The sequence below is a fragment of the Amphibalanus amphitrite genome, unplaced genomic scaffold (assembly GCF_019059575.1).
Source record: "Amphibalanus amphitrite isolate SeventyFive unplaced genomic scaffold, NRLGWU_Aamphi_draft 000179F_arrow, whole genome shotgun sequence".
In the NCBI taxonomy this organism is placed as follows: domain Eukaryota; kingdom Metazoa; phylum Arthropoda; class Thecostraca; order Balanomorpha; family Balanidae; genus Amphibalanus; species Amphibalanus amphitrite.
The window spans coordinates 149,584-412,500 of NW_024881674.1; the positions used below are offsets into that span (position 1 = coordinate 149,584).

A 262,917-nucleotide genomic window follows, 5' to 3' on the forward strand; every position below is an offset into this window, starting at 1 on the left:
CCGCCACCAGGTCAAGCAGATTATCCAACGTTTCACATTTACACTGTGCCTCTTCTCCATTATCTCGAGTGTGACGATTTCAGTCCCACATTCAAATTGTGCCTGCAAAGATGATTCACACAGAACCACAATACGCCATCAGTTTCCGATGGCTTTGCACACATTGGAAATCTATGACGAATTCAAGCCGCCCCTCATAGTGCGGCTACTTGCATGTTTACATGCGAACGACGTCACAGTTGGTGCTTATCAAAATGGTTTGGTATCATGACCAAACATCAATGTGTGATCGCGCAAACACTTACTTTACTTGGCCACGGGTGTGTCATACCATGAGAGAACCGGTCAATCATACCCACACAGTGGGTAGCTGGATATGCGCCTTCGCGCAAAATTTCAAGGGCACACTAACAAAACAGTCTTTTTTAGACAAACCTACTACGCTGTCGGTGAGGCAATAATGAATGAGTCCGGATAGTAACACCGATGCGTATATTGTCCAAGATTGTTGTTTGAAGCCGGGTAAAAATACGCACCGCGTTGTGGTTTGAGACTGGCGGCTATAGCCACTCCCGTGGCCATGCCTGAATGACTTTCCTCACAAACAGGCGTGAGTTCTCCTTATACTTTTTTCTGTATATTCTTGTTTGACAACTGAATTACCTGTTGCTCATTTAAATGTACCCGCCAAGTGACACAGAAGCAAGGGTAAAACCTTCAAGAAGCCGATTCAAGCTGGCATTTTTTTTTTCATGTCCTGCTACCCAGAACACTTCTTTAAAGTTTTACGTTCGATAAGTGCATGCAAACTAATATTACACGATATTATAACACGTGCATTGCTGTCGCCCAACAGGCTACTTCGATTTCACACCTGCATTGAAATTAGCAATCCACTAACAAAATATAACTGCAACATTTGTGGAATACAACGCATGTAACGATTCCGTAGACATTGGAAATATGGTACCGGGAACGCCACTAACCTTCCTATAGTTTGTGTCAAATTAAGTTTTTTTTCAACTGCTCGCCCACCATTTCTCTCGAAAAACTGTATGCATTGATCTGTGTACCTACTCTACTATTCGATTCAGTAATGCTGCTATGGCAAAGTGCATCATTTGAAAGTCTAGTCACTCGATCTAGTGGGTTTTGGGTAGTGTATGTCTCCAGATTTCTACCATCGCGCTAGCCTTTGTAGTTAGATGTTGCTTCCTGCGCATGTGTTCGTAGAGTTCATGTATTTTTCTTGTTCACAATGATTATGCAATTTAGATTAATGCAAGAATATCGGTTTCCGGCACACATTTCCTTAATTGTTAATTGTTGTTTGGGAAAGCGACATAAAAGTTTATTAGATGTTGCATAAAAATAATCAATTTACAATGTTACCTGTTGTGCATATGTAAATCCAGCCAATCAACAGCTTCTTTCGCTTGGCTTTCCTGTGGTTCCAGTTTCCAGGGATGACTCAAAACGTAATATCAGCATCTCTCATCAAAGGGAAGGAAGTTACAAGGATGATTAGTGAACCTTTACACTGCTGTTTGGCAACAGCTCGGTTTGAGGAGCCGAGGAGCCTCTTGATGTATGTATCAAGTCTTTGCTTCAAATCTGAGTATGCATGCTCACTTGAAAATAACTCACGCTCAGCCATATCGAACGATATCCATCGTCCCTACCCGGATAGTGCCTCATTATGACCAAGCGTATAATTACACGTTGTTGCTACCTATTGTTGCGCAATCGCACACTTGTGATAGGTTGTTTGCATTTCAAAACATATTTATCCTCACTTATATGTCAAAGTGAGGTGTGCACAATGCACCTCCGGTTTGTGAACATATTCATAAACGCGTAATTTTATGTGATTTGTCCCATAGCTCTCAGCAGGAACATCCTGCCTTCTCGGAGCCGGCTTTGAATGAAGACAAAAATGGTCGAACCGGTTATGCCTAGAACGAGGATATTGAGAGTCATGTGTCACATTACGACACGGATGAATGCTACGTGACTTAAAAATTGATACACACACGCATTAAAAGTTATAAAACGCAGGCATCAATCAGTAATAGGATTGTTCAAACACGTTTAACGACATTTGTGGAGTCATCACAAGAGGGTTGTGACATGGTGAAATCATTGGTCAAGTACTTAAAATCATCGACCGTCAAACAATGAGTAATCAATGATATGATAGGATATTAATTGTGCTACCTATGGCTTTTGTTGGGTATTAGTGATATGTGATAACGATAGTAATGATTCGTCATAAATCGCGGTCAATTTATGCCTTCTTGTCTATTGTTATGGCCGTATTAGTGACAATAATTGGGTGCTCGTATTCCAGTACCTAGTGCATTCGAATGGCACGACAGTAGCCGTGGCATGAATATGGGTGCACTTTTTGTGTTTTCACCTTCCTGTCTACTGACGTATCAAACAGGAAAGAATGGATACCTTTTTTGGCTGTATTCACGTACAGGTGAACATACAAGCCCTTGGAATGGTGGCTTTGCTGCCTCTCATATGTATGCGCTTTATGTACCAGCTGCTCTTGTAAATAACATGCCTAACTTACCTATATTCAAAAGGTATACCACATTACTAATGGATGCTTGCTTCAAACTGTTACGCCTAAGTGCAAACGTTTGCTGAAGAGACATACCATTTCGTTACCTCATAGGAAACTTTATTTGATGTCTCACATAAGCTTGATTTATCGTATTTCATTTATCTCCTTGTGACTGGCTTGCAAGATACTGATAAGTATCGAGATACATCCATTCATCAAGAACACGGCACAATACCTATACAAGCATGCAATATGTATGTAATATACAATATGTAGTACACGGCACAATATACCTACAATATGTAAGCATTTGCTGGGAAAGCTCTATGCGCCAGTAATGTTGACGATACAACGAACGAAGTATACATGATCAATAGTTTTTGTTCACCAATCATAGATATATGGCTCTATTGTAATTCTATAATATTGCGATAGTTCAGTAGGCGGAGTAGCGTCTACCTAGCATTTCCAATGCGCCTAGACATCGATTTTTGCCCTCGGGAACGCATCGAACTACAATGATCCGCAACATCAGCGGTTGAACAGCGAAGACTGACCTGTCGAAGACTGCCGTAGGTAAGTACCTGTTCCTTTTCAGGTGACTTTAACCGCACCCAGCACAGTATCTACCCAAAGTACCTATCTTCAACGAACACCACTTGCTGTCTCACCCAACATATTGGTGCTGACAGCTGCACAGTTCTGTGTCCGCTCCTGAACAACAAACGTCTCGCTTTCGAAGCTCGATCGCACTCACACTGTTTTTGTTTCTGTTTTGTTGATTTGGGGCATTTCGCGACGCCCATATCTGATCATTCCATGCCTAGCACTGGCTGATGACGCGATTTAGGCACACAGAAGCTAGAACTGTCACCTATTCAGCCCACGCCATCCGTGACCCGTGTAAAATATTCACCCCTGCACCTCATCTCACTTACCGTCCGTCGAGGTCCGACTTCATCCTCGCTGTTCCTCCAGTTCGCCCTCCGCATCGCCCGCGGCGACGGGGGGGGGGGGGCATTCCAGGTCCACCCCACACTAACCTCGTCCCACTATGACATCTGAACACGCCGCGTGACCCAGCGGAAGTCGCCGTAGGGCACAGGATGCGTCGCCGCCGCCGCCGCCTCTGGTCGAGAGCAGGAAAACCCACCGGTCCGCCGCCGCGGCCGCACCGCCCCAGGGAGGCTAGCGTTCATAAAACCGGCCGGCGCCAACCGGCGTCACTCAGTGCTCGCTCGGACCGGTGCCTGCAGTGGGTGTAGCTCGTGAGACGCTCCGATCGACGGATACGTGAACAGCCGCAGACATGAACGCGAACGCCACTGGATTGGTGAGTGTGTATGAGGTGTTCACAGTGCATGTGCTTTACTCGTTGCTTTTGCTGTTTTATATTTTTAATGTTTTTATAAGATCTACATTTTAGTTCATGTCAAAACTTAATTGCATTTACAAGTGCACTTATAATTTATTAAGGGTTCAAATGGTTTTGTGGCTTAAAATGGAACCTTATTTCTGGTGTATGCTATTAGTAACTGTCATTATTTAGAATTTGCTGAGTTCTTAGAAAGTTGGGTATAGACTACTTTACCAACGCCAACGTTTAGAAAACCATTGCCCCTTTAGCCCTTCGCTTGTGTAGCGAGTAACATAAGTAAGCGAGGTGTATTTGCCCCCTCCTAGTTTGATGCAGCGGACTAAATTACGCCCATCAAAGTTGAAAGAAACTTTTTGTGCGGCCCAGCCTCGCACTTCCATTCGACAGACTCGATCATAGATTCTTGGGCTGGGCGCGTCTTGCTCCGTCAGCGTGAGTCCGCCTTTGCAGCCGTATACGACAGTAATGCAGCGTGCAACAATCAGACTAACAAATGAGGCAGACGTCCCCGACCTATTTTGAAATCTCGTTGCACGTGCAATGTGCATCCATTTCCAAGGCGCTAAATGCGCAGCACTCGGTGTGCAGCCCTGTCTCACGAAAGTGAAGATTGCCAAACGCCGTTGCGTTTTGCTTGTTGTTGCTTGCCTGTGGCGAAAATGCATCGATATATTTTGCTTCAACCTGCACAAAGCCGTTATCACACATTAGAGATGCGCATTCCTGTATCCTAATGTATTCAAGCGCCTCTTAGGAATGCCGTATGGAAAGTCGTGACATACGAGTACAGCACAGTGCCGACTGCCGACATTGAATGAAAACGATCGCATATTCCGATACCAGATTGCGTACCGATGCATCTGATGTTAGCGGCATTCCCGCATAAGTTTGCCGTTATTTTATTTTAAGCCGTAAAATAGGTATCTACCATGTAATGTGCAAGAACATATTACATAATTGTCAAAAATGAATTAATTTGGAAGTGATGAATGACGTATCGCCTCAGTAAAGCTGGCCTGAATTTTGACGTCTCGCTCTATCTCACACATATGCAACACCGATGCGGTCTCGTTAAGTTGACCCGTGTGCGGCGACCCGTACCGTTGGGAAATTCGCCACTTGTTCCGCCCTGTGGCATTGCGCGAAAGGTGTCAGTGTTCCGCTTTCTGATGCGTTGAGGGATGCCCGAGTGCTATAGGTTTGTTTCTGTAGTCTGCGGCACGGCATCATGACGTAAGCGTCTGCGGTTGATGACGAAAAGGCGTGCAGTCAGGGGAACTTTGCATTCAGCGCGAGTTTATTTATCTCGGAACAGGATAGAAGGAAGCGTATGAACACGGCACGCTATGTGATTTGCCGATCCCTTCAGTTGCAGGAGACTTGTAGCGACTGTCTGGGAATTACAGCTCTGTCGCGGTTTAGTGGACGACTGGTAATCCCTTCAAACGGAACGGTTTGTTACCAGCCAAGACGATGTAAAATTGGGACGCGGGCGCATGGAACCATGTGGCGGAATTCCTCAACGACGTTCTTTGTGACAAGTGCATTCGTGCAAGAATGATGTTCCTCTTGCACGAAACAGAAATAACCTGTCACGGAAGGCAATGTTATCATGTCTCTAGGCTTGCTTTCCTCCAAATTGTCTTGAACATGGTTACACGTCATTTTTGAAGCTGTCAACTTACTGGCCCGGTTACGCATAGTTCAACAGCTTCTGGGTTATAAAGAACACACGAAAAATAACGGTTATAAGAATAACGGTTCGACTAGCTCCCCTATACGGCCAGCCTATCACGTTCCTGCACAGTGCATCGCCACCGGCGCATACAAATCCGGGTCTGTTATCAGCGGCTTGCTTTGCACTGCAGGTGCCAAGCAATAGCAACAAACCACAACGCTGCCCTGACCTTGGCGGCTTCAAGGGCTCCGTGACTGGAGTCTGACCCGGCGGGCTCTCTGTGACCTCAGTGACCCCTGGGTGACCCTCCGGTGACCTGGGCGTCGGCCCGGGAACATGCTCGTCGCAGGGGGCTGCTCCGTGGTCATGACTCAATCTAGTTCGTGAGGAGACACCCATCTCTACCGGCGCCCCGCTGAGCCTGGTTTGATGGGTGACACGGAACTGCGGCACCGCAGATGATGCATTCGTGATGCGGCTCAGCCTTGCCACTGATCGAGATTATATGGCGGATGTTACTTTAAACGAGTTCAGAATTATTTTCCGCTTACGCCCGTTCCGTGAAAGGAGTGGGATATTTCTTTGTTGCGATGAGATACAGCTCAACTCGCTATAAGATCTGGTCCGGTTGTGGGCGTGTTCTTTTTTTTCTTCTTCTATTCTTTTTGTTTTTGACCGATTGCGCCATTTTTACTATTGGTCATCCACGTTACCAAATCGAGAGTCACATCTACGCCAATCCAAATGTAAAAGCATCTGATGGACACGTGTTAATCAAAGACTCTTAGCGGCAACACCGCTCTAACGCCGTCCATTTTTTTGCTGTAAAACGTGAGCCCATCGCCATGCGATCTAAGGCGCGATAACTTTCCATGAGAGCTTGCCTAATGTGCTAGGCCATCTGCTGCCTTTGAGGCCGCCACTATTGTTCTAAAAACCTTCGCGTTATTGTACTCCCGGCTTGTCATTAGCGACTTCCCAGCTCAGCTTGATGGAAGAGCTGCCGAAGCTCCGTGGCGGGAGGTGGGAGGAGTTGACCTACCCTCTCCTCAAGGGTGTGGTGCTGCGCAGTAGCAGCCGACCGAACGACCGCTCGTGCACGCTCCGAGGTGCAGTTGACCCTGTAATGGCAGCAGTTAGAACCGGGCTATCTGGGGTCTAATCTCGCCATGGAACTGTCGCACGGTGACGAGAACGTGCTTGTGCCGCTCGTGATCCGCCCGGGAGGTCTCCCTTCGCGGAGAGTTGCATGGTACGGTCGCGTCAGAGCTTCTAAAGAGATCCAGCTCAGGCACGCAACGCGGATCGTGAAGGACCCCGCGGCTCCGTGACTGCACACAAGGAACGCTGACAAATGACTTGGCGCTGACTCAACCGTTACTTATAGAAATAAGCGGTTACTTGCTGTTCCAGGGTCAGCCAGTCCAAGGTTGTTTCACTGCAATATTTCGAAGTCACCGATTCCATCTCTTCATGTTCATGTATTGTCATGGGCTATAGACTGACTCTCGCTCTGTTGTTTCCAGGCCGTGTTGCTACTGCTGGCAGTAGCATGTAACGCCTCAGCACAGCGACGAGGCATCATCACCTGCTCCTGTCCGATGGGCAACGGACGCTCACAGCAGGGCAAGCTGCTGGGCAGCGTCTGCTACGTCGTCGGCGTCGGCTCGTGCCGGTCCTTCACCTACGAGGGCACCTCGCAGCCGCAGCGGCATCAGAAGCAGCACCAGCAGCAGTACGAGCAGCAGCAGCAGTACCAGCAGCAGTACGAACAGCACTACAAGCAGCAGTACCAGCAGCAGCAACAGCAGCAGCAGCAGCAGCCGCAGCAGCAGCAGCAGTTCTCGGGCCAGCGCCATTCGAACCAGCAGCGCTTCCCGTTCCGCTCGGGCTTCCAGAGCCGCTTCGACACCAACCGACCGGCCCGCTTCGGCTCCAGCCAGACCAACACCCGCCTCAACCAGTTCAACCGCCGTCACCAGTTCAGCTCCTCGGCCCCCGCCGACACCAGCCGTGCCGTGAGCAGGTTCTCGCCGCACCGACCTGGACGGTTCGACCTGGCGGCCGCCGCGGCCACCGCCTCCCCCGAGCAGCAGCGCTCTGCCGCCGAGGAGACGCGCCGACAGCTCGAGTCGCGCCGCACCTTCGAGAGGGAGCTGGCCGAGTCTGGTGTCACCGTGAGGCCCGGCTCACCCGAGGCGGCGCAGGCCAGCGAAAGGAGGCCCGATGACAAGTCAGCCGACCTCGGCAACAAGGCGCTGGCACAGATTCTCTACCTGCAGAGCCTGCTCGGACGCAGCGGACGGCGATAGACACAGGTGAGAACTCACCGACAGGCTGACGTGGCGTCTTTCGTCAAATCCTTTCCCGAATAGAACCTGGGTATGCTCTTAAGCTCTTTGATTGTCTGTCCCTGGCGTAGGTGGTAATCAGATTAGTTAGACCTTCAAAGGGCTTGAACGATCGTGCCCTTGTGAAATACTGCCGCCTCTTTGATGGTTCCGAGTGATCGACGCATGACGTTAGAAGATTAGAAACGGCTTAGCGCACCGGGCATTCTCGCATTCACCCTTCTCAGCTCCATGCGATTAACTTGACCCAAACGAGGGAGCCGATCGCAGGCAATCCCGCCAAGAAGTTAAGAACTTTTAATTACCGAGCTAGTCGGATCAACGGGGAACCCATGGAATGGAATGAATGGTGGAAGGCTTATTGCGCTCTTCGGCTGCCATCAGTCGATAAAGCCCAGCTAAGAATGATTGATAGCAGGCGTTTCACCAAAGTATTTTCGAGCTTATCGTTTGATAAGCGTAACGATTTGGGTGTTGGGCAGATAAAACGCATAAGCGTATAGCTATTCGGCTATGAAGGGATTATTTAAATCCTAACTAATTACCCATGCCTGCCGGCGGCTTTCAATCCAACCAATAAAGGCACAGTTATGCAGACATTCATGACAAGCGGATTTTGTCGAGGAAAACCCGATTCATAAAGTCGAGCTTCTTTTTTTGGCTTTAAAAATTGTATGAATAGTTTTCTTGCTATATCGTCCTTATGAAAAGCCAGGATCAAACGATTAGCAATTTTTTCTAGAGCATTTATTTCCCTTTTGATCCAAATTGACTCAATAACTTTCTACAATAAACTTCAATTTTTGTCTCACGAATCTGCATGAGTCCCGACATATCAGCTGCCCTCCAGTGGGGCATGTCCCACCGGATGTCTTTGTGGCGGTCCGCGAACAATTATAGGCGGAGGCGTCATCCCGGAAACAAATTAAGCCGGTCTCGATTTTGACGCGCCCATGACACCGTGATTCATTCCTCGGCCACTTTCCGCCGGTCTCAAAGTCCGTGAGATCGCCGACAGTTTGCCGGATAGGAGATTTCCTGAGCGGCTCCTCTTCAAACAAGCTGGTTGCGCAAAGCGTTTCGATGCCATGGCTGCAGCGTTCAGGGGTTATGGCGCTGGACAGATTACCTCTGACTTGATCCATCGTTAATGATCTGTTTAGTATTTACATTTTGCCGCGGAAAATGGCGATATCGGAAATTAACGCTGAGCTCTGCTCAAGGAAGATAGATTATAACTGAGTTGCGACAGCGCAGATAACGGGCGAATCAGGATACGACTAAGTTAGCATTAGCTTCAGGCAATTTCACTAACACTTAACATTTCTGTGGTCTGACTGAAGCCGCTGACACCCTGTTGAGTGTGGGGTCTGCTCATACAAAGCGGGCTCGGGGGCAGCATTAGCTGGGAGAATCTCAGGCGCGGTTCGTGACCGGCAGTTCCTGCTCACGAATTCATGTGGCGATAACTACCGGTCTGCGCTCTCTGTTGTGAAGCGAGCAATTTTGCAGCGTCATCCCATTTGGGTGACAAAATACAGTAGCCTTGCATTGCAGTGCGCCGTTCTAGACAAGCGGAGCATCAGGTGGCTGGCAGAAGAGATTTAAATGACGAATAGGTTTTTAGGACAGGGCGTCCTTTATGTCGCCCTCAAAAGGAAAAATAGGATGCAGCTAGGTCAGGAGACCGGTTTAGATGCAGCTTATCGTAGAGCATGAGGCTCTGGCCTTGGGAGCACGTGAACGGGCTGAGCAGCAGCAACTGTGACCAGGAGATTCGGTGGTCGGCAAAGTTGATCGGTGGAGATATGGCTACTTAAACATTGGGCCGCTTAATACTGTAGCACACGCTAGTTGACAGACGGAACTGCTACTGACAGTGTATGTTGTATTACTTGGATTGGAATGCTAAAGATAATCACAATTTATAAAGTAAGCAAGGCTGACTTCCTAGCATGTTGTTAACAGTCTCGGTGTATGTTTCACTTTTACGGCAATTTGTTCATATTTTACAACGGTTCTTTCTTTTCTTTCCAGACGCCGATCCTCTCCATTTTCTCCGCCGAAGTCATCAGCGGGGCCTGTGCCCCGTGCCGTCTCAAAGGAATACGAAGAGGACTCGAGGACTGCGAGGCGCTTCTACGGATCGCTTCAGTTCCATCCGAGTATTCAGGACGGCTCATCAGGAGAGCGCTGCTGGACGGCGTCAACAGGTTCTACGGCATGTGCATGAGGCTGCCGCGGCCTGAGTAGGCCGCCGGAGCCCTGCAGCGCGCCACGAGCCCGGCCGGCCGGTACTGCTGGCCAGACCGGTCGCCGCTGTATGAGATCGTACCTCGAGTACGATAGAGCGCCAGTCTGGGGACGAATGCGGCTGTCTGGATGGAGCCGTGTCGTGGACGTTTCCTGGCTATGTAGTGCTGGCTGTAGCCGCGCGGCCGCGGCCTGAAACAGGCTGTGGAGTCTCTGAGCGGCTCAGGTCGTCGTATGCCGGCCCGGTGCACGCGGCGGGTGCACCGCTGTGCACGCCAGTGTGATAGTATTGAGTGGATCGTCACTCGGTTCTGACCGCTGTGGAGTCCCGCCACTGTGTTGACGGAGCGTTCAGCATGTGACATCCAGTTCTTTGTAGTGCAATGCGATCGTGTGTAGCGCCTTTCATTTACCAACTGTTCCTCGAGCTTCTGAAATTATGGCGAGGAATATGAAAGCGATTCGACTATACCAAAAAGTGAGGCTCCTTGGTACTGTATGGCTCTATAGCCAGTTTCAGGAGCGGCATTCTTTCATCCAGGGTAATTTGCATGTATTGTGCTGATGATGGCATGCACCAGTGAACTATGTTTTATTTATTGCCTTTATTGCCAGTTTCATTTCTTTGCCTGTTTGTGTGCAAACTTGTAGTTTTTCCTGTCTTGCTATCTTGTAAATATAATGATGTGTAATCTTTGTACGCTTTTCACACCAAATGCATGGATGGAAACCTCCTCAGCGCATGCCATAACAAGGACCCGGTGATAAAAGGATAGAAAGCAACAGAAATGCAGCGAGCATAAAGTCGGTATTGAGGCTGGTTTCGTCTTATATTTATCTTTAAACGAGAATACGCGGTCAGATCACATTTTTTTATTTGGTCCATAGATTCAAGGCAATGAATCAGTACTTTTAGTTTTCACGAAGATTAAAAGAACAAGTCTGCTCGCCTCAATAGAATCGTGCACCGGATGTTCATAAGCATAATCCGTCAATCATGAATCGCCTCTAACCTGCTAATTTGCATTGTGCCCTCTTTCCCTATCCTTCAAAGCCGTTTTACCGGAAACCCTAACCTTTCTGTCGAGACATCTGGGTGGTCCACTCTTCCTCTGACTTCACTCGGGCCGCCTAATTGGTTTGTTTCCCCTCCCACGTGACATATTTCCTGTCAACATCGCGCCTCATTGTTGTCTGTGCCCGCCGGCCGTTGCCATGCATTGGCGCTTTGCAACCAATAGCCTGTGTCGTAAGCGGTGTTATAAATTTGGGAAGTTTGAGCAACCGAGGCGTCACTGCATCTCGTCCCGTCCCACTTTGAACTATACAAGATAAAGCTCACTGGACGATGACCGAAATACCGGTGTTATTGATTCAGTGAGAAGAGTCCACACGACACTATTTAATCAACGTCACCGCTACCGCTGGCGTTATCGCGCTTCCGTTACAGCCCGTACTTCCGCCTGGACCTCTGCCATCGCCTCCCTCCCCTCTTTCTCCTTTCCCCTCTCTCTCGTTCTCTTTCTTTCAGCCCTTCTCTCCCGCCCTCTTTCTATCTCAGTCTCTCTTTCTCTCTTACCCTTCCCCGCTTTCCCTCCCTCTCGGCTCTCACACTCATCCTCCCTGTCCCTCCCTCTCTCCATCCATTTCCCCTCTCTCCTCTCTCTCTCTCTCTACTCCTCTCCTCTCTCTCCTCTCTCTCATTTCTCTCTCTCTCCCTCTCTCTCTCTCTCTCTCTCTCTCTCTCTCTCTCTCTCTCTCTCTCTCTCTCTCTCTCTCTCTCTCTCTCTCTCTCTCTGCCTCTCTCTGCCTCTGCATTCACCCCCGGTCTCGCAGCGCCTACCACCGCTGGCATACCTCCCAACTTCCACTGCCACTGCCCTCACAGAGGTGACATGTGACGCCGCTCTACGTCCGGTGAAAGGCTAGCCCAAGCACTCACTGGGGCCACGGACGGGTCAAGGTGGTGGTTCGGCTGAAAGAGGTGCGAAAACATGCCGTAGTAGAGCCGGTGACCACAAAAAAGTGTCGCTAGACGCCGTGGCTGTCGTGACAGACTGGATCAGCCCAATTTTTGAAGTCAGTTCTGTCATGTAAATTGGTATCATCACGCACTAATCACTCGGTAACGTCCATAACTCATGGTTTGTACTGCAGTCAATGATAAACTGCCGAATTGTCGTTAAATTTTTTGTCAATGGATTCAGGTAAAGAGGCTCTCTGCAATGCATTACATTCATTTATGCGGAAGCTGAGGACGCTGTGAAAGTATAGGTGCGCAATAATCATGCACGATGCACAAGTCGCCTGGGAAGTGTTACCCGCTCACTGTGAGCAAGGCCAGCCCGTACTGACACTATGGTAGTACAGCCAGCTCTCCCTCCCAGTGATCAGATTGGCCGAGCTCCGGCCGCCAACTTTAGCCATTGCCTGCATCTAATCAGGCGTGCCATGACTAGGCCAGTAGGGTGACAGGAGAGGCTTCTACGCTCTTTGTTCAACTGAGGACAGTTTTCGCCTCGGTCAATGCTCGTGTTTGTGTTTATAGGGCTTCACAGCCAAACTGAAAGCCGGTTACAAGGCATGTTAGAATTGCTGCTCCTGCTGCTCCTGAAGACATTAGCTTCTGGCAGCCGTACCTACTTTTGCAAGGTGGTGTCTATGAATTCGTTTATATTTTGGAGAGAGAGAGAGAGAGAGAGAGAGAGAGAGAGAGAGAGAGAGAGAGAGAGAGAGAGAGAGAGAGAGAGAGAGAGAGAGAGAGAGAGAGAGAGAGAGAGGGCGGGAGAGGGCGGGAGAGGATGGGAGAGAGAAATAAAGAAAGAGACTGCGAGATAGATGCAGAGAGAGGAAGATGAAAACCGGAAAAGAAAGAGAGGGAGAAATGGAATGGAAAGGAAGTAATCAACCATGCTGTTAATGACTCCTTGCATTTGCATGGCGTGAAAACATTTTGGGTCTCATTACGCCTATGACCCAATCTGTCATGGGCCTCATATGAATCGTCTATCCCTACATAATGAGGGAAAACATGCATGTTCTCAGTTTACTAAGAGCTTATCTTCGTAGGGACAATATAGAACATCCGTCCCGGCGGAAAGGCATAAAGCAATATTCTTTTTGGCTGAATTCATTGATGAAGCTTAGTGTTGACGCGTTTTGCCGCTTTACCAGCAGGATAACTTCAATACGTTCTCATTGACTGACGTCCTCATCGGTTTAATTGCACACGCCGCCAAGGAAAACTGCACTCAGGTCTGTCGTCAACACCGGGCCTCATCAGGGGAGCTCGCCGCCCAGTCACCTGTCGTACAGTCTGACGCGTCTGTTCCCCTTTCCGTTGCCTCGGGGCTGACGGTGTCTCAACTCGCTGTTAGCGGCTTTGGGCGGCTCGCTCAGGGGCGTTGGGTGACTCGCGCCTCGCTCAGCGGCTATAGCTCTTTTAGCGGATTTAGGCTTGTGTTTGGTTTTAGGCAGTTCCTTTGGCGTAAGCGGCTGCTAGTGACACTGGACTGGCGAATTCGGACTCCCAATAAATTTCAGTAGCGCTAACATGGGATAGAATATTGTTTTATGGGGGTGAAAACCAAACGAGCGTGATTGTAGTACAATGTATGGATAAATTGGTACTAATGAGGTTGTTCGGTAATTGGAAGACAAAATGCGGCAATGTTTTTTTTTTTTACCGTGCCTTGCTGGTGGTCTGAGTTTTCCGTGTCTTGCTGGGGGTAGGGGGTTCACGCCCCCCCCCCCATCCCGGCTCCTTGGCCACATAGCGACATGCGATAAGCGGCATTCGAAAGAGGGTAAAAATATGATGGAAATGCTTCGTTATTTTTTAGGTCAGGTCAGAGGTCAGGTCACTAGAGGTCAACAAAGGTCAAATTTTTCCTATTTCAACAATTTTCGAAACACCCAGCGCATAACTTGGGAACCAATAGAGCTACAGCGACGCGGAAAAGCGCATTCGATAGCTCTTTCACAGATATTTCCGTGGATTGCTCTCAGATTTGACCTGAGGTCAATGGTTTAGCCTCCAGCCAGAGGACAAATCAAGAGAGCCACGACATTACTTTTACCAGCATCGTGCTCCTCTCGTCGAGACGTGTCGAATGACCTATAAGTTGAAAATTTGACCTCAGGTCCAGGTCATGACCTGACCTTAAAGGATGCATATAAGTCGATCCATATCGTCGAACGGAACACATCTGACGTGTCTTCACCGCTCTAGCATAGACCTCAAGAGACGTGCACGTAAAGTTATAGCAAAAAAAAAATTCTAATGACCTTTCATGACCTGAGATGACCTGGAGGGGTCACGCGTACAGCTTTCCGATTCAGTGTGTCATGTTTATGTACTCATGGACCGATGTTTGAGAGGGTTTAGAACGACATTCATCAAAATGAGGCGCATTTCAATTTTCTCCCATTGACTTATAAAGGAGAAGTCGCAAAATTGACCTGACCCTAGGTCACAGATATCAAAATTCCAAGATGTGCTTTTATACATACTTACATACAAACATACTTATACATCATACATCCTTATACATACTCATATGAATCGCTGAAAGTTTCAAAGTGATCGTTCGGTCGGAGTATACCTACAGCGAGCCTTTGAACTTTTCAGCTGAGGTAGGTAAGGTCACTTAACTTGACGTTATCTCATGGTGACCTGACCTTGAACGAACGGGGTCTGAAATTTTCACATATGCGGAAAATATGTATGAACAGGTGTAAGAAACGACAGCCGGCCCCGCCGTTTTTGGACATTCGCGAAAAACCTTAGGGGGGGGGGGGGCGTAAAACGCTGGGTGGGGGGGGGGGGGGGGGCGGGGGGAGGCCCACCCACCCAGCACGGCGCGGGTTCAATATCATCATACCGTTTGCATTTTTACTTTCCCGCATATCTGATAGCGGAGAAGAGGGGGTGGCTCAGGTGGCTGAGGGCTGAGTGGACCCCAATCGCATTTACATAAATAGTTAGCGTAAAAATCGGTGGATAACAACAATACTTATGCCATTGTTCTTCTTGGCCTATGCTGAACTGTTCAGACTGTGACCCAAAGGACTTTTGGTGGTTTTTTATTATAAATTCTTCAACACTGCATTTTTGTTGCATAAAATGGAACGTAAAGTCAGTATCAATCAATCCCAAAACTGGCGAGATTCATGGCCCCATGTTGTGCATATGGTGATTTACCGATGAAGGAAACTGGTAGCGATATGGCAGCTGTAGCATGAGAGATATACCGGCGCAGCAATACACATTACGGCGCAGTCAAAGTCACTCGTGAATCGTGTTCAAGCATGAGTTTTGAGTGCGTTGTTACGTTGTTGTGGTTAGAATAAGTTGCAAAACAGTTGCAAAAGGTGATATTCACGTTTTTTATTATTTCATAGTGTGCGCTGTTTAAATAAGTTAAGGCTGTATATAGGGAATAAGTCACGTTTGCGGTTACTATCATGCTCTGTCTCAGAGCGAGAGCATATCAATATAGGCTACAGCTCAAGCTCGCGTTCAAACATCAACAGATGCTCGTTATTCGTAGATGTCATTTGAAAAGTCAAAACGGGACGGTTTATTTGATCGATATTTTTTGTCTTTCAAAGAAATAATTTATTTCAGAAACATCAGGGTATTGGGTTGGTCGAATCCGAATGCTTGAGCCTGATGGCTACAGGCTACGTGTCAAAGCTATAGAATGCTATGCCGCACCCAAATTAAAAAGATGAAGATGGGTATATTGGCAAGATTCTTCAAGATATTGGGCATTGGGTTGATTTGAGTCTTTGTCCCTGTGTCCCTAGATTCCATACCTTTGACTCTAGCGTAACCAGACAAATTTTGTATACGGCAACTGCAATCCAAGCTGTTATCCACTATCTCTTTCAGTATCACTGAAGCTGAGGTCCACACTAACTTAGCTGCTTTCCATGTTATTCAATGTCCTGAATATGAAAATAATTCTAAGGCTAGGACAGGGGAAATAATTTTTTTTTTGGGGTCTGTAGCGTCTACACTCTACAGTCTTTACTCACCCCTATAATATTGTTCCATTGGATATTTGTGGAATTCTGTGCTACTTAGCAAAGAGTTCAAGTATGAAGCAACCTCTATGTGGTTTGAATAAACCAATGGTCTAACTATTCAATATTTTTCTAAGAACATGCCTGTCAAAGTATGTTATCATCTTTGAGTTTTGACTAAATTTAGAATTGTGAGGCTAAGTGTTAGATGATTTTTAGGTATTTATTGATTATTTATTTTTAGATACCTTCAACAAAATCCTCATACCTAATCTACATATTGGGCTCTCAATTACTAGGTCGTTCAATAAGTAAGGTAAAATGTACCATAGTTCATTTATTTGAGGAATTCAAGCAAAATCAAATATGTCATCTGAATCTTTGAAAAATTGTCTACACAACCTTCGACACTGTTTTTAGGAGTTTGGTTCATTGTCCGAACACGGTACGCGTGAAACCATTGATGCAGCAGAGTTCCGTTCTAAAAATCCCCGGTTTGTCAGACGAGCCAAAATTCACCTCAGAATGGGTGATTTGACCCTGATAGTGATGACGCTATTGCCATTAGCAATGCTTGCTGGTGAACAATTGTTACGACGATTTCGACAAGAACACAGCAGTGTAAGAGGCAAAGTTCTAGGTAGACTCGTACCCGCATGCCTCTCTGGATTTGGCACAACCTGTAAAGTCGGGGAGCTGATTATGGAGATCCAAAGCATCCGTGACTGTTTTCATGAACAGAGTGAAGTGTTATGTCGAAACAGTTCTAGGCATCATCTGATATGCTTCATATTAGTACATACAAGGTCTACACGAGGTAACTACAGAAAGAGCTCACTGAACAGCAGGACGCCCCACAAGGCATCTGCAGTGTGGGGTCGGCTTTCCTTTAGCAGTACAGGGAAGCTGAAATACAGCCGTGATCTGGCGCCGTCCCACTTCAACCTGTTTGTTTGGACCACCGGAAAACCTGCTAGGTACTTTGGAATCTTAACTGATCAGGCAATCACAAAAAATAATCAGGACATGGCTTTGGAATAGCAATAAGGAGTTTTCCAAGCAGGATTTCAACGCCGGGAGGAGTGCTGGGATAAGCGCGTGCGCCTAAACGGTGATTGGATGTAGGGTCGAGTTCCATAGGCTGGGGAGGCTGGGCGAAGAGACCTGCTAATAACTGCTTATAGCCAATTTGTAGACGAGATTTCAATGAACATATGTTGCTAGTTTTGTGTTGTTGCACCAAAGGTAGACTGAAATACGTGTGATTTTACCTTACTTATTGAACGACCTAGTATGATGACTTTTAGGAGGAGAGCACTTTACTGTGGTCTGCAGTTAGACTATGCTTGAGGTTACATGTAAATGGCTAGGCTACATGTAAGTAGCCTTTGATTTTGAGTTTTAATGCCACATGAATCATGATGCATCTGTGTTTTTTTTTTCAGTGCAAACTGCAGAAAGATTATTGTCATATGCAAATAAAAACAATTATATTTATATAGCTGCCAATGTCATTGTTATTGTGATTCCTCTTCAGGTCTGGGGGGAGGGGGGGGTGTTGCTGCAACATTCTAGATACATTATGCTATGCATAATACTAAAAATGTAAAGGACAATGCACATATTTTTGACCACTTTAATGTGTCTCCAGGGGTGATTATTCAAGATGATTGTTGAAAAGCCAGATGCATTGAAGCAATGGATGGCTGATATCTTGGAACATATGTAAGTGCATGCAGCTTCTTATTTTTAATTATTGTGTTGTAATGCAAGCTAAATATTAGTTTGATTTGTGTACTGCTTTCTATGATTGGTAATCACTGAGGTCTATTATAGGCGATCAGTCTCAGCCTCTCACTTCCCAGAATATGTTTTCTTTCTCAACCTATTTTTCAACTGAACACTGTCCCATCCCTATGTACTTCTTCTGATCTGCCTGTTTCATTTACCGCTGACATCACCTCCATGTGACATTACAGGTCTGACGCACAACCAACCAAGCTAGCGCGCTATGTGTTAGCGCTAGTACGCAAGGCGAGCTCGCCGGAGCGACTGCGCACCACCATGCTCGAGCAGCTGGATGTGTTTCTACACGAGGAGACTTCTCTGTTCGCCGATCGACTGCTGGCAGCTCTGGCGTCGGGCGCGTATGCGGTTCGACCCGCTGAAAGCCGCGTGGTTACGTTACCCGCGGCCCCGCCGCCCCGCCGGCTGGTCCAGCTGCCCCCGGAGGAGACAAACAGGTGAGGGAGTGGGGTGCTGAGTGAGGGACTGGGAGAAAAGGGTGTGGGAGTAGGGAGTGGGTCGAGAGTGATGATTGGACGATTATCTTGCCAAGTGCGTCATTTTCTTGGACGTTTTGCGTTTCAAATGAGCTCTACATATGACTCTTTGTGGTATCGATTTATTGTTTTATCGATTGAATGGGAGACGTATACGAAGTAACTGTTATGGAGCCAATTTCGATGTTGTATGTTAGAGTATAGTATTATTTGTGTCAACTTCTTATGGTAATATTTCAAATTATTCATAAACTTCAAGTTCATCATCAAATGCTCTGTTGTTTTTCGCCCAGTTCCCCCGGCGCGCCAGCCGTGTCGGACCGCCTCGGTGACAAAACTAACGGCACTGCCGCCGGTGCCGATTCTTCCGCCCGTCCGAACAGTAACAGCATGAACGCCTCGAGTCGCGACAGTGGAAGCCCAGCCGAGAACTCGACAACAAACGGTGAGTTCCGGCATATTTCGATTTGTTGGCTGGAAGATCGGTGTTGGATAATTCCATGTTCACGAGGTTTTTGAAACTGTTGTTTTCGCACATCCTAGTTTCCATTTTATGTTTTATAGTGCTTCTCATCATCATATTTTAAATTACTGCGTTATTTTGATCCCTCTGTTTAAGCCCCTCTTTTCCTTCCTCTCCCACTAACCACCGTTTCTCTCCCCGCAGGCACCTCAGCGCCGGCGTCCGCTGACGCCCGTCCCGACGCCCGGCCCGACGCCCGGCCCGACGTTCGGCCCGACGCCCGACCCAGCCCCTTCACCGACCTCCGTCACCGTCTGGGCGGTTCGCTCGGCAGGAGGCGTGGTCGGGACGCGAACGGTGAGTGACCTGCGCTCCGTGGAACCGGCCGACACCACGGCGCAGATCGCGTGTGCCGTGCCGGCGGAGATTTGATCTAGATGGGGCACGGCCACCTGCGCAATACGTGATTTGAAAGGCGTGGTGATCATGATGATGCCGATATGATGATGATGGTATTGGGACTGGATTCTGAGCTGTTCAATGCGGTGGGGTCGGGTGTAGTGTAGGGCTAATTTGGTTAGTACGTTGGGTTTACGGGCGCGTCTACTGCGGTCATTTGCGCTCGTAACTGAGTTTAGAGGGTTCAGCGTAGCTGCAATCGGTGTCGGAATTCCCGGTCAGAGTTGACAGTCGTGCGGTGTACTGGCTGGGTACATTGTGTATTTGGGTCCGCCCAATGTCACCGTGATGCGTCGGAGTAGGGGCTATTGCGCTGCTTTTTCAAATCATGGGCGTGGCTAGCTGGATTTGCTGCACAAGCATGAGTCTCTCTCTCTCTCTCTCTCTCTCTCTCTCTCTCTCTCTCTCTCTCTCTCTCTCTCTCTCTCTCTCTCTCTCTCTCTCTCTCTCTCTCTCTCTCTCTCTCTCTCTCTCTCTCTCTCTCTCTCTTCTCTCTCTCTGTCTCTCTCTGTCTCTCTCTGTCTCTCTCTGTCTCTCTCTGTCTCTCTCTCTCTCTCTCTCTCTCTCTCTCTCTCTCTCTCTCTCTCTCTCTCTCTCTCTCTCTCTCTCTCTCTCTCTCTCTCTCTCTCTCCGTTTCTTCCTCTCCTTGCATGTGCATGTTCCTCTCACTTATCGTCGCATTTATCTCCCCTAAGATCAATGTTCAAGGCTGTTGCTAATATCGTATACTTGAGTTGGGATCTTCGGTGTTTAACGGTCAACTAACATGACTGGAGCTGTGGTATGGCATCCGGGTGGAAAATTGACGGCTTCAGAGTCCGAATGGACATTCAGACGACCGACTTGTATTTCCCAACTTCAGATCGTACTGAGGCGTGTAAGGGAAGCAGATTGGACATTTGAAGCTATCGCAGACGATTTAGCTCAAATATGGCCTTGTGTTTACCGCAAGGATTTCCATGTCGCTGTCAGAAAATAGCACTAAAGAATATCCGTTATCGCTTCCAAAACAGATGGCTATGCTTAAATGGAATTATCCTCGCTATGCTATGCTACAAACTCGTGTATTTCGCTCGGTCTTTGCGCACCAGTCCATCCGGCCGTTTTTACTAGAAATCCACCGTCCGATTTATGCACCTTATCTGAAGGTGCGGGTTCTCTGAGAATCATTCATTTACAAGGAGCACGCCATCGTCAATATTACCCCGATACAAAGCTCAGTGGCTGTTTTGGAGGATGAAGCAATATTCATTGTGTGCTTTTGTCTAAACTCGGTGCTATGCTTGATTGTTTTTAGGGAGCTTTTTGTCGAGAAAGCAATCTCACATTATGTAAGCCTGGGAGATGCCTTAGCTTAGGTTGTAGTTAACTTGCTTAGAACATGGCGGCTGTCTCATAACTCACCATTTTAGGCATGTGATCTACCTCGTAGACAGACCTATTGACATGTCGCCTGTTGCCATGTGACCTGTGGTGACAAGCTGTGAGATGTGACCTGACCTTTGATATGACGTGTGACGTGCTACACTCTGATCCGTTATAACCTAACCAGTGGCCTCCCCTGTGACCTGACCCGCACCCTCTCCCCCGCCAGAGCGCAGTATAGACGACAGCCCTTCGGAGTACAGTCCGGCGAAGGTGACCACTCCCGGCGGGCCTGCACCACTGGCTCCGTTCAGCCAGCCTCAGCCCCCACCGGCCGCCGCGGCAGCCGCCGGTGAGTAGCTAATAAACACAGCAGCGGATTTAGCACATATCGACTCGTTGATAGCTTTCAGTCAGTACTGACAACACACAGGGGTAGCCTCTGCGATATCCCTCGAATAACCCTAAGTGTACGGGGAGTGATCTCTATATGGTTACATGTCGTGTTGTCGGGTCATTATCTGTCACTGTGCTATGGCTAAGACTTGTGGCTTCGTGCCAGCTATTGTCTGTTCAGAAGCCTTTCGTAATCCGTGACGCCTGACAGTCCCGTATCGAGCCAGGTGTGAAAGGGAAAGGGGGGGGGGGCTATGTATTAAGTGTCATTTGGTATAGAAACATTCGTTAGCATCAGAATTTCTCTGGCGAATTCTAGTTCCGCGTTGTAATCCGATTGGACCGCCATTTTCATGAGACGCCTCTCTTTCTCCAGTCATGCCTGACTATCCTTTGTTGAAAATGGCTCGTCACCGGCGTAATATTCCATTTGGGGCATTGCTTCCTTGTATGATACTGGCCGGGACCGTACGTCAATCTTTTTGAGCGCGCTGTGGCTCCGTCAGTACCGCTTCCGATTCCAATCCGTTTGCGTGTCCCTGGCAGCAGTCTGTGCAGTGTGTAACTTTCATTTGTCTCCGTGAGTAGTCCCGGTAGTCGCATGGGGCTGTTATAGTACCTTCTGCGACCGGTCTTGCTCGTGTCATGTAGTTTCCGCAGTCCGTTGTCTCTGGCAGCTCATAGTACCATTTTAGATAGTCTCTTCGTCTTCCCTCGCTTCCTGAGGCTATCCGTGTAACATCCCGTGTCTCACATGTCTCCCGTTGTCTCTCCGCTGTCTCAGAGCCGTCTCATCCGGAGCCGATTGGTCAGACAGTGTGCCTTTCTTCCCTCCCGGCCGCATCTGCACGACAGCAGGTCTCTGCGCTGCCCTCTCAGACTGCCAGCGTCGATCAGGTCAGTTGGACGGGCCATGGTGGCGAGGGATCGAACTCCGCTCTTCAACTGACTTACGGCTTAATATTGATGGGTGTGCCTAGATATGTCACAGTGCGCATGCTGTTGAGGCGTCTCTGTTGTTCTGCGTATTGCTGCGTAGTGTATGTGCGGTACGGGAAACTACGGTCACGCGTTTCGCAGTAAACTCATCAATCCTGTCGCTTTTGTGGGATTTCCCACTAGCTAAACCGATTTATTTACCAGGCCGTTGGCGTCTTTGGCTTGCGTTTGAACAAGGATTGATTTGTCGTCCATTCCGCTCGCGACGCATTTTCTCGTGTCGTCTTGTAGCGGCGTATGGTCGCTCGCGACGGAACAATGACGAAACATATTTATAGTCACCGTGCAAACGTGTACGTGCTGACCAACGGTTCTCTAACCGGTGTAGCTATTTTATCGGGTAACTTTTTGAACGTTTTTTAGCTTGACGATTTGCTGCATATCGTATGGAGTGAGAACGATCGTAGGATGCTAAGCATGAACACTAGGATGCATTTGAAATCCATTCCACAACTTGGTATGACCGGGAATTATGTCGAGTGGAAATGGCGTAACGCTGGAATTACGTGACGTGTGTTCTGCGGACTCAACGCCTATCCACGTTTCCAAAAGGTGGCTGATATTTTCCGATGTTTTGAAATTCCCGGTCAGTATCTGATATGGCAGTCACTAACGTAAGTGCGGTGGGAAATCCACTTATAAATAAGTGGCGTTGGGAATAACAGCTTTCCGTTTTTGGACTTAGTGGGGAAGTTTATCCACAGCTGTTTGTCTGGAGACAAAAAAAAAAAACAGCTTTCTACATTCAGAAGTCATTTCTGATCGGAAATCGATGTTTTTATTTAAGTTAAAACAGTATCCAATTTTACCGATGATTTTTAGTGGAACACCTAATTAAATTGCTATGCACGTTATTCAAAATGCAATATATAACTCATTGGATCTCATTAGATTTTCGTGAAACAGCAGTCTCACAATTTATGCGCTTATCCAGCTGCGTAATCTATTTACTCCCAGATTTACTCTCAGCACCGTGATGCCTGAAAGGCCCTTCAAGTGATCACCCCAGCTACGTTTCACCAGACGGGGGAGGGGCTGAGAGGGCAGGGAGAGGGGAAGGGGGCGTATGGAGCGACACGGCTCGTGCCGCCTGCCCCGCCACGAACTCCCGAGATAGCAGTTTCAAGGTCACACCTGCCTGAGGCGTCCGTGCGTGGGGCGCCCGCCGCCGACTGTGGTATATTTAGCCGCGACGAGGGCGTCACACGCAACCGTGTTGGTGCGGTTGCGTCGTGCCTGCTCGTGCGTAGGCCGGCATGCGAAGTTTGTATTATTACGTGTAGTTGTCTTATGTGAACACAGGTCAAGCGGTTTAGCGTATGTTTGACCTCGCGTTAATGGGAGATGCGTTTTACGCTGGACAGGACACTATAATCGACCACCGCAGTCGACGCGCCCGTAAACCCTAATGAACGAACTATAATCACCTTATCGTGCCCCATATCCCCCTTTTTGTCAATCGTTCAGCCATCCTACACGCCCTATTTACAGCTAGTTGACGAGATACATGACCTTGTGATCGGTGTTTTTAACATGCCTACACGCCATTGTGGTCATTCTCGTCCACACTTTTATCGGAATTCGCACTATCTCGATCTGGTTTAACCCCTTTATCGTCATGCCTCCAGGATATTGTTCCGAGAAGTGGTCTGTCTTGCTGTACTTTTTTCTGACAGACATTTGTTTATTTCCATGTTGATTCGGCATGGCGGTCACGATTTTATCATCATTGGTGCCATAACTTGGATGAAACGGATGCTAAGGCTTTGAGATGACCACTTTTACCGGCGGTTTGCTGCGATTTATTTGTAGCTGTCATCCGCAGTGGCAGCGCTTAGCGTGAAACGGTTCTGCGTCGTTCAGGCTCTGAAGCTGAACGACCCTATTTCACCGGCCTGGTTCACGGCTCCGGTTGAGGCGTGTGCTCTCCGACGGCGGCGTGTACTCACGTGACCCTTGTTGACTACGACGTGCCTTGCTGTTTACCCGTTATTTATATTCGAGCATGAGTATTGCGAATACGTAGTTCTAAAACTTCCACTGGGTATCTTGCATCTAGTTAAAATCACATATCGGAATTTTACGCTTTCGGCCCAGTCTATGGATCGATGTCAATACAGCTTCTTTATCAAAGTAACACTGGTTATTTTAATAAAGCTGTTACTTGTTTCGTCCCTCGAACATCCATCAAATTGTGCCAGAACTGAGTTTAATCTGTAGTCATACTGCTATTCATGTCATGGATAGACTGGACATTTTACTCGATGGAGCAATACCACGACAGTCTGGCTTCATATTGTCGCCACTCCCATTTCCGTAGTCCGAAGACGTTCATCCTAATTATGAACGAGTCCGTGGCTGTGGTTTGAAATGTCATCACTGTGAATTCGTTTCGTCTCACCACAACAGACAGAGAAGATTTTATGTGCGAGCGCTCATGTCCTGCGAGCGCTCATGTCCAAAAACAGCGTCTGCTTTGGTGTAATTTCTTGAAAGATTGTCTGTGGAAATGACAAAAACATGTTGGTAGAAATGGTACATGGCTAGATATGACGTCGTCAACCAATCCCCGTTATGGAACCCTTGTCTGCGAGTTTACTGTTGATTCGTGTATAGCCGAGCTGACTAGCCATGTAACAGCTTCCTAAAAACACAGCTAAACCGATTACTCGACTAGTAAACACGGTGGACTTCCCCCAACGCGTCGTATGACTAAAATTTTGCACATGTTTCGAGTAAGCTGGGTATGCTTAATGCTTATGACTGTAGAATTCCGATGAGTACAGCAGTTAAGTTCAGGCACGTAGCTAGGATTTGGCCAAGGGAGGGGCGGAGGAATCCCGGGGGCCTCCTTTCTACAGGGGGCCTCCTCCCTAAAGGGGCCTCCTTTCTACAGAGGGTCTCATGCCTACACAATTACATATACAACATAATGCATTTACTTTTGTTCAGCTTTCATATGGCAAGCGCACTGGTATGTTTCTTTATTCTTACCGCTGCAGGCTGCAGCGGTAAGAAACATACGCATATCACAAGTCTCCGAGTGGCATGATAACGGGCAAAAAAAAAACTCGGGCGCCGGCGGCGGCCGGACCGCAGCAGGAGGGGGAGGATCTGCGAGGAATGGGAGGATACTGGATGACGGTCAGAGTAACACTTGGTGTATTATCATATATCGTTCAAGCGCTTAACCGTATTCCGGGCGGGCTCTGAAAGACTCTGAATCGGGCGGGGGCCTTTTCTGGCCCCCGTCAGAACTCGAAAAGCACGAATCGTAGCGACAAACGGCAAGGGCGTTTGATAGTTCGTTGAACGACTTACAACTTTTGTAAACAACTTTTTTTTGGGTCAGGTCAATATTGAGGTCGCCAGAGGTCATAACAAATAACATGGTTTATAACGACCTACATAGATAGGTCAACTTCAAAATCTAACCTAGGAAAGTCACGCTGGGTACCAATCGACGCGTCATGACCAGGCGAACGGTTTGGTACACTAACAACTATTTAGCCCCATCATGTCGTGATTTATTGGCTAAAAACTGTTGATGACCTCACCTCACCTCAGATGATCCTTCCCGGTGCTCCTGTCAGTAAATGCCACCTGGGTGCTTACAGATCAGATAATCTGACGTAATTCAGAAAGAATTGGGTGGTTTTGACTCGTTTTCTCGAAGCAGGACACAGTTCATTACCTATATTTTCCAATAGGCTTGTCACGATTCTGACCTTACTGACGTCTGCAAGATTGAAACTATACGGTTATCAATTCTTTCTGTGTGAATTATGCCACGTTTACTTGCTGTAAGTAACACATGGTTTCGTTAGTAAATTTTCCTAGGTCCAGGTGGTTTGCTTCATTTACGCCGTAGATGAAACAAACAATCGATGGATAGGTATAGGTATATTAAGTTCCCGGTCAAATAAATTATTATGAGTTGTGCGAAGCATGGCTATGGGAATATCACCACGGTCTATTAAATGGTTTGGGTAATTGCATCCATCGTAAAAATACCTACACAGCCACAGGTATATATTACAGAAATGGGCTGCTGTGTTCATGCATTAACCCGCGCCCTGCCGGGGGGTGTTAAACACCCCCCTGCAGTTTTCCGTGAATATCTAAAAAACGGCGACGCGGCACACTTTATTCTACATCATTTCTACACATGTTGTGAAAATTTCAGACCCTGGTCACTTAAGGTCAGGTCACCAGGTCAGGTCAAATGACCTCACTACATAAAAAGTTTTAATGTCTGCCAAAGGTACACGGAGTGACCAAACGCTTTGAAACTTTCAGAGATGCAAATGCACAAGAGCGACAAAATGCAAAAAATGTATGTCTTGGAATTTTGATATCGATGACATAAGGTCAGGTCAATTTTGCGACCTTAAATTGAAAGTCGCCTTTTTAGACGGAAGTCATTATAAACACTCTAAAACACTGAATTACTAGTATCTTTGACACATTGAACATGAAAATGGCACCCGTGACCCTTTCTATAACCCTGAGGTCATCTCAGGTCACGAATGGTATCTGACTGTTTTTCGCGAATAACTTTTGATAGAGGTATGCTAGAGCGATGAATACACCTTAGTTGTGTTTGGCTCGACGATACGGATGGACTGATATGGATCTTAGCCCTTATCGGTCAGGTCATGACCTTGACCTGAGGCCAAATTTTCAAGTTGACCTTTCAAGGTCAATTCATAGTTCATTCCACACGTCTGGACGAGAGGAACACGATGCTGGTAAAGGGAAGTTCGTGCAAATTTTGAGACGAAAGTTATCGCCGAAAACTGGTTTCCGAAAATATCGGCCATTTTGGCAGTTTTTGCGGCCACTGCAGGTAAAACCGTTGACGGGAAAACCGCTGACGGCACGCGGCATGATTTCTCTGAGCGCATTTATACAAATAATTTGTCTACATAGAATAGGGCCTTCTGTTTACAGAGGACCTCCTCCCCTGTCCCTTCCTACAGTGGGCGGCGACGCGGTTGGGAGTCTATTCTGTACAGTTTCCTGAGTTCTCAGTTTTCACTATAGTGAGAACTGATAACTCTCTATAGAGAGTAGCAGGGACCAGAAGCCAGAAGGTAATTTGCTCACAGTGGGCCTCCACTCTATGTACTTAATATACGACGCTGTCTTTGACTACCGGGGGCCTCCTGCCCACAGAGGGCCTCTTATCTACAGAGGGCCTCCTCTCTGCTGAGGGTGTCTCTCTCTCTCTCTCTCTCTCTCTCTCTCTCTCTCTCTCTCTCTCTCTCTCTCTCTCTCTCTCTCTCTCTCTCTCTCCAGAGGGCCTCCTTTACAGAGGGTATCCTCTCTACAGAGGGCCTCCTCTCTAGTCTCTACAGGGACCTCCTCTCTACAGAGGGCTTCCTATCTATGTAGGGCCTCCTCTCTTCAGAGTCTCGTCTCTACACAGGACCTCCTCTATACAGAGGACCTCATCTCTGCAAAGGGCCTCCTCTCTTCAGAGGGCCTTCACTCTACAGAGGGCCTCCTTCCCACAGAGGACCTCCTTTCTACTGAGGGAATCCTCCTCTACAGAGGGCCTCCTCTCTTCAGACGATCTCCTCTCTACAGAGGGCCTCCTCTCTTCAAAGGGCCTTCTGATTTCAGACGGTTTCTTCTTTACAGAGGGCCTGCTCTCTACAGAGGGCCTCCTTTTTTACAGAGGGCCTCCTTTTTACAGAGGGCCTCTTTTTTACAGAGGGCCTCCTTTTTGCAGAGGGCCTCCTCTCTACAGGGGGTCTCCTCTCTAAGGGGGCCTCCTCTCTACAGAGGGCCTCCTACCCACAGAGGGCCTCCTGTCTACTGAGGAGTCAGAGGGGCCCTAGCGGTCAGACACAGACACTAGTGGTTATTCACAGGAGATGAGAAGGGCCCTAGCTGTCACTTGTCAGGCTGGTCAGAGGGCCCTGATTGTTCTGACGTCATTTTTTAGATTCCCGCGTGAATTTCGTTCGCCTCCGACGTGATTTTGGCCAACGTGGGCCTTCGGCCCACGTTGGATTCAGGCCGAAAGGATTCAGGCCAACGTGGGCCTTCGGCCCACGTTGGCCTGAATCCTTTCGGGGGGCCTCCTGAAAACCCCAAGGGAGGGGCGGGCGCCCCCTCCGCCCCCCCCCTTGGCTACGTCCCTGGTTAAGTTCTACGGGCTATTCTGAAAATGTATATGTGACTTTGACTTCATGTGCAAGTGACTTTTGAAGTTTATTGTTTAAATTTAAATACTTGGTATTTTATCGTTGCTCGAAGGGCAAACCTCACTGCTCTTCAGAAAAACACAGACAACATCGTCACAAAACAAGTTTTTTTTCGTAACCGCAAGTTTGTGTTTTAAAGTTGAAAACACCATTCTTTACAATTGTGTTTTTGCTGATAAGCAAGCGTAGGTTCCCAGACAATTTCGCATAACGTGAAAAATAGATAGACTATAATTTTGAGGTCGTGCCTTTGTCATACGACCAGCATTTCTCGCATATCAAATATTTTATTTCTCATTCAATGCGCCCCGGTGGGGTCTGTTTATACTGCGACCTGGTGGGGGGCTATTTTTGCCCCCCTCGCATCTCCGGAACTACGGGACGGATACGCAAAATTCAAACGGCGTTCGAAAGCCCTGTCAAATTTGTCGTGGGAAGTCCAATTTCATTGACCTCGGGGTCACCTATGACGTCACAGGTCAGGTCAAAGATAAAATGTTTTGCCGGTCACGGGTCTTCTAGGGAATGCGCTATTACATCGAGTGAAACGCATTTTATCGAAAATCAGCGATAGCGCGTCAGTTGCGTAGTACCTACATATGTTGCTATTAGAGGTCACTGATAATACCTACCAGGTCAGGTCACCAAGGGTCAGCAGTCAGCATACTAACCCAATTTCACTAGGGCTGTGTGATGTATGTTTCATGGCCAATTTTTCATTTCAAACTCAATGGTGTTGGTTATAAAAACATCAGGAACAGTTTAGGCCACTTCCTGGTGGAGGTCAGGTCAAAAAAGGTCAAATTTTCAAGTTGATATTTTTGCTTAAAATGGGTATCGAATCGATGCAGCTCGTCACGGCGAGTCTAATGCTGGTCTTTGTTTTGTGCTTCGTGGTCTAGAATTGCTAAAAATTGAGTGAAAATTTGACGTCATCAATTTTGAACAGTTATTTTCGCTATAACTTGGTCAAAAAGAGTTATCGATCTAAAATTTGGTATGTGAATAGAAGTCGGTAGGGGCTATCACATATACGAGTATACCGTTTTTTTTCGAAAATCGAAAAACTTTTTGGATTTGTCGGCAGTTATATTCTAAAAAATATTTTTGGGGGTCAAAATTCGAAAAATGCAAAATTTCGAGATCGTAGTTTTGTAGCCCTAATAATTCTACACCTTTTGTGTCTTGAACGTTTTTCTGTATCTTCAAAGCTATAGGCCTGACAGCTCTTCCCGCGAAACCTTTTTTTTTGGGCCGTAAACGGCAGAACATGACGTCACTCTGACGTCATTTGCGGACAACCTATCATAGCCTTTGGAAATTTTTTTGGTCGCAATGTGTAAAATTGATGCCCGGGAGGGTGCTGAAAGTTTAGTGACGATCGGCGCAGTGGTTCTGGAGATATATCGAAAAGTCCGGAGGGGGGGGGGGGGCAAAAAATAACCCCCCCCCCCACCAGGGCGCGGGTTAAAAAGTGCATGTCGTCTTCCACCTGGCCTCTACACCTGTGTGCGATTCAACACTCCGATGACCTCTGAGGAAATTGTCTGGTTATACGCGCATTTTGTTTGTCTTTGATCGTTAATTAGCACACGGCGTGACGTCAGAGCGGTTCTATCCGCTCGGCAGGCTGGTCAATGGATTAATACGGTACTGTCTGACTGGTATGGTTGGCCTGTGACCATCCAGGGCAGGGACACAGCTGGGGCAGTCAACAGGGGTCAGGGGAGGTTTTTGTTCGATGACCTCACGTTCGATTTATTAATCCTTAGGTTCTTTTACATTTGATGGTTGGCAGTTGCAATGGAACTGTTGAATATGATATGTGCCTTCGATTCTCTGAAGAAGTGTTATTTCAATCAGACCTGTCGCTACGCCAGATGAATTGTCATGTTCTTTGACAGCTGTAACTGTGAAACTGGATTCGAATAATTTATAACTGAATTGATTTGTCAGATCATCGTTCCATGTGATCCGATCTGTCGTACATACAAGGCTCACAATCCAGCCGACGTGTTTTGTGCTGTCGAATTACGTGACCTGATCTTATCTGACGTAGTGACCTGACGTGACCTGGTCTGACCTTATCTGACTTGACCTCACTTACAGAGCTGCGCGCGGCCCCTCGACACCTGCAGTCTCCACCTGAAGGAGATTCCGCCTCACCTCAACCAGATTATGCCGCTCAACGACTACATGTCGGAGTTTGGCCGCGTCGTCAACATACAGGTTCGAACAGGCGCCGCGCCCTCTATGCACCGGGGTGGGGAGTTGTCTGTCCACGTCAGTAGTACAGGTCACGGGCTTCAGTCTCTTCACGTTCTGTCCTGTCTGCACGACGTCACGAGTGATTTCGTCAGGGACGTGTATTTAAATGTAAATTATCAGATAGTTACACGGTAAATTGATTTTTTTTCTTGATAACATTCCTCGCGAAATGATTTGCGTCGCTAATCAGACATCTGGTGGATTTCGTTTCTGATACGGTGGGCGGATCTGAACTATGGCCGGCTGTCGTGTGGCGTTATACGGGTCAGACTGGGCAGGTTGGTTCACGTTCTGTGATGCATTCGCCGGCTCTCGGGGGTCAGTACGGGCGGCTGACAGTGCTAGTCCGTCTGTACTGGCGGTGGTGTCTGGGCGAGGGCCGGGTACCGGGTAACTTTGTATACGTCGGAGGCCGTTCGACCTCAGAGCGGCATTTGACGTGCCAGGATGGTAAGTTATTCGGTGAGTGCGGTGTGGGTTGTGCCCGGTTTTCGATAAATGCTGATTCCCCAGGCTCAAGTTTCCCTATTGCGTCACGGTTGCACTGCGTCTCGTGCCTTACACAGCTGTGACACGTGCAACAATGCCTTGCACTTCAAACATGTCAAAAATGGACGTGCTTGGTATAGTTTCCCGTTTGGGGCTGTACCGTAAGGCGTGGCCTCCATTGTTTCCCCGAGTCCGCCGCTCGTGATTCCAGGACGCGGCCCTCTCTTGTGGTTCCCTTCCTGGTTTTTGTGATTCCCGTGCCGCTTCGGTGTCGTTCCTGCCCTCGGCACACGCCAACTTGTCACAAAACTTATCGTAAATCATGACCATGACATGCTAGGCAGAATGCTTTGAAAGTTAGTAACATACAGGGAAGTGACACATGTCTCGTGCTGTGTGAAGGACTCTGTGGTTTGTAGATCAGATGTGTATTGTTTGTCTTTTTGTTATGCTGATCCGGTTTGCAAGGCTCATGAACTTTGCGTGCCATCTGCGGCGACGTACTTTATTCGTAGCCTTTTCATTGTCGGTATGCTCGTGTCAATATCATTCAACGGCGCTTAACTCTTACTTTCATTTCAGTCACGATTTACTGTAGCTGTGTCCTTTACAAACTGCATGCCCAGTATCTATTACTGCTCTCATGGGGTGTCTGAACAGACAGGACCTTTTTCCTGCTGAAAAAAATGATGTAATCAGGCTCACGATCGGATAGCTCTCACATCTTCTTTTCCCTTGTTATACGTATATGGGCTCCTTGCATTTATTTCAACGAACTTCAGTCTCAATCAGGATAGAAGAAACGAAGAATGCCGATTCAAAAGAACGGCTCTTTTGGTTGCAAGTTACATCTCATAATGCGTGTGATAGCTAAATCTTAGCACAGATACATGTTGATAGATGTGTGTGATCTTCATGTTTAAGTTGTATGTCGGCTTTATCAAAGACCGTGTGGCGAACCTGGGCATAGCTGTTTTATTGTGTCTTTTCGTGGCAGAATGCGGTGATAATATGCAGATAATATCGTACTACGAGTTCCTTGCGGTATTCGACCTGTAATATTGCTTCATTTGTACAACTGCTCAGGCCCATTGTGAAATTTCGCGCGCTGAAAATGAAAACATGCGTAAATTCCCTAAAGTTACACCCTATACTCGCCTTGTACGTTATTTATCAGACAGGTGATATGGTAATGGTCCGAGCCGTGCCGCGGCCTTATCTTTCCTGGCCTGATTCGTCGTCTTGCCGACACCTGACTTCTTCGGGTCATTACCCTTCATTCGGATATAATCCGTCAGTGGTGCTCGTAATGTTTAACAGCTCCTGACCTGACCCTCCAGGTGTCGTTCGGATACAACTCGTCAGCGGCGCTGGTTATAGTTATCTGACAGCCCCCGACCTGACCTGACCTGACCTAGCCTGGCCTTTTCCCCAGGTGTCTTTCGGCTGCGATCCGTCGGCAGCGCTGGTAACCTTTGACAGCTCTGAGGAGGCTGAGGCGGCCCTCTCGTCTCCGAAGCCAATCCTCGGCTGTGCTCAGATCTCAGTTCGTCCCCATGGAGACAGAGCGGCCTTTGGCGGGCGACAGGTGAGATGTATGGTAGTCTGAGAACCGCAGATCTACAAAGCCGTGTGTTGTTGCTCAGACGAAGTGTTGGATTCGTGAAAATGTTTATAAAGATGCGTGTAACGGCGGTGGTACTTTGTTGTTTTCTAAGAATTGCGATGTCATATTCTTGTTTACTCTGCCGACTGTGACTTTGCGTGAGAAGTGGTTTGTTTAGTGGTTACGGACCCGCTTTCTTGTAATAACGCCTCGAGATTCTTCTAATTCGTGGCGTAAGGTGTGCGCGTATCTCTCATACACCGTTTTCTCACCGCAGATGGCGTTATCTGGTTTAAAACGAACTGTGGCAAACCCCGACGCAGCACGACGGAAAAGTGAGCTCGACTCCGTATCACAAGCATCACATCTACCACAAAATAACGGTGATACAGCTCCAGCATATCCAGATGACTCGCCAGCGGCGTCCCAGGAACAGGACTCGGCCGACGATCAGCCATCAGCACCTGAGGTGTGGCAGGCACTTCCACAGTCACAGCAGCAGGATCAGACGTCGGCAGGACTCTCCACGGAGGAGACAGCGGAGGCGCGCCGTCAGAACCAGGAGATCGCAGAGGCTCGACGCCAGGAGATACGCCGATCGCAGGACCTGCTGGCTGCCAATGTTGCGCTGGAGGCCAAACGCAAGGAGAAACGAGAGGTGAGAAATAGTGTGGAGGAAATTATGGGTGCGCACGCTTTGCTTTCATGTTACAGTGGATAGATGCCACGTGATTTAAAAAAATGTGAGTAAATTTGCCCTTTTATTGTTTCTCATGTCTTTTCATTGCAAACTGAATGCAAGAAAATTCGTTAGCGCATGATGGGCGAATAACCGCTTAGAATAGCATACTCATACTCAATATCAGCCTCCTTACCAGTTCAGCCGGTCTTGAATTTACTGCCGTGTGCCCCCTCAGGCGGCGCGCCGGCTGGCGGCCGAGCTGCCCACGTGTCCCTGTCCCTGCCCCTGTCCCTGCCCTGCCCCCCTGCTCACGTGTCCCTACCCCTGCCCTTTTGTCCGTCAGGCGGCGCGTCGTCTGGCGGCCGAGCTGCACCGCCGGGAGGCGGACCTGTTACAGCGGCAGCTGGAGCAGCAGCGGCACCTGCTGGCGCGTCTGGACAGCCCCGGTCTGCGGCCGGCCGAGCGGCAGGCGCTGCTGGGTGCTCTGCGCGCCCTACAGGCCGCCTCTCAGAGCACGCGCGCCGGGCTGACGGCGGCCCTAGAGCGCGGAGCGGCGCCCCGACCGGCGCCCGCGCCCGCCCACAGGGCGCCGCTGAGGAGGGCGCACCCGGCGGATGGAAGGGAGGCGGGGACCACGGACCAGCCGGCGACTAAACTGGCGGCCGGTCTGCCGCAGGAGGTACGGAGTGGTAGGGGCTATCATGACAGATAGACGTCTTTAGCTGAGAGGGCGCCAGCTGTTGTGGTGTCTTACATGTGGCGGTGTCGACTACGTAGTACTTTTTTTACAGCAAAAATAGGAAAGCGACATTAACGTTCAGACACTTTCAATTTCCTACATAATTATGTTCAGCTGTTCTTGGACTGCGAGTTACGCCCATCAAAGGAGACCGCCGGGTATCTATCAAAGGAATTACTACCATTCTTCCTAGACTGAACGGGAAGCATTGGACCCTATGCCAGAAGTAGTTGCCTGACCTGCTGTGTCCCTTCCCCAGACTGAGCGTGAGGTGCTCGATCTCGAGCTAGCCTTATACCAGAGGCAGCTGGCAGGAGCGGAGACGGAGGAGTTACAGCAGCGGCTGTCCCGACTCCGACAGGCCGCCGTGCCGACCAGAGGCCGCGGCAGGGGTGCCAGGTAGGACGGGGATGCTCAGACAGGGCCGTGACAGTTGTTACTTCGTGTTCACGCTTAGGTCGTGACTCAGAGTCTGGTTGTGCCAAGTTCTAGCGCCTTATGCGTTCTATTCTCCGGTTACTTTAGGTGGACAACTTTGGTAATCTAGCTTTTGATAAACGAAAGCCTTGCACGCTTCTTGATGGTTTTGTCTATAAACTGCCTAGCTTATTTTGAAGATACATTGGCCTTGTTCAATGTCCATTAGCATTTTCCAAGCGTTCCATTCATCTCTGACCACCCTCCTTCCGCAGAGCGCGTGGTCGCGGGCGAGGCGGTGCCGGCCGCGGCGCCGTTCCCGGTCGGTTCTCATCCATTGATCGGCGACCGACCACCCTCATCGTCTCCGACTTCGCAGCGGTCGGCCGGGCCGCCACCGTCGCCCATTTAACGGTGAGGAGAGGCAATGCGACCCCAGGCCTGCTGCCTGGTTTATCACTGTTGGGGTTTGAGTTTGGTCGAGGGAATTGGTTATCTGTTTCTGTGTTCTGTTTCTCTAATACCCTATGCGCTTATGCTAAGAACTTTCCTGGATTTTGTCTGCGTTTCAGCTAGCAATAACATTGTGTCAGGTTGTTGGTTATTATGGGTTCCTACCTATATTGTGTTCCTATTCATTTCTGCAGATCAAGTCTTCTTCTGGTGCTCGTTGCACAGCACTCCTGTAGAAATTATCGCTTCTGCAGATATTATTTGACCTCTAATATCCTCTCCTTTCATCAGAGGTTCGGCGAGGTGACAGACTGTCGGCCGGCCGGCGACACTGGCGCCGCCCTGGCGGTGACCTTCGGTACCAGGCGGCAGGCGGAGGCCGCGCTGGCAGGGGGCGCCACTGTTGGCGTGCACCGGCTCACCCTCGGCTGGCCGCTCTCGGCGGCAGCAGCAGCGGCGAAGGCGGCTACTGATGTGCAGGTATGTTGCGCGGTGTGCACGGGAGCTGATGACAGCTATTCATTGGCATTGGAGATGTTAATCAGATACCAACTTCTTGGTATACCAATACCAAACCGATACCAACTTGTTATTGGGTTTTTCAAGGCTAATGCTTTTGGTATTTTGCCGGCATTGTCAATCGTCGCTTATGTAAAAGAGGCTGTGAATTTGGTAAAAAGTTGGCATTTCCCTCATTTTCCCAAGTCGGCTCGGTTTTGGTATTTTGCCATGGTTATTGCTGGTATTTGGTTTGGTATCGGTATCACAATTTTCCGTTATTGACATTTATAATTGACATGACGTGTAGTTATTGTAGTGAGTGAGGATCGATTGTTCATTGATATGATTTGGTACGATACGATATCATAACTTTTGCTCGTGCCCATACTTAGTCTCGAGTTCCATTGCTATTATTGTTCTTATCAATTTCATTTCAGCTTCAGCATTAATTGCACAGATCCAAGACGAGCAAATATTTCAACCATGTCTGTTACTAGGACTACAGCCCTGCTTATCAACACCATCCCACACCATCCACTGTTTGACAGACTGTCGAAATGGACACCGGCGCCGACCAGGCAGTGGACGCTGACGCCGCTGAGTCTCCGACCAACCTCTCCGACTTCGAGGACGACGAAGGAGACGATGCTGACGACGAGGATGACCGCTCGTGGCGGCCGTAAGAACGGTTCTGCCGCAAACGGTGCGCGCAGAACGGCCCTACTGCAGACTGTGCACGCAGAACGGCCCTACCGCAGACAGAGCGCGCGGAAAGAGCCTGGACGCTATGGCCGGGGTTGAATCTCATGTTACTGAATGACTGGACTGACTGGAACCAAGGCATTGTTACATAATGGTCACAGGGTAGGAGTTGACTCGATACCAGTCAATTATGGTCTCGTTTGGCTCTTGGTGCGTTCCGGTGACTGGTTGACCTGCCAACTACCTCAGTTGGGAGGTGAATCAAGCAAATAACGTGGTGGACAATACTTATCGAAGTTGGAGTTCTATAAAACTCGCCGGTATTTTGCCTGTGACGCAGCCAGGCTGACTGCAGTTCTGGTGTTCGGATTTTATGACGGGGAAAAGTGATGTTGCTACTTACTCACCGTTTCAATGGTTGGAACTCGGTGTCTTCCAAATACCAGGGAGGACAAGTCTTTCAGACATGCTCGTGTTGGATTGCCGTTTCCGCGCGTGTGAAGTATAAACCGTTGACAATAAGGATTATTTTTGCTGAGATAACTCGTTGGGACTGGTTATTGTGAACATTGTCACCCTGCATAATCTGCACAAGTCGCATTTCGTGGACTTCTGTTTTTATCGTTACCACTCAAGATTTCCTTCGTTGTTATAACGATTGGCTCACGTCGCTACTTTGTTGTCCATGATGGTCTCACGTAGTAAACGTTCGTTTCACCTAAAACGCTGTCTGAACGGAATTGTGTCGTGTACCGTGTATGAAGTTGATACACTTTTGAAATGCATTTGTCTCGGGAGTGTCGCGATAGCAGCTCTGGAGATGGAAATGCAAATGTCGGCCTCTCCCTGCGAAGCCTGACAGACTAGACAGTTATTTTGTCGAACCTAATCTAGTCACCCCCATCTTTGCTAGGGCGCTGCTGTTGCCATGGATAATTTTAGAGCCCACCTCATAATAATTTGATGTGCCGTGTTGTGTGTCGTTACGGTTTCCTAGGCAACAGCCCGCCCTGAGTGATTGCTGTGCCTTAACTCGTGTGGTAACCGGTTTTCACGTTAATGTTCCCCGACTAATTATTGTTTGAAGTATTTAAGAAAATAAACGATATATATGTTTCCTAGGCTCGACTTTTATAGTGTCCCCATTATTTGCATGACGCTTGGTACGACCCAGGGCTGGAAAAAGTGTTTCGGTGGTTGTCGTCCAAAGAAAAACGGGCTTATTTGGTTGTCAACTCAAGATGTCTAACCCGCGCCCCGCTGAGGGTCCTTGATTTCCACGCCCTGCTCAGGAGGGGGGGGGGGGTCAAACACCCCGCCCTTTTAACTCGGATCCTGGGTCACGTAGTGACAAGCAGGAAACGGCATTCGAAAGAACGTCCGAAGATAAGGGAAGGGCGAAAATATGACATTCGTTTTGTAGGCTAAGTCAAAGGTCAGGTCACCAGAGGTCATTAAATGAAAGATATTGCCTTTCAATATTTTTTCAAAACCCGCGCACAACTCGGGAACCAATTATATAGAGCTGTACAGCGCCGCGGAAGATACTGCCCTTTTGACCCTTTCGGTGACCCTTCGACGGTGCCACTGGTCGACTTCCACTCACCTTTGAACAAAACGTGCTCAAGTTGGTACACTTCAGTCGTGCAGACGCCGTGTTCCTCGACCTTGGAAGTCCCGAGACACCATATCCCCGTGGGCATGTCATGGCGTGCCCTCCCCTCGGCCTCATCAAAACATTACCGGCACTGACACGGTCCCACTCAAGATGTCCCGCCGCGGACCTACCCCCAGGCGCCACCGGGGTGGGTTTTGACGTCACAAAAGGAGCCCCGGCGGATTGGAGGGGACGCTAACTGGCCGCCGGCCGGGGGCGGCGCTGAAGGGTGCGGGCAGGGGCCGGCCGTATTCCAGGACCTGGAATGTACTAGATTTGCCAGACACGTGTTGCCAGCGGACAACCACGGCGACCACTTGGTATGCCATTGGTCGTCTTTATGAGGGTCACCGATCGGCCGTCCGAACGGCATATTTACGTCTGGACAACGAGTTGCGGGGAAAAGTGCTGATTTTGCCGCAGTTTTAGGAGCCGGTTATTAGGCTGGATTTTCGGGTTACTTTTTCGTTCTGATTCCTGTATTTCATGGTGTTTCGCTTTTGAATATTTAAGTTCTTTCAGAGAAATATTAATTGCCTTACAGATTTTGTGAAAATGTTTCAGTTTTTTATGAGCCGACCGCTAGAGTCCTAAAACAATACATCAGCACTACAATTATTGTAAACAAACAAATGGAGCACCACACAGTTGGCTCCGTTCTGCTCCGTTCCAAGGCCTTATCTGATGGTTTTCGAACTCTTGTATGTCAATGTCGTTTTGTTGTAAGTTTTGAATCTCTTGTGACTGAATTATATCATATTAAAAGAAGCATTTTGACTGAAAACAATCCCAAGTTGATGTATACAGGAGGCTAAGAGTCCTCAGTTGTGAGTCATGAGTAACATCAGGTTGAAGTTAGGAAATGTTGGTTGATAAATGCAAGTTCAAGTTGATCTGGCTCACTTATCAGCAAGAAAAAGTAAAATTAAAAGAGCCTATTGGCCGAAAACAAGCTATAATATTGCAGGAGATCAGTACTGAAGAAGACGCGCAGTATCAAGCCAGAAAATGTTGGCTGATGAACGCGTATTGATGTATTGGTATGAATATTGAAATATTACTTACAGGCTACAGCAGCAAGATCAATGAGTGCTAACTGCCAAGTGAAAAAATCTAGAATGAACAAACCCGGGCAGCTTTACTTTGCTATGCAGATGGTAATGTGCATTACTCAGTGTCTGGCAAATGAAACATGCGATCATTCTATTGCTACTGGAAGAGAAAGCTTGGATCACTAAATCAGCTTTATAGTGTTTAATTTGATGTTCATCATTACTTTGCATTTCTTGAAAAAGGATTTAAGTAAAATTGTCAAGGTGACAATCCATGCAACGATGTGATCATATCATGTGTTCCGTGATGGTGATCAGTGTTGATTGGTCTAATATACAAAAGCAAAGCTGTCAGCATTTCTTTCTGTGGATGACCAGAAGGGATTCAGAACTTGAGAAGTATTAGTTTTCTTCACAGGGCTGGGATAAAAAGTACTGCCAGGGTAATCTTCCAGAAAGGAACTTTATTTTGACTTGGTATGAGATGTAGGCACAAGTAGGTAGGTGCGCTCAGTACCTATAGTTTAGCAGTTATGTAGGTTTAGTTGGGTTAGCTAATATTAGGTCATGTTAGTTTTTTTAATTTGCCAAGTGTCCATAAAAATGTGACCTGATCAATTCATACCTGACTAACCTGACCTAACCTCAATCATCACACTTATTTGCAACTTACCCAAGACCTGCATAGCATTAGCACCCAGTTATAGGTACTAGGTACTCACCCTAACTCAATCTTACCTGCTAACCTTCAACTTGATAACAGGTAGCTCACCTTGCCAAACCACATCCAGGGAAACAGCCAAATGTGGAACTGGCTCATTGGGTGGCTGTTGTGAGTCTGTGCATTTTAAGTGTTTCTTCTCTGAAGCTGCTCTGCACTGCTGCATGCCATGTTAGATGCTCAGAAAAATGTGGGAAATGATAACTAAGCTAGTTTAGTGCTTTGTTCATGCTTGAGACATCAACAAGTACAAATCCTGCTGGGGTACAGCTATGAGCTAGGTGAGTATGTTATTTGAATATGCTGTTTGACTGTAGTAAATATGCAAACAATCACAGGGTCACAGTTAGGTATATTCAATCTCCGCATAAACATACAACAAAACGCCCATAGCCTCACTCCGAGCACACAACAAATAACTTAAGCATTTGCAAGCACAAAAATGCTTTGATTTACAGGATAGGTATACAATATATCCTCTGTCCTTGGGGATCTTGCTGCAAAGTTTGAGTTGAAGTAAGATGACTAAACTTCAGGTATGATTAACTTTTTCTTCTTAGCCACTGCTTATGTACGAGAAAGACTAAATGCTTGGTTGATCAACGCCTTGAAAATTTAATGATCCATCTTCAATTCGACATGAAGGCACAAAGAAAATAGTTCCCACTTCTCTCTCCTCTTGGAATACACAAAGCAAAATATCTAATAACTTCTTCTTCTTAGTGGAGGGGCATGGACAAGAGCAATTATCATAGCTCAAGCTTCCCTTCAAGTTAACCTCTGGCAGTTGGCACTGATCACACGGACACCTTTGATCCAAGATAAAATTGAAATGTGTAAATCTGTCTAGTCAATCATGGAAGGAACGGATGAACTTGAGGTCAATATGATATTTTGCGATATACATCATCTTCACCTTGGAACTTGTTTGCTTTTTTTTTTTTTTTAGTGGCCCTAACTTACGTTACCGGCCTCGCGAGGAGGGCGGCGACCTAACTACGCCGCGCAAAACAAACCGGCCGTCCTAACTAAGACCGGTGGCCACTTTTACTGCAAGACAACATGGGAAAACCCATATCCATGTACTATGCCATGAATATGGGGAAAAACCCATGAATTTACGTTAAGATACATAAATGACAGTGAGACTTACCGTTAAATTGATGTTTGTGAGGGGAGGGAAGGAGGAAGTTTGTGAATGGTAGGGTTACGATGTTACGATGAAAGTTGGATGATAGGAATGGTTTGAAGAGTGGAGGATATGTCGCTGCCGCTGTTGAGGGCCGATTGTTGTACCCGGGCCTGTGGTCGCCCAAACCCGGCCGCTGCCGCTGTTCAGCGGCCGGGTCCGTGACTGAAGAATCCTTGGCCGCTGCTCGTCGTTGTGCAGTGGGTGAAGGGACAGTCCCAAGAGTATGTGGACAGTCCCTTGCGATGATAGCGAGAAGGATGAAAAACGCTTTTCGCATTCGTTCGGCGACTATATATTCCTTGTAATGCGGTATGCTTAAGGCCAAGTAAAGGTGCTTACTTTACAGTTTGTCGGAATAAGGTGAGTTTAAGACAAAATCAAGTACTAGATCAGTAAGTGCTGGATCATCTCCGAGAAGAGTCGGAAGATCGTTTCTGAGGCGATATTTTGTAAGGTAGTTGTTGATATGTTTTCGTTCGTTTCGGAGGGCTGTGCATCCGATTAGAATGTGCTCAACCGTAATGCGTGTGTTGCATGTTTGGCATATTGGTGGGTCCGTCCTTTCGAAAAGATGACAGTGGGTAAAACGAGTATGTCCGCATCGTAGCCTTGCCAGTGTAACCTCGCGAATCCTATTTGGCTGGTTGCAAGTTGTCCAGGATGTAAGATTTTGCTTGATCGCATATAAATGAGGAGAGTGGGTTTGGTTCCATTTGTTTTGTAGGTAAGTATTAAATTTTGTTCGGAGTTTGTGGCAGACGTCCCCGATCGAGAGAGGCACCCCACTAGGGTCTGCTCTCATTGCTCCTTCCTTAGCGAGGGTGTCTGCCAGCTCATTCCCTGCGATGCCACAATGACTTGGCACCCAAAGAAAAGTTATATGCTGACTTTCGTCTAGTTCTAGTAGCATTTTGTGGATATTTTGGATGCAGTAGTGGGTGACGTTATCAGTTCTTTCTAGAGCCTGAAGGGCAGATTTGGAATCGGTGCAGATTATTGCCTGTTCAATGTGAAGTGTTTGTATATGACGGACTACCGTTTGAATAGCGTGAACTTCTGCTGAAAAAATAGTGGTATGGTCCTGCAGGCGTATTTTGTATCTAATATTCGGGCCCACGGCTGCCGCGCCCGTTTGGTTTGAAAGACATGAGCCGTCAGTGTAGAAGAATGTGGAGTCTAGGTTTCTCTGTACATACTCATGGAACAGCAATTGGGCATCCATTGGCGAAATGTTAGATTTTGAATCGTTAAAGAGATATTCAATAGAAATGTCTCGCAGGAGCCAGAAGGGAAGCATAGGCGGTTTAGAGGCAACGTTTATTTGGCCAATGTTGAGTATCTCATGAGCCTGATTTATAATTTCTGGAAGGAAGCACGACCTGCGGAGAGGTTGCCGGGAAAATGGTTTCCTGGCTTCCATCGCTGGAATTGCAGAATGGTTCGGAATACTTTTGGCGCGATAGTAGTATCGTAGGAAAAGGAAGTAACGGCGGTCTTCTAGAGCTGGCAGGTTTGCCTCCGTTCGCAGGGAGAGTGTCGGTGTTGTGCGGAAAGCCCCGGTTATCATCCGTAGACAATTTGATTGTATGGCTTCGAGCCGTTTACAAAGAGTGGGCGAGAGTGTACTAAAAAGGTAACAGTTGTATTCGAGAGTAGATCGGATGAGTCCTATATAAAGCATTGACAACGTTTTTCTGTCCGCACCCCAGGTAAAACCTGAGATGCATCTTAGGGCGTTTATTCTTTTAAGACAACGTGTCCTGATGTGCTCTACGTGGAGTCGAAAAGTCAGATTTGAGTCCAGGATTATCCCCAAAAATTTGTGGGATGTGTAAAACGGGATTCTATTTCCATCAATCTGTGGCGATTCGTCCAAGGACGGTAGAGGTCCCCTTTTAAAGACCATCAGAGCTGACTTAGGAGCTGACAGAAAGAAGCCCCATTTCTTACACCATTGAACGCAGTGATCGATTACCTTTTGTATAATTGAAAAGGCTTGTTTATAGCTTTTGTGGGAGACCCATATTGCAATATCGTCGGCAAAAAGTGAGTAACGGACAGAGAGGGTAAGAAACCGTGGAAGTGATAAAAAGAGATCATTAATAGCGATTAGAAATAGGGTAGGTGACAATACACTTCCTTGGGGTACACCGTGCTCCATTCGGAAAGCGTCAGAGAGCGTGGTTTGACAACGAACTCTGAAGGTGCGAGGTTTGAGGAAATTACGAAGAAAGATGGCCAAATGGCCTCTAATGCCGATTGAATGAAGTTTGTTCAGAACCGTCGAGCTGTGTACTTTATTAAAGGCAGAAACTAGGTCCAGGAAAACAGCAACTGTTGGTTGGCGACGTTCCCAGTTAACTTGAATGTCAGAGATTAGACGAACGACATTATCTGCCGTGCTGTGGTGTTGACGAAATCCACTTTGGCAAGAGTCTATGCATTTTTTATCTTCCAGGTAGTAACGCAAGCGGGTGATCACCATGCGCTCAAAGATTTTGCAAATACAGTTTGTGAGAGAGATTGGGCGGTAGGAATTTGGGAGTTGAGCGTCTTTGCCTGGTTTTAGAATCGGAACGATAATACTCCTGAGCCACTCATCCGGGAAGGAATCATTTAACCAAAGATTATTTAGAGCGATGAGTAGAGTGGATAGGTTTAGTTCGTCTAGGTTGATGTAAAATGCGTAAGGAAGACCATCAGGGCCTACTGACGTCTTGGGGCTGGCCTTTGCCAAAGATAATTTAAGTTCGCGAAGGGTAAAAGGAACGTTATAGGACTCAGTATTAGCTGAGGAAAAATCAAGATTATTGGTTTGTCTGATAAGGATTCGATGAGTATTTGGATCGTAAATCTCTGTCGAGGAAGCGGCTGCAAACTGTCTGGCGAGAGCATTTACGACTTCAGGCGGGGCCGTTATGAACGTGTTGTTTATACGCAGTTGGGGGAAGGGGCGTGGAGCGGTTCTTCTGGAAGCAAATGACCGAACTTGGGACCATATCTCGCTAAGGGGGGTGAATCGGTTACACTTAGCAGCGTAATTTTCCCATGCTTCCTTTTTTTTCCTTATATATAATTTCAGCACATTCTTTTCGTGCTGCTGAATAGAGGTGGGCGTGTCTATCACAGATACACCTTTGAAATTGCTTGTATGCCCTTTTCCGCAAAGCCTTGGCTCGCTGACATTTCCAATTCCACCAGGGTGGATTTTTAGGTAAATTTGGGCCACCGACTTTGGTTTTTTCTTTTATCGTTTCACTGGCTGAAGCCCTTACTGCGTTTATGAAGTTCGATATCGTACGGGTCATGCTGTAAGGGGAATGACGGTTGACACTGGCGTTAAATGCTTTCCAATCAGCCTTACCCGTATTCCATATTTTGCGTTCAGTTATAGGGGACAGTGGTGTGGCGTTGGCAAGCTCAATGGTTATAGGAAAGTGGTCTGAGAAAAGGGGGTCTGGTGAAACATTCCATTTGAAAAGCGGGGCTATTCTGGGGGAAGAGATTGATAGGTCAATGGAGGATGTTGAATGATAGCTGTGGCTGATGAAAGTCGGAGTTCCATCATTCATAGTTATAAGAGATTGGCGGTTGAGTTCAGTCTCTATGATCCGCCCTCTTGGAGTTAGCTGTTGGCTGCCCCATAATGGACTGTGGCCGTTGAAGTCGCCTAGCATCAAACAGTGTTCAGGCATTTGTCCAAACAGAGCATTTATGGTATCACGGTTAACAATGTTTGAGTTGGGTGGCAAGTACACCGATGCGACCAAAACCTCTCGATTAAACAAGGAAATTGTTACCGCTACCACATTAAGTGTGGAAGCCAAGATTGTTTGACGCTGAGGAAGAGAGTTCGCTACATATAGTGCAACCCCTCCCTGTCGATTTGGCATATTTATGTCATGTCTATACAATGTGTATCCAGGGACATCATAATTGTAGTGATCAGAGTTCCGAAAATGCGTTTCTTGAATTGCTGCTAGAAGAGGAATTTCTTTTTGTAGATACTGCTTAAATTCTGATAGATGTGAGAGAAGACCTCCTACATTCCATTGAAGAAAATGCATGAACACTGCTTACAGCAAGGGGCTGTGATGACCTATTCAGGAATGAAAGACCGTTTGGTCACAGGCTGCGATCGTACGCCCATGTTCTTCTTTTTGACTGTGCGTGATCGGAGACGAGTGCTCGGTGTCTTCTGGGTGAATTGCGTCAGAGACGAGTCAGAGTCACTATCGCTATACATGGCTGGCGATCGCTGCAGGGAGAAAAGAGAGCGACTGTTTGGCGTCTCCTCCTCGTCGGTGAGATTCTCTGTTTGCTCACGACCTGTCGAGTCATCAGAGTCAAGGGCCCTGGACCGCAGTATCGGAGTTACTGGGGAGGGGTCAGTGAGCAAGGGGGTTCTGTCCTGCTCGATCTCTCCGTTCAGTTCTGATGTTTGGGCCGGGGGGCGACCCTCGGTGCTTTCACGCACGAGCTGGGGGCCGGGCCCCTTTGTCGGTTTGGTTGCAGGAGCCTGTGAGAGAGAGCTGTAGGACGCAGGTCGGGGCTTGGGAGCAGCTCGCCGGGACCTGTCACCAGAAGGGCCAGCTGTTGGGGTAGCTAGCTCTGGCCAATCGCGCTCCTGGTTGAAGGGACTGGCCTGAGGGATCACCCTTGCTTGGGTCCGGGTTTGGTTGGACAGCTGTGGGGCTACTCCTCTAAGCTCGTTGGCCTTTTCCTTCCAGACAGGGCACTCCCTGCTGGTGACTGGGTGGGGGCCTCCACATGCCGCACAGCATGGTGGGGCATCACAGCCAAGGGTTGGATGGTCTCCAGCACACCTTGCGCATCTTTCCGTACGAGCCCTGCACGTGCCCCTGCCATGTCCATATCTCTGACACCTGATGCAGCGTCGAAGGAGTTGGTATGAGGGCCTCACCTCGTACCGCACATATACAGCATAGAAGTGAGCTGGAAGTTGCGTTGCAGAGAACCTGACTTTCAGAAGCGGGTTGGGTTTGTTGTTTTTGGAAGGAAGTCGAGTGATGCTCACTACTCCTTGGTCGCGGCTTTCATGGAGGATAGTTTGAGGCGATTCTGTCATGAGCACTGGGGCATACACAATGCCCTCAACCTGATTAAGTCGATCAGCAAGAATCACAGATATTTCATCCTCTCCGAACGAGGTCCATGCCAGAAGCGCATCAGTCTGTTTTGCATCCTGTGTTTGAACTAGAAGAGTTCCACTTCGCAGGGCAGAGACTTTGGCTGCTGGGTAATACAGAACCTTCAGAAGTTCATCCCGGATTTTGTATGGGCTAAAGTTTCGAAAGCTTTTGTCTTTGTTTTTGAATCTAGCGAGAACGTAGGCTGGGCCGCCGCCTGGGACAAACTTTCCTTCCAGCGTGGCAGTGACCGCCTTGGAGAAGGCAGGCGGCATGGTCAGATAGAGAACAAAGAACCTTGATTATGAAAAGTCTCTAGAATAGTAAAGAAGAAAGCGAAAAGAATGGACAATACGACCTGATGAAGTAGACAAGATGGCGACGTGCAGACGCCAACTTCAACCAACGCGCACGGAAAAACTTCAAAACAGAAAACTAAGTACCAAACAGAGGCTCCAAGAAATTTGTGATTTGTGAGATTAGAGAAATGAGCCGAGAAAATAGCTATATCGCAAAACCTATCGCCAGAATATCGAATAAATCTTCGACACGAGCTAACCACGTGGCTCGTACACAAGAGCAATGAACTTGTTTGCAGGTTTGCTTCATATTTTGTAACAAACGCGCAAAAACTGCAATAAAACAGCACTATATGCTTCTGGACAAAATACAATGAAAGTAAAAACTTAGCTCTGATGGTATTCACTCTCGGCCAAAATCTAATGACAAAATATTTTATAGTAAGAACTAAATTTCGGCTAAAAACAACGCACGTTTTAAAAAAGAATCATTCCAATGAGGGTCCATTATTGCAGTCCTGAAATCGCCACTATTTCCGGCCTCTCCAACGCAACTCGTTGTCCAGACGTAAATATGCGTCCGAACGATGGTCGAACGACGCAGTATATACTAAATAGCTACGGGGAGCTGGAATATGTCTGTAGCTACCAGGAAATTTTCCACTGGGATGCCGCCGCGTACGGGAGGTAACGGACTCGAGAACTGCGAGTCGATGTCATGGGCGTAACCACCGCGCTGGAACGCTGGAAATTCCAGCCCATTTTTTTTGGATGCTGAAATGCCGCCCCCGGTAAAAATGCGGTTGGAAGGCGCCCTCCGGCGCCCTCTAACCGCTGTGTAGGCTGTAGCGCTCTTATCGTAGTGGTAGTCGCCAAGCTAAGCCTGTTGACCGCAGCCGTCCTACCCACTGGCGCCCTCATTCTGATCAGAATACTCCTACCTATTGGCGCCCTCCTATAAATCGGCGCCCTTACCCAAAGGCGCCCTCCTGTAGGTCGCCGCCCCGCTATCCGTTGGCGCCTTTCGACTGGTCGGCGCCCTCCTACCAACTGCGCCCTCCTGTAGAATTTTGATTGCCGCCGTCCTCCGTTCTGGCATCCTCTTGTTGATCGCCGCCCTCTCCTACCCATTTGCGCCCTGCGTGGCTTCCTCTTGTTGAATGTTGATCGGAACCCTCCTACCTTTTGGCACCCTCGTGTTCCCTCCCACCCACTGGCGCCCTTCTGTTGATCGCCGCCGGCGCCATCCTACCCACTGGTACCTTCCTGTTGATCGCAGCCCTACTCATGCAGGCGCCCTCCTGTTCAATGTCACCCTCTTGGGCAAAGGCGCCCTCCTCACCATTGCCGCCCTCCTTTTGATCGTCAACCTTGCGCCCATCGGCGACTTCCTGTTGATGATCGCCTTCCTACCTATTGACGACCTGCTGTTGATTGCATGGTCATTCTGCCTATTGGCGACCTCTTGTTGATTGCCACATTCCTATCTATTGGCGCCCTCCTGTTCCTCGCCGCCCTCTTACCTGGTGGCACCCACCTGTTGATTGTCGATCGGGCCCCTCCGTCCTATTGGAGCCCTCCTGTTGATCGCCGCCCTTCTACTTATTGGTGAACTCCTGTTAATCGCCGCCCTCCTACCTTTTGGCGCCCTCCTGTTGATCGCCGCCCTTCTACCTATTGGCGACCTTTTGTTGATTGCCATCCTCCTACTCATTGGCGCCCTCTTGCTGATCACCGCCCTCCAGATAATTAACATTCTTCTGTTTTTCGGTGCTCCCCCCACCTACTGGCGCCTTCCAGGTGAATGTTGGCCGGGGCCCTCCTTCCTATTGGCACCCTCCTGTTAATTGCCGCCCTTCTACCCATTGGCGCCCTGCTGCTGCTTGCCACTAGCCTACCTATTGGTGCTCTCCTGTCGAATGTCGATCGGGGCTCTCCTATCTTTTGGCGCCCTCCTGTTTCATGCTGATCGGGGGTCCTCCTATTTGGCGCTCTCCTGATGATCGCCGCCCTCTCAGCCATTGGCGCCTTCCTGTCGATCGCAGCCCTTCTACTCATTGGCGACTGCTGTTGATCGCTGCCCTTCATTTACCTACGTTTCCCAGCGTAGCGGCTCTCTTTCACATATTTGATGCCTTGCCTGTCGAAACTGCCACAGATGAGCGTGCATTCAGCACAATGAATGAAGTAAACCAAAACTCCACGCTCTATGCATGAAACCCGTCTTGGTCTTAACAGATTGATCTTACAATAATGACATTTAGGTACAGTGATCACGATAAAGAAGTCAATGGGCACAGCCGCAACAACAAACGTTTGAAATTTCGGCGATTGAAATTGGTTATGTGTTATGTGCTTAACACTGGATGGATCTGTGAGAAGGCTATAGGGGCTGGTCTGAGGCAATTTAGGTGAGAAGCCCGAAGAGGCTAACCCGCTCTCATGAGGAGCAGTCCCGTTTCGGTTTATGTTTCTGATGCTGTTGCTGCGCTGCTGCTTCTTGTTGTGAGATTGTATTTACGCATCTCGTGCTCCGGTATCAATCCGATACGGTGATCTGGTGTGGATGCCGCCACCAATTAACTTTTTCTACACCGTCACCCATGGGCGGAGCTTCCTGTAGGTACAGTTGGTGTGGCAGTGGCCCCACCAATCTTTATTTTTGCCCCAGCAACTTTGCTAAAAGAGTGAGAAAAGCTTTGAACAGAGAACAAATCAGGTGTGCTTAAAAAGCGGAGAAAGGGTTTGTTTTCGAAAATATCGCGTCCCTTCGGCGCAGCATTTCAAGAACACTTTGTCAATAGGAACTCAGTACTTATGCCAATCACTTGCAACCTTTTTGCCACTGTGAGATTAACCCAATACCTACCAAGTTTTGCAGCATTGCGCGTCGCGGCTTTCCTTACACACGCGAAGAAAAACTGGTGGCGTGGTAAAAAAAAACGCCTCCCCTCCCCCTCCTGAGCGATCGTTACGGATTTTTATCTCGTGACCGTATGGCGCCCTCCTTGGGTGAGGTGGCGCTCTCCTAACCCTTGCCCCCCCCCCCTTCGCAATTTTCTAAATACGCCGCTGTCTATTATGTAAACTTTTAACTAGGATAGCTAACTACCTGCATGGCTGCCCTAGAATTGTCAGCTGGGTTTGACGCCAACCAGTCAGAACTCAGATCCCATTGCAATTAAACTACCCTGAATGAAGTGAACTATTTAAGAGTGTACCTATCATTTATCAATCCGGTGCGTAGTAGCAAAGTCAAACTGCTAGCAACGGGCTGACCGCCCATCTTACGCATGCATATCTACCTCATAAAGTATCAATATCTCAAACACCAGAGCCGTGGCGGAGTGGCGGGTTATCAACGTCTGCGCCTCATAACGTGTAGTCAGTTGACTGCTGATTATTGCTCTTATTTCCCAAAGCGAAAGTTCTTAACCCTTTCCCGTATTGGTGTTTTTATTTCAGCCGCGAACGTATAGGGGGGGGGGGGGGCTTGCCGTTTCGCCCCTGATCGAGCTAGAGCTTCGCGGAAAAAACGACCATGTTGCCCGTGACGAGAACAAGCCGATGCTACCAAATTTTAAGGTCTTAGGTCATCGGTAGACCTTGTCACCTTCCAGGCCAGGTCAATGACCCAAATGTCGGGAAAATCGGGACCTGTTAGAACGTCGTAAAGGGTGGCTGCTATGGAGTTTTCGGGGTACTGATCACGCATATCATGTTAATTATAATCATAGATGATGTCTTCATGCATTTAGGCCAGGTCCGGTCAGGTCAGGTCAGGTCAAACAGTAAGGGTTTTGTCGGGTATTCGTAGTAGGTGGCAACCGCCTCTGACAGCTTCGTAACATGTTACGAAGGCACCAAAACTACTTAGAAGTACATAATTTTGATAGGCTACTTGGCCTTTACGTCCGTTCCAGTCGAGCTGCTTAGTGTGGGTTTTACTGGTCTGTGTAAGGTATCGCGTGTACGAGGTCTGCCCAGTGGGTGTCTAGGTGGGTCTTGAACTGGTTGAGTGTACTGGCGTCGACAACTTCTGGCGGCAGAACTACTTCGTAAATGTTCAAATGGTTGCTAAATTCGAATTTAGCTCCAAAAACTAACCTAGAAACATGTATATATATTGAGACGGGTTACACAGCACATTGGGTGGACGCGTTTCGTCTAAATGACTTTTTCGACACCCTCTCGGAAATTAAAATAATACAAACACAATGTGTTTGTATTGTATTAATTTCCGAGAGAGTGTCGAAAAAGTCATTTAGACGAAACGCGTCCACCCAATGTGCTGTGTAACCCGTCTCAATATATATATTTGTCTATTACTACTCAACTAGAAACATGTAAAACTCGAAAAAGTGAACCGAGGTCATCAAAGGTCATTGACCTGACCTGACCTTCCGGTGACCTTGGCACCCACCCTAATGCATGGGAGCAACATCATATCCCATGTTTGAACGCATGAAACCACGGAAAGACTGCAAACGCGCGGCTAATGCGAGCCGACATACGCCGAATCGCGATTCCGGCCAAACATGCTCGAAAAGTAGGTCAAAGGTCATTAGGGTCAGGGTCATGAAATTTTCAGGGCAGGTGTAAACTTGATTAACGCGAGGGTACTGAAAGTTTCGTCGTGATCGGCCGCTTTTTACGCGAGTTATTCGCGAAAAACCGAGGGGTGGTCTGTTCGACCCCCCCCCCCATACGGGCGAGGGTTAATACACAAACACGACGGCCCTCAAACACTCACCTCTGGCGCCCAAAATATAAGTGCCGCCCTTCCCTTCGCATTTGATGCCGCCCCCAGGGAGTTATTTCCAGCCCATTTTTTAAGGAGTGATTACGCCCCTGGTCGATGTGATGGGGAGGGACAGAGAATGGTTTGCGTGGGCAGAGGTGATTGGGTTGCGTGGGCAGAGGCGGATAGATTGTGCGCTTCTAACCGCACTAAGCGGAAGGAGTTAATCAGTTCAGGCGCTGCGCGTGGTCGCCATAAGATCGTCTCCTCGGTTGTCGTCGACAACGACAAAACGATACAATTTTTCACCCCTGGTACGACCTACGACTGTAACAGGATTTTCTTTGATTGACCGAGGGACATTTTTCAATGCTCAAGCATCAAGGGTTGTTTATAGATAAGTCTCTATCTGTCCCATTCTATTGTGATTGAACCATCGTCCCATATGTCGAAGGTTTGCCATAAAAAGTTATCTGAAGTTCTCGTGATTTTTAGAGCCCTTTATAGTTTCGATGAGGTGCAATGCAAGTGATCTTTTTATTGTATTTGTATTTATCATTCAAAAATTGAAATGCCCTTTAGTAGAGCGATGGGTCTTGTCTTGCATTGTCAAGCTTTAGACAATGTCAGAATGTCGAGTGTCGCCCTTTCACAACTCCTTCAGATATATCTAAAAGGCCAGCCCCGTGGCTGTATTAGATTGAATGCAAGGGTGCGGAAGGGACTAGGGAGGCAAGCAAGAGTACAGTAGGCAGTAGGCACCAGTAGTGGTACCACCAGTCACCACCCAAGATTCGTCACCACCCATCCCCGGCGTTCGGAATGTGTCCAGTGTCGCTTTCATCCTAGGCAAATGAACTCAAGAAAGCATCAAAGGAAAGCCAATAGACTAGAAAACTAATAAGTTTTAGTGGACTCCGACTAAAAGTAGTTTTGCTGGCTTTGACTACTGCAGGGAGGGCCAGATAGAATAAGAAAGCGAAATCTGACACGTTTTCGGAAATTGACTGAGAAATTGACGGAAATTGACGGAAACTTCAAACTGAGAGTCTGAGACCCTCAGTTTGGAGTTTGGGAGGCTGATGCCCCCAGCCCACCCCCCCGGGGGGGGGGGGCAGCTATCTGTAGGGATCGTGCCCCCGCCCCCCAGCCAACCCCCAGCAGCCCGGGATTTCAAATCTTCCGAATTACCTTTGATTCCGGAGGCTTCCCTTTATTTTGTTGATGGATATGGTAGCAGGTGAATGTGGAAGCTTCTCGTCGATAACGTTCATTTCCGGGCTCTCTCTATCGCCTGGATAAAAATAGGCCCCGCCCATCCCAATCAGCTGCTGTATGACGAGTTGATGACGACAACCACTACTTACCAGCAACCAATCTAGGGATAGCGTACGTGACAGTAATGGTGCAGCGGTTGCAAAATATCACATTGTTATTCAAACGGTTTTTGCTTTTAGGGCCTTGTTGTTTACCCCATCTGTGTTTGATTGTATTGAGATGTGATTTTAGTAGATGAGGTGTTGATAAAGGCAGGTATTTTTAAAAATATTTTTTTTGACAACTTTTTGCCCTTGTTCTACGGGCAAAAACCCGGGGAACCCGGGGCCACCTGAAGTCTAAACCTTATTTATATAACATGTCGATGCTGATGCTGTCTTGAAATGTGAAATTTAGACAATGGTAATAGGAATAATGAAAAGCAATTTCACCAACAACTTGTTAATCTCTAGTAAGTGCAATTAAAATAAAAATCACTGTCTGCCACACTGCTTCGATCCTGGTCATGCAACCAACGTTCATGGGTGGTGTTTCATGGCAGAGCACTGCGGTGCGCTGCGTGTGTCAGAGCATTGGGTTTCCATGGCAGTGTCGACAAACTTCACTGTGACGCTAAGCTATGACAGCATCCCAGAACGTTAGCATGCTGCGGTACCAGCACCAGCAGCATGCTAGCAGTATTTGAACTCAAACCTTTGTTTTTGGTACGGTTTTTCAGCAACTCTCACTCTGTTCCAAACGCGATTCATCATAAACTAAGAGATCACATGCAACGTCATTGGAGTGATGCTATGGTATGCCGTAGCTACCAGTGCACACAGTGTCTGGATGGTGAAACAGGGCCATTGTTAATCACATTTGTTTGTTTTGTTTCAGCAGAAACCTGTCTGCACATGGGAGGAGCGCAACAAAAGCCCATCAAGTTCATGCATGGCAGTGGATCTCAACAGGAGAAAACCAGAAAGAACATGGATGCTTGTAGATTGCAGTTGTACACTGCTGTTATCACCTGATGTGCGTGGCTGGCATTGCTCCTGGCAAGAACCACCTGCAAGTGATGAGATGGTGCCTCAGTCGTTGAGTGTGCTGCAGTGTGAGAGGCGCCCTGATCTCTACTTTGTGATGGGTTTCCATTGGAGGTTCAACTGAGAAGTGAGAACTGACTGTGACCATGCTTGAGCATGCCAGTGGAGCTTTACATGCTTATGGCAGCTTTTGAACAGATGCTGACCATGGCATGTCCCATCCAGTTATCACGTGCACAGAATGGTGGGGGGAGGGCAACTCTGGGCTCTTGAGTCACCCCTACTGCACAGGGGGTACAGATGGCCGCTTACTTTGGTGTGTCCTGCACTGCATTATCAAGCCCAGTCTGCTGCCACAGGCAATGGGTCGGGCTGCACTATATTAAAGGCAGACTATCTTGCAAAGGAGGCTGGCATCCTCTCCCATAATGACACACCAATTGGCAATCATCGCTGCGATGATCACGAGGGTGTCCGCTTATCTAACATGGTGAGGTGGAGAGCCAGCTCAAGCTGGCCTGAGGGATGGTTTTACTTCAGCTGAGGCCCCCTTTCCCCGCCTGCCAGGTCCGGTCAAACGACCGCTTCACAGTGAACGACTTGCAGCTGTGGATGCCGTCCCACAGCGCAACGAGCGCGCCGACCAGAGGCGGCGGCCAAGAGGCGGCCGCGCTCTCCCAGTCGACGGTCCCGGTGGACGTCGGCAACGCCCACCGCGCGACCATCAGATCGGCTCGCGACCGCGCCGTCGCCGACTGACCGCATGACTGGTATCTGTTCTTGATGTGGGACCGACTGCCACCGCCGGTCGCGGAAGGGCATCGCTCATCGGCCATCGACGTCCACCAGCTTCGCGTGGGTCACTGTTCGGGCTGCCACCAATATACCGAATCGGATGGAACCCTGTCGGCGAATGCCGGCGGTGCCCCGACATCGACTGCGCGGCGGCCAGTGCATCGCGTGCCGGGAGGAGGCTGGCACCCCCGATCGGTCATTGGTCACAAACCGTGTCCCAGCTCATGACTGCATCCAGCGCAGCTCTGTGAGATGTTCTGCTGCAGTCTGCCGCGTGTGTTGAAAGAAGAATGAACATGAGAAAACCTCAAAACTTTATGCCTATTAGTATTTGACCAGTATTAGAATAAGTTTGGATTTTGAGAATTTGTGTCCCTGTGCTTGTGCCTGTGTGGAAAGGCATGCTTTACGGTGTACCATCTCAATTTGTGCGGCTGCTGACAGGCCACCTGGGTGCCAACGTATGTGCGAATCCGCGAATACGTTGTATTTCGTCAGTCGGTATCGTTCTGAAAATATTGACTGCAATAGGCTATATAGCGTATGACGGTTCAGCCCAGCAGTAATAACTGACCATTGATTGGGCGAATTTTGTGTGGTGGTTCGCTAATACATAACCTAAAGAGTGTTTTGCCGGAATCGTTTAGTAGCAGAACTGACCGGAATATAAGTAGAATGCAACGGTTTGAATCGTTAATTTGTTGAAACGATTGTTCTCTGAGACCACTGTGTAACTTTTGACCTGAGAATCACCAGTTATAACAACGGTGGAAGCAGTAGGCACTATAGAGTGTAGGCAACACTATATAGTTGGCACACTTACGCAAGCACACAACTTACGCAGTGGACATCTGCGTCATGCATTTTAAGGTTTACTGGGAAGAGTGAGAAATTAGTCAGAATATAACTGACTAAGGAAAATAGGCGATATTTCCAATTGAGCTGGGGCGGAGAGGGGGAGGGGACGTATGGTCAGCTATGCCAATAATTCATTCTCGTTATGCAGCTGTGTAAAAGGGCGTCCGTTTTTTTGGGGTGAGACCTTCCCCATTGGCCATTTCCAAGCTAAATCGTGGTGGAGAGTCTGGAGACCTCAGCCTCGGTAGTCGGTACCCTGCGCGCTGCGCCACCTTGCGAAACATAAAGCAGCAGTCCTGACATCTGCAGGCGCTACTTTTCATGAAAACGCGGATGTGTTCGCGCTTATGCGAAGAAAATTCTTCCGAGTATGGTTGATAATGAGATTAATTGTTGTCATTTATTTATTAATTCATTAGCAAAAGTACCCTAATAAATCGGTAAAGTAGCTTAAACTGTATCGTATTTCCTTGAGAAAAAAGGACGAACTCATCCTAAGACATCCAGATTATTGGATGCGTTCGTCAGTTGTAAGTAGTTCAAGTTTTTGGAAAAATTTGCTTGTGGAAAATCATAATATTTCAAAGATATACCTATTTTCGAATGATTTATGCATTTATCTGCATTGAAAACTGATTGTAAAGCAAAAGTGCAAAAGATTATTGTCAATTTATTTTCTCAAATCACGATTTACGAACGCACAAAACTCCAGCTTTTAATTTAGTGCGTGTGCGAATTGCGGTCAAGAAAAAAGAATTTAACTGTCTATATTCCTCTTAAAACAATGAAGGATGAATGAGGAAAACGCTGTTTTGAACAATCGTATATTAATTTTTTCTCAATTAAGCAAAAGTACAAAATTTTCAACTATTATTACATTTGCTCTCACAAAACCCATCACTTTTAAGCATGACGTCATGTCAGCCAAATTTACTAGCGCCATCTCTGGAGAGCATCTTTCGAAACCTCCAGACGATAGAGAGAGCCCATTTCCGGCGTTTCATTTTTTGACTTTCTGAAGGGAGCGAGGATACTGTGATACCGAGAGTTATTTCACTCATTGTTCCTTTTCAAGCCCGATAATATTTTGCTTTCAGACGTTTCCTCCATCTTGGGGGAAACATTTGATCAACGTTTGTCGTTCTGTAAGTTTGATCATTATATCTGTGCGCCGTGTTTGGCTACAATTTTTTAAATATGTATTTTGATTTTATGGAGTTCAAGTAATAGTTATTAATCAAAAGATATATTATATATATACATTTTTAAAATGTCCAGTACTTCTTGGTCTGAGACATGAATGTCTTCTTTTTGGATTGGCCTTGCACCTATATCCTGAGTGCTGTTCACGGACACCTGCGGTAACTGCGGTAGCTGCGGTAGATCGCAGGCTGTAAGTCCCGCCCACTTGTGCGCACGTCATCACGCGTTCGTCTGAGGCGGCCGTGTCAATTTTCCGCCCAAGTTACACGAATGCGCAACTGCCGCGCCACTTTGCATGACAAATGGCTCCTGCGGCCGCTGCGGTCGGATCGTTTCGACCGCAGGAGACGCAGGCGACCGCAGCCGGCCGCAGCCGTATGACGTCACACCACCCGCCCCATCCCCACTTTCTGTGACGTCATTACCCGGCTGACCGCCGAGCCGCAGCTACCGCAGCTACCGCAGGTGCCCGTGAACAGCACTCTGTTTGTTACGATAGTTCAGTGGTTACGATGGTGGAATCTGTGAACAGCGCCAGAGGGTATTTTTAGTTGCATGATTATTGGGATATTCTCCCACTCTCTATGCCTTTAACAGGCTAGTTGTCATGTGATTCTGTCATACAAATTTCAAGATCCTTGTTCCAATCTCCCCAGGTCAGTTGGGAAACTACGAGGAGCCAAACAAAAATTGGATTAGCCAGTCAACGGCTGGAGTGGGTGGGGGGATGACCATATATGGTATAAAATCAGACAACTTCATCTTTTTAATGCACCCTAGCATTCAAATGAAAAATAAGGCATAAGAATGTTTTTTAACAACAGAAAGCATACACTCACTCGGTGCACAATTAACTGGCAGCTTTAAATCCCAGAGTTACAACACAAGGTCAAACAGTGATTGGCAAATATGGGGGATTGAAACAGACGCGTCAAAAATGTAAGCGATACCGTGGTTTAAATTAAAAATGTCGTTATTTCTATTATTTTGTTTATGGTTTTTCTAATTTTGTTTAAGTTATTATTTTAAAATTAAATATCTCTGTTTATTGTAATTAAATTAAATCATTAAACAATTTTCTTTCAAAACACTAATCCATTTATTGAATGGCCAGCTGATTGTGACGCCCAGAACCTGCAGAAAAACCGTTTTCCTATCGCCATTTTCGAGTCAATTTGCTGAATTTAATCAAATCACGCTAACTCCTAGTGGAAAATGGAAGTCTTTTTTCTCCGATAAGTGGACGCGATACCGCAAGTACCGGTTTGTTATACCGTTTTTCACCCTTAGTAGAGGGGGCTGCATTTATGCCCATATATGGTCATAAAAAGTCCATTTATTGACCAATCAATTTTTTATGTTCGCCTCGTAGTTTCCCCAACTGAGGTGCCTTGTCTTCAGATTCCACCATTAAAACTAATGTTGAAACATTACTCATTAGGCAGCATTCCGCTGGGTGATAACCACTTGGCTAGTTTCTATTGTAGCTCTTATTGCATGTGAAAACATCACTGCAGGTCGTTTCCCCCTTTGCATTCTTTTAATTCTGGAGAAATTCACAAAATAAAATCATGAAAAGAAAGAACACATCCTTCTAAGGTAGAAAAGTGAGATCACACATAGATACATATGAGACTTTTTACACAAAACATTTATAAGTTACACCCAACCACTCTTTGAGTCAGGCAAGGTTATTTGGTATACCCGAAGGTTGTTTCTTCATTAGACAAACACTATTCTTTTGAATTGTTTTTCTATTGAAAAACAAACTGAGGGTGTTTCCATTTCGGGATATATAAGCAGATTTAGGTTGTAGGTTAGGTTGTAGTAGGCAAGGCTCTGGTTGTAGGGTAGGTTGTAGATTGGTAGTTTGGTAGGTGTATGTTGGTAGGTTGTAGGTGTAGGCTGTAGGTTAGTAGGCAAGGTTAGATCAGGTTTTTTTTATTTATGTTTGTATTGTACCTGATTTTTTAGCATTAGATGATTGTATGAACAATTGTCTAGGTTGATACATGGATTGTGACAATATGGTGTGGTTTTTATTCAGTTTTGACTGAGCCCAGGGTGCAAAAGAGGGATTTGACCTCACTGCATGATATAATTTCATATGATTTCACTGCATACTATAATCACTCAACCTTAATTCCAAGCATAGTATATTACTGGCCTTTGGCTATTTTTCTAAACCATTTGATAGTCAAAGCAAATTCAACCTTTTTATTAAAAACATAGCAAATCATGATTACTCAATTTAACACCTACTGAAACCTTAAAATAAACAACATTTACCTTTCACTGGTAGTGGTATAAGGGGTCAGGCATCTTCGATGAGTTCGAGAAGGTCCAAACTGCTGTAATCAGGAGCATGATATGTGGGATATAAGTAGCACTAGCAAGCAGCATTGCCCATTGGTCGGTGGAAATTCAATATTGAACTGCCTATTAACTAACACTATCTGACATCAACTGCCCAATCTTGTGCAGCCCAATTAAAGCAGCAGCACTCAGTCTTGCACCAAGATCCTTGGGTAGTCATAAAGCAGGCATTACACTTGTTTTTGCAACCAAGGATGCATATTTGCCATTTTTAATATAGGTATAAAGCTGGGGCAATTATTCTGTAAACTGCAAGCTATTATTGTATAGAAGACTGAGCTGAATGACATCTTTTCAGGAACAGTAGTCATGTCCCACTCCAGGGGACCATCGGACTGCAAGGTGTATGTGGGGGATCTAGGTGAGTGACAGGGGCTGGTCCACCATTATTTGCCAGAGCACCTGAGCAACCAACATGGTTATTGGTCACCCTTGATAGACTGATGAATCATGCAATAGTAATGATTAATTTTGCTTGCATTTAAAGGTAGTGTGCCAGCTTTCCTGGACCGTATGGAGTTAATGGCCCAGATCAGGAGAACCGGATTTTTAGAACTTATCCATACCTTCAAAACTCATGGAAACGTCTTAAATTCTTCAAATTTTGAGTACCCCAGTGCGAAATTAGCCCCGACGGGTTGTCGGTCGTACCCCACCCCACATTTCACACCACTATGAACAATAAATGCACACACTGAAATCGCTATTACCGATATGCTCATCCAATCAAGTTTCGATAAACCCGTTCATCATCATCTCCTGCGGTTTCGAACACGCCTGTTAGGTGGTGCGGTAGACCGCGCCCAAAGCCAGGGCCCCGGTAACGTGAGGTAGCCGAGTCGGGGCAGCGTGCGCTGACCCAAGCCGGGGCCGCGCGTCCTCCCGGTGTCATGTGATAGCCCGGGGCTGCCCAGGGATGCGGTAGACCGCGCCCAAAGCCGCGGCCCCGGCTTGGGTCAGCGCACGCTGCCCCGACTCGGTTACCTCACGTTACCGGGGCGGTGTTTCACGGGACGCTGCTACCACGCTGCTATCAAATTGCGCGAGCTGACGTCACACTTGTGGTAGTGTTGGAGCAATGGGCCTGTTGATGTTTCCATGGAAACCCAATTTGACACGTGTAAAAGCAGCGTGCTGCTATCACCGGTGAAACAGGGCCCGGGGCCCTGGCTTTGGGCGCGGCTTCTGTTCATACTTTGTGGTGCGGTGGTGGTGCGTCGGGCCGCGCGCTCTGACTTCGGCCAAGAAAAATGCGTCAGCTGATCATTGTCATTTCTGCCACTTTTATGTGGTGAGATGGGGTCATAACTTTAGAGACGGCTGTTTCATATCAATTATTTTACATAAAATAATATTTCAAACCGTAGATTAATGTTCGACAGCCAAATTAAAGAAACAATACCAATACAGGCTTACAGTTTAAATTCGACATTGTGTTGTCTACGATTAGACAGCTGATAACTCATTCCCGTACGTCGTAACCCTATAATGACCTTTGCTTATTGTCACATGTGCGCCGCATTCGCGATTGTTGCCGACGCCTGTTTGCAGGTCAGCCCACTACAGTTGTTATACATATCGAAAAACCGATAAACTTTAGCCGAAAAAGCACTATTTTAGGCCCATTTTTGATTTTTTTTTGCGATATTAGGTAAAAACAGAAGCTTCTTATCCTAGGAAAAATAAAATGGGAAATCATTGGAAGGTGGCACACTACCTTTAAGTGAAGCTTAAGTATTTTCACTGTTTTTGTTGTTGATGTTGTTGTTTTTTACTGGCGATCTAATTCACATTTTCGTACATGAGCACAGAAGGTTATGCCAGTTTGAAGGTTCTATGTGTGAAGGATATACTTAATATTCAAGCAAAAGCTTGTGAAAAGACATAAGATTTTATTTTCAAGTAGATTGGCTGTTTCCATGGATCCCCTTAGGGCTTCGATTCAACTAAAATCCATGCACATCATCATAAAGATCTTTTAAATTCTCTCTCCCAATAATAACTTTTTGTTTTTGTTTATTCTTTTTCAGTGACTTGGTACCCTCTGGCAAAACTAATTATTTTCCCATGTCTCACCCCACTCCTTGATTTGTTCATAGGAAGCAATGCATCTCAGACTGAGTTGGAGGACGCATTCTCTTATTATGGGCCGCTGAAGAACGTATGGGTGGCGCGAAACCCGCCGGGCTTCGCCTTTGTGGAGTTTGAAGATCCCAGAGATGCCAGGGACTCTGTCCGGGGTCTAGATGGAAGGTGAGGTCATTTTATAAATGTAAATGGGATGTATTTAATACAAACCATATTTATGTGAATAGTGAATACCAAACATTTTATCACTTTATTGTCGCAGCTGACCACTTAACTTGTGCTAACTGCTCACAGGATGGTCCGTTACTGGGGAAATATCGAAATCCTCGAGGTGTTGTGTCGGCCACCTTTGTTGACCGTGGCCGCTGTGCGCAGGACGGTCTGTAACCGGCGCATTACCGTGGAGATGTCGACCGGACGCACGCGGAACCGCGGCGGCAGCTGGCGGCCCACGGCGGGCACAGGCCGCTACGGGCGCGGCTGGGACCCGGCCGACCGCTGCTATGACTGTGGCGAGAGCGGACACTACTCCTACGACTGCCGCAACAAGCGGCCCATTCGCAGGTCAGTCCTCGGTTCCTTGGTGTGTGACTGCTGCGGGACGCTGCCCCGGGCGCCGCACGCGCCGCAGCTGACCTGACGCTCTGCTCTGGCGCTCCGTAGGGGATGATTGCGTGTCTGTGGCCCAGCTGCGACGGCACATCGTCCCCGCCTGTGCCTTAGCACACCACCCCCGCCCGCGCGCGCGCGCCGCTCCTTCCACCCGACCGGCCGGTAGCCGGTCTGCGCAGACACTGGACAGCCATCAGACCGTCCGTCCGCCCGTCCGTCCGTCTGACTTAGAGCGTCATCGGGCCGCCACAGCACGGCGGTGAGACGGCGGACAGGGGCCCTCCCGTAGTGCGATAAAGGGCTCCGAACGGGAGGGGTTTTTGGTCTCGATGAAGAGTATTTAATGGCAGCGGTACGAGGCCGTAGGCAAAGTTTGCGCATGCACAATGTGAGGTGGTTGGTCTGTCTGCTTTTCAATTTGTTTCAGGCTCATTTAGGATTTTTGTTCGTCGCAAAATTCCTTTAAGGTTTCACTATTGTTTATTTATTTTAATTTATCACAAATTTCCATCGTTAATTGATATTTTCCATTATTTCGGGTGCTTAATCGTTTAGTTTTAGTGTTTTCTTTTTCGATTCTGAACTGCAAGGTACTGGTTGTGCTTACCCATATCTCCAAGAAGACCTTTTCTCCTTCCTTATTCCTTGAAGGTAAGCCGCTGGATGATATTTTTCTTTTATATATTTTAAAGATTATTCCAAACACCCATTCAATGACTATACGCCTCCTGCTAGCGACGGTAGTCCAACTTCCAACTCTATTCGACTTCGAAATGCTTGGCTGTCGTTAATTACTTTTGATTGCCAAAACATCCTTTGCTTCATTTGTGTTTTATTTCAATTGAATTCATCAACAAAACGTGCTACATGCCACAAGGCAATGCTATCCTCACGTTATCATCTTAATCATCATTCTTTTCGAATCTGCTTCTTCAAAGCTTGGCTTTAGCTGTGCGCAGGTGAAAATGGCCCGCGCTTGTCGTTCGTTAGGTGATAAGTTGGTTTCCATGGCGTGAATGTCGATATGCTATCCAGTTTTTTGACACTGTTCGATATCCTTATCTACCAGTGCGTTATGTAGGTCCCTATTCATTTGTACCTTTATTTGTTACGGGAGTCGTTCTTAGCGTAGGCAATATTGTCGTCCTTGCACTCCTATCACATGCCCACTTTATCTAAAATGCACTGAAATGTTTCTGTCTGAACCGTTTTATTTACGCACCCAATTTAGGCATCTAAAGACGCTGGCATGTGCCCAGGAGTGTTTGTCGTGGCCATTGGGATTTCTTACCTTTACAGGACATTCACGGTCTTCTAGTTTGTCCTTGAACTTATTCGATCACTTCAAACGCGACATGTAACACCCACCACGCGCTGCGGCATCGACGGCGGTCGGCCGGCCGCCAATTTGCGAGTCTTCCTCACGTGTGTAGTGCACCTGCGACTACTTCGACCGGTCCCTGTGCGGGCGGCCGCCGCCCTGCGGAGCGTCGACCAGCGGCCGCCCGACAACCCGCCGCCAGCTGCACTCTGCCCGCCCGCCCGGCCGGCCGGCCTGCGTGGACGACTCCCTCGTGAGAGCCCTCCGCCGGGCAGGTATGCCGTGCGCGCGAGTCCCCACACCACACTATGACGCCCTTCGTCCTAAATGTGTCACAAGTGAGCAGTGGTCAACCCGTCATTGGCAAACAATGAAAAAATGAATAAGCTTAGGCTTTTCGGTCCTCAGTATAATTCAAAGCTAACGTGCTTCCAAGAGACGAAATGTAAATGAGGTCGACGTAGGCAAATGGAAGTGAAGATCGTTGCTTAAAATACTGGAAACATATTCTGGTGAGATCATTGCTGAGGACTTGGCCAATGACGGGTTCACTGTGTCTCCTATGAACCTGTACTTACCTTTTGCCTGACACATACCCTGCTTCCTTTGTAATGCTTCAACCATTTAGCATTATCGGCCAAGTGAATCGATGCTTTTGCACCGCAAGTGTTTGGCCGGACGCTTTGTTCAAGCTCACAACATACTGTCATTTGTTCACGAGATACCATCAACACATCGCCGTCATGAACGTACTGTATGGTGCGTATGCAGATTATGGCTTCCTCTACCCGTCGCAATTGTGGCGTGTCAGCTGGCATGAGTGCCAACTAGGCTGACGGTAACATCGACCCTGTGTACTCGGGAACGTATTCGCCCACGCGATGTGTACGTTTTGACTATCTCGTGTGTATCATTCACGTATTTCGTGAGTAGTCGTCTCTTGTATGCAATGAATACGCCGTACCTGCCCCTTTACCGACTTACATAGTATTTACCCTGATGTTACCTGTTGAAGAATCCGTTTGTGCCCCATCCCCTTACTGCGCACAGCACTATAAATACCGTTGCTCTTTGTCTAGAGACGGGCATTCATTTCTCCCAATGTTAGGTCTTTTTCCAGATCCCGCAGCCGTGACCGTCGCTCTCGCTCGCGCACGCCCACCAAGAGGAGCAGGAGGTCTCCGAGCCGCTCCTACTCGCGCAGCCGCTCCCGCGACCGCTCCAGGTGAGGACCTGGCCTCTCTGCGACTGTCAATGGGCGATAAAATGGCCATCGCCATCGCGCGCCCTAATACATTCATCAACTAACTCGTTGTGTGTTTTGCAACTCGGAAAGAATAATTCTTCCTTTGTTCACCAATGTCGGCTTCCATTGATCAGCAACGGCTTTTGCTATGGCTGAATGTTTCGGTGATCCACCGACATTGCGTTCGTAGTCATCATCAGAACTTCGACATTTACTACGCAGTTTCCCCCACGCCTTCCCTACCGGTGATGCTCAACTGATAATCCTTCACGCTATCAATTTGCCGCTTGTCCCGAAAAACCTTCCTGAAAACGTACGTTTTCGTAGCTGACTGGAGCCTTTTTTAACGTCGCATTTCTTTTTTTTCGGTTTGCACGTGTATCCGCGTTTTGGCTCTTCGTTGGGCTAGTTGACTGATATCGCTTGTCGTGTTTTAGGTCTCGCACCCCGAAGCGCGCTGCCTCTCGCTCGCCGAGGAGGAGCTCGCGCTCTCCGCGCCGGAACGGCAGCTCGCGCTCTCCAACTTCGCGGCGTCGCGACTGAGGTAACGCCATCAGGAAGACCGTTTTGAGTGAAGCGACGCCCCGCTTGCCGCATTCCCCGAGATAAACTGGCCCGGCGCTACATCCGATCAGAGGGACATGGCCCAGTCATCCAAGAGCCGGTCATTGGTGTGTGTTCGTAGTTGATGTTCGCCCATGGTTTCGGCGAGTTCTGTGCTTCGTTTCTGTATCCGCCGCGCCGAGCGAGGCTACGGCCGACCGACTACAGCCGACTATCGTGTATCATGTTATTGGGTTCATCTTGAAGGCCATTGTACCTGCACGTTTGTGGCTCTAAATACACGGCTTAGACACTGCGTGTCTGAAAAAAATGGTTGTTTTGGAGGGAATCTTCAGCAAAGTCTGGCAAAGTATTGAAGGTGCGATTTAGTAATGAAGCAGTTCAGAAATGTGTGCGCTGTGCATCGAGGTGTACGAGTATCTGTCCCCAGAAGATCTCGCTTGAACGTCAGTGAAAGATGGATGGTTTGCGAATATTAATCTTTGGCGGAATGTTCTGCTCCCGAAACAAGAATTAAAATCGATAGGAAAACCCCTTAATAGCCCCATGGAGACGACTTCCTGTCTGGGAGGGGGAGGGGCGGGTATGAAATAAACCTGTTCGAGCCACCGAGGTAACCCATTTTGGTGGAGGTACCCTGTGACCTTGGCACTTGTCGAATTTTATCTGTTTTCCTGCATCTTTTCTTAACTGGATGTCAGGCCAACCCCAAACCCAGCGAGTCCCAGCGCACTGCGAACATCCCAGATTCTCAAGACCACCACCAACATCAAGAAAGAATAAGCTTAGGCTTGACAATGCATTTCCATGACACGAAGAGTGCATTACAAGTAGTTAATCGAATTAGAAGGGGACCACGAGAAGGATTGAAATGGGGCCGGACTTAGCAAACACGAGAGTGCGCGGCGCAGAGGGCGAGATTCGCACGATTAAAAGTTCCAACGGACGATTGACTCGCAGGACACGTTCATAACCGAGCGACACAAACACGGGCAAAGACCAGTTACGCGTCGACCCCCGGGCGGGGTTCCCGGCGCACCTTGCGGGCAGCAACTCTCCGCATCCGACCCCGGCCCAGAAGGCGGCCAGGAGCGCCCCCTACCCCGGGCCATGAGCAGCTGCCTCTGCCTTAGTCACAAGCGCGACAAATCACCGAGGAGCGCTACATAGCGCGTACCAAATTGGACATAAACCTATAGTAAACAAACAGGGCCGCAGGGCTACCGAGGCCAGCGCCGCCGCGCCTCCGACTGTAGGCGATCATCAGCCGCACGGCCGGGCGCCACCGCTGCCTCACATCACAGCAGGACAGACGGGGCTAGGAGGTGGGTAGCTGCTAGGTGGCTGGTGCTTCTTCGCTACCTCCGGCACCACCGTCATCCTCCTCGGAGAAGTTCAGCCACGACTGCTCGACGATGGCAGCGACGCGTTTCTCGTACTCGCGTCGGTTCTCCTGGTAAAGCTGCGCGGCCAGCGAGTTGGCCGGAGAGTTGGGGTTCGGCTCGTCCAACAGCGACTGCCGACAGACAGGGAGTCGGTCAATATATCGCTACGACGTAAGGGTTGCGTTACGTATGTGGGATACTAGGAGGCATTTTGAATGCAGTTGTTTGAGGGCGAGATCCCAACTGATTGACCTGTGCACTGGGGAGTGGTGGATGAAGGATTCGGTCGCTACGATTAGGAGCAATAATAAAACCGACGACGCCTGAGGACTGGGAAAGAAAAGGTTCTTTCTTCCTCGATTCATGAACTCGGCAGAACAGTATCACCAAGCTGAACATTGTTGGAAACTTAACTTGCATTTGTGAGGGTTAGTACCCGACCCTAAAATCCTATGGTAAATCTTCAGACCTCCCTACAAATATGCGCCTTTGAATATCAAATTTTGATAGAACTTCCGTCATCAAAGAAGCAGTGTCAATTGCGGGGCGCGAGGCAGGTGAAATTTACTTGGATATAAAAACCGCAAACGTTTTATGAGCTGAGAAAATTTGCTATCTCACGGGCATTCTTCAAACGCATCAAACAAAGGTAGATGTGCTAACAGCTCACCTGGATTGATGTCAAGATAGCCGATACGTCGTAAGTTGGACTCCATCTGTTCTGGAGTATGTCCAAGCAGATGCCGCCATCCGCGTACACGTTCGGATGAAACATCTTGGAGAGGAAGCGCACCAGAGGAGGCTTGTTGGGATATTCCTCGGTGAACTCCATGGTCAGCTTGAACGTTCCGTCTTCGAACGGAGTATCGTGAGGTCTGCAACGATGATCATGTTAGGGCAGACTTAGCACTCCGTGCATGATGGGTGGTGATACCTAACCTTTTTATAACTCATTATATTTACCCATACCTGAAGGTAAAATATTTTGTGGTTGCTGTGAATACAAATTGAGCAGTTCAAAGGGAAATGCGAATGCTTTGAAAAAGCGACAGTAGAATAAAATTGGACCTAAAATTCAATTTCAATGCAAAATTCCCCATGTCTACTAGAACTGGATGCAAAAAGTTAAAAGCATATGGCTGTTCAAATAGGTTCCCAGCTATGGAAGTCAGTGTTGAAACCAGTGTACATTTGTTTCTCTCAAGGTTGCAAGCTTTTACGTAGCAACCATCATGCATATTTAAATGGCACTAGTCCTACATTCAGCTGTTTAGGAGGCGGTTTCCCCAGTCTCTTATAGCCATTCTCGAGCTCCCAATGAACTTTATCCAATCACCACTCCTACCCTAACGTCCCTGGCGGCCGCAGAGGAGCACTAAACCATAATCCCATTTTTCAGGCCCGATTTTGCCAATGTCCGGCTATGATGGAAACGTTTAACTTGGGAATTTGAATACTTCCCATTAATCTTAACTTGAACATGACTAATGTTTCCTTTAATACACAGGGAAGTTAAAAGAAAATCAATACATGGGCACAAAATGACCTCGCAGTCAGCAGGCCCCTTAGCCCCCAACAAACAAACAACAAAACAGTTTCATTATAACCACTGGACTGCACTTAGAATCTAATATATTGGTTCCATAAGGGATCTGAAATACAATAGACTTAACCCGCGCCCTGGTGGAGGGGGGGCTATTTTTTTGCCCCCCCCCTCCACTTTTCGATATATCTCCAGAACCGCTGCGCCGATCGTCACCAAACTTTCAGTACCCTCTCGGACATCAATTTTACACATTGTGACCAAAAATTTTTCAGAAGGCTATGATAGATTGGCCGGAAATTACGTCAGAGTGACGTCATGTTCTGCCGTTTTCGACCCAAAAAAGGGTTTCGCGGGAAGAGCTGTCAGGCCTATAGCTTTGCAAATACAGAAAAACGATAAAAAACATAAAAGCTGTAGAATTGACAGGGCTACAAAACTGCTATCTCGGATTTTTGAAATTTTTGGATTTTGACCCCCCCCCCCAAAAAAAATTGAATATAAAAGCCGAAAAATCCCAAAAGTTTTTGGAATTTCGCAAAAACCGGAACATATGTGATAATCCTTACCGCCTTCTATCCACATACCAACTTTGAGATTGATACCTCTTTTTTTGGCGAAGTTATAGCGAAAAAAACTGTTCAAAATTGATGACGTTAAGTTTTCAAACTCAATCTTTAGCAATTTTAGACCCCGTAGCGCAAAACAAAGACCACCATTAGACTCTCCGTGACGAGCTGCATCGAATCAATACCCATTTTATGCAAAACTATCAACTTTAAAATTTGACCTTTCTTGACCTGACCTTGACCTGACCTTCACCAGAAAGTGACCTAACCCGTACCTGATAGTCTTATAACCAACACCATTGAGTTGGAAATGAAAAATTGGCCATAAAACATGCATCACACAACCTTAGTACCTTAAGTTAGGTTCATGTGACCTGACCTGTGACCTGACCTGGTATTGTCAGTGACCTCTTATAGCAACATATGTACTAGGCAACTGACGCCCTATCGCTGATTCTCGACAAAATGCGTTTTCTTCGGTGTTATAGCGCATTCCCTAGATGACCCGTGACCGGTGAAACATGTCATCTTTGACCTGACCTGTGACGTGATCGGTGACCCTGAGGTCAATGAAATTTTGTTTCCTTCGACAAATTTGACAGGCCTTTCGAACGCCGTTTGAATTTTGTGGATCCGTCAAGTAGTTTCGGAGATACGAGGGGGGCAAAAAATAGCCCCCCCCCCCCACCATGTCGCGTTATAAACAGACCCCACCAGGGCGCGGGTTAAAAAATGGACTGCATAATACAACCAATTTGTGTGCTTACCCAAAAATAACAGCATTCCAGATCATAATGTTGTTGTCTGAAGGTGCAGCACTAACCCCTTGAGGAGGGTCCTCCTGTAACCTGAGAAACATAGGGCAGGTGAGGAAAATATAGCATGTGTGATGTGATGTAAATGAAGCAGAAAATACAACACCTGAAACACAAACAGTACACATCTTCCTCATGACAGGCATTTGAAAGAAACTTATCCTGAGCATATAGTTACTTCAACATAAAACAAGGTGCATTGCAATGTTAACACTTAACAGCAAAAAGTCTTGTATAAAGGAAATGTGTCATTAACATTCACCACTTTGATTTTTATTCAAACAAAGAACTCTAAACTCACTTAAGACCAATTTTGTACCAATTTTGATTGATACTCAGCATCAACAAAAATTGGTACAAAGGAGTATGCATTCTTGGAGAGATACATGACCAGTCTATCTCACCTTTTAAAGTCCCTCATCAGCCGCCTTCTGGAGGGTGTGGTCATTGCTGATGATTATGGTTTGTTAAATTAAGTGTAAACCTGTGAACTATGCAAAAATCAGTCAAAACAGGTTGATATTCCAAGTTCAGTTATTATTCTGGGGTGTATGCCTTTCAAGACCTGACAAATCACTAACTAAACACAAGTTCAGAAACTTGATTGGTACCATTCAAGGATCAAAACCAATGGTGTCTGGACAAGAAGTTTCAATGACACAAGTATTGTCAACTTTCAACCCATGATAATTTGAAGGCCAAAGCATATTAAACACATTAATATTAGACACCATCTGTTCCACTCTGCTGCCTTCAACTGGTCACAACTTCTTGCACAGACTGGGCTATTCCTGTCACACATAGCCAAACAAATATTAATTGCAGGCAAGCCTTTATCTTTGATACTTTTTTTAAAACATCTGCAGAGGGTGAAACACAGGCTATGCCAAGTTAAGTGTGGTTGTGTTTATTTCATTAACCCTGGTTGAAGTCTGCCTTCACACAAATTTGTCCTAAATTTCCTGTTAACTGTCTCATCTATACCTAGTCAGGTATTTTAAGCCTGTCTGCTCTGATCGCTTTTAGAACCTACCCTGTACCCAAATAAGTAAGGCACGAGTCAACCTATTGCAAGGAATAGAGTTAAACGTAAATGCAAGATTAAGGTAAAAAGTTCAGCTTGACAGTATTAAAGGTATATGGCCTTAACATCCGCTTTCCGTTAGAGCATTTTAACTGATTGAGACAGGCTTAAACAATCAGACTATAGTCAGAAAAACACAGTCCAAAGCTCTCTAAGGTGGCCAACAATGACTCAACATTCTTTCCAACTCAGCTTAGGAACAAAAATTGACAAAAACATAAACAACCCTGAATCCAATCAGTTTATTATTTCATTTGCATCAGTGCAGCCAAGGGTTGATGGGATTGGAGAATGTTAATGTTACAGTTACTTAAATAACGTGGCAACCCCAATCCTATAATTATTGATGAAAATTGATAAGTGGTGGCAGTTCCCTGCTTTTGCCATTCCAGTCATGACTTTCAGATTTTGCACTTAACCTGACAATCCAAAAGAAACAAAGTGCGGGCAACTGCTGAACAAAGACCAATATAAGTAGGTTTTCTATTTAAGATATTAAACAACTACAAGTATTTTCTACTTATGATAATCATTAAAGGGATGAAAACACGATATTTTACATGAAAAATAGACATATATAATAAAACATAAGCATTATAATAAGCGTGAGCCAGAAATGGCGCAAAAAAGACGTACCACTGCTCAATACAATTACCTAATGATCCCAATACGTAGCTTACACCTTAAATTATTATGACACAAGGAAAACGACATGATACAGCATTAGTCAGCCATCTTTTAACCGTATTGATTACTAACCTTCCTATTAGCCGTCGGACAACAAATGAGCCCGTCGCCTAAGCAGCAAGATGTTTTTGCTGAAGGCTGCCAAACCCACTATGAAGGAAGGTTCTTCGTTTCCTCTAAGATAAAGGGAAAACTTGTTGATGGTGCCCAATTTTTAATATGTGTATTTGTATCGCTGTTACAGTGCTTACCCCTAAGCTGCCTAGTGCCTATGATGTATTTATCAGTTGCGGTAGGTACTACCTTACCAGTCCAGTCTAATTAGTGCAATTGGGAACACAGATCCAGTGGCGGCTGATTCGATTTTGGCGGGGGGGGGGGCATGATCTGAAACCAAGATGATGTCATAAACGGATGTCCGCTTTGGACGTTTCAGTGACCAGAGATGACCTCAGTGACATAGGGATGGGTCAGAGGTGCAATTTTCCAATTCAGTGTCATTTACCCGTAGCCCGATTGTCGAGTGTCTAGAACGGCGTTCTTCCAAAACAGACGCATTTAAAGTTTCTCCCATTGTCCTATAATCGGGAGGTCGCAAAATTGGCGCATTCTAACCTTTTCTGAGGTGAGGTCACGTGCCCTCCACGTGCCCTGGTGACCTGACTTTGAGAGACATGTGTCTGAAATTTTCCGGATATGTGCGGAAAAGATGTATGAACAGGCGAGTGCCAAAAGCGGCGGCGCTCCACAAGGAAGGACGGGTGCTGGAACACCTCCCCCCTACGGTTTTTCGCGAATATCTCAAAAACGGCGGCGCCCTTATCATACATCTATTCTACTTATGTTGTGAAAATTTCAGACCCAGGTCACTTAAGGTCAGGTCACCAGGTCAGGTCATTAACAAGTTTCAATGTCTGCCAAAGCTACACCGAGTGACCGATCGCTTTGAAACTTTCAGAGATTGATAAGAGCAACATTACGTACAAAATGTGTAGGTATCTTGGAATTTTGATATCGATGACCTAAGGTCAGGTCAATTTTGCGATCTCCCCATTACCTATAAGTCGATGGGATAAAATTGAAAGTCGCCTTTTTAGACGGAAGTTATTATAAACACTCTAAAACACTGAATTATTAGTTTCTTTGGCACACTGAATATGAAAATGGCACCCGTGACCCCTTTTTATACCCCTGAGGTCATCTCAGGTCACCAATGGTATCTGACTGTTTTCGCGAATAACTTGATAGAGGCATGCCAGAGCGATGAAAACACCTCAGTTGTGTTTGGCTCGACGATACGGATCGACAGATATGCAACTTGACCCTTACCGGTCAGGTCATGACCTTGACCTGAGGTCAAATTTTCAAGTTGACCTTTCAACGTCAAGTGGTAATTCATTCGCCGCGTCTTGACGAGAGGAACACGATGCTGGTAAAAGAAATGTCGTGGCTTTTTTTAGTCAAAAGTTATTGTCGAATTTGGGTCAGAACTCAGAAGTAATTGCAGAAAAACCGTTTCCGAAAAAAATCGGCTATTTTGGCAGTTTTTGCCCCCTGCAGGCAAAACCGTTAACGGTAGGTCAAATCCGAGAGAATTACTCAGAAAGAGCGTTAGTAGGGCTATCAAATGAGCTTTCCTGCGGCGAGTTTTATCAGTTTCCGAGCTGGGATCGATTTGTTGAAAATTGTCGACATCTGACCTACAAATCGGCGAATTGCAATGCTCGCGTGTATTATCGAATACTAAAACAAGAGCATGGCATTACAAAAACTGACACAGCTCATGCAGTTTGCTAGCCTCGATGTGGTCATAATACAGTCTCGGAGGTCCTTTGTTGACAATTCATTTCACATAGACCGACTGATATTGGATCAGTGCTTTTACTCAGTATGGAGGAGAGGCACCGTAAAGGTAAAAACTTTGTCAACGACAAAGTTTTTTACGCTGACTGACATACGCTGCATTTCATGAATACACGCTGCATTTCAACACATGACATTGTCACGACAAGCATTGCATTGCATACACCTTAGCATGCTGGGTATGTAGGTATAATAAATGCAGATAGGAAATGTGATGCAAACATAGGATGCATCATATACCTACAAACTATTCGTTGTAATTTGCAGGTAGTTATTCCACAACACTTTATCGAAACTAAAATAGTTCACTAGACACTTCATGACTGGACAATGGACATTGACAAAAATTATCTACGGGATAACCGAAATTAATCACCATGTCCCTCCTCCTTGGCAGCAAGTTAAAAACGTCACTTCATGTCGTAGGACTGACGTTTGCAACGCGATGCAAACCTTGAATACCTATTACACCTGTGAGCAAAATGTTCATAAACATAGCATGGCTGTACGGTAAAATTTCCTCAGAATACATGACTGATAACATTATGAAGGGACTGATGTCGCGCTTTGGGGAGTGCGAGGTACCAACTACCTGAGCTCTACAAGTACAAAATTCTAGGAATGATTTCGCGCATTTTCGTTTGTATGCCATCTGGTAAGAAAACCCACGGTAGAGTTATTGCCTCAAAGGCTCCCATCATGTGATCCGTTGCAGTGGAAGCACATTACCTGTGCAATGTGCAAGTCATGAAAGCTACTTCAACTTTTGCCAGCAGACTACAAATGCATGCAAACCACCACTCAATGACGAATACCGTTAGAAACGCAAACAATCGCGTTTATACCATGCTAGGAATGCCTGCGAAGAGAATCATCCTGCTTTCTCGCATGATTGAGTTCTAAACGCGAGCATCAGCTTCCTACATCTTCAGTCCGCCGAAGCAGATGTACTTGGTTTCCATGAAGCATTCGAGGCCTTCCTGAGCGCCTTCCTTGCCGATGCCGGAGTGCTTGAAGCCGCCGAAGGGCGCCTCGCAGGTGGAAGTCAGTGACTCGTTGACACCGACCAGGCCGTACTCTAGGGCCATGGAGACCCTCCAGGACTGCTGGTAGTCGTTCGTGTAGAGGTAACCTGCATAGCAGAGGATGACAAAAACGTATGGTAACAGTAGGCTAACGTCCATTTAGATTATGTTCCTTTTAGTCAGCATGAGCGGACTGGGCTAAGCAATTTCACGGCACATTGCTATAAACTTCGTGCTTATATCAGACGGTCCGTACTCCGAACTAGTACCCATTTGAAGCTAGACTATGGTGCGTCAAGTCGAACCAATAACCACTTCGATGAAACTGAACAATGTTGGGAGATTCACTTTCCTGTGTGTCTAGCTCAGTATATCCTATGGAACGATTATCGCATAAAATCTCTCGTGTATCGTGACTCAGACCATTTGGCAACCTTGGCACTCTCCCTGCCCCGTCCAGCGTACCTGCCAGTCCCTTGTTGGTGTCGTTGGCTATTTGCACCGCCTCTTCCTCCGTGGTGAACTTGTAGATGGCCACCACCGGTCCGAAGATCTCCTCCGTGTACAGCTTCATCTGCTTGGTGGCGCCCGTCAACAGGGTGGGCTCGTAGAAGAGTCCCCCTTCTGGTGGCTGCTTGCCGCCCATCACCACATGAGCTCCGTGAGAGACCGCGTCTTCCACCAAGGATTTGACCTGGGGAGCAGCAGAGTCAGTATAATGTTACCTGACAGATCAGCAGGATCAGTACAGCGTGACCTACGGAATGTCAGGGAATGACGTATAACGGCCCATCCGTGATCCGGCAGGCTCTATACTTATCTGAATTCCCATCATCTTTACATGTAATTTGCAGCCTAGGAGAGGATGGCAGGTATAGCACAACATAAACAACGGAATAGCGCCAAAATGAGACGTCTTCCCCAGATGCCAGCACCACCATTAGCTCACAATTGAAAATGGATTGCGTTTTTGGGTATTGGTAGTACATACCTTCTCCAGCTGTTTCCGGTTGATCAGGGGTCCCTGATTGTTGCCGGCTATCGAACCATCCCCAAACTTTAGAGTGGTCTTCATTGCCTCAGCAAGCGCCTCCACAAACCTGATAACATTTAGTGATTTGAAATGCGATATAAGAGACTCGTCAAGTCGATGTCAACAGCAAATCGTCGGACAAATATATGGATGACCAAGATACAATAGATTTTTTAAAAATAGCCTTTCCAGAGTCATTAGTGATTTCACTCAAGTCGCAAGTCCTCAACATTCCTTATCCTCGCAATCCTCCATAGATATCTTTTTCCCTCGGTGTTCACCTGTCGTAAATGCCGGCCTGAACGAGCAGCCGGTTGGTGGACACACACGTCTGTCCAGTGTTCCTGAACTTGGCCGCCATGGCACCGGTCACTGCCGTCTGCAGTTCGGCCGAGTCGAACACCACGAACGGCGCGTTACCGCCCAGCTCCAGATGGATCCGCTTCACGGTGTCGGCGCAGTCGCGGTACAGCAGCCGGCCCACCTCCGTGGAGCCGGTGAAGCTGAGCAGACGCACCAGAGGCTCGGTACACAGCAGCCGGCCCAGCTGGGCCACGCGGGACCGCGAGCACGGCACCACGTTCACCAGACCGTGCGGCACGCCGACCCGCTCGCAGACGGCGGCGAAGGCGAGTGCTGTGAGCGGTGTGTCCTCAGCCGGCTTGATGACCACCGTACAGCCAGCAGCGAGCGCGGCCGCTGCCTTGCGGGCCAACATGCCGATCGGGAAGTTCCACTGCCAGGAGAAAAGGGTTACATGTAATGACACTGCGTTAGCTGACATGAAAAAGAGTTGGAGACGTTTAGAGGAAACTTAACGTGCTAGTTCCACCGGTTTTCTAATCTAATAACTCTATGTCCATTTCGTACGTTAACTTGATAGACTTGTTAACCATGTTCTGGAAAAGAATGCATCAAAGAACTTCTTGAAATTTCCCCTTAAACCTTTCTTCCATGACAGTAACCCCGTCCCGAAGACCTCCACGGCCATGCGTACCATGCGTAAGTGTTTTCTGAGTGAAGTCAGTAGACTCACCGGGGTGATGATGGCGGCCACGCCGCAGGGCTGTTTGACGCACACCAGCTGCCGGTCGCCGTTCACGGTCGGAATCACCTGGCCGTACGCCCTCCGACCCTCCTGGCCAAACCAGTCGAAGAAGCTGGCCGCAAAACCCACCTCGCCCTCTGCCTCGCCGATGGGTTTACCCTGTGCGCCCAAGCAAAGGTGATCGTTGGTCGGATGATTTAGGAAATGCGCGCCCATTTCAGACATGACATTTAAATGACATTGAGTCGATTGGAAACTTCTGTGAATGCTAGAAATGCGTGGGTAGGTGAAGTTGATCTCCATTTTGTGCTTTAGCAACAGTTCTGCAATGCCGCGCTTGCAATGTTTGGTTCTAAAGTAACGCAATTTCTGATCAAATGGACGGAAGTAGTTATAGATGACGAGCGGGTTTCTTCAATCATACATACATTTTCCTGACAGAGGATTTGACCAATTTCCTTTTTGTTTTCGAGAAGTCCATCGCGGATCTTGTTCAAGATGACCATCCGTTCCTGTGCAGGAGAGACGAATAGAGTCAGAACAGTGCATCGAGTGCCATGACAGGAATTGCATGATTTGGGTTATGAAGCCATGACCAGCAATGGCAACAAATGGAGAATGACAGCATGACGATGAAACATGTGCACTATGAATGCGATACATTTGCAGATGCATCATGAATGGCACAGTGGAGCACACACCGTTGCGGCGCTGGGACCCCTGTGACCACATACAGTCCAGCTCAGTGACCTGGCGGCCATTTCGCGAGCGACTGGCCGTGCCGAAGCGGCAGTGGCACCTTAGCCGTCGTCTTCTTGAACGAGGCGAAGGCGTTGGCGGCCGCCTCGCAGGCGTCGCGGACGTCCTCGGCCGTCGCGTCGCTGCAGGCCTGCAGCACCTGGCCGGTAGCCGGGTTCAGCACGTCGAACGTGGCCTGGTCCGACGACTGCCGCCAGTGGCCGTCGATGTACAGTTGGGTCCGCAGCAGAGCCATCTGACGGCAGAAAAAGGAAATGTGTATCATAAAAGGAAAAGGCGATGTGAATTGAATGATGTCAAATGATTGTTATAATCATCATCGACTTTATGAGGCGAGGTCCCGTGCCGATAGACCTGCATCAACCAAGTCACCAAGGAGCCCGCGGGAAAAGCTATGACACGGGGAATTTGGCGGGCTCCTCACCGTGGTGCTATTTAGAATTTTGATTAACATTTCAATATTTCAACTGGCACAACAACACATAGTTACACATCGGTAATGATCATCCCACGTGTTCTGGGATAGTCATGGTCAACGATATTAGACACAGGAGTGGCGAAACTCCATTATGGATGAAGTCCCTTGGTGTAACTGTTATTGCGGGCTGGTAGCCTCCTGTTTCTTGGAACGGACTCGCCAACAGTGCACCAACTGGTGACCGCCTCATTCAATGTCCTGCCCTCATATCACCTTACAATAGTAGCCGAGCCGAACACCGACCCAAAGATTGGCCCCACATACCAATATAATGAGATGAGCATTGAGCCCAAAATCCGGGAGGACCGAGCTGTTTATATCTAATTCAGTACGTTAAATTTTGGTTCGTAGTATTACCGGTAAGTCTGTCGCAAGAAAAGCATCGCCGGGGGGGGGGGGATGAAGAGGAGCCCGTGGCCAAACAAAAACGATTCGCTGTTAACGACTGTGAGAGCCCGCAGAGCCACGCACTCAGCTATTCGGGCAAAGTTTATGAAAACATGTTCATCCACCCAGTTTTTCTCCATCATATATACCAGAGGACATGAATATACAAAGCGATGCTATGAACTATTTGACATTTACAAACACCAATGGCCTTGCAGCTACCAAGCTCTCTAAGCCGAAATATGCACCGCAGCCACTCCTCAGCCCGAGGGTGTGGCGACTGGCGGGTGTTTATTATGCTACGCTATGTAAGTAAATAAATGGCCATTCGGCGCGCGGGCCGCGCAGCAACACCTGCCTGCTTTATACCGCCTTATTGAAGAATATTGCCTAGTCTTCTCCTAACAACGGTTCTTATAAAATCGATCCGGCGTAAATATTAATGAAGTTGAGATCATGACTGTGACTTTTACGAGTAAAAGAAACCCCAGAATGTCGCTTAAAGATTAGAAAATGTCGACCACCAAGTGGTAAAGCGAGTGTTTTAACTAATGCGCCAAACTCTTAGCAGTTCAACGTTTTGACAGCATACCTAACAGAATAAGATTAGGATGGTCGTTAACAATAAAATTAGGATGATCTCAGGATGACGTATGTTCCTCTGATGGGTCAGTGCGAAAGGCTTCTCCGAGCGGCAACTTTGGGACTTGGGAGGTAGTGGGGTCATAGGAAGGCAACATGTATCTCTCTCTAAGAGGCCATCTCAGGTGAGCGTGGCTCTGTGATGATAATGTAGGGCCCTAAAAGGCTGGTGGGTTGCACCTCAGAAACTGGTGGGAGCCCTCAAAGTCCGGCTTGGGGCCCTCGGAGGTCGACTTATGTCCCAAGAGCGTGAGACTTCAGGACCACCTCATAGCGTCGTGTTCGCATAAGTCAGCAGTTACCCTCAGAGACCCTTTATATCGGCATGGACATATCAGAGGCTGCCGAAGCTCTTCAAATGCCGATAAGGATTCTGTTTTTAGAAATTTATGGACCTATGAGGTCATCGTGAGGGTCCTCAGAGGTCCTTATGAGGGCCCTCAGAAGCTGACGTGGGGGCCATGGGGCTCTAAGGGACAAGTTTGGGTCCCAGGAGCCTGTGTGACCCTCGGAGTCCGTTGTGAGATCCCTCCCCCCATAGCAAGCATGAGCACCAAACTCGTGCGGGCCCTAAAAACTAGTGTAGGGGCCTCAGAGACCGGCGTGGGGCGCACCTGGCCGTATTGGGTTTTCGCTAGTCCCACGTCAGTCTTTGCTTCCTGGTCACTAGTTTTCCAGTAAATTGTATCGAAGAGTTCGACGGGCTTCTTGAAGGACAGCTTACGGATTTTAGGGGTGCAGAATATACGTGTACTCGTATGTCTACGAGTACACGCCCATGTTGTTGGATGGGCAGCTGCTCGCCTTGCGCCCATCTTCCACCGCTCCCTAAAGAATAACCGTCATAAGTGGCTGGATGGGCTGTCCCATTGTGCTGGGATATTCCCGTCACAACAGGGCAGGGTTATGACATTGGGGCAGGCCCAGTGATCGCGTAGGCACATGATGTCTCCTCTGTCCGTCCGTCCCCAATACCTATATCCAGACCGGAAGGACCTTACGAGCCATGATCAGCAAATCAACCGACAATAGAGGCCAGCGAAATAATGACAAGCCTGCAACAGCAGCACACGAATTGACATTCAACGAAGGGCGAAAGCATCTAAAATATAAAAACGAAATCAGCCACCGTTTCACCCACGGTGTTTCACCAACGTACCATTTGAATCGTCGAGCTAATACGACCAAAAATATTTACCAGTATAGCGCCTTTTGGGGCGAATAACGGAGCGAGCGAGAGGGTGGGCCTTGCACGTGTGAAATTGCGAAGGGGTACCTCCAACTGACTTGTGCACGGCACCCTTCTAACCGGTCTCTAGCGATGTGCCAAATTTGAGCACAATCGGCTCAGCCGTTCTCGAGATCTGGAAGCGGCACCCTGCACGTGCGCACGTGCAAAATGGGTCCCAACTGACTTGTGCACGGCACCCTACTAACTGCTCCGTAACCGTGTACCAAATTTGAGCGCAATCGGTCGAGCCGTTCTCGAGATCTGGAATCGACCCCTGCACGTGCGCACGTGCAGCAGCACCCCAACTCTGGCACATGGATATGCATTGCCTAGTGGGTGCCTACCTACATGCCAACTTTCAGCGCAATCGGCCCAGTAGTTACCGAGATATTGCAACAATTACAAAAGTGACACCTCTTCGTTTTGCACGTGGCACGTGCATAAGGGGTCACCCACATGCATCGGGAATAGTCCAATACTTGGTAGAAGGAATTAAGCTACCCTACAAAAATTACCGCATGTAAATCGGTCAAGTGGTTGCTGAGATATAAGCGTCGCAGCATTGTGACCACGCCGGCCGCTCATACTCAGAAATTTCCGTTATTCTACGTAAGACTCCGCTCGCTTCGCTCGCTCCGTAACAATGGACACACCAGCCGCACCATGTAGTCCATAGCTATATACCGGATACTTGGTCCTGACATTCCACTGAAACCAACCTTTAGTTTGTCGTAAGTCTCGTTTACCGTCAACGAAAGTCCACCAGATGTCAGAGACCGGTCGCTGCGTCCGCCACTGCACGCTGAAAAGGGCGGAGTGAGTTTCGGGTGCCGGGCCCGGCCGGCTGGTCCGTGGAGCCGGTTCTGCGCAGCTGCACGGACCACGCTGACGCTGACCTTGAGGCTGGGGACGGGCTGGCGGTGGGGCAGGGGCGCAGCGACGACACTGGCCTCGGCGGCTGAACCGTGACCAGCAAAAACGACGCTACAGACAGGGTCACTGGCCGATGGGTCGGCTAGGGGGCGTGCTATTTTAGAGTTTTAAAACAATGTAATAAAAAGCATATGGTTTTGGGCCATGATTAGGTATGTTCGCAATTGCAATGTACCTATTATGTAATTGTATATTGATATGGTTGCAATGAAATTGTACTCGCGAATTGATTCGGCCCATTTTAAAGTGTTTTGACTGTCAAAACCAAAAACAAACTATCTCCACTGCATCTGAAATGAATCACTATTTTTATAATCATGATATCGTTCGCAACGTGACGAGTAAAGAGCTCGCCTGTCGGCTGAATTCGCTTCCAGTCGAGTGATATGCAGGTGCTGTGTGTGACTGTTCAATGTTTATCTGCCTTTTAGCGTTCTTGTATATTTTAGCATATGCCGAAGTATGCCTTTAGCATTAGCGCGAGCGTGCGGTAAAAGGTTTTTGGATTAAACCGCATAATGTTGAAGGCAATTGGACAAAGGTTTCGGCCCATGGGCAAAACATTTTATCAGCGAACTTTTGAAGCATTTCCTGAGACGGAGGAAGGCGCTGGAAAAGAGCTTAACTGATAGAAATCTAACGTGAACTTACGTGTTGCATTTGGTCGCTTTGAACTATTGAACAGATTGTAAATGTTGGTTTTCAATAAGATAATATTTTAAATCCTAATGTAGGTACAGACATATTAATTAATCACCTACATTTATGGCGTCAATTTCATGCCTTTTACAACTGCAATGAATTGACAAAAAACGCATTTTACATTGATCAGTAAAAACTTTATTCATACTGGCATGGGTAAAAAACCAAGCGCTCACTTCACAGGATGGTATACCTTCCACTCTTCTCTAATATTGAAAACGAACGTTACTCTGGCTTCTCATATGACATAGATTGAAGCAAGGCCCTAAATACAAGGTTGCACGGACTTATTTCTACTAAACCTACCAGAATATAGTTTCACGGTTGATTATTTAAATAATTATTCAATCAAAATTTCTTAATTATTATCTCGTAATCATTTATAAGCAATTTTATAAATCAACTTTCAATTTGCTTGCCTTTTACTAGCAAAATAACTTTTCTAGTATTGGGTCAACATAGTGGTGTAGCAGTAGGAACCACATCTGGCAAAACCCCAATGCCTACATACAGCAGAAAAGCAGCCACCAGGTGTCGCCACAGTCGCCACTTGGTCGCCACACAGATGTCGCGCGCGTCGCCAATCGCCACACTACCGATTTCCATAAGGACGCATATGTACGGATATGTATAGGAAAGTCGCCCTTAAGGATTACGCTTACATCCTTTGCTTATGAGGTCGGTGGTTGGAAATTGGGAGGGGCTCAGCTATTTTCGACCACGGATATGCCTTTATCACATGATGAGGAACATGCTGATAAGCGTTTTATGCGTCATAACAGCACACAAGTATTTTTAATCATTTTTCAAAAATAGCGGTTCTGCCGTATCTTTCAGTGCAAGGTGCCGTCGGTCATCCCCGACGTGACGTCACGCAGGGAATTTGCCAGATTTTCCTACTAGACTTCGACACCCCCTGGATTGAAGTAGATGACACATTGACACAAGGATGGAACACAGTGATCTTGAGTCGGCTTGGTTTATTTTCTTGGTCAGGGAATATGTACATTTTTAGTTCTTGATATTCGGTCTTGGTTTTTCCACTTCCTTCAAGCATGTAAAGTTGTTAAAGAAGCTTAAATATGGAAATTAAACGGCATATGCTAAAATAAATATCACACTTGGGCCGGAATGTTTCATTCAGGACCTCGGGCTTTGTTGAATTTTCCGCCCTCGACCTTCGGTCTCGTGCGGAAAACTCAACAAATCCCTCGGTCCTGAATGAAACATTTTACCGGCCCCGTGTGATATTATATATAACTAGGCCGCAGGCCCCTGATGGCCCTAACGGTTCTATTACCAATTAACTGCATTGGTGAAATATATTATGGATGTTGGCTGAATGTCGTGTTTTGTGCAAGAAATGCACTTCATTTATAACTTGTCAGTTCGAGCATGTCAGCAAGCTACTCGCATAGACATCAAGTTGCAGTGTTCAATATTCATGCCGGCGGCGCGCGTCTCACGTCTGCCGCTCTCGAGTCTCGTGTGAGTTTAGTTCGGCCATCAATGCCGCGGCGGTGCGATAGTTGCGACCTGCAGGCGCGATAAGCACGACGGTCAAATAGGCTGTCTGTTGCCATGGAGCCAGTAGCCACCGAGACGAAGGTCAGGCCGACGCCCTGCCCCTCCCGAGTCCAGACACTGCAGTGAGCGGGTCAACAGGCCGCAGGCGACCATCGCGGCTTGCGGTCGTCTTAGATGATTAATAACTGAACACGGTTCTACTGTAAGTATATCAAGCCAAGTTATATTCCTTTATGATAAACTTATCCGCATATTATCTTGCCCTACTTACATATAGGGTTATGGTATCTAGTATATGGTGATGACTAGACATCACCATACGCCAGATACCAGTCGGCGTTAGACCATGATGGATTGGTGTCTTCGCAGTTTTTGGCGACATTGAGCTCAGGCCTGCCATCTAGCGGGAGAATTATCGTAAGTTAGGAGCAAGCCGAGTGAACGCCGCTGATTAGCATTGTGACACATGGGACTGTGATGTAGTAGCGGGCTTGTTGTGCAATTTTTCAAAAGGTTATGTCTTTATATGTCAGTAAAAGCAAAGAAATTGATATATTTATGTGCAGGGTCAGTAATAAGATAAGCAGTTCCATGTTATTTCCTCATTAAATCGTGAAACAGGGAGTTATTGGAGACTTCGCCAGCACGTGTCGTTTTCGCTATTTTTCACATGAGTCTTTACCTACTTGGCCTAAATCAAACAAATCGTCCGATCAAAGAACAAAACGAACGTTTAGTATTATCTATAAGTCTAATGAAAAAGTTGAACGGAATTGCTAACGTCATTGCCGCTCAATATGTCATTCAAGACGCTCTATGAAAAAGATCCAACCAGTGCTGCGTACCTACCTATAGTCGATGAAATTTCAGTGACTTTGGCTCCAACTCCGATTCCGGTATCCAAATAGGTATCGACTCCGACTCCTCCGGGCAGAACTGTCGATTCACACAGACTCCGACTCTGACTCCGACTCTGCAGCCCTCATGGTAAGTCTGTGGAGTCGATGACTTTTCGGTGACGTTCGACTCATACTCCGACTACAGCTTTAAAAATCAACCGACTCCGAGTCGGAACTGAACCGCTGGCTCTGACTACAACTCCGCAGCCGTGCCCCAAAATAGCCGCCTAAAACAATTTTGATGCGTGATCTTCTTCGTACATTGTTAATGTTATTTTAAACAAGGGGTGGAAAAGGGAGACGAAGCCTTCACAAACAAGGATCTCCTGTTGCGGATCAATCAGCTGCTGGAACAGAAAGGCATGAACACCACGCGTCTCATTTCATCGGTTTCCTAACGACTCTGCACCAATGTAAGCACTGATCAATGCAGTGCGAGCATCGATGTGACATTTGTGTACCAAGTTTGAGTGTTATCCGCCCAGCCGTTCTTGAGACATGAAAGCGGCACCCCGCACGTGCGCACGTACAGTAGCACCCTCATAGTGACACATGGCAATGCATTGGCCACTGGGTGCCTAACTATATATTGACGAAGTTTAACTGTAATGGGCCCAGCCATTGCGGAGTTACTTTATGTGGAACAATTTCGACACCCCTAAGTTGGCACGTGGCACGTGCCGTAACATTAACTAAGATGAAGAAAATCGGGCGAAATTCGGAGAAGAAGGAATAAGCCTACCGAATATGTATGACATATTGTCAAACTGCTGTACCCTTGTGAGTAAATGACCACATAAAAGGTCGTACAATCCGATCGGACTGGGCGTTTCAATACACACCGTCTTACGCATTTTATTTTCGTTATTACCTAAAGGCTGCTTGACGTTTTTGGCTTTTAAGCATTTAAGACATTTTTTATCGTCTCAAGTCCAGTAAGATTATCTCCAACTCGTGGGAATATGCCCTTCAAGCCAACAAACACACCACACCCACGTGTGTCATAATGCTGAGAGATGGCGTTCACTCGGCTTGCTCCTAACTTACGATAATTCTCTCGCTAGATGGCAGGCCTGATCCCAATGTCGCGGATCCCAATGTTAATTTCCACGAGACACCAATCCAGTGTTATATCATCCATTAGCATATGCCGAAGTATGCCTTTAGCATTAGCGCGAGCGTGCGGTAAAAGCTTTTTGGATTAAACCGCATAATGTTGAAGGCAATTGGTCAAAGATTTCGGCCCATGGGCAAAACATTTTATCAGCGAACTTTTGAAGCATTTCCTGAGACGGAGGAAGGCGCTGGAAAAGAGCTTAACTGATAGAAATCTAACGTGAACTTACGTGTTTACGTGCATTTGGAACTTACGTGCATTTGGTCGCTTTGAACTATTGAACAGATTGTAAATGTTGGTTTTCAATAACATTATATTTTAAATCCTAATGTACAGACATATTAGTTAATCATCTACATTTATGGCGTCAATTTCATGCCTTTTACAACTGCAATGAATTGACAAAAAAACGCATTTCACATTGATCAATAAAAACTTTATTCATACTGACATCGGTAAAAAACCAAGCGCTCACTTCACAGGATGGTATAACTTCCACTCTTCTCTAACATTGAAAACGAACGTTACTCTAGCTTCTCATATGACATATGAAATAGATGTTCTTGGTTTGATATGAATCCAACTCAGAGCCAGACACAATGATGGAACATAGTGATCTTGAGTTGAGTCGGCTTGGTTTATTATCTTAAGGTCAGGGAATATGTACATTTTTTAGTTCTTGATATTCGTTCTTGGTTTTTTCACTTCTTTCAAGCATGTACAATTGTTAAAGAAGCTTAACCCTCGCATGTGTGCGGCGTTTGCCAGCTTCTAATGTGTAGGGGGGGGGGGGTCGGTTGGACCCCCCCCTTGCCGTTTGGCCCCTGATCGAGCTAGAGCTTCGCGGAAAAAACGAGCGTGTTGCCCGTGACGAGAGGAAGCCGATGGTACCCAATTTTAAGGTCCTAGGTCATTGATTGACCTTCCAGGTCAGGTCAATGACCCAAAGTCGGGAAAATCGGGACCTGTTAGAAAGTCGTAAAGTGTGGCTGCTAAGGGGTTTTTCGGGGTGCTGATCACGAATATCGTGTTAGTTTTGATCACAGATGATGTCTTGAAGCATTTAGACCAGGTCGGGTCAGGTCAGGTCAGGTCAACCAGTAGGCGTCGTGACGGGTATTCGTAGTACGTGTCAACCGCCTCTGACAGCTTCGTAACATGTTACGAAGTCACCAAAACTACTTCGTAAATGTTCAAATGGTTGCTAAATTCGAATTCAGCTCCAAAAACTAGCCTAGAAACATGTACAACTCGAAAAAGTGACCAGAGGTCACCCGAGGTCACCAAAGGTCAATGACCTGACCTGACCTTCAGGTGACCTTGACACACACGGCAGTAACATCAAATCACATGTTGGAACGTTTGAAACCACGAAAAGCTTGCAAACACGCGGCTAGTGCGAGCCGACATACGCGAAATCGCGATTCCGGCCAAACATGGTCTCGGAAAAGAGGTCACAGGTCAAAGGTCATTTGGGTCAGGGTCATGAAATTTTAAGGGTAGGTGTAAAATTGATCAATGCGAGGGTACTGAAAGTTTCGTCGCGATCGGCCGCTTTTTACGCGAGTTATTCGCGAAAAACCATGGGGGGGGGGTCCATCCGACCCCCCCCCCTACACATGCGAGGGTTAAATATGGAAATTAAACGGCATATGCTAAAATAAATATCACACTTGGGCCGGAATGTTTCATTCAGGACCTCGGGCTTTGTTGAATTTTCCGCCCTCGACCTTCGGTCTCGTGCGGAAAACTCAACAAATCCCTCGGTCCTGAATGAAACATTTTACCGGCCCCGTGTGATATTATATATGCCATGACCTTGCAATGCCATTATGCTAATTCAACTTGAGGGTATTCTATCTTTCACCTGCACGCATCTGCTATTTGTATAAACTGAACTTCTTAAACTTCAATAATTGTTGAGAGTCCTAATTCAGGGGCGGCGGATTCGGGGGGGCAGGGGGGCAGCTGCCCCCCTGGCAAACTCGTGGGGGGGCAAACATATCTTTTTGCCCCCCCATAATTTGCGACAAAGCTTAGACAAGAAACCATATACCTGATTATTCCGTTCGATCATCTGAAGATATAACCAGATGCCCATATACTTTATCATACGTTGCCTTTCTTAAATGGCAAGCGTTTACGTTCAATTGAAGTTTTCCTCTCTTCAACCTAGTTTTGGAGGCATTATAAGCGTCAACGTGACGCAGCGGCAACCCAGGCCTTCAGTGACCGTTTACAGGGGCGACGGATACGGGGTGGCAGAGGAGGCATCGTTCCCTAAGAAACTTTTGGAGGAGGGGCAAACGTATATTCTTGCCCCTCCATAATTTGTGCCCTAAACATGAGGAAAATTTCCATAATCTGATATTGCAGCTAATAGCTATGCGCTCCTACAGTTTGTCCAACGGTGCCTTTTGAATATGTGTAAATGCTAACTATTTCCGCTTTATATATTTTTTTTTGTCTTTTCAGATTCTATTTATATGTAGATGTGTGCAAGAGACGCAACTCATACCTTCAGTGGTCATTTGCCTCTATTTTGTACCTACATAAATGCCAAATCGCAAGCGAGCGGAGACAGAAGGGCTAGCCATTCGCTTGCGGGTAGTTAGGACTGATGAGCGCTCATAATAAGCCACTCCCCTGATTTTTTCGAGCGCAACAGTTTCCAGCGCATAAAATGGTAAAGGCCGAGGTCGTACACATTGACGACATTGACCAATGCACGGTATGGTATGACACCCAAAGGCCAGTCATCAGAGATCTGCTTTGGGCATTCGGAGGCTTGTGTGGGGCCAGTGTAAAAACTGGATGCTCACAGTTCAGTATCCGCTTTATTTCAGTTTTCACTATTAACCCTAGAACGCCTAGGGGGGGGGGGGGGTTGTATCAACCCCCCCCCCCTGAGGTTTTTTCGAAGTGCACGCTAAACGGCTTGTCGTAGCGGGCTGAAATTTTCAATACCCTCTGGGGCAACCTTTGCGCATCTTTTGCCGAAAAAAAAATTGGTCGGGTCATGTCAGGTCACGGAGTTATGACGTCATAAGAGGTACAGCCTCCGGCCGGATTTTCACAAACTGAGTGCCAACGCCCGAGGTTTCCTGCCGGTGGTACGGACATCGGTTGATGGATCGTGATGAAACTTCCCATGCATGTTGGGGCAAGTATTGGCTATCATATGGTATAAGAAACTTGACCGGGTCAGGTCAGGTCACGGAGCTATGACGTCACAAGAGGAACAGCGTCCGGTACTATTTTTGAAAAGCGCCCGAACCACTATTTTGCTAATTCTTGTCACCTCAATGGGAATATGCAGCAATATTAGCTTCTATAGGGAGCAAATAAACCTCCCAAATCCAAAAATATAATCAGATTTCAAAAATTTAAATTTTGATTTTTCGAATTTCTGCCGCCGACTGTGACCTTGCCGACTTCCGACGCTCCCAACGCGCCATTTTTAGAGCTAGGGAAACGAAATACATACCAAACGATAGAGAATTGATCAAGGAACACGATAGTGAAGGTTTCAAGTCGATATCTCCCACCGTTTTGCCGCAATCGCCGCCGAAATTTGAAAAAAAGTCTATTTTTCCGAAAATTTGACCTTTGACCGGTCAAAAGTAGGTCAAATGTTGACCTAGGACCAAAAAATATACCACCAATCGCGAGATCTCGTTGAGAGCAATCCGTTGGTTTTTTCCGCTAAGCTCTACGACCTTCCGTTTCGAAACGCCAGGGGGGGGGTCGTAACAACCCCCCCCCTGGTCGTTCGTGTTATGAGAAATGGCCTGGTCGTGCGAGGGTTAAAAAAGTAAAAATTTATGTTGGAAACTTTTGAGGGTAAGGCACTGATCATTAGTGCCAGTGCCCCCCCCCCCCCTTCTGTCTAAAGGCTGACTATAGAATAAAGAGCATCAAACACGAACAGTAGCGGCGGAACACCTTCAATTAAGGGGAGGGGGGGGGGGGCACTGCCGACTTTTGGTCCCATTCTTTCCATGCAACGTCCATAGGGCCAACGTAAAAATGCCAAAATCAAAGGGGGGCACGGTGCCCCGGTGCCCTCCCCGTTCCGCCGCCTATGAACAAGAAAGCAAAATCTGAGGCATTTTGGAAAAATGAGTATGCCCCACAGCGTCCGATAACTACCACCTTCCAGTGGGTCAAGCCAACGGGGACCAAGTCTATAATGGCACTTAACGATAGCACTAACCTTGTCTCACTTTTTGTTGAAGTCTGTTCCGAATGGTTTCGGCCACATGGACTGGCTGCACTGAGGTCGTTTGGTATGTGCAACTGTAATTAAAGCCACCTGAGGCACCCTGACACCAGGCTGAAGCTGGGTTGGAAATGCTTCGTCTTTGCAGATATCACTGGCCGCTGATTCTCGAGTGCCTGAACCGGTAGATGTGACAAAATTTAGTGTGATAATTTGGACCTTACCGCAGTCAGCGCACCCTAAAGCCCTAATAAAGAAACGCCCTACCAAGAGTTTCTGGCAGCTCCGTTCCATCGCTTCCATCCTCAGGACACATAAATCCTTCTCCTCCACGCCGCAACCCCTACTCCGGGCTGGACAGGCACCTTTACCTCATGCGGGCTGCTCCCTTGGAGCGGCACCACTGCTCTCGACGGAGCGCACCCCGTAGCCGGGTGCAGAGAGTGCTTGGGGGGCTGATCGGCCTGTCCTTTCGGGCGGACTCAGCCCCGGCGACTCTCCAGGGTGTCAACCCAGACCAATGTCTCCCCCTAATTCCTATCATCCTTCCGGCCCTGAAATGGTCTCGTCAGACCGAAAGGTCCTTACCCAACAAAACAACATAAAACAAAACAAAACAAAACAAAACAAAACAAAACAAAACAAAACAAAACAAAACAAGAACAAAAAGAGCTTCTGGATTCTCGTTCCAGTCCACCGTTCCTTCACCCCAGCCCACCGCCGCGCTCCCTCACCTCAGCCCTTCGTTCCCAGCTTGACGAGCGTTTGGGCCTTAGTTAAGCCTTGCTGTAGGCTAACTGTATAAACCCATCGAGACAGCCCGTCTCGGTGAGCTTAGTTGGCGAACCACTGCCTTGGGGAGTGTTTCTGGCGGATCGTTCAGGGGCGTCGACACCGGTCCGACTTTTCCGACTAGTCGAACCACTTTTTCGACTAGGCGGTGCCCTGCTGTGGCTCGCGGAGGCCCCTGCTGCAGACCGCGGGGGCCCTACTGCGGCTCGGGGGGCCCTGCTAGAGACCGCTGGGGCCCTGCTGCGCCTCTGGGGCCCTGCTGCGCCTCTGGGGCCCTGCTAGACACCGCGGGTCCCTGCTGCGGCCCGCGGGGTCCCCTTCTGCGGCCGCGGGGGCCCTGTTGGGGCTCTCGGGGGGCCCTGCTGCTGCCACGGGGGCTCCTGGGGGCCCCCACCGGTGGGGGCCCCCCGAGAAAAAGTCGGACCAGTTTTCCTTACGCGTCGACGCCCCTGGGATCGTTGTCCCAATAGGATGCGACCGACTATCTCTGAATGTTTGAGCGGTCTCCTCCCGCTGTGAGCTAGTTTCATTTGATATCTGTCTCAGAAATACTTTTTAAAGGAAGGTTAAACGGAAATCGAACGTAAAATGAACAGAGGAAATGGTAACGAGTTACCTCATTGAAGAATAGCGCTCGCCTACTTCAAAAGGTTTGGAATCGTTCTTCAACATCTAATATGCGATCGGGTTATGGCACAACTTTTCCCATTAGCGATTTTTTTCTAACACAGCAATACGAAAAGCGTTACATCGTCCACTGGCGGATCCAGGGAGCGGGCATTTAAAGCAAACATTTATTCTCCCTCCCCTGGCCCCTGCATCGCCCGAAATAGACAAAACGTACCTTATGTTTCCTAATAAAACACTTTTTTATCAGGATTTTTTTTTTGCTTAATACTGTTCAGCAGAAGATCAGTAAGGAATCGAAATCCGATGAGTTTTTGGATTTTGGACACTTTTTTGGGGGGTATGTCCCCTACAGCGTCGAAAACGCCTTTCTGGATCCGCATATGACATCATCTCGACTGGGATCTTGCCCCCCCCCCCCACGCCAAAATCGAATCCGCCGCCACTGAGTCCTATGAGAGCGGATGAGACGATTTGCTTGACCAAATCCGAGTGCTACCTAACCTGCGGGAAACTACGATCAAGTTAGTTAGCCCCAGAACCTGATATACGCTGTCGACGCACCGATTTATTGACCCATGAGCCTCGTAATACCCTGGCTGGTCGGTCAAGGGTCGAGTCATATGAAGGGTCTTATTAACCAAAACTAAGTGATTGGAGTCGGACCGCTGCCGCCCACCAGGCTATCCCATTCGCCCTAGACGAGTCGCCCCCTGGAGTAATAGTTCGGACCATGTCCGGTAGAGAGCGGGACGATCGTGGCCGGCGCTTAGACGGACATGAGGCCAAAGCACCGTAAGCCTCATCTCCTGGCCCTGTTGGACTATGTGCTCATTTGTACTCCAAAAATATGAGCGAGGTAGATATGCGCATTTGTCGTTACAAATGGATACTGATTCTTTGCTCAACAATAGTTCCACTTGCAACAAGCATTGCATTTGTGATAAGCATATGCATTATGCATTTTTGTATAACTCAACCGTACACACAATGTACCTAAATACAGCAGCTCATCCACATTCCACAGTTGCCCACAGACAAGTACCATTTATTTACACTTTTACCGATGGCGATGCTCCCTGCCTCCTGACGCCAGATTTCAGCTTGCGACTTCGGCTGTTTTCTCCTCAGCCATATCGGCGTTGATTGACGGCAATCAGTGACTAGAGAGCACCGGGAAGCCGGCTTCACCGGGCCCCCGGGTGGAATCGCGCCGCACTTGACACGTAGAAATCGGATCGGAGCCGCCCCGAATACGCCGTCGATCTGGTGTTGGTTCGTTCTCATCATTCAGACGAGTTTCGAAAACTTCCGTTCAACGATTGGGTAATGTAAATTTTCACCTGATCGCAATCGCATATGGAGAAATATAATTGTACGAATTATCGTTTTCTCTGTGCGCAGTTCCTCTTATGGCGATCGCAGTGGTGGTAGGTGCCTTCCGGACCGTTATGGTTTCAAAAGGTAGGAATGGGTGCGCCGCCGTCACTGAATTCTGTCGAACAGCTCAAATTTCTTTGGTAGGTCTTTTGCGTGGAGCGGTTGACCAATGAGAAATGACCATTGACCATGCATGGCAATCAGGCAGATCTGGTTTATACCATTATCGTAATATATTAATAAGATGGTGTTTTCTTTGTTATGAAAACTGGCAAGTGTTTGTGGAAGAAGAAAACGTTTTCGTCTGAAATCGACACCTTTTTTTTTAAACCCCACATTTGTTCTCCCGTGAAGTTCAGACAAGTTGTTTAGAAACCTTCAAAAAAGGTACACTGAAAACAATTTAACCCAAGGCCGGCGAGTAAACCGGTTTTTCACGGGTACCCCTATCCGCAACCATTTTTAACCACCCTCCCAGGAGTAGTGCTAGGTCCCATTGCGGTGTAGTCGTACTTGCTCTGAGCGGATATAACCGCTGTCAGCGAACATGTCCACTGAGAGCAGGGACGAGTACACCGCAATGGCACCTCACTGTACTCCTGGGAGGGTGGTTAAAAATGGTTGCGGATAGGGGTACTCGCGAAACACCGGCTTACTCGCTGGCCTTGGGTTAAATTGTTTTCAGTGATACAGTCACTCGATTTTTCTCAAGTTTGTCTGTCTTGGCAGATCAAGCAATGCCAGAGCAAGCTTACGAACACACAAATTTGATCAGGATCGGACGAATGGACACTTTTTAAAAGGGATCTTTCGTGCTTCCCGGAAATTCACCGGAGAACAGATGTGGGGTTTAAAAAAAGGTGTCGAAATGTCTTCTGCCCTCTCCTTGAAGCTAGATGATTGGTATGCTGAGCTCTGCATAATGATATCTGTATTCAATGAGCAGCTCAAATGCTAAGTTAATTGCATTTTACTGGCGTTTCTCAACACCGTCACCATCGTAAAACGCTTTATTTTTGCTTTGCATAATCATATCACAATTAGTGAAATTTACTTCATTTCGGAAGTTCCCGTATAGGGACGGCCGTTCACGATTTTCCGAGGAATGCGTTCGGCTCACGCTCCACGTGGTGTTGACACTTTCCTCGATTCCTCGCTGGGAGAAACCAGGAACCATCTAAACTGTGAGGAGGGACGACCCCCATACCCTCCCACCGACAGCTGACTGACGCACCAACCAGTGCCTTCAAACGTGCGACCTATGTATTGTACCGAGCTGGAGATAAAATGCTACACCGGGAATAATTACAGTGTGCATAAGTGAGCGCATTAGGCCGGCGATTAATTACAGAGCCGGACAAAATACAGGTCTTTGAAGGAGAATAGATCTGGAGGTTAAACGTTGGGCGTCACTGCAATGCTGGTAGATTGTTTAGCATTGCAGCTTGCGACATCTAATGGAGTCAGTGTGCCACATGTTGCTTGATAAAAATGATTTTATAGTTTTACGCAAGACTAACTGCGTATTCTTAACGAATTGAAATGGAATAATTGCTTGGCCTCTGGGAATGTTATGCTTGGCATCAATGTCTTCCATCTTAGAATCACTATTTGGATCATCGCGCCGCTTAGACCTCCTTGTACATACATAGAAGGTGAGCTCGATATCCCCCTCCCCCGCTCTGCTATATTTTCCGATGCGATGGATGCAGGTGCGAATTTTTATGTAAGATAGGAGCGTGTACTGAAATATTAGCGTAGAAATATTAGCGAGATAGGAGCGTGTACTGAGGCAGGTCAGGTCAGCCATCCGTCGTGACTGCTGTGCGGGTATCGAGGAGAGTCTGCGTATACTCGAGGGAGCGGCTCCCTGTACCGCAGTATCCGACCCATTCTGACAGGGAAGAGGGACGGCGCGCGCAACCTCCCCGCCGCTACACCGGACGAGATGAACGAGCATTTTGTGAGTGTGGGACCACGTGCTGGCTGGCCTCGGTCCGCCGCCTGATGTCCCGTGCCGTCTGCCCCGCGTGGGTGCGTATGGGTTTCGGGTGGCGGGCACGACCCTTGCCGGCTTGCGGGAGGTTATGTTCTCCATGAGGCGCTCCGGTGCGTGTGGGTCTGATGGCATCTGCATCCGCATCCTACTCCTCTGTTTTGACGCCATAAGTCCCATCCTTCTCCACATTATCAACACATGCCTTACCTCCTGTGACTTCCCCCAAACCTGGAAACACTCCCTGGTGTTCCCTATTTTCAAATCCGGTGATCCTGCCATGACCTCCAATTACCGTCCTATTTCCATTGTACCTGTCATGGCCAAGATTGTTGAGCGTGTGGTGCAGAGCCAGCTGCTTGCCTACATGTCTCACAATCACCTCCTATCTTCATCCCAGCACGGCTTCCGTCCTCGTCATTCCACTGAAACCGCTCTACTATCTGTCACAAACCGTATCCTTTCCAACATGGATCATGGTCATATCTCACTCCTATGTCTCCTGGACCTTAGCAAATGTTTTGATGTCATCCCACATCATCTACTCCTTTCCAAGCTAGAACTGTACAACATAGATCCCACTTGGTTTTCCGCTTACCTTTCCGGTCATTCTCAGTCAGTCTCTATCTCCAGTCCTTCCGGTCGTAGAGTGGTTTCAAAGCCCCTTCCTAACACCATGGGAGTGTTCCAGGGATCCGTCCTCGGTCCTCTCCTGTTCACCATCTTCGCTAATGACCTCAGTCTGCACGCGCCGGACGCCCATGTGATCCAGTACGCTGACGATACCCAAATCCTAATATCCGACGTCAAATCCAATCTCCCATCCCTCATCCAACGCATGGAGACCATCCTTGCATCCCTGTCTTCATGGTTCCATGCTCATGGTCTGAAACTCAACGCTTCCAAAACTGAACTCCTTCTCCTTGGTACCAGACAGAACACCCGGCACCTCCCTCCTGTCAGCGTACGGATCGGTGGGGAGACCGTTCAGGAGAGCCGCACTGCTAAAAATCTCGGCGTTATTTTTGACAAACATCTGACTTGGGAAGCACACGTGACCGATATCGTTCACAAGTGCATCGGCATCCTGATCGGTCTCCGTCACCTGAGACATTTCCTCCCGCAGAGGGCTCCGCTCTCAATAGTTCAGAGTTTGGTGCTTTCGCGAGTATCTTACTGCATCTCAGTTTACGGGAACGGATCCGCGGCGAACGATGCTCGGATGCTCAAGGTTGTCAATTTTGCAGCGCGTGTAGTGACCGGTCTTAGGAAATTTGATCACATCTCTCGAGCGCGAAATCAGTTGTGTTTTATGGTGCCGCGGCAAATGCATGATTTGTATACCTTGACTGCAGCTCACAAGATACTTGTCAGTGGAGAGCCGTCCGAACTGGCCTCACTCTTCCAGTGCTTTTCCGACGCGCGCAATTGTGACCGGCCAACTAGACAGGACGGGCGTCTTCGGCCGCCGGCTTTCCGAACCGTGACCGGACAGCGATCTTTTAGTTACCGAGCTGTGACGCTTCTCAACCGCCTACCAATCGAGACCCGAGCTCTGGGCCCGTCTGCTTTTAAGCGCGCTGCCAAGTCGCTGGTACTGCAGTAGCTTTTACGACCGTGTGTGCATGAGCGGTGTGCGTGTATGTATGCTGTGTACGTACATGTTGCGTGACATCCCTCCCACCTCATTGACACTTTGTTTTATCTATCTAACTTAAGGCACAGAATAGCCACAACCATGTGTGGAGTGTCTGTTGATGTAATACATACATACAAATATTGGAGCGCCATCGTTAGCCGGCGTGCGGCCGCGACCATCTGAGACCGCGCCTTCTCGAATGACGCGGATCAGGAACCATTCGTCCTCCTCTCGCGGAAGCAGTATATCACAATTAGAGCAGCTCAGGTGACCGTCTCGTCTCGCGTGTCTATCGACAGGCGGGAACTGATCAGGGTCGAGCCGCGCGCGGATGTGTTGATATAGCTGATGACGTGAAACACTACAGGAACGCTTCGGTGTTCGGACAAAAGATGCCCGAGGGCCGAGGCCGTACCCTGCATAACAACTGATGCACAATGCACATGTAGCCCACCATCACTCCGCGATGGGTCTCTTCTACCATAGCATGTCCAGTGAATGCTTGTCTACTCGTATTCCTCGGCTACCATACTATACTGACTGCATGTCTCAAGGCCTGCAGACTCGTCCAACCCTCGCGTGCTCTGTGCATAGGTATATGTACTTACGTGCGAAATTGCCTCGTAGAACCATACGCCAAGGACCGATACACAGAAGACACCCTGTATTACGATTCTATCAGGGCGTCATCCGGGGGCGGTCACTTCTGCCCACCTCCCGAATACCATCCCAGAGCAGAATCCGCTAATCAGGTTCAGAATCGGGGCTAAATGCTGCCGTACCGCCCGTACTTAGTGGGCCCAGCGCTATAGGCGAACTCGGGTGAATCGAGAGATCGATTCGGATCTGACATAATAATCGACAGCTAAAGTCGATAATCGCATTAGGAACTAATCGGATGCAATTGTTCGTTCAGTGCCAAAGAAAGTGAACAATAGAAATGGTCCATACAAATGTGTTGTGAGAAGATAAGATCGATATTTTCAGAGGAAGTGAGAATAGGAGCGAATGTAACGTACCTACCTAATGCAACAAGCATTCGTGGTGCAGCTGTGATGACATTTCTCTGCCTGACTTATTTAGATTGTAGCCAGTCTTAACATCAAAACATGAAGCAAATGACCATGTGATCCACAAGTGCTCTTTATTCCCGAGTTTTCGAGTGCCATCCAGCCTACCAATATTGAGCTCGAGCCTCGACACTTCTATATGTATAATTGCTTCAACGCTTTGTCGAATTTGAATGGTGCCTGCGGCCCTGCAGGTGACAGTTTGCCGATATTGAAAAATAACTCTTGGAGGCTGGAGCTGGTCCCCATGAGTGGGTTTCGGGCTTTGGCTTGCATGATTATAAAATTACCGACCAAAAACAATAATGCTTTGTGGTTGTCAATCTAAACCTCCCGAAACAAAGTTGTAAAGCTTATGAACCAAAAGGAAAATCTTCTCACGTGACAGTCAGCATACGAAATCTTGTCCGCAGTCCTCCCGGACATACGCAACGCTATAGTAACTATACCAGGTGTGACAAGCAAGCGACTTAAACCGAGAAGCGACTTAACAGCCCTCCCGGCCGCTGATCGGCCCACGGTTTACCAACCTTCGGCTGGCCTCCTCGAGTCGATCGGCGATGATTCGCTCAATCCATCATCGCCAACAGATTGGACCGCACACCCCGCCGCCGGCTACCGGCAGGAAATCGAGAGTCCTCCCGCTCGAAAGTCGGGGAAGTGAAAAGAGTCGCGCTGTCGCCGCCGGCGACGGCCGACCATCCCCGGTGGCCGACTGATTGTGGGAGCACTCTGCGGCGATTGTGGCGCTCTGTGGTTATTGTGGCGCACTCAGCGCAGCGTCTGCCGCCGACGGCAGGGATCCGCCGCCGGGGGCAAAGACGAGGAGCCACTATATGAGAGAATATGCACGATGAAACTCCGGGAATTTTAAAAGTGAATGAGGGATGATGGGAAAGACCAACAATAAAACAGCAATCTGGTTAATTGATATAGATGGGTGTCAGAGAGTATATGGGAGAATGGGCGAAACTTCCCTAGAACTGAACAATCTGAAGAATTTGAAGAGGTTAGGATAAGGGACATGAACCGATAACAACAGCAACAGCTGAAATACCTACCTTCCATTTCCCCCCAACATAAAACGCAATATAGGCATAAAGTCTTCAAAGCATCACGTGTGTGAATTACGACATGACGTAACTGATCAAACTCCAACCTCCGCACATCTGTGCTCCACCATCTTCCGTTTCCCATCTCATTCCGACACATCCAGACCGGGAAAGTCGCCACAGCGCCGACCGCAGCGGTGGCTGACCGACTCTCGGCCGCGAAACTCGCGCGGCGCGGTTCTGACAAATCTGACGCCGTAATGACGAGCGGCGGCGCGGCGCCTCTGCCGGCGGAGTAACGGTGTGCGTGCGGCTCTGGACGCGTTCCACTGCCGCCGATTGTCGATAACGCCGGCTCGCGGGGCACATCAGCAGCAGCTGTTATCCGTCAGCGTCCTGTGATCCGCCGCCGACCGGTCACGCACCAGATGCACTCATTAAAAAGCAGCTGTGGTGTGGAAAAATGAGGTTACAAATTGAAGGCAGAGGACCAAGAGGAAGAGGTGTTATTTATAGATATCTCATGAATGCAAACTGCGTTTGTGTATTGCATAAAATATCAATCTGGTGATCTTAATAGTCCTCAGCAAGTCTGTAGAAATAAAATTAAAGTACTCGGAGTCGGCTTTTCCGGACAGTTTCACTTGTATGCCGCTGACTTTTTCTCGAACGGCGTCTCGTATTAAGCGCCTCGGGCGCTTTTACGCCAATCGTGTATGTTATCTTTAAATTTGTGTACATAGATCCAATAAAATTGTCTCTCTCTCTCTCTCTCTCTCTCTCTCTCTCTCTCTCTCTCTCTCTCTCTCTCTCTCTCTCTCTCTCTCTCTCTCTCTCTCTCTCTCTCTCTCTCTCTCTCTCTCTCTCTCTCTCTTTCTCTCTCTTTCTCTCTCTTTCTCTCTCTTTCTCTCTCTCTCTCTCTCTCTCTCTCTCTCTCTCTCTCTCTCTCTCTCTCTCTCTCTCTCTCTCTCTCTCTCTGACGAAGTGACAATAGTTAATACAGTCACGAAACTCAGTCCGGAAAAGCCGAGTACTTTAATCTGATGATCTTGAAAGCTAGCCATATAGGGCTGTCCAGACACTCGAGAACCTCTGGTCTTGAGTCACCAAATAGGCGATCTTCGGGTTCGGAAGACGGAAGACTGTCGGCCGTGTCCTATCTGGCCGTTCCCTGTCGCTCACCGATCGACCTACGGTGAACAGCCTCAAAGAACAACTACCAAGGAGTGATGCTGCACTCAGCAGCAAGGTCGGCGCGCCCCAGTTGATCGTGAGTGCGCCTCAGCTCCGATGGGTGTGAAAAATCGCTCCGACGTGGCCTCACGTTCTTCCTGTCCCCTTCCGACATCGAGGTCACCGATCCATCGGAGCGCTCACGCTGAGCCGGGTCAGCTCCGCCGGCTCTGACCGGTCTCTCCTGGGGGTCGGGGCCGACGGCGACGCTTCACGCTGTGAACGGTTGTCGCCCGGGTGGGCCGCGTCGGCGTCCGTTGTCATGGTGATTAACAGTCGAGGACCGCGTGCAACTCACGCATGGCATACTCACGCGCACGAGCTATGAAAGACGCGCGTGGTTTGAAACATTTCGCTGGTTTTAGAAAGTTGTCGCGTAACGAAACATTTGTCACATTGGTCAGGGCCTGACAGTTGTGGAGTAAGCTGAGATTTGTTACAGTGTTGGCGGGATGAATGATCTAGACTCGGACAGGTTACGGTGTTACGCTAGCCCAGTCACGACTGTGACCGTCATAGATCATGACTCAGCCTGCATCGCATGATGCAACCATTGCATATGTGGTCACAATCATTACACCTCAAAATACGTAAATGGGTAAATGATAAGGGGAGGAATTTTTCATATGCATCGCACATCTAATGGATTTAATATCAAATGCATTTCAGCCGCCGTTTGCCTGGCGTTTAGCCTCAAACAAGAGTGAGCTTCAAGTTTCAACCCATGCCTCTATAAAACCGGCCCATGGCACAGTGGGGATTTTCCCGATCTAGCGCGTATTAATTCCAAAAATCTTTTTTGAATCTTTTTTTGTGTCAGTGGGGCTAAGAAATGTCTGAATTTTTCATATATGGCATTGTTTTATCTGTATGTCCTCGGCAAGAATAGGAAAAATGCGCCCAAAGTTCAAACTCATGCGTGATTACTCAATGGGCTCAGTAAGGCCCGAAAGTATAGCTCAATTTCATTGTCCTGCCCTGTTGGTTTCATTCTTGCGAGGTCTTAAAGTTGCATATCTTCTGAAAAGCACCTTTATTGGGAATGGAATGGCAAACAGAAAGTATGCCACCACCTTACTCAGGTCACAAAAAAAATGACATTTACAAAAAACCCTTACAGACACCATATTGAAGGAATGGTATTCTAAATAAATGTAGGAAATCAACAATGTTTTCCACACTTTTCCACTCCGAAACATATCCTATCGAATTCGCCACTTTTTCCTGCACAAGACAACGCCTAGTTTGGCTGCCGGAACTTGCCTGAACACGGAATATTCACATTAGAGTATCTTAATACCCCACTCTAGGAGCGCTAGGGCAAATAGCACGATATAGGTATGTTCCGAACATAGGCGAATAATTTTACTTCGTGATTTATATGATGCATATTTCCTGAGACACATTCATTAGGAATAGGATGACAAGCGTAAATTATACACACCGTAATCTTATTAACCCTCGCACTTGTGGGGAGGGGGAGGGGAAAGGGTCGGATAAAACCCCATGGTTTTCCGCAAATTACTCGCGCAAAAAGCGGCCGATCGCGACGAAACTTTCGGTGCCCTCGAGATCATCAATTTTACATGTAACCTAAAAATTTCATGACTCTGACCTAACTGACCTTTGACCTGTGGCATATTTCTCGAGACCATGTTTGGCCGGAATCGCGATTCGGCGTATGCCAGCTCACATTATTCGCGGTTTCTAGTCTTTCTGTGGTTTTAAACGTTTAAATATGTGAAATGATGTTGGTTCCATGCATTATGGTGGGTGTCAAGGTCACGTGAAGGTCAAGTCAAGGTCATTGACCTTTGATGACCTTGGTTCACTTTTTCGAGTTTAACTTGTTTCTAGGGTAGTTTTTGGTGCTGATTTCGAATTTAGCAACCATTTGAATATTTACAAAGTAGTTCTGGTGCCTTCGTACCATGTTACGAAGCTGTCAGTAGTAGGTGACACCTACTATGGATGGCCGGCAGGACGCCTATTGGTTGATCTGACCTGACCTGACCCGACCTGGCCTAAATGCATAAAGACATCGTCTGTGATCAAATCTAACATGAATTTCGTCATAAGCACCCCAAAATACACCGTAATACCCTAACTTTACGAAGTTTCAAGAGGTCTTGATTTCCCACGTAAGTTGGGTCATTAAACTGACTTGGAAAGTCAACTAATGACCTTGGACTTTGATAATGGATATATTCGGCCTAATCTCGTCATAGGCAGCACGCTTGATTTTTCCGCGAAGCTCTAGCTTGATCAGGGGCCAAACGGCTGAGCGGGGGGTCCAATTGAACCCCCTATTCTATGTTGATTATGCACATTTACAGGTAACATTCTCACCAGAACACACCAGCCAGCATCGGTGCACAATCTGGCTACAATACTACTATGGTTTGCCCTCTACGAATAAAGACGTGCTAGATCGGAAAAAAATCCCCACTGTGATGGGCCGGACGGCAGTGCGTGGAAAATGTCAAATGATGAAGAATTTGAGATCCAAGCTCGGAGTTAAATTTTATCACTGAAACAGGCAGTGAAGACTTCGATGAATCATTTTCCGAGCTTCAGCGCTCATTGGATTTACGATTACAGCCCTACAAAACACCGAATCATTCATCAGACTTGGCCGGAGCAGTTTGTTTTGAAAAGCGCACGGCTCGCATTACCTCAATCTCATACCCTGAAGCCCAGCTCCCTGCCCCCTGCGGCTAGCGCACGTGCCTCAGCAGCATGCATTAGCCGCGCTACGTGTGTTACGCATGTTTGTGCGTGTTTACTCTGCGGACCCCGCCCCGCCCCTCGCGCTGAGGGGCGGGTCACTAGCCGTCCGCCTGGGGCGGTTGATGCGCGGCTGACCTGCGAGAAAGTACCGCCGGCTCGCCCACCGCGCCGGCTCCGACTTTGGCCTGCCGCGGTGTGGCGGAGTGCGGGAGCGAGCCGCGCCGCCGCCGTCGGGGAGGGCGGCAGTCAGTCTGTGCCGGGAGTGCGCCGGGAGAGGCGGTGGGGTGTCGTGGGGTGTGGTGCGGACAGTCAGAGAGCTGTGTTGGGTTGTGAGGAAGGGCGGTGGCGGAGGACTGGCCTGAGACAGAGTGGACAAGTCAGCGGCAGTGGACTGAGCCAGAGACGGTAGGGTCCAGCTCAGGCTGTGGACCTGAGTGGTGTGTGCGCGTGTTGAGTGGGGCTGTTAGGGACTGAGTCAAAGTCCTCTGAGTCGTTGCGAGTCGGACGCAAGCGTGATGTCGTGGCTTCTTGGAGTGCGATCCAATTGCTAAGGGCTGACCATCGCATTGACCAAGGAACTTCAGGTAAGAAGACCCACATGATTGAGCGAGACCGAATGGCATCTAATTATGAATAATTTGTACTACGAATGACATCGTACCAGGCAAAGAGCAAAACAATCATTGTTCTCATTTCAATCACTCATGTTTCATGTCACCCAGTAATTATTCTTATCGATCAAAGCGGATCGGTGGTTCTAGTTAGCAGGGGCGGATCCAGCCGATCCGTTTGGGGAGGGCAAAAGTTTCCGACCTATCCGACGACCCCTATCCGCCCCCGCACTGGGAGGAATGTAAAATAAATTTTGGATGGGGATGCAAAATTTTCTCAAGGGGCCCCACTGAAGGTTTTGGGCCCCTTTACTTTTTAAGCTGTCAATCATCGATTTATGAAAACCAAAAGTTAAGGAAACAATCCATGCAGGAAGTTATCCAAAATGTGCATATTTCAGTGAACCTAACAAAATCACAGCATACCTAAATAAGTGAAATGCAACAAGTTTTCTTATTCGGTGATTTTTCTTATGCTAACCACCACCCGCAAGCCTCAAACCACTTTTCTGGATCCGCAGTGGACATTTGAGAGCCCTACGGGTCCGCTCTTACAAGACCGTTAAAAAACCTCTGGAAACTGAATGACTCAATGGAGGCTCCTCCAGAAGCCTTCACGACTTCTCAGATTGAATGAGTCCCCGACCAGGGTCAGTTCCTCAGAAGGTGCTGAAGGGTTTCAGAAAGCAGCGTAGGCTCGAGAGTCTGGAAAGTTCTCAAAGACCAGCATCGGACCCAAAAAGCCTGTATGGAGGCCCTCCAAAACCGGGATAGAGGCCAAAGGAGCTGATGTTTAGCCTAAAGAACCGGTGTGGAGGAAAGGGTAGGAGTCTGAGTGAGGCCTTCAGGGGCAAGCGTTAGGGCCCCAAAAGTATGTGTGAGGCTCTTGGAGGCAGGTAGGTCCCTGGAGCGTTCATGGGGTCCCAAGAGCTCGCGTGTGAGCCCAAAAATTCGGCTTCATGTCCGTGGAACATGCATGGGGATTCTTAGAAGCCGCTTGGACACATATTTGATGGGTCGTGGGTACCAAGATCGATGTATCCTAAATCGATGGTCCTAAAAGCCGGTGTAGGGCCAAGAAGTTCCGGTGTTGAGACTCTCAGAGGCCGGCGAAGGGGCACCAGGAGCGGATACAGTGTCCCAACAAGCCTACATGGGACCTGACAATCAGTGTGGAATCCCACGAGCCTGCGTAAGCCCTCCGAGACCTTTGTAAGGCCCTCAAAGGTCGTTGTGAAGGGCCTCTGAATCTGAAATCTTCGCGGGGCCCCGAGGCCAGCATGTCCCCTGCCTGCGTTAAGGCCCTCCAGAGGCCGTCGTAGGGTTCTTCATAGGCCAGTGTGGGCCCTTGGAGCCTTCGTTACAGGACTCTCAGAGGTCAGCATGAACCCTGCAGTCTGCCTGCGTTGAGGCCAGATCAGAGGCCGTCGTGGGGCCCTCAGACGCCAGCGTGGGCATTTGAAGTTTGCATTGGGTCCTAGAGGTCGTCGTGAGGGCACCCAGGGAACGTCTCGGGTGGAATCACTGTGGAAATCGTTGAGGGCCCTTAGAAGCCTTCAAGAGGACCATCAGAGGTCATCATGAAGATCCTTGGCCATCATGACGGTCTTCATAGGCCCTGGGCCCTCAGGTATCTTTGCAAGGCCCTCAGAGGCTGTGGTAAGGACATCAGAGTCCATCGTTAGGGGCATCAATAGACCGTCACAGGTTCCTCAGATGCCAGCATAGCCCTGCAGCCTGGTTGTTTTGGGGCCCTCAGAGGCCGTCGTGGGCCGTCTAAAGCCCGATGGGCACTCAGACCTGAGATGGGTCTAGGACCGTGTCACGAGGGCCCTCAGAGACCGCCGTGGGGGCCCTCAGAGGCAGCGTAACCCCTGGAGTCTCCGTGGGGTCCTCAGATGCCGTCATGGGGCACCAAACGCGGTTCAGGACACTCCTAGCCGGTGAGGGCCCCAAAGACCAGCATAGGGCGCTCCTGACCAACAACTGGACGTCTGATGATCGGTGATCCCACATGATCGTTCGTTTCCCGATCACTGGTTTTTAGGATAAAATGTATTTGGTGGTGTGACAGGCCTCTTATACGGCTTTTGGAGGGTGCAAAAAGCTATGTTTGCACTCCAAGGTTTTCCATGGGTCTGGAGCTGAACCCCTGCACCCTCTATCCGGATTTCCGCTGCCCTTGAGCACCGAGATGACCAAACGACTTTACAACGCCACACTATCTACATGCAATCAGTTCAGGGAGTTCGATCTATTAACAGCATTCTGGCATAAATCATCAGCAGCGAGCGTCCAGCTCCTTCCTTCGGAATGGCCGTCACCGAAAGTTCTGCTTTTCGTCCAGATAGTCCTCGACGCCGTATTCAATTTTATCATCTCTATATGCTTTGGGAGGGGCAAAAGGACAGTCTTGCCCACATGATTTAGCTTTGGGGAGGGCAAATGCCCATTTTGCCCTCCCCTGGATCCGCCACTGCTAGTTAGGCGCCGTCACATGTCTGGTGTTTTGAGATGTAATTTCTCACGTATCCAAAACAATATTGACTATTGAGTTCGTTAGTAGTGCCGTTGGCTTTTCTTTTGATTGTATGTAAAAGAGAAATATTGTTATGCCTGCACTCTTGCTGGATCAAACTTGTTCAGAATAACTGATGATTGTTGCAACAATAGTCAGCTAACCAGACGTGAAGTAGCTTTCATCAAATCAATGCGCGAAGAGGATTGTTAATCACTCATGCCATGCATCATCTATCATGCTCATGAAATGGTGATTGGTTGTGATAACAAATGACTGCGTGGCCAAAGTACCTACCTAATATGTAAAAATGAGAAAGCCCCAAGTTACCACTTATTTGTTCATTAATATAGGCAATGAAATCACATGCATGGCTTCTGTTTGCTGTTTTGTCAAAAAGCGTCAAAGTTAGCTGTAAATTTATTTCATATGCCTAACAATAATGTAATGTACCTAATGTAATGATAACTTCGACTAGGCTTAGGTGTTTATTCATGTAATTGCTTATCTGCAAGTGATTGTAACAATCATGGCAAGAGACAAAGCTTAACGTTGAGGTTGATGTCATCTAACCTTATCATGCTTAAATTAGACTACACTGTAAACTCATTTCAACAAACGTTTGTTACTTTTACAAGGAAAATTATTTAGCGCAAATCCCCGCACCCTTTGCCATGTCATCGAACGACCCTATTGTTTGTCATGGTAGTTTTTCTTACAACCCACTCACATGTAGTTCGTTAGACTAGCTACCAAAGTTTGCTTTGTCATTGTTGTGTGAACGACTGTTTTCCTAGTTATAATCATGCGGCTACCAGGTAAAGACCTGCGCATGTTTGCATTTAACAGGGCTGAGCCGTGTACTTGTTAAGTCAAATCAATGCAAATCTTAGTTAGCATAGTAATGTCTACGTGCAGCAAACCTGTACTTGTAAGCAATCTACTAGTCTCAGGTTTGTAACGTTTTACAAAGACCTCCCTTGTATTCGTCAGTTTTCTCCACAAATCGCAGGTCGCCGCTCTGCAGTCTCATTATTACAGCAAAACAGCATTACTGAAAGTAGGTCATGTATTTAAAATGGTACATACACATTACACACACAATGGTGATAACACTCATGACCCAAGGGGCAAGGGCAATAACGCATGCGAAAAAGCAATGAGCGTCATCACTTACCGAGTACACTGTACCCATTCAAATCTAAGGGGCATTCAAATTCATTAGCCCCTTGGAATTCAGGTGCTTTTTCATTTTTAGAATTCTTGAGTTTCTGCAGTTTGCTGTCTTCAGTGTAGCGACCATTGCTTGCAAGCTGGAGCTTTCGCTCCTGATGAAAGCCTGAAAGAAAGCATCGCTATATTATAGCATATGCAGAACAATATGGCCTGGAGCAGAACACATTGTGCTTGCTTCCATACATCACGCACTTATTTAGCAATTTTCTCTGATTCAATCTGCATTACTATCAGTTGAAAGACATACATTTCATTAAAAAATGACAAAAACGACCGAACACTGTTATCACCTACCATTTTCACGGAAGTGCGCAGGAGGCCACATCACTGCACGGCGGTTGGCGCGCAACTGAAACTTTCAAAATGAAACGGCCGGAAACGTGTTTGGCGCCACCTATATAACAAGTAACAGCTTTGTATATGTTACTACTAACACGTCTAACTAGCGTAACTAAGTCCGTGTTGCAAAGGTGTAGCTGATACCTTTGACAAGGGCATAGATTACATAAGTATGTATCAGTATTGTTGCAATGGTGTAGCTGGTTCTTTCGACAAGGATATAAATTACAAAACATAAGCAAATCTATGTTCCATATTACGAATAAGACCCTGGTAGTTTTCACAATAGCCTCCATAATCCTCGTCAATTTTATGAATGGTCGACTGGGTGCTGGGGCTGATACTAATATTTGCCCTGTTGATTCAACCAACTATGACAAGATATTCGTCGTTCGACATAACCTTTATTAGTATTTTTGACAAACGCTCGTCGTTGTACGACAACCCCTTGTCAAAATGAGTTTACAGTGTACCTACATGTATGTGTTTAAATAACATTTTTATTTAATAAAAATCTCGCCTGTACCTACCCAAAGTAAAATTCGTGCTGTTACTTGAAGTGTAAGGGATAATACTTTGCCAATCTATGTGAAATAATTGTCTCCCGAATGACACCATTTGAGTTGTGGTCCATACTGCTTAGTTTGACCGTCCACAACAAAGTGTATGCAGATGCATTAAGGCCTGGCTACACTATGCGTTTTCTTCGTGCGTTTTTTGCGTGTTTGCGTGTTTTGCGTGATATCGTTCTAGAAAAAGGAACGATATTACGTTTTTGTGATGTTTTTCACCTTAAATTTTAGTTACATAAGAGTTGTATTAGCTTTTGTATATAACCAAAGTAAAAATTATATTGTTTATAACTTTTTTCCTAGAACGATATTACGCAAAACACGCAAACCTGCAAAAACGCACGCAGAAAACGCATAGTGTAGCCAGGCCTTTAGTCCAGTCTTTCGATTCCATCTTAACCCTCGCATGTGTGCGGCGTTTGCCAGCTTCTAATGTGTAGGGGGGGGGGGTCGGTTGGACCCCCCCCCTTGCCGTTTGGCCCCTGATCGAGCTAGAGCTTCGCGGAAAAAACGAGCGTGTTGCCCGTGACGAGAGGAAGCCGATGATACCCAATTTTAAGGTCCTAGGTCATTGGTTGACCTTCCAGGTCAGGTCAATGACCCAAAGTCGGGAAAATCGGGACCTATTGGAAAGTCGTAAAGTGTGGCTGCTAAGGGGTTTTTCGGGGTGCTGATCACGAATTTCGTGTTAGTTTTGATCACAGATGATGTCTTTAACCATTTAGACCAGGTCGGGTCAGGTTAGGTCAGGTCAACCAGTAGGGGTTGTGACGGGTGTTCGTAGTACCTGTCAACCGCCTCTGACAGCTTCGTAACATGTTACGAAGGCACCAAAACTACTTCGTAAATGTTCAAATGGTTGCTAAATTCGAATTCAGCTCCAAAAACTAGCCTAGAAACATGTACAGCTCGAAAAAGTGAACCGAGGTCACCCGAGGTCACCAAAGGTCAATGACCTGACCTGACCTTCAGGTGACCTTGACACCTACCCTAATGCATGGGAGTAACATCAAATCACATGTTTGAACGTTTGAAACCACGAAAAGCTTGCAAACGCGCGGCTAATGCGAGCCGACATACGCGGAATCGCGATTCCGGCCAAACATGGTCTCGGAAAAGAGGTCACAGGTCAAAGGTCATTTGGGTCAGGGTCATGAAATTTTCAGGGTCGGTGTAAAATTGATCAATGCGAGGGTACTGAAATTTTCGTCGCGATCGGCCGCTTTTTACGCGAGTTATTCGCGAAAAACCATGGGGGGGGTCCATCCGACCCCCCCTACACATGCGAGGGTTAACGGTCACTCCAACCATTTCCGCGACCAATCACACAGGTTCGATGTTTTCATTTCTGATATTCCAATCTCATCGCTATGAGGGTCAGTTTTACTGGATTATGAAATTTACCGTCCGGGGCTAAAGCAGCAGTAGAATTACAGCGCGGCGGACCAGCGTGTTATTACCGCTCGTGTGTTCCACCATCAAATGCATTTTTCCCGGGCGCTCTCCGACATTCCGGGCCGGGAAATGTTACCCAGGGCATAATGAGTTCGGCTTATGATGGATATTGTGAAGCGGTGGGGCGTCATTTTGATTCATGACACTGTTTGGACATATACACAGAATCATAATGTGAGATATTGAGACGTAATATCCAAATCAATTTCACGCCGTCAGACGGAGAAGAGGGTTGTGGATATACAAAAGCGATGTTTTCCTAAAGACTGCGCTACACGCATTTTTCTGAAATGCTAGAAAAGGATGCCTCACTTGCCTACCTTTACTTTAAGTCACTACGTTTTTTTTTTGTCTGCGCAGCATTTATAGCGGTCGGTATATAATTAGTCAATAGCCGATCTCTCATTAATTTGCTGCACACATGCATGGCTTCAAGCTTTAATGTGCACGCTGAAAAACACACATCAAGTCTCAACTCAGCTGAATCACGCACATATATTGTAAATATGTCTTATCTATTTTTCTAGACAATACCGTCTTATAACGATGCACAGCTGATGCTGCCCCAGAAATGAGACATTATGTGGCAATGGTGAATTGTCGACCCACATCGATCGGCGTGCGATACTCAGACTACCTTTGTTCTCATCTCACTTTTTCTCATTGACACTGCCTCCTTCTTTCATACCTACGAATATAGATCAACCGCGCTGCAGCAGTGCATAAAACACAAAACTCCGGCTGCACCGTTCGCTGTCCCATTCTCTTCAGAACGGCGGATTCTCGGTCCACTTCGAACACATCCATGGTCCATATCGCCCGTTGGAATTTGGAAGGCCGCGCTGCCGAACCGCCCACCTGCCGACGCGACGGTTCGTCCCATTGAGTGCGGGGTAGTCTCGCTATGTCCTTCCCTGTGTAACTATGTGCCTCCGCTGCTCCTGACACCAAGTTCAGACAGCTGGCGATGATTACCTCCGTCCTCTGAACATGCCGCCCAGCCCAAGTATGTTCCTTGTGCCCTCCGGCGGTCCCCAACAGCCCACCGGTTGCGCCGGTCCCTCCCTCCCCAGCTGCCCGCCCCCCGGCCACCTCCCCCCCCCTAGACACGCTCCCCCTCCTCGTTCGGCACGTGCCGGGCGGACGGCGGGCGGCGGTGCATCAAACGGTGGGGAGGGGAGGCACGTACTGGTCATCCAGGCCGGGTCGGGTTCGGACAGGGGGAGGGGGAGAGGATTAATGAGTACCCGCTGACAGCCGATAGCGCGCGCCCCATAAGCACCGGAGTGTGAACAGATCGTTAGGAGGGACACGGGCGGGTCGGGTGCTCTATGTCTCTGTCACACCTGCGCTTAGTCGGCTGCAGGCTGCTCTTCTCGCGGGATTAGGACTGGTCAAGTTTCAGAACCTATCATGTATGAGAAATACAATAGTAGTCAAGTTCACGGAGGACGGTTAAAAACACGTTAAATATCTTGCTTTCTGTTTTTTTTTTGTCCATGATGCTTTTTAGAAACGCGTGGTGTTCGTAAAATACTCGAACCATAACATATCCCTCTTTAACTTTGTAATTATGCAAATTTGCTTATTTTACTCATATCCGCTTTCCCCGGACAGCTGTAACATTCCGTTTTTATACCAGAAACTGCATTCACGTCAGGGTTGAAATATCCTATCAAAAGGACAATGCTGTTGTTTTTCGCATTAAATCAATAACCACACTTCCCGGCTGCATGCATTTGGCATAGGGGACCGGACGGCACCGGCGTTCTGTCGCGGTTACCGGTCACGCGCCGGTCCGGCGGCGGTGGCGGCGCGGCGGTGCGCCACCCGGCGACAGATGCGCCGCATTTGTACCGGCTGTGGCGCCGCGCCGTTACCCGCCACACCGACCGACAGATCGGTCACCGAACATGACAGGCACGCAGCCGCTCTCGGCAGACGACACCACCACGGGATCTGCAGCTGCGGGAGGCTGCGGCATGAAAATTTAGCCGAGAGTTTCTGAGACGTTTCAGATCAGGCACAAACGATTATCCCAGTGTCGTGTAAGCTATACTTAGCGACGGGCGCGGGAAAACTTTAACCGCTTCACACATAAGCAATTGGATGAAAGTTCAATCATCAAGTGACCACTGAATGCACTCACTACGCAAAACTCTCACTCGGAACAATGAGAGTAAAGCGTTGCTTCTGTCTACTTGCCAATACCGACGCACCGCCCCGTTGTGCTTCTCGCTCCTCCACTGTCTCTCGTCTATTGTTGTCTGCGAGTCGCCATCGAGTACCGGATGACGGCACTACCGCCGGCAGCTGGGCCCCTGACGGCGGACACGGCGCTCCGAAGACAATCGCGGCGCACTGGTGACAATCACGGCTCACCGGGCGCAGGCGCGCGCGACATGTGATAGAAATGGAGCTTTCTCAGACGCCGGATGTTCGTGGTAGAATGGGTAAATGCTGCGGTGTCGATTGAGCTGATTGGTTTTGGTGGAAAGAGGAAGTTGGAAGGTAGGTAGGTATTCATGTGAAATTGCAGTGGGCTTACATGCATAAATTGATCCCGAAATGCATATCGGCGTTTGGCAAGCAGCTTATAGTATTCTTATCTTGTTTCATCTTTACTTATATGCTTTCGAATTATAAAAGAAATAACCCAAGGCAAAGAAGCCAGATAATGCACTAGAATGCAGTTTTTCTGTGAAATGTGAAGGTGCACGAATTCAATCAGGAAAAATATAGTATTCCCTGTGAAATTAATTATGCTACGTTAGATGATTGAATAGACAAAATGGTGCGAGGACAGAAATATGACGTGCGTCACGCTCAAAGCAGTGCCATTAAACGGAAGTACCAGCTGTTCTCGATTAGCATACCTACAGAGGTCCTGCCTTCCATTCAATCAACCCCAGGCATTCTTGGCGCTCATTAGCTAATTTCTAAAGAAGTAATGGGTCTGTCAAAGCACATGTGCGAGTGCCGGGCGTCACATCACTCAGCCGGTCATCTGAGTACCGTTTTGCGTCGGGTGAAAGTGCCGTTTGCAGGCCTCGGGCGGCCATGAGCAATGAGGCGTTGACGGCCAATCCGCCCAGGTGATTGGTGGTGGTGCAGTTGTTATTCATCTCACGATTAATGCACTACCAGTGTCCATTCATTACTCTCGTCATGCAACGCACAGATGTGCGGGAACCCGAGCTATACGCTCAGACATGCAGTGCTAAAGACGTGCGTGAAGGGTGCGCGCATATATCTAATGCACCGCGTGCTCTCATACCTTCCGCACGTGCATGGCTCGTCCGTGTGTGCCGGAAGGCGGCCTGTTCCGCGTCGGCCGTGGCTGAACGCGCCGCGACCGCTGCTCATTACTCGGGTATTCCGGCCGACGGCAGGGCGGCGCTGTCCGATCGTCAACAAAACATTTCGAGCCGCTTCACTAAATGGTCGGCATCCGGGCGGGAGAGGCGGCATCTCGGCACTTCGAGTGCCGAGGGCGCCGCACCGTCCGCCGGTCACAAAAACGAACCGCTGGCCAGGGACGACCCGCTGCAGTTTCTGGAGCACGGCAGTGGTCAACGCCCATGCGGGTGCACTGGCAACAAATAGGAGGGGCCAGCAGTTGTTTGGGTGGGGTAAGTAAGTCATCAATTGATAGAGCATTGCTAAAACGACGTGGGTTGATGAATTCAACAATAAGCGGGCTGGCGGGAACAGTTGGTTAAAATTAGGAAAAAAACTCATCCGTTATTTATATCAAAGCTAGAATGTTCTAAAACGCTTATATGATTGAGACACTTATTATTTATGAAACAACTGTTCTCCTGGATATCTGGCATAATCATTTGCTCTCTCAGCTTTCGGCCCTTTGCCCTCCCCTTCCGGTAACGGACTCGGCTGCGCAGTGGTCTGTCACCCTCCCCGTGACGATTAGCAGGAGTGTTGTGATGGATTCCTGAGGTCTGTATGCTGATGTCATAGCTCCGTCAGAGATGTGATGGATCCTGAGAGCCGACAAGCTGCGAGCGTGACTCACACAGGTCTGATCTTTGTCTCTGAGGACATGAAGGAGCAAATTATATGGAAACAGTACAAGCGGAGAATGTAAAAATTGTGGCGGAGGATGCAAACCAGCGATCACTTAAGTTGGATGACTGGCAAGGATGAGGACGTGATTTCTGAAATTTTGCTTTTAGCTGATGCAGTTGCTCGCAAAGTGAATGAACTTTACCTTATCTTCACATTACCGAATTCATGGTTGTCTACTTCAGTTACTTCGTAAGCATGAACCCGTGCTAGAGCTTTTCACGTCACCAGTAGCACGGATTTAGCTCATTTTTATCTTGCACTGCTTTCAATATGTTCACTTCATTTTGTTTCCCACCCTCATCCGGTGGCCAGAAAACTCGTCGCACCTTGAAACGGAGCGGAAGACGTTTTATTCAGCGTCATTGTGAGGTCTAGACTCCTCGACACTCCCACCACGTCACACAACAAAGCAGATCAGACCCTCACAGATGTGGACCACCGGTGTTGTGGTAATGTGACCCCACTCAGACCCTCAGGAGCTAAAGACCAAGGCGGGATCGCGTTCCTATGAGGCGTTGATTGTCAAACTGCGGTTGTCATGACGAAGGTGAACCAGCTGTTGCATGAAATCGAATCTCAAACCGAGGAAAGTTTGGAGGCGACAGGACAGCTGCTGGGCAAAGCAAATGGCACCGCGCTCTCCCATACGTAAAGACTATGGTTGACTCCGTTGACTCATTTCAAAAAGGCTGATCCTTATAAAGCGCACTGGAGTAAGACGCGGAATTGAACTAAAATAGTTGAAAGGAAAACATTGGCAGCTGTTATGCTGATGTGATGCTGTGAGTGATTGATGCTGTATACAGCTTTTTTGTTGTAAATGGCGAATTTTATCAAGTTGAGCAATGCACATATTTAATGCTCAGAATAAAGTTGTTTTAATTTTAAGCATCGTCTAAAACTTTGAATGCATCGCAAGGAATAGAAAGCGTAAATGGGCGGCTGTATCATACCTAACCATTTTACCCGTAATTTTCTCCTTAGGGCGGCTGTTTAGCATATATATTGGCTAACAAGGAGTGAAGTTATCTGGTCCGACGTTTTGATGTATGCGCGTCATTATTTTCTGGCATCTGTGGCGCCTCATGTGACACCATTCCAGTGCCCCGTCCTACTGACACCGTAAGTGACAGGACACAGACACAGTGTACATACATTCAGGAACACCAACAAACGATGTCAGCCTGACAAAGAGAGGCGGCTCTTGTTGTATTTGTAGCTGTTTTCCACTTGTGAACTTGGACTACGCTATGCCGAACATTCGTGTCGCCTGCGATACGTATGCGATAAGTGCACATTTCCTAATTACCAAATTGCGTTCAGGGGTCTGGAACAAATAACGTTGAGCCGCACACGACTGCCTTTCACTCCTTATCTCCTGTGCCGCCCAGGGCTACCGGCCACCGGCAGTGATCGATGCGCCACAATTGCCTCAGCTGGTCGCCAGCGCGCCGCGATCGTATCCGCGGAAAGATCGCGGTCCAGACGGCGCCAGATAATTTGTCTTAAATGCACATGTGCGCACCGAACCGCTCTCTTTTGAGCCATGTGCTCGTTGGGCCACTTGACGAGTCACGTATCATGTTCAAAAGCTGCCACGAATGATGCGTACAAGGTTTTACTAGTCTGACGGATGTCTGCAATCGTATATGCGCTTAGCACAATGACACGCACTCCATAAAAAGAAGGGGAGAGATAAAAAACTGTAAGTCGATAAATTTTGACAAGTGCATACCTACTCAAAGGAGAAGTCTGATTGATAGACGCCAAGCTATTTGCCACAATAAGCGTGAATATCGCGTGTTTAGAAACCATTTGTATCGTAGAGGTTGCTAAAGATGTCCCGTGTGTTGATTGCTAACGGCCTTTGGCAGCGAAGCGTGAACACCGTTAATCATTTGCTCACCTAGCCAGTACCGCAGGCGTAGGAAGAGCTGCAAATTGCCAAGCGAACCCGAACTGCAAGCTAAGACCGAAGTAGGTATCAGCTGAACTTGGCTTCCAGGCTAAACACAAATCGTCATCATCATCATCATCATCATCATCATCATCATCATCATCATCGTCGTCGTCGTCGTCGTCATGAGAATGCCTGAACGTTGAGGTTGATCTGCACAATAAGGTCGAATATGTTGGGATTGAAGGCATGAGCTCAAGTCCCCAGACTCAAACTTCCCACTCACTATGGGACACAGTTACCGTGGGTAGCGATTGTCACGCGGCCACCGCAGCTCAGACGCTGGTCATTCTGGCTAAGTGGCCGTCAAATAGTCGTGCTCGTGTGATGTGGAGAGGTTCGGTTTCGGTTCCCATCCCAGGAGCTTTCTCTGCGGACCCAGATCCACCCGGGCGTGGCGAGTCGCCGACCGGCCAAGCTGCTCGCTCCTGACGCGATAAGTATCTCACATTTTTAGAAGGAGCATCGCGGCAGAAGACGGACACTGGACAGCTTTCCCTTCTCACCCCGCGCCAGACTTGGGTCGACAAGGGAGATACGTGGTGTCGGTATCTTGGAAATATTTGAGGGACGTGAAGATGTTCGCCTAGAACAGGAACCGTTTGACGATAGAAAGCTACCTCCACTGTTGTGATATTCCAGAGATAAGAGGGTGGGCCGTGGGGTAACATTGTGGTTTTACCGTTTGTCTGGAGCAGTTAACTAAATTAACTATTACACACCATAAAACGTAACAGTTTTATTGCCAGCCTCGCCATCCTAAATTAAGCTAATCAAGAGGAACTCTATGAAACACCCGCAGCGATTTGTGCATTGTTTATTAACGCTTAGGCCTACAATTTTGGGCTCACTTATGTTGCATGCTACACATGACACTAATTTCATGTAGTTAGAATGACTTGAGCATTTTGCCAGTCTTGTTTCGCAAGAGATGATTGTTTCAACTGTCCAACATGCTACAATTACGCCTTGGATCTGGCACCATATTGTTCTCCACTGACACAGTTCCTCGAATAAAGCTCACGTGCTCATTTAGGCGAATTAATCATTCAAAAATAAAAAGCTCCCAAAATGCTGTAATGCGGCGAAATGCTTGAACACTTGCAATTGTATGTCTGTTGTAAGTGCCGCCTCGTCCCCAAAATCACAGCCAGAAATGGCAGCTACCGTGAGAAACGCTCCGTGACGGCCAAACTCTAGAACAATTGCACCCCCTGCCGGGCTACAATAGTCGTGCGCACCACCGTCAATGTGGGGGCGGCAGTGGGGCCTCGTCGCCGTCTATGTCACTGTCTGTCCTCTGACTGATGCCCTCTGTGCCGACAGGACTGGTCACGGCCTACACGGACCGTCACGGCTCTGCGCGGCGCGGCACAACGCCCTCAGTCTCACACATCAACACCGGCCCCGGGCTGCAGCTTGAGCCGACCGTGCCGGGCCAACAGTGAAAGGTGCCGCTTCCGACGCCGGAAATCGGGGCGACGACAAGTGGTGCTTCCTGAGCTGCCGACCGCCGAAAACAGCGCGCCCTGGCCACTTCCGGCGGTTTACCGGCCACGTCCGGCGCGGCCGATTGCTGAGGTGTGAGTCGTGCTAGGTTTCTGTGCCGCGGTGCCGTCAGCGATCGTTCACCACCTTCGAAATGCTGAAGTGGCTCACACAGTACGCCAATGGCAAGGTCGGATACAAAGCACGGAAGCAGAAGTATGATGTGCACGGCAGACCAGACCCGTCCCCGGAAAAGGCGCTCTGGATCGGTGGCGTCGATGCGGATCATCTGGAAGAAAAGGCTCATAGCGGTTCGCGAAAACATGTTGTCAAATTTGATGCCAGAATAGATGAAGTGTCATCACGACCACGTCACGTCAATTCGCGGCGTCATCCACCGGACAAGCCATCTGTCGTCAGCCAGCCCCGCAGCGTCTCGGACGATCGGTATTTCCACGGTCAGGCCAGCCCACCGCGCCGTCCCGAGCTCAGCGATCGGCAGCGACCACCGCACACTGCGACCTCTCCTCTCAGAGACTATGCCACCGTGCCCGGTCATGACCGTCGCAGCCGCGGTGGCCAAACCACCCACCGAGGTACTGTGTCTGGTGTTCGGAACACACCCGGCGCCGCAGAGGCGTCCTCAGTCACCCCAGCAGTGGCCGGCACCCCTGATCACTCCCGGCTCTGGCCCGGTCAGCGCCGGCATCTGGTCGTCGAATACACCTCTGATGAATCTCCTGACCGTCAGAGTGCCGACCCGCGGCCACGGCGGCTCTCGCCTTCGGCAGAGTCGAGGGTTATGGCCTCTGCGGGAGGCATCGCTGACGATGAGTTCTTCATCATCTGTCCACCGAGTGTGGGGACAACTGAGCGACGGAAACGTGAAGAGGAGCGGAAAAGAGTTGACGCCCATGACAGAGACGAGAAACCAGACAGGGAAGAGGTGGCGGAAGGGGAGGCAATACCAGACAAGGATATTTCACCCGATCGAAACCGAGCCTGGAGCAGCACTCTACTGGAGAGGCTCAGGAGGCGACACGGGGCCCGCCCTGGTCGAACGCGTGACCTGCCAGAGCTGCCTGCGGCGGAGACAGCACCTGCAGGCCACACCGAGACACCAAGAGCCCCAACTGACACCACAGATATTCTTAGATCGCGCCTGGAGCAGCATCTCGCACGATCGAGAGCGAGCCCGCCTCCGGCGCCTCCCAGACATGACCGTGGAGATAACGCATTCAAGAAGAAAACCGACAGCTTTGACGATGACAACAGACCGTCAACTCCAAACAATGACTGCGAACCAAAGAGTATCATCCTGGAGGACAGCGGAGTGACACGAATCAGTGTCACTCCTGCCGGCCGAAGTCGGAGTGAAGAAGGCGGCACGGCGGCCCCGGAGCGACCCGTTCGCTACCTGAGCGCTTCCCTCCCCCGGCCTCGACCGACGGCGGCCTCTCGTCCTAGCACCGACCACCGCTGGGTTCTGACACTGCCGGTTCGGTCACGAGCCTCCCCGCCACCGGAGGAGTCACGTAGCGCCAGCGAGGGCCGGAAAAGTGAGAGTGCATGTCGTGACGAGCCAGCCGAGGGGTACAACGGGGACACGGCTGATTACGTGAACGACGCGGGTGGAGTGACTCACGCTAGTGATAAGATTCATGTTCGCTTTGTGAACCGAGTGACCCGAGAAGCGATGAGGTCCAGAAGCTGGAGCGTCGGCCGACCGGGACAACAGGCGACGACTGACCCCGGGTCAGCCCGCGAAACCGAGGTCAGGTCAGGTCGGGAGCCGGGCTCGAGGGTCAGAATGGGTCTGCCGGTCGGTGTCGGGCCACCATCGACCAAAATCGGAAGTCACGTGATCACAAACGGCTCGCTACCCCGAATGACAAGACAAAGCCGGACCGGCGAGACTGCTCGTGAGCCGGTGCGGACAATGGCTGCGGCCCGATCAGGCGCGCTACCGGCCGCCGCCGCCGCTCACGAGCCGGGCAGTGGGGGCGAGACAGCCCGCGCGCCGCGGCAAGGCAGTGCGCCGCAGCGCAGCTCCAGCTTCCGCCTTACCGCTCCCGACGAACCGACCGCCAAACGGGTGACGGTGGTACCGCGCCGGTCCCTCAGCGAGCCCCGCGGCCCGCTCGGACCCGAGACCAGTGTCGATGACGACGAGGACGCTCCGTCGTCGGCAAGCTACGCGCACATCGCGACCCTGCCGCGCACCGGGCGCCGTCGCCCGCGGCAGACGGTCGCCGCCACCCAGACCTCGCCCCGAGGCTCACCGGAGCCGCGAGACTCTAAACACGCTCCCGGCGAGACTCAGTCCCGTGATGCAAAGGACTCTCGTAATGTAAAAGAGTCACATGAGTCTCGGGAGTCACGCTGCTCGCGTGAGCCCCGCTCGATGAGTGAGAGACGTCCTGCCGGTGACTCAGTGGAGTCAATTGACTCGTGTGGGATGTCGGGAGGGCTGAATCGACCACGGTCAGCCTCCGCGGACTCCGCACAGCTCGGAAGGATCTGCCAGCAGGCGCTCTCCAGTCTGCAGCACGTAACCCTGTGGTCAGACGGCCTCACCGCCGCTTCGCCAGCCCCGCTCACAAACCAGGTCAGTCCTCTCTCAGTGAGAGAATACAGTACTGATTAATGTCTGAACCTAACTAATGCATGTATCGTACAATACGCGTTATCTATGCCTGACCTATAACCAAGTGTGATGGGACCATGGTGGTAATGTGTACGATGAGTCGGCGATTCTAGTCTTCACGACTGGCTTCTATCACCACAAGCCCCACCCATAGCTACGCCCATTTGTTCACCATAGAACTCTCCGTTTCTGCGGCTGGACGACTCTCGCCATTGTTTTGTTTTCAGTCCGCGCCGAGAGTCGTGTGTGTAGTTTTCAGTGACCGTATTGTACCGACCCAAAAGTCGGCCTTTGAGTGTTGTATGCTCTCAGCAATCTGTCACTATTTCCAGCCCAGCCTGACGTCGCCTCAGTTCGCAATTTCACCCCTGTTTCACTCTCCATCCCCGCTGGCGCTGGCAGCATCGCATCGCTAATCCACCGGCAAATTTCGCGGCCTCGGAAACCACGCTTCCGCGGCGCACGGGTCACCACCCTTCCGATGATGGTTTTGTGCGGTGAACTGGAATGACCACAAGCAGCCGTGACATTCGCCGCTTGGTGGAACAAAAGTCATCACCCTTATCAGCGAGCTCAGTTTATGATCCTTGCTATATCCACGATGCGAGGTGGAATCCACATTCATCGCTCTGGTGGATGCTCAGTGGCGTGAGTCTGATGATTGATAGTTCTTAGCCCCGCTTGTTGACCTCACTCCGAGCCAAGTTCGAGTCCAACACATCTGTGACAGCCACAGCCCACGCCCTAATAGCCACCCAGGCCTACGATCGCACGCTATTAATCGTTACATCCGGTTGGTCGCTGCTCCCGGTCCGCCACCTTCCGATGCACCTCAACGCCCCGAGTTCACACCCAACTCTGACACAGCTGCTCGGCTAACTCCAAACTCACCTCGGTGCAGAACCAGCACGGAACGTCGTGTTTCACACAGTAATTAGCTGGCTCATCACTGACCGCACGCCGGTGAGAGGGGAGAGGGGAGAACGGGGAGGAGGAGAGCGGGGAGAGTGGCCATCACGCCCGGCGCAGACCCACGCCGCTCGTGCTACATGGGCGGTGTATAATGACGGTGTGTAGCGCGGTCATTTGGTCATCACTTGGGACAGCAATGAGCCGTCAGCTCCGGCCTGACACTAAACACAGAGGTGATCCTCGGGAGAGCTAAAAGCGGAGGCATGGGGGGAGAGGCGAAAGGTGACAGCAGGAAAGGCTTAGAGAAAGGCCTAAACATGAGACCGACGATTATGTAGTTGGGAAACCTAAACATGCTATGGTAAATGCTGAGAATAAAGGCATATACATATAACTTACAAGAGCTACTTGAACTGCATTTGAGCTTGCGAGCAATTACATATATGGTCGCAGAACTAGCCTGTATGAGTAAGCGCCTAAAAGGGCCCTGCAAATGGCAAATGCATGGGCAATCGGCACACATCGACAACTAGACCTCCAGAGGTCCTGCGCTCATTTCACATTTTCAGTCTCTTCGCAGCATTTAGAGCCGTGACGGGCTCGGATTTCGGAAGCCCTTCCTCTAAATCACTGTGACATAGAGTTAACCCTCGCATGTGTGCGGCGTTTGCCAGCTTCTAATGTGTAGGGGGGGGGGGGTCGGTTGGACCCCCCCTTGCCGTTTGGCCCCTGATCGAGCTAGAGCTTCGCGGAAAAAACGAGCGTGTTGCCCGTGACGAGAGGAAGCCGATGATACCCAATTTTAAGGTCCTAGGTCATTGGTTGACCTTCCAGGTCAGGTCAATGACCCAAAGTCGGGAAAATCGGGACCTGTTAGAAAGTCGTAAAGTGTGGCTGCTAAGGGGTTTTTCGGGGTGCTGATCACGAATATCGTGTTAGTTTTGATCACAGATGATGTCTTGAAGCATTTAGACCAGGTCGGGTCAGGTCAGGTCAGGTCAACCAGTAGGCGTCGTGACGGGTATTCGTAGTACGTGTCAACCGCCTCTGACAGCTTCGTAACATGTTACGAAGTCACCAAAACTACTTCGTAAATGTTCAAATGGTTGCTAAATTCGAATTCAGCTCCAAAAACTAGCCTAGAAACATGTAAAACTCGAAAAAGTGACCCGAGGTCACCCGAGGTCACCAAAGGTCAATGACCTGACCTGACCTTCAGGTGACCTTGACACACACGGGAGTAACATCAAATCACATGTTTGAACGTTTGAAACCACGAAAAGCTTGCAAACACGCGGCTAGTGCGAGCCGACATACGCGAAATCGCGATTCCGACCAAACATGGTCTCGGAAAAGAGGTCACAGGTCAAAGGTCATTTGGGTCAGGGTCATGAAATTTTCAGGGTAGGTGTAAAATTGATCAATGCGAGGGTACTGAAAGTTTCGTCGCGATCGGCCGCTTTTTACGCGAGTTATTCGCGAAAAACCATGGGGGGGGGGGTCCATCCGACCCCCCCCTACACATGCGAGGGTTAAAGCACGCCTATAAGCGGACACTCGAAGGTGAATTCAGGCCTTCCTTTTATGTCCGGTTGGGGGACACGGCTGACCAAAAAGGGAACAACCCTGGACCTTACCATGGTCCAGGGTTCAGCCCCTGACGCAACAGATGGGATCTGCGGGTCCTTATCGAGGCTAGTAAATGGCGGCGATGCGTTTTGAATACAATCTGAGAAGAGTCCAATGGCTGTCTAACGCATGGTGGGAGAGGGCGTAAAGTGACACGAGAATGATGTATGCCGCACATAAAACGAAACGTTATATGCGTGCTTTTAAGGCCGGTTGACATCTGTCGCCAATCGATATGGCTCTGAAACTGCTTCATTAGGCCAAGGACGTTGTGAATTTGGAGCGTCAAACGTGACAAGACGAATTTAGATGCGTGAAATTCGTAGGAAAAAGCTGCCTCAACTACACTTGTGGTTTTGTAGCGTGGTAAGGCAGCCCATAACTGATATGTGAGCCTCGGTCCATGTCAATTTTAACGTGTTATCATCAAATAAATCTGATTCATGACATTCGGGGAAAATGGTTCAGTTCCATGCATGCTTAAAAAGCTCAGACAACTGAATAGGTGCAGCATGAGGCCACCACTTTTAGTTTTGTGTCCTCAAATTCAATTGAAGTAATATCAATGATAACAATGAAACAATGACTTGATATAAGTAATTACGGCCAAATAGAGTAGCCGGGACAGTAACCACCACATGCGCTGCAAATAGGCACACCTATAGATTGCTGCACGATTATTAGAGGAAAACGCCACTCCTTGGAACTGAGTATCAGAATCTGTTCAGCGAAATAATGCATCCTTCTTCCTAATTCCGTACACAAATTTTTACTGCACGCTTCATCAACATCCCTTGTTTGGGCTGGTCCAATACTACTGTCACACCGGTGCATATTACTTTCCCTACCCCACAAATCACCAAACTGTGCAGCCCGGTTCCCGTACACTGCTAAGCTGGCGTCCCTACCCATAACTTTCCCAATCGGGACGCTAGCTGACCCTGGGAACCTCACGGACCGACGGCTGACCAACGGATGGACGGCTGGATGACCACGTGCCGGCCACGTGCCGGTCAGCTCCCTTCCCTCCCCTCCTCTTCCTTCTCCGTCAGCCGGATGGGGCGGTGTCGAATGTGTCGGAGCTCAGAGGTGTTGGCGGTAAGATCAGACGAGTCGTGATCGATGGATATCATCTCAGACAGCGGAACAGGCCGCCAGCACCCCTTCAGCTCACCACTGATCGCACCCCTGTGTTCCGGCGTGCTGATCCTGAGCGGATTTGAACTGATGCGGTCGGCATTCTTATTTCCGTACCGGTGACCGGCCGCCCACGTGCAGTGGTCCGAAGGAGAAGGTGGCGCTGGCCGAATCGTCAATTGATTTTTGATGAACCAAGGTTTGGAGTAGGAGTTGGGCTGTACCGAAATATGCCACTACCTTGACTCTTTGTGACCTTGAGTTATGTTTGATCGCGTGACCAACGTGAGTTTAACGTGATCATATCTAACGATCCAGCCTTTTGTCACGAGGTATCGTACTTAGGTTCGTCCTCGTATTGAAGACGGTTATGTTAGCTCCTCATATAAGTGTCATTAAAAGATACCCGCCTTGATTTATTGCACGCTGAAGACAGCACCGCTATACGAGCAGGCTCACCTCCAGTCAATGCACCCTTCAGAGCAGCAATCAAACGCCGCATACCGATTTAACCGTCTACTATAAATACCGTTGGATCCGTAATCATAACACAATCATAATTAACTTGGGTCAGCGCGGCAGTGGGGCGAACGGTACAGAAACGTTACCGTGCCACAGGAGCTGGCCAAGTGGTCCGGTGGGAAACACGCGAACGGAGACGGTCGATGACAGCTGTCCCCGCCGCCAGAGACACGAGGAGACGAACCAGAGACGCGTGGAGACGAGCGTGGGAGCCAGGAGACGGGTATTGTGTCAGGAGACAGTTGCGTTCCCACTCGGAGACAGGACAGAGATGGATGATGTTAGTAAGTAGGAAACAAATGGTAAAACGAGGCCTGGTGAACAGGGCGAGAACCTTTGACTTATTCTCGGGAAATACTGAGAAATGAAGACGGTGCATGACCTCTTTGAAGTCAGATATCCGATATGCAAGTAATGGTGACTTTCAGTACGGTTTGTCAATGACTGCCCGAGTCCACTTATTGAAGCTGAGCAAAGAACGGAGATGCACAATATGTATGCCAGCGTTTAGCATTTGCTGCAGTCGTGTTTAAAGATAAAGGTTTTCAGGCAATTGTCGATCTTACAACTTCCACATCAATTCGATGAAGCCACTTATTTTCTTACATTTCCCAATCAGTCACCACGGGACCGTCCGGTCGACTCGCACTGCCTCGTTGGACCGGACAGCTCAGATCGGGCCGTCGCCGGCGAGCCAGCGTGGTTTCTCGCCCACCGTCGCCTCGTGTGCCGTAGAAACGGTGCTTCCCGCGGCGCCGATCGGTGTCGTAAAAGGTGCCATGATCGACGATTACCCGGGCATGTTTCATAATGTCGTGTGATATGTAAATGAGCCATAACTGGCAATCAAGGACAATAAGACGATGTGAGTGCGCACATGATGATCAGGGGTGGGCGGTAACGTGAATATGATGTGACAGGTTTTGGCCCTTTGGGGACATGCCAGGGTACAGCTCAAGGTGCACACTAACTATAAAGGAATGCTGCCTTTTGACGGATTCAAAACACAAACTTGCTCTTCCGTCCGGGAAAAGCAATAGGCGTTCGCATATTGTCCAGCGATGAATAATACGACATCATGTGCACACATTTTTTAGGGTGAATGTATGTGTAAAAAAGGCATCGGTATATGTAGCTTCATTAGAATAATTTTGAAGAAATGTTTGTGAACCAGATGCTCGTCAACGGTCAACATCGTTGTTCTAAATTTACTATTACAGTTTCAAATTTCAAGGCATTGGTGTCAGAAGGATGTAGCCTGAGCCTGAACCTATTTGGGTTTTCTCTTATGAGGAGAAATTGAGTGCATGTTTGTTATCTAAAAGACCTGTCAAATTGTCTGACCCACTGATAAATAAGCTAATCAGACAGTAATTCAGGTCACAACCAATACATTTCTTTTTGCGATACGACCCAATACCGTCGTTAAGTCCTTCAAAACAAATAACAATTTACGAATGAAACAATAACCTACAAATATGTTTTATGTATCGTTATTTTGTCCTCAGCATGTATACCACTCAAGCAACATTCACCATCGCACTTGTTTCAAGGACAGATACAACAATCAAGACCCTATAAACCAACATCCACCGCTTTGACGAAATTAAATTACGGTGGCCTGGAACGTGAATAACAGTCATTACCCGAACCTCAATTCCCTTTCACTGAACGCCCAACCCAATTAGCTTCTTCTCGTCATGACTACACGTCAAAACGCAATCGGTTCAACGTGTGCGGACCCGGGTACAGTCTTCATCACGTCTGTAGCCACAACAATAGCTGGCTGCTCACATCTGCTGGTGCAGATTAGCACCGTGTTTCGACCACGGTGAATCGTGACTCACTCGGACGTATACAGGTCACTCGTGGGGCGGTGGATGGGGCATTGGCTGAGCGGAGGAAAGGCCGTGACCTGAGCAGTGGAAAAGGTGGTAGATGGTGGGGAGAGTGGTGGATAAAGCCATGTGAAATGAGAAGGGGATGTCGGGCTGGGAGGTTGCTACTGCTCGATCGTCCAGTGTTCAGGGCGGCGCGGAGGGACGGAGTAGTATACGTAGGGTGGCGACAGGCTCGTCTGGGCGTCTGGCCTGTCCGCAGCCCTCCACGGGAGGTGGGGCGTGGCCCACGCACTCTCTGATCATGATGGCGAGGTGGCGTGCCGCCCTCCCGGTCACCGCCCGCCGCCGGTCGAGAGATCAAGGCCCGCCGAGAAGGTGCGTATTGGTACCGCGCGATTCAGATGGAGATTAGACGATAGCATAAAAGCTTCAAGACAGGCGCATGGGCATGAAGTGAAGCCATGAATAAAATCATAGTTCACGCTCCAGGTCAGTATCCTTCAGCAGATAATTATAGCAGGAAAGAAAAGTATCCCGTCAAAGTGACCCGTCTTGGTAGCAGACTGAACATTGCCTAATTTATAATGATCACCTAGTTATTTCTTTTTATGTTAAAGCCGTTTCACTCTAACTGGAGTTCTGAGATCTCAGCCTGGTTTACTTTATGCGACCTCCAATTATGTAACCTGCCTCACTGATCGTCATTTAAATGGCTCTAGTACCATAAAACCCCTTCGACTGTCGGAGCAAATGGCGTGACTTGTCATTCACCTCTGGCCCTGCCATTAATGCAATATGCAGGGCTCACTGCGCCACCCATGTTGTCATTTCCGGCAGTGAAGGTATTTACGATACACAGGTCACGGCGGCACGCGCCACCTGCCAACCTATGACACACTCGCCACACCGCACACCGCCACTGCATCAACACGTGCTGTGCAATCGGCCATTAGCCGAGCCACGGCCAGCTACGACCTTCCCCGGGGAGTGGCGCCCCTCGCGGCGGGCCGAACGTGCTGCCTTTCGGTATCTGAATAGCTTCCACTGCGGCCGCGGCTCTCATTAAGCCTCCCTGCCGGGCTAAACTGGCCGCCGTCGACACGAGAAAACACTGCCGCGGGCGCTGCGCCGGCGCTCGCCGCAACCGCGCCGTATTTAACGCAGCTCGCCGTAATGGCGGCGGCGGCGCAGGGTGGCGCTTTCGTCTATGAACGACGATCGTGGATGCCACGGGGATTGACGGAGCGTGCCGGCCACGGGACTGGACGTGACTATAGCTGGCGGAGGTAGAGCGCTCAGCGGCGCCCTCCTGTAGAGAGGAATGTGTTGGCGACGGCCGACGGTAACGGGGAAAGGTGAATGCCGCGGGCTACGTACCGACGTAACGACAAAGCGTCACTAGTGACGAGGCACCAGTGACGAGGCTGACAGACAAGAGTGGCTGCCGTCGTTGACGAATGCTTCACAGGTCAGAGCCCAGTTTTTGTGCGGCGATAAATTGCGAACAGTTTCACTGAGCGAAAGTGCACTCTCGCACTCTTTCACGTGGGAGCGCGCGGGCGGACTGAAAACGTGTTTGCGTACGCATTAGGCGGTCTTTTCACGTCGTGAAACCGTCTGGAAGGGCCGGGGCTGGTTGGACAGTCCCGGATGCTAAAACCACCGCTGGAGCTGAGCCATGTGTGCAGCTCTGTCTCGGCTGAGTGGCTCCGACGGGCTGTAGCCATCTCGCCGCACCCTCACAGATTACTCGGTCGTTTAGACCATCTATGTACTGTCTAAACGGCAACTCTCGTGAGCGGGCGTAGTCCATACTCCATCGTCTTTATTTACTAGAGCCTCTTAACTACCAACCCTAGTCGTTTAAAACTCCTGCGTGACTGGGACGAAAGCTGAACGATGCCTTCTTCACTATTGTCCACAAAGCGTTTTCTGTGGGCTGGTGCGGCGCCGTTATATCTGGCTCGTCTCCACCCCAGGTCTCTGAGGACGCCTGGCGGTGTGGTTTGATCCCAGGTGTGGCACCAAGTGGCTCTTTCAGACGCCTTGTCGCCAGTGAGCTACGATACCACACAACGCGCTGCGGGCGACGCGACGCGACGCCTACCATAGGTGGTCATTGTTGAGCCCGAGCCGGACGACGCGTGAAGCAGCAGTATGGCCGACTCAGCCCAGAGGACATGACAACGCACAGGTGTTGGAGCGAGACGCGACACGGCGAGACGGAGAGCGAGACTGTGCCTGTCACTGCAGCCAGGGTCGGCCAGAGGGAGAAGACGGATAGGTTACAGAGTGACGTGGCTTGGAACCTGGTCTGCAGGATCTGTACCGTACGCGAGAGGTTTGGAAAGGGATAGGGGATGGTTGGTTTTACGGTGTGGGCAATGTGGTGCTGGAGACCGTCGTGAGCGAGAGCGACCGTGTGCGTGAGGGAAACATTTATACGGCTCTAGCAACCAGCGTGATGATTATTGCAGTATTGTTGTCGAACTGCATTCTACTGATATTGTGTTACTGCTTTATACGGCGTTGCCTGCAGTAAAACGTGATTGACTGAAACGTGATTGCTTGTTTACTGTCAGACAGCAAAGAAATCGTCTCTAAAAGGGAAAAGCACAGAATGCTTGATGAAACATGGTGTTTCAAAGCATACAGAGGTCTATGCTGAAAGCAATTTATAATACAAGCAATGATGGCTTTAATTCACAGTCAGCGTTTTTACGTCTTCATGCACAAATATATCAACATACAGCTCCACATATCAACATCCCCGATTGACCTAAGCTTTTCGTGTCTACGCACCGTAGATATTTTACATTAGCCGACCGTCTATTACTCTGCAACCTCGGGCAACAGCGCTACCACATCTGTGGCGTCACCAAAACTGAGTTAATGAGCCGGCCATCAGCTAATGAAGCTATCACGCACACAGGTCAGGGCGTGCCCCTCGCGGGCATGTGATGAAATGCCCATCAGCAGCGGCGACCGCCTCAGGTCATATCCCGGCACAAGACACACTTTTACCTTTGCGAAATTCGTCTGTTCATCACGTACGCCGCTGAGCCGATGCACCAATCAGCCGGAGATAAATGAAAACCGGCGGCGTTTGCGACAGAAAAGTGGAGCGGCCCGCACGGACGGCCCGGCGGGCGGATGTCAAACGGTCCCCGGCCGCCGTCACGGTCTCGGCCGTCGCTGCTGGTGGCACGGCCCATTGTGCTGCCCTGTTCTGTGGCCGTCCGCTCCGACCCGCGGCGACCGACATCGTGTTCAGACGACATTGTGAACATTCGCAACGGATACGGCAGAATTCGACTGACCTACTGTTGTGGTTCGAATCGCTCGACAGACCATTTATTTCATTTGGCTCAGCTTGCTTTTCCGTTACGTTGTCTGGCCCAATTTATGATTGAGAAGCACTTCTTAGCAATGGCTTTTTCTTATTAGGGTGGAACTCATATGTCCTCATAAAGCTAAACAAACAACGCAACTCAACATATGTATAGTACAAAAAACGACATCTTACATCAGGGACGGTATATTTCACAGTCGACACGTAATTTCAAATTACGCAATAACCTTCAAAGATTATTTAGTTGTTTTAAATACGTGTATGTATGTCCTTCTTTTAAATGTGATTGAACAAATATCTCCGTCCCTGCTATTTTCCAGTCCCGCCAGCTTATTCATACACATATGATCGAATGCCTCCCAAAATCAAGCTCCGTTACTCAGCCCCTCTCCCATGACCCTCGCCTCGTTTTGACCCGCTGACCCGTCCCTCCCCACCGATCTCCCCCAGCTGACCACCCTGACGAACCACCGTCCCTCCCTGGCTGTGGGTTGCCGGACACCGATACCCGAACCACTAATGACCACGTGCCTACCCACACTCAAAACTTTTTTACTACCTCCTGGAGAGTTCATTTTCATCAAACCCGCAAGATAATAGTATATTGAAAGGGTAACTCGCTGCTACCATTATGTGCATAGTAACGGTACGTGGTTAATATGAACTTATTCGCCAGCGAAGAGTATTATTACCATGTAAATATCAATATTACTCTCGCGATCCAGAACATCACGAAAACTCTTTCCTCCTGGGTATCGTGACTCGGGTACAGATAGTCGTTTCATGCGTGGATCTTGTTTACCCTCGTGAAGATGATATTTGAAATGGAAACAATCAGCCAATCAGAAACGAGATCGGCCGTTTGCGGTTTGAAGGCCGCGCGCATCTGTCAGTTTTCGGCCGTTGGTCTCCGAGAGCGGATGTGAGCAGTGTCGGTGCCGCGCGGCGTGGCCGTTGGTGATTGTGCTTGTGTGTTGTTCATCGCCTATAGAGCCTCTGTGGACATTTTATTGTAAGTACCGATGTGCTAGAGCATTGCGTGCCGTTGAGTGGTGCTAATTTGACCTGGTTAACAGGACCCCGTGCACGGCCACGTGGCCTAGTGTTGTGAGTACGTACATTAATTTTGTTGTGAATGCTACAAGTTTATGCATTTTGTTGGTGACTTTGAAAAAGCCTTGCACTGTAGTGATCCAGTCTCATGATCTCACGCAGACGGGCGACCACCCAGGAACGCCGTCGCTCACTTCAAATATTGTGCGCTCTGCCTAATCCAATATGAGGGCGCTGAATGTCTTGTATTCATATTCAAATTGCATTCAAGTTGTATCGTGGTGTTTATTTACCGCTTGTGCATTGCTGAACGCTTTGTATAAATTTGTATGAATAAGTGAAGAGTCTCACAATGTTCATGGTTGGTGTGCCCCTCGTATTGTTTGTACGGAAGCCAAATATACCTACATTGTTGCTCTTGAAACATTTTTTTTTTTAGTTGGTGAGCTCCGGTTAACAGAAGCTTCGTGAAGCTTCTGAAGGAAGCGTCTGTGGGTCTGTTACAATCCTCTGGGGGGTTTACACTAAAGGAAAGAGTAAACATTACCATGTGACAAAGGGTAGGCCATAAAAATATACTCTCTGTAGGAGGGTAAAGCACAGAGTAGATGATGCGTTACTCCCTAAAAAAGGGTTCCGTTAAAGATTTACCCTTTCAAAGAGTGTAACCCAAAAAATGTTACACTCTAGACAAGAGTAAATCAAAAGATTTTACCATTCAGAAGATGGTAAAAAACGTCTGTGTGTCATGTTACCCCTCCCTGGCGAGTTTACTCTTCATGAAAGAGTAAAATTTACCATCTGGAAGGTGGTAAAAAACGTCTGTGTGTCAAGCTACCATGCTATGGCGGGTTTACCCTTCAGAAAATGGTAAAAAAGTTTTCAGTGCACCGGACCAGCCCAGCCCGGCCCGAACGCTCAGAGACGACCGATTTATTAATGAGTGATGTTGGGAAGCGGCGACGTCGGGACGCCTCGCCGGAGCGCCGACCTCCGATGTGGGCCAGCGGGTCTCTAGTGCGCGTGGAGTGAGGGATCCGGACCCAACGAACATCACACAACGCCGCCAGGAGCGGCGCATTGTGGCCGAAATATGGCGACAAGATCAGATTCAGGGCTTCTATCAAACGATGAATAGCAGACAGTGTGGTGTGTGGGAACATAGTTGACAGTGTCAGTGGGTCATCCGTCTGTTTTTGTCCTAGATATGCAGCAGGATCTAAAACACTTATATACTTTCTTCTGGAGTATGTATTCTTGGCATTTCGCATGTGTCCTGATAATTTTTATTTTGTTTAACTTCATTTGTATAGTATAGGTAATTAATAGCTTGCACTCATCATTGTTGAATTCATCTGTATCGAAATGCAAATAATACATTATCTCAAATCAAATAACGATTTTCCAGTTGTTTAGGAGCCATATCAGCGATGTGAGGAGATTCATATTTGGAGACCCTAACTCCAGAAATAGCCAGCACCGCAGCCAAATGAGGCGTATCCATGTATCCATAATGGGGCGCCAGACTGTGCCAGAAATGTCGAGCACGCTGTCCTGTGGAGAAGTATCGGCTACCCTCGCGGGAGGCCCCCAATAACTTCCAGCGCGTCCTCCGGTGCGGTATGCGACGAGGCACGCGCTGATCACTTCAGCACGGTCCTGGTTCTCATTATCGCTCACACCAGCCGGGGGTTGGCGCGAGGGGGCAAGAAGGGGACAAGAAGTGTGCTGTGAGAAGAAGCGTGTCACCTGTGAGTTCTTTCTGGTCCTTCGAGCTCGACAGTCGGTGGTAGGACGACCAGACGGGTTCGGAGTTGTTAGATGGGGCAGATAGGACAGATGACAGTCCTTCGACGGAAGACGGCAGAGACGATGGAATTGAGCTGGCACTGATAAGACCTGCAGACATCATCACTGCAAAAACCTTTTGGCAGATGGAACAGGGAGCGCCATGCGCTCACCTTAGGGGGCGCTTCCCCTCTTCTGCAAAAACATACCTGACTGGCACATGCACCGTCCCTGAACAGCCATGGATCTCAAGTTGTATGCGAGACGGATATAATGATACAGCACACTAATATCCATCACATCAGGACGCCGGTCGGCGACGTAGTCGAAGCCCGTCGCCAGCCAGCTCCGACCAAGAAACAAACATGTCCCAGCGTCCGGACGGTCAGATGGATGACGCTCGCTTCCTGGGGCCGTATGGAGACGGATCGGTGACGTTTCTGACACCTCTAACCGGACACGAGTGTCAGAGAGCGAGTCTGGGCCTGAGATGAGGCGGAGAGTGGTTCCAGGGAGAGACCGGCAGACCTGGGAGGTGCAGTGTCATTACTAACGGACACCTTGGACCAACCGGCACGTGACGAATCAAAGCGTCTCGTCGATTACGGTGGCTTTGGTAGCGGTGATGTTTAGAGTATTGGGAATGATGAAATTAGAGCACGCGTAGAAATTCAATAGATATTTCAATGCAATTGTATTATGACTTAGGTAGGCCCAGGCAGCAAAGTGCAGCACTTTTGGTGAAGGCCGTCCTTTGCATTTTTTATTATTAACCCGCGCCCCACTGGGGGGGGGGGGGTATTCATAGCCCCACTCCCGTTTTTCTGCAATCACTTCCAAACCACTTGACGTATCAACGCGAAATTTTCAGTACCTTCGGCGGCATCAATTTGACACCTTGTGTCAAAATTTGAACTTCGTAGCTACCATAGGTCGGCCGGAAATGACATCAGAGTGACGTCATGTTCGGCCGATTTCGACGCAAAACATTGAACCACGGCAATCGCTCCCAAGAGCTCAGTTTTTAAGCTAGATCCAATTTCTTTGCATGAGAGGACTCAGGATTGACTGCGCTATCAAACTGCTATCTCGGATTTTCAAAATTTTGAAAGTGTTGAATTTTTTATAATAATATTCAAAATTAACTTTTTATATTTTTTTCAAAAAGTTTTTGACTTTTCGAAAAAAAAAACGGAATATATGTGACAGAACGCATGCTTTTGACTAACTCTAGCAAGTTTTAGCTGCATATCTTCAAAAATGGCCAAGTTATACGCATTATTGCAAAAAATTCACAATTATTAATTTTTCAAATCAATTTTTCAGTACCTATTTGACATCGTACACCAATATAAATAGCACCATCGTGTTCCTGAGCTCAAACTGCATCCAACAGACACCTTTTTTATTGAAAAATTTCAACTTCAAAATTTGACCTTTTTTGACCTGAAAGTGACCTGACCTAAGCTGAATTCGACTCAAAATGACCTCGAATGACACAGACGACGTCGAATTCGAAATATATAGCCTAAATTGACCATAAAACATGCGTCACGTTACCGACGCATGATATAATATTTCCGTGACCTGCGATGACCTGACCCTGACCTGAAAATCAAAGTACAAGTTTGGTACCCTCAAGGTATCTAGAGCATCTGTTAACGAGTGTGGAAACCAAAAATGAGCCTGATCTGACTTGTAAGACGGCGGCCAGAGCCCAAAATGTGAACAAGCCAAAATGCTAATAGTTTTTACTTTGATCTGACCTGTGACGTCATCGGTGACCTCGAGGTCAATGAAATTAGGTTTCCCTCGACAGTTTTTCCGGGACTATCAGACGCTATTTGAATTTTGACGATCGGCCCAGTAGTTTCGGATTTAGGAGGGGGGGGGGGGGCTATGGAGAGCCCCCCCCCCCCCCCCCAGGAGGGCGTGTTATACGCAGACCCCAGTGGGGCGCGGGTTAATTAAATAACCACTACCACCGCAACGAGAAAATTTATTTCTAGCTCAACAGAGCAAGGTTCTGTTACCGAGAATACCTAAAGGTGAAAATAGTGGCATTGCAAGTTTCCATGTCTTGGTAACATGGACGTGGTCAATAATAACGATACACTATTTGCCCCGAGTACGGGCTAAAGGAGGGGGAGGGGTAGGGCGGCAAAGCAAACTCGATGGTTGAGTGGCCATTTTTACATTGCCATACTGCCATAGGCATATCAAATCACAAAGAAATAGCTTTCATATTTCCTTCTCTGCGGTCCCCAGTGCTATGCTTTTGACAAGCAACAAGCGAAAGTGACTTAGGTCAGACGGTGTTCAGAGTGCTGATAGCGCTGCCTGGCGGCGAGAGCCCACGCCCTCTGGCGGAGATCGCCGAAAGCAGCAGCCATCTGGTGGCTGAAACATAAACTGCAGACGTTCAACCCTTATAGGTATGGGAGACTGCAATAGAGCAACTAGAGTATAACACCGAACCATTACGGAGACTACAATACTACAGGAGGGTGTAACACCAGACCATTATGAAGGCTGCAATTCAACAGGAGGGTGTAACACCAGACCATTATGAAGGCTGCAATACAGCAGGAGGATGTAGCACCAAAACATCGTGGAGACTGCAATACAGCAAGAGGGTGTAACACGGAACCATCACGGAGACTACAATGCAACAGTAGCATGTACCACCAAATCATCACGGAGACTGCAGCAGGAGGGCGCATCACCGAGCCATCATGGAGACTGATATACAGCAGCAGGGTGTAACACCAAACAATCTTGGAGACTACAATACAGTAGAAGGATGTAACACCAGTACCAAACCATATTGGAAACTGCGAGAGCAGCAGAGTGTAACACTAGACCATAGTGGAGACTGCAATACAGGAGGAGGGTGTAACACGGAACCATCATGGAGACTACAATACAACAGGAGGGTGTAACACCAGACCACCATGGAGACTGCCATACAGCAGGAGAGTGTAACATAAGAACATCATAGAGACTGCCATACAGCAGGAGAGTGTAACATAAGAACATCATAGAGACTGTCATACAGCAGGAGAGTGTAACATAAGAACATCATAGAGACTGTCATACAGCAGGAGAGTGTAACACTAGACCATCATGGAGACTGTCATACAGCAGGAGGGTGTAACACTGGACCATCATGGAGACTGTCATACAGCATGAGAGTGTAACATCAGACCGTCATGGAGACTGCAATACAGCAGGAGGGTGTAACACTAGAACATCATGGAGACTGCAATTATTCACAAAAGACCAGCACCAGCGTCGCTTGGAAGCTAAGCCATTTTGTATTGCTGATGTCGGTCTATGTAGTGAGTTATTCTGACGATTTTGTTTAACGTGTCATTTATATAAATTTTTAGTTTGGTTAAGGTTTTCTTCCTCTAGTTTTTCCGCCATCCATGCATTGTATTGCTCGCTACAAGCGCGATAACGGCACTTGCTGTACGTCACGTTCCCTTGAGCTGCACTGTTGCCGGCTGTATCTAAGAACTCAACAGCGGACACCATATTTAGATATCAAAGATATAGATAATGCTTCCGCTGCATGGATGGTGATGTGAGAGGTGCTTCTCGAGTAATTGACGGTGGCGCCATCTGCAGCTCCAGCCACCCTCACCTACCCAACAAACCGACATGGTAGTGCTAGTGCCACCACCTCTGCGGTGGGAGCTCGTACGATGGGTTCTGGCCTTGGTCGGTGGGTGGCGCTGGTGGTCTGGGCGGCTGCTTCCCTTCTCTGACAGCCGTCAACACAGAAAGCTGAGCAACGATTTTGGTAGATTGTCTGGCTGCCCTGGTTCAATACATTGCTCGAAATGACCATCGCGAAAGAGCCGAGGAGTTAAATGAAAATAAGTTCAGCTGAAGTGGTTACCAGTTGATGCATGCAGGTCAGCCCGTCTCAAAAGGACAGACATCGAGCTTTACCGCTCAACCCGAGGAAGAGGCGAGAAGTTGATTTTTAGAACAACGATCGCGACGCGACAGTTGTTCTTTGCTACCATTATGGTTATGTATACCTACTGGCGAGTTCCATCCCGGGATTCAAAAGGGCCATTTAGTCAAAGAGGAACGGGACGAGAATTGAAATGTTCTAAAGTAAGCAAGAAGGCGCAGGAAACCAATGGCTCTAGGAAGCTGGGGACTTATAAAGGTATAATCGTCACATTTTCACCTTGAGCCTGACAATGTCTTACTTACCTGCTTTTACATAGGTAGTACACTCTCGTGCTCCTCGCTAAATTTCATAGCTGGGTTCAAATAGCCAGTCATAAGCTAATTCAATTGAATTACACTCATCTGTTGTTTGCAACAAACAAACAATAGCGCAACGCTTTCCAGTGGTAATTAATTACAGCCCCTCACGCTCCTTCAAACATAATGCCTTCATTTAGTATGCCGCCACGCCACATTTGATGTGTCGCTATAGCGCGCTATGGCAAACACGTTCCATTCGCCTATGGCACGCGTGTCGTAATTCCCTCTATGACCGAGGGGCCACGCACTCTACACGGGCGACCTCGCGTTCCCGTCCCCATTGTCTTGGATCGGAGCGGAGAGGTGACCTCAATGACCCCGTGACCGAACCGGCCGGCCGGACTCGGCTGGGAACACAGCGGTCTTGTCTAGAGACAGTCCGATGAGAAATCGATAGAGAGGGGAGAATGTGGGTGAAATGCGTTGGATGTAACGTAAGCTGGCTTTACGATGGATATTGTTTGGATGAAACGATCATATTTCAGAGCTGTGAGAGAGTGAGTACAGGATCCGAAGTAAAAAGTTCCTAACCAAGATCTCTCCTTAACCAAATTGGGCGTCAGTTGACACACAAAGACGTTTGCGTGTCAACACCGTGGTGAAGGCTCGTGTGCCTACATCATCACCCATATATCCTAGCTTGGACAATGGAGCCGGGGCCGGTAGTCCGTCCAGGGGTCCGGCGTCTCGCCTTTCTGACTGTCCTATCGCGGGTCATCGCATCATACCAGGTCAGTGGACTATCGTGGCCATCGAGCGCGGATGCTGCGGTATGGCGACACTACCCACCCGGGGCAGTCGCTAGACGGCAGGAGGGGCAGTCGCCAGGCGAGGGAGCCTACGTTGATGGTTGTCTGGCTTGGTTTATACCATTTCTCGGTCGCGGGATCACTATTTATCACTTCATCACGACTATTTTTGACCTTCCGGCGAGCAGTCACGACTGTCACAACTATCCATTCATGATCTGAACGGCCGGCCGGGCTCATATACTTCAGAAAGATCCTCAGATGGGTCTACAGAGGCCTCCTGTAGGGGTGGAGACCTTTGAACATCGCGGCGCCGCACGCCCACCTCCACAACCTCCGCCTCCGCGCACCATATCGGGAGCAGAAAATACGCGCTGCCGCACCGCAGACCTTGATGTCACGGTGATATATAGACACCAAGCGACGCGGTGTTCCGGCGTCTGCGCTGATCGTTTTTCATGTCGCCGGTCGGCCGTTTCGACTGAGACCTAGTGTGAATGGTCACCTGGGGGTGACTGGGCCCGGTAGCCAACCGTCTTGACCTTGTGCCCGCTCCTGCCACTTACCACCTGCCCCCTGACGTGACAGCGATCATGCGGGGAGCTCTGCACCCCGCGCGGAGGGCACATCAAACAGGCTGACGACCGGGGACGCTGCGTGTCGGGACCACCACCGAGGGCGCGTGCCTGGCTCGTTTAGGGTCGCCCGTGGGCACCGAGTGCCTCTATCGCTCTGATTAGTGGTGGCGTATTTGGAGCGGCGACCTATATTTTGACAGTCGCGCCGGCCCGCCGTCAGTCCGTCCGATCGTAATCGTTTCACTTTCGTCTGCGTTCGCGTGTCGACTGATGTGGTGGTCTGGGAGTAATTAGCCCGAGCCATGACTTGCGTCGGATGTTTTTACCAAACATGGGCAACGGGCTCAGACCATATCGGCTATTCTACGCTGTTCGTGTGATAAAACGGTGTTGTGTCAGACGAAAGACAGATGAAGGGGTGATTCGACTTTAAAAATCTTGGCCAGCGCTTAGCTAAGTTTTATAGAATATCATTATCGTCTTCAAACATCATCAACCAAACCTTATTCAACTGGCCATGCGTCATGTTTTTCAATGGCAAAATCGAAGACACCGTGCATATGTACATCTCTACCACGCGTCAACATTAGGCACTGATATATTTGACCATCTCGTGAAGGCCGAAAACGTTTTACTGATCTGGTTCGACACATATCTTCAAGCCACTTACCAAGCTTTGTAGCTCACCCTTCGCTGTAGAGTCGGCAGTGCTGAGTCATGCACGATCTCTTCGATCGGCAACTAACACCCTGTCGGTCGGTCTCGCAGAGCTAACTTTGATTTCATGCAATTATATAAGACAGTTATTAAATGCCAACTTATTGATAAACGATATGCTCCAGCATTTCGAATCATTGCTGTGCGAATTTGTCACCACCTTTTGTTCTGCTCTGCCACTCAAGCTCTCCGCATCGGTCGCTGTGTCCACACCCGTTCATTGGTGCTCGGATCACGTGCCGGGCTGGGTGGGACTGGGTCCGGCCGGCCAGCAATGCCGTCTGAACGAGGTCACTCGAGCAGCTACCACCGACAGCACGGGGCAGCATGGAGGTCAGACAGCCTCCAGACACCCTCACGCCTCAGCTTCACTGTCTACAGTGTCACTGGCAGGTTTTGTTGGAAAGCTGTGTGAAAGCGAGCATACGAATGTTTTGGAGATGCCTGGAGAGGTGATAGATAGTAATGAATTCCGCTGTCTCCACATTTCAGCATATCAATTTACAGTCGGATTTCGGGCTATCGCGCCCGGAAACAGATTACGGGCAGCCGTAGGCGGTGGTCTCCGATATCACTTATCGATTATCAACTTCCATTTGTCAGACTAATTCGTCGTTGATATCTTATTGGAGGCGGGAATTTTAATCACTCGAAGTTGGACATCGCAGAAAGCGATGGGCAAATACGTAGGAGTGCGTAGGAGTTTTTCTAGCAATATTCTTATGCATACCTATTAGAGTTGCAAAATTTCACTACCGCACTACCGGCATGCCGGTAATTTTTCACTACCGCAGGTTTATTCGTGGTAACTGGCATGTCTTGCCGGTAGCATGCCGGTATTTTTGATTTTGTGCAAAAAAAAAATATCAGCAAATGATTCAATTCAAACTTTGGACACTAAGAGGCTCTCAAATTGTAGTAACAGCAATATTAGCCACTGCAAGATACATTTTGTGGTAGAAGTTCCATTGCTAAGTGTAGGGGTGGGTAACACATGGACCTCAGCATTTCACACAATTCACAGGCTTGGTTATAATTAGAATTGTCAAGAATCTACTGTGGTCTATAAAAGGAAGAATATTCATTCATGTTGCAAAAGCACGATAAACTAGTAAGTCTGATGGTAGGTAATACGTATAGCACAATAAAATAAATCAATGTTCATGACAACATTCCCTAGGGGAAAAGGCAGAATCAAAACACCAAAAAAAAAAACACAATGTTTGGAAACTGGCCTTGAGTCCTGAGATCATGAGATGTGGTCTGAGAAACTCTACAAAGAATTTGACACTGAAAATCCAGCTGAAAAGGCAGGTGTTAGGTATCCCTGAGTCTGACTTTGGTCCCATTATTAAATGAAAATGGATTTAAACTGGCATTTTGTCTTATCTTTACAAGAAAACACATCGTGCAGGCAAAATTGACAAAAAGTGGCGCAAATAATTAGACAACCAAGGATTTACTTTTAAGATTCTCTCTCCCCTAATGAATGGATGTAATCTGATGACGTAATATTTATTCATATACCCTTTTGGTTGAATAACTGAAGAGAGATGAATTTCTTTGCAGTGAATTACACTACAATGTTGATTTCATTATAATTTAATATTGTGTTGGGTAATTTTTATCAATATAATCATTCACGAAGCAGTGGCTTGCAGTCGTTAAACATTTTTTTGCAGCGTTTTAATCAGCTGGTTAAAAGCCTCTATTATGGCGCATCTGTTTCGAAATCGATAACCTTGTGTTTGTTCCCGCTTGAGGTTGGAGAGGATGGAAGATATCGTTTTTATACATATTATTTGGTGACTATTCTCAGGACCAGTGAGTTATTAACACATTTTTTACATGATTCGTATCTTATTCACGTACCAGCAAGCCATAGTGGATAGGAAAAAGTAGATGTTGATCTCGCTTCCTCAGTTAGGAAGATGGCCTAATCTGTACTTGTTAATCTATGTTTTGACCATCTATATTTTAAACATTTGGCTGGTGCCTGCAACATTTTAGGAGAATATGGAAAAGTAGAACAACTGTGAAATGTAAATGTGATTACTGCTCACTGTCCAGTCTTCAAAAACACATTTCAGTAATTCAAGGCCTTTTTGTCCTCACCTTTTTGATGAATGTAATAGGTTTTTATTTGTAGGCAATACTTCTTTGATTACAGGTGATATTTTAACAGTTATAGACTGGAATTGAGTTTCAAAATTGTGGGTATTTGTGGGGCCAACTCAGCCAAAATCAGCCTGCTGGTATTTGTGGTTGGACAATGGATGGCTGTTGGGTGGGAGGGGTACTGAAACTGCCAAAATGTGGCATCTCTTGCAGGGGTAAGCTAGAATCAAGAATGCAGGTTTTTTTAGTATGCCGGTAATTTGGCGGTTTTTTTGCTTGGGGCGTGGTAGCATGCCGGTATCCCAGAAAATTTTTGTGGGGCGGGGCGGTGCCGGTAGCAGCCTTTTGGGAAAACTTTGCAACTCTAATACCTATCTTATCTATGTCGTAAAGCAACTTACCTACAGGTCACCAGCATTCAGCTAGTTTATGCTTGTTGTGTATGCCTATTCAGTTACAAGGAAGGGAGATGATACTCTCACAAAATACAAATTCTTTCGAAGTAAAAATTGAAACGTAGGTATATGATTTAGATGTCACAATTTTTACCTGTCTAGGCAAATACCAAAAACGTTTTTTTTTTTGTTACATCAAATTTGATTAAAACTAACAGCTATGAAATCAAAGCGAGTGATAGCTGAAGTGCCTGTATCTTACCGCCAACGTTCCCAGAGGCCTGTCGGCGACCACAATTATAAGGGTGCGGTGTGCATTATGCCATGATACGCCCACCGCATTATAATGCCACTAATGAGCACTAATATGCGAACTAATGTGCGAGCCGCTAATGCGTGACCCATACCTGTGGTCACAGCCTGCCCTCAGCAGAAATTTCAGCATTTACATGTCAATGAGGAGGAGCGGAGAGGGCAGCCTCCAGGGGACAGCGGCATACCCCCGCAGGCCCCGCCAATTCATCCCAACCCCTGCGGGCCACGGCGCCACCCAAACTATTTACCCGGCATAATCGGACGGTGTGAACCCCACATTAGCCGCTCTAAAGCGCCGTCACCGTTCAGCAAGGGGTAATTCCGGCAGGCCCACCCACAGCTTTCGGCGTCACCACATCTGATTGGGGTCAGACCAGATGGCAAGGTCACAAATCGGCCGCGGCGCATGCGCGTAGCGATCGCCTGCTGGCCAGTCGGCGCGGCACGGTGTCGGAAAGGAATAGAGAAATCGACTGCCGAGGCCCGTGGACGGTCGGCGCTGTGCGGACGGTCGGCGAGGTCTGGCGCTGTGCGGCGAGGTCTGGCGCGGCGCGGTGAGGTCTGGCGCTGTGTAGCGTGAGGTGGTGCAGGCCACTGCGGCTCGGAGCCGGCCGGTCAGTGGAGTTCTGACTGGCTCAGTGGCGGGCGGTCCCGGTGAGCGCTGAGCGGCGGGCACGTGGGGCGCTCAGCAGTGCTGAAATCACAGACCGGTGTGCGAGAAACTGGTCTGGGAGAGACGATCCGAGTGCTGTGTGGGATTTGTTTTGGAGGACAGACGAGATTGCGAGCGAGTGACGCGACTGAGCCGCTGCTAGCAGTGGAGTGACTGGAATTTTTGGACGTACAGTGACTGATCCCTTGCAAGAATCGTGATTGAGCTGCTGATAAGTGAAGCGTTGGAGCGTTTGAGAACCTATTGACTGAATCGCTGAGAGCGAAGAGACTGACCCGTGTGTGCAGCTGCAGCGGCCATCGTATCTACAATCGGGGGCCGTGCGCTGCGGAGTCACGCAAACCACGATCAGCTGAGGTCGTGACTGTTGCTCCTATCGTGGTTCACCGCTGGCGTAGATTTGGCGAGCTGGAACCACCGAACGGCAGCTGGGCTGAGGTGGCAAACAGCTGTGGATCCAGCCGTCAGTGGCTGAGATCAGACAGTGCAGTGAGCAAGGTCCAAGCCTTGTCGGGTACTTGACTTCGGTAGCAACCGAAGTATCGGTGTTAGTTCCTTCAGCTCGGTGGTAGCCGAGGTGACAGGAGCTCGAGTTACACTTTGAGTGGCGATTGGATGTGTCCCTTCCGATTTTGACGTCTGCTGATCACAATGAGTGTCCAGATCTACATCAAGACGACGGACCCCGCGCCTCCAACGGTGAGTTCAAGTGAAATTCGTCCCGCGACTTGTGCGAAATTCCTCCCTCGGCGCCCAGTCTCGTGTCGATCCCACGAAGGAGCCATGAATGGGGCGCACGTGTCTGCGAATTGTCCCCACGACACGCCGATTAAATATGACATACTTTAATGGTGAAATTCGTAATCTTGATCAGTTTGAGTCAAACAAACTAGCGAGCGTGAGTGGAGAAAGTGTCAAACATAGGTAGCCAAACAAATACAGCTTCGATCTATCACGTTTCTATGGAATTTATAAAGCTCAGCCTCAGTGAAACGTGTTCGGCGTCTTACTATCAAAGGATCGGGCACAAAGTTTCCTCAGTAGCGCCTACTGTCGTGCTTTTACTGTGTTGGCGTTGTGGCCTGATGGTTCATTCATTTGAAATGGCCGTATGGAAATGTTATTTATTAACCCTATCAATTTTCAATGTGTAGTTTGCTAGAAGCTAGAAATATGTATAAGCATTCACATTCATAATTCTTTCCTTATATCGCCTTTTGACCTGGCCTCCGTCCTTCATTTAGCGGCACAAGACGTTTCAGTCGTCTCGTGCAGCCGTCTCCAAACCGACCCCTAACTGCCATACCAGCCCACACCACGCACTCCGTTCGTCTCCGTCTCTCCGTCTCCGCCAAAGTCGGTCGGTGGGTCGGCGCGCCGGTCGCCACCCGCTGCGCCCGGCCCTGCAGTTGAGCGGCACTGGTCGCTGCAGGCCACCCGAGCTCAGCGGGCCAGGCCGGCGAGCGGCGAGCAGTAACGGTCAGACGCCGCGGCTGATACTCGTTCACGTGCCGAGCGCTGACCGCTCTCGTTTCTCTACGGAGGGACGCGGCGAAAACGGCGTGGAATCACGTGCATGGTGTGCGCAGGAGTATGCGAGATGTTCAAAACATTTGTCGCGTTTCTCCCCGAGTGTGGCTGTATAGGCAGCACGTGGGCGTTTACACGCACGTGAAGGAGTCCTGATACGGTGGGAACAGGCGTAGCTCGCGTACGGCACAGTCGTGCATGCATAATATATTAACTCTGGCACGTGAATGACCGACAACCCACCAACAGGCTTGGGTGCGTCCGAATTGATTTCTTCTCAAATTACCATGGGCTATATCACGTATTCTAGAAACCGATTCCGCCTCATTTATACGATATCACCGTATCTGTCATTAGCTGATATCGTTTAGCATATCGGAATGGATTAGCTCCATGTAGGTGAATTATATTAGCTTTATCGGATTTTTTTTGCGTCTCACTGCTCGATATTTAGGTCTCTGGACAGGTGGGGTCGTTCGGTTCTAGTGAGTCGCCGCGAGATCTCCCGATAGCGGGAGGGTTGGAATCGTTAAGCCTTTCGGTGAACCGCTCCCAACCAGAGCAGGGTTGAGACACTTTTCATGCCTCTCGCTCCTCTCATTCCCATGGGCTTGGTGTCCCATATAAGAAAAGAAAGAAATTGAAGGAAGAGATATGTAGAAACATAGACCAACTGTGAATACAAAAGACATGGGGATTTTCAGTATAATGCAAGCCGTTGTGACTCGTGAGTTTTGTTGTTGGTCGAAAGAAAGGCCCATTGGTGCCTTTTTCGACCATTGAACGCCTCTTTCGTAAAAGTTCATTAACTAACGCCTACAAACTTCTGGCTTTTCCCCAGTTTGATGTTGATAAACATCCGCTGCATATCACATTACATGTAAAATAGTTCAGCATATTTATCAAAAGATCTTATTCCATCTCATTCATTACACCAGACCCGACAAATTGCGCTCATTATTCAGATTACAGCCCTTATCTCTGAGTGATTTCAACTGGGGCTCATTTCACTTTGTTTTCTCCCATTAGGTCGGTCCCATTTTTCAGCCGCCTCGCTGCGCGATCACGCAGGTCACTATGGACCTCCAGCCGCGGTACGGGGCCGCGATCTCCGGCTAGACGTCGTTTTTCGGCCGTGTTTTTCTATTGTTTGGCCGTCGCCCGGCCGGCCGGGCTGTTGTTCCGGCCGCGTCTGTCTGGGTAAGCGGGCCAAGGCTCGCGGCAGCTCGTGTTAGCACTGCCGGCCGGCTGTGCCGGCGGCCTCGCCCATCTCTCTCTCTCCTCCCTCTGCTCTCCCCGCTCCTCTCGCCACTCCTCCCCCGCTCGACGACCGGGCCGGGACGGTACGTCGGACGTGACCGCCCGTCCGAAATGGCCCGGGCCGCCCGCGACTGTCCGCCGGCCAAGGCCAGTGCCGGGTAAAAGTGCGAGCTTGCAGTACCGCCAGGGCGCTCTGAGAGAGCTCTCTAAGCTGCTGATCCGGCCGGCTCAGCCTGCCCAGGCGACACTAGCCGGCTTTTCTGCACTGTGGCTGGCTTGAGACCGAGATTAAAACGACAGGGACATAGCGCCTCGCGGCTACAGCTGACCACAGCTTGGCAGCGCGACTGACTGCCTTTCGTCACCGCTGCTCCATCATTTCGATAGAGAAAATGTTCTCTTGCTTCACACTCATCCATTGCTGCTCCTAGCTGAGGCCACCGGACTACCATTGCTTGTTTGTCGACCGTTTGGTCCATCGATGTCACTTTAATAACCGCGACACTCTAATGGCCCAGTCCTAGTACCGTTTTGCTCAATCGTGTAACCACGTCTAATTGCACTTAATCGCGCAATAGCCTGTGGAATCGCGCCATTCTCGTCTTTTCCAGACTAATCGCAATGGACTCCAACTGTGTCCAGCTAGCCATTCACGGTTGAGCTTGGTCTTTCCAACCCGTCTGACCGCGCCTGACCTTGCCTGACCTCGTCTGACACCCATCTGACCTCGTCTGACCCCATCTGACCTCGTCTGTGCAGCCTGGCACCCGTCTGTTATGGTGCTGGCACGTCAGAGGCTCTCTCGGTTGCGCCGTCCCTTCCCTTCCCGACGTGTGGACCGTGGTGATACAGCTATTGGAAACGAGCTGGCTTTCCATGGGCAGTTGAGATTCGTTAGGGCTGAGCCTATAAGTACGAGAAGTGTCTGGAAGGTGAATGAGTCGGACATTTTGAAGCAGGCTGACAGCTTCAACAGGTGGCCTCTTTGAGTTGTAACCAAACGCGTTTCAGATGTCAATGCATATTGTTATATGAAGGGTTATAGCAGAAAATTCCGTTATGTTCAGAAATTCGCCGAAAGATCTGGCTTGGATCTGTTGTAGTTAGATCTTATGTCCATTAGCATTGCTACCAAACGTCAACCTCCAAAGCTTTTCAGTAAATGAAGACGCCTTCAAACAGCTTTTGAATGCTATGGTCTCGACTGGAAAGCCTTGCCTACAGCCCAAAGACCCCGAGGCGACTCATACAGTGACTGGGACGTCACCTGGTGACGGTGAGACTGCCTCCGTCGTCGTGACACAGTTCTGTGCCGGCTGGCACTGCCTCCGGCTCTGCCCGTCGTCCAAAGACCGTACCGTCCGCCCACAGTCGACTGATGAGTGTTTACCGGCCGCGAGCAGTGAGTGCTCGCCCGCCGAGCGCCACTCAATGGTAATGCTTACTCTCTCCGCTCTCAGCAGTGCCAGCTAGCCTGAAGGAGGGTCTCCTTTCAGGCGTTCTCTCAGACTTTCCTTTTCAAGAGTCGAACAAGGACCGCACGCAAGTTTTGTCCCATTTCTGATTTCAAAGGCGGCAACAGTAGCATTCACTTTCGCGGCTTTTGTCCTGCAGGCTGTTATTTTGTCGGTGGCATGAAGAAGTGTGTTATGATTTTGTTATGCCTCCTCTGTATGCGATTGTGGTACAGGTCAAATGTGTCCCATAATGGGAAAATAATCACTTGACCCTGGCACTCATCAGAAAGAACTAGTCGCCAAACGATACCTGCGATTGCCTGTGGCCGAGAAGCCTTGAAAAGCAGACAAAAGGCCCTCGAAGCAACTACTCAGCATATCACAGCCAAAGGGACCATTGTATGAGGCCAAATTGATTTCCGACCCAATTTATTGGGGTCGAGCTGGGGCCGGCGGCGTGACTTCAGCCCTGACATCGGGCTGCGGGCCGAGGCGTCGGCACGGCTCCAATGACGGCAGGGGCGGGGGCGGGGGCGGGGGCGGCTGCAGTTCCGGTCTTCCCTGCCGCCCACCCGCCAAATCACCAGCCACTATGGGATACGGCATCACGCATTGTAGCTGCGAGCACGCCTGTTTGGCGCGCACGTGGCAAAAAGCAGCGCAGTTCCTGGGTGCCGCCGTGGGCGCCCGATAGCAGAGTCACGGCCAAAGGCACTCACCCGATCCAGTCACGTCTGGTGTGGCCCGTCACGATTCACCCCTCCGACCCCTCTCTCCTCCCCGCCCCCTCCCTGAGGCACGACCCGCCCTCGTTGGGGCACGATCATGCCAAACAGCCTGTGGAAGACGCCCGTCAGCCGTCAGAGCAGACTCGCCGACCCCTACCTTGACCAATCAGCTGGAACACCGCCTCCTCCAATGATGTGAGTTGGGGAGTGCGACGCATCATAAGTAAATATCCTGGAGCTGTGAGGAACTCCGCCCGCGGGCCCAGCGACTGGTCATTACGGGATGGAGGCGCGGGCCGCCCGCGCTATCTCCATTTCGCGGTTGTCGGCGCCGCTGAGACCTGGTGGGCGTCTAATCGTTCCCCGGCCGGCCTGACTGACGTCTACTGATGGACCGAGACGGCTCACAGCGGGAGATTCCTCCACACAGCGGGGTACGCAACTATTTACCAGAAAACTAGTGCGCAGCGAATGTCATTAACGGTGTGAGGTTAATTTTGACAAGAAATGTAAAGGTCATGCTCAGCTCGGAATGAGACGCCGCACTATCGGACGTTAGTTGTGGAAAAGAGCTTCTTTGTGTTCTAGTGCACAATACAGCAGGGATCGGGAAAGTTATAAATCATGAAACCTGAAGAACGGTCTTAGGGCCAGCGAAAAAACGTCGTGCAGTGTCATCCACCGATACCAGGCGGTGTCGTCACCGATCAATGCCACTGCTGCTGGGCAAGCTCAGTGAACGATCTGAAGTATTTTGGCGATAACTGTTCCTTACCTTTTACCCATGACGTCAGCTGTTATAGAGCGAAACAAAGGTTTTCGAGATTGCGAACGACAGACTGATAAAACTGAAGTTGAACATAACGAAGCCGTGGGACACTTGCAAATGGTGAAACACCATTGCACGGATCTGATAAAAAGAATGGATCTAATCGATTACCGGCTCTAGTTGACTCCATACATGGTCATAAGACAATGCAGCGGAAATGACATTGTTTGGATCAATGTGAAATATACTTCCCATACACGTTTGCTGTTTCCGATGTTTCCGTAACTCCTCCTGCACAGATAATGCCGCTTGCATGATTATCCTTATATTGCATGCGATTGAGGAGACAATCACATCCGTGCGTGATTGTGAACATCTCAGACCACTTTGTGCACGTGTGCGTGAGCACGGTCTCTCCTCACCCCCTCTCTGAGCTGAACAAGTGCCGACAATCGCCCGTTCAGCCCCCAAGTCTCTGAACAATGGCTGCATGAGTGCGCTCCGGCACCATTGTCTGCGCCCTGTTCAGCTGAGTTGCGTGATACATGCACCGACGGGTACGAGGGGGTGTTAACTGTCTACATACGTCGTGTTATCGTGTTCGGTGCGCTACCGACTCCGTGGTGGCCGGTAAAGGCCCGTGTGAGCAGAAGGGACCGCCTTGGTTACCTGAGTGGGTCACTTCTGGCTCCGCTCACTGGCCGTGGTGGAGCGACACAGGCCTCACGGCACGTCTAGCTATGTTGACTCTAGCCGGCACGCAGCTGAGTCAACTGAAGGAATCATGAAAGCAAACTGACCGAGTCATTGCAATGGAGCTCTTGGCTCAAGGATAATGCACACTCGAGGCGCATGATTTATGCATCGCTCTTTCAATCCTTCGATTTCGTGTCACGAACGTGCAGACGGGCTGCCTAGATAGATCCGATGATCGGATGCATATTTTCAAAGATTGCCTATAAAATCGATTTTCCTACGTGCCCTACTGAAGTTGAATGACACTTGGTTGCACCCGTACCTACTGCCGCATGACACTTTTGACAGTCTAAGGGACACGGCTTTCCCATGGTGTCATATATATTCAACTTCAATCCATTTACATGCACATAGCCTGTGCTAGGCCGGTTCTCACTAGCCATATTGCTAGTCAGAACCGCTGTTCTGCATGTATACGGCGCTCCGTTAGAACTTGTCAACTCATTGTTGTTACTGTGATGACTGCAGTCCTTTGCCTTTGCCTTGCCTTTTATTATATGCCTGGCCTGCCGCCAGAGGCGATATCGGCCGATTTGTGTTGTCTCGGCGTGTATTGGCGGGCGTGGCGTCGGGAGCATGTTCTTTGGTGGGTTTCTGGAGCATTTCGTTGGTTTTTTTTCTTCTTCTTCTTTTCTTTCCTTTCTTCTTGAGCCGCTTGAGCTTCAGTCCGGCCGGTGGCGGAGTACACCCTTTGACGGCAGCCCCACGAGCAACAGGTCTGTTTTTTTTGCCTTTTTCTCTTTTTTTTGGCCTTTTTTTTCTTTTTTTTTCATTAAGTCATCACATGTACGAGTTTTTGGATAAGTGAGCCTTTTTTATTTTTTATTATTATTATTTTTTTTTTCTTTTTTTTATTTTTATCATCTTTTTTTTTGGCTCATCATTTTTTTTTGTATGTAAACACGGCACAGTGGAGGGGGAACGGGCGGCAAACCACGGAGTTGGAGCTGCTACCGCCCGCCCCCCCCCCCCCATCCTTCGCGATGTTTCCTGGTGGTGGTGGTGGTTGGGCCGGCCCGTAGGGGGGGGGCAGCCTCCCCGATGTTGAAGTCTGCGCCGCCCCCTCCCCACAGGCCGGCCCGTCGAACGTTGTCCTGCAGGTATATGGGGGGCCCGGGGGGCGGGCAGCTGCTCTCGATGCTGAAGTTAGAGCCGCCCGCCCCCACGGTCGGCCCCCCGCTCCTCGTCGGTGCTGTGGCCGGCCCACGGGGCGGGGCAGCAGCGCCGGAGCCGGAGACTGCGCCGCCCCCGCCCCGCAGGCCGGCCCTTCTTGTGAAGTCCTGTAGGTAATTGGGGGCCCGGGGGGCGGGCAGCTGCTCTCGGTGTTGAAGTTAGAGCCGCCCGCCCCCACGGTCGACTGCAGTCATCCAACCATAAACAATTAGCATGCACACAGTGCCGACCTGACCGCATTGTTTGACGTCGCCGGTGCGCCGGCGCTTTCATGAGCGTGAGCAATGTTAGCCGGCACATTAGTGTCAAAGGTCGCGACGGGGCAGAATAACCATACGCCGCGACCCGTGTGGACTCTAAATAGCTCCGTTAGCGCTTCCAGGTCCGGTGCTACATCCTCCAGAACAGTGCCAGGGCCGCGGCCGGCCGGACAGAGCGCCGCCCGCCCGACTGGCCGGGCGGGGGCGGATGTCATGGGCGGCTCATGGGCAGCCAGCGTGGGTGGCTCATGAACGGTCTGGGCTGCTCGAGAAGACCCTCAGCGGCAGCACGCGCTTTGAGAGAGATCTCTGGGCAGCCTTGGTTCTTGGCGACTCTTGCCGGCCTTTTGGCAGCACTGGGCAGTGGGCATCCTTGACAGCGTGACCGACTCTCGGTGCTGTGGGTGGTTTTGGACGTGTTCTCAGTTATAGGCGTCTCGAGGAGTTTCTGAGCTATTTATATCACTCTGAGCGACTTTGGGTATTTCGGCTGGACGGCACTGGGACAACTATGATACCATAGTTGCGCTGACTCTTTACAAGTTTACACTCTGGACAACTACATATTGTAGATTCCTCCTTCACTTCTGTGGACTGTTCTGGACGATATTGAAATTGGACTGACTAGGTGGTACGGGTGACTTGACGATTTGGGCACCCTGGATGATTCTGGCGACTCTATAGGGGCGTTTCTGGGCGTCTCTGGTCGACGTGGGCGTCTCCGGCTGCTGACATTGGACAGAGATGGGTGGCCGTCTGAGACCGGGCGGAACTCCAAACGCCCTTCGTAGTGTGCCGCCGCCACTCAGCGTTATACCGGTGCACAATACCTCAGCGCCGACGGTAGCATGACTGGCCAGAGGAGACTCGATTTCGATTAATCATGCCGTTCAAGGCCAAAGGGTGGGACCTAGAGACTCGCCGTATAAGGGTGACCGGGTAGTTAAAATCTCACACTGTATAAGGTGGTCAGAGAGTGTGGTGTTTACCCTGACTGATCACTGACGCGCGTGGCAGCTATTTTAGATAAGGCGAAGTTGTGTCGGTCACCGCGCCGCCGACGAGGGTTTCACTCTTATCCTTGTAACAGTAGACCGTCTAAAGAATGAATAATGCATGTGCCAGTCACTAAACATTTTCGCAAACGGTGAAGCTATCCAGTTTCATAGCCAATATCGGTTTATCATCGAGTACAAGGTCAAGAATCCGGCATATCAGCATATCCAAATGCCACGCAAGCCACGACAAATCATTGATCCATCAGAGCCTCCTCCGCAGTCCGCCTCCGCAGTCAGCAGTCCGTATCACAGTCCGCCTCCGCTTTCGTTCCACCTCTGACGTGCGGGTTGTTTTGTCGCCTTTGCGTTACGCCTCGCGGCATCGATTGCAATGACTCTCACGTTTGCGGTGTGACAGTAGAAGGGACTGCAGCGTGGACAAGGAGTTTGTCGAACACACAGAGTGGCTCCATGGCGCGGTGGTGAAGTCCTCTAGTCGGGATACGGTACACATGGATTGTGTGTTCTTCACGAAATGTGTGGACAGTAAGTGAGCCGTCAGCACAGCTGAGGGGAGCAGTGAGTGGCTGTCTGGCTGGTATTGGACCTTGTGCGACGGGTGTCATGGCTCCTGGAATATGCAGGGGTGTTGAGTAAATGTCCTGGCTGACGAGATTCGCAGTGGTGTTTATAGAATTACTATTTGTTTTGCGAACTGTTGCTCGTTTGACACACTGCATGTGTGACCCAAGAATAGAGTGGTTCTAGCTGAGCGATCCACGATGTACGTACATACATGACCTACCTATAGGTACAAGTAGGATCTGCACAGGTGTTCGAAAACATGCTTGTGACATACAACTGCTGTAATGTTCACCTTTGAACAAGATCAGCTACAGGCAACATGTGTAATTCAGTAGGGCTTTGCCTGCAGCTGAGGGGCGTGTCGTGCTGTTTGCTGGTTGATATAGCGTTGCAAGAACATAGACTGCTACCACAAACATGACTTGCATTAGAGAACCTATCAATCACATCACATTTTTACGGCGTGTGGCCTATTTTTTACTCGATATTCAAGCATAGGTCAAAGCAGAACGTGAATAACGTGAATGACGCCCAGCAGTCGCAGTTGCCGGGTGGTTCTATTTTAGGGCCTTGACTCGAGATGGGCTCCACTCAATGGACTGAGTCGGGATCACGTGCACTGAAGCTGTCAGACGTGCGCTCGCCCTGCAGATCTTCTGGGCACCTTCCGTATATCAATACATCATGTCCAGACCACAAATGGCGCGCATGTCGATTCCATCTGCAGTAAGAAGGGATGCCTGTCCAAGCCTGGATAGCAGACGTCCATGCAGACGTTGATGATTGCCTATGCTGCACTTCATAAAATGATGCAAGGATATAACGGACACGTTCTTTGACAGGTGTTCAGAGAAAAATTGTTCGTGAGTTCTACCTGGTTCTGACGGCTGTTCCTCTCAAGTCGTAAAGTTCAATGCTAAATTTGCATAAACATGGCCAATAGTCTGCCATGCAATATCGGTTTTGCTGAGTGAATATGGCCGCTGGCCCGCTACAGGCGACCATTTCGTTTGATATATTCAGTAATCATTCAATGGTGACCGTGACTCCTGGTGAATGCTCTCTTCAAGTCAGACAATGCACGTTTTTTCGTATTAATTAACATAAATGAATTTCAATTCTGGCGCCGTTTTATGACACCGTGCTGTTGATTTGCAATGCATGACTTCCGCTGAGGCTGAGCTGATCACTTGAGGTCACTGGTGCAGTATGCAGTGCAGCATCTTGGACCTCCGGACTGCGGCAGAGTTTCGGCATTGGCATTGGCTCGTGACCGAAGTAACGGTCCAATAGTCGTGCTCTGCAACTTGCACGAGCCATTGGTGGCAGCTGTTGCCAGTTGCTGTTTCATAGACGATGGTTCAGAGGCGTCCCGTAGAAAGACTCGGTTTCTAGCAATCTAGCCATGCAGCACACGATTTATGCCTGTCCGAACACTAACCGTTGGAAGCGAGAGATGGTGGCCAATAAAAACGGATTTATAGTTAGGTGACTTGTTATTAAGTTTTGTGGGTCGTGGCGATCGGATTAGGTGCTTATGTTTGCCTCGTGGTATTGTGGTTGGGATTCAACCGTTGATATCTGGCTGTTGGGTTTTGATGACGCATTTCTTAAACATGTCCAACAGATCTTCGTGAGCTATTTGCTTAATCTATTTTACTGTGTTTTACGAATTGTTGACAAGCTTAAATCAAGTTATGTTCAACTTCACATGATAATCACCGCACCTAAGCATATGCAAATCAGTCCAAAGCAAGGCAATATTTTTAACACGCAAGCTTGATTTATGAAATGCGCGCTATGTGATTTATGCTTTGTGTAGTTCGAGCACGCTACGTCTTGCTATTATTATACTTGGAGCTCTGCTAGGGCATGCGGACTACTCTGAAAACCGACTGGCCTTAGTTTACATACAGAGCGAACCCGACCACGTAGTGACCACCGCAGTATACCGCACCACACGAAGGAATAACTTATTACACTTTCAGCATGCTTTCAAATGCAAAATTCACAAAGCTATCGACAGTTTCTATATAGAAATAATATACAGTTCAAGTTTCTATACCTTATAATATGAAATGATCAACTTAAGTAAAACTGATAGAAATCTGTTGTCCTAAGAAAATCATAAAATGCGTCATTTCAACTATGCTTTACTTGCGAAAAATGTTGGTGCGAAACTTGCTGGTTCTGTTGGTGAGGTTGGCATGCTACGAAAAGTAAATAAGATTTTACTGCAGCTTGTTTTCAAAACTTAAGAATTGAAATATTGCCAAAATGAGATGATTTGCAATAGCAAAAACGCATTTTTACCAAATATCTGATATCAGTAGGCAAATGCTACATTCCCCTGCAGTATGAAGGTAGAGACTTTCTATACAAAAGTCGTTTTGAACTGTTTTTTTTTAACACTAGTCGAAGCCGCCGTATGATGCAATAGATCCGTTTTTTGAAGAGGCTGACGACACAAAACACAATGTCGCTTCAGTATGCTCTTGAGACTGCGGGTTTTACCCTCCTACCATAGTGATAGTTCAAATTAGGTTATCACATTGGCGAAGAGTTTGCATATTCACAAGCGTCCGGCGCTGACATCGCCAAGCAAGGATATCTTTTCATCTGAATATGAATTGAGCTAGACGCCGACCAAGCCAGACGCAGCTGACGCCGACCATCGCAGAGAAAATCTTTTTTTTTCTGATCCAAATCAAACAGTCAGAGCAAACACAAAAAAATAAGGCATTATTCTATTATCTAATTATGGCTTGGTAATATTTTTTTTCAGTTGATTCCATGTGTGTAACAAACCATTCACATAACCGACTCTGCCCAATTGTGTTTTTTTTGTTCGTTGTTCCTCCCCCGTTGCCCCCTTAATCAGCTGACGAGCACAATCAGCTGACATGCAGTGTTCTGTTCACAGGGAGTGTCGGCATCAGCTCTGACGGCGGAGGGACGTGAACACCTGATGTGGTGCACAGACGACGAGTTCGACCGGTCACTGGAGCAGCTATCGCAGAGGGTGAGTGAATTTGACCGGTCACCTGAGTGGCTATCACAGAGGTTAAGTGACTTTGACAGTTCGCCTGAGTGGTTATTGCAGAGTGTAGGTGAATTGACCGGTACTGTGACAGGTCTCGCAGAGGGTATAAGTGGATTTGAACGGTCATTAGGGCATAGGAAATGTTCGATGAGGCGACAAATCGTTTGAGCATGAGCACTTTCTATTCCGCTGCACATACAAGAGTTGATTAGCTTGTTTGCTCTCGCAGATGTCTCATATCGTCGAGTCTCCAATGCAACCGGTCATTTTAGCAACACATTTTTTACGCGTCACAAGTGTAAAAAAATAACTAGAACACACGTTGTAGCCGCCAAGAATAAGTAGAAATTGAAAAGGTTTTACCAACACTTCTCCTTGGTTTTCTACATTTTACTTGTCCATCCAGGTGAAGGCATGGATCGTTATTAGGCTTGCATGTTCACCTTGCAGTAAATTTGTACCACGGACTAACCTTGCCCGACCTTCTAACTTGTAATCTGTAACAGCAAAATAGGTATACTGCCGCATAGCTGCACACAACACTTCCCAGTCGGACTTTCCAGCTGTTTCTCTGTCAGTTCCGCTCATTCAACCGTTATTTTCTTCGCAGATTGAACACCCTGTTGGTTTCGGAACACTTCAGTGCTACGCTACGCCTATTAGGTGGAGCCACTTGAATTGGAAAACGGTATCCGTATTTATGCAAATATGTCGAGGAAGGCTCCCAAACCGTCAATTAACACTGTTGTTGAATTGATGTTTCGTCCAATAAAGCACGACCTATGTAAACGTGCCGACTATAGTGTAGGGTCAGGGAAATGTCAAAAGTTAGGCCGTGGGATTTTTGTCATCGTTAAATTTATAGGCTGCAGAACGTTATGAATTTGATAGATGTCACTTTTAGTTGCAATTAAGAACTGAGCGTATCGTTTGTCTCTTATCTATACACAGTGGCAGATGTCAGAAATATTACTGACACATTGTGGCTAATAAATTAAGAGTTGAGGCACAACGCTGGACAAGTGTTAGCCGATTCAATCATCACTGTATCTCCACTGCAATGTACTGTTAACAATGAAGGACATATAAGAAAAAAAACTTTGGAGCTGGCTGCTGCATCAGCCATAAGACACCTGCACGCCCATTCCCCCTCCCCCCTCCCCCACCACCATCCTCCCCAGCGCGTGGCTGTGGTCAGACATCCCTGAACGTGACGACTGACGGCTCATGGCCACCGAACCTTACTTGGCGACAGGTCGGGCAACACCAGCGATTTATGTTGGAACAATTCAACAGGCGACAGTGAGACTGCGACCCAGGACACTCCCAACGCACGCAGCTGGGGTCTATATTAGGCCTGCTGTGGGCGGAGATGGATATCCTTGGTCGAAATTGATATCAGCGATGTGCAGTGCACTGTAGTGGCAAAACATTTTTTATGAAAAATCAAGATTGTTTTTTTATCGAATCGCGTCGACGTTGCTGCGCTGCATTCACACCGCGTATTGCTGTTTTTTTTTTTTACATGAAAGTATGCGTTTCTTACGATACCTTTGGCGCGATTTTGTCAAAGAATATGAAGTTTAGTTCAATTAGACATGAAGTGGAAGAACATGAGACTATGATATTGGATAAACCATGCTTCAATTGTTACGGTCATGAAGCACATTCCTAGCTTTTTCTAATTCATCAAGAAAGGTCTCACCTTACTCCGCAAGAGTGATCTGAATCTCGAACTTCCTTTTAGTAACGACGAGGCGGCTGCACGACTCGCATCTAGCAGAGCTAACGATGCCGGCCTGTTCTGAGGAGACTGGGATTCAATTGCTCCCTGCCTTTCCGGGAGCGTTATTGGCTGCTGACTAGACTGGCGTGCGATCGGCTGCAGCTGCTCTGTTCAATTCGGGATGTCGTGAGAGGCTTATGCGAGTCCGGCCTCTGAGATATGCAATCATTTAAGTTTATGGTTTGAAGTTTGGCAGGGAATTCCGGACCGGATGCTACTTTTTTGTCGGCAACTGCGTAATGCCTTTTGCATATTTTGGAGTCTAAATTTGAAAAGTTACGGAGCATGAAAGCATGTGCAATGTCTGAGACAGGAATACAGAATGAACATTTTATGTGAACGTGAGAAGGATTGGGAGCTATTTCAAACGTTCTGCTAGTCTGAAACATCTTTTTCACCTGAAATCAGCATATATCATATGAGTTTCAAGTTGTCGCCTCTAATTATAGGTGGGAAGTAAAAACATGACACGTTTTAGAGGTAACAAAAAAAGAACTGAGCTATATGAAATAAATATGATAACTGGGAGGCGTTATCAGCTTAGACTGAGCCACTGTTGATGCAGAAACACAGCCTACTTAGTTACCTGCATGCTTAACCAACTTCTACTCCCTTCCCAGCTCAAACCAGACCACGCTTCTATCCGCCGTCCCCTCTGACCGCACCCCTCCACTCCCTCCTCCAGGGTCTGCTGGAGCTGATCCAGCTGCTGCAGGACGCCATGCTGATCGAGCAGCAGACGTTCGATAGCCTGCAGCAGCAGCTCGAGTCAGCAGCGACGGCCTCAGCTCAGCGGCAGCGGCTCAGTGCTGCCCTCTGCACGTCCCAGGCGCGGCTCACACGGCTCTGCGGCCGCAGCATGCGCTGCTTTACTCAGGTAGGTCCCAGTGCTGCCATCTGTGTGGTACAGAATGCAACTGGTGGTTCTTTGGTGGAGCGTGCAGGTGGCGCCCTGGTGGCGCCCCTTCGGAGCCGAGCCAGGGATGTTACAGGGCCAAACCGCAAGGGTGTCGGCAGACAACATTTGGCAAAGATAAAGATCCTCACCCCATGAGGAAACACCCAAGAAAAATCGTAGAGGGGGGTTAAAATGCTGTTTCGTTTTTGGACAAGTCTCCATGGGATATCACCCCACCGCTGCGTGGCGGGATGCACCGCACATGAAGATGCTCTGTCGGGGGCTTCTCGAGTCGGGTGGAGGTGACCGTTTAGCCCAGAACAGGGGGGGGGGGGGGGGGGCTAGCGGCGCTGAGAAGGATTTGTGTGCACTTTACGATTGATCAATTTGGATCGGAGATGAGGTCTCAGAACGTCCTCGGCTCCATTTAGTGGATAAAGGTGGTAGTATGTGGTCAACAGGCACAGGCATAGGTCCTATCTGTCGAGCTGAGGGCATGTGCTGCCACCTATGAGTTCTGGCTAGGTACCGAACAATGTGAACTGCAGTCAGCACTCAGCAGCAAGCCAATCTCCATCGGTGATACATGCATTTCACACTGCACGCTTAGGTTAACTGTATTGCTCGGGTAGCCACTGAAAACTCTATGTATGCTCGCTCATGAAACACGGGGCTATCCTCCCTGGAACTTTGTGGAAGGCAAGATAACCTTGGCAGCATCGGACCCAGATAACTCCGTGCAATGGCTCCACGAGCTGCAGCCCGTGAGTGTGAGACGGTTGCAGTAAGATCTAGGACCACCCGTCCTTTTCATTTACAGAGACAGGACCATGAATGATGAACCCACCCTCATCGTCGATCGCACTTTTCTGTTCCAACTGAGGGCAACCTACCAAGGCAGCTAGCGAGGGTGACTCCAACAAAGTCCTTCCGGGGTGACCGTTTGACAAATGCTCCCTTTATTCTCTCGCCCAACGGTCACGAAACGTTCTAAATAGACCATAAAAGTGTGATACCTTCAAACAAAGAAGACGCTTTGTTTAAATATTTCTGATCAAGATCTAACCGTCACTCAACATAAAGATGGCATAGCATGTGACATATCTATAGTTCGTTGGATGAAGTGCCAGCAGGGTTGATAATCCAAACAGTAAACACTCCAAATTCCAAATCAGTGGCAAGAGCAGGACGGTACAAAGAAGAGCTGTGCACGTCCGTCGTCATGGCCTTCAATGAGATGTCAATAGCGATGTATCAATGGTTTTACAATGCGTTCCTTTGCTTCAATCATTGCAGACGAGCACACAAAGGGCAGCAACAGTCACTACTGCATGCAGAAAACCTAGTGTCAACTATGTACTGCAGAGAAAACAGAATCTAAGAACGGCAAACGCTTTCGGAGCACAACTCAAACATGGAATGACAATAGCTTTCGCGGAGTTTGTGCGGTTTCACTAAAAATTACCTTTACAAACTCGGAAGTCGGTGATCTCTGCTGCTTATCTGGTCGTCTTAGACAAACAACGCGTTCCCAGCAGCTCATATGGTCCCACCAGGCACTCGGTAGGCCCCAGTATCTGTTTTGCTCGCGGCACCCGATCTACCAGCCGCCGAGAGGTGATCGGTGGGCTCTGTCAGACTTCTGACGCCCACCGACCCATCTCCTGGTTGTCGCGGTAATTACCTCATTAATTCCGCCGCCACATGCTCGGCTATCGATCAGAACGGAATTCGGTTGGAGCGCGCACCACCGGCTTCACAGGTACGGACTATAGTTAGAGACATGGTTTTCAGGGAAGAAGACTTCAGCGAAACGAAATCTACGAGCAGAAGGGCTCTGCCTCTGTCAACATGTGCACTTACTACAAGAAGAGGCACAGCCATGGATGCCAGCGGCAGACCACCGTAGTATTCGTTACAGGGCGCAGGTTCCCAAAGTTCGAAATACATAGGCATCCGTTGTGATCGCGGTGAAGGTGACCTTCGGCGTCATTCCCAGCCCTGACCCAGCGACCGAACAAGAGGGGTTCAACCCTGAGAGGTGGGACCTGTCCATCTGAACTGTCAGCCATGGAAGAAGCGTGGAACTCTGAGATTGAGACGGAGCTTATTTATTCTAAAACAAAGAGGCCTCTCACAAACGAGCCAAAATCTAATTAAAAAATCTCTCGATTCTTCCAAAATTTGTGTAGTAGGTAGGAGACAATTGTGCTTTCATCATTCCGATTCCTAGGCACGTTGACATACATTTACATAAGCAATGACAGCCGCACAAAAAGGTTCCGCCCTGTGTCAAAAAGCAGCGCGCTAGGTCACAGGGTGCGTCCAGCTATATAGCTGCCTTTGTTCGCTTGTCACGCTGATTCGAGCCGTGACAACAGCCTTGGACGAGGTGCCGGAGGCAGCAGAGCTCCAACAAAAACGCGAATAAATATGGCCTGTTTAATATTAATTTGCCTGCCCGGAGCCAATGGGATGGGTTTCCGAGATTAGGTCTCACGATAACTGCTCTTTACCGCGACAACAGCGTCCCAGAAAGCCACGAGCCAAGACTGCAGGTGGCATTATGTGACCCGATGAATAATTATCATGAATGATAATGCAGTTATGAATTATGTCTCGTTCTCCAAACCACATTCAACTCGTCCATAATTCAATTGTCTTCGTCGAAATACGAAAAGCCTCATTTACAGTGCTGGGATCAATCGCCCGATCAAAAAGGCTCATCTCCGGAGAGTGGAGGCTGGCTTTCCAACAATAGTAAATGGGCAACAAAGAACAATTTGTGACTGGACAGTAGGTTACAAGGTTCTCATTTATGAATCCAAACCATCATCTTCCCTCGTGACTTACGTCCTCCCTGGCTGACGGACTCTGTCTTTGAACCATCACTACCTCTCTCATGTTCTCTTTTATTGCCACTGCGCTATTCCTTTCTCAGCTATCGTTTTATGGTTACTCATTCCTCGTGAAAATACCCTCACCGGTGCTGACCCCCAACCTGAACTGTCGTGCCGGGATGAGCGCCGATAATCTTCGTACGTGTTTTCCGGTACGTCTCCTTACCGCGTGTCCCGGACGTGCGCTGTAAGGAGTCAGTTCAATCTCTCAGGGGCTGTCCGGGGTGGGTGGGTGGTGCGTCGTAGAACGACTCACCATCGTGAGGCTGAGGTTCCATATTGGGACGGCAGTCGGGCCGCTAACTGAATGCCGATGGTCTTCCGGCGCCGCGCTGGTGAGCGGAGACGGTGATAAGGTGCTGGTGGTGGTGGTGGTGCTGGTGGTGGTGCTGGTGATGGTGTTGATGTATATGGTGGTGACGATGGTGAAGATGGTGGTAGCCATGCCGATAGAGGAGACGAAGACGAAGTTTACAGCATTCACTATGCATCGCCGAATGCTATATGGCTGCTTTTTGACCTTCTCCGATCAGGTCAAACTGAATTTGATTCATGTTATCTGTGGTTCAAATAATCGGTTATGTCGAACGGCTATGTATAGCGATATTGGAAGCTGCAACTCTTTCAAAATATAGGTGCGAGCCAGTTTCACAGGTCCGAATCAAAAGTGAAGCTAAGGCCTTCGATAAAATGCTCAGTCAGCATGGCTCTCAGAAAGCTCTTCTCAGAACTGAACCCCTATCGAAATGTCTTGTGCCGTGCTTCCACTTTTCATTGAATAATTCAATATCGGTGTGGCTGATCGACTGTGCCTTCACGTCCATTGTCCCACGTCCGATCGCACGCCGAGCTGAGCTGATCGGTATGGGCTCACGGCACCGGTGATGTGTTCCGATCGGAACCTGTCACGGACAACAGCGTCACGACACAGCACCGCCGAGGGGTCACGGAGTGGCACACGGGTAGCGCCTCTCATCAGAGAACTGATCACAGGCCACCGCTGCTGGTAAACAACCAACAAACCGCCGACGAACCACTGGCGAACCGGCTCACCAGCGCATCTCGAGTCACTTCCGAGTGGGTACTTCACTCGGAACTGACGTCACAGCTCTGTCTCCATTATTCAAGCGCCGGCTCGGACTTATGGTAATCCGCCGGCCAGCGCACTGAGGCGGCGCGGAGCCGGAGCCGGCGGCGACTGAGCCGGAGACGACGCCGGCAGTCCCCTCGGGCACTGTGGGCCGGAGCGAGACCCGAGACACCAGTCCCAGCCACCAATTATCCGAGACCCAGCGGCTGTCGGGAGTGGCCAGCCGGCCGCGCGCAGACGCGTTATTACCATTCTAATGCAGTGAGTGATTTCCATTTGGGGGTCGATCGATCTCACGGCGCCGAATGTCGGGTGTCGATGTGACGCCAATGGGTGACCTGACCTTTGTTCGGTGATTGAATACCAGAGAGATGTATTTAACGCGGCGACCGGATAGCATTGTGTGTGCCTAATGCCTATGTGTGGTCTTAGGACTTTTATTTGATGGCATCACACATCTTTTATCCCGAGGATATTTCATTCAAATATTCAAATAGATCATTTGGACTTTGCATCAGTCTGCTTGGGGCGATCATGCATGGGGTAAGCCGTATTTATTCGTACTTCCGAGTGATTTTATCAGTTAGATTGGTCAGTCACTCAAACGTGTACAAGCAGTTAATTACTTAGCCAAATTTAAAGTCGGCATTGGACATTACCTATCTACAACGCAAATGAAGTCAAACATGCGAATTAACACCACTCCTATGACCAGGCCCGGCATAGATTTATTTTGATCCGGCCGTTGGAAATTAACGATGCAGATAAGCCAGAGTATACTTACATTGCTTATAGGCTATCTTGATTATGCGCCTGTTACGATTATCAATGCAAAATGAAATCATCCCCGATATCAGTTACACACAAACACCGCGATTTATTTCCACTTCCGTTCCTGAAAACAGGACTGAATACCCGACTCCGAGCTCGCTCAACTAGCGCACACGGAACTCCACATTTTCAGCAGGCCCTTAACGGCATTCCGTGTCTGGTGCTGACGTTTTTATCCTACCCGGTTATGCCGCGCCGTTTGGCTCATGCGAGCGGGCATTCGTGAGCCGTGGGCCGTCCATCTCGTGTCAGGCTGCTCACCACCGGGGGACCTCCCGCGGCCGACCGGTGCTTCGCGGCGACTCACAGGTGTGGCCGTCTTCCGGCGCCGGGCCGGGCCGGGCTGGCCCCCTTCCGGCGAGCGTGCTGCGCGCTGCTTCCGGCGAGCGTGTCGCGTCCATCATCAGTGAACGGCGTGCAGACGGACCGGCCGACCGACCGACCGGCCGCGCTGCGCAGCGCCGTGCTGGTAGGGATGGGCCAGACTCCGCGGCGCCCAGCGGGGCCCGGTCGGGCGCGGGACCGGGGGTCGACTTCCGATGTGCTTTCCTCGTGTCCAGGTGCGCTGTAGCGGTGTCGATGTTCACTCCGCATCGTGTCAGTTTCGACACCTCTGTCGCAGTCTGTCGCCGCTCGCCTTGGCGGTAGAGAAGCCACGTCACATGTGTTTACCGTGTGACGGGCGCCGTGACGATCGTAACGGTGCCAGTCACGGCGCGTGTGACGCGCGCCACGCGCCGGCGGCCGACGCGCCACGCCGCCGGGCGATACAGGCCATCACGAGACTCGTCTCGCCCCGTCTCGCTGCTTCTGGACTCGTCTCGCTTCATCTCACAGGATGCCAGCTTATCCCGGCTGGACGTGCTCTAACTTTGGCCAGTTCTGCCGCCCTTTGGCACGCGTGTGATCTTCAACGTGGTTTCATCGTTTAAAATCTGCCTCGCTGTTTCAATGGCATGATTCATGAGGCGATTAATTTTGCTGGAGGAAATTAGTCAATGGAATGAATAATAACAAATAGGTTGATGCAAGACGTCGGAGATAGATTGAGCTAGCAAGCCTCCCGATCGGGAGTAATTGATCCAATACGAGATGTTATCGTTTTGACCTCCTGGGAGACAGCTCGCTTCACTATTGACAGATGGAAATAACAAATCACCTTCCCAAAATGCCTACCCAATGGAAATATTAATTGTAAGGTATATACGGTTTGGAATAAATTTAATTGCTGTGCTCAAAAATGTTTTGTATATACTGCTTTCCGTATTTGGGATGCTTGGCATTGAATTTGGATTGCTTGGTGAAGCGATGCCGGCAAGGTTAAATTTTATGGGCCGAATTCGATACGAGGGTCATATGTAGGCAAATGCACTAAAATACACAAATGCGCACTAAAGAAAACATCCCGTAAACGCTTCAATATCTTGAACAATTCGTGGCACTTCCTGTGAGTAGCTGTACAGGAGGCAGGGATAACCGTGAGTCCAGGATTTGCTGCTGCATGGTATAATGTGATGCGAATTTTATGTGTTCCCGCACGATATAGCGAGCACGTGGGTCGCATATCGTAAACCGCATCTCGTCTCGCTATCAAGGGACAATGTAGCTGTTTAGTGTTGTTTTCCTTGTGATTCTTACCCCGTTACCTCCATTGCATTGTGTCGGAAGGAATGAAACCGGAACTTTGAATTCCTTCTCAGAATGTCTGTGACATTTCCGGTGCTTGTTAGCACAGGATGGCAGAGACCCGGTTAAACTGAAATGGCACATACTGTATGACATAGGTAACTTAAAGGGACCATCCCACCTTAACATTAGTTTTGAGTTGAGATAGCCAAGTTTGCGGCCAGGCTCAGAAACCACCATTTATCCTGGTCGCAACCCCCGCAGCTTTATGGTGTTCAAGAAATTTCTTCCCTTTACTTGCAGGGTGGGACCAGCTTAGTCCCTATCTCTTAACCATTAGCGGTTTTTTGATGACGTCAGCAGTCATTTCAACGCCCGCCATTCCTTGAACCCGAGTTTTGCCGACCTTGAGCTCCCTTTTTTATCAACGTGAAATCCGTCGTCGGCGCTGAGAAAGCCTATTGCTTTTCATTTTAATTTGAATATTAGAAGATACCCACCACTGGAACTTGGACTGATATTATACCAAGGCCGAAGATGATCAAGCTGCCTGCTATATCTGGAGCTTGGTGTTCAACTTCAACATGGAATAAAAAACAAAATATCAAAGCAAACTGGATATGGTACTGCAAGTTAAAGTCCAAAGAAATTTGAAGAGCTGACAATTGACATTAATTCTTTTCCTGCAAGGTTTCCATATGGAGATCACAGTCACACCATGAAGAAATATTTTTGATGTTTACAGTTGAAAGGGGATTTATATTCCAGTTTTGACGAAAGACGCTGCTGACTGTCTTTGGAAAAGGATGTCGGCATGAGGTGCAATTGTGCTTGTGAAGTGGTTATAACTGGTCTTTTCACAGTATTAAATTAAATGTGCCATTGCAGCCAAGTGTGTTATCATGTAAGGTAAAATCAAAACTACAATGTTGGTTTTACGAGCATTGAGAAGGCTGGTAGGTAACACCTGCCTGTGCTCGTAAATCATGCTGCCAGCCAGAGTATTCTAAATTAATTTTATCATACACTTTTGTTGTCCAGAATGGTTGCACTATTGTTTGGTATCATATTATTCCATGTAAATATGGTAGTGTAAAGTCCGACCAACATGTTACCAGATTTGAAGCTGTTACGTTACCTAAGTACCTGTTTTTTACTGGCGTGGTGAATGTCACCTGGATTTTGTTTTGAGGTGCAGACCTAGTAACTCTGACTACATGGGTTTGAAGCTATTATCTATTCTGTTTTTACTGGCCTGGTGAATGGCGACTGATGTTGTCCGTGGATGGCACTGAAACAAATTTTGAGTGTTTTGTACAGTGTTTTAATACAATGCCGAGGGCTGAAAGTTCTCTTGTTTAGAGTGGTGAAAGTTCAGGATATGCCAGCCACCATGGTGGGTCAGAGTTAAATGTGTTGCAGTCAGTTCGGCTTCGGCAAGCACACGGATGGGCATACGCATCAAGACCTGCTCTGCCATACTTTCAGCCAATTTTACCTAAGTAAGTCTTTTCTTTTTTCTGCCAAAAGCTATGACATTGTGAATTTCAGCACTGTGGCCTGTGTGTAGCTTTCAGGAAAGCAATTCTAAATAAAGCTCTGATAAAGTGCAAAATCAGCAATGCAGCCCTCTATTACATTTTCTACAACATCTTACTTGTTCCTTGCATGGAGAGAAAAATGCAATGTTATGAATTCGTTTATTCACATAATTTGACAAGCATGCAGTTACCTGCTACTATCACTGCACAAAACAGAGCAGAAAACATCAGTTGATCAAACACAAGACATAACAGAAGTTTACAACATAGGGCTGCCGAACCTGCTTCCTCCCACCACAGTTGATGCCATTTCCTAGCCTGGCTTGATGTGAGCACTGAATAGCTGCTTTGTCTAATTACAGCTCACTACCATTCAACTTAAACTACTCTCTTTAAAGTAAGAGTGAGAGCGTTCAGTGTTCATAGCAGCTCGACAGACGACAGACAACAAACATCTTGACAAACCAACCAGTATTTGATTTGGCTAATGATTTATGTGCTTGTTGTATCATGGCCAAACTACTTTAACAGCAATAATCCCTGTTTCATCTTGATCTTGCTTTTATTTCCATTTGAACTCAGATCTTGAAACAATCATCTGAAGTGATATCAGATACTGGCTTCTGTTTCTCTTGAAAGCAAGTTAAAACAACAATGATAAACTAAGGCAGGAGATGTGAGTTGTGGCAGTAAATTTTTGATTCAACATATGTCAACCTTATATTGCTTGAGACCTCTGTGACAGACAAACAAATATTTATAGTTTTTTGATAGTTTGGATTCTTGGCTTGATTTAGCAGATCAGCTGTGAATCTTGACTTTGAAATCACATAAATGTCATGGTACCCGAACGAATCCTCGCATGACATTTCTTCGTAGCACAATTTTTCGTCCGCATTTCTTCGTCTACAAATCTTCGTCGGTGCATTTATTTGTCCCTCAATGCTTACTCTTGCATATATTTGCGTTGAAGAAGAAATGCGAGCCGATTTTCATATACTCTGGTGCGAGACAAAGTAATGCGATAGGTACGAATAAATGCCCTGACGAAGATTTGCAGACGAAGAATTGCGATACGAAGAAATGCCATAAGAATTGTCCTGGAATCCTTTATTGGCCATCATATATTGACCTTGATAAGATAAACGCATCATTCGCGCAATATTTGTCGCACTTTGATACCAAATTATTGCTTCCAAATACCGACGTAAAGAAAACCTTTATGTGACGTCATAGAAACAGCGGATTTCCCAAAAAGTAAACAAAAATAAAAGTCTTATATCTCGAAAACGGGTGAATATTTTCCGGTAAAATTTGGTAGATGTTCATTTTCGCTCTTTGTGATTCACGCTACATCACTTTTATGCCAATTCATTAACTTTTTTGAAGGTGGGAGGGTCCCTTTAAGGATAAATATAATCGGCCATTTTTTCTCTTCCACTATGTTGGCGTTATTTAAATCACAATTGTTATATGAGCCAGCTATATCAGGTACATCTAGCTACACCATATGTGAATGAGAAACAGTTGAAAAAGTTGCTTTTTTCCTCGTTTTGAAAATGGTTGGCACAAATTGATCGAATTCTTTCGGCCCAAATGCTCATGATAACAGCCGATGCTGCAAGGCATCCCAAAACAGTATCATCTCACGATATCCGTTCGGCTTCCTATAACGCTACCCTGAAAAGTGTTCCGTCTGCTAACCAATAACGAACACAATTAGGTATTATATCGGACGGGGAGCGGCGCACAGTGACTCATGTGAGGGCGCGACTGGGCCAAATTCAACGCACTCGTCAAATATGCATCGGACATTGGCCGGAGGCCTGGCTAGCGCTGCTGGCTAATGGATGGGTGCTATATTCCGTGAGATTGGGCCGGGCACACCTATGGAACTGGCCCATCGCCTACAAAACTACCTGACCCACCCAGCCCAACCCAACCCGCCCATCCCAACCAACAGTTGGGAGTTCCGGCGAAGACAGGCGTGGGGATAGTCTTTTTATCTTCTCTGTCTGATTGAGAGGACCACTGTGTATGTTAAATTATAGAGATATCTTTAATTGATCACTTCCGCTTCAACTAAAATGGTGACAAAGGTTCGCAGTTGGCGTGGGAAATCAGAAGCATAACCGGCGGTCAAGAGGTGATGGGGTGGTCGACCGCAGTGCGCACAGATTCTCACCAATTTATATAATGCGTAAAACCTTCAAACACCTCTTGACCCCACACTGCGAACAGGTGTGGCTGTAAGGTCCTGTTCAGGGAACCTGCACAAAGACATCGCACGACCTCTGGACTGACGCGAATGATCCTTTAACACGTACGAGTGCCATAATTTTAAGGACGAGCGAAATTCTCACACAAGGCTGACGTTCTCTGACCCTTTGTTGCTCGCTGTTGTGACAATTGACTCCGACCTAAACGGGTTCGAAAGCTTTGGTCATTTCTCAAAAGGCTTATCATCAGTGCCTGTGGTCGTCACCTGACGAGAAATTTCAGGCCATGTAGCGTGATTCATCAACAGCTGAATGCTTCTTCGGATCTGTTTTTATATCTATGCGACTCTACATTGTAGGTATGTAGGCATTCTTGTTTCCTGTTTGTCTAATCTTTGTTGAGCTGCAACAAATAATATCAGCTCCCCTGATTTTCCGTCCCCCTTATTCATAAAATCCAGCTACATCCATCATGTAATCATAACCAGAGCCATTGTCATCAGTCATCACGCACCACCACTTCCCGTTCACCCCTCACCCTCGACCCTCCCCGTTTGATCCAGCCACCCAGCCCACCTTCCATCAATGGCGACCGCCCGACGCGAGGCCGGCAGCTGCCATGGCCTCCGCCGGCCGCCGGCGCACCGCCGTTTCCGGGGCGGTCGTTGGTCCAGTTTTTAGACCGGCTCGTGCACGCGTTCTACCCAGCGTGGTGACCGTGGACGGTGCCCGGGGCGGCTGGGTGGCTGCCGTGGCGCCGCTCACAAAGCCAGTAGCCGGCGGCGGCGGCAGCGGCAGCCCGGTGGGCACATGGGCGTCACAGAATCACGGTGGTTGCCGTGACGGATGGAGAGAAAACATGACCAGGATCTGCCGGCGGTCGCAGTGAGCGGGCCGAGGAGAGCCGAGCAGGGGCGACACCCAAGGCGTCACTTTCACGGACGATTGGCACTTTGACGGCAGTTCGCGGCCTGTTAACATCTGTGATCGTACACGGCGGAGTTTCCGCAGGCACGGCCGCCGACACGCTCTGCTTTCGTTCGAGTGATATTCGTGGAAAACTGAATAACGACTGTTTTCACTGGAAGTTGCCTTTTACACATCCAACACAAACGCTTCCTTCCCGACATTCCTGTGTCAGAACATCGGCCATTTAAAGCTGTTATCGGATTGCATCGGGCACAAGAACTCGAGTGCCGTCCGCACGAACGGTTCTCCTTATCAGTCGATCGTAATGTCGACGGGCTTCTGTTTCCCCATACTGTCTATGCTGGTTCTCTAGACACCTGACGAGAAGTTTCACCACAACCGGCATCAGACTCCCACCATGCTGTTTCCATGCCCTCACCACCGCGTCCGCCACCCTGTTCCGCGTCCGCTGCCGGTCTTTGTGATTGTTCACCGGTCGTCATCACCAGCCCCCATGGCTCGGTCGGGTCTGTCCACACCGCCCGGTGTTGGGCGGGCACCCCGCCGCTCCGGGCGGCTCGGACGGCGGTTTGGGCGGCTCGGGCGGCGGCTCCCACAGCGGCCGCCCTAATCACCGGAAATGCGCCGATCGCCGGGCGGCGGCAGTGGCAGCGGCACCTGGCGGCGGCGGCGGCGGCGGCGGCGGCGGGACGACGCGCCGAGCGGGCGGCGGGGCGGCAGTTTGCGCGCCGTCAGCCGCGCGGTGTGGGTGGAAGAAGTCGTGTTGGTGTGTCGGCACGCGTGCGCTGGGAGGCGTATCGCTGGTTGACGGTTGCGAACAGAGAAAAGTGGTGAGTGTTGAGAGAGGCAGTTAGTGGACAGTGGTGTCAGCGGCGGTGGTGGTGGTGGCGGAACAACAACAACGAGAGGACACACACACACACAGGTGAATAGAACGGATCAAGTTCCCACCCGATCCCACCATCACAAATCAACACTCAACAGTCCACAGTCGCCAACATTTAACGACTATCCTCTATGGCACAAACACGTTGGTACTTACAATCCCTCCACCGAACCTCTCTACACCCCACCACCAGCCCGCGCGGGGCAGCTGTCACCGTCAGCTGTACCCCCGGCGCTGACTCCCCTCCCCGGCAGGTGAGCGGACGCCAGGTGTGACGGCCGTGACGGTCGTCACACTGTGACTCAGACGCTCCACGCTCAGTACAGTGACACACGCCGGTATACACGCGGGCTCTACCCTCACGGGAAGCGTCCAAAGTTTGAACGTAATATGCCCGCAGGCCTCTATCCCATTACGCACCTCGCGTGATGCGGCGAGCTTCTGAGTCTGAGAGTGCATCGAGCACGCAACGCGATTGGAAACGATGCCCTTGGGAGGACAGGCCGTCCGCCCCCAGAGGTGCAGAGCTCCCTTCGCGGAAACAATGCCCACGGGCATGTGGGTGGTGCTCCGAGAGCTCACAACACGATGGGATACCGAGAGCTCCTAGCACGTGTTTGGTGCTCTAAAACATCGTGTGGCACGTGGATGGTTTACCGAGAGCTCGCGGCACATTCCTTGAACACTGGCGCTAATGGGCCGGTCGTCCTGCAATGGATCGCGTCGGTCATCTCTTCGTGGTATGCATTCATTCGCCCATACAAAGAGCCGGCGGCTTTTGTATTGCTTCAGGTCATTGGCAGCTTGTGCTGAACTTATACGGTGTTGCAATAGGCATACCTGCGTATCAGTTTATGGCTTCTCAGAGGCTAGAAAACAGCCTACCGTTCTGAAGCCGCTTGAAGGTCCTGTTTATGCAAATATATCATCCCATCTGCGACCTTCGGGTTCCTTGACGGCCATCTACACCCGAGTTGGCCATCTACATCTACACCCGAGTTGGCCATCTACATCTACAGACGAGTTGGCCATCTACACCCTGCGACTGCCTCATCAGAACAGTCGGCGAAGAGGTGGCAGCATCGCTTCGCACGCTTCAGCGCCGGGTGGCTGGGGCTCATCTCGGTGGTCCGCGTGCCTCGAACGCGCCGTGCGGCACGGCACCGGTGGTTCACACGCTGGTCCATTCTGGTCCACACATTGCCCACTTTGATCTTGTCTGGACCACACGTTGTCCACTGTAATCCGGTCTATACCGAGCTGATTGGTATTGTATTTTGTATTGAACAATCATGAGCGATCCACATTCTGAAAGTGCGTGGCGATTACGATTGGTCCGCTGGTCCGTCATCCGCCTGCCCTTTCTTCTCCGCGAGGACCATCTTAGCCAACTTCTTGGACTCCGATATGGCTAGTGGACGGTAAGGGTCCCCACAACACGTGGAAGATTAACATACCATCCGTATATGTATCATGAGGGATCTGTTCAAACGTCCGTCCCGCTCACGTCAAAGGAGCGGGACGCACGGGTTGGCTGGGTCACAGTCCGCAGTGGAACGTGTTTCCTGCAGAGCTGGTCGGTCGGAGCCCCCGCGCGGATCACGCGCCTCGGTCGGACAGGCTCCGATCCATCCTCCACCGGATCTGTGGCTTACCGAGGCGGCAGCGGAAACGGGGTAGGGTCGCCAGCTCTTGTAAACAGCGTGCTCGGGCAGCGCGTAAACCAGTCGGGCCAGACGGATACATATCCTGAACCTGTTGGTCCTTGTCAAAGGGTTGCGGAATTTTTATGCACGTGTGGCGCACACAAAATCTGAGGCAACATACGGCAACTGGCCAGCTTCCATATCGCCCGGTTAGCAAAAAATGGGCAAGACAGTCATACCTGTGTGCAATAGGAGCTGCTATTTACTGCGTTATCATCCCTTTACAGGCCAGAAATTGGTGTTCTCTGCGTTTCCCATTATCAGCCTCCAACATATGGTAGCCGCACCAATAACTGCCACCAATCAGCCTACGCGCGTATCTATCGATCCCATAACTACCCTGAGCTCAGATTACCGAAAAATCGATCGGCCCGTCTGTTCCTCGTTGTCTGGTCGACAGCCGAGGTCGCTGGGCGGGTCGTCAGCTGTCGTTCCCGTGACGTCACGATTGTCATAAGGTGACGTCATGGTTACGTCACTGGCGTCACAGCCGTGTGGTGGTGGTCGGTAATTGAAATGTGACGCGCCAGTGCGTTTGGTGGATGAAGGCAGGACACGGACGAACCATCCGACCATGAGGACGGACGTCGATAACAGAAGTTCGTTAACCCATTAGCATTATGTAACTGAATGAGTAAGCATTGCATTGATTGCAAATTACAATTCATGTCATTTATTTTCTTTATTATGCTTTTTTTGGCATAACAATAAAGCAAACTTAACAAAAATGATACCAACATTTGTTACTTTTTCAGGAGCACACATTTTGTCGCACCTAGGCATATCTCTCGCTCACTGCCTGTCCCAATGCCGCTTTCATTCGCTCTCATCTCACTCCAGCAGTTCCCTGCGGAGTTCCGGCTCTGAAACGGAAAGCTCCGAAACGGAAACCGAATAATAATCCAGTTGTAATCCACCCGTTTTTGTTCGTCGCTCGGCACTATAGTTTCCGGACTGGTGCTCTGGCACACAACAGTGCCTCACAATGACCAAGGTCAAACCTGTTAGTTCGCAGGTTTTGCGGTCAGTGAAACACGCACTGGTACGTCACCAATTTCAATGTGCGTCGACCGCCGGATACTTTCGATTGTCTGTTGTTTGTTGGCTTGTTGCGCCACGCACGGTGACGCATCATCGTTTCGTGCATTGACGTGTCGCGCCAGGTCAGACGGGTTGCCGCTCTGTCTAACCATATGCTGCAGTAAGGTAGCTTTCACGCCTTTCTGTGTGGTCTATGATCTTCCTCCCACCCTTGATGACCTCCGGGTCAGCCATCGGTATTCAGCCACCGGAGACCCCACCTGGCGTGACTGTAGCGCCGCGTGGCGTCCTCAAAGCACGCATCGGATAATGAGATGGATGCCGGGACGGTGGCCCAGCGCGTGTGCCGCTGGTCCGTCAGTGCGTCAGTCCTGCTGCGGGGGCGATTTGATGACGATAGTCCTTCGCGTGGCGTGCGGCGCGTGGCACGCGGCTCTGACTTCTGAGGCATTGTACTTGTAAGTATGCGTCTCCAGACATGAACTCCGAAGCCCCGCGTGGCTAGAAGACGCGCAATCCAGATGATCTGTCAGTCCAGATATCCTCGAGATCTCAGTGGGCGGCATGTCACACGGCGGACGAACAGGTCATATATGGCCCTGTCCATCCGGGCGGAACCGGGTCCGACCGTGTAGTATGACACCGGCTCATTAACTCAGATGGAAATGGCGCTAATTCAGGCCAGGTCGAATGGCAGCCCGCCAGGAGAAGATCAGAAACGGGTCATCTCACCGCCGCAGTGGGTCAAGAGAGACCAGTGTGGAGCCTCCCGTCTCGCCGACCTGTCGATTGTGTCGATTGTATCGACAGGTAATTGGGCGAGTCGACAGACCTGTCGAGCTGTGGAACGGGGTGGCGCGCCAAGCAGGGAAGCGGAGCCAGGAAATGACCCGAGCTGATGGGTTGATGGCTGGTGCTGGACGGAAGAAAGCCAGCCATTTCATGGTGAGCGAGCAGTCGAGATGGATGGACCAGATAGGCGGAGCGTCGTTCGGGGCTCACACCTGCCTTTCTCGCTGTCCCCTCGGCACACGTGCGCACTGGGCAGGACGAAAACAAGGGGTTGGAGTCGCTGCAGCTGCCGCTTATCTGACAGCACACTCGCTAATCTATGGAAACGCATGGTAACAAACAACGGAGCAGGCAAACGACGGGAACACACCGGCGTCTGTGTACCTTAGATGCCGTAAAATACCGGAAATCACAAGCCACATTCATCGTCCAGAAACCGCACGCGGGCGGGACCATTAGTCATTCGTCTGCCGCGCTGTATGCGAAATGCGATTCTCCCTCACCGGGCCGCTGCCATCGTGGGTGTCTTGTTACCACCACCATCATCACCATCATCACTACCGCTGTCACCACCATCACCACCACCACCACCATCGGTATAGTTAGTCACCACCAACGGCGTATTAATTTGCGACATGCTGTTGGTGATGACTAACTTACAAATATTATCCCGTCCCTTAGTTATAAACTGATAGAAGACATAGCTTGATGACATTGTGAAGACACCTCACTAGTGACAATACGAAGACTGTGAGCCGGCATCGTTCGGCGAGGCGATTGCACCGTGCACGACCGCGTGAGAAGCGCGTGCACCACCGTGCAGTCGAGCGCAGCCGTGCACAGTGCATAGTGAATAGTGCACGACGCCAGTATTGGCTCCACGGAGCCGCGGCGAAGTGGAACCAGTTGCTCATAGGATGGCCACCTCCATTCTGGTAAGTGTTGCCTGCAAAAGGCTCGACGAACAGATAGACAGGGTTGGAGGGGGGGGGGGGGGCGGATACCTTGGAGGGTGAGAGTGCCGACCAAGTGATCAACTGCATGGTAAAAGACCGTAGCCACGTGGAAAACGATAGGTTTAAATAATGACACTATCAGGAATCAGGATGCATGCAATAGAAATCATATGCCCATAAAAATAGCATACCTATATAAGCTATATTACATTTTTTTTTGTGTATATGGAATTTCTTATTGGCTGTCATGTGTTTGATAGCATGCTACAAGAAAATGTTGTCCAGACAGCATATCTCGTTGTTACTTCTTTTAGGATGCAAATCAAGGGATTCTTATGATTACTGTATTGCACTGAGATGCTAATCGAGCTCGCAGCTTTGTTTTGCTTAGCCGTATGCCCATGATTCATGAATGTTGTTTATGCATAGTGGGTACGGATTTTACGAAGATCATGAATAACGAGTGGGTGTCTTGCCAATCGTTAGGTATTCAGCCTCAGATAATTTGATATCACCCATCATCAATTATTAAACATCGTGTCTTGTTCATACCAGGATATGTCCAAGGTTTACAGAGGTCTATGGTCCAAGAATCTTCCAAATCATAGGTATCATCTACTTACAGTACTCGGTGTTCGTTAGGTTCACTTGGTGCTTAAACCGTCTGTCGTCAGCAGCTCACATTCGCCTCTGCTGTGGTCTGTTGAACAGGAGCCAGAACTGCTTCGTTCAGCTATCAGATGAACTCATACTCGTCCTGGGACTTTGTCAACCGGGCAGGCCTCTGAGCTTACACACTGAATGCAGTCATGACTTTTAAGTTGTCCAGAGGTCATGTCTGCTGCAGACCAGAGCCTTATATTTCGAGAGAAGGTGCAGTGGCGTAACAAGGTCATAAATACACCCTCCAAAGTCAACCTACTTTAGCCCAGACCTGAAACCTTGATCATATATGAATCGTGCATTCTTTCTATTTTGCCTTCTTTACAGTGAAGCTCTTCTGCATACTTATCTGAGGCCTGAGCAGTATCCATGGACAATGGACAGCCGAGTGGTGCTGAGGTCACCGGCAGTGGGAAGGCCCTGGGCCGGCGTCAGGGTCGCTCTGTGGCCGCTGCGCCGACTGTTTGCCCTCCTTGTTTGCGGAGTGGGCTGGACACACTAGCGCGACCCGGGGCCAGGCCGCTCCCACTTCCTAGTCCGGCGCGCCGCCGCAGTACTGCCGAAGCTGGCCAAAGTGACCTGACTGAGGAGTTGACCTGGTCTGGTTGGCTTCTTCAGAGTCGTGGAGACATGCCAGTGGAAAGCGTCACACCGCAAGGAATTCTGACGCGTATCTGTCTCATCCAATGAGACCAATTTGCTTATCTTTACGGTTGTAGTTCAATGGCCTGCCCTGATCTGCGCCGCGGCTCGGCGGGAGGTGTGTGTTTCTGTACACCTGTCAGACGCATCTCATCTCTTGCCCCGACCCAGCCTCGCGCCGCGCGACGGGCGGTGCCTGATGTATGCGCAGTGACCCGTATAAAGTCGACTGACCCGGCGCCGCCCGCCGCGCCACGAGCTCTCCTGCGCCACAATAGCGCCAGCTGAGGTGGTGCGCCACCAAACGCCGCCGCCTGGCAGTGGCTGAGACACTCGCGGCGCGGCAGGGAATACGAAGTTCATTTGTGTGCGGTCAGTCACTCATGACCAGGTATGTCGTGGCTCGTCCCCCGATCGGTGTATTATTTGGGAGTCATCCGTCACATCTCCTCTCGACCATTGTTTGACAGGCGGAACTCCATGTATTCGGACATTGGTCCAACTACAATCGGAAAGACAAGAACGCTGAACAATGTGTAGGATCGGTGCTCGCGGCACGGCGTGGGCGCACAGACTGAGCCAATAGTGTTGGAGCCACACGGCAGGTGTCGCTGCAGTGGCGCCCGCAGACAGAGAAAGTTTTTGCCGCACGACCCCGTAGGTGTCGCTCGTCAAATGCATTTGTGTGCGGTCAGTCACTCATGACCAGTAGGGTTGTTAAAAAAAACCGAATTTTGGAAAAGTATATGGGCTCATGGCTCATGTGGTGCGGTATTCTTTTCTGAGTCCAATGATGCCCTTTTTTCTGAAAAGTATTAACTATTAGGGGCTCCTCAAACGGCTTAAAGAGGACCATGTTACGCCCGCCGACCGGCCGGTATCAATAAGGGCGAGAATTCGACGCCGCGCACGGGCGGCAGCGCCTTATCGGCACCGCGCGGCACGACATCTGCCGGGCGGCCGGCCGGGCGCACAGTGGGGATTTTTCCGATCTAGCGCCTATTAATTCAAAAAATATTTTTTGGATTTTTGTTTATTTTTTGTGTCAGTAGGGCTAAGAAATGTCTGAATTTTTCATATATGGCATTGTTTTATCTGTATGTCCACAGCAAAACTAGGAAAAATGCGCCCAAAGTTCACACTCATGCGTGATTACTCAATGGGCTCAGCAAGGCCCGAAAGTAGGGTAAGGTGCCTAATTAGCGACCCTTTCCGATTTGCGACCTACCTCCCTACAGAAAAACTGGCAGGAGAAAACGGGGTAAAAACATCGTCAAAAGGTCGGCCATAATTTGGTTATCAAATTAAATTATTTTCCGGTCGTCGATGTTTCTGGTGGGACGTTTCAGGTGAGTTCCAATAAAAATGACGAGTTTCTTATCCAAAACGTGTGTGTTTGGGCCCTCTCTGATGAAAAGCGATGCACATTAGGATGATGCATCTTTTTTATTCTGAATCGACATTCCTTTTTTAATTGATTGCCGTTTTCCCATAGTGAATCGCTCAACTGTGCACAGCATGCCGGTTAAAAATGTGTCGCAACTCATATTTCCTATTTGCGCCTGACATGGTCGCAAATAGCTCAAGAGGGGAAAGAAAGGGGAAAAGAGAGAAACGAAAATGAGGTTTTGCTGAAGCTTGCAATGTGTGGCAGGGGATGCCAAATGTCGTCACCGACTGCAGGGGTGCCGAATTCAGCGCGGACCTCGAATATCATACAAGATAGCCCGCAAAATTTGGGTTTCTGCCTTCTTTTCGCCTTCGGTGCATCACGTGATCAGTTTTTACTTACGTAAATGTGTTGGATAAACGTTCCTGTTCGAGTGATTGAGTGCTTTGCGTATAGGTTACCTTTTTGAGATCATATTTCATCTTTTCAGGCGTCGCATTTTTTGCCATTTTTAATATGGGGAAACCCATAGACTTATTAGCGACCCTCCCCGGTCGCTAATCGGGAAGAGTTCCCTATTAGCGTTTTTTGCAATGGCTTGCCAAAATGCTCACTACAAATAAGTTAGTGAATATTGAGGCAGAAAATGACTATATTTTAATAGAAAAATGAACGATCTCTCCGAAAATCAAGCCAGTAACACAGTGGCACCCACAGAGCGTGAGCAATGACGGTTCAAATTAAGGGGGTCGCTAATTAGGCACCTTACCCTATAGCTCAATTTCATTGTCCTGTCCTGTTGGTTTTAATCTTTCGAAGTCTTAAAGTTGCATACCGTCTGAAAGGCACCTTTATTAGGAATGGAATGGCAAACAGAAAGTATGCCACAACCTTACTAAGGTCACAAAAATGCCCTTTACAAAAAACCCTTACAGACACCATATTGAAGGAATGGTATTCTAAATAAATGTAGGAAATCAACAATGTTCTCCACACTTTTCCACTCCGAAATATATCCTATCGAATTCGCCACTTTCTTCTGCACAAGACAACGCCTAGTTTGGCTGCCGAAACTTGCCTGAACACGGAATATTCACATTAGAGTATCTTAACACCCCACTCGAGGAGCGCTAGGGCAAACAGCACGATATAGGTATGTTCCGGACATAGGCGAATAATTTTACTTCGTGATTTATATGATGCATATTTTCTGAGACACATTCATTAGGAATAGGATGACAAGCGTAAATTATACATACCGTAACCTTATTAACCATCGCACTTGTGGGGAGGGGGAGGGGGAAGGGGTCGGATAAAACCCCATGGTTTTCCGCAAATTACTCGCGCAAAAAGCGGCCGATCGCGCCGAAACTTTCGGTACCCTCGAGATCATCAATTTTACATCTAACCTAAAAATTTCATGACTCTGACCCAACTGACCTTTGACCTGTGGCATATTTCTCGAGACTATGTTTGGCCGGAATCGCGATTCGGCGTATGCCAGCTCACATTATCCGCGGTTTCCAGTCTTTTTGTGGTTTAAAACGTTCAAATATGTGAAATGATGTTGGTGCCATGCATAATGGTGGGAGTCAAGGTCACGTGAAGGTCAAGTCAAGGTCATTGACCTTTTGATGACCTTGGTTCACTTTTTCGAGTTTTACTTGTTTCTAGGGTAGTTTTTGGTGCTGATTTCGATTTTAGCAGCCATTTGAATATTTACGAAGTAGTTCTAGTGCCTTCGTTCCATGTTACGAAGCTTTCAGTAGTAGGTGACACTTCTATGGATGGCCGGCAGGACGCCTACTAATTGATCTAACCTGACCTGACCCGACCTGGCCTAAATGCATAAAGACATCGTCTGTGATCAAAACTAACATGAAATTCGTGATCAGCACCCCAAAATACCCCTTAACACCCTAACTTTGCGAAGTTTCAAGAGGTTTCGATTTCCCAACTTTCGTTGGGTCATTAAACTGACTTGGAAAGTCAGCTTATGACCTTGGACTTTGAAATTGGATATATTCGGCCTAATTTCGTCATAGGCAGCACGCTTGACTTTTCCGCGAAGCTCTAGCTTGATCAGGGGCCAAACGGCTGAGCGGGGGGTCCAATTGAACCCCCTATACTATGTTGATTATGCACATTTACAGGTAAAATTCTCACCAGGACACACCAGCCAACATCTGTGCACAATCTGGCTACAATTCTACCTATGGTTTGCCCTCTACGAATAAATACGTGCTAGATCGGAAAAATCCCCACTGTGGGGCGGTGGGAAGTTATAAGTGGGTGGTCTTTATCACGCGATCGGGGTGCGCTATCCCATGTTTTCGGGGCGGAAAGCTTCAGTGCAGCATCGGTGCGTCTGCCACGGTGGTCTGTGTCGATGGTACAGAAAATAACTCAAACAGAGCTCAGAAAAGACTGAATGATTCTGGGTAGTTGCCTCGAAACAATCCGTTTCAATAATACAGCTGCCTTCTTAACGTACTGTATCACTTGTTAATTCTTCAAAAAGCAAGCTCAGAGCAATAACAGACTTCTTTGCATTGCTGTTGACAATTCAAGCTGCTTTTGGACGGTGGCTCGCAGCCCCAATATGCTGCCGCGTAACTCTATTCCAACGACGAAACGGCAACTTAGCGAGAATTGAAAATTTAACGAAGTAGGTACAACAGGAGCTGGCAAGGCTCCTGCATTGGTCTATCCGTCATGAGTGACACACCGGGGTAATGTGTCACGTCAGGGCAGAGCTGTGTTCTGTGCCGGGTCTGGATTCGGGTCTTGATCAGCATCGGTGGGCACGGCCGCCCTGGCCGGACTGCCGGCGTCGCTTATGCTCGAAGGATTGGATAAACGGCGCTTGATTTATATGAGTAGGTACTCCGGCTAATGTCTCTACTCATGTCTCACTTCGTCACACTGTCAGGGTGGCCACCCTGTCATTCCCAGACATGTTATGTTTTCTTTCGACCTGCTAATCTAAGTTAAACCCTGGCGTCGATTCTGTTGCCCCAGCATCTGATATCAACGTATCTGAATAATGACATTGGTGACGCCTATGCTCGTCAAAGCCACCTCCAAACTTGGGCCGATGACTGTCGGGTCTCCTCTAAATTATGTCCTTGTGCATACTGCATTGCCAGCCCCTGCTGTAGGTATATCGTGAATTTTCGATTCTCGCGAAGTTGCCGTTTCGCCGTTGGAATAAAGTTGCACGGCAGCATATTGGGGGTGCGAACTACCGTCCAAAACTAACGTAAATTGTCAACAGCAATGCAAAGAGGTGTGTTATTGCTCAGAGTTCGCTTTTTGAAGAATTAACAAGTGATACGGTACGTTAAGAAGGCAGCTGTATTCTTAAAAAGGATTGCTTCGAGGCAACTACCCAGAATCACTCACTCTTTTCTAGCTCTGTTTGACTTATTTTCTGTACCATCGACACAGACCACCCGGTGGCAGACGCACCGATGCTGCACTGAAACTTTCCGCCCCGAAAACATGGGATAGCGCACCCCGATCGCGTGATAAAGACCACGCACTTAAAACTTCCCACCGCCCGGCCGGCCGCCCGGCAGATGTCGTGGCGCGCGGTGCCGATAAGGTGCTGCCGCCCGTGCGCGGCGTCGAATTCTCGCCCTTATTGACACCGGCCGGTCGGCGGGCGTAACATGGTCCTCTTTAAGCCGTTTGAGGAGCCCCTAACAGTTAATACTTTTCAGAAAAAAGGGCATCAATGGACTCAGAAAAGAATACCGCACCACATGAGCCATGAGCCCGTATACTTTTCCAAAATTCGGTTTTTTTTAACAACCCTAATGACCAGGTATGTCGTGGCTCGTCCCCCGATCGGTGTATTATTTGGGAGTCATCCGTCACATCTCCTCTCGACCATTGTTTGACAGGCGGAACTCCATGTATTCGGACATTGTTGACACATCAGTGGGCTGAAACAAACACAGTAAATAGTTTTACCAGGAAGCAGCTAACGGGAACATTTGCTGTCTGACAGAAACACGATCTACACCTGGATTTGGAGCGTAAGCCGCGAACACATTTCGGAATTGTTGTACAGCCTGATCCCACCTTGAACCTGGACTTTTACTTTGCTGCATGCAACACCGCTCACGTGGCATTTCCCGCGCCGCCGTGACGTCATCAGTACACTTTGCTTCTGTGTTTGAACGCTATTATCGGACGTTTGAAGATGACACACGGAGGTCAGCCTTGTTGTGAGTGCGATCGAAACGGGAGCATACACATTGCGTATCTACAAAGCAAAAAGGAGCCGCAACTTGTTTCAACTGCTTCGCACTTTGACCTCAAGCTAGTAGGTATGCGCATTTCGACTGATAACTGTCCACTATGTTGACTAAGCTTAGGGTTTTATACCTATATTTGTGTGATATTTTAGATACATTAGATAGTGGGCAATGTGTAGCTTCAGATGCATGGTTGCCCACAACATTTCACCATATTGTTGCCCCAATGTCGCCGTGGCCCATCCACTGTCGCTCTACTGTCTCTATAGTTATACTGTCACCCACTGTCGCCCGGTCACGGTCACGTTACCAGCAGATGGTCGGCAGACGCTGGTCACTGCTGGTCAGACCAGCCCCGCCGGACGGCAGACGCCGGTCATTGCTGGTCATACCAGCCGCGCCGGACGGCACGGCACAGCTAATGGACGTCGGACGGCCGGGATGTCGGTCTCTGTGTCACGGCCAGCAGCTGACGGGCTAATGATGACGACTTTTTAGCGGCAAGGCCTCTATCTAGAGCAGGAGAGCTTACAGAGAAGAGAGGCGATTAACCCGCGCGGGGCTGGGGTCTCCAGCCGAACGCGCGGGGCTGGGGGGGGGGGGGATAAATTTTACCCCCCTCCCTTTTATCTCCCGAACTAATGGTCCGATTTGGAAAATTCAAACGCCAATCGAAAGCTCTCATCACGAACTACTAAAAACATGTACTTAATTTAAAGTTTAAGGTCAAGGTCAAGGTCAGGTCAAGGGTACAAATTGCAAGTTTCTACAGTATCGGCCTTGCACCGTAGTTGCCGAAAAATGGAGTCATGGACTGAGACTGATCGCCCAAAACGTGTTCTTAGGCTACCAAGACAATATTCGTTGCATACAATATCATTCAGAGGTCAAGGTCAAGGTCAGGTCAGGTCAGGTCAGGTCACCAAAAAACAAAATATAGAAAAGGGCATGTGCGACACATGTTTTATGGGTCATTTTACTCATAGAATTCAATAGGCACACTCAATAAGTGGTATGGACCACCTCTGGATGAATTTCAGGTCGAGATCAGGTCAAGGTCAAGTCAAGTGAGGTCAAATTTTGAAGTTGGTTGTTAAGGCCTAAAAAGGTGTCTATCTGATGCAGTTTTTCACGGCGAATCGAATGGTGCTATTTTTGTTTCCGTACGAGGTCTAGAACTTCCAAAAAAGTCATTTTTCAAAAATTTTGGGTGTCGTGACGTCATAAAATTTTGAATAACTCCCACATTTTTGAACCGATTCTTCTAAAATTTGGTATGTAGGTGCACATAGACCACTTCTCTGACATATATTCCGGTTTTTTCGATAGACTCAAAATTTTGGATTTTATAATGATTTTCCCAAAAAAGTCAGTTTTTTGAAAAAATTTAGGCCAAAATCCAAAATTTTCAAAAAACCGAGATAGCCATTTGATAGACAAAGTAAAATAACGTATAACCTTTTTTGTTACGTCTTGATTCCTTTAACCCTCGCCCATGTTGGTGCAACCCCCCCCCCCCTGAGGTTTTTCGGAAATAGTGCAAAAACGGCGGCGCGCAGCGCCGCCAAATTTTGGGTACCTTATGGGGCAAACCTTGCGCATCTTTTGATAAAAAAAATTGACCGGGTCATGTCAGGTCACGGAGTTATGACGTCACAAAGGGAACAGCCTCCGGCTGGATTTTCACAAACTGAGTGCCAACGCCCGAGGTTTCCTGCCGGTGGTACGGACATCGGTTGATGGATCGTGATGAAACTTCCCATGCATGTTGGGGCAAGTATTGGCTATCATATGGTATAAGAAACTTGACCGGGTCAGGTCAGGTCACGGAGCTATGACGTCACAAGAGGAACAGCGTCCGGTACTATTTTTGAAAAGCGCCCGAACCACTATTTTGCTAATTCTTGTCACCTCAATGGGAATATGCAGCAATATTAGCTTCTATAGGGAGCAAATGGACATCCCAAATCCAAAAATACAATCAGATTTCAAAAATTTAAATTTTGATTTTTCGAATTTCTGCCGCCGACTGTGACCTTGCCGACTTCCGGCGCTCCCAACGCGCCATTTTTAGAGCTAGGGAAACGAAATACATACCAAACGATAGAGAATTGATCAAGGATCACGATAGTGAAGGTTTCAAGTCGATATCTCCCACCATTTTGCCGCAATCGCCGCGGAAAATTTGAAAAAGTATATTTTTCCGAAAATTTGACCTTTGACCGGTCAAAAGTAGGTCAAATGTTGACCTAGGACCAAAAAATATACCACCAATCGCGAGATCTCGGCGAGAGCAATCCGTTGGTCTTTTCCGCTAAGCTCTACGACGCTCCGTTTTCAAACGCCAAGGGGGGGGTCGCACCAACCCCCCCCCCCCCCCCTGCATGGGCGAAGGTGGCAGATCGCCGTTTACGGGCGAGGGTTAAAAATGAAGATGTTAGCGGCGTTTGAACTTTTGCCGTTTTTGAGGCGAAAATGGCGAACATGACGTCACTAAAACGTCAATTTCTCAAAAATTTCCGACGGATTTCGCTCAAATTTTCAGGGAACGTGTCAAATTGATGTAAGAAAAGGTACTGAAAGTTTGGCGGCGCTGCGCGCCGCCGTTTTTGGGATATCGCAAAAATTCGCGAGGGGGGTAAAATTTACCCCCCCCAGACCCGCGCAGGTTAATACGAGAATGGATACTCGTTGTTGTGTTCATAAAGTTACGCCATTGAATGATATAGCTTCAGTTTGTTATGCACGTCAAGAGCATCATTTTCCGCTGTCTAGCAGTTAGACAACCTGCATCTCTACCAACTTTCATCATTCGAGGGCCCTTTCTCCTAAAAATGCTTGTAATGTCATACCAAGCGCCTACCGAGCGTAGGAATTAAAGACCGAGATAAGACAGCCATGTGCATTGTAACACGCTACATCTTGAACATTTAACGTAGTATCTTTTCGGCACGGCTCGGTCCGGCAGTCCCTCTCCCTCGCAGTCATGCCACACGCCTAGCCTCGCTTTCTCACACCCAATTCCCCCCCCCCCCCCCAGTTCCCTTAATCTATCACTGTCCGCACAGAATGGGCAGCCGTTAAACTCCCATTAAGACGCGCGCTTTTGGAGACAGCTACCGCAGGATGAACGATTCGAATCCCAACAAGTAACAGCTGGATCAGTAACACTGTCAACAGCTCGTGGACCCACGCCGAGGACAGATAACGGCTGGGAGCGCTGGATCAGCAAGATACGTCATCAGATCATGGAGCAGTGTAAAGGATGGATGCCGGCTGGAGCACACAGCCTCCTTTGTCGGGGTACAACAACCCAGGGTGAGTGACCCGGCAGAACGCCTTGAAGGTGACCTGCACAGCAGCTGCAAGCAATGACCTGTAGTTCCAGATTTCGCCACTGAATAGAAGAGGCAGCACGCTACGGCCACACCCCGCAACCACAAGGCCTGGCGGGAAAGGTCAGCAGCGAAGCGGGGGGTGCTAGCCAGCTGACGATGGGGACACGCCCAAGGTACTAGTTGCCAGAGCTACCGCCAACCGAAGGGGGCAGCACTATCCAGACGCGAGAAAGGTTGACAACAAAGGATGTATGATTCTGGGAGATAAAACCATTTTGACGGAAGATCGGACGGAGGGGTGGCTCCTAAAGTAATCAGCCAATACAGTAGTCGCGGGAGAAATGACTGACAAATATGGGGCTTGTGGCAAATGCAGGCTTGAATTCCAAGGGCTAGAGTCACCGTCAGGTTAATAGCAAAATACAACCAAGAAAATGGAGCAGCCGGCCATGAACAATGTCTGCAAATCCCAAGCCTGGAGACTAAGCAAGAGGACGTCGGGAAAACAGTTATACCAGCTCAGCGCAACGGTCGTATCGGAAACAGCAATACGGAATACACCGATTCGCCAAAATCTAAGATGAAGGCTAAGATACGAAGTGTCGTCTCCTGAGTACATTGTAAGTGGCTGGAACAAAGAAACGCTGTTGAGGCTAACTAAAGCTGTTATGGGATTCAACCCAATTCAAGCAAACAACGACGAGCTATATGGAATGTGATAAGATGTTTAGCTACCGAGGTATTTGGATAACCAGAGGAAAAGAAGGCTGCTGCGGGCAGATACGCAGTCGATATAAGAATGAAAGTGGTTGAGGATAAAGAAACGGCACGACAGAGCCAATTCACACTTTTATCAATGTTCTTATATCCTACACATCGATGAACCGACTGGTAAAACTCCCAATATGAAGATGGTGAGCGGCCAAGTGAAAACGCACGGGAGTAACAAAGACACCCTGGGTGCAATGACTCCGAGGTCGGCTCAGGGCGTGGCAGCCCCTCGAGCTATAAAAGGTGCACGATTCACCCCGGAGACACAGTCTGCAGCCGGAGCCGGAGACGCCATCTGGAGGCCGCCGTCGGTCCGGGGTCACCCGCGAGAAGCCTCTTCAGTTCGACCGACCAGAGCCGGAGGACAACCGCCGACGCTTGAGACCACACTGAGAAGCGGAAGCGCAGAGAACTCCAGAATGTGAGTGTTGTTGAAAAGTCTGCTCAATCCCAGTCCTTGAAACCCCCCCCCCCCTCTGCCCGGTTGCCGTGCCGTGACGACTGCCAAACATTTTCGGTTGCCATAAAATGCACTCTCAATTGGAATTGGAAAACTTAAATTACTTTGAACTTATTGGTCCAGACACCCTAGTAGCATATTAGGATCTGAATTTTGAGGTCATGTCAGAGCCGCCAGCAAATACGTTATTGTCAGTTGGAGCCGGTATGTTTCGCGATTAGACCGAGAACGAGATGCTAAAATTTGAATAAGCAGGTCAGTGTCACGAACGCTGAAATTATTGACATGTTGCGCGTCAGCATTGGATATGCCCTTGTGTTTGGCCAAACTGGTTCGTTCGATTTATTATAATCGGCGGTGGTCAAGTGCGATTTGAGGTTGGAATTCGTTTGTGAAATTAATGGTGTAGATTCGTGCTTAATTCACTAAAAGTTGCATTGCGAAATTATTGGAATATTGCTGAAGGAATTAATTGCGAAGTCGAAATCAATTATTAGGTAAATACGGTTGAAAGCGAATGTAATGTTTTAAGGTGGCGACTGATTCATGCGATCGATCTATGAATATGGCTATGAGTTATGATTTTCGACAGATACGAATGCTTGAGCTTACGGCGGAATTTCTTCTGTTACTTAGGTGCAGAGTTGTGAGCAGTGGTTTAAGGTTGACGGTTTGATACTTTGCGACTTTAGATGGTCACTTTGCGTCATTGAAATTGCGAAATGTCGAGTAACAGGTAGATGTAGAATTGTTTGTGGTTAGAACTAATATGCGACTAATATAGGTACCGATCGTTGTGCTTTTGTAGAATAAATACTAGAAACGACCATCTTTGTTGGGGAACGATTAAATGGGACAGGAATTTAATTTAAAAAAAAACTTACGTCGAATGGAGCTGATGAGATGTCGAACAGGGAGATATTGCAGCAATATTTTACCAGATTCACACTCACTGACACATCCGGTGAATCTACCCGGCCAGAAGAGACAACATGCGCACGAGCACTGTACCGCGAGTGTTGACGCGCCCATAACGGCGTGACTGTGACTGACGGTGTCGACGCGGCGCCGGCCGGCAGCCGTGGTAATCGTCGTTCGCGACGCGGGACCGTGCGCCGTTAGATGGCACATGAGAGCAGCGTCGGGAGTGGAGCAGCGGCCACAGGGGCAGTGGGTTAGCCGTAATTGGGGCGCGTGCGGTAGGTGAAGGTCATCGTATAGAAACATGGTTAGTTGTGGAAAGTTGCAACGGGATAAGAACGTAAACAGTTAATGCATAATTTTAAATATGACATGCTATATGATATCTAGGACTGCAGTTCGTTTGATGTGCATTGGTTACTGCTAATAGGATGATTTAAATTAGATTTTCTATGAAGGGCTAGGGACCCCTATGACAATGTTCTGGCACTCTATAAAGATAATTTGTATAGGTAACTAGTAGCCCATCAGAAGCTATCGAACGAGTTTCAAGGAGTCATTTCCGTTTGAGCATTCAGTAATTCACTATGATACGGTGGATCACAACCAGACGGCAGATCGGTGCGTACTAATTGGTTCTAGATCATCTGATTAAATCAAGAGCGATTCAAGGTCTACTAGGATTGTATACGAGAACTGATGATTGGATTCGTGTGTGCAGCAGAATTTATGACTTGAGATTACGATTTGGTTTGGATAAATAATGCGTTTCTGTTATCCGTGTTCTTGCGAGTTAGCGCCAATAATTATTCCACCAATATTGGCACAGGGCATTGTGAGGCACAGACGGCTTGTTTGCCCGTCTCCTATGGCGTAACGTTTACCAGCATGACTGTATGAGACACAGATGCACTTCTCTAAACCCACGTCCAGACCGGAATGTTGAGGGACACACCGTCACGTACGCAGGGCATATGCACGTTTTCCGCCAGTGGTACCGGCCACTGTTAATTTTCCCGCTTAGGTAACACTGGGTGAGAAGGCAGTGAGAGGTTTCTACGGCAGGGGGGAAGGGGGAAGATTGGCACAGTGCAGTGGAGAGTAAGTTATGCCAAAGGCAAGAAGCCGAGGGTCAGGGGTGAGTCACCCAAAGGGCGGATAAGACGAGCCGTAGTGTCCCGGGTAAGTCCTCATACTTATTTCGTAAAGGTACTCTAATCGGTACTGGACAGCCTCAGGGGAGGGAAGCATGTACTCCAGGACACGTAAGGCCTTGAAGAGAAAATCCCATGGTAAAGGATAGTTCCAGGATATGAACTAGGGTCCCTGGGTCGTGAACGGGAATGTTACACGCGGACCGGAAGAGGGCATAGGTAATCTCTCCCGGTAGAGAGATAAGTCGGATATAAATCGTGTATGTGTGTACCATAAGTCTATCGGACGTGTAGTGAATCCCATAAAATAGCAGGGTGGATATTTGTGCATAATTATTCTGGACGGCCCTGCGATAAGTATCTTTGTCGCCGGTTAGCGGAGCATGCATATGGATTTCGGAAAGAGACATTTATCTCGCCGGGGAGATCGCTATTAGTCAGGCACCTAACGCCATCGGAGGGAATTCGAGGGGCGCTAAATAAATTTGGGGTGAATATATGACGAACGAACGTAGAGAGAGGATGAGAGTGAGAATGGTAAAGGATGAATCTTAGGATAAGGCCGATGGGAGTTTAGCGAAGCTCAGTTAGGACAGTCAAACTAATGAATCTCGAGGGCAACTTAAACTAGCAACGCTAATACGAATTAAGTGGGCAATTTTCGTAATGGGGAGGCCAGTGATATAGGAATGGGTGACTGGACGAATGATCACATTCAATTAATCAATGTAATTACCACCCATAAGTTTGGCAGTGGTCATCGGGACTTCGAATGCCCTGTCCTTCACCTGCCCAACTGTGCCGCAAACCCCGCTGATCGGATCCCTCTATCCCTAATCCGAGCAGTGAAGAAGCATCTCGTACATCATGGTCTATACAATGAACAGAATCATCAAGCCTCTAAATTAAAAAGCATCTTCCATCAGATGTATTTGTATGCAAGGTGGATCTGGACTTACATCTTCCTCAGCTGGATCTACATCTCTCCCAGGTGGATCTATATCTACATCTATCTCAGGATCTCATCACTATCTGGATCTCTCTCTGAAGATCCCTCGCGGGATCTCTTCAACGACTCTCAAGCTCCCCTGTATCACAAGCTCTACTATCGAGTTCATTACAGCAGCAAATTGTTCTTTCTCTCTGCTACAACAGCCGAACAACAGTGGACCGCAGTATTTGATGAACCGCAAAGAAGAAGCAGCTTTTTTTTATTCCTTCTTTCTTCTTTTCTTAATTACCCCTCGCTACAGCATATTCACGAGTTGACCGGGGTGGGCGGATAAGTAGGAGCGTCGTCCTGGACAGGTGAGACGACAGAAGGCTGCTGCACCTTCAGACACGATGTTAAGATAGTTAAATAGGTCTGAATACCCGGAGGTATTTTAAATATGCATGGGTCAGAATTATTTAGATGTCGTTCTCTAAAATGTATTAAATTATAAACTTTAAAACCTTGTTGCTAGGTCGAAATTCAATTTTGAAGATCATCCATCGACCATCCATAGAATGTACCTAATGCAATCCTTTGCATGTGAAACCCTGTCGTAATAATTCATCACGTTTCGAACGTAGACTATGTAATTATCACCGAATAATTCGATATCAATAGGCTCCTGAAAGGCATTCCATTCCAGGAGAATGTTGACTATACAAAAGCACCAAGGCAACGCCGCATCCTTGCCCTTTAACGACTTTGCATTATTCTGATCTAACGTGGCGGCATTTTCCAATGAGACATGCAGCACCTTCTCAAACCATTCATGGTCTCCCATCCTTTTGTGATTCCCTTTGTATGCATAAATGTATAGATTACCGACTAACAATTGAAAGCATTCGACTGTTATGGACCTTTGTCGGCCCCTCTGGCTTGCACTGTGGAATCCCTCTCCCGGATCTCTCCCACCAACGTGTGGCTATTTTTCGCCAAGTCATCGCCTTTCAGAGTGTAACCCACCCAGCTGATATCGCAAACAGCTGTCGTCGATTTCGCGGAGGCGAAAAAAAATAAAGTATTTATTTACATTCCAAGTGGTTATTGATAGATGATAGGCCCCAAGGCGTGATAATACTTACATATGTGCATACTATGTATTCGGATTCACGTATTACATTTTTACGTCCCATGCTGATGTTTTTCCTGACAGCGTTAGAAGTCTGAGGCAAAACTCGTTCCGCGAATTCGAATACTTGACCTCTGCTGGATGCTAATTGGTGAATTAATCGCTGCACTTACATAAGACGACGACATTGAGAAACGAGGTCTACGGTCCTGGCTGGCATTACCCTAGTCCGGACCGAACTTAGAGACAAAGTGAGGCCTTTAGCTCTCCCATCTACCCAATTCAAAGCACCATTCACTTTGGAGTGCATGCTGCTTCAACATGCCTGCAGTCACAAGTACAGGCATGTTGAAGCGACTGTATCTCATAAGCGACCTCACAACTCACAAGCTACCTACCAAGTATCGTTGTTCCATATCCCGTCTCTGCAGTATGCAGTGTGCACCCAGCGCTGCTGGTTGGTGACCCGACCGGCCAATCGGACCCATCTGACCTCAGCCGGCGACTCTGGCTCGGAGGCGGCAGCGCCAGTGACCCGTGACGCACCCGACCGGTCCGTTACCCGCCCACTGATATGGCCCGCTCCAACCGTTCGCCGGCGGCCACACTCCCGCCGACCTCTGACGGTACTGAGATCGGCCATCGCCCGGCCCTGCAGCGTGCTGCATCGCCTCCGACTCAACTGCGCAACAGACTGACGGCCGCCCGTCGACAGTCGACCACCGATAGCCGTTCTGAAAACAATTTAACCCAAGGCCCGCGAGTAAACCGGTGTTTTGCGGGTACCGCTATCCGCAACCATTTTTAACCACCCTCCCAGGAGTACAGTAAGGTCCCATTGCAGTGTAGTCGTCCCTGCTCTCAGCGGACTTGTTCGCTGACAGCGGTTATATCCGCTCAGAGCAAGTACGACTACACCGCAATGGGACCTAGCACTACTCTTGGGAGGGTGGTTAAAAATGGTTGCGGATAGGGGTACCCGTAAAACACCGGTTTACTCGCCAGCCTTGGGTTAAATTGTTTTCAGTGCGCGATAATCGTCCACCGCCTGCCGTCCGCAGTCCGCCGTTTACCCCACCGTCCACCGTCCGCCGTTTACCCCACCGTCCACCGTCCGCCCGTCCGCCCGTCCACCGTCCACCGTCCACCGTCCACCGTCCACCGTCCACCGTCCATCGCCCGCCGTCCACCGTCCACCGTCCGCCGTCCACCGTCCACAGTCCACCGTCCACCGCCCTTCGTCTCGAAGGACCGGCGGATTCGGCGACGGTAATGAATTCTGGCGGCGGCCGCGCCGTCACAGCACACACATACCTACCTACCGCGGCCCTCAGCCTCCTCCCGGATCTACGCTCCGGCTGCGGTCGGCACAGGACCGCGGCTCGTAGAGCCCACGCTGCGGCCGCACCCAGTGGTGAGGTGCAGGATGGTGCATCCAGCGGGTGCGCTCGGCACGCCCGGGCCCGTCAGAGGCCGGTCGGAGCTCGGACGCGGGCTGCGGCAGCTCCCACTGACCCGCATTCCGATCCGGCCGTGACCGAGGTGACCGCAACCGCCCTCCGAGCGGGCCAGGAACAACGCGGATGTTGCCGAGTCTGCACGGGCCGGCTGCAGCGCGGGGAGGACGCTGACCGACCTCGCCGACGCCGCATCAATTAGTGGGTAGAGTGGACAATGGTCGGGAGAGTGGAACGGTCAGATGAAGTGGCTCTGAGAGGCCGCGCTCTGTCGTCTGGTGAACGGGGGCTGCAGCAAAAAGGGCCTGATGGGCACTGGAGGCGATACTGGGGTAATACGGGGTCCTTATTGGAGCAATGCGAGCTCCTTATTGGAACGATTTGAGGCTTCGTTGTGCTGGCAAGAGGTTTTTATTCCTATTTGAAGCCTCTTGTACAAACACATGCCTGTTGGGATTTTTAACATCGTTGAGCGCATTAGACCTTCTCAACGCCTCAAACTCTTCAAAACGGCGAAGACAGCCATGTCATGGCAGAAAATAGATTGCTGTTTAGCTTGTTATCGATGGCTTTTCAGCAATTTTCAGCCACGTCACATCACAACTTCCCATAACGGAGCTTCACAATTGCTACCTTCAATGCGCACCCTGCGCGGAGCTCACACGGGCATCGCATATGATTATAGTCTCACCAGTCTCACGTACTCTGCTGCACCGCCCCATCACAAACACCTGTCTCACCAGCTGTGACGATGCGTGTGCGCCGGGTCACGACCCCGAACCATGCGCCGCGCTCGCCTCCGCTACGCCACGCTCGTCTCACGCGCAGCGCGTTCGTCTCATGCGCGCGGGCAGCTGATGCAGAACGGCTCGGAGCCTCGCCGCGAGGGGCGGTGTGACCGCTAGTCGGCGTGGTGCGGCCATCATAAACCGGCCGAAGCGCCGGCGGCCGGCGGTGGCTCCCGCTGGCCTCAATCCCAGCTGGAGGAGGCGGGGCGGCGGAGGTGGACGCGCGGCAGGGAAGTCAGTCAGCGTGCGCCGCTGCTGGTGATCCGTCGACTTCGGTCAGAGGTGCGGTGTGGCGGGAAAGCGGTTGTAAAGGACGAGCGGTGGTGAGGATTGGTGTCACTAGAGACGAGGATTTTCTGTGGTCACTGAGGTTGGGCTGAGATGGACGGTGGACAGTGATCGCCGATCAGAACGTTGGACAGTGGTTCCAAATATTGGACATCGATCACTGGTTTTGGACAGTGGTCTGAGTAGTGGTCTGACCGTGGCCAAACATTGGACAGCGTCCAGAGAGAGTGCACGCCGATCTTGGTGACCGAGACACGTGGACCGTGAACGGCGTGACGACAGAGACAGAGAGTGATCCGTGAAGAGAGGACGGTGGGAAGTGTCGTGACAGGTCCATAGACCGAAGAGTGTGTGCTGTCACCGGCCACCGATCAGCGGCTATAGAAGATGGGAGCTCAGAAGGTGAGAGAGATCACGGAAGTCTACTGTAGCACATTGACAATTGTAGTGGTGAACTACGGGACTCGCATCCAGACCTTGCTGGTTGGACTGTTTTTAGGAGTTCACACATCAGCAATCAGCATGTATCTCTCTTACTGGGTTTGAATTAATATTTCACCAGCATTACCACCAAGCTGCACGCCTTGTTAGCCCGGTTGAGAATGTTGAATCGATATGAGCCGAGTGGTAGTGAAAGGTTGGTTGGAGCTTCTTCAGTGGTCGCTGTTTGCAAATGCTCCCATGAATTCCTTGATCAATTGCTGGACGTCAGGTCATGATAAGTTATTCATTTAAACGCTCAAAATTAATTATGAACTTAACTGTCAAACTGTAAGGAAAAGTATGCATCGCATCAGTTTTTGTATAATGCACAATTGCCCGGCTTCTTGAAAATGTAACCGTAAACTAACCTCACTATGTTGTTATCAGTTGTTCACACCAACGTTTATAGACATCTCCTTTACAAAGACCCGTTTATTATAGACCTATTCCACGCTTATCAACTCGAGGAGGGCGATTCTCTCGCCTTCGGTTTCCTAATGACGGACGGTAACAAATACCGCAGAGTCAGTGAACCATTTCATCTCCGGCCCGCCCTATTTACGGCTTCTGGAGGCGGAGGAACCACGGCGGATCGTGTGCCGTGCCGCCACGGACGAGCCACCTCCGTCCCGCCCCATCCGGCCCGCGCACGTGCTACCATTAGTCTCCATCGACAGACGGCGGCTGGCCGGGCCGAAACTGGGTCTAGGGCTGAACACATGGCGAGCGGACATGGAATGGACAATCGGGCACCCAGATGTCATCCGGTGGGCGCCCAGGCAGCGCCCTGAGTGACGCCAAACGACACTGAAACGGCGCCCGAATGACATCCTAATTCCTAACGGCTACCGAATGACATTCAAACTGCACCTGAATGACCTCCGGTCAGCACCGGGCCGACCTGGATCGGGATCGACCGGTTTCATGGCCGCAGGGTCCGTTCCCGGTCACCGTTACCTCCGGTGGACTAGTTCGAATGCATATGATTAGTGGCCCGTATTCAGACCGGCGGGCAGCGTTATCTGGGTGCTAACCAGGGCTGAGTGCTCGGCCCACACCTTTTCGTCATGGCTCGTTTGGTATTGAAGTGGCGCAGTAAAGCATCGCCGGGCTCATCCACGAAATTAATCATCACAGAGGCTTGTTTGATGCCCAATCGGCACCGTTAGCGAGATTTTCGAAGATGAGGCACAACACGAGCTGCAGGCTACCCCATCAGCACTAAGTCAATTCGTGCTAGCGGTTGCACAAGACTCGCAGTGCGGATGAATCCCCAGTGCCCAAGCAGACGTCTTTGCCTCGACTGGTTGCGTCACGGGCTCAGAAATGTTTGCTTGATGCACCGCCACGAGCGTCTTTGGTCGAAGACGTGCGCGGGATTACGACCTCACGTCGTAATAAGCCGGGTCAATAGCGGTAATAGATTCAAGGAGAAATGGATAAGAAAGGAGCGATTGTGTAGCGTCGGTCGACGAGCATTAACTCAGGCCGTGACGTGGCCGTCCGAGGCTATCGAACCACCGAACGTTCATTTACTAAACCGCTGGTTCACAGGATGTTTGGCTTCGACGACCACAATGTTGTGACCAGTTTAATGACGACGAACATAATGGTTACAAAAAAATAAAAATTGATAGTAAGTGAAGTACGTAATTTTTCATGTAAAATGAAACAATGCATTCAGTCACTTAAGGTAAGTACTGGCACACAAAGCTCCGACTTTGTATCGTGTTTTACGAAAGTTATGTAATATCGTGTAAAAACACAATGCATTGAGGCACCGCACTTTATACGAAATGACCTACAGCCAGCACTGTCAGTTTCTAACCATGAGTGGCTTAGCACGACTGGCTACCCAGGCGCAGTGTCGACCTCACGAGCTCTTTTGTCCGTGGTGTATCAGCCTCGCGAGGTCAGCTGACCGTGGCTAGCCTGGGAACGGCGCAGGGTCACCGGCTCGTGATCACCGAGCAGGCAGCGCAGCCGTGAGACCGCTGACCCCACGGTGTCACAAGCGCGGGAGGCGCTGTGCTCACCCCACCTCCCAATCGTGGTGCTGCAGTTAGCGTGGTGCGACGATGCTGGTTGGCTTGATGGCTGAACACTGTGTTTGTGGGTTACTTGTCCATAATGTGGTCGGTGATATTGGGTAGCGGTGCTGGTTATTTCGATAGCTGTCTGTCTATAGCTGAGCTGGCTGGTAGCTGAGCTGTCTTTTGTGAGCTGGTAGGTGATGATAGCTCCAGACAATGATCTCTGTCGCTAGCCTGTGACGTTAAAGGGACCCTCCCACCTTCAAAAAAGTTCATGAATTGGCATGAAAGTGATGTCGCTCGGTTCAGAAAGAGCAAAAACGAATATCTACCAAATTTCACCGAAAATATTCACCGGTTTTCAAGATATTAGACATTTACTTTTGTTTACTTTTTTTGGGATCTCCGCTGTTTCTAGCGACTTCATTTTGGAAGTGCGGCGTTTGCGGCAGATGTTGCGCGCAAAGCAGCATATACCACCGCGTGCTACAAAACGTTTTAGTCAAACATTTAAAAATCGTTAGATATCTGCGCTGACGTCACACATTCAGAGGGGTATTCCTATGCATTAGCCCCTCTGAATCAAAATGCTGCAATTTTGAAATTCAATATTTCCGATTTAAGGCATTTCTCGATGTTGTGAGTGCCGAAACCGGTAATTGTGAGCCAGGGACCCCATTTTGGCTATCTCAACTCAAATCTAATGTTAAGGTGGGAGGGTCCCTTTAAGTTGTGATGTTGCAGCCGGCCGCCGGATGCCCTGTCCTAAGGTGCTTCATGCAGACCTTTTCCTCCGACGCTTTCCAATACGCTGGCCTGTATCAATGGGTTGTCTCCGTTTCTCGTCTGATGAGGCCATTCGGAAACGCCCGCCGTGTCTCACGGGGTCACCACTAAACGTTACGGTCCAAGGCGGACATGAGGACAGGTGGCGCCGCCGCCACTCGCATAGCGGCGGGAATGTGAACTAACCTGTTTACCATAAGGCCGCTGTGCTAACGGCCGCTGCGGGCGCCGTTTCGGGCTAGTTTTGACTTTGTACCGCAATTAATGGTTTATTTATAATAAAAAATGGACTAGCGAGAGTCGTGCCGGAATCAGAATTCAATGTTCTACAAAACTAAGCCATTTTCATTGTGATCACGTCATCGACTTCACCGCCCAACCCAATAAAGCAGAAATATGTCGTGTCACCGGTGATTACACGCAAAAATTCTTTGGCATATAGCATAAAACCAGAACACCTTTGACTGCAGCGACTATGCGGTACTACAGAAAATTGTATGGCCTACCTAATGGTGCCCATTACTTAATAATTAAGCTGAGTATTTCGTCGCCTAACTCTTGTAAAACCGTATGTCCGCTTGTCTATGGAGTTTGGACCGTAACGAGGCAAGAACGCTAAGCCCCGGGGTCACGTCTGAAGGCGTGAACGCTATAGCCCCGGGGCCACGTCTGAAGGTGCATGAACGCTATAGCCCCGGGGTCACGTCTGAAGACGTCGGCAGCGGAGGGGAACGGCGTCGACGTCCGGTATCGGATAAATCTCCGCGGATAGTGTCGGTGGTGTCCGTCAGCCGTGTCGAGATACCGGCCGTGTCAGGTGTGACACGCGTGTCATTTGTGTCAGTTGTGTGTCAAAAGCGGTGGTGATCCTGTCATCACACGGCGCAGCGTCGCCTGTGCAAGCAGCTGGTGTCTTATATATTTGGTTTGCTCTTACCTTCGTGATTGCTTGGGAGAACCACGCGGTAATTTCTTCTCTCGGTTTCGCTCGAGAGATTTCAGCACCCGCGACGAGGAAGGAATCACGCCCGGTGCACAGGGCTGAGGAGGTAGATGCAATTGCAGACACGGTGTCAACTTCATGTATTTGTCAGATATGCTTGGAAGAGCACGAGGAAAGTGAAAGAAGTGTTCATGTAGTAGTGGGATGGTATACAACACGTTCTCTTTTGCCGGATGACTGGTTTCATGCATAGAAAACCTGAATGTTGGTGCTACATACATGCAGAGAAACTGCATTGCAATGCTTCCGCCAAATAATCCTTTCACTTGCCAGTAAATACAAATGCACACTCGAAACCTATTCGTTCAAGGATGAGCAGTCGCACGTTCAAAACTGAAGAACCTCGTGAGATATGACCTTTAGGCTGGCATGCTATGCCAAGTTCAGACAGTTTGATGAGCGCCAGTGGTCGCCTTTTTCACACGCGCGTAAAAACAATCCACTAACGGCGAACAAGCAGCCTCCGTGTCTGCCTACGGAACCCCGTGCCATCCCTTACTGGATAAAAACACCTCGGGGGACGGGACACAGCCATAATAAGCAGCTGTTCATATGCGACGGCACCAGGACGCTGCACACTGGTCGGAAACGCTCCAGCGAGAGGCCAGCGGCCTTTCCGCAAAAGTTTTTTGCTTGTTATTCCACAACTAGTGAAGCAAACTTCATAAAACTTTGCATACCTTCTCTGTCATATGTAAGCTATCATTCGGATGTCAAGCACTAAATATATGACGTGAATCTGTTCAGTTATGACGTCATAATTGAGTATAATACAGGATCTAGCACTACTTTAAGTCAACAAGGGAAATTGGGAGCTGCTATTCGGGCACCGGGAATGGTTTCATGCACTGCTTGCAAGGTCCAGTGCTTCACTTTAGCATTGTTGACTTTGCATGACGTCATTTATGACGTCACTAAGGCCATATAAGTTTTTCGTCAATAACTCCTGATCAGATGGAGCTAGAGAGTCGGGAAAGCCACCATTGGACTCAGGAAGACCTGCCGAATCGAATGATATGCGGTATGACCTCCTTCAACCATTTTCGTGACCTGAGGGGCTCCGACCTGACCTTGACCCGAGGTTAACACCTTAAGTTGACTTCACCCGAACACCAAGTATAACATTCAACGCGCCTGAGCTAGACAAACACGATGATGCCAAAATCGCGGCAGTGCGACCATTTTTGGCAAAGTAATTAACCTAAAACCGAGCCCGTGCCTTGTGGCACTTACCTGACCTAAGAGGCCACTGGCTGACCTAAGACCTTAAAATCGGGTAGTACCTAATTGTTGCGTCTTATAACGGCACACAAGCTCGTTTTTTCCGCGAGACTCTAGCTCAATTAGAGGCGAAACGGCGAGGGAGTTGTACCAACCCTCCCCGGTCAATATAGAAAACCAATCGGTCCGGCCAGGGTTAACCCTCGCCGGACCTATTGGTTTTCTACATACGCGCCGGCCGAGGGGGGGGGGGGGCGGGTACGACCCCCCCCTCGCCGTTTCGCCCCTGGTGGAGCTAGCGCGTCGCGGAAAAAAACGAGCGTGTGCGCCGTTACGAGACGCAGAGATTGGTACCCGATTTTAAGGTCCTAGGTCAACCGGTGACCTCTGAGGTCAGGTCAAGTGCCCCAAGGTACGGTTCAGTTTTTGGTGAATAACTTCGCAAAAAACGGCCTCAGAGCGCCGATTTTGGCAGCATCGTGTTCGTCTCGCTCCGGCGCGTCGAGTGATATACTTTTTGTCCGGGTCAGGTCAACTTGGGGTGTTGACCTCAGGTCAAGGTCAGGTCAGCACCCCCAGGTCACGAAGTTGGTCGAAAGAGGTCATGTCGCATATCATTCGATTCGGCAGGTCTTCCTGAGTCCATTGGTGGCTTTCCCGACTCGCTAGCTCAATTTGATCAAGAGTTATTGACGAAAAACTAATATGACCTTGATGACGTCATAAATGCCGTCACGCAAGGTCAACATTGCAAAAGTGACGCATCTAACTTTGCAAGGAGTGCATCAAATCACGATTCTGTGTGCTTGAGATAGTTGGAGATCGTTCCCGGCGCCAGAATAGCAGTTTTCATTTTTCCCCATTGACTTATAATGGTGAGGTCACGAAAATGACCTGACCTCATATGACCTTTAGGAAAAATCCGAGATATATAAGTTGTGGGACTCATAATGGATACTAGATCCTGCAAGTTTCATTTCCCTGTGACATCTCCTCTGGCAGTGAGGGCGTTGCGAAGTTGCGACATCTGAAGACCGTGCAGAGGTTCACTTATGACGTCATAGGTCAGTGACCTGACCTGACCCAAAAATGCGGTTGGTGTCAAAAGATGCGGCTTGGATCAAAGGTCAGGTATGCCAAGTTTCAGCTCTCTATCGCCAGCGTGTTCGGAGCTATCGCGAAAAAAACCCTATGGGGGGAGGGCGGCACCCGCCCCCCCCCCTCGGCCGGCGAGGGTTAAATACCGGAATTGTGATCTAATGTAAAAAGACGGCCCAAGGTAACCCGACGTCAGTGACAGGTGTCCTATATTTGCAGCGTCTTATATTCACGAAGGTTTCAATTTCCACTTTCTTCAGCCGAGTGATGGTTGTCAATAGCAAGGCTCTCTAAATGCAAGCCGTAATCGCCACGCAATATGTGGAAGGCTTTTGATGTCAATGCATGCATAAATGCATACATAAAACGCGCTTTTCACAAAATTCATTAACTCAAGCGCATCTATTTTTAATGACCAGTCAACTACGCATGGATGCGTGCAGGCCACACAGGTCAACGTAAGCCGGGCGCGGCGGCCGAGCCGAAACTGGGGCGGGGCGGGCGGTAGTTGGGTAGGAAGAGGGGCTCCTGCAAATTTTGCGCAAATATGCGCAGTTAGCTTTTATGTTGCCCTGGTGTAAATTTAAATCCTGCTTCATCTCACAAAAAATCAGAGTGGAACTAGATGGGACTACCTGTTGTTTCCTTACCTAAACTTTGCAGTTATATTCCAGAATTACTGTAGGAGAGCCTTCATAAAAAAGCTACAGTAAATCTTAGTTAGGGAAAAAGTATACCAAAAATTTTGCACTGACCAGTCGGCAACTTCATAACGAACATTTTGATGCATAATATGTGGGATTTCAATTTGTTGTCTATCAGCAATAAGACTCTGAATATCCGGCTCAAGAAACCTCTTGCTCCGCGTCAGTTTCCGAGTTCTGGGATACCCCATCTTCGGGGGCTGATTACAGTTATTTTGGTCACCCGAATTAGTTTTTTTGGCCTAAGTATAATAATTTGATCAATTTCAAATCGATCTATATAAAGAATAATCCGAAACTCCGGAATCGCCCGTGGCCTCTCGTGAGGGCGTTTCCGACCAGTGTGCGCTGCACGTTTTATGAAGTTTTTACCCGTGCCGCACCTGTAGGAGAGCTGACCCGGGTTTGACCTGACTATGACCTGGCGTTGACCTGACTCTGACCTGGCTCTGGACTTACTGCTTCACTGGCCTGATTATTGCCTTGCATGACATAGTTATTTGCTGACATACCAGCAGCAGCTCTGACCTGACACCAAATTACCACGGGTTAACTGCAGGCGTTTTGATGCTTCTTTAGAACTTTGGCGGCTGCAACCATCCTTCGTTCTCAACACAAAGCTGAGACACCTCCTTCCTGTCTTACAAGTTACAACCACCTCAACCCTGCTCGGATGCTGCAGCGGTGGTGAATCTGTCCTGCTAACCTCACTCTACACCCAGAATCCAGACTCTCGTATCCGGTCGAATAGACAGCGGAGTATTTGCAAAGCCTCTGACATTTTGCCAATGCGCCTTGCGGCCGGCGGTAGGCCACGAGGCAGCGATGGAACGGCTCCGGATTAGGGTCACCGCATCTCATCAGACCGGTGAACGATGTCATAGGTCGTGCAGACTAATCTGATCACATATTCTGCTAGCCCGAACCCTATGGCTTCTTCGACGAATGCATGCGATTGCACAATGCTTTTGAAATGCTTTTAGCCATTATAGCTGCATTCGTGGTGAGGTTGCGGAAAGCCCAATGCCTCACGTGTCTAATTTGAATAATTTCCTCCTTCTATAATTGGATTGAAATCAATTGTTGGCAAGTATTCTGCTACGACGAATCGATAATTTTAACAAATATTGACATGCATGTCCATCAGCACATTCCGATGGTGCCGATACGCAGGTTGGTGGAGGATACCGGTGGTCGCTCAGGCTGGTCTCTACTGAGCTGGTTTTTATCGGCAGCGACCACCACGCACGGAGCGGTCAAATGCGCCGCGCTCGCCGCCGCACGCCCATTCCACATGCGCCACGTTCGCCGCCGCGCGCTGATTTCGCATGCGCAGGCCGGCGCGGAGTTAACGGTTCACTGAACGGCGCTGCCAGCACGGCCCAGTACGGTCTCAGTACGGCTGGAGAACGGTTTCAGCACGGCCGACGGCTGCCGACCCCTGCACTCATGCGGAATGGCCCGATCGAATCGCTGTGAAGTGCACATCTGAGCTAGTGTGGGTGTTGTGCTGAAGCCTGCAGTGTTTCTTTATTGCCAATGCTGCAAGGGGCTAGCGGTGCTGGCAATGTATTGCCAACAGAAACGGTTCGGACGTTCTTGCTACTGTAGCTGTCGGTTTGTCTAACGAGATCAAACACTGAAGGGGATATTGTTATGCATGATTGCAGTGGTTAATGAGCAATGCTACCGCTATTCCGTGCGCCTGATGGCTCGTTTATCCACTTAGACACTATTCACTTGTGTTTTGCTATGCATGATTGGACTTCCAATGGTGATAATATGTAGAATTTCCACCACATTGTTAATATTACGGATCATCTTGTGTATGAGAATGTCATAGATTTTCTAGCTATTTGAGGAAGTGGCATGTCAAAAGAGTTACAGATATAGGCAATAGCTATGATTGCTGATATGTTGAACCCTAAAACCTAATGCATTATATATCTCCTGGTAAACGTATGAAAAATATCGCAAAACAGTGACACATTGGACCGTCAAAACTAATAGCTACGGAGTAAATATGAATCGAAGATTTAAAATTGCTGCGTCGAAATACTTACGAACATATCTGCTGACGCTAAGGCAGCCAACTTAGATGCATGACTATGAATAACATATCACTTCTGATATGTATGCGATGACGTTATAGGACAACCAGACACCGGAACTGGTGGCTTGTCATCAGACTCATATTTGAACACAAACCGATGACGTGGCAGCTTTTTCTCCGAATCTTTCTACGTCGCATAAGTGACCTCTTCGGCCATGCCCATCAGTTAAAACACTGCGTTACATAAAAGTACCCGATGACCGCGGGCCTAACCAAACGGCTTACCGGTCTACCGAATAGGGGGTTGGGAGGATGACTCGCTGTTTGGCCGTCAGTCTCAAGTCGTGATTGACCGTCGACAAGAGAGGGGGGGGGGGGAGCCGGTTACCTGTCAGTTGGATCTCTGAAGGACCGCCAGGAAGTTGACTCACTGTCTGGCTGTCAGTTTGGATTTCCGATGGACCGCCAAAATTGGGAAGGAGGGGGAGGGACCGTTGGGACGTCAAGCCCCGACTTCCTTCCGATCGGATCCCACCATTATACATGCAGCGGTGCCGCTAGGGCGCGTGGGACCACGTGGGACCGATTTGGGCACCTTACCAGTGACGGTCGAGCGAATACAGTCGCTACTAGCGCCACGCAACCGTCATGTCATCATCCGAGGGTGATCTTCACAGATCAGCTCGCAGACAGCCCGGTCGGGACACCCCAGTTCGTGACCGGTTGTAACGTGACGTCTCAATGTCGTGACGTCACGGTCGAGGTGACCCGTGTGACCCAGTCACCGGAGCCGCGAAGATCGTCCCAGACTCCCAGGCGGCGCCGGCTGGATGGAGAATGAGTCGCTATGCAGGGTCATTGTCATCGCCTGTGGTTGGGGAACTTCAGAGGCCGCCGGCCGCCGCCGGTCGCTGCGCCCAGCCGTCACCTGAATGGTGTCGTTAACGGTATTCGGATGCCAGCAGCGGCGGAATTGTATTCACAGAGGAGATTCGCGTGTCATTCCTGCCGCTTCTCCTACGCACACTTGTGCAGCTTCGAAAGTCGAGATGTCGGATGGACATGTGAGAACGCGGGGCTTCTCACGACATCGATGTGATGAGGATGGTAGCGAATGCGTTGCATTTTTCATACCAATCAAGGCCCTATAATATATACCATACCAATTTGCGCAGCGTATGGGCGGGTGTCATGTTGATGATGTTGATTATATAACATCACAATAACGCAATTTATGTGTTTCCATGCAAACGCAAATATGAATGGGTATGTCTTTTGTCCCCGTCATCACATGTAATGGTACCTAGGTATGAGACACGGGTGGGTCCGTGGGAGCGAAATTTGCACTTGCCATATCTAGCTTTTCCCACCTATGTGGTCAAGTCACTGAGTTGCAAACCTCACACACATGATGTTGATGTATTGCACAATCAATGTTCCAATTAGGTTTTGTTCATGAATGTCTTGAACCTGCCAGGATTATTGATTGCGCACGTGAGTCTCAAGTTTAGTATGACTATTGATGACAAGTTCCAGCTTCTGATCATGTGCACGATGCTGCTGTCGCTGAATCTGACAGTGTCCAGACCATGCTGAAATATGTTGATTTTTAGATACGCATTGCTTTTGTCCCGTCCATTTGACTCAGTGCCCACGCTTTTCCTTGGACGCGGAAAAGAAGCTACGAATAGCTTCTGACAGTTAGATTATGCGTGATAACCAAAACTCAATATCTTTTAATTTGCAGCAGCACCAGTGTAAACGAAATAGTCAACGATGTAATGTAGCGTTCAGCATTCCATATCAAGGGCGGTGTTTCACGGGACGCTGCTACCACGCTGCTATCAAATTGCGCGAGCTGACGTCACACTTGTGGTAGTGTTGGAGCAATGGGCCTGTTGATGTTTCCATGGAAACCCAATTTGACACGTGTAAAAGCAGCGTGCTGCTATCACCGGCAGGGGCGTCGTTTTGTATAGGCCTGGGAGTGCCCGAGCACTACCAATGTTCAGCTGAGCACTACCAATGTGTTGTTGAGCACTACCAACATTTTTCTTCACTTATTGAGAAAATTGCATTCAAACATGTCATACAAATAAAATGAATGAGGTTCTTATGTATAAAATCAACATGATAGCAAGTAACTTCAATGGTAAGTGGTAACTATTGATGAAAATCTATAGACTTACTCCACAAGTAGATTGAATTTGAATTGGTTGACCAATTCAATCTTCTTGTAGCGTACCTAAGTCCATAAATTTCCATCAATACCTAGGTATCATTTTCACTTTCCACATCATGTCATTACGTCAAGTAATTTCAAGTTATGTGGTACCTATCTACCTACCTACCTACCAAGTTTCACAATAGTCAGGGGCGTCGTTTTGTATAGGCCTGGTAGGGCCCGAGCCTTACCAATGTTTATTTGGGCGCTACCAATGTTCGCTGAGCCCTACCAATCTTTTGTCACTTATCAGTTGACAGGGGCGGAGAATTGTCATAATCTCAGGGGGTGCTTTTCTAGCATCTGGCGAATGGAAGCTTCGAAAGCTTGCGTAGAAAAGCATGTGTAGGTACGTTTTCCAAGCAGCATCACACTCCTCGCGGCTTACGCAAAGCAGTATGTGTCTCAGACGTAAATTAAGCACCCCTAAAGCACTATTGCACGGTGACTTTTGAATTTCAGGGGGTGCTCGAGCACCCCCAAAACCCCTAATTCTCCACCCTTGTCAGTTGATAAAAAATCAAAATAAACAGATAAGCAAATATTAAATAAGCACATATGCAAGTACATAAATAAGGTTCTAGCCACAGTAGGTGCATGTAGCTGACAATGAGGTTTCACGTGTCTAGGACTCCGGTCCTTAATGGATTTTAAGAGGCTCGAAAACGCAATTGGTTATAGAGGTCCATAACTGCCTCTGAGTCCCGCATACCACGCGACCGCCCCTAATAGACCCCGATCCGTCTCCACACCAGCCGCTGGAGGCCCTACACCGACTTCGGAAGGTGCCGCGGTGCTCCAGAATAGGCCATAGGTATATTGATTTGAGTGGGTGATGCAGCCTGATTCCCCAGGGTTCAACGCCAGGTCATTACCGCATCAGACCCCGAAAACTGAAGCTCGTAACTACGAGGGGCGTTCAAAAAGTCTCGGGCCGAACAATGAAGGAGTTGGAATTTTGGCCTGCAAGGCGTGTGTTAAATGATGTGTTATTGGGATGTCCACTTACGCAAATTAAGTAAGTGGCCATTAATTAAGTCTCTTCTGTGATTGATTCGGGCTTCTATTCGTAGCATAGTTCGCCATTTCGGATAGGATGGGCGACGCCCAGAAGAGAGCAGTGATTCGTTTCATAGTAGTTAGTGCAGAAAAGGCACCAAGCGTTAACCCTCGCCCTGGGCATTTTTCATAACACGGCCTGGCAGGGGGGAGGGGTCGATGCGACCCCCCTCCGCTCGTCAACTTTCCAAAACAGGGGCACACAATTGATGATGTGCGTCCATTCGATAAACATCGAGGAGAGGCTATAGGGAAGCTGACGTAAAGTGTGCACCTGATCCGCGACCACGCACCTGCGTACATGGGCGGGATGACGAACAGTGAAGCGATGAGCTTCGAGTTGTTGTCGCATCCACTTTTTTCTCTCCGAACCTTGCACACTCTGGTTAGTGGTTGCCACCTCTTCCCCAACATAAGAAAATTAGCAGCGGCAACCTCGCTAACAGCAGGGAGACGAAATCAGCCGTCTTGGACGTGCAGGATGGGTCCAAAACCCACTTGGTTATGGAGGTCTTGAGGGCTCTCGCGAAGCGCTGCGCGAAATGTGTTTGTCTTAACGGTGTTTATTTTAATAAATGAACTTTTTGGTCTAATGAGTCGATGCTGTATCTCTCTGCTCCTTCATGGTCGGGCCCGTAGCTTTCTGAACGCCCCTCGTACTGTCATCCTTTTATTTTGGCAAGCAGGTCTTTCTAACTATCGTTGTGTTTCCAGTCCTTGTTAGTTGTCGAACCCTTCAATTGGCGTGGGTCTTCAAAACCGTTCCTGGCCCCGCAGCCGTCTTTTTTAGTCGGCTTGGGCCCTCAAAGCTGTTCCTGTCCCCTTTCAGCACAGCCGTCCTTTTAAGTCGATGTGGGCCTCTTTCAGAATGGCGTGCATTCCTCCGACACTATTGCCTATATAACTGCACGTTTTGTGCATGGCGTCCGGTGTGTACCCAGATTTCCAAAGTTTTTTTTGTGTGTTTTTTTTTAGATTTCGGTTATAGTCTTGTCAATGACCAGGGCGAAAAATAAGTGGCCGAAATCCGATGAGAAAGGCAGATTTGGGGGTACCCTACCTTGTAAGCCCCGTCATATATGGCCAGCCGCCGCCTTTGGGCACTACCAATCATTTTCGGAAAACGACACCCCTGATCACCGGTGAAACAGGGCCCAGCCGGCAACCACTCCACAGTTTCCCGTTCACTCACTCGCCTGCGCTTAGACTGTGCTGACATCTGCGAACAGTATACCGGCGATGTACAGCGCCACCTGTGTCCACTTCGGTTACTAGTACTGAGAGCGACTGGTGGCGCCGCCACCGGCCAGTTACTGTTATGTTCGGAGTTGTAGTCACCGCCCGTACCAGCCCGTGGTCGCGGCTTTGCACCGGGAATAATGATGAAGGCAAGCTTTCGAATCAGACTGCTTTGTGTGGCAGTGATGTGACAGGATTTTTGTGTGTATTTTGACCGGTGCAAAGTTTCTTTCGCGCTTGGGTTACTGTTTGCGTCAGCTATTTGCCAGTTCATAGTTTGAAGCTATGCGGTACAGCATAGATTCAGGCGCTTACTACTGGCGCCATCTATGGAGGAATATCTGAACTATATCGATATTATGTCCTCTACTGCAATACGTCCACAATACTTAGTGCAAATAAGTTGGTTTACGAAGATTATTTGCTATTGAAAATAAGCAAGTCTTTATTTTCCAACTATCCTTTTGATCTTCAGCTCAACATCTATATTGAGTTGAAATTTAACGACCATTTCCATTCGCTCAAGTGGCCAACCTGGAGGGTAATGCTCCCTTTGAAAGCAATTCTCCACCTGTTGTCTCATGTCTGGCGAGGTGACTCTCAGCCCTGAACAAGAAATGGTTCTCACTTCTCAGTGATGGGGATCGCTCTAGGTATCTAGAAATTAGAGTTCTGCACGGCTGCAATTTTCCACAGCCTAGCCGCCCCGCAGCCGTGGCTCCACAGCCACGGCCGCCCACAGCCGTGGCAAACTGTGGGCAGCCAGCCGTCAGCCGGCCGTGGATACTTTCAATGAAATGCAACCAAATAGTATATAATAAGTTGTTTTTAGTTGAAACATATAGCCAAAGGCACATTGCAATGGGCTATAGATTCTCAAGCTCATGAAGCATCATAGGTTAAGTGGTTGTGTATCTGGCTTTATGCCGAAGGCCTGAAGCCTGATGCGCAATGCATGCCTACACAAGCCCTTGCAAGTTGTTAAGAAAGATGGGTAGGTAGGTACCTACATCAACAGAAAACATAAACAACAAACCAGAATAGAAGCACTAGCAGTGTAGACATCTAAGCCAAATCCTGAAGCATGGTTGTGGGACAGAACAACAGACCCTGATGCTTTTCATTATCAATGTTGGGTATGGAAAATGAAACTGAAGTTGATGGACTGTCAAACAGTGATTGTCTAGTCAAAACTCTTGCTTCTTTCTTACCTTGCATATTTTCTAGGGTGTGAAATGCCAGGCTTGAAGCAGCCTTCTGAGCAAGTCTCAAACTAATTTGATATGCAAGGCATCAAAACACAAGTGAGCATCCAAGAAAGAAAAACATTCATGTATTTTAATTTTTCCAAATAATGATCTTCGCGTGATCTTCGCTCAAATCCCCAAGGACGTGCGAGCCAGAATTGCCTGTTTCAATCAAAAATTTTACTTGAGTTTTTAATGACGTCAATAGTAAGGAAGTGGCAATAAATTGTTTTGTTTCACTATAAACAGCCATAAAAATTATAATTTTTAATATAAACGCTACGCAGTTAAAAACCTGCTCTAAAACAAAGATCAAGTATCAAATTTTTACATTTTAGAAGAAGACGTCATTTTGTTAGTAAAGTCAACAGCTCGCGTAAGAAATATTGTGTTCAGGGGTTTCACCGTCATGTGAATTACGTGTTCAGGGTTTTCACCATCATGTGAATTAACCGTAAGTAAGGTTCATCACTTATAATCTAATTCCATTGGCTTCGTTGATCGGCATTTTCTGTTAGCGGTCACTCACACACCAGTGAGTGACCTTTATGAACCGTAAGTAAGGTTCATAAAGCGCCAGTTTTATATTATGTAATTGGACTTGCCGAAAATCCAGAAATTCATCTAAGAGGTATTTTAGATAATATTTTATTAAGCCTTTACCTGCCTTTACCTTGGCATGATTTCTTTTTCTATTACCTGAAAGAATTATTGAACGCTCGTCTTCAATAGCTGTAAGGTGCTCTCCTAATGACCAGGTGAGATTGATTTGAGAGGGATGTGACAATGCAACATGTTGCATTTTCTGAAACTGTCAAGCTCTTGATGATGAAGGAACAATTGGTACCTATTATTAGTATTCTGTACCAGAGTGCAAACTCCCCTACAGCAAATGGTAAAACCATTACAGGTTCTCAAAGGCTTCACCACTTTCAATGTTGCTGGGCATCCTTTGCATGATTTTTACAGGCTAGACTGCTTATCAGAATGTAAGATTAAGGATTTAAATTTTATATTTGAGTACTTAAGATTGAGCTTGAAATCTCACACCCGTGGCCACAGCCGTAGCCGTGTTCTTGGAGATATTTGCAGCCGCCCCGGCCCACAGCCGTGGGGCTGCAGCCAGCCGCGGCTGCAGCCGGCCGGTGCAGACCTCTACTAGAAATGCTACTGGCGCTAGTCCATTGAGCACATGCTGCAACCGTCCCTCTAGTGGCCACCGTCCTACGTGCTATGAGTGCCTGGTGGCTGACTGTGGCGGTCCCTAGCGGCCGATTTCAGTTGACCTGGCGCCCAGTTGTGGCAGTCCCTAGCGACTGATCTCCTTCTACCTGCTATTGGCGTGCTCTGGAGGCGGAGCTCAGCCTCTGGTGGCCGTTAGTTGCTGGTGGCGGTCTCTGGCGACCGATGTCTCCCAATCTGCACTGACTGGTGGTGGGCTCTGGCGGCCGATCGCGGTACTCGGTTCCTCTACATGGTGGCGTTCATTGCTGCTGTCTGGTGGTCAAGACTTCATCATGACATAATTTTATCAAGGCGTCTTCAACTCTTCATGGCTCCCTGGTCTCAGTACATTTGTCATCAAAAAACTTTTACTGGAGTGACATGCACTCAGCAGTTCGCATTCATAAGCTCAGCACTTGGTGCCTCGATAATTTTCTACCTGAATATCACTACATACCCAGTAGCATGTGGACGTGGAGGTTTAGGAGTGCCGGAGCACAACAAGTAGACATAATCATGAACATTTTATGACCCTACCATTGATTCACATGCCCAAAAGTCATTCTTGTGACAGGATTTAATTTAAGTTGCAGTGAAATAGAAACTGCAAATTTAATAGGAAGAAAACAACACTGGAGTTCATGAGTCACTCAGAACATCAACCGTGAAATTCTACCCGGCCTTGGGCGTGTCTCATACGATAAGCCCTCATTTATGCCAGCGTTTTTCCTCATCCGTGTGAATGCTGCACCCCAAATAGTCTGGCCACACCTGACTTCGCTGCAGCCCAGGTACGGGGCTGTGGTTTCATGATACCCCGGTGTTTCACCCATAAATTGCACTAAGCTCTTTAGACGGAAGTTGGAGCCCATCGAAGTCTCACGGATGTGGCATGATGGCCAGCATTTTCCAGTCGTTACCTCATTCATGACGCCCATTTGGTATGTCGGAATGAAGCATTCACACCTGCGTGAGAACGGCAACGCTTAAATGCCACTCGAGGTGAATCATATTAAAAGCGTGGAAAACCTTCATTTTGCAAAACAAACGAGGAGGTCAAGAATAGTTGAAATATGACACTGTTCTATGATGCACGGGACACATTGTTATGAGAAGTATACAATAATGTGCTTACCGTTTGTCCTGGCAGTCAAAATATTAGGAAGCATCTTTCGTTAACCGGTAAGCAGCATTTTTGATTGAAGCTGCTCAGACGATGGGATTATTTAACATCTCACACTGGAGAACATAGCGGTTCTGTCACTGTGAATCCCGTTAGCGCAGCCCGTGCCCACAGTTCTGAGTTCACAGTTTGGCACCGCTGTGAACGATCGCGTCCAGCTATGTTTCCCAGCGACACCAATCAATCAGCTCGTCCGTTTCCGCGGCCATGCCGCGGTTACCAGGCGGACTACTCCCTGGACAGTCGCAGTGGGCAATCCTGGGTACGGCGTTGGGCCAATTAACTCTTCCATATGTCCGTTTTCAATAATCATCCCTCCTCAGCAACAGCTGTTCGATCACATTCCACGTACACATTCTTCGCATCAATTCTTGCAGATTCACCCACCTCCCCACCACTCGCAGCTCGTTCTATCATGTGTCTCCCTCCTCGACTGTCCGATGACCCGTTCCGCGTCGCTGACCACGACCGGCGGGCCGGCCGGTCGGTCCGGCACCGCTATCCGCCACCGCCGCCGCCGCCGGCACCAGCGCAGCATCCTGTTGTTCTCACCATAAAGCGCCGAGCCTGAGAGAGCCGAGATCCGAGCCGGCGATATGTTGAGCTGTGTTAGGTGCGATGCTCCACGCCTGTGGCGGCGCAGCGCTTCGCTGGTTTCTGACGCGCTGTGCCACCTTTCGCACCTGTTCAACGTCAGGAACATCGCTCAGAGATAAAACTTGAAACTAAACTCATATATAGGTGATAAGATACATAGCTAGAGAAAGTCCCCAGGGCCTCAGTTATGTGAATTGGATGATGGTGAGCGGTACTGTTACTATTTGGAGGCGGTCTGGTGTTAGCAATATCTGTGTAAGATCAATGCTCGCCCGCCTCTGCTCACAATACAGCTGGGCGGTGTTCCAAGTTTCACTTTGCCTTATCAGACCCGGAGAGAGCTCAGTCTGCCTCCCCGCTGGTCTGCCTTGCCTAACGTCAGTGAGTTGTTTCAATGACCTGCTTGCTGGCCTTTCCGTCTGTGTTCGTCCATGCAGTGTTTTGCTATGAAAATCCCAACTCTGTCTATCGTAAGATTCAGTGTCGACGAAGAGGTACAGAGATGACAACTGCAGGACGGTTCCGAATGAAAAGCTTGACCAAGGGCTTGTTACGTGTAGATGAAGATAGATTTTAAGCATTTCTTGTACTGAATCTCACCAGCAGCAGACCCACGATGACGTGAGTTACGGGATCTCCGAGCAGATGGTCCGTGACGATTCTTTTGGAGTTCGGGAGCCAGCCGCAGCTGACGCCCGATTTTCGGCAGGAGATGTCGAGGTGTTTGAATGAGTAACGGCCCCGGAGCCATCGGCTCGTGCCTGACTGCGTGCCAGAGGAGTCCCTTTATAGCGGAACGCCCAGGCAAAGAAAATGATTACAGTTGTTAATGGGAGCTCCGTTAAATGTTTTTGTCACGAAACAACGATGTATGATTATCACGAATAATAATTGACGACGCATGATGCTGAGAAAACATAGATAAGGTATAAAGTAGCAGATTTGTTTTGTCTTCCGTCAGCTGAAAGACATGAAATCACTTCCTGCTGCACAGCCTCACACTCTCGATATTCGATAGCATCCCCGTAATTATCCGTTATTTCCAGCACCACCCAGTCCCACACCTATCAGATAGCAACCATTGGTGATCGAGATTATCCACGACTAATAGCAAACATTAATGAGAAGCACTGCCCAGCTCTCTCAGCTCCAAGCATCACTGACCGCCGACGACCAATGGTGTCCGCCGCGCACTTCCATTGTCCACCGTCCGCCTGTGCCGGACCGACGCTCTAATCTGCCGCACCTGTTACGTGAACTGAAAGTGGTGGTAGCCAGGCCAACCATCTGTCGTGGCCAGCGCCGGTCGACAATGGCCACCCTGTCCACGTGTCGTCGTGGACATGGAGCGAGACAGGTCTAGATGGTATCTGCAGTTCGTAAACTGTCAGATGGACGTATCTTGACGGGACTCCTGAGTGGTCTGGTCGACGGCACTTAATTTCCAATCAGACGATTGATGATTCTTCGCGAGAATTCAAGCAATGTCATAATTAAACCGTTTTATCTTCTTACATTGTAAAACAGCATGCCAGTTTTATTAACATCTAAGCCACTTGACCGGCAATGCCCTATCGTTTGAAGCCATGTGGCGTGATGGCTGGAGACAGCCGAGGGACGAGAATGGTCGCTGACAGCGTGGTACCGTCAGTCCTTTGTGCGCGCACCGTCATCGCATCGTTCATCACCCTCAGTCTGCGGTCCGGCCGTTGGCACCGGGGTTCGGTGGACCCGGTCCGACCAAAACAGAGACGGAGGGAAGGCTGGACAAGCTTCTGGGCTGGTGGGAGCTGGTAGGAGAGGGCATAATCGTTGTTGGTTTGAGGTTTGTTACAAATAGCCGTTGTAGGAAATCAAGAAAGACGGGTATGTCCTTATATTCAGCAAGGTTGTATGCAACTTATGCAATGGGTCATGAGTTGTGGATGCCTTGCCTTCTCTATATTTTAAGCCAAAGAAACACGTTGAATTCTGCACTTTTATTGTTGTCTATGTTTAAAATGGCATTCCCAGAAAATGTACTTGCCTAAAGTCGTTAATTATTTCATTCCATTGTCCAGCATGATAATAAGGCACGCCTTTATCAGCTAAAGACACACAAGCGTCTTGGCTGTGTGTCACTGAACCGGCTCAGTCACTTTTCGCCATGTCTGTTACGGTGTGCCTTCTCAGCCATGCGATCATCGTCACGGTTCGCTCAGCTCATCTGAGCAAACTGCACTTTCTACAGCCACTTATATCACATCCGTGCTATGACCAATGGTCGTAACCTAAACGAAATCGGGCAGTAATGCAACTCTCACTTACCCAATTAGCTTGATAGTTCATGGGGGTCATGTGCACCTGTCATCTTTGAAATACCTCAGCATGATCGGAGGAATGGAAGTTTCACTTTCAGTCTAATGCAGAATGTTGCAAAAAGGCCTTGCTGCATGTTCACAGTCTGTCGAGTTCGCATTGCTAACGGTATTTGACATCACGACCACATGCATGTTGTAATCTGTCGCAAGAATGCCTTAGATCTGAATGTGCCATGCATCATGACGCTAGCCTCACCGTTTTAACACCCTTTCTGTGGTTCTCGTGCGTCAGAGTGGCTCTGTATTTTTGTGCGTCAAAGTGGCTTTGGTTCCGTCTACTAGATAGCATTGGGAGTTGGGACGATAGCATTAGGGACCCCGGGACTCTTAGCTCGCTTTAGTTGATCTCAGCTAGTCCAGTTCTCCTCACTTATGACATCCTCGTCTCGTCATCTAACCTTCTATATTCATTTTTTCGTCTACTTTCTGTCTTTCAGCCTTCCCCGCCCTGTTTTCCTCCCCCGTCCGTCATGCCTCTCTTTGGCCCGTCTCGGTTCAGTGGCCGATCCGGAACGGCGCACACAGTAACTGAGAGAGCGAGAGATGAATCCAGGTCCGAGCTAAATGGCCCATGGCCCGGCTCGGCCGAGCGAGGAGCCCTAGAATACCCAGATGGTGGCCAGACGCACCGGTACGGCACGCGCAACGGCGGCGAGCAGGGCAGGCTGGCAGGCATCGCCAGGCAAAAGATCTGACTGGGGAGGAAATACACTGCAGTGACGATGGCTATGATAGGAGAGGTGAAAGAGTACGTTTTGTAGACAATGGTCTCCAGTTCTGCCGTTTTCTATGGTTCTGGTGGCCCACGGTTAACGGTTTGCAGAGCCTACCGGAACAGTTAATAGACGGAGAGTCAGCGAGTCAGCTGTCATTGAGTCAGCGAGTCGGGACCAAACCGGAAGACCGAAAATGCCACTGATGAAAGTGGAATTAGAAATAAATGAATGCGAGAATATGCCGGCAGTTCGTGACACTGGTGCATGCAAATAAGGCATTGTGTAACTTGCCAAACTATTGGAAAGACGCACTGGATCACCATGCAGAAGTGTGACGCATTTTATTTATCGGGGGCAGTTAAAGGTAGTGTGCCAGCTTTCTTGGACCGTATGGAGTTAATGGCCCAGATAAGGAGAACCGGATTTTTAGAACTTATCCATGCCTTCAAAACTCATGGAAACGTCTTAAATTCTTCAAATTTTGAGTACCCCAGTGCGAAATTCGCCCCGACGGGTTGTCGGTCGTACCCCAACCACATTTCACACCACTATGAACAATAAATGCACACACTGAAATCGCTATTACCGATATGCTCATCCAATCAAGTTTCGATAAACCCGTTCATCATCATCTCCTGCGGTTTCGAACACGCCTGTTAGGTGGCTTCTGATGCTCGTCGAGGTCGGAATTTCCAAATACGCGTGGTGCGTCGGGCCGCGCGCTCTGACTTCGGCCAAGAAAAATGCGTCAGCTGATCATTGTCATTTCTGCCACTTGCGTGTGGTGAAATGGGGTCATAACTTATAAGACGGCTTTTTCATATCAATTATTTTACATAAAATCATATTTCAAACCATAAATAATGTTCGACAGCCAAATAAAAGAAACAATACCAATACGGGCTTACAGTTTAAGGCTCGACATTGTGTTGTCTACGATTAGACAGCTGATAACTCATTCCCGTACGTCGTATGGTCGTAACACTATAATGACCTTTGCTTATTGTCACAAGTGCGCCGCATTCGCGATTGTTGCCCGACGCCTGTTTGCAGGTGAGCCCACTACAGTTGTTATACATATCTAAAAACCGAAAAACTTTTAGGCGAAAAAGGCACTATTCCAGGCCCATTTTTGATTTTTTTGCGATATTATGTAAAAACAGAAGCTTCTTATCCTAGGAAAAATAAAATGGGAAATCTTTCAAAGGTGGCACACTACCTTTAAATGCATACACATTCGTACATTATAACTGCGCTGTGTAGTGATGTGACCTCGGTCCTCATACCAACAGTTGAAGGTACACAAAATAATAACTTTTGCATTACCATGCATAAAATGTAACCCATCGTTTTTTTCTGTCTTTCTCCGTCTGATTCATAAGCTGTCTTTTCTGTAGCCAAGCTTAGCTGTAAACTCCATTACTTTTCAGCCACTCAAAATTGCTATACAATTCGTCTGACCGATTCCGTTCTCTCTCGTTCACAGCAAGCGATGCGGGCGCGGCAGCGGGTGACGGACCGCGCGGACGAGCCCGAGTCTGGCTCTCCGCCGGTTGACACCGCCGCCATCTCCTCCAACTTCAAGCAGAACCTCACATTCTTCCAGAAGGCGGCCCACAACCTGACCCGCTCTACGCCCCCGGCCCGCAGCCGTCCGACGCCGCGCCGCAGCTCCGTCGGCTCCGACGGCAGCTCCGGCAGCTCGGTGGCTTCCGCGGCCTCCGTCGGAGATGACGACTTCGAGCCGGTGCTGTTCGTCAACGGACGACCCCGGTACGTGACGTCAGAGGCGGCGAGCGCGCCCATTGGCGGAGCGCCCGTGTCGGCGGCCGGCGCCGCGGACGGCCCGGCAGTCGACGACGGCGCGCGGACAGCGGCGGAGCGGACCGACCGCGCTGCGCAGAAGGTGCGGATCGGGGGCACGGCGGCAGAGCGGATACGGGCCGGTGGAAAGAGCGCTGCGGAGAGAGCGGCCAGCAGCAGCCCGGCGCGCTCTGGACGGACGCAGCAGCCCACAGCTGCCCAGAGCTCGGTGAGTGATACGTCAAGGGAGAGGAGCTACGACTCGCGCGAGAGATCGTCCAGTGCGCCGGCGAAACGAGAGAAACCCTCAGCGAGCTCGCACTCCAGTGAGAGACTTTCTTCGACCACTCCCTCAAAGCGGGAACGTGCCGGCTCGAACGACTCCTCCTCCATTGCGGAGAAGCCATCAAGTCGCAGTTCGTCTAGACGAGACTCTGAACGGCAACTGAGCACAGACTCTGACCAACCCGCAAATAACTCAGAGGTTCAGCCGCCGAGACGGAAGCCTTACATCCGATTCGGCTCAGTTGAAAACCATCTAAGTCATGACGACTTGACGTACTTCAAGCAGACGATCGGCATCCTCCCTGGCGGCGGTGGTATCACACGCACTCAGAGCTGTCAGGAGGGTCTGGACTCTCCCGCTCGGCCCGCGCCCGTCTCGCGCACGCTCAGCTTCAGCTGTCTGGCGGATGTGGGCGGCGAGCCGCGGTCACTGAGCGGCAGCAGGACCAGTCTTCGGCGAGCTCCTTCCGTTGAGGAGATCCTCGAGTCGGTAAAAGCCCTTCGCGTGAAACGCCAGCAGGACGAGATGGTGCGAAACTCAGAGCCGGAGGCTGAGTACCAGAACGTGGGTATCAAGTCGTCGTCGCGTTCTGGCAAGGGCCGACCTGCGCCCTGGAGCGGAGTGCAGTTCAGCGGACCCGTTCGTAATGTCGAGTCCGACGACCCAGCGCTGACACCCGACGATGCCTGTTATGAGAACGTGTCGGCTGGCGGACAGGCTGTCTATCAGAATTCTCCGCTGAAGTCAGAGGTCATTTACGACCAGCCGGTGAAGCAGAGACGGAGACGCCGTAAGACGCCCGAGGAACCCCAGCAGCTTTACGAGAACGTGCAGTTCAGCGACCAGACCGGCGGCGAGTACCAGAACACGACTCTGCTCTCCAAGTCGCAGCAGAACCTCTCTGAGCCGGACGCTGTCTACGAGAACGTCGAGAAGGGTGTCGTCTCCGTATCCGGAAACGGTCTCCTCTCATCGGGTCAGTATGACGTTCCACGTACGGCGTCGCACATCTACGACGCGCCTCAGCGCACGCGCATCAAGAACGTGCAGCCGGCTGAGTCTGGCGAATACGACTCACCTCGGCCGACGTACGGACCGGGCCGCTCGGAGCCGCTGCCCACCCGGTCTACACAGATCGTCCTGAAGGGCGGCATGGCGGTGCCGGCGGTGGAGCAGGCACAGGATTGTGATCGCGACTCACTGGACGGTGACGGAGGCCGGCGGCCCGACATACCGTCACCAGGTGGGTGCTGTTCCGGGGGGAGAGTGGGTGGTGTGGGGACACAACCTGTTTATAAATGTTGGAGGAATAGGCACTTTGAAAGATATAGGCACCTTGTCTATCAGCTAGTGAGATAAATCGTTCAACTACCTATTAAGGATGAGCGTTGAAGAGCTCTTATAAATTTTGCGCTGACAGTGCTTTTCATTTCAAACGTGTCCCGTCCTTTGAGCATAAATTCAAACTAGCCAATTAGGGAAACTAGCCAAGCCAGTAACTATATTCAGAGCGCTGGTTTTCTCGTCAACTCACGGCCCACCTGACTGCAGGCGCGGTGGCACTGTTTGTCCCACATTCCAGGCCGTCAGGCCGCTCTAAAGAGCCCGTTAGTCGATCGCCGCCCGTTCCGGCTCGCTGTCCTGTGAGCTGAGTCATATCGCGAGGCGTAATAGCTAGTCAGCTGCAGACGACGTTATCAATCACACATCAGCGATGCCCGATTTAGTTCGAAAGCCACCGCGTGCTAAATAGATAGAACCATGGACGAGATGTGTTATCTGTAAATGTAGATGTAAAACTAGCTTCACGTCCCGAGATCTCGCTGAACCGAACCGGACACGCTATCTCGGGCGCATTGCTCCTGTAACCACTTCCGCCACCTTCTGGGTGATGACTCACCCTGGGTTTTATCCGGCAACATTTTTTCCTTTATCCGTTCGATCAACTTCCAAGTGATCTACTCGACCTGACATGAAATCCAACTAGTCCTCTCTAGTCCTTACATCTAGTCAGTTGTCTAGGACGACACTCTCGCGCTGCTTTATCTTACCTTGCTCTTTTATATCGAGTCTTTTACTTTTTAGTCTTCGTATCTAGAAGGTTCTCTCTTTTGACACACTTGTTTTATTAAAACCACGTTATGGGCGCAAAATGACCTAAGTAGTCGGCGCGCCCTAAAGCCCCAATTAACAAACAAACAAACACGTCCCGAAATATAAACTCACGTAAATTGTGATTAGGTAACGAGTCAAATAATCGTAACAACTTCTTACGGATAGTGGATAAAAAACGGATGAAAAACTATCGGTTAGATTTTTGCTCAAACATCTAGCATCCCTATAGCCCCCCCCCCTTCCCCCCACGGCGGAGAAGATACCAGGAAATATCGGCATACCGAGTGGAACGGTTCCATATCAGTAACTTGTCACCTTTTCCATGCATAATTCGCGTCACGGAAGGGTAGAAAATCGTGCTGTGTTTTTCCGTTAATGTTTGTGTTGGTGTTCCGTTAACTGTCGACTTCCAAGAGTTCACCCTTAGCGCTTCTGCAAACGTCAGAGTTATTGACCACGAAGAAATGCGCTGAGTCACTTGACATATTGACTCGTCAGTTAGCTCCTGCATTGGCATGACAGTCTGATGAGCGGAGCAACTTCACGATGCACATCTTGATTAACTGAACACCTTAATTTAGTTGGTTGATCCCCTACTCGATTCAGTCATTGAGGGACGCTTCTGCATAATTGTTAATTGTTCATTACCCAGTGCTCATAGTGTCTTATGTTGGGCTGTTGGAAAACGGTCTTTAGTCTGACGCCCTCTCACGTATCCAGGAACACAAAAAGGAAATGCTTTCACTTTGTACGATTGTTATACGTGCAGCGATGAAAATCAAGCACAATAGTAAAGACAAACGAAACCGACGCGACAATATGATCCCATGTCGAGATATAGTAAACAGAAAGCCCTTACAAAAGCAGGCTATATCAAAGACAATTGCGAAAGTCATGGCCCGATTCCCTCCGGGCTACATGTGGTCACAGCTCATTTTGAAGCGATCGTTTTTAGTGATGGAGCCGAGTCCGAAGATGGTATGTGAGTTTGCCGTGGACACAGTCATGACGCTGTTCGTAATATCTGAAAGTGGTTCGCTCGACAGACCAGCAAGACTCGAAAACAATCTTCATAATTAAAGCCTGGGACATTTATAGCGCTGCGACAGTCAGATGTCGGTGATCTATCAGTAAACGGCCTTGAAACATACTTGTGATCTTCACGGATGCTGCACTTCCGTGACATTATTGCGTGATGCTGAGCTAAACGCGAGACACGTCATGTTTAGTGGTAACTGCTTATGTTGAAGTCGAGGAATATGAGCGTGGTCAACATAGATTTCGCGGATTCTCTCTGAGTGAAATCCCGATCGCGTTTTCCTGTCACGTGCGCCTCACCATAAATGATAAACGAACGAACTAACATCGAATAGAACCAATAGACCAACAGAGTACGGGACAGCGGACACAACTGTCTCAGTCAGCTGTTGTCGCCTTTTCTGCCCAACAGACGTCCGCAGTCCACCGCCTCTGGCACCCTGTCCCAATCAGCGCTGATGACCGCGCGTGCGACGCACCCCGCGGCAACGCCGCGAGACATTCCATGATCATCACCCAGTCCGTTAGTTCGCCGCGTGTGTGTCCGCGAGTCTGGCGCGCAGTCTGCGCCCGTTATAAGTTACAAGACGACTCCGCCCCGACCGCCACAGCGCCTGCTCGAGCCTCGTGATCAGCGGCTGGTCGCGGGTTTCCGTTATCGGCAGGAGCGAGCGCCCGTCTGACATCTGTTGCTACTGACACGCGCGGGACTCGCGGGCTGGGACTTCAGACGCTTCGGGACGGTGCGGGACCTGCGGGCTGGAACGTGGGACGTGCAGTGGGACGTCGTGAGACGCTCTGGAACGACGCGGTGCGTGTTGAGCCACGCGAACAGCTCTGTCTTTGCGTTGCAGGTGGATCGCTCATTCCCAATTGCGACTGCTGCGGTATGTGTGTGTGTCTAACTGGCGTCTGCTCTTGTAACTCATGCATAATTTCATGAAGAAAAGAGCGAAAGTGCGAGAAATTATGACCACTAAAATGATCTTGTTACCCGTTTAGGCACTCAGCTGCTTGCGAAGCACCGATGCAATGTTCTGGCGCCGAAGGGCTCTGGTCAAGATGTGGGAACTGCTTCCGACTAAAATGACCAGGAGTGCGACCGACACTGCGCGGACCGTTGTGCGGCGGAGCTCCAGCGTCGCACACGGTGTCGCAGATGGTCAGGTTTCTCACGAGTGCCAGTCCTTGGCTGGCTTTCGCTCGAGAGATATCAGGTTTTAATTACCGTGAAATTCCACAGCTTCTGTCGCCAGTCTTGCGCAATAGGTTTATGGCAGACATTTTCGTCGTCCAGAGGAAGTAAGTGGTGCCTAGAGTAAACCTGGACGCATAAAACATAAAGATGAACGAGCAACATCTGAGTTTTGACCATAGGATGAATAGAAAAGTGCTTAACTAAAATAATTTGAGTACTGGCAAGGCAAGCGAAATTTTCCTCCTAACGAATGCATTTGAAATGCGAACAAACAGCACGGTACGTACCACATCAGCAAGCGTAACCGGGCTACCTAATTAACCAATATTAAGCAATCCAGTCCTATTCCTATTACACAAGACTCGAGAGAAACATAAAAGTAAATTCCTGGCACGTAACGGACACCGCCCTTTTCCCTCTTCAGCAATACGCTTCACACGCGTTAAGGGTGCGTTAACTTCGGAGGTGGCTCCGCTCAGCGTTGGTGTCCGAGCACTACTACTCCGATTCTCAGCCAGTAGATGTCACCAGGGTAGAGCGCTTTTTTCCCACGTTAATGGCCTTCTCCCCCTCCTCATTTCACGGCCCTTACGATAACGACGTTTGGTTACTGCGCCGGCGCGACGGGCGGCGCCGACTGAGGGAGATCATGGTGTGTAAACACCGCGCGGACGGAACACGTCTCTGAGGTCTCTCGACGAGCCTTCCCGGCGCCGTCCTTAGCCTGGTGTAGGTACTTACTTACCCAGTTAGAACGAAACTGATTAATTGATATAGATACATGTTATCGAATATTGAGTCTGCCGCAGCTCTAGTCACAAGAGTGCGTCTGATATTCTCACATGATTGACCTGACGGCAGTTATAGTGAAATGCAGTGCTAGATTCGCAATCGCATTGCTACACAGTAGGCCAGTAAAACGCCTTATAGGGCGATAAACGGAGCGAACGAGAGGATCGGCCGTGCAAGTGGGAAATTGTGAGGGGTACCTCCAACTGACTAGTGCACGGCACCCTACTAACCGCTCTCTAGCAATGTGCCATATTTGAGCACAATCGTTCCCCAACTATGGACCCCAACTGACTTTTGCACGGCACGCTACTAACGGATCCCTAACCGTTAACCAAATTTGCATATCCATGTGCCAAAGTTGGGGTGCTGCTGCACATGCGCACGTGCAGGAGTCGTTTCCAGATCTCGAGAACGGCTGGACCGATGGCGCTCAAATTTGATACACGGTTAGGGACCAGTTCGTAGGGTGCCGTGTACAAGTCAGTTGGGACCCATTCTGCACGTGCGCACGTGCAGGGTGCCGCTTCCAGATTTGGAGAACGGCTGGGCAGATTGTGCTCAAATTTGGCACATCACTAGAGACGGGTTAGTAGGGTGCCGTGCACAAGTCAGCTGGAGGTACCCCCTCGAAATTTCGCACGTGCAAGGCTCACCCTCTCGCTCGCTCCGTTAGTCGCCCCAAAAGGCGTCATACTGGTTCGTTATATTGAAAAGACTTAGCTTGCTTCGCTCGCTCCGTAACAACAACGGGAAGTTCAGCATCTATTTTCTCATTTGAAGCTAAGCCCCATGCGCACAATCTTATTTTATTGGAGCAGACTATGAGCTGGAAGATTCGTATTCCATTTCTCATCCATTTCTCATTTGAAAGCATGTCGTTTGAAGCTAAGCCCCATGCGCATAATTTTTGTTATATCGGGGTAGACTCTTGACTGCAGAAGTAGGTACAAACTACAAATATTACAAAAAATCAAGTTAACCTAGGGGAAGATGGGGGAACACCGCCCTTTGGGAAACACCGCCCACCCCGATATCAGAAATATAAAAAGGTCTAGGGCGACAGCTGACTGTCTTTTGGCAGCGTGACGACAACAGAAGTGCAGGTGTGGGCAGTGCACCGCATTGGTTTAGGTGATTTGCGAGGAATTCCAAATTTTACTTTTCGTGAATACGTTTTATACTTTTTGTAGCATAATAAGCAGAAGAGAACTGATCTTATTTGACAAACATTAGCCCTGAAGTAGTATTTTTCGCCATAATTAGGACTCCTCCATGCATTACGTACTCCTGCTCGAGCGAAATTTTTGTCGTGCAGCCATATCGAAGGATTATTTAGAAAAATGTAGACACTTGGGTAACACCAGCCCCCGTTCACGAGCTCCAGAATCCCTTTACCGTGACGTCACCACGGGGGTAGAATCTCCCTTCACCCATAGGCATGTATGCAAATTTAATCATCTTTCGAGCGAGCTGGATAAAAAACCAAGGACTATGTGTCATCAAAAGTTGTACCAATATAACAATGAGTTCGCCTCTTTACGAAAAATGGGGCTGAAACTGAAAAATAGACTATATCGAGCCAAAATCAGCAATTCAAATGACCCCTTCATTTGAACGTGAAGGATTTTCTCTGATGACGTCACCACGGCGCCTTTGATTTCCCTAGTGAACCAACCTGAGTAGTAAAGGAATCTTGGGTAACACCGCCCACTTGGGAAATTTGGTATTTAATATATTTAATAGCACATTGTGACACCTAACCCTGGAGTGGTGCATTTCAAATAAAGAAAGAACGTTGTCGCTATGTTTTCTTTTTAGAGGATAATGAAAATTTTCGAGAAAAATAATTTTTGTGACTTTAACCCGGCACCGCCTGGGCTATTTCCGTACCCACGACAGCCTGGGGGGGGGGGGGTCGGATCCGACCCCCCCCCCCACTGTTATCTCGAGAACCAATGGTCGTATCGAACCCCGCGAGGCGGTGTTCGAAAGGTCTCTACGAGACCTTCCCAAAGCACTCTTAAGATTTTAAGATTGAGGTCAACTTTCGGGTCAAGGTCAGGTCAAAGGTCAACTTCTGGGGTTTTGCATGTTTAGGCTTACGGACAGCGGAATCGATAGCTGCTGCTCAAAACTCACCAAAAATGACCTCAAAGGCCTAGTGAAGGTACCATGTGCGTATAGGGGTCATACTAAGCACGGGTCAAGGTCAGGTCAGGTCACGAAAGGTCACGGTTTTCACTTTTTACTAAATGGGCGTGCGACACATGTTTTACGGCTTATTTTTTTACGCCGAATCCGATGGTAATGGTTATATGTGACCCCAAGTTACTGTGCTGGTGATAAGTGTGCATTGAAAGCATAAAAATTCGTTTATACCATACATAACTAAACGAGGGCTAAGAAAAAAGGTCAATTTTTCAACTTTTTATTTTTGACATAAAAATGCACTTTTCTATTACGAGCTTTGTCCCAGGAATCTAGTGGCAGGGCTGCGGAGTCGGAGTCGGAATCGGAGTCGGTCGGAGTCGACAGTTGTGACCGGAGTCGGAGTCGGAGTCGGAGTCGATTTTAGAAACCCGAGCCGGAGTCGGAGTCGGAGTTACCGAAAATCTGTCGACTCCGCAGCCCTGCTAGGTCTGCGGAGTCGGAGTCGGGAGTTGGAGTCGGTCGGAGTCGACAATTCTGCCCGGAGTCGGAGTCGGAGTCGGAGCTGGTTTTTGAAAGCCGGAGTCGGAGTCGGAGTCGCCGAAAATCCATCGACTCCGCAGCCCTGTCTAGTGGTGCCATTTGTTTTCACCTGCGATGTTCAGAAGTGCCTCTAATTCACGAAAATGCTTATGAAGTCACCATGCCCTATGCAATATGCATGTTGGAGCTATTTTTTACAATTTGGTGGTCAAAAATCAAGATAGTTGAAATTTGGGACATCGAATGTTCTAATAGAGCTCTATAACATATATTCCGGTTTTTTGTTAATTCTCAAAATTTTGGATTTTATTAGCTGTTTTCCAAAAAATATAGTTTTTTGAATTTTTAGGGGTGAAAAACGCATTTTATGGAAAATCCGAGATAGCCATTTAAAAGAACTCGTTGAGCTGCGTCTGTTCATGTCCTTAATTTGAAATTTGCTTTAAACCTTGATTTTAAGCGATTTTTTAAATATTTATCATTTTTGACTGAAAACGCCATGTAGTTACATCACTAAAATCGATATATCTCAAATCAAAAAAAAATCTTAAAAATTACACAGGAGACGTCAAATTGATGGGGGAGAAGGTATGCCAAGTTTCAAGTTGATAGCGTAAGCGGTTCATGAGTTATTCAAGAAAAACGGAGGGGGGGGGGGGTCGAATCCGACCCCCCCCCCTCCCCCAGGCGGTCGCGGGTTAAGTCATCTAGTTATATAAATGAGTAGGTACTACATTGTACCAGAGATATAATAAGATCGTTTCCACTGTATTTTATAAATAAAGGTACTAAAAAGTCTCGAAATTTACGATAAGAAGAACAACTTAATAGTCCAGCAATCTGCAAATTTCGTTGCCTGCTGAGCTCGGGCGGTGTTACCCAACAGTCGGTGTTACCCCGAAAAATGTAGACATTTACTAAATGATCGCTATACTAAATCGCTATACAAATGCAGCTTCAGAGTACTATGCGATTGTGAAATTACTAACGTATAGACAGACTGGCCACAATCAAATTCAAGCATGCCATCACAGTTCACATTTAATACCCATGTTTATTTAAGGGGGAAGGTAAATTATAGGCGCCAAGGTTGTTAGTTGATAACCTGTGTATCGATGTGCTATTCATATAAAATCTACTAATCTCATTCGATCCATCCACCATCCGTATTTTCCTCCGACAACCCCGTGTTCGCTTCTGTTCCGGCAGAGTTTCATGGCCACCAGCGCACGCGGGAACCCCAGACCGTAAATCACCGTGTGTTGACAGTCCCTCCCCGCCGGTCGGCGCGACTCGCGGGTTTTATTACATGGGGGAACGGCAGGGACCGAGGCGGAGACCCATACGACATCTAGCGGCACTCCCTTGAACCAACAAAACAGTCAAAAAGTGGATATGATTCGGGCTTAATTCCAGTCACAGCTCCAACATTTCTGAAAAGTAAAATTCATTTTCGTGTGAAGAAATGTTCTGTGCACATTTCTATGTAGCCACTTTTTTATTTTATGCCTCACACAAAAAATAAAAGATGAGCAAAGTTTTACTTTCATTTTTTGCAACATTGCAAAAAGAAAATGGAAAATCGGAGTACATAGAATTGTTGTCCACTTTGAGGATATGCGGTTGCCATTCATTTTTTGCGCCTAGTTTGAATGACGTTTAATGAATTTCGGCCCAAACTTTTCAGTTTTTCCACCTTTATCGTGCAATATCAACGTGAATATTGCACGGAATCAAACAACTTGTCCAGAGTAGGCTTCGTATACTGTTGGAGCAGGTACATGCCAAATTTGAGGCTAATATCTCTATCGGTTTTCAAGATATTGCGGTTTTTCACCTCCCATTGACTTAACATTAACATCGCACCCTTAAAACGTCCATGAGAAAACAATCGAGAAACTCTCAGCCAACCTCTCAATCTAACGGGCTGTCACGTAACTATGTAATCTTTTCAAGCTCATTGCCAGTGATCGACCTCGCCCTCGACTCTCTCCATTCACTCGTGTTATTTTATGTCGATTTCAGATTACGGAAGCGACGGGGACGATGTCGATGGAATCCCCAATGACTACATTGGTGATGATCAACTGGACGAGGGACTCGGCGAATCGGACGCCAGGAGCTACTACAACGAAGATCCAGGTGAGTCGACAGGCTTCCGACATCGCTACTTTGGTTTATTTATGTTAAGTGACGCCTAATGTGACACATATGACACACACTTCGCATTATTATACTGGAAAATGTGTGACGATATGAAAGCAGTCTGTATGGGTACGAGTATAATCTACATAGCTGTGTAAGAACGCATGCATGAGTAGGCCCGTAGACGTCTTATTAGGCCGACGGCGTGCGTAAGTATGACAGTAACGAGTAGCAGACGCCGTTATCGAGCCGGGCGGGACCCGCCTAACTAGGCGCTGTCCCACCGATCTCCCACGATAGTTCCACGCCGGGACGCGGTCCATAGCTGGTGGCAGAGGGATCCACCCACCGTGAAAGAGGAGCGGCTATAGGTACCGTTCCGACCGCCGCCCGAGCGTGGCTTGGCTTTGCCTCCGGGGAACAATGTGTCTCCTAGTCACCGACTGTGTCTGGGCCGAGGAGAGTGGTACTCCGTCCGTACCGTTCATCGGCCTGAGGAGTTATGTATTTATCGCCAGCAAGCTGGCTAGCCGCTGGGTGGAGCATTTTGCCGCAAAACAGGCAGAGAAAAGACAACATAAAGACTGCGTTTCTCTGAACGAACGCCCACATCCGCCAGTTACCTGCACGGCACAGAGTATAATCGGTGTGTAAACATGCATGGGAACGACGCGTTGTGCTGTCGCCACAGCGGGTGTGGTTTGAACTCAATGGGCCTGTTTGTCGGTGACCTGGCCTACAGAGGTGGGACATGGCGCGGACTGGATTCGGTGTCCACCACCGTCGACACGCATACGTTCACCGCAAACAAAACATCGGCTTTCGAACTGTCGGGACACCCACGATGCTGGCCACATACAAAAACCTATCTGCCTTTTTAAGCGAGCCAATGAGGAGAACTATAACGACTTTTAGTCACCGGTACCTATACGAGGCTGAGAGCAAATGAGACATCGAGACTCGAGAGCATTTCACCCCAGTGGTAGAAACTAAAGCAGAAGCGCTTGTGTAAAACGGGAGTCTTTCTACACCTTTAAATCGTTCGACACCTTCACAAACGCTGTGGTAGGTGAGAAAGCGCCAGACTTCTGGCCACAGAGATGGCCGACCGACCTCTCTCACCTCTCACCGACTCACTCTCACCTTCTACCGCTAGTCGTGACTCAAATACCTCGTCTGGCATGTCCAGACCAAGCCATAGGTACCACGTGACTGACCCACGTGGCCGAAAGGTATGTCAGGACAACATTCCACGTACTTTTGCTTTTTCTAGCGTGATTACCACCTGACGACTTTGTCGCCGTCCTGAGCGACAGCTGACCGACTCTGTTCTCAATCATTGGTTTCGGTGGATGCCATAAATTGACGGCTATTACGCATTAAGCATTTTCTGGCTGCGGTGAATAAGTTATGAAAATAAATATGCATTCGTCACTTGTTGACGTATGGTCATGGGTGACAATTCACACTCTCCGATATGCTTGATGTCAGAATGTGACTAATGGTTTCAGGCTCATGAAGAATCATGCAGTGTTTCATGTCACACCTAAGACAAGAAAATGCCTTTTCTTTGTCACCTGTCCATTTATAAATTCCATATCACTCAGCAAACAGCAAAAACCTTCCGTCTGCTGCCAGCCCGTCAAACCATCATATGACTTGTTGTTTAACCCGCGCCCCACTGGGGTCTGCGTATAACACGCCCTACTGGGGGGGGGGCTATTCATAGCCCCCCCCCCCCCCTCCTAACTCTGAAACTACTGGGCCGATCGTCAAAATTCAAACGGCGTCTGATAGCCCCGGAAAAACTGTCGAGCGAAACCTAATTTCATTGACCTCGAGGTCACCGATGACGTCACAGGTCAGGTCAAAGTAAAAATTATTAGCATTTTGGCTTCTTCACGTTTTGGGCTCTGGCCGCCGTCTTACAAGTCAGATCAGGCTCATTTTTGGTTCACACACTCGTGAACAGATGCTCTAGATACTCTGAGGGTACCAAACTTGTACTTCGATTTTCAGGTCAAGGTCAGGTCATCACAGGTCACGAAAATATTATATCATCCGTCGGTTACGTGACACATGTTTTATGGTCCATTTAGGCCAAACATTTCGAATTTGATGTCGTGTGTGTCATTCGAGGTCATTTTGAGTCAAATTTAGCTTAGGTCAGGTCACTTTCAGGTCAAAAAAGGTCAAATTTTGAAGTTAAAATTTTTCAACAAAAAAGGTGTCTATTGGATGCAGTTTGAGCTCAGGAACACGATGGTGCTATTTATATTGGCGTACGATGTCAAATTCGTGCTGAAAAAATGATTTGAAAAATTAATAATTGTTAATTTTTTGCAATAATGCGTATAACTTGGCCATTTTTGAAGATATTTAGCTAAAACTTGCTAGAGTTAGTCATAATAATGCGTTCTATCACATATATTCCGGTTTTTTCGAAAAGTCAAAAACTTTTTGAAAAAAATGTAAAAATATAAATTTTGGATATTATTATATAAAATTTTCAAAATTTTCAAAATTTCGAAAATCCGAGATAGCAGTTTGATAGCGCAGTCTATTCTGAGTCCTCTCATGCAAAGAAATTGGATCTAGCTTAAAAACTGAGCTCTTGGGAGCGATTGCCGTGGTTCAATGTTTTGCGTCGAAATCGGCCGAACATGACGTCACTCTGACGTCATTTCCGGCCGACCTATGGTAGGTACGAAGTTCAAATTTTGACACAAGGTGTCAAATTGATGCAGCCGAAGGTACTGAAAGTTTGGCGTCGATACGTCAAGCGGTTTGGAAGTTATTGCAGAAAAACGGGAGGGGGGGCTATAAATAGCCCCCCCCCCCAGTGGGGCGCGGGTTAATTTGTTCTAACCGTGACCTTTGGCGCAGGTCTGGAGGTGATTCTGGAGGAGCCGGAGGACGAGTATGTGACGTCATCGGAGGAAGAGGAGGAGGAGCAGGAGTCACCCCAGACCCGCTCTCTGCACTCTCTCGAGGGCTCCGAGGGGATCGGATCGGCTGAGGGTGACTCGGGCTCCAACGCGTCCGTGGAGTCCAGCAGCGGAGTCCACAGCCCAGGTGAGTCCAGCATGAGTCTGCGAGCTGAGTTCAGACTCTGTGCGAGTCTCCAGTCCCTAGCAAGAGAGTCCATGGTCTAAGTGAGTCCAGCAGTCTAGCATAATAATCCGTAGCCCCTTTGTCGCAAGTTAAACTGCCAAGCCCAAAGCTTTACAGCGGAAAGCTCGGAAATAACATGGAAAGTTCATGGAGACTCGGAAGTGACGATCCTCGGAAATCCCTGGAATTATCACTCGATTATTCCACACAGCCTGGGTAAGTTCAAGTGACATTTGGTTAAAGCACGTGAATCAGTCATAATGAAGAGCCATGTGTTTGATTGATGACTTACCATACACTCCCGGCGGAAGAAAGGATAAGAGCCACAATGATTAAGCAAACAGGCACAATAAAACGCCGCTATCCGGCTTCAGGAAGGTATTGTCTTCAGTAACAAAGCGTGGTCGGTAGTTGGACGTGCCTCCGGGAACTGTTGTGACTTGCTCATCCTCGCACCCAGTGCAGTTAGCGGCACGGTGCGACGCGACTGGCGGCGCCTGGGGCCATCCGAAGCAGCGGTGCTCTCAGCCAGGTGACTCCGAGGCGCGGCGCGTCGATCCGAGGCCGCGTACCCGTCACGGTCGCAGCCGTCGTGCTGTTTTCACGGTATCTGACCGCCTGACAGACCGCGCTGCCGCCCAAGGCAGTGGTGAGGTGCCGGATAGAAGCGGTTATTTTCTGAGAACTGGGTGATTATTTGAGGCGAATTAGGCTAATGCATACGTGCGTTAATGCTTGAGCGCAACTATTGAGACGGTTGAGGATTAATCATACGCGCACGCCGGCGCGCCGCCGTTATTTTTATCTACTGCGCTTCAACGCTGCCAGGTGGAGACCGCACACAATAACGTTCACAAGCTGTTGTCCACTGTCCTATGCACCGGCTGGTTTACTGCTGAGTGTACCCACTCACGTACGTACCCTCTCGGCTCGGCGCCGCCGGACGATCCGGCTCAGACACACGAATGAAGGCAATCAGAGTCAAGAGCGGCTGCTGTGACCGGAATGTGGAGCAGATGGCTTCATCAACGGCCACCATCGGCTGGGCTCTGCTGACCAACCTCAAACGGAGCCAGCCGAGAAGATAGTGGAAGACTCTCGTGGTTGGACGGAGCTTCGTTCCGTCTCTCCGGGTCCGGAAGCGGCGTGACCGGTCGGCGCGGCTCGCTGGTCTGTGAGCCGACGCGCCGCTTTTCACACCTGTCACCGTTCGGAAAGGGCCGGTAACGGGAACCGAGCCGGAGAGGCGACCCAAGTGACCGTGACGAGCGGCTCGAGCGTGCCGGCTGTTTGTCTCCGCTTCTGCACGCTTCTGACTCCCTCCTCCTCCTCACCCATTCGTCTCCGCTTCCCACAAATCCCCTCCCACTGTCATACATTATACCTAGTCTCGGGAGCGCTGCCCACCCATCCAATTGTCCCACCGGGCCGGACCGGACCTGCTCGCGGAGCCCGGCGGCCGACCAGCCGGCCTCGATGTGCACTCTCTGTGACGGACGTGTTGACGGACCTGCGGGCGCTCCGGCTCGCTCCGCCTTGTCCGGAGCCTCTCAGTAACGGGCCACGGCGCGTCGCGGGCCGGCCACTGGCGCCGCAGCGCTGCTGACCTGGTTATACCGACATAGGGCCGGTCTGAGACGTCATAGACGCGATGATGGACTGGATGGACCTGAGTTTGGCCGGACTGACCGGACCTGAGTAGATACGGCTGGATTCGACTGGATTTGTGTGAATCTCACTGGAATGCGGGATCTAGATCGACTGGCTGGATGGCTGGTTGCAATTCACAGACTAACTGGTTGAAACCGCCGGATCGGATGGTATGTGATCACTGCTACACAGTTGCCTGAAGTCGTCTACCGCAGCTGACCTCTCAATGATCCTAAACACTTGGAGAGCCGTATCGGTAATCAGGCATTACATTTGTAGCTTCGATGGCATGCCACTGCTTATACACAAGACTACCCCGCACCTCTCCAGGCTGCTGCGACACGTTGTTGACACGCGGGTGTCATACCGACACGGTGACACCCGGAGACACGGTCGTGGTCGTCAGTGCTCACTGGACCGTGTCAAAGTGTCAGCTCGTCACGCAGCTGTGTCTGGGGTCTCGTGGAAATCATGGGTGTGGTGCGCTAAGGTATTGTTGGGGGATGCGTGATATGAGTTATAAATCGGAGCAAGTCATCTGTCGAGCGACGAATTATATGCAGTTGATGGTTGGCTTCAGTTGGCGAAATCAGAGTAAGATGAACTGATCTAGAGTACAGTTTTATTCTACCAATTTTGATAGCACACCTATGTTTAGCCGACAAATAGCTGAAACTGGAAGAGAAACATTATTTAACGTGACGAGGCATCGGTTGGATCGATCACATCTGAAACCTCTGTAGTCTGTAATAGGCTGCAAACGACCGAAACTTGGCCTCCGCGGAAGGAGGGCTGATAAATGACCGGTAGCTTCAGGTCAGGTTAAACTTCAGGTCAAAGCCCAAGGATCGTAACCCGAGCACAGTTCTTGCCATGGTGCTGTCTCGCGAAGAAACCTTAGCCAAAAGAAAAAAATAAGCTAGACAGACTTTCGTTCGCAGCTACGACACATTCAAGTTGGAAATGCAAGTCCAATTGAACCCTCATTGATCTGGGTTCATGAGTCTCCAAAGCTCTCCACGGTCAATTTATCTGTTCTGAAGTCGCCAGACCTCTCAGAAGCTGCATTTGAGCTTCATTTAGCGACTTTTGAAGCCACCTACAAGATTCTGCGCCGTCCACGTATTGGAGAGCCGGCGCGGACGGAAGCTGGCGTGACGCGCTGCGCGCTGCGTCGCTCCGGTCCACCGCGTCGCCGGCGTCGGAGGGTGCGTCGTCGGACCATCTGTCGCTGTCGCCGCACCGTCGGCTCCCATCGCTCTCTGTCCGGCCATCGGTCCCGCCCGCACCGCCGGCGGCGGGCTCTTCCTGGTGCGCTGTCCTCACGGTAGGCCAGAGCACGCGAGCAGAGGTGGATCACTGGAAGGAGAACTTGAGCTGCAGCTGTCACCTGCAGTGTCGTGAAACACAATGGAGGTGGTAACCTGCTCGTATTTTCCAGAGTTAGCCTGTCTTGTGACTCGAGGGCTAATCTGATCACTGCGATCCCACAGTAGGTCAAAGTTGTATGACTTCCTGCACTAAATCCGACAGAAATTCTCACCTGGATTCAGCGTCTGCTGCTGTGTTTAGCACAATCACCTCTGTCGCTGTCCCAGTCACCTCGGCGTCGGAATGTTGTCGGACGGGTCTGCGCCTGGCGACCATGCAGGTCACCGCGACAGAGCGGGAGGTGCAGGTCGCCGATTAGCCGGCCTCCCCTCTCTGCCACGAGTGTTGCGGTGCAACTCTGTACCTGCAGAGGTCACCTAGGGTGACGTCACTCGGATGCACGTGCAGCTGCGTCTTCAGGTGCCGGCTGCATGCCCCACCGAGCAGAGACACCGCTGGATAAACAGAGTCACCCGAGGTCACCGGTGAACTGCAACGCCGGCTGTGAATACATCCCGGCTTTTCCGAGAGATGCTGCTTCCGGAGCCGTGAGCAGAGATGGATAACGGTGTTCAGATGAAACGTAACGACTTAAACCGGACAATTAAACGGTCGTTGTCCGCTTCTCTCAGTATCTCAGCTGTGAATGAGGCGTCCAAATGACCGACCGCACGACAAACGGTCAGTCTGCCGGTCTGGCGGTCGGCTGGCAGACAGCGGCGGTGGCGCTGTTTCTTCTTCTGTGACCATTCCCGTCAGTTCTGGCATCTGGCTGCGGTCGCGTGAGGCGGTAGCGTGCATCCCACCGGCCATTACCCGGACTAAACGCTGCCGGAAGCTCGGCTGTCTCCGTCTGGGCCGGCTGCGACAGCTCGAAGGCTGGCGGTGTGGCAGCTGGCTGGAAGAGGTGGCGTGATCCAAAGCCATGTGACCGCGAGGAGGTCACCGGCGAAAGGAACGGCACGGCGCGAACTGGCACGGGTCGGGTCGGTTCGGGTCGTAGCTGTGCGAGACACGAAGAGGTGGAAGTGACTTCACATCAGAAGGCTGGGTTAATTGTCACTGAACACGCTCCATACGTTTCTACTGAGACGAGTAGAAAGCATGGCATCCATTTCCGAACTTCGGAAGCTATGTCGGTAGTTCACAGAGTCCCTCGGTCTTCGTGCTGCTCCTTTCTGCACTGTTCCATTCGTCGATAGTTATACCGTTACAGGGCTGGATCTCGTTGGCGCAATCACGTAAGGTTATAAAGGGTTACTTGTCTCTTACCTATCTGTTACCTGTCTGTTACCTGTCTGTTACCTGTCTGTTACCTGTATGTTACCAATCGGTCACCGGTCGGTGGTCACAGCTATATCATCCGACCCACGGCTGTACCTTGTCGTCATGGGTCGCTGGTCACAAGCTGAGCTGAATGTGACCCTCCCGACCAACTCATTCATGTAAACATTCAGATGTCCATGATAATGATTTATGCATGAAGTAACTGTACGTGAAGAATTAATGATTGTTGGCTTGCTGTTTCCATCCAGCTATTGTTGCTACCTACATAGAAGTGCGGAGTCGCTCTCCTTTCCACACAATATCTGATTGTCGAGTTATTACATGTTATGTCACAATCCACCTAATTCTCACAATGCCCGACAAAAAGGAGCCATTTATGTTTTGAATCGCTGGTAAAGTTAGAAAAGGCGTACGCTGATGGCTGGATAAACGGTTCAAGTTCCGTGCTAGGTACTATTTCAGGCGTGCTACACTGCGTTTTGAAAATGACATCTGGCAGTTTCACTCTTTTCTCTAGACGGTATTGTTTCGGTGTTTTGAGACAGTCACGGGGCACCTTCACGAAAGAGGGCTCGTGATGGTTCGTGACTTTTGCTCTCTCGGCCCATGCGTGAAGGGCAAACACGAACGTGGAGAAGCCTGAGATTTGCCTAGTCGTCCTTCCATCTGTATACCTATTTTGCGTGCTCATTTATTTTCAGTTCCAAACATTTTTATGTTACTTTGGTTGCTGAAATGCTTTGACAGAAAAAAGACATGTTTTATCGATCCAATTAATGTTAGCAACGTTCACACAGGTTGCGAGTACATCGTATCCCTTTGCACACCCTCGGCTGTGGGGACGGGAAGGCTAGATTATTCGAAGCACGTGACCAGGGTTGTTGGATGACGTACAAGTGTAGGAAATCTCCAAGTTCGATGACCGGAACGTGCCTGTCTGCTTTTATGGCCTCTGGAGGTCGAACAGTCTGCGACGAAGACGACAGGCGTCTCAGATTTATTGGTTCGACCTGCGAATGAGTCAGCACACTCAACCAACCGTTGTTTTCCGGAGTATCTGAGCACGAAATGTTTCGTCAATATGACAATCAAAGACTGTCGAGCTATTGGCTATTTCCACAGCACTCAGCCTCCTGCCATCTCCGAAACCCCCGTTTAGCAAGTCAGCCACTTTTTGTCTCATGAAATATGAATGAATGATCAGGTCAGATCACAGATGAGGACTTTGCTTATACATTCGAATCGTTAACTCGAGGTATCAATGATGTTTTCCTTATACCTGAGATAAAGGGACCCGGTTCCATCAGCACCGTTTTAGATCTATTCCAAGCGATGCTTTGACCTCGGCCGTCGACGGGCACCTACGTGCGACGGTAGCTCCCCTAGCGACCGCTGCGGCAATCACACACACTAACTCCCCCTTCTGCCGACAGGTGGCTCCCCGACCTTGCGCGAGCCGTCCGAGGACCGCGAGGAGAGAATTCAGAAGGACCGCTGTGTCGAGGTGTACCCGGAGACCATGCGGCAGCGCAAGCATGCCAAGAAGCAAAAACAGGTGAGGAAAATGCCAATTTTGCTGGTAAGACAAAAGAGGCGCACCAGGCTGCCGAACAGCAACCGGTGCTCGCTTAGGCTCAATTTATCAATGCCTTATGCAGTATGCACACCCATGTACCCAACTAATGTCTCCTTTCATTACTTTTGCTATTCAACATGCATTCTACTGTCAGCCACGATATTGAGGCCAATGTTCACCACAATGCGCAGCCCCGTTCGCCCGTATCAGGCGATAAGCCGTAGATTAGAGGCGGTCTGTGCTGCTGGTCCGTGCCGGTGACCCATGTGTGCTAGGGGCCTGTGATGGCAGATAGCCCATGTTTCGGCTGGCATGGCACGTCCAATATAGCAACGTTTGTGTAAGGGGAGGGCTGGAGAGGGAGGGACGACCTCAGTGACCGGTGACCCGTGACGATAGATCGAAAGCCTAGAGTGTGGGGCCGATGGCCTGTTATTGGTGAAGCACGTTCAAACGCCACCCACGCGGAACAGAAACACTTAAGGGGAAGCGATGCTGTGGATTGATAACTAGTGGTTAGCACCGGGGTGTTTCTCGTATGATCTTTGGTGGTCTTACTTCTAGAACGAGCGTCGAGCATTGCTCGTAGTTTTTGCTGCTGCATCATCTGCATACAAATAGCACTGGTTTGGTCAGTGGTCGTCTCAAGACGACAGCGGCATTTCCAACCAACAGCTCAGTCTTGTCATAATGCAGTAATAATTTACGACGGAAAGTGGTTCATAATTAGCTCCAACCACTACAACTCGCCTATTATGCCTCCTCTCGTCTCATTTCGCCCTGCTCATTCCCAGCTCAGACCCAGTACCGTTACCAGTAGGTACTCCTCTCCTCTACCTCCTCTCCGACCTCTCTCCATCACACCGGTCCCGTCCGTATCAGGCTACCTCTCCCCTCCCCCTCCCCGGTAATCGATCCCCTCACCTGCCGTCCCCCACTGCTGGCAGGGGAGGGATCAGGGGCGAGGAGAGGTCCTCGTTTGTGTAACACGCGCCGGCAGTGGGCTCACATTGTAGCATACACTCGATACCGCCCCACCCCAATGCCACTCGTGTAGCATATGATTTCACCAAATTTACGTCCACTGACAGGATCAGATGACTTTGACTGTGATTTAACCAGCTCACTAAACTGTGGTTGGTCATTTCCTACCCGGGCTTAAGCTGTAGTATTGTTATGGTCTGGTCATACTACCTCGGGTCTTGGTTACATGTTGACGTGAGTTTGTTGTATCTCGTTACGCACTAGCTCAGGGAGGTCAATAGCGGACAGCGTCAACGTGTGCTGGTAGTTAGAGGGCGTTCAAAAGGTTCTACAAGGGTTAACGTTAGACGAGCTATTAGGTTATGTTTTGGGCATGAATACTCGAGCACATAATTCCGCTTTATGATGAATTCTGTCTTTGGACTGCATGATACTGAGACCATCGGGTTTCTTCGCAATTGCGTGTTAGGGGAGAGCGGGGAGAGTTGTATCATGTCCAAGTTGTATCAGGGCGAATTGTGTCAAACTTATCCAATGGATGGCGCTCGCGACACGACCAGCCGACGAGGTTTTCCGAGCGCCATCTTTCCCTGTTCTGTCTTGTGGCTGAGTGGACGCGTCTCGAGGTGAGAGGCGATTTTATGTTTTTTTAATGTCATTCTAGAAAAATAAGTTGCAAGAAAATGTGTGTTTTGGGCATTTAGATGTGCACGAATTTGAAAGATCTCCGTAGCGGTGGTGAGGGTAGGTTCTAAGGCTGCGTGAGAGAAAACGGATTTCTCCAGCTGTCCGCTGTTTTTTGAGCAGGAGGATGTTTTTTCGAAGATGGCGGCTAGGTACATGTTGTATCAGAGCCGGGTGGGGTATGTTGTAACATGTATGTAGGTATGTATGTATGTATGGGTATGTTGCTTTTGATCGCGAAAGCCCTGGCTCGCGTTTGTAGGTAGCTAGTCAAGGCTCGTTCCATTTCGGCACAATGTGTTGGCTTCTTTGCTCTTAACGGGCCACTTTTGCGTCTAGTCTGTTGATGTTTCTTTCGGATTGCATTGACCTAAGTTTGGTCTAATAAAGTGAAGCCTTTGAGCGTACCTATACATTGTATTAACCCCATTTAATGTTGTTGTTATGTTCAAAACCAGTAGCAAGCACACTCCCTGAAACGTGAAATAGTGATACAAATTACCCCACCATGTGATACAACTCACCCAAGCCATGGGGCAAGTTGTATCAAAAACATTGTTCTATTCGGTAGACCGTAGAAGAAAAACTGGTAGAGGTAGCGGAAAAGTTACTTTGCACAAAAAAAGCAGAAGAATCAAGGAAGGGGATAGTATGGAAATAATGAGTTTATCACGGATAGTTACGAGGTTATGGGTCTCGGAGTAAAAACTGATACAACCCACCCCACTCTCCCCTACGTGTCTGTCTCAGAGAGTCGTTAAACTTGCAACGAAAGGAGCTGGAAGGAAGTTTGATCGTTGATTTGACCGTAGCGGAGAAGCGAGACAGCTCAGACCAAGGCCCTAAGCTCAGACGAGACATTTGCTTTTGAGGAAGGTGACGGAAAGCGCGTCCATGAGAAGGGGTGAATTTCAGGTTTTTTTCTTCTTCAAATTTTGCTCCTGGAGCCATCCAGTAAACCTCCCGTATCCCGCCCTGCCCTAGCTCTAACATTCCAACTCTGCATTCCGATCGCTCACCCACACCCTTCCCTCGCTGAGCAGTCCCTCCTCCCACCCACCCCCTCGCTCAATCGTCCCCACTGCGCCATCATCGTCCCGCTATCCGGCGGCGGCACGGCGCGGCATAGTGCGCCGGGATTGTCGCGGCAGACAATACGGCACGCACCAGACCGTGTAGTGGAACACTGCCGCTGTGGCTCCCTCGTTCGGCGCGGCGGCGGCGGTGGCGGCGGTAGCGGCGGCGGTACTTTGAGCTCTCTGCAGCGTACGCTAACGGTGTGACTGCAGCCGCCCCCCCCCCCCCCCCCCCCGCCCCCGCCGCCACCCCCGCCGTCGATCGTATACCACTGGCAGTCCCCAGTCAGGGCGACACCGTGCCGGTCGTCGGTCATGGAAGGGCCGGAGCGAACCGAGTGTGCAGTGGTGAGATACTGGAAACGATCGAGGGAGTGATCAGGGGGATGGGCCTCTGAGTAGAGCGGGAGTGGTAGGCAGAGCGGGAGCGAGCCGAGAGAGAGGAGGGGAGTGAGGGATAGAGCTGTGCTGGATCATGGCCCGCTCCGCATCAGTGACACTGGACAGTGGTGGTGCGGCTTCCCTGGTGTCTGGTCGTCCGGCAGTGGTAGGCTGGTCGCAGTGCAATAAGTGTTTCCCGGCGCTTTCAGTGCGAAACGTTCCCGTTATCCATACGGGAACCTTGTTTGGTGTGACTGAAGTGTTGTGCAAACTTTTTGCGACACATGCACTTATTTCTCTTGAGCGGAGCATGCGTTGCTCGCCACTAATGGATCCATCTTATTGCCGTTTGGAGAGCATGCAACTCGTTATTACTTATTTTTACATATCGCGCTGAGTGGATAGGTACTTGCTTTGTAAGCTATTCTAAAGGGCTATGGCCAGACAAGCTCGATTTCCTCGACTTTCCGCTACTTTCCCGTTCGCAGGTCACTAGCTCGAAAGTGCACCGATTTTCCCAATCAACGTAATTAGCCTCCTGCATCTGCAGAGGTCTGCATTTAAATCGAACCGTGCCGCCCTATTCCGTCATGCTATTGAGCTGACACGGAGCCTGCTCACGCCTCTGATATTATCAGTCCGCCTTCGCTGAGGCCTGCTCAGTCTCTGCTCGCCACTCGGCGAGGTGGGAGTCTGTGGCAGCGCTCCTCAGTGGAGGGGGAGTATCAGTGTCTGCGATCACCTGCCGTGACCTGTCTGACCCCCCCCCCCCCATCTCTGATCGCCGCAGGTGGACGGCAAACCGTGGTCAGACGCCAGCGAGGCCCCTCGCCGAGCCGACGACTCCTCCAAGACCATCGACAGCCCGACCAAGATCAAAAAGCTGCTGCCGTCGGTGAAGGCGCTCAAGTCGCAGTTCGAGTCGGCGGCGCCGCCCCCAGAGGCCCCCCGGCGCTTCAAAGAGAGGTCACCGCCGACAAACAAAATGGCGACCGAGGTGAAGACTGCTGAGCGTCCTCAGCAGCAGGTGAAGGTCACTGATCCGGCGCCGGTCAGCAGTCAGCGGGCCAGCCCGGTGTCGGCGGGAGGTCAGAGGTCATCCGTCGGGTCACCGGCCCGCAGCAGCGGGGGATCTAAGAAGGTGTACATCCCGGATGATCCTGTGGAGGCCATCTACGATAAGTTTGGAGAGGTGGACGAACGCATGCTGAAACAGAAGATTACGACACTCTCGTGGGACCCGGTGAGTATGGGGGACAGGGAAGGCTTTGTGTTATATATCTAGTATCTACACTCATGCTCAGGCGTTCTTATCAGCACCATGCAGCCAAAATGGGAAGATCGTAAATCACACAGTTTAAACGTCACCCTTGCAATGTTTAGCACCGTCTTGACGTCCCTGTGTTAAGGTTTCAAGAGCAGTGATAACAACCTCGATTACCGTAGATAAGCCATGATAACTTATAAGTTAGATAAGTCGCGCTCCGTAAATATCGTGAACTAGCTATGTTCGATATATCCCCGATTCATTATTCTATTTGTCTCACCATTCAATGATCCCCTGATCGAAAGTTTTTTTTTCTGTCGTTATGACTTCCTTTGACCCTTTAGGTATTATTCCTCAATGATTTTTTTCATGTATGAAGCGAACCTGCTGTGAGGTCGATACTTTGTTTCTGTCTTCGTGACTTAATTTGACCCTTTATTATCCCAGAAGGAAATTTGTGTCATGTATGAAGCGAACTTTCGTGAGCTCGCTTATGACTCGTCGCTCTGTGCCCCGTTCCTTCCAGACCACACTGGTGAGTCGCCTGTACGATGTGCCGGAGCCTGCCCAGCGTCCCAAAGACCAGGAGAAAGGCTACGTCAACATCGAGGGCTGGCTGGAGAAGCTGCCGTCGGGCAGGAAGAAAGCCACCTTCTGGAACGCCTGGAAGCGGCGCTACTTCAAGGCCAAGGACGGCTTCCTCTACTACTATCAGGTAGACGACTTTTTGCCGTGCAAAACTATTCAAACTCACTCGTGCATGTGAGATTCGTGTTTGGGAAACTCGATAATTGTTTCCATTCATGTACTGGGTACTTTTGACTCGTGTTTTCATCATCATGTGGGGACAATAAACCAAGGCACGAACAAACAAAGCGGCAGAGCCGTGTCCTTGAATACCGTCACCGTCACAATAGACGGTGGACTCACTTCTGCAGTAATGGCGTGGAGGGGGAATGAACTCCTAGCGTGCGCCGTAACCCGAAACAGCCTGGTGACTTCTGGAATTTCCGCAAACTCGTGACGGAAAACAACGGAATACGAGCTTTACCGCTGTCAGAATGAATAGAAAACTCAAGTCGAATTGAGCTCTACTATATTCAACCAATTTCCGATACAAGTAGCCCCCTATGTATCTATCTATGGATGATCAGTGGTTTAACGTCTTAACTTTTTTGTCGGCAGACTAACACCACGGAGAAGCCGAGCATGGTGCTGCAGCTGATGGGGGGCCACGTGGAGGCCATGGAGTCGTCGGTCGTCGGAATCGACGATGGGGTGAGTCGCTGTCGACGATTGGCCTGGTGGAGGGAACCGTATGTAGAGTCGCTGCTGCTGCTACTGCTGCCACTGCTCTAATTGAACCGTTAATAACGGCAAACCTGCCGAAGAGCTGCCTGCCTTCAGAAGTTTTGGCATACGGGTGTCGGAACTGTATAATTTGATTGCATGGATATCGGATGATGAATGACAAATTAAACTGGTGAAAACTCGAAGGCTTTAATGGTGCGTTCACTTTTTTTACAATTTGAATAATCCGATAAATTTCATTGGCTCTTATGGCATGACATCTTGAACTCCAGCCAATGACATCTTGCGCTTTTCCGAAATCTCACATGTGCTTCTATCTGCTCCCTTTTCTGAACTTTCTGTTCGATACTTATGCATGAGTGTTAGGTATCTATCCGGCGACGAAGTAACTGGCATTCATTTCGAATATTATACGTTGTTTGAAATAAGTTTTACGGCTTCTGATAAGCCAAGTGTGTTCAGTAATTGCTTTTTAAACGATTTTAAAGTCTTTTTTCTGTTTTTCTTATTTGCGAAGAATGCCACATTAAAATATGTTATTGGACAAATATTATGATATTAACATATGCCTTACTCATCTACCTATTTGCTAAGTCTTGATTGAATGCTTACATTGCAACTACTGTGTTTTCCATAAATACAATGAGCGTCTTAGGATCGTAGCTGGAAGACGACCGTGAAATATACTGTAACTCATTGAAAGTCGAAACATTCTTCTGACTTCAAAGCCATCCCAACGTTACTTATTGTTTAAGCACTTGTTCTACCTATCGTTTACAAAACAACATACTCGTCTTCCTGGCTACGACCCTAACCGTGCCCTTCTGAGCATACATAAACATATCTACCTGGTTGTTGTCCCTTCGCTCGCGTGCATCTAACAATGCCGGTCTGCCCGTTCCCGTGGTACGCGCTCCCGCTGGTGCAGGTGCCTCAAACGCTTCCCATGATCGGCCTGGATGATGGGGTGAGTCAAACGAGACATCCACAGTTCCACGCGCCTTCTGACCACTTCGCTATCTAACCGACAGAGTCTACTGTCCACTAATGCTGATGGATATCGCGATTTATATGTGTGCTTGTGAATACTATGGCTGGCGCTAACTTGCGATGATCGCAGTAGCTATTTGTCTCATGCATCTTTTTTTCTTTTGGCGATTTACATTATTTCGTCTTTTTTACTGCGATTCCTGTTAAAAAATGTTTCATCGATGTTTGTGTATTTGAGACTTAAAACCCAATTCAGTGTCATATCACGGTGGTTCGACGTCCAGTGACGTCCTTCCTCCCTCAAAAGGTTCGTCCCCAGTGCCCTCAGTGTCCCTCCCCCGCGACTCTGCAGAAGGGCCGGTACGTGGTGGTGCGCTGCAACAGCCGCCCGGAGGCCGAGCGGTGGACGCGCGCTCTACTCTCTCACACCGTGGAGGACTACAACGCCACCTACGTGCAGCCGGTGCCCGTGCCGGTCGGCGTCACCACCAGCCGGCGCTGCGTGGTCATCGACCTGGGCAGCTCGTCCATCCGCGCCGGAGTCCTTCATGAGCAGCGTGAGTAGTTGCGATGGAGTGCATGAGTTCATCCTTCCACACTGAGGAATGGAAGAATGAAGTGTAGTGGTCGCTGGACGATGAAAATGTGTCTACTTGTTGTGATCTGTCAAGGTTTTGCTAGTTTTGTGTCATAAGAAGTTACTTTCTTCTCTTAACGTTAAGCCTATGCATATGGCACGGTTAACTGTCCAGCGGTTTGCTGACTTCAAGATCAGCATTCGGTGTTGTTCTCGTTTTGCGTCTGATCCTCCAATGACGTAAGTTCCCTATTCTCCCGCAGCCACTCTGCCGCAGCTGTTCTTCCCGGCAGCCATGGTGACCTCCCGGGACGGCGGAGCGCCGGTGTTCGGCTCCGCAGCCCTCCGACCGGAGGCCCGCGCCGGTGGCACCCTCTCCTTCCCCCTCCGCCCCTCCAGCAAGATCACCAAGCACTCGGTGGACGTGCAGGCGCTGTCGGGTCTCCTGCAGTTGACGTTCCGCGAGCTGCGCATCAACCCGTCTGACTACTGCGTGCAGCTGAGCCTGCCGCGCAGCTTCAACACGGCCACACTCGGGGAGATCCTGCGTCTGCTGTTCGACAAGTTTGGCGCGCAGGGCGTCAACCTGACCCACCAGAGCATTCTGGCCATGTGGTCCTACAACGCCACCAGTGGTGTGGTGGTGGATGTCGGAGACAGGATGGATGTGGTGCCCGTTATTGACGGTGAGCGGACCGATATCTCAGGCTGATATGGCTTGTGCGGGGTTATCTTGTTTGTGTGGGTCAACAAGGCAACAATCTGTTGATGATATCGATCAGGATTAGGAGTCGATATGTTATTACATGATATCGAATTTTAGATGAGAGAAATATTGCCCACGATATTCATCACCTTTTTATAGACACTATTCAGTTATTATCCAGTAATTCGCATCGTCTTCAACACGAAAAATAGTTCAGACCGTTTATCCCTGATGTTACAGTTCGATAACATTTCGGCTCAGCGCATTTCAACCTACGGACAACAAACCTACCAAACCCGACATATACCCTTCTGACCACCTCCCCATCTCTCCACCACAGGTTACATCGTGGAGGGCGGCGTATCGCGGGTACCATACGGCGGCGCGCGGATACAGGACCACCTGCGGCACTTCCTGCTGCAGAAACACTACTCCCTGGTCACGGAGGTGGAGTCGCTGCTGCTGCGCTACGTCATGGAGCGTCTCTGCTTCGTCTCGGAGCAGTATGGCGCTGACCTGAGGCAGTTCTCTGAGGATCCGGCCAGCGTGCAGAAGACCGTCTCCGTGAAGGAGTTCCTTGGAGAGAACGTCTCGTGGAAGTGAGTACGGCATAGACAGACAGTATGGCTCGAGGAGCTGGCTACTCGTTTTTGAAAATGTGTGCGGTGTTAAATAACAATATTGTTTTAGTGGACGTCTGGCGGCGTTCCTGCTAACTTATATTCCAGCCACTAGATGGCAGTGGTAGTAAGCGCCTGGAGTGATACTGCGCCGCATGGCCTGAAAGCGAAATGGCGTGATATGGCGTGATAAATAAAGAAGTGGCAGGTAATTTTATGTGTCAAAACTTAGCAGAAACACTTTAGATGTACTTCATTGTGACATCAGGTAACTCGTCTGATCGTCTCCCTTCCCTCACAGGCGGATCACGCTTGACAGCGGCCGGTTCCAGGCCACCGAGGGCCTCTTCAACCCCGACGCCTGGGGCCTGGATAACAAGGGCGTCCACAAACTCGTCCACAAGGCAGTTCAGGTATGTGTTGTGCAAATACGCGCCCTTAGAGGCGGATCGATGATTGAAGCCGTATCTGGAGTGCGAAGTTCGAATTTCATCGTGATCTTTGGCGTGCTTAGAGCTTGTGAATGAATGTAACTATGGATATATTGCACCATAAGTAAACCCTGATAACGCAGGACTTGTAAACGATAGCGTCCGATTGAATAAGCGTTTGTATGAGCTGTTTGCCAATAGTTCATGATGTCGAAACAGTCAATTTTGAACGCGTCTCCACTTCAGTTATCGTTGTTTCTGTGTAGACTGTAGAGTAGAGCGTTCTGACCGGTCGTTTTTCTGTGACGTGACACAGGAATGCAGCGTGGACATTCGTAAGGAGATGGTGCGCTCCATCTACCTGGCCGGCGGGGTGACACTGCTGCCGGGCTTCGCCGAGCGACTGCAGGCCGAGATGGATAAGCTGACCCCGCCCTCGGTCACACCCAAGGTCAGTGGGGTCACGGGCGGGGTTTTTAGTGTTTGTATATGCAATAATTTCTCGCAGAATCAACGTGTCATTGTCATAACTTGAGCACTCCTGGGACATGCAATGGCATTGGTTACTTGATAACATTTATAACGTTCTCAGATTTTGTCACGATTAAACTTGTATTCATCACACTCAGGTTTAACCCGAAAAGAGAGCATGCTTTCTGTAAATTCGTAGATCGGCATTGGACTACAAAACACCGCCATCGACGACGTGTACCGCTCCCGACATTGCCACGCTACCGTGCCACCAGCCGTGTCCCCGCTCCAGTGTCTAACCTACCCTACACTGTCCACAGGTACACGCGTCCCCGTACCGGTACCACGCCGCGTACCTGGGAGCCTGTGTACTGGCCGGTTCGGAGGGCTTTCAGCAGGCCATGGTACCCCGCAGCAGCTGGCTGAAACTCGGCGTGTCTGCGCTCAAAAAGTGGACCGTGTAGCGGCGCAACAGTGCTCTGACCTCCCGGCGTGACGTCATGAATTAATGACGTCACGGAGTGATGCAGTGACGTCATCAGGGCGGTGCGTTTTCCGGCCCGCACGGGCTGTCTGTGATTTTTATGTCTCCGAGTGTGAGAACTGCGTATGTGAGGGAAGTGTGAGGTCTGACTGAGGTGGTACAAATGACTCGACTCCGTCAGCTGCTTTGTGAGAGTCCAGTGGTGAGTCCGACCCGAGTCCAGAGTCGTGTGCTGTGAAGCGTCCCCGCGGCTGTATATTCGGGGACAGGTCGTTCGAGGTGCGGAGTTGCATAAAACTGCCGGTGACAGTTGAACAAAAACCGAATACTGTATGTGGAACCCTTCGCCCGCCGGTGACTGGTGCGGTGGTGTTCTGTGCGACGAATCTGTAACATTCCTGTTGTGCTGGAGATGGGCTGATGGTGAACAGTGGTGCTTGGACGGTGCCCGAGTGGTGACTGGTGACACTCCCCGCTGGTGGTGAGGGTGGCCCTCTCCAGTGGTCACACACTCGATCGTTTTCTGGTGCCGCCCTCCCGTCAGTGCAGGCCGTTATTGTTTTGTCGCGTGTCCACGAGAGGTGGACAGCAGCTGCACTGCACATGTGAAAAGTGTAAGTACTTTTACCTGTAAGAAGTGTTTATATTTTCCTGCCTATGGATCGCTGCACCCGTTTAAATGCTTATGCCAGTTCGTAGACGGTGTTAATTTATTTTACAAGTGCCGGTCTGACCATAATACAATGGATAACCCAGTGTGCGATGTGTTTGCTCAATATTTGAGATTTCGTGAAACGTATCAGGCATGTAAAAAAGATGCACCTCATGGGATTAAGTGGAACAAGCACACTGGTAGATTCAAAGGGGACATTTGGTGCATTTTCATTTTTACGCTTCCAACATTCCACCAGCATGTCGGCCATCACTTTTATGAAAGATCCTCATTTTTTTGTTTGCATTCCATCTCATCCATGAACAATTAACACCAGTATAACGCCTTATGGGGCGACTAACGGAGCGAGCGAGAGGGTGGGCCTTGCACGTGCGAAATTTCGAGGGGGTACCTCCAACTGACTTGTGCACGGCACCCTACTAACCGGTCTCTAGCGATGTGCCAAATTTGAGCACAATCGGCCCAGCCGTTCTCGAGATCTGGAAGCGGCACCCTGCACGTGCGCACGTGCAAAATGGGTCCCAACTGACTTGTGCACGGCACCCTACTAACTGGTCCCTAACCGTGTACCAAATTTGAGCGCAATCGGCCCAGTCGTTCTCGAGATCTGGGAGCGCCCCCTGCACGTGCGCACGTGCTGTAGCACCCCAACCTTAACACATGCAGATGAATTATCTGATGGAGACCTAACTGTGTACCGAGTTTCAATTCAATCGGCCCAACCGTTGTGCCGTTATTGAGGTTGCAATTTTGGGGGTTCTGGAAAAATGTCCAACTTCACCACGCGCCACGTGCGGTGGTTGGCAAGAACGCATGGTGGCCATCACACCACAGAACTTTTACGTCCAAGTGACATTCAGTAAAGAAGACCGCTTGTCAATCGGATGTCCCGTTCCTAAGATATTAGCTTTTGAAGAGCGTCCCCACGGCCGGCCGGCCGGCCGGCCGGCCGCTCATACTCAGGATTTTCCCTTAATTCAGTACCAGTATAACGCCTTTTGGGGCGACTAACGGAGCGAGCGAGAGGGTGAGCCTTGCACGTGCGAAATTTCGAGGGGGTACCTCCAGCTGACTTGTGCACGGCACCCTACTAACCGGTCTCTAGCGTTGTGCCGAATTTGAGCACAATCGGCCCAGCCGTTCTCGAGATCTGGAAGCGGCACCCTGCACGTGCGCACGTGCAAAATGGGTCCCAACTGACTTTTGCACGGCACCCTACTAACCGGTCCCTAACCATGTACCAAATTTGAGCGCCATCGGTCCAGCCGTTCTCGAGATCTGGAATCGACCCCTGCACGTGCGCACGTGCAGCAGCACCCCAACTCTGGCACATGGATATGCATTGCCTAGTGGGTGCCTACCTACATGCCAACTTTCAGCGCAATCGGCCAAGTATAGTTCGTTTTTCTTAAGTTTGCCCCTCACTGTAAACGTCTTTTTGAACACAGCACGAGAATTGCTAGCTGAATTACTGAGAAAACTGGTTGGCGCACATTGTATTGGAGATATGAATAATGTTTTCAAAATAAGTTTTGAACACCGACGATGTAACGTTAATGTTAAACGCCGTGCAATTTATTAATTAGTTCAGACATGATTCCTGAGAAGTCGTCTATCACTGTGGAGCTGTAGGTATGGGTAAATACGAGCTATGAGTCTGTGAAATAGTAAACATATTTGATAAAATTGATCGTCTGTGAAATCTGGTGAAATCAATGTGCGCCAACCAGTTTTCTCAGTAATTCAGCTAGCAATTCTCGTGCTGTGTTCAAAAAGACGCTTACAGTGAGGGGCAAACTTAAGAAAAACGAACTATAGTTACCGAGATATTGCAACAATTACAAAAGTGACACCTCTTCGTTTTGCACGTGGCACGTGCATAAGGGGTCACCCACATGCATCGGGAATAGTGCAATACTTGGTAGAAGGAATGAAGCTACCCTACAAAAATTACCGCATGTAAATCGGTCAAGTGGTTGCTGAGATATAAGCCTCGCAAAAGCGTGACCACGGCCGGCCGGCCGGCCGCTCATACTCAGAAATTTCCGTTAATCTAAGGAAAGACTACGCTCGCTTCGCTCGCTCCGTAACCAGTATAACGCCTTTTGGGGCGACTAACGGAGCGAGCGAGAGGGTGGGCCTTGCACGTGCGAAATTGCGAGGGGGTACCTCCAACTGACTTGTGCATGGCACCCTACTAACCGGTCTCTAGCGATGTGCCAAATTTGGGCACAATCGGCTCAGCCGTTCTCGAGATCTGGAAGCGGCACCCTGCACGTGCGCACGTGCAAAATGGGTCCCAACTGACTTGTGCACGGCACCCTACTAACCGGTCCCTAACTGTGTACCAAATTTGAGGGTAATTGGTCGAGCCGTTCTCGAGATCTGGAAACGACCCCTGCACGTGCGCACGTGCAGCAGCGCCCCAACTCTGGCACATGGATATGCATTGCCTAGTGGGTGCCTACCTACATGCCAGCTTTCAGCGCAATCGGCCAAGTAGTTACCGAGATATTGCAACAATTACAAAACGGACATCTCTTCGTTTTGCACGTGGCACGTGCATAAGGGGTCACCCAAATGCATCAGGAATAGTCCAATACTTGGTAGAAGGAATGAAGCTACCCTACAAAAATTACCGCGTGTAAATCGGTCAAGTGGTTGCTGAGATATAAGCCTCGCAAAAGCGTGACCACGGCCGGCCGGCCGGCCGGCCGCTCATACTCAGAAATTTCCGTTAATCTAAGGAAAGACCAGTATAACGCCTTTTGGGGCGACTAACGGAGCGAGCGAGAGGGTGGGCCTTACACGTGCGAAATTGCGAGGGGGTACCTCCAACTGACTTGTGCACGGCACCCTACTAACCGGTCTCTATAGCAATGTGCCAAATTTGGGCACAATCGGCCCAGCCGTTCTCGAGATCTGGAAGCGGCACCCTGCACGTGCGCACGTGCAAAATGGGTCCCAACTGACTTGTGCACGGCACCCTACTAACCGGTCCCTAACTGTGTACCAAATTTGAGCGCAATCGGTCGAGCCGTTCTCGAGATCTGGAAACGACCCCTGCACGTGCGCACGTGCAGCAGCGCCCCAACTCTGGCACATGGATATGCAGTGCCTAGTGGATGCCTACCTACATTCCAACTTTCAGCGCAATCGGCCAAGTAGTTACCGAGGTATTGCAACAATTACAAAACGGACACCTCTTCGTTTTGCACGTGGCACCAAAAGTGGAAAAAGTTACCCCGGCCGCGCCGGGGTCGGCTGAAGGTTACCCCGGCCACGGCCGGGGTGGCCGGGGCAGGTTCTCCACCCATGCGTGGCACGTGCATAAGGGGTCACCCACATGCATCAGGAATAGTCCAATACTTGGTAGAAGGAATGAAGCTACCCTACAAAAATTACCGCGTGTAAATCGGTCAAGTGGTTGCTGAGATATAAGCCTCGCAAAAGCGTGACCACGGCCGGCCGGCCGGCCGGCCGGCTGCTCATACTCAGAAATTTCTGTTAATCTAAGGAAAGACTACGCTCGCTTCGCTCGCTCCGTAACTACGCTCGCTTCGCTCGCTCCGTAATGAGACTCCGCTCGCTTCGCTCGCTCCGTAATTACGTAAACGATTATAGCACAAATGATAAAACGATAGGCAGCCAGGATGCAAGGAGCCAAGATTCCTTTACTACTCGCAGCCGCAAAGAACGGAATTTTCCTAGTCATGCTACCATATCCTATCTGGAAGCGCTAATATCATACAACAACAGCGCATCTATGACGATTCGCATGATGCAAACATGTTCAATAATGTACATTACAAACTGAAAGCAGCTTGTTGCCTAGCAATCAGCAAAATAATTTGCAAGTTACCAGGCAACAAGTGTTTTTAGCATTGTTGATCAAGTTCCTGAAACGGGCTCTGAACTCTATAACAATAAACTTTGATACACTATTGTAATAGCCGTTATTGTTATAGCTAAGTAATAAATATTCTTTCTTACTGCTTTTTGCTGTGCTTTTTATAGGAAACAAACTTGGTGATTAGAGGCAAACATGTCAGAATATGCCAAAGTGAAAGTTGGAAAGCTCAAGCTTAAAGGTGAAAAGGAGAAGTAAGTCGAGGTAGTTGCAACGTCCCAGTTTGTGGCAACATGCTAAATTGAAATATTTGTTTTTTATATAATTTGTGCAGCATGAACTACTTATTGTGCATTCATAAAATGTTTATTTTTGCCTGGAATTTCTATGCCAAAAAGTTCCCCATGAAACAGTTGTTTGGGCAGGTCCGTGTTCCAGGATCCTTTGGGATTCCTCACGTTTTGTAATACCCTAATGTCGGTTTTTATGAGGGATTCCACATGAAAAACAGCCTTTCCAAATGCAGGCTCAATTGTTAGCCTTTCTGGCTCCATTTTTATGCCTCATTTTGCTCTACCATCATCAGCCCAGAGTCATCAAAGCTATTGCATTTTAAATAATTCAATAAAGTTGCTGCTATTTTGCCATGTTTGGTCCTTTTAACTGAAACTTCCATGTTTTCTGAATTCTTGCAAATGGCTTGCATTGTTAACATTTGATACAACTCAGCAATAGCATGCTGCTTGTTGCATCTCAATTTTTTGTGTGGTAGAAGAAATCAATCAGAATATTGAAGGGATGCATCAGTCCGCTGCAATCTGCATCAATAACCACAGGTGCCCAGCAGAGCCCACCACTGATTGGATTAGACAAAGTCAACCGATTCTGAATTTTAAAGTGCCTTGAAGACTTTGTAATTTGTTTCCTCTCGATATTCTTCACATTTCACTGGATTTTCTTTATTGCACCGTAATTTTGAATGTTAGGACTAGGCAATGCTGCATGGTAATATAATGATACTGTGTGTGTGTAATGATGCTCTTGTGAAACAAAAACTTTTCAAGAAATCTTTAGGGCATGTGTCAAAAGTGCTTCACATGCCTACCTTCTTTGATATCACTTCATAGTGCATTTGCACTGAAAAATGGTGAAAATGAAGATGTTCAAAGTGCATTATAGAATATAGGACCTTAAACTTTTTTAGCATAGGTCCTCTTTTTGAAAGTTGTTACCAATTTAGCACTCTGACAGGACTTTGCCAGCATTCAATTTGAATTATTATTCTATAACTTGTTGAAATGCTGATCCATGAATATTGAATAAGCTGAGGTGCTTGTATCATTTTGTCTGTTTATACACATCATGCCTAATGAATGTTAATCAACTTGCTCTGCTTGTTTCAGGAAACACAAGAAGAAATCTCACAAAAGGAAACATGAAGATGCAACCTTAGATGTGGCTGTGGGGAAGAGCGACTCAAATGTTCATGGTTAGCTTGGCTACTGTTGAATCATGTTTTAATATTATTTAGTGGTTTGCTCATGATGGAAATAAACCTTCATTTAACATTAATATTCACTTTGATTTTGGATAGAACTTTGATGCAAACAGGTGTTGGTATTTACTGCTTTTGATGCTTGAAATATAGTTTGCTATATGAGAGGCAAATCAGCAATGTCAGTGACATTAACCAGAAACTCTGTCTTTTTCAGGCGGCTGGTGGACTGTGTCCAAAGTGTCTGAGATCCGCGGCAGCATCGCCATTGAGCTCGGAGACCGAACCTACATCAAGGCACTGGACAATGGTCTGTTCACCATAGGCACGCCACATGCCGAAGGTAGGAGAATAACCACGCGCTTATAATTGTGAAGCAGCGATATATCAAGTGCAGAATGTCTTTTTTGCTAAAAATTCCTTTGAAATCACACCCCTGTTCCACCTTTTCTTGAAATTAATGATCGCTTAACTTCATTGCTAAAATTATTTTAAATGCATTCACACATTAAGTCCCAGCTGATGTATTTGCCCAAATGTTGCGTTCCTGGTTTACCATTCTCCCCACCTCTCCCTCTCAGGTGAAGGCCCCGACCCGGAGGAGGTCCTTATGGCCGTCCCGGTGGGCGACCAGCGCGTGGCGTTCAAGTCCGGCTACGGCAAATACCTGGGAGTGGACGCCAAAGACCGAATGGTGGGCCGAGCAGACGCCATCGGTCCCATGGAGCAGTGGGAGCCCGTCTTCCAGGTATGCTGAGAGATGGTTTGCAGTGCCGAGGATGAGGCCGGTTCGGCATAGCCATTTATGCTCGGCGATATTTTGTATGTGGAGCAAGAGTCGGTCATTATTCTCAAATACTAACAGTGCCGGCTAGAGAGAAGACTTTCGGAACTGCCCCGCGGCTGTCCGTCCAAGACAGATGTCGCCACTTATTCCTACCCCTACCGATGCCGCACACTACACCACACACACACACACCCGCTCTGAGGCCAGTCAAACAGTCGCCAGACCGCTGTGATGTCGCCTGTCCTCTGACTGACACCGAACCGGTGGTCGTTACCGTCCTACACAGACACATCCGTCTGGATCCCGGTCGGGGGCCGACGGGCCGACGGATGGCCGGCTGTCGACCGGTGTAACAGGCGCTCCGCGACCGACAGGCTCGGTCGACACTCCCGACAGGCCCGGTCGACACTCCCGATAGGCTCGGTCGACACTTCCGACAGGGGTGTCCAGGGGTGACGGATGTTGTTAAACGGCCACTTCAGTGAATGTAGTTGTGCTGTTGTGCCAATGCGGTGTTGTGGCTTAGAGCGATTGATTGCGTTTCTTCGTATCGGTGCCACTTGGCGGTAAGTGGTTTCCGACAGGGCTAGAATATGGCTGCGGATTTGCAATGAATTTTTATAGCGCTTTTTTATGTGAGGTTTTATCAGATAAAACCTCATACTTGTCAATCGTCTGGATCGTTCTTTTTTTACGGCACGTGTTACTTCTCTCTCCTCTAGTTATTACCTTTACCACCACTCATCAATCTCTTGTTTTCCTCTGTTCGCCCGCAGGACGGCAAGATGGCTCTGCAGGGCGGTAACAGCCGGTTCGTCTCGGCCGACTCCGAGGACTCCGTTGTAGTAAGCTCAAAAACCGCCTCCGAGCCGGAGATGCTCAGTATTAGATCACACGCCGAGCGGGTCGCCCCCGGCGGATCCGCCCCCAAGGAGGATGAGGGCAATCTCAACCAAGTCGAGATTAATTATGTGTGAGTTGAGGGTGGTGATGGTTCCGATAGTCATGGGGATCCTATTTCATGGTGACAAAACTTGATGTGATTAATTCGAGTTGATTTGAGCATGTGCGCACTGCGCTGATTCGTGTGGGGTGGGTGTACTCGTTTGGTGCTCTATGTGCGATGATTTTCATTTAGAGTCGCTGCTCTGTCAGTGGGATTGCGTTGTAGCTAGCCTGTCGTTCAGGGGTGTGATTTTCATTTTCTCGTCGATATTCTCTCAGCCACTCAATAATAGGGGTTTCCACCTCTTTCACTATATGTGTCGTGTCGTAGAAATTGATAACGTCAGTCTTCGAACTATGCTCGCTGATGGACATAATCATTGATTATAATTTCATCCTAAAAAGGCTTTTGTTGGTCTTGATATTAGGTATCGATTGCGCACTTTATTCCCCACCTGTTAACCCGGCTCCGTCCCTCCACAGCAAGCAGTTCCAGAAGTTCCAGGACAAGCGGATGCGTCTCCACGAGGGAGGTGCCGAGGAGCTGCGCACGGCGCGTGAACAGGGTAGGCTGCACGAGTCACTACTGGATCGACGATCGAAGATGAAGGCGGACCGATACTGCAAATGAGCGACGGCTGACCTGCTGCTTTAAGGTCAGCAGCTTTCGACGCTTTCTTTGAGTGTCGACTGTGGTTGTCAGATGTTCTGCATACACATGAAATGTACATCCGGGCACCCCCAGAGGTTCTACAACATCAGTGTACTACGGCTGAAGACGTAATGTGAGGTCTAATATCCACTGATTTGTACAAGTAGTCTGGGTCCCTCGGCACTCAGCATGTTTAGGAACGGTGGTTGCTCTCTTTGCGCCATCATTTCACGATATTTTTTTTAAGAAGAACCAACATTTAGAAACGACTGAGCTGTATCGTATACTGAACTAAGCTCGGATCAGTGTGACAAAAAGAGAACAAGAATAATCATAACGACTTAGTCCACTCCGACTAAGTTCAATGTTGAGTGGAAGTCGGCGTTCATCGATCGACTGTTCGTGTCGCAACATCACGTACAACATCTTAACGACTCTAAGAGGCATCTAGTTATCATTCCTACACTGCTGCTAGCTAGCTAAAAGCTAGCTAGCTTCGGTCACAGGTGGTTCCTGCGATTGTTAGTCGGCTCTCGTCGATCATAATGTCGCACACTTTCCTTCAACTCAGAGGTGGCGCAACAGTCGGTACCATCTCATAATGCAAGAAAACGCTCACGAATCATTGCAAATGTTGCTGATCATCTCATATTCGATGACTGTGTGATGAATAATGAATATATGCGAACTGTGGTATTGTTTTTACCGGACTGGCTTGATTTTGCTTGTGGATGGTCGATTAGAAAGGGAGGGAATAATGGGATGGTCGATTAGAAAGGAAGGGAATGTTTACGATGTATTGGACTTGCGTATAAAAGTGAAGTCCCTGGATCCAGCAAGTGCCATACTCAGCCGCACGACCGGTATGTATGATTACGGAGCGAGCGAAGCGAGCGGAGTCTTTCCTTAGATTAACGGAAATTTTCTGAGTATGAGCGGCCGGCCGGCCGGCCGTGGGGACGCTCTTCAAAAGCTAATATCTTAGGAACGGGACATCCGATTGACAAGCGGTCTTCTTTACTGAATGTCACTTGGACGTAAAAGTTCTGTGGTGTGATGGCCACCATGCGTTCTTGCCAACCACCGCACGTGGCGCGTGGTAAAGTTGGACATTTTTTAAGAACCCCCAAAATTGCAACCTCAATAACCGGCACAACGGTTGGGCCGATTGAATTGAAACTCGGTACACAGTTAGGTCTCCATCAGATGATTCATCTGCATGTGTTAAGGTTGGGGTGCTGCTGCACGTGCGCACGTGCAGGGGTCGTTTCCAGATCTCGAGAACGGCTGGACCGATGGCGCTCAAATTTGGTACACGGTTACGGAGCAGTTAGTAGGGTGCCGTGCACAAGTCAGTTGGGACCCATTTTGCACGTGCGCACGTGCAGGGTGCCGCTTCCAGATCTCGAGAACGGCTGGGCCGATTGTGCTCAAATTTGGCACATCGCTAGAGACCGGTTAGTAGGGTGCCGTGCACAAGTCAGTTGGAGGTACCCCCTCGAAATTTCGCACGTGCAAGGCCCACCCTCTCGCTCGCTCCGTTAGTCGCCCCATAAGGCGTTATACTGGTACTGAATTAAGGGAAAATCCTGAGTATGAGCGGCCGGCCGGCCGGCCGGCCGGCCGTGGGGACGCTCTTCAAAAGCTAATATCTTAGGAACGGGACATCCGATTGACAAGCGGTCTTCTTTACTGAATGTCACTTGGACGTAAAAGTTCTGTGGTGTGATGGCCACCATGCGTTCTTGCCAACCACCGCACGTGGCGCGTGGTAAAGTTGGACATTTTTTAAGAACCCCCAAAATTGCAACCTCAATAACGGCACAACGGTTGGGCCGATTGAATTGAAACTCGGTACACAGTTAGGTCTCCATCAGATAATTCATCTGCATGTGTTAAGGTTGGGGTGCTTCAGCACGTGCGCACGTGCAGGGGGCGCTCCCAGATCTCGAGAACGGCTGGGCCGATTGCGCTCAAATTTGGTACACGGTTGGGGACCAGTTAGTAGGGTGCAGTGCAAAAGTCAGTTTGGACCCCGCTTGCACGTGCGCACGTGCAGTGTGCCGCTTCCAGATCTCGAGAACGGCTAGGCCGATTGCGCTGAAATTTGGCACATCGCTAAAGACCTGTTAGTAGGGTGCAGTGCACAAGTTAGTTGGAGGTACCCCCTCGCAATTTCGCACGTGCAAGGCCCATCCTCTCGCTCGCTCCGTTGGTCGCCCAAAAGGCGTTTTACTGGTATCGTAAATATGGTATGTACATTTTCTATGGTCGATTGGATTTGTGTGGGTGCTGCTAACCACTTATGGCACATGACAAGATATTTGAATTTGCTCGATTATTGGTGAATAAACAGGTTTCTTAACCACAATCTCAATTAAATGTAAACCGGATGTCTCGAGAGATATCTGGAATGAACCGACCCGAAGCAGTTCGCTTTAGCCGCGAGGCTTGGTACTTCGATTCTCAACTCCGCCGACTGTTCTTAAAGAAAACGTCAGAATTCGGTGTTGAAAATTAACATTCCCACACAGCCGGACTTGACCCGGTTCTCCTATCTACTTAGTTTTGGCCTCCGCAGGCCATCTTCGTCGGGGTCAGATGACGAGTTCCAAACAGGTTCGAACTGAGCTGCCACCAATTACTCTCGGCTCAGCTCTCAGATGCTCCCCTTGGGGGCTTGCCTTAGCGATTGTGCTGCAAAGTGATTTGCATACATGGGCATATTCAAGCGATTATATAAATAATAGAATAACGCTACCAGTCGATCCCAATAATCAACATCCAGGAAACATTTATAGACGCCTATCGCCTGCCGTCAGGTATTCATCGCGGTAGAACAATACCAGTCAAACACACACAGAGTCGCACAGTATTGTTCGGCGTCCGCATTGAGCGTGACGATCGACGCACACAATGGTCTCCGTCGCTCTCAGGCTCATTCATATGCGGCGCCCGAGGCGGCGGCTGGGTTTGGAGCCCCGACTGCACGCACAGAGCGGGTCAAAGCCGCGCCAGGTCGACTGAGGTCACGCCTTCTCAATCGATTTAGGTATGCCCGGATGCTGGTTTGGTCTTAGTGCACAGCTGATGATGCACTAAGACCAAACTGAGGTGAGATGATCCTTCGTGAACGACGGAGGTCTCTTGAAAGCTCGTCGCTGCTGACACCGGGAATTATCCCCCGTCGTTATTCGTTAACTTATGACATGGTATGTGTCGACGACGGCTTGACACACTCTACAGCTAGTATAGGGCTGACCCCAGATGGCTGGAGACGGCAGAAGCTGTGACCCTGTGGTCCAGCAGAAGGTCCGTATCGGGCCGAGCCCTTGTGCAGTTAGTCCAACCTGTTGCCTCGGAACAAGGTCTCAGGTTTTTGGTCTAATCGCACGCCCGGAACGGCCCTGCCTGGCTCAGCTACCGGCTGATCGCTGGGTCCGTCTGCGGCTGAATTAGCACGATAGAGACCCATCCGATGGGTTTAGAGCAAAACTGACCCCTCTTCTGCGTCAAATGCGTCTTGGCTAAGGCTCCCCTCGGCCCTTTGTGTTCAGCCTTTGTACTGTTAATTTGACCTACCTCCGCAATCGCTGTTGTCCTCTGTTTCGACCACCTACGTGACGTGCTGTGTGCAAACATTTTTCTCTCCTTGCCTCCATACCTCCTTTGTGCGTCTACCTTTGTCACTCCTACGAGCGTCCTGTACTTTGTCTTCATCTTGGCTCTCTGTTCCTGATCGAGAAAGAGAGAGAGAGAGAGAGAGAGAGAGAGAGAGAGAGAGAGAGAGAGAGAGAGAGAGAGAGAGAGAGAGAGAGAGAGAGAGAGGGGGGAGGGAGGGAGGGAGGAAGAGGATGAAAGAGGAAGGCATGAGGAAAGTGAGGGGATAATCGGAAGAGAAACTGACTCTATAGTCTCAGCAACGGGATAAAGGTCAAAGGACGTAGATCAAACGTATGAAAGACTGAAAGAAATGAGAGAGATAGACGAAAATAATGCGCATTGTAGATCATGAAGACAAGAACGGCAGCTCATATCTGTTTCGTTCAGAATGATTTCACTGGTCGTGATTTCACTGAACCGTCAACCGATTCCACCCCAGACCCCATTTTTTGATAAAAATGCATACCTTCGAATAAAATAACCTTCACACTCTTCTTCTTTTGATGGATAAGCCATGAACTTAATATGAATTGCTATTCGTCTCTTTTTCTTGCAGCGCATGCCGCATGGTAATTTTTAGTCATCCCAACTGGAGAGGCTTCGGGGTTATTCATCCCTGCTCGCACTGACACACCCAGACAGATTGTTTGTTTTCCTCTCATCTCCTTGTCATCCCCTCCCTCTCCCACGTCCGCCCACGCCCTCCCCTACCACCATCGTCATTCACAGGCGGCCCTGCTCAACTTTAGCCCCGAATTTATGCATACAATCTTCGGCGTTGTCGGCGTCGGCTTCGGATGGATGGCCAGAGCCGTCAGAGTTCAGAGTTGCTAAGCCGAGCCTCGAGTGGATGTTTTCGGCCGGCCCGCTGCCGTACTCCGTGGTCTAAAATACGCGGGGTGGCAGGGAGAATGACGGGATTGGTGCAACGCTCCGAGACTTGAAATGGTGTTGGGGTTGTCCTTATCTGGATGATCATGATTTGCCGATGTTGTTATGTGTGCAAAAACATCGGGATGTGGATAAGTATAAATGGGCCCTGACGAATTCGTTGCTTAAAATGATCGTCGATAAAGTTGTACTTACGTTTTACACATTCGTGACGTTTCAGTTTTCCTTCAATCACTTTACGTATTTCCCTACCAAAAGCCCTTATTTAGATCAGATTAATTTCATCGATGTCACAACGAAAACATTGTCACAGCTTGCCTCAAAACAGAGGCGGTCCCATTCGTTTGACATCCGCCTTCGTCTATGATTGCCATTTACCACCGAGTTGGGGACGACGGCCCGGCGGCCCGGCCCCACCACCGAACTGCCACTTGAGCCAATGCTATCAGGAACGGCTCGTTTCGCTCAAAGGCGTCGTGGCGGCGCCGCTCGGCATCCGTCTGAATAATGATGCCGTCTCTGGCTTTATTGTGCCGAGCAACTGGTGAGCCAGCCGGCTGGGAGAAATGGTCGTCACCCCTGCGTGGAACCTAACCGAGTGGCAGGCGGTGCGAACGAGGTAGACGAAAATATATGTGTGTTAGTGACGATTCTGTTTAGGGAAGAAATTACTGTTCTTACTTGAACTTTTCAAGTAAGGAGTAAGGTTCCTTTACAAGTAAGGTTCCTCCTTACGTGTAAAGTAAGGAGGAACTGTTGGTTAGTGTAGTCAAAACAAATATGATTTCCCGAGTAAATCTTTACAACCTTCAACCGTATATTTACGATAAATACGGGCAGCAAAAGTTGTGTTTAAACGTCAGAGCACATCATTTTTTCATCTGCACTATACATACCAAGCAACTATAGTGTTCACGTTCCAGTTAACATTCCGTCATGCATTTTGGTGAGATAGCAAACGGCTCAGCCTCAGCAGCGCCGACAACTATGTATACCCATCATTCATACCTAGCCACCCGCGGAAAGCTCAGTGCACACCTTCATACATCAATAACCGTCTCTTTTCCTTATGAAGCATCACATCCGCGACCGCGTACAATGTCGCTTTGAGACGTTGCTGAGTAATGACGGAAGCCATCAAATTGGTCATTATTTTTGCTCGTCGGTATCAAACAACACCCCATTATTTCAGAGATCATCTGCCATCTTTCTATCAGATGTATAATAGGCACAAGGCATTTGTAACAGAGACGGGATTGCCCAATTAGATATCGATAGAAACAGAGCTCAGATGAACATGATCATGCTACGCGTTCTGAGACGACGCTAGTGGTTCCCTTTACCCAATTATCGTAAGCGCAAAAAAATCGTTCTGTCTAACTACTGCATTGAATGCATGCTTCAGGAGATGAAGTGTCCTGTGGTATGATGTGGAGATGAAGCGATAAAGTGTCCGTGCTGTGTCCGGATATAAAATTGTGTTAGTTTGATAAAGTTTGCTCAGAATTGCAACCTCGGAAGAAGGAATCGTCGGAAGAGTCAAAAAGTTTGGGAATATTGGTGCTTTATTTTGGGAGGGGGAATGACGATAGATCAGCGTCCCATGCCACATTGTTGTATCCGCGAATGTATGTAAATATATCGTGTGATATTCCATCGAGTAACTTTCTCCTGCTTTTCAAGTTGCTGCCGAGTGTTCTACGCAGTAGAACCAAGTGACCGTCACCGGCTGCGACCTACTGTCACGTTATCCAAATAGCTCAAACATATCTGCCACTGGCGCGGTTAACGCGGCATGACAGCATGAAGCTGATCAATACGTCCGACGATCATTAATTCACGTTACTGGTCGGAAAGCAATGCCTATCCCGAGGCCATCTGGATGGTAGATATATCACCACTGGGAACAGACGGTGGTCCAGCGGCGACTGTGGCGAGACAGTCGGACTAGCGTCCAGGAGACCGGTGTTGACTGTTGACAGTCACACGTGGTGACACTTTCACGTACAGTACGTGCGCCCATGGCACGTGACGACCCGTGCGACTACCGTACTGTGGCTCGTGGTTTACCGAATTGTCCAATGATCGATGTGGCTACGTGACGTGGTGCGGCCAGCTTTATATGGCCAGTGCCGGGTCGCCAGAAAGCGAGTACCGTAAAGTGGGGCTATTTGAAACGGATTTTACAGTTTTTGGCCTCTCCCTTTAAGACGGTTCATATTTCTTATAGCATGTAAATTGCAAAAATGTAGTTCTCCGTAAGCTCTTTCATATAGGTGCATTTTGGTTCAGCTAGTAATAATGATTAAGGATATTTTTTTACTTAAAGCCTGTCTCAAATAGCCCCATAGGGTGGGGCTATTTGAGACAGTTTTAGTTACGAAGAAATTGAAGAAAATCGGTCACGCTCGAGATAATTCTTTAAATCCCATGCGATTGGAAATTAAATTTTGATCATTCTGGCAAAAATTGTTTTTGCAAAGACAGTTATATTTCCTTTATATTCAATCTTTTCCTTTTTCGTAGGATGCTTCATTTCGGTAGGTTATAAAATTGCATCACTATATGCTAAGGCTATCATAACATGATGTGACCCTAAACTTTCACATTTGCAGACTGATCATCAAGGACTATTTTAAAGTCAACAACAGTAAAATTTTGAAAGAAAGTTTTTGTATATAGCCCTGGTGGCGTGAAAACAGACATACTGAAAGTCGGTGGGGCTATTTGAGACAGGCTCGCTACCTAATGAAGCACACCGTAATGAATCAAACGACCTAAAAGGTTTTCCAAAACATTTAAGTGAATGGTCTGCATGATTCCTTGTTCCATTGCACATCTTCATGCGAAGAAATAACAGAAATATGTTAAGCGGTTTTGATTTTATGACGATTTTCCTCGATCGCTGCATGCTGTATCAATTGGCCGGTTACCCTACCACATCAAGCCTACTTGCATAGGCTCACCTAACAGTACGTTCATGTGTTATGTAATCTTCAATGGTGTTTTTTGGTCAATCAAGGTAGACATGTGTTGATTGTCGACTAAATTAGTGACTGATGAAACACATTTTAAGCACATATTCATCAGAATCACCAGCTAAAGGGTCATTATGTTACACTACGAACATGTAAATATTGCTTGCTGCTAAAAGTACCTACCATGAACCCCCTGCACGTTTATGACCACGACCGATTCATCGGTGTTGCTCATGTCGAACGTTCGATGCACTTCAATGCAGGGTGTCCCAGAATTACCCGGACATTGTTAATTAGCGTATAAAATAAGGCAAACATGATTGCGCTTTTTTCTTTTTATTGTCCTATATAGTCAACTTAGGGTGGCTGTGAAGTAGCACATGCAATAGATGCGCTTGTTACAAGATCAGCCGACAATGATTGAAAATGCCAGCCATTGCTGGTCTCAGTTGTTTTACGGCTCTCCCGAAACTGGGTGAAGGCCTGTTTTCTTTGACCTGTTGCCGGAGGATAATACGATCATATAAGATAAACTTAACATCAAAGTGTTCCCAGGTCATAAGGCATTATCCCCCAAAACAAAAATTGCTGCCTACACCACTTTTGCCGCGTTTTTTGCATCTGAAGTGGAGAAGCTCCATGACTGAACATGGCAGGACCTGGCTTCCAACAGATTTGGTTTCCAAAACAAACCCGTTCATGGCCATTTGGCTTACGGCATCCAGTTTTTTTTTTACTGGTAGAATATTACCGCAGTAGTACTCTGTGCTAACGGTTGTCTTTGGGCCATCATATCAAGCCCAATGAGTGCACGGTGGCTCAAAATGTCTCACAATTTGATTTTCGACGGGTGCCTGGCCGTCTCTGCTGTTGGGGCGTTGTAGCCATCTGACGTTCACACACGCCTTTTCGGGCGGTTCAAATGACAGAATACCTTCGTTAGACCACAAAGTGTGCTTCAATTTAATTTTTTTGTTGTATATATTATATTTTTGGGATAAATTGTAGTGATTTTCTCTGCTTTTCCCGTAGTTTTTGCATATTTTTCAGGCGAGGGACCCCAAATTCCAAAATTTTGCGAAGATAGTGGTGGAAAGTAGACTGATGTTCTTTAGATAATCCTGATCTATCGTTTAGCTAGTTTTTAGCTAGATCAGTGACGTTTGTTGTCCATGACAAGCAACCACCCGTTTGACAACTGGTGCATGGCCCTTTTTGGCCGAGCCCAAGCTTGTCAATCAGGTTTACCTCTTGCTCTCTCTGGCTTCGTTAGCTGATATAATTGCGCTTTGCTGAATCCTAACTGCTTGCAGATGAGCTGCTGAAGCTCTCCAGCAAAAACCATGCCGAAAGTCCGTTTACAAAGTTGAAAACGGGAGTTGATTCACCATGGTTGCCTATTAGTGGCTTAAGCTGAAAACGGAAAAGTACTACTCTTACTTGACTCTGGATAATACTTGACTCGAGTCGTTACCGGTCACCAAAAGCACACAGTCCCCAAGCTCGATAGCTAAGGGATATCTTATAAAAGTATGATGCTTGTATATCATTAGAATCGAGCGCAATCGTACTTTTAGCCAGAAAATAAATGTCTGGGTAATTCTGGGACACCCTGTAGATGGTGGTAAGTCTTCTCGGGTGCAATCGCATCACCATTATCAGTAGCTATTTGGCATATCGGTTGAGGTTTGACCAGGTGGGCATCATCGGGATTCTGAGACAATGGGTTACGCAATCGGCAGTAACGTTAACAATGTATAATATTTTCATGAAAAATATGCCTAGCCTATAAGTAAAACGGTAGTAACGATAGATGCAGTGCTGAAGCTGTTAAAATTTCAATTATGTTAAGCGGCAGGTAGGGATCCTTTTCGAGCAACTTAAATTGTGCGTTTTTCTGTTTTTCGTATTTTACACCAAATTTCTTTCAAGACTTTTCGAAATTTTTCAAAAAGTTATTCAGGTCATTCACTGTTCAATTCCACATCAGTCTAAGCAAACATGACGAAAAAATATCAAACGGTTTTCATTTTACAGCGATTTTACTAAACCACTACCTTACTGTCTCAAATAGCCCCACTGTCTCAAATAGCCCCACTTTACGGTATTGCCGGACGAATGGGAGCGATGAAATAAAGCGCTGATGACATAGGGTAGGAACAGGGGGCGTGTTGGGGGGGGGGACAATGGCCCCACACCTTTCAGCCATGTTTTAAAGTAACATCTTTTTTAATTGAAATACAAAAGATAAGAGCAGGAAATGGTTCTGCAAGGTGAGATGAGCACAAAACTGAAAAAAATCTTCGTAGGGGTATTGTGGCTCCCACAAAGTGACAATGAAGTCTCGCTGGCCCCCTACTTTTTGTGAGGTTCCTACGCCCATGGCTGATGAGAAAGGATGGGTTAGCAAACAGACTTTATATTTGAAGATTGTTGCAATGATTGCATGCAGTGTACCTACAGCTACATCCCGCAATGATACATTTTTTCATTATTGCGTTATACCTTTTATACCTACTTTTTCGCCTTGCTTGCCTGGCCCTGACCTGCTCATATAACAGTCACATAACATAAAGGTCAATGGGACACTAGCATAGTTGAGGGTGTCCCCATCTCTATTACAGTGCACTGCGCAATGCGCATTGCGCACCTTGATCAGTCTAAAGGGCTCAATTTTTCATGCCGTCTGGAACTTCGTCGCTTTTTGGCACCAAAGTATCGGAACGGAAAGCGTGGACAGCGACGTCATTTTATAGATTTTTATTCTGTTGCATTAGCGAACGGTGAATTATCATTATCTTTATTGGGCTTTTGGAACAGAAGGGGTTTTTGGTTGTATGAGTTCTCTTTGAGATTGGGCTGTCGTTTTACAATCACTTTCCAACTTCCAATGTTGATATTATTTTTCTCCCAGTAGATATGCGAAGTTTTCTTGTCAATGATAGCCATCAAAGTTTCACTTTCGGCACCGCGAGTCAAAACACTCAAACGTAGCGTGAAAGAAAGAAGCGACCGTCAAACCCAACTCGTGAAACTTCCAAGGACACCAATACCCGCCCGCAAAACAATCAGCATGCAAACGACAAACTCTGTCTAGCCATACGATTGTTTTCACTCTCCGCCGCGGCGCACAACACGCGGAAACGACAGGGCACGCGTCGACGACGACGCGACGTTCCTGGCGCGCAGTCGGTTCCGACGTTACCCACGCCGTCACACAGACCAAACAGGCTGTCACTCGGGCCGCGCGGGCGCTGTCACACACCATCACTGGCAAACACGCCACTGAGTTGGCGGCCGCTCGCGTTTCCCACCTGTCCGTGGTCGAGGGCCGCCCTCACCGCGCTGTGTGCTGAGCCCGTGTAGAGAGGGGGAGGGGCAGGTGGGAAGGGAGGACGTGGGATCGCAGCAGGTGCTGTGGGGTGTTTGAGGAACGCACTCAACTCTCGCTCTCGCTCTCCCTCTCGCTCTCCCTCTCCCTCTCGCTCTCCCTCTCCCTCTCCCTCTCCCTCTCCCTCTCTCTCTCTCTCTCTCTCTCTCTCTCTCTCTCTCTCTCTCTCTCTCTCTCTCTCTCCTGCTTTTGCTCTCTTTCTCTCTCTCTTCCTCCTTTATATCCGTTCTCTCTCATATTACTTCTCTCTGGCTGCAGCACTTTCTCGATAGTTGGCCTAGGAGTCAAGACATTTCAGATGGCGATGTATTTTCAGTTACGTCTAAAGTCTGCAATTTTTCTGTCGCTGTCATTACGTTTTGACATGGATAGAAAACGCCATATCAAGTTAGAGTTATCTGACAGACACTTAAATCCCTAAAGCAAACAAAGGTGGACGTGATTTGACAAGTTATTCATCGGATGCTGTTTAATGGACTTTCTTTGATAAAACAATGATAAGTGGTGACAGATGTAACTCAATGCGTCAGGAAAGTGTTGATCAGTTAGCTGCACGGACTTTGAAACAAAACCACAAATAACCGATCCTCGAGCCTTTTTCTAATTGAAATGGGCAAATGAAACAGCTGTAGTGTAAGGACTTTTAAGACATGTCGTTCATCGGGTAACCAAACACATATCTGCCTATTATGTTACGTGTTGGAATTTACGTGACGTATGTTGGAAGTTGGAACTACATTGTTCAGACTGACCCAAACAAACTTCCTGATTTTCTTTTCTCTCTAGCATTGTTATCCCATCTGGGCACCGAATTCAGCCGGGTGCACGGAATCCCTGACGATATCGTGCCGTCGAGTGCCGAAGTCCGGAGTCATGTCACGCCTCTGACTCGATCGGGGCGCGGCGCCGTCGCCCGTCGCTCGCGGCGGCGCCCGGTCGTCGGCCGACGCGGCGGCGGCAGTAGGCGTCCAACCGGACGGCTTTGCTCTGATTCGATAGCTCGACAACAGTGGCAGTCAACTGGTGGCTGTGATTGCCCCGATTTCCCCGGGGATTCCCTGACGCGCGGCTGAAGCGGCCAGGTGCGCACGGAGCCAGCAATGGACGATTCCTGTCGATCGCGCCCAATGTGCCGTTATTGAGCGCCGGACGAAAATGCAGTGTTGCAGGCTGATGCTGTTTGCTTTGCTTTCGTTTTCGATATAGAGGTAATTGATTAATCTTCGCCCCAGTGGGGGGGGGCATATGTTACCACCCTGTCGCGTTTTTTGCGTGTGAATAAAAAACCGCGGCGCGTAGCGCCGCGCCGCTTGGGGTAGCTTTTGGTACATCAATTTTGGACAATGTGTGAAATTTTTGACCCCAGGTCATGTCAGGTCAGGTCACCAGGTCAAGTTAACTGACCAAGCCTAAAAAAAAAGTTTGCAA

General features: G+C 48.9%; 7 protein-coding genes across 22 annotated transcripts; 5 read left to right on the top strand and 2 right to left on the bottom strand.

The window, feature by feature from the left end:
• The first annotated feature begins 3,800 nt into the window (after positions 1–3,800).
• LOC122383990 (GATA zinc finger domain-containing protein 10-like) lies at positions 3,801–10,931 on the top strand. Its single transcript, XM_043370895.1, has 3 exons — positions 3,801–3,908; positions 7,158–7,949; positions 10,020–10,931. The coding sequence occupies exons 1-2, from the start codon at positions 3,885–3,887 to the stop codon at positions 7,941–7,943; spliced, it is 810 nt and encodes a 269-aa protein (XP_043226830.1). The 5' UTR covers positions 3,801–3,884; the 3' UTR covers positions 7,944–7,949; positions 10,020–10,931.
• A 4,578-nt stretch (positions 10,932–15,509) lies between these two features.
• LOC122383991 (RNA-binding protein 26-like) lies at positions 15,510–37,423 on the top strand. Of its 2 annotated transcripts, none has more exons than XM_043370896.1 (15): positions 15,510–15,608; positions 17,917–17,990; positions 18,245–18,508; positions 18,841–18,992; positions 19,215–19,367; positions 21,064–21,186; positions 22,015–22,127; positions 30,554–30,673; positions 32,637–32,789; positions 33,085–33,465; positions 33,833–34,168; positions 34,488–34,627; positions 34,921–35,059; positions 35,390–35,578; positions 36,148–37,423. In XM_043370896.1, the coding sequence occupies exons 2-15, from the start codon at positions 17,932–17,934 to the stop codon at positions 36,280–36,282; spliced, it is 2,457 nt and encodes an 818-aa protein (XP_043226831.1). In that variant the 5' UTR covers positions 15,510–15,608; positions 17,917–17,931; the 3' UTR covers positions 36,283–37,423. The 2 variants fall into 2 exon arrangements, with proteins under 2 accessions (XP_043226831.1, XP_043226832.1); XM_043370897.1 differs by having other exon boundaries at positions 15,607–15,639.
• A 15,243-nt stretch (positions 37,424–52,666) lies between these two features.
• LOC122383992 (serine/arginine-rich splicing factor 3-like) lies at positions 52,667–65,089 on the top strand. Of its 4 annotated transcripts, none has more exons than XM_043370898.1 (7): positions 56,079–56,214; positions 56,460–56,462; positions 58,947–59,009; positions 60,748–60,901; positions 61,112–61,300; positions 63,778–63,894; positions 64,353–64,784. In XM_043370898.1, exons 3-7 carry the CDS (start codon positions 58,958–58,960, stop codon positions 64,456–64,458), a joined length of 618 nt encoding a protein of 205 aa, XP_043226833.1. In that variant the 5' UTR covers positions 56,079–56,214; positions 56,460–56,462; positions 58,947–58,957; the 3' UTR covers positions 64,459–64,784. The 4 variants fall into 4 exon arrangements, with proteins under 4 accessions (XP_043226837.1, XP_043226835.1, XP_043226833.1 ...); XM_043370901.1 differs by having other exon boundaries at positions 63,790–63,894; XM_043370902.1 differs by lacking the exon at positions 56,460–56,462 and having other exon boundaries at positions 52,667–56,214; positions 63,790–63,894; positions 64,353–65,089.
• Positions 65,090–65,264: 175 nt separating this feature from the next.
• LOC122383993 (ubiquitin-conjugating enzyme E2-17 kDa-like) lies at positions 65,265–70,716 on the bottom strand. Of its 3 annotated transcripts, none has more exons than XM_043370905.1 (5): positions 70,635–70,716; positions 69,196–69,282; positions 68,744–68,824; positions 66,535–66,739; positions 65,265–65,995 (listed from the first exon to the last, which is right to left on the bottom strand). In XM_043370905.1, exons 2-5 carry the CDS (start codon positions 69,237–69,239, stop codon positions 65,816–65,818), a joined length of 510 nt encoding a protein of 169 aa, XP_043226840.1. In that variant the 5' UTR covers positions 69,240–69,282; positions 70,635–70,716; the 3' UTR covers positions 65,265–65,815. The 3 variants fall into 3 exon arrangements, with proteins under 3 accessions (XP_043226840.1, XP_043226838.1, XP_043226839.1); XM_043370903.1 differs by having other exon boundaries at positions 69,196–69,275; positions 70,635–70,696; XM_043370904.1 differs by lacking the exon at positions 70,635–70,716 and adding an exon at positions 70,295–70,400 and having other exon boundaries at positions 69,196–69,275.
• A 1,561-nt stretch (positions 70,717–72,277) lies between these two features.
• LOC122383994 (succinate-semialdehyde dehydrogenase, mitochondrial-like) lies at positions 72,278–79,904 on the bottom strand. The gene is made up of 8 exons (XM_043370906.1): positions 79,748–79,904; positions 76,331–76,525; positions 75,960–76,043; positions 75,520–75,690; positions 74,765–75,219; positions 74,442–74,550; positions 73,916–74,144; positions 72,278–73,557 (listed from the first exon to the last, which is right to left on the bottom strand). The coding sequence occupies exons 2-8, from the start codon at positions 76,523–76,525 to the stop codon at positions 73,346–73,348; spliced, it is 1,455 nt and encodes a 484-aa protein (XP_043226841.1). The 5' UTR covers positions 79,748–79,904; the 3' UTR covers positions 72,278–73,345.
• A 21,291-nt stretch (positions 79,905–101,195) lies between these two features.
• Positions 101,196–242,922, top strand: LOC122383995. Of its 10 annotated transcripts, XM_043370908.1 has the most exons (18): positions 101,196–101,531; positions 115,048–117,817; positions 152,365–152,463; positions 154,956–155,147; positions 212,603–214,448; positions 223,065–223,181; positions 226,071–226,259; positions 232,040–232,161; positions 236,098–236,550; positions 237,101–237,289; positions 237,760–237,852; positions 238,814–238,852; positions 239,228–239,432; positions 239,716–240,138; positions 240,499–240,757; positions 241,080–241,191; positions 241,526–241,660; positions 242,001–242,922. In XM_043370908.1, exons 2-18 carry the CDS (start codon positions 115,364–115,366, stop codon positions 242,142–242,144), a joined length of 7,071 nt encoding a protein of 2,356 aa, XP_043226843.1. In that variant the 5' UTR covers positions 101,196–101,531; positions 115,048–115,363; the 3' UTR covers positions 242,145–242,922. The 10 variants fall into 10 exon arrangements, with proteins under 10 accessions (XP_043226843.1, XP_043226842.1, XP_043226847.1 ...); XM_043370907.1 differs by lacking the exon at positions 238,814–238,852 and having other exon boundaries at positions 101,283–101,531; XM_043370912.1 differs by lacking the exons at positions 101,196–101,531; positions 115,048–117,817 and adding an exon at positions 138,169–138,248.
• Positions 242,923–246,757: 3,835 nt separating this feature from the next.
• LOC122384022 (protein FRG1-like) lies at positions 246,758–251,260 on the top strand. The gene is made up of 6 exons (XM_043370981.1): positions 246,758–246,941; positions 248,091–248,176; positions 248,400–248,525; positions 248,764–248,930; positions 249,746–249,942; positions 250,398–251,260. Exons 1-6 carry the CDS (start codon positions 246,883–246,885, stop codon positions 250,543–250,545), a joined length of 783 nt encoding a protein of 260 aa, XP_043226916.1. The 5' UTR covers positions 246,758–246,882; the 3' UTR covers positions 250,546–251,260.
• Positions 251,261–262,917: the final 11,657 nt, after the last annotated feature.

Coding starts and splice junctions, on each gene's coding strand:
- LOC122383991 (XM_043370896.1), top strand. CDS start 17,932: ATGATTGTTGAAAAGCCAGATGCATTGAAGCAATGGATGGCTGATATC. Junction 19,368..21,063: donor GCGTGGTCGGGACGCGAACG/GTGAGTGACCTG, acceptor CTCCCCCGCCAG/AGCGCAGTATAGACGACAGC. Junction 30,674..32,636: donor GCCGCGTCGTCAACATACAG/GTTCGAACAGGC, acceptor CCTTTTCCCCAG/GTGTCTTTCGGCTGCGATCC.
- LOC122383990 (XM_043370895.1), top strand. CDS start 3,885: ATGAACGCGAACGCCACTGGATTG. Junction 3,909..7,157: donor ACGCGAACGCCACTGGATTG/GTGAGTGTGTAT, acceptor TGTTGTTTCCAG/GCCGTGTTGCTACTGCTGGC.
- LOC122384022 (XM_043370981.1), top strand. CDS start 246,883: ATGTCAGAATATGCCAAAGTGAAAGTTGGAAAGCTCAAGCTTAAAGGT. Junction 246,942..248,090: donor CTTAAAGGTGAAAAGGAGAA/GTAAGTCGAGGT, acceptor TGCTTGTTTCAG/GAAACACAAGAAGAAATCTC. Junction 248,177..248,399: donor GAGCGACTCAAATGTTCATG/GTTAGCTTGGCT, acceptor TGTCTTTTTCAG/GCGGCTGGTGGACTGTGTCC.
- LOC122383993 (XM_043370905.1), bottom strand. CDS start 69,239: ATGACCACACCCTCCAGAAGGCGGCTGATGAGGGACTTTAAAAG. Junction 68,825..69,195: donor CTGATGAGGGACTTTAAAAG/GTGAGATAGACT, acceptor TATGTTTCTCAG/GTTACAGGAGGACCCTCCTC. Junction 65,996..66,534: donor CTATCTTGACATCAATCCAG/GTGAGCTGTTAG, acceptor GTCTGTCGGCAG/TCGCTGTTGGACGAGCCGAA.
- LOC122383994 (XM_043370906.1), bottom strand. CDS start 76,525: ATGGCTCTGCTGCGGACCCAACTGTACATCGACGGCCACTGGCGGCAG. Junction 76,044..76,330: donor TCAAGAAGACGACGGCTAAG/GTGCCACTGCCG, acceptor TCTCCTGCACAG/GAACGGATGGTCATCTTGAA. Junction 73,558..73,915: donor CACCAACAAGGGACTGGCAG/GTACGCTGGACG, acceptor TCTGCTATGCAG/GTTACCTCTACACGAACGAC.
- LOC122383992 (XM_043370900.1), top strand. CDS start 58,958: ATGTCCCACTCCAGGGGACCATCGGACTGCAAGGTGTATGTGGGGGAT. Junction 59,010..60,747: donor GGTGTATGTGGGGGATCTAG/GTGAGTGACAGG, acceptor ATTTGTTCATAG/GAAGCAATGCATCTCAGACT. Junction 60,902..61,111: donor GTCCGGGGTCTAGATGGAAG/GTGAGGTCATTT, acceptor CGCTGTGCGCAG/GACGGTCTGTAACCGGCGCA.
- LOC122383995 (XM_043370908.1), top strand. CDS start 115,364: ATGCTGAAGTGGCTCACACAGTACGCCAATGGCAAGGTCGGATACAAA. Junction 237,853..238,813: donor TCGTCGGAATCGACGATGGG/GTGAGTCGCTGT, acceptor CCGCTGGTGCAG/GTGCCTCAAACGCTTCCCAT. Junction 240,758..241,079: donor GGAGAGAACGTCTCGTGGAA/GTGAGTACGGCA, acceptor CTTCCCTCACAG/GCGGATCACGCTTGACAGCG.